This window comes from Hippopotamus amphibius, chromosome 10, assembly GCF_030028045.1.
Source record: "Hippopotamus amphibius kiboko isolate mHipAmp2 chromosome 10, mHipAmp2.hap2, whole genome shotgun sequence".
Taxonomy (NCBI): Eukaryota; Metazoa; Chordata; class Mammalia; order Artiodactyla; family Hippopotamidae; genus Hippopotamus; species Hippopotamus amphibius.
Genome location: NC_080195.1, coordinates 65,090,797 through 65,379,154, shown reverse-complemented (window position 1 = coordinate 65,379,154; position 288,358 = coordinate 65,090,797). Strand labels below are relative to the sequence as shown.

Sequence of the window (288,358 nt, the reverse complement as noted above, 5' to 3'; positions counted from 1 at the left end):
TACTCTCAAAGCCAATATGATTCCGCACATTAGAATCATCTAGAGAACTTTGTAAAATTATAGATTCCCAAGACTTACCACCACCTCAGTCCTGAGATTCTGTCCTAATAAATGTAGTGTGGAACCCAGGCAGTCTTAAAAGGTGTCCAGGTAACTTTAATGTGTAGCCAGGATTAAGAAACACTGGTCTAGATAGAACCATATTATGTAGGCACTCACAAGATTTATTGAGTGAATGAATCAATAAAAATAGAACAATACTGTATCTTTACTAGACCATTCATTCTCTTTCTAGTTCCTTTGCTCCTATAGATGTCACTTACTCAACTCTACCCAGGTTTGACCCTATTGCTCCCTAATAGTCCACAATTATGCAGCATCATTTAACACAGTAAGGCAGTGATCTCTTTAAGCAGTTCTTCTACCCACCTTAATGGTGACCCTCCAATGTCTACCGATGTTATTATACTCTTTGAATGATAATCGATGCAATCTTTACTTCACAATCAATATAGGAAAAGTATTGAAACTACTGTCCTTTAAATGCTTGAGAAAACAATTATCTAAGAGACTAGAATTTGGTAACTTCAGATTAAGAATTTAAGGAAGACATAATTTTAAAAGAAAAATATTTTTGCTCTTTAATTATGAAATTCTTGGAGATGGTAACCAAAATTTATTTGCACATAGTAGTCATTTCATAAATATTTGTGAAAGGAAATAAAGCAACTAAATATTTCAAAGGAAAATCACCAGATAGAAACTAAATTCAAAAACATGTATGAAAATTAAAATATGCAAAAATTTTCCCATTAAAAATATACTATGTATATACATGAATATTCTAAATTACACAGAATTCTTGTATAATATTTTAGTAGAGAAAATGATAAGAGGAACCATGACCCTAGGAAATTTCATCGTTAAGCTATAATATTGCCTTGGTACGTTTTTCTCTCTCTCTTAGATGGATGACAAAGCATTTCACTTTATTTTTCAGTCACCAAATATGATCTCATAGTTTATATTCTCTTGTACTTTGCAAGTCACCAAAATATGCCCTGATCAGCTACCTCTATCCATCTTACCTTTCCTCTGGAAACTTGGGATCATTTTTTATCTTTTCTGTCAACTGAATTTACAGAAGCTGCCCAATATTATGAAACATGTTTACCCCCACAAAACTGCAGCCATTTCGAAAATGTTAAAAGATCACACAACATATCCAGCTGTAAATCAATGCCAGGCTCATGTGTTTCTATAGTCACTAAATCTCCATATAAAAATGCATGTATGTGCATTTACTATACATAATATAGATATATTACACAATAATTAATACATGTCATTTTAGTTTTAGAACTTTGAGGAACAGTTGGAAGAATTCTATAAACTAGAACAAAGGTTCCTACTTATGAAATAAAATACATGAGATTCTAAATGGTACTAGATGATATATTTGTGGGATTATTTACTTTCCTTCACTTATAAACTCTCTACATTTCTCTTTTCAAAGAACTCCTACAAATACAACTAGGGAGAAAAAGATAAGACTGAAATTCCAAAAATAAAACCTTAAATCTTCCCATGATTCTCTAATGTGAAATTATCTCCAATGATAACTTATTTGTAAACCCCATGGAGTACCTTTCTTTTGTATGACAATTATGCCAGCCATATTAAAAAGCAAACAAGCCCTTCACATAATGCATAAAGTAGACTTCCATCTATCTGAATTTATTTGAAGGTATAGTATGTGTATGTATTCAAAACTTTTATAATCTTAGGCCAGAGGAATGTAAACAGGGCTCACCTGTTTGATTTTATAAATCAAATTTTAAGGTTTTTCTTATTTGCTTCAATATGTCCCAAGTATGAAAATTCTTTTACAAGATAAAGCTCCACGTGCCTTGTCTTTTCACCCTCTTACCTTTATTGAAGAAATGAAAGATTCAGCAACCAATCATCTTTGGCTATTTTTAGATCCTTTATATCTTTAATAACCTGTGAATTAAGAAAAAAGTTTTCAATTTTTAAAAGATAAGCTAATGGGAAAATATGTTGGAGAACAAGAGAACCCCGGAATACTACAAGATCTGAGCATTGGTATTGGATGTTAACTAGACGACTTGCGTTGACCATTTCAATATACAAAAATATTGAATCATCATATTGTACACCAGAAACTAATACCTTATATGTCAATTATATCTCAATAAAAAAATAAAATAAGTTAAAATCTTTAAATTCCTGACCGTGAATAGAAGCATGATTAACATATTATATGAGCAAGAGTTCTAATCTGTGGTCCATGGACCACTGAGTTTTACAAAAATAAACCATCAGGGAACCTTCTGAACTTAGAACTTGCAGTGTGTTTGTATACATGTGTGGACTAAAATGTCTAACAGGGTATAGTCAAGAAAAGTTTCCATAGTTTTCAAGATATTCTCAAAAGGGATTTTGGCTCCCCAAATCAAATTATTGTTACTTTTTTTCCTTACAGAATCATACGTAATCTGTGCCAAACTTTGTTTATAATTTAATCATAGTTAAGGTTATTTTAAAACTATTTTTGTTTTGTTTAAATTTTTTCCTAATTTACATATAACAACATTCACTTTTTGGTGTACAGTTTTATGAGATTTTTTTTATAACATATAGAGATTTTACCAACAACCGTGATACAAAACAGTTTCCTCACTCCCCAAAATGCCTTCATTCTGTCTTTTTATATTCAAACCTTTCTTCTGTACCTAATTCCTGGTAAAAACAGATCTGTTCTCTTTTCCTATAGTATGGCCCTTTGCAGAATGTTATAAAAATGTAACAATGTAGTATGTAGTCTTTAGTGGCTGGCTTATTTCACTTAGTGTAATGCATTTGAGATTCAATAGTTTGTTCTTTTTACTTGATGTATAGTATTCCATTGCATAGAGGTACTATAGTTTGTATATTCATTTACTCATTAAAAACTATTTCAGTTCTTCCCAGATTTTGTAACTTACGGATTTTGCTGCCATAAATGTTCATATACTAGCTTTTATTGTATATATGTCTTCATTTCTCTGGATAAATTCCCAGGAGTGAGATTGCTGGGTCATATGGTAAATGTGGCTTTAATTTTTTAAGAAATTGCCAAACTGTTTTTCAAAGTGTATATGTAAATTTTCATTCACACTAGCAATGTAGTAGAGTCTGAGTTTCTCCACCACCTTTTCAGCACTTGATACTCAGGTTTTATATTTTAGCTATTTTGATAGCTGTATATCTCATTGTGGTCTTAATTGGCATTTCCCTAATAACTAATTTTCTTGATTATCTCTCATCAGCTCATTTGTCTTTTCTTCAGTGAAGTTTCTCTTCAAATCTTTTGCTCCTTTTTAGTGAGTTGTTTGTTTTCTTATTATTGTTTTTAAATGTTATTTATGTACTCTACATACAAGTCTTTTATTAGATACGTGATTTGCAAATATGGTCTCCAGTTTTCTCAATCTCTTGATAGTGTCTTTTGCAAAGAAAAAGTTTTAAATTTTAATAAATATCATTCATCCTTTTTCTTATATGTATTTTGTCTTTGAGATATCTAAAGACACCTTGCCTAACCTAACATCCCCCAAATTTTCTATTCTTTTTCCAAAAATTTTTTTACTTTTACATTTATATTTAGGCATATAATTTAAGTTCATTTTTGTATAAGGCATGATATATATATTTAGATTCATATTTTTATATATGCATTTCCAAATGCATTGACACCATTTTTAAAAAAAATACTGTGCTTTCTTTTTTGTTTTTGCATCTTTGTCAAAAATCTTCATCTTCATTTGCATGGCTCTATTTTTGTACTCTATTCTTTTCCATTGATCTGTGTCAATGCTTTTACCACACTGAGGGTTATAATGGTAGGGTAACATTAGATAATATGGATTCCCAAACTTTGCTATTTTTCAAAATTTCTTTGGCATTTCTAGTTTCTTTGCCTGTCCAAATAAACGTTATATTCACTTAATATCTACAAAATATTATGCTAGCATTTTGGTTGAGACTGTTTCAACCTGTAGATCAATTTGGGAAAAATTACTTCTGAACATTACTTAGTCTTTCAATCCATAAACATTGTCTATCTCTCTACTTATTTGGTTTTCTTTAATTTTTTAATGAGTATTTGCAGTTTTCCACGTACAGATGTTACATATATTTTTGTTAGGTTTATACCCACATTTGTCATTTTTTAGAACTAATGTTAAGCTGACCTTTTTCTTTTTACATTTTGGTTTGCAATTGTTCTTTACTGGTATATAAAAACACAAATGGTTTTTTAAATCTTAATGCCATATACTGCATCATAGACATACTAATTATTTCTAGTAAGATTTTTGGAGATTCCTTGGGATTTTCATTAGAGAAAGGAATATTGAATTTTCCAAGTATACTTGTGGATTTGTCTATTTCTCCTTCAACCCTATTAGATTTTGCTTCATGTATTTTTAAGTTCTTCTATTAAGTGAATACACATTTAGGTTTAATATATCTTCTTGGTGTACTGACCAGGTTTTAATCAGGCAACATTCCTCTTTATCCCTAATAATTTCTTGTTCTAGAGTCTATTTTGTCTAATATCAGTATAACCCATTCACTTTTCTTGTGGTTAGTGTTTGTATGCAGTATATTTTTCAAATTTGTATTTATCCATATCATTGCTTATAAACCACATTTCCTATAGATAGCATAAAACAAATTGGACGTTTGTTTGTTGTTTTGTTTTTTATCAAATATGGCAATCTCTGTCTTTGAGTTGGTGTATTCAGAATAAATTACTTAATATAATTATTGACATGGTTGGAGTTATGTCCTTTTTTTTTTTTAATTTATCTTCTTGCTCTTAAACTCTCTGTTTTACTTCTCCTGCCTTCTTTTGTATTATGTGAAAACTTTTGGTATTCAGTGCTAGGCAACCCCTTACTTGGCTCCCAGTCCTCACTGACTCCTGGTATTGATCTCTAAATGGCCCTCAAAATCCAATACTCTAACACCCAGAACCTGCGGATATGATGAGTCAACACCCCATAATTGTTACAGTATATGGCACAGTTGACCTTAAATTAGGGAAGCAATCTGGTTGTGCTTAATCTAATCACAAGCGCCCCTTTAAAAGCAGAGAGTTTTCTCCAGCTGGTATCAAAAGATGAAATCAGAGATTTGAAACACAAGGGGGATAATATACAAAATAAAATATTGTGCTACGAAACAACATATAGCAACAGAGCTAATATTTCACCACAAAAAGATGTTTACCCCCAAACAGTATTTCAGCTATTAAGCTCCATGATAAAATAACCCAAAATGCTGTCTCAATTTTAAGAGTTTGTTTTTATGTCACATGTAATAACAAAATATAAAATGAAAATATTTTTCTCAATCTTAGTATATTTTGTTCTTAGTATAATACAATGATTTAATTTTTTTCACTCATTCTTCCTGTTATAAAGATTTAAAATGCAATAAATTAAACTCATACTAAAACAAATCAAAACACTAGGGAGATGTGATGTGCCCACGCTGGCTTGAAGACAGAAGAGGCACATGAGAAGGAATGCGAATACGATCAAGGATCTGAGAAAAGCTCCCACCGGACAAACAGCAGGAAGTGGGAGCCTCAGAACAACAATCACAAGGAAGTGACTTTGATCAACAACCTAAATGAGTTTGAAAATGGGCTCTCTCATACAGCCTACAGATAAGAGCCTGACCCAGGTTACACCTGATTCAGGTCTTCTGACATCTTCAGCAGAGAACACAGAATATCAGAATCCTGACCTATAAAACTGAGCTAAAAAATTTGTGTTGCTTTAAGCCAATATATTTTTTGTTATTTGCTAAACCACAAGAGAAAACTAATAAAATGAAATGACTGTGCAAACCGCTCTTCTTAAGTGTGAGTTGAACTTGGTGACCTGCTTCTAATGAATAGAATATAGCAATCCTGATAGGAAGTCAACTCATGATTAGCTTATACAAAACTCTGACTTCCACCTTGCTGGCATTCTCTCACTATTTCATGCTCGGCTTCCGTGTTTTGATGAAGAAACTATCGTAGTATAGCGGTCCATGTGGCAAGGAAATGAGGACAGCCTCTGGTTAACAGCCAGAGAGTAACTGAGACCTTCAGACGCACAGTCCATGAGCAACTGAATGCTGCCAGCAAGTATATCAATTAAAAAGCAGATCCTTCTCCAGCTGAGCCTTCACAAGAGACTCCAGCCTCAGTGGACACTTTTATTTCAGACTTGCAGGAGACACAGCCACCCCTGCCTATATTATGACCCACAGAAACTAGGAAATAATAAATGTGTGTTGTCTTAAGCCATATGTTTTAAGGTAATTTGTTATAAACCAATAAATACCTGATATATATGCGACTTCAATTTACCTTCAACTTTTTTTGCTGTTGATATATCTGTGTGTATATATATATTAAATAGTGATTGCTCTAGAAATTATAACATGCACATATAACATAGTCTACTGAGAATTAATATTTTATCATTTAAGTAAAAGATAAAAAACCATATAATCATATAATTCCCTTTAACCTGCCTCCCTTTATGTTGCAATTTCATATGTTGTAGTAGGCAGAATAAAGCTCCCTGCCCCCACCAAGATGTCCATGCCCTAATTCCTGGAACCTGTGAATATGTTACCTTACATGGCAAAAGGAACTTTGTGGATGTGATTAAGGTTAAGGACCTTAACCTTATCCTGGATTGTCTAAATAGAATCAGTCTAATCATATAAATCCATAAAAATGTAGAATCTACTCTGTCTGCAGTCAGAGAGACATGACAGAAGAAGGAAGAGGGACAGTTTGAAGTGTGAGAGACTCACTGTTGTGCCTTTGAAGGTGGAGGAAAGAGGCCATGATCCAAGGAATGAAAGCATCCTCAAAAAGCTAGGAATGATAATAAGCTGATAGCAAATAGGAACTTCAGTCTTACAACCACAAGAAAATGAATTCTGCCAACACCCTAAATTAGCAAGGTCCTCTACAGCTTCCAGAAAAGAATACAACAAACACTATGGTTTTAGCCCAGTGAAACTCATGTCAGACTTCTGACATACAGAATATAAGATAAAAAATTTGTCTTGTTTAAGCTGCTAAAGTTGTTATTTTTATGGCAGCAGTAAACAACGAATACATATGAATCAGACAACGAATACATATGAATCAGATCTATGTATATTTTAATCCCAACATACAATATTCTATTTTTGTTTTCAGGAATCATACAGAAATACCTCATTTTATTGTGATTCACTTTATTGTACTTTGCAGATATTGAATTTTTACAAACTGAAGGTTTGTGGCAACCATGCATTGTCAGACAATAGTCAGCATTTTTTAGCAATAAAGTATTTTTTAATTACAATATGTACATTTTTTTTAGACTTAGTACTATTGAACACAATAGACTGCAGTATAATGCAAAGATGATTTTTATATGCACTGGGAAACCAAAAAATTCACGTGACTTGCTTTTTTGAGATGGTTTGCAATTGAACCTGTAATATCTCTGAGATATGCCTGTATATAGTTTAAGAAACTTAAGAGGATAAAGGTAGGCTATTATATTTACCCATAAATTTATTAAGTGTATTGCTCTTCCTCCATTCTTAAATTTCCATGTTTTCCTCTGTAATCATTTTTTCTCTAGCCAAAGTCTATTCTTTAATATTTATTTTAGAGGAAGCCTATTGACAATGAATTCCCTCAGCTTTCTTTCACCTGAGACTGTCTTCATTTCACTTTAATTCTTGAAGGATATTTTTGCTGATTGTAGAATTCTGGGTTGATAGTTATTTTCATTCGTCACATTAAAAAAATATTGTTCTACTCCCTTCTGGCCTCACGGCTTCTAATATTTTTCTTCATCATTGGCTTTCATCACTTTGATTATGATGTATGTAGGTGATATTTTCTATGAGTTTATCTTGTTTGATTTTCACTGAGCTCCCTGTTGTAAATTCATGTTCTTCAGTAATTTGGGATGTTTTAAATCATTTTATTAAAAAAAATTGTTTGCATCAGTCTCTTTCCCCTTTCCTTGGTCTTTAATGATATGAATGTTTGATAATTTTCCACAAGTCTCCAAGACTCACTTCACTTCTATATTGGTTTTTCCTCCATTGTACACTTTGAATAATTTATATTAATTTATATTCAAATTCACAATCCCACTTTCATCTATGCTGAGCACATCCAGTGAACTTTTTCTGTTACTGCATTATTTCATTCTAATACTTCAATTTAATTTTTTGTAGCCTCTATCTCTTTGCTAAGAACCTCTAGCTTTCCATTAATTTCAAGATTGTTTGCCCTTATTCCAGGAGCAAAGTTATGGTACTTGCTTTTCCCAATATTAGGGTCATCTCTGGCTTGCTATTTGTTGATTATCTCTTCCTTTGAGCAAATTAAAGTTTTCCTGGTTCTTTGTAGGTCAAGTAATTTTGGATATATCCTGGATATTTTAAATATTATGAGACTGTGAGTACTATTAAAAACCTCTAGAGAATATTAATTCTTTTCTTTGTTTGTTTTAGCATCCAATCAACGCAGTTAGGTTCAGATCACTAGTTCCAAACTGTATTTTGTGGTTCCAATATCAGTTTAGTTCTCAAAGCTTTTGTGAACTACTTTGTTGCACTTTGCATGTGTCTATCCAAAGACAAGTCTGGGACCTGGACAGTGGTCTTCATCATAATTGAGTTATCAAAGTTTTACTATGGTGCTTCATTTCCTTTCCACAGTACAGCCCAATGATTAGTCTAGGACTTCAGACTCAGATTTAAATATTTAATTTCCTCCTTTCCGTTGTTCCCCTCATAATTTCTGACTTCCAAGGGCTCCTTTCCTGAAAAATTTCTTTATAGCACAATAAATCTTCCAACCCTCACTTTCATTTTCTCAAATTTTCTCCTCCCTACTCTAAAGCTAGGCCTTCTTTGGTTCTCTATACACTACCTAGTTTCTGCTTCCTTTGCAGAATGCTTCCGACCTGCAATTAATTCTTCAGCTTAACCATTCACCCACACTTCCATACCACCTCACACAATAATCCTCCCACTTCCTGGAGAAGGATAACCAGCAGCTGCCAAGCAAAGGGCATTAAATACAACAGATTGAAGAACTTTTATGGAATGAGCTTAAAAAAAAAAAAAAAAAAAAAAGGAAAACAAAGCAAAAAAAAAGCCCCCAAACAGAAATACACAGCACCCAAGACAGTGCTCAAAACACTAAAAAGAGGGATGGACAAAGAAGAGTAACAACAACACAAACACAAATCACCAAGACCTAAACAGGAATACTTAAACTGGGGTCCACCGACTGTGGGTATGCAAAAGTCACCCAAGCTAAAGGCAGATAGTAAAAATAAGCTGCAAAAGATAAAAAGGAGTTTTTTCCTGTTGGAAAATTATCACGATGCCAAACTAAGGAGGCAGAAAGGAGTTCTGAAATTCAGTATTACGATATTCAAGAAAAGAAACACACCACCAGAGTTTTAGCCTCCTTATGTTGTGCACACTTCCCATAAATGGATCTTCCTCTGTACAAAGTAATGAGTGAAAAGAGAGTAAAAATAATTTACTCTGGGATCCCATCTTCCTACTTCAGATCACATACATCTTTTTGTAAATTCCTCTGGTCAGAGAGAAGGGTTTTCTCTCAGCATTTTAAACGATGAAGCTGCTGCTGCCACTACTACGGCCAACTCAGGAGAGCCACATCAGAGCCAAAAGAGTTAAAAAAAAAAAAAGAGTAAAAAAACCCCCAGAAATTTGCATGCATGCACATGTACACACACACACACACACACACACACACACACACATACTTTCCATCCCACAGAGGCCCACTTCCTGGTTCTCCAGGCTGAAAAATAGATTTTTCCTGAAACTTTTCCTGTCCATGCCCACTGTGAAATTCCATGATTCAGACTGCCTAGAATCTAAGCCTGGAGATAAGGAAAAGAAAAAACCTAAAACAGGAAACTTACTACTGTTGCTAGTCATTTTGAGGTTTGACTTTTCTCCTGAATCTGCCTGCTATTATTCACTTTTTGGAGTCATCAGATAGTCGCTTTATAAATCCCGCCCTGGAATTTTAGTTGTTATCACTGGGAAAAATAAGCTGAAATGAGTTTACTCCTTTTCAGCTGAAATTGATAATTGTCATTTTAAAAAGACATTAGTATGGCTTACATTATTTTTCATTTTTCATTACTTTAATGCTTCAAACAACCAATTTCTTGTTTTGTAGCTCAATTTTATTAGTAATAAACCATACTTCACCATTTGACTCTCTAGTATATATCGCACTATTATTTCTATTTTTATTGATGAATATCTCTTAAAAATAAGTGGTCCATAAGTCATCCATCTTCGTTTTCTAAACAAGTTCAGGAAAAGCTGGGTTAGCAAAATTAAACAATCCCTTTACTACAAAACTTTTGAGGTCCTTTAACACATTAACCTGCATCCTAAATTTCCAAAAGGGCAAGATAGTGCATTGCATTTTCCAAACATATTTAACCTCTGAAAACTCTTTGCTCCCCAAATGACATTCTTCAGAAAAGAATTTGGGAAATATTCTAACCACTAACAGTAACTCGTTATATCTTACATCATGCTATGCATTCCAACTTCTCTTCCTTCTATACTTATTAAGTATTATTCTGGGACCTCTGTGGGGTGTACCTTTTGTAGATTCAAAGTGCTATTCCAGACTTTTGCTAAAATGACTCTGCTCTTAACAGCATTAAACATATGCTGTCACCTAACGTTGCCAAGTATTCTGGAGACAATTTCAAGAAAGAATGTGTAGAATGGCTTAATTTTAAACATAGCCTGTGAATGCTGTAGCTAACTCATATAGGGATACACACATTTATTAAGCTTTATAGAAACGGCCTTGAAACTAAAGGGTAAAAAGACTGGAGCATAATGGAATTGTTTGTATCTCCCTGAGTGAGACAGTAATGAAAAGATTGGGTGACTGATGAATTCTAAGGTAATACATGAGAAAGTATTTGACCCTAAGGATGAACTAAGTAATAATAACTATCATGTATAAAGAACTTGTATATCAAACATTATGTCATGTGTTTATGGTGGAAGTCTGTGGTTGCTTCCAGAGTATCTGTTGTTTTCCTGAGAACTCCTGATATAGGTTTGAGAATTTCTGTGATTTTAAGGATGTGAAAAATATGCCAAGATAAGCCAATAATTAAATTCCATATGCCTAGACCTCAGATTATTTTAGAGGTGGCCATGTGACTTAAGATAGCTCAATCATATTGAATTTCAGGATATCTTCTGGGAATGCTTGAACAAAAGTTATCTCTTTGCTCTGGACCATATATTTTACAGATCTGAGGCACTGGAACAAACATAGCTATTCTTCTTCCGTAAGTAGATAAAGCCAACACACAAAGGAAGCCAGAACTTAGGGGAAAAAACACAGGGAAACATAAATAATCCATGCTCAAATCATGCCTAAAACTTATACCACCTTTAGATTTTTCTTCAATAGAGCAAGTGGTGTTCATTAAATACTACCACATGACAAATTACCCTAAAATTTATTTAGGGTAAATTTTACTTATAACAACAGTACTTATTTTCTCTTATGTTTCTATAGGTCAGGAATTCAGAAAGAGCACTGTGGGATGGTTTATCTCTGCTCCACAATTAGAAGTCGACAAGTAAAATACTTGCAGGGTTTAAGGCTGTGGGCTGTAGTCATTTGAAGCTTGTTCACTCACACATTTGGAACTGTTGCTGGCTGTCAGCTGCGGAACTAGTTGAGGCTGTTGGCTGGAACAGCTACATATGGCCTCTCTATGAAGGATGGGCTTCCTCCCACCATAGTAGCTAGGTTACAAAGGAAAGGAAAGCACATGGACAAAGGAGAAACACACACACACACAAGTAATGTTGCCTCTTATGATTTAACTTCAAAACTCAGGCAGGATTGCCTCTGCTTCAGTCTATTGATTGAGTCTCTTACAGATATATCCTATCAGGGAGAAGGAACATGAATCTGCACCTCATTATGGAAGTCAATAAATATCACATTTAAAAAGAGCATCTGATGTAGTGCATGTATTGGTGGTGCCAAGTGTGGAAAAACTAACCTAGGACACAAGCCATGAATATACATTTATTGTGTAGGCCAATTTGAGTTAAATTATTTGTTTCCTGCAACTAAAGCACCCAACTCACATCGCATTTACATATGTTATTTCATTTAATGTGAACAACATGTATAGAAAGGAAGAAATTTTAGTATCTGTATCAATCAGGATTCTTCAGAGAAACAGAACTAATAAGAGAGATGATAGATGGATGGATAGATAGACAGACAGATAGATTTTAAGAAATTGGCTTGTGGTTATGGGGGTGTCAAGTTCAAAACTGATAGATTATTGTAACAGGCTAGAAACTCAAGCGAGAGTGATGTTGTAGTCTTTAGTTTGAAGCATATAAGGCAGCCCAGCAGGCTGGAAACTCAGATGGGAGTTAGTGCTGTGGTCATTTGTCTGAAACCTTTGCGGCAAGCCTGGAGAATGGAGACTCAGGCAGGGTTTCCATCTGCAGTCTTAAAGCAGTATCCCTTCTTTTCAGGTAACTTTGGTTTTTGCTCTAAGGCCTTCATCTGATTGACGGGATGAGGCCCACCCACATTACCAAGTAGTCTTTTTTCCTTAAAGCCAACTGATTACACATGTTACTCATATCTACAAAACATCTTCATAGAAATATCCACACTAGTGCTTGGCTAAACAACTAGGTACCATACCCTAGCCAAACTGACACATAACACAACCATTACAATCAACCTGGCACCAAGACACATCTCCTTAAATCATGCTTAATCTCCAAATAAAGACAACAGCAAAGTCACACTTCCTCCTCACATGATACAGCTATCCTATATACAACTGAGAAAGTACTAACGCTTTCCTTGGGTAATATTCAATCTTCTCCTTGATATCCTATAACAATTACTATGAGGAAAAGTTAACAATATTTAAATACTGTAATGTAAAGTTATTATATCTTATGTGATAAGCCAATAACAGAGAGAAGAAAACAATATATTTGCTTAATAACACATACACAAGCATATTCATAACAAAATAAGGAAATAATACTCATAACAATTACAGTTCCCGTTTCTACAACTGGCCATGTAGTCATAAGTGTTATTTATAACTATTTTTTTCTACTATCTATTTCATAATTCCCTTGCCTTCAGCAAGTACCTCAGCTGGTTGTGATTCTTTGCCTGGTGGGGTAACCCAAACCCTCATTCCTGAAGAGTCAGGCCATTAGTAGCCCTACCTGAATTGGGTTGTTTTAGTTTTCTGTTAACTTTAATCTTAAGGCATGGTAATACTAAGAAAAGCCCTAAGGGATTTTCTATATTTGAGATATACTCATCCTTCCCTGCACTGGGTAGCAGCAGTCTGATTTGCCTTTGGTAATCAGGATCAATTTTCCCAGCCAGCACACAAAGTCTTTTCTTTATCTGTTGATTCAGAAGCGTGAGGCGCCCGAAGTGGCAAAGCGGCAGCCTTAATCTCCAGTTCATTGGGCTCATTGCTGTGTCTCCCAGCAGAACTAACACCTCTAGGCCAGCACAGCGTAAGGATATGGGACTGGAAGCAAAAATGTTGTTAATGGATCACTAGGGGTGAGCGGTGCCTCTCCCATTTCCACCCCTTGATTCCTGCACGTGTGAATCCTGGCTATGGGAAAAACAATACCACATATTGAAGGCTGATTTAGAGCATCTCTGGCACCAATTTTTTAAAATATCTTGAGATGGTAATCACATTGATTAAGAAACTTGTCCAGGGCTACTCAACTAATAAACAGGATTTGAAGTCAAGCTGTCTGACATCAAGATGTGTTCGATAATCATTCAATGTGGTTTATTGAGTTTGAGAGTCTTTAAAAGGCTTTAAGCATGGTGGCTACATCAGATTTGATTCTGCTTACTCAGTGGACTGTGTGTGACAGTTTGGGGAGCTCTGCATTTACCTCGTGAGATCCACTCTCCACCCTTCTCTACCCAACCCCATACTCTGTATTCTGGACACTGACTTTATGGACTGCATCACGTCTTGCCCTCTGGCCTTTGGTCATATACGACCAGAAGGAGAGGTACAGGTGGGAGAAAAGATAAGCCAAGGTATTTTTTTCTTCAGCTTTTTTATTGATGATCTACAATATGTGAGTAGCTATTTTTCTTTGACATTTCCTGGGCTATGCCTCTCCTATGCTAGAGCTGTCATTGAGTCCTGGTACGTCTTTCCTTTTCCCTTTACCACAACTGTTGAGGTACACTCTGAGCTCCAAACACGGCACCATTCACTGGGGGTCCAGCCAGCCATTGGACATCTTCTGTCACTGGCTTCCATTGCCTTTGATGATATTGCCAGCTCCACCATCTGTGGACTTAGGCAATGGCTTCTCCGGCACCGTGACAACCCACACCACATGACCTCTGACTTAGGCAATGGCTTCTCCGGCACCGTGACAACCCACACCACATGACCTCTGACAGACCAACTTATTTTATGGTGGAAGAATTGTAAAAACTGGGCCCACACCCACACTACCATGTGTCTTATCACTAAGAAACAACTGGCTTGGAAAAATTATGGAACGGCCATATGAAGGCACATTTGATATACATCTGAGATACCACCCTGTGAGGTTTCTGAGATTTATACTCCTTTAGAATGCAGTATAATTGTTTAATTAGTAGCCAGCATAGGGTGCTGACATAACTATAGTCAAAATTAATATAACCTATAACTAAAAGATGGAGAAAAAATGTCCCCTTCTTACCATTACATCAAATAATTCACTTAAGAAATTTATGCTCTGGGACCTGAAACATGCAGCTTGGTGAATTTGGTGGTTACTATGCTTAGGAGAGGACTTGTTCCACTAAAGAACACAGTTATCTTAAATGGAGCTGAGACTAGCAGAGAAGAACAGGCAGAGAAGGATATCATCCTGCTGACTGAGTGACTGATCTCAGTTAGCAAGTAGAAACTGGTTTACTGCCTCACAATGAAGGCAAAGAAGACTATGGCTGGAACTTAGGGATTCATTGGACGCCTCTTGGTAGTCCCTTACCCACAGTGCTAGTCAACAGAAATCAACCTAATAAAGATAGAACCAGTAAGAATTCATATTCTGGGATTTGTGTCACCCAGGATGGTAAAAAGCTTAGTCAAGGTGCAGACAGACAGTAAGGGGGTTGTGCTACTTTGTAGGAATCACACTAGTGAGTTAATGATTTCTATTCATGGGGGAAAGTGTGACTGAATGAACATCGCCTACCCCTGAATAGGGACATAAGATTTCCATTCAGACAAAGCATCAAGAATGGATGATGATAACACAGGGAGATCAACTCGATGATGGGTGATGACTTAGAGGTGTAGGATAGGGAGGGTGGGAAGGAGTCATGGGACGGAGGGGATATGGGGATATATGTATAAATACAGCTGATTCACTTCATTGTACAGCAGAAACTGGCACAACAGTATAAAGCAATTATATTGCAATAAAGAGCTTAAAAAAAAAAAAAAACAGAATGGATGCTGTGGGACAAAAGAGGTAGTCTGTGATGGAAATTCTGCCCTGCCAGATTCAGCCTCTATCCTTCCTCACCTTTCTCTTTGCTCTGGGAATCTCCCTTACTTGTGGCTTCTGGTTGGGTTTAGCTGATGGAAGGCACTAGCAGAAGATAAGAGGGCAGGAAGAGAGACATCAGCAGAGACTATTTCCTCTTCCGCAGGCCACAGCTCTTGTCAGGCTGCCCCCTCTCCCAGCTCTGATAATCACTTGTCCTTCAGGCCCAGGGATGGTAATAGCTTTCTACTGTTGCTAGCACTAGTGTGCTTCACCATCCTTATTAGTTTCCCTTAATTCTGTCTACAAATATAAATGGTACCCTCCTTAATCTCTCTTCAATCCCCTTTTGAGGATGCCATCTGTTTCCAATAGGAACATCATTCTAGGAAGTGACCTGCTGTATTCAAAGAAGGTTTATCCTCGTATTTAAACCACCAACCTATTATCTCCTATACCCACACCTAAAGATACTATGGTTATCTGAACATGGTTAGGCAATTTCTGCCCCAATATTCTGAAGTCTGTCTAGCTCTGCAAGTTGTGAAAATTAGATACAGGGAGTACTGTAACTATTTTGCGGATTAAAGAGCTATTAATCCCTCTCAAATCATCCACAATCTCAAAGATCAGCAAGCAAAGTCCAAAGAATTGCAATAAAACAACTGAAAGGAGTTCAATCTAAAGTGGACTTTAGGTCATCATGATTATAAATTATAAGGATAATAAGTTCAAATCTGTAATTCAGAAACAACCACATGCTCAAACTTTATAAATTTTAATATAAAATAAAACAATACATTTCTAACATAAGTAGCAACTTAAATCAACCACAAGACAAGAGGAAGTTGAAAAAGTGCCAGTAGTCTAAAGCTAACAAAAAAAAACTTTTGGAGAAAACTAATTCCAGGACTGTAGCTTAATATTCTAAGAAACAGCCACGTAGAACATACATGCTGTGATGCAATGCAGCACGTAGGCCCTCCCATGCTCCTGCCTGCTCTGCAGCTGCCAGCAGAGTGCTCTCAGCACACAGGACACAGAGAGAACTAAATCAAAGGGTGTCTCTGAAAATATGCTAAATGTTTAAATAATGCATTTTCTTTCTGAACATAGGAGTGCCTTGATCATAGTGAATGCGAAGCTTTGCCCTATCTCCCACCCAAAGCTAAAACAGTAGGGAAAAATGTGAAGATTCTCACTAACTGCCTCAAATCATATATTTCTATATATCCAATTCTACAGAAGATATGATTTAAGCACTTATGTTCTGTTGAAGAATTTCTGAGACAAATTAAAGAATGAAAACGTAGGATAGACATTCCTCTCTCAGATCATCAAATGGAAAACAGAATGTACATTGTAGTCTTTTTTTAAAAAATCAAACACTGTCTAGCAGAAGCTAAATCTTATTGACAGCTCATATCTATTAAGATATGGCAAAATGAGAATTCCTCTATGTGAATTCTTTTAAAAAAAAAAAAGAGTCAAGGGAAGACCACACATGGAATCAAGTATATTCACATATGATGGAATAAATTTGAACTTCCTCAGGTTTGTGCCATGTTGAATTCTTCAACATCATAAGTAACAGGTTTCCAACATGAAGGTGTAAGATTTACACCTGCTAATTTTCACTTTTCTTGACAGCAGACCCATATATGTATAATACGGATGATACTCAATAACAGAAGGTCCAGTCCCAGGCCCTCTTGCTCTCTACTGTCTACAACTTTATGTTCTTAGCAAATATACCTAAAGGGACCATCGATGGCAGCCTTTAATGAAGGAAAGTTTGACATAAAGGGACAAGGGTGGAGACTACAGAATGAGAGTTTGGTAGTCTTACCCATTTTATCTGATGATGGAATGAGAGCTGATCTTATGAACACTATGCTGTAACTGTAGAAACAACATATGAGTTCCAGGGAAATCATATTTAGTCATATCTTGCTACTATATGTGGATTTTCTCATACCTTTTTTCTCTTCTGATTTTTTTTAATAAAGGGGGAAAACTTCATAAAATGCTTAAGGGAATTTTCTAGAATATATTCCTGCAAGTGACCAAAAAAAAAAAAAAAAGATTCCAACTTCTGGCACGTGCCTGTTTTATGAAAATAAAGTTTCTAGAATTAAGATGTCCTGATTGATTCATTTTGGTAATTTTCATGGAATGGAGTTTTTTCTCTGCCATATTTGTATGTATTTTCTTATATTCAGCTATGTACTTACGTGAAAATTTGAAGAATGTTTCTACTAAAATGGTGTGTTTGTAGAGTCTGGAAACTAACTAACATGACTGAAGTCACTGAAATTAGAGATACATTCTAGAAGGAGCTGGTGATATATATTGCTTTGTGGGGAGAAAATTTATTAGTGTTCCTCCTTAACTTTTTCCAAAGAATGCATAAAAATTTACAAGAAACAAATAAAAAGAGCAGTAAAATGACAAAACTGTTTGAGAAATATGTTAACAAGTTAACTTATTAAGTTAGTAAGTTATCTTGACTTCATAGCATACTTTATTTAGTCCCACAGCCATTTCAAAATGGAATATGAGGCATATGATAGCACTGAGACGAAGTCACAAGGATGTGATTGTGAATAAACATCAACAATGGCTGAGCGCTTCCTACAAACATCGTTAATGACATTACACACACGTAGCCTTTCAGTCTCCAAGGATATAATAGAAAATGGAAAGTAATTGAGGAAATCTCTACACAGTGCCAAATATAGGAACTAAAAAATTAATCTCTGGATACTTTGAAATAATCAAAGAGTAGCCAGCATAGAGATAGAGACAAAATTCTGCATGCTTGACGTCCTAAACTTTTATCAAATTTTGAAATTGAGGAACGTCTTGTTTATTTGTTTTAATGGAAATGACCTTATATTTACACAAAAATTCTGCATTTAAAGGTGAGAAGCGTGAGAGTCAGAGATGTTAGGTTAATAACATAGCTAGCTTTTATCTACCTACCTAGCCAGCTCCCTAAATTGGTTACAGTACTCACCATGTCCATGGGATTAAAACAAACTACTCCAAAAAAAAGACTCTTTTTTTTAGTATTTGGACCAGCCAGGAAAATCTCCTAGCCGTCTTAGAAGCTTAGAGAGGGTAAGTGATTGGCCTAAGGTCACACAGCCAGTAAAAATGCTACCCTCAATGTTCTTCACTGTTGATAAAAAGTATGGGTGGAGCCTTAAAGAGTTTAACAAGGTTAGAATATGGAGTGTTTGGACTGTGTCAGCGAATAGGTGAAAATTACAAGAGATGAATCACAGATCACTCTTTGTGAACTCAAGATAATGACAGATAACCACAAACAAAGCCTATATATTTAATGTGGCCAGATGGCTTAAAAAAATTTAAATAGTTTGAAGGGAAGGCTTATTTTAATCAGCTGAATTAGTGTCCACAGACAAATATCAAAGTATAAGAAAAAAAAACCTGAAAACTGAAACATTTCCTCGCTTTTTCCGATGGTGCTTCACACCTGCACCACAAAGGGAGAGCATTTTTCAATGAAACAATCAAACTCCTCAACAAATAACTTGGCTTTTGGGTTAAATTTCAATTGTGTATATCACAGAATTCAATAAATTCTATATAATTCCTCAAGTGTATTATGAATACCTTCTATGTGCCAAGTTTTGTACTAGGGACTATCATATTTGGATAAAAGGTAAGCTACAGTGGTCCTGCTGTATATTTACCTGCTCTGGACCATTCTGAATGAATTTATCAGAATTCTGCAGCAAGAAAATGAAAAAAACAAATCATAGCTGACAGTAGTAAAACATGCCTGAACTTTGATTGATTAGACTTACAGTCATATACAAGAGAGGCTTTCCTTCAATGTTCACTATGAGAACATCCATAAAAACATAACCCAAGAATGGGCAGCTCTACACTGCTGCCAAAATATAAAAAAAACGTGGGAAATGCTTCTACAGGTACTGCCAACCATCATTACTCATCTTTCTCTTTCAGAGCAAGCATTACATTTACATCCGCTTCTTGGTGTTTGGCAACATTCTTTGTAGTTTACATGTATTCTTGAAAAGACCTGGATTCATCTTTGGTGGAACAAATCTTGCATGTACTATCTCCATCCAGTGATTTAGACTTGTGATTCTTTTCCTCCTCAATTGCACACCTTCATTTTCTACCCAATGTCATCTAGGGCAGTGCTTATCAAACTTGAAACTTGTTGAGACACAAACTTCAGAACCCTACCCAGAAATTCGGATTCATTAGATCTGGACGGAGGGTCAAGAATTTGCATTTTCTACAGGTGATGTTGATGCTGTCTGTCCATGAAGCCTATCTTGAGTGGCACTGCTCTAGTGGTCCTCTACTGCAGGCATGCTCTGCAGAGCAACAGCACCACCATCACCTCGAAGTCTGTTAGAAATGCAGCATCTTGGACCCCACTACAGATTACGGAATGCTTTCCTCAAACAATACCATGAGGTGAAGTTACACACCCATGCAGTGAAATCTGTCATTATTAGAGTTTTGGGTCCTTGTGGTAGTTTCCAAAATTAGTCATAATACTTGTAGCTCCTCCTCTCAAGAGGTTCAGTTTATTTCCTCACTTCTTGATCTAAGCTGGACACATGATTGGCTTGAATCCATAGAATGTGCTAGAACTGGCACTGTGAAAATTACAAAGCAAGGCCTAAAGAAGCCTTGCAACTTCTCTTGCTGCTCTAGGGACCTCTTCCGTTGGCACCATGCAAAAAAGCTGGTAGTTAAAGTCTGGAAGCTGGTAGTAAAAGCTGGAAGTTAAAGTCTGCAGGATGTTGTGGAACATGTGGCCCACTGTTGTCTCAATCAACTAAGAGTCAACTTGCAGAAGCAGAGCTGGTTGACTGGCAACTGACTTCAGATACACGAATGAACCAGCCAAAAGCAACGGAAGAACCACTCAGCTGAATCCAGCCTATATAGCTAAGCAACAAAATACGAGCTAAATAAAGAGTTGTTGATTTTTGCCAGTAAAGTTTGAAGTGTTTTGTACTAGAAAAAAAGATACTGATACATGCTTCTTCTTAGTAATGCCCATTGAGACCTATAAAAACTAATTAAAAGAGTTATGATTGAGCAAGCTCTGAGATTTCTCCTATGTTTTAACTGCTTGGTCTATCTTTTTCCACTAGACCAGAAATAATCATGACAATAGATCAAAGACCAAATAGTAATTCTTCTAACAAATAAAACAAATAAATAGCAACCAAAAAGAACCCTACTTCTTACTTCTATAGCTCACATAAAGGAAAAAATACTGATCTTTGAATATGTTCCTGAAGGACGTAGCAGAACTAGTCTGTGTATCTCTTGAAATCCAAATCAATGGCCCAGGGAGAACCTCAGGAACAGGTGACCTACAGGCATTTACAGCCTCTATTTCCCTGGTTCTCTTCAGTACCAAAAGCTTGTGAGGTCTCATTCATATATTCAGATTGGTTTGGGAAATTCAGCTTCATGGCTGGACATGTTTCTCCTATAAGATATTACTAACTTTAAAAGATGCCAATATATACGTTACCAAATGTAAAATAGATAGCTAGTGGGAAACTGCTACATAACACAGGGAGATCAACTCAATGATGGGTGATGACTTAGAGGGCTCGGATAGGGAGGGTGGGAGGGAGTTACAGGAGGGAGGGGATATGGGGATATATGTATAAATACAGCTCATTCACTTTGGTGTACAGCAAAAACTGGCACAACAGTGTAAAGCAATTATATTCCAACAAAGAGCTTAAAAAAAATTACCATTACCATTATCATTACCATTCTAATGATTTTTTTTAATTAGAAAAGCTAATATTTGAGCAAATTTGGTAATATGAACAGGTGGAAATAAATACGAAAAAATTTTTAAACAATATTGATAGAAAGTTAACGGAAGAAAATTTTACAAATGTTTACAAATGATCTAAAGCTACTAAAATTAAATCATTCTAAAACTTGCATAAGGATACACAGATTAATTTAAAAATAAGACTGAAAATAGGCCTTATTTTATGAGAGATGAACATGAGAAAGGATACATCATAAATCAGTAAATTCAATAACGTGAAAAATATTATAAAGCTATACTTATAAAATAATGTAGTATTGATGCTTGAGTAGACAGAACAAGGGAAAAGAATATAGTTCAGAACAAGACCCAATTTAGCATATGTTAAATGAAGCTGGTATTTTACATATGTGAAGAAAAGATGACTTGGTCATTAAGCAGTGTTTGGAAAATTAGGTAGACATCTGAAAAAATTTAAGTTACTGTCTATCATGTCTTACGTATAAAATATATTCAGATGACCAAAGTTTAAATCTTAACAGAAAAAGATTACGTATACAAGGAAAAACTGGAAGAATCCTTTTTTTATTGTTTGATTGGAAAAGACATTATAAAGTGTGACAATAAAATCAGAAAGCATTTAAGAAAAGTGATATAATAAACTGCACAAAAAACACAAAATATCTGCTTGGCAAAACATAGCATAAATAAAATTAAAAGGAAAAAAGAAAACGGCTCAAATATATGTAAAGATGTTAAAATCTCATTCATAATAAAATAAATGAAAAATGAAACAAGATATTCATTTTGTCTTGTCAGGTAAGCAAAAATCAAAAAGTTTTATTACTCACTGGATATAAGGAAACATGAGAAGGTAAACTGGTATAACCTCACAGATAGCAATTTGAAAATATCAAATCTACAATCCATGCCCTCTTCTACTCAAAGTTTCAATTTGTGTCCTGATTTTTTTTCCTGAGGATATAAATCAATTAATAGAAAATGAATACAAGTGGGTAATTCATTGAAAAAGGAAATCCAGTGAGTAAATAATGTGTGAAAAATTTACCTGCATTTATAATAAAAAAATGAAAATTAAGGCAGTAATATAATTTATCCTATCAAGTTAGCAAAGATTTTTAAAATGTGAGTTACCAATGCCAGTGGATTTGAAATCAAATTAACCTTAAAACAGTATTGTTACATATATTTTTAAAGAAAATTAGTCAATGTATAATAACTTTTAAAAAATAAATTTCCTTTCTCCTAATCTCTACTCATCAAATAAACTAATAGTTCGAAAAGGGTTTTTACAAACAGATATTCATGGTAATTTTATTTATATTATCAAACAACTGGAAACAACCAAATAACAGTTAGATAAAATACGTGCCTTTTTAGGTAATTAGAACTAGGATTCGAGGTTGGTTAGGGAAGAATTAATTCAATTGTTCTCTATCAAATTGCTTTATCGCAAAAACAGAGGATACAAAACTCAGAAACCTAAGTCAATTAGCATATAACCTTGGATCAGAAGAATTTTTTAAAAGACTGGATGTAGCCCAACCAATTATCTCAATATTAAACAACTCCTAATTTTTCAACAGTTTTTGTTGATAACTTTTCAACACTTCCTCACCTGACCAAGAGTTGTTTAAGAAGTTAGGAGTTAATATCACAATTATGAGATATATATAGACCAGAATATTGTGCAGACACTACACATTATGTTTTCAAAGAGCTTTTAACAATATGGGAAAATGTAACATCAATAAAAGCAATTTCTAAAAAAATAAAAACACGGAAAAGAGTTTAGCAATGGCTACCTGTAGATGGCAAGGATTATAATTTACCATATAGACAACTTTTCAAAATGTGTACATTATTTTACAGTGAAACCTGTTTTATTTTCAAAGTTTACTGTGAGTTTTGAATAGCAGCAAAGGATTAGCCAATTAATTAATGGCAAGACTGTAAAAGAAGCAATGAAAGATGTTGATAATGGTTCTGCATTATAATCCTAGTTTTCCTCCTGACTTTCTACCATTCTTCTCGTGCTTTAAAAGGATACATTCTTCCACTCCTTTACTCCTTCCTCCCTTTGCCTTGCACATTGTTCCCTCCACAACCCTCTACCACTTCCAATTAGCTTCCACTGTTAAGTTAATTCTGTGGTTTTAGTTTTCCTCGCTTTTTCCAAGTCATAACCAGCTAGCAGAGTTTCTTGATTCTAATATCAGAGTCAATCTTGCATCATTTTCTCTCTCTTTTTTTTTTGCATTCATTTTCAAGAACATACTCTCAAGAAATATTTTCATGGATAGTAAACATTATGAGTAATGGGAAGTATTTTATTTATAAAAGTTTTAACCTCCCATAAAGTGTGTCTGATTCTGTAATTCTTATAAAGAGGATATTGGCCCTATAGCATCACCCTCAATCATGCTTCACTTTTCTTTCATAGGTTCCATCTCTTTGGCATTTTCACCTATGGTATGGGAGATTTCTGGATTTTAATTTCCAGATCATCAATTTGGCCATTAGTCCTAACTAATCTATTGTTTCATCTGTTCATTAATTTATTTTTAATTTTAGTGCTCAGATTTTTTTTTAATTTTAAAGACCTCTTCATTACTTCCGGCTCCTTTTCCATAGCAGTCTTTTCTAGTTGTATTTGTGAAATATACTAGTATTATGTCTAGTTCTTAAATCTCTCAGATTATTTTAAGTTTTCTCCTGCCTCCTCCAGGCATAGTTGTTTATCCTGGACACTCTCATTCATGCTATAACTATTCTCCAAGCGTTTGTTCATATTGCTGCATTAAGGACAATTAATGAACCTTGGAAATGATTGTTCACACCTCTGAGGCATTAGATTATTTTGTTTCCTCAACTGGTTTCCACACTGGCCCTATTTTTTGTTTTCCAAGATTTCCTCAAGATTTCTACTCTCCTCATGCTTCCTTTCATGTCTTTCAACAGTTTGGGTTTTCTTCTTCTTCTTAATTTACATATTTTCTCCCATTTCAATGGGACTTTGAAGGGAGATGAAATACATGAATGTTCTCAATCTTGTATCTATATAATTCTACGTACCTTTCTTAAGTTACTTATCATATTCTGTTCTGTATTGAGTTTATGCACGTGTGTGATCTAGCACATCATAAGTTCCCTGACCCTTCTTACTCACTATACATTCATCACAACACCCAACATAATACTGATAAAAAAAAGTTTCTACTAACTAAATACTAATTGCCAGGTTCTCCATTTCCCCTCTAAACTATTTTTATGTTTGATTCTTTCATCATCCTTATAATCTTCAAACTTTGATCACCTCTTCCTTAAAACATTTAAACAGCCTCCAGCTGGTCCCATTATTTCTCATCTCTTCTGTCTCCAGTCTCTCTTATATACTGATGCCAAGGTTAGTCGTCCTGAAACTCAGCCCTGATTATATTATTTCTCTCCAAAATCTCTATGACCTATGATATTAATTCTAAAAATTTAGCCTAACATCCAATGCGCTCCAACATCCAAGTCAACAAAGTTTCCCAACTTAATTTGTTAAGATTGCCCTATAGCTTGCCTTGCTAACAAAGTACTTTCTTATTAAACATTCCTCTAATCCTGCCATGTCCACTTTCACATTCCAAATCCTACCCAGCTTTCAAATGGAATTCAAATGCCATCACCTCCACAAAACTTTTTCTCATCCCTCCAGTAATGTTTCCTTCCTCTAAACGTACACAACTCCTTGTCAGTATTACTGTCATATTTTTTTTTAATGTATTTGTCTTATAGGCACTCCCAGAAAACAGGCTTCTTGTATACAAAATTTGAGTTTGAATCATCATTTGACCTATCATATCAGCTAACACAGGAAACTGTATGGTTAAAAAACAATTTTTTCATAAAAAAATAATAATAAAATATCAATTTCCCACATTAATAAAAGGAATAGCTCAGTTAGAAATTATTAAAGTTCAGGTAATGCAGAGTTTATTAATCACTGGCCTCCAAATCACTCACTATTCACCTTTAATAAACTATGCATATTAGAAGCAAAAGGAATAAAGTCCTAGAAGGGAAATTAGGCTAATTTATGAACTAATCATCTTCTGAATAATAAAATAAAAAGCACTTCTATTTACACGTAGTAGACTCCTAGATGTCACAATCTTTCATTATTCACACCAGATATATCTCTGGTTATTTGTGTGTGGAGTTTTTTTTTTCCTCTCAAATATAAGCAATCAAAATATACAATATAAAATGAAATTTCAGTCATTGAGATTATCAAAGAAATATATTATGAAAGCTTCCAGCAAATCCTTAGCACATATAGCTCAATAATTGTTGACTATGAAAAGAAATTCTTGGGTGGTATTCTTCGCTTTGAAAGAAAAGAATGTATTTTTAAAAACCCACATGTTTGCACCAATGACAAAGATTAATGTTATTAGATTCCACTAGTAATGGGTTCTTGTTGCCATCTGTCCAGGTCAATACGGGGACACAGGAGACTTCTGAACTCACCTCTTCCTGCGGATATACTGAATTTACAGCTAGCCATGGGACAATTCCCTCTGAAAAAAATCTACACACTAGCTGAGTGACTCCTCATTGTGTGAACAAGAAAATCACTCACATCAAAATGGGTAGGAAAGGCTGAGATACATTATCACCATAAATCCACCCCAGGCACAGTATCAACCCCCAGTTTCTCCCTGAGGAGAAATGAGTTTGAATTCTATATCTAGTGCCCCAACTTGTAAGACTCCCACCTGAGGGACAGGTCCCCAAAACAACTAGCTCTAAAAGCCAGTGGTGCCACATCCATGAGACCCACGAGATTATACAGCAAACAAATAAACAGTTCTTAAAAGGCTCACAGGACTTGCAGGGGCTAGTCTTCCTCCCCTCTCCCCAGTGCTCAGTGCAGAGGAAGCAGACAAAAACACCCATCTCCCAGGCTTTCCCTAAAAGATGTTTATTTTCATTCTTTAAAAGCTGCTGCCTTAGCATCAAGCTTCTTTTATAGCACACGTCTAGGGACAGACTGTGATCCAATCCAGAGAACAGGGAAGCCTATTGATACCTCCTCTGCCCTCTCCCTCTAGTCTGCTCCAAGTCACCAATACCCCTACATGAAACAAGTTTTACATATGTCTAGCATCCCAGCTTTTGTGATTGTTACCCAAAGCACAGGCCCCTGGATCACCTAGAGTGATAGTCAAAAAGGCTTGTATTCACAATTTCCACAGGTCTGTAACAAAAAAGAAGCTATTATTAATGGGTACAGAAGAACCCCACCTTGCATATGGCTATACAGTAGGCCCAGTGCAGAGATCCAGGAAAAAAAATCTCACCTCCCAGTTTCTCTATTTACTTTAAATGTAAATGGACTAAATTCTCTAATCAAAAGATATGCAGTGGCTGCATGGATAATAAAACAAGATCCAATTATGTGCTTCCTACAAGAGACTCAATTCAGCTTTAAAGACATGAAAGTGAAGGGATAAAAAATATATTCCATGCAAATGGGACCAAAAGAAAGCAGGGCAAGTTATACTTAAGTCAGATAAAATAGCTTTTAAGCTTAAGGCTGTAAAAAGAAACAAAGAAAGTTATTACATAATAATAAAGGGATCAATCCAACAAGAGGATATAACATTTGCAACTATTATATACCCATGAAGAAGTACTTAATACATAAAGCAAATATGAACAGACCTGAAGGTAGCCACAGACAGACAAATAATATTAGCAAGGGTTTTCATTACCCTATTTTTAACAACAGATAGATCATCCAGACAGAAAATCAACAGGGAAACACTGAACTTAAACTACATGCAAGACCAAATGGACTTAACAGACCTTTCATTCAAAGAAGCAGAATACACACTCTTCTCAAGCACGAATAGAACATTCTCCTGAAGACACCATATGTTAGGCCATGGAACAAGTCTTAATACATTTAAGAAAATTTAAATTATATCAAGCATCTTTTTGACCACAATGGTATGAAACTAGAAATCAGAAGAAGAAAATAAAAACTCACAAAAAGTGGAGATTAAACAATATGCTACTGAACAACCAATCAGCCAAAGAAGTAATCAAAAGAGAAATCAAAAATTATCTTGTCTTGGTGTACCCCCAAAAAAATTTTAAAAAATTAAAAAAAAAACATATATCCACAGGGGGGAAAAAATTATCTTGAGACAAATGAAAATGGAACTACAACATATTCAAAATTGTAGAATGCCACAAAAGTAGTTCTAAGAGGGAAGTTTATAGCAGTTAACATCTACACTGAGAAAAAGATCTCAACTAGACAACCTAACTTCACATGTCAAGGAACCATTAAAAGAAAAACAAACCTAGCCCAAAGTTAGTAAAGAAAGGAAATAACAAAAAGCAGAGTGAAATAAATGAAAAAGAAACTAAAAAGACAATAGAAAGTATCAACAAAACTGAGTTGATTTCTAAAAGATAAATAAACTTTTAGTTGACTCACCAAGAAAGAGAAGTCAAATAAACAAAATCAGAAATAAAAGAGGAGACATTACAACTAATAACACAGAAATACAAAGGATCAAAAGTGACTACTATGAACAATTATACACCAACAACTTGGAAAACCTAAAAGAAACTGATACATTCCTAGGACATACAAGCTAGTGATACCAAGACTGAATCATAAAGAAACAGAAAACCAGAATGAACCAATTACTAATAAGGAGATTGAATAGTAATCAAAAAATTCCAACAACAACAAAAAAATCCAGGACCAGGTGGTTTCGCTGGTGAATTATACCAAATATTTCAAAAAGAGGTGACACCAATCCTTCTCAAAGTCTTCCAAAAATACAAGAGGAAGAAGCACTTCAAAGCTCATTTTATGAGACAAACATTACCATCACCTGATACCAAAACTAGACAAGGACACTACAAGAGAAGAAAATTACAGAGCAATATATCTGATGAATACAGATGCAAAAATCCTCAACAAAATATTAGCAAACTAAATTCTACATTAAAAGGATCATACACCATGAACAAGTGGAAATTATGCCTGGGATGCAAGGATGGTTCAATATCCAAAACAGCAATGTGATATACCACATTAACAAAATGAAGAATAAAAATATGATCATCTCAACAGATGCAGAAAAAGAATTTGACAAAATGCAACATCCATTCATGATAAAAACTTGCAACACACTGAATATAGAGAGAATTTGCCACAATATAAGACAGGTCTTTTATGACAAGCCCACAGCTAACATCATATGCAATGGTGAAAAACTGAAAGCTTCTTTTCTGAGATCAGGAATGTAACAACAATGCCCACTCCTGCCACTTTTATTCAACACAGCACTGGAAGTCCCAGCCAGAGCACTTAAGGTAAGAAAAGGAAATAAAAGCCATAGAAATCAGAAAAGAAGAAGTAAAATTGCAGTTGACATGATATTATACATAGGAAACCCAAAATACTAGAACTAAAAACAAAATTCAGTAAAGTTGAAGATACAAGATCAACCATACAAAAATCAATTGTATTTCTATACACTAATAACTATCAAAAAGAGAAATTAAGAAAAAAATCCAATTTATAATAGCATCAAGAAGAATAAAAAAACAAGAATAAATTTAACCAAGGAGGTAAAAGATCTACACACTAAAAATTATAAGGCATTAATAAAAGGAACTGAAGAAAACACAAATAAATGGAAAGATATTCCATGCCCATAGATTGGAAGAATTTGTATTGTTAAAATGTACATACAACCCAAAGTGATCTATGGCATTCTTCCAATGGCATTTTTATAGAAGTAGAAAAAAAAATCCTAAAATTTGTACGGAACCACAAAAGACCCCAAATAGCCAAAACAAGCCTGATAAAGAAGGACAAAGCTGGAGGCATTATACTTCCTAATTTCAAACTATATAAGAAAGCTATATATAACAAAACTATATAACATAACAGTATGACATTGGCATAAAAGCAGACACTTTGGTCAATGGAACAGAACAGAGAGCCAAGAAATAAACCTATGCATATATGGTCAACTATTTTACAACAATGGAGCCAAAAATATACAATGGAAAAGCAGTAGTCTCTTCAATAAATTGTGTTGGGAAAATTGGACAGTGACACAAAATAATGAAACTGGACCTCCATCTTATACCATACATAAAAATTGACTCAAAATGGATTAAACACTTAAATTTAAGAACCTGAAACCATAAAACTTCTAGAAGAAAACACAGGGATAAGCTTCTTAACATCAAGGAAATGAGTTTTGGATTTGATACCAAAAGCAAAAATAAGCAAGTGTGACTACATCAAACTAAATCTTCTGTATAGCAAAGGAAACCATCAACAAAATGAAAAGGAAACTTGCTGAATGGGAGAAAATACTTACAATGCACATACCTGATAAGGGTTTAATATCTAAAATATATAAAGTACTCACACAACTCAACAGCCAAAAAATGAACGATGTGATTTTAAAATGGGCAGAGGACCTAAACTGACATTTTCTCCAAAGCAGACATACAAACTACCAACAATTACATGAAAATGTACTCAATATCACTAACCATCAGGGAAATGCAAACCAAAACCACAACGAGATATTAGTTTATACCTGTTAGAATGGTTACCACCAAAAAGAAAAGAAATGACAAGTGCTGGTGATGATGTGGAGAAAAGGGAAGCCTTGCACACTGTTGGTGGAAATGTAAGTGGGTACAGTCTCTATGGAAAAAGCAGTATGAAGTTCCCTTAAAAAATTAAAAATAGAAATACCATATGATCCAGGAATTCTACATTTGGGTTTGTATCTGATTGAAATAAAATAATTATCTTGAAAAGATATCTTTACTCCCATATTCATTGCAGCTTTGTTTATAGTAGTCATGCATGGAAACAACCTAAGTTACTGTGGACAGATGAATGGATGAAAAAGTGTGGTCTAATATGGTCTATATATGGAATATTATTCACCTATAAAAGAGAAGGAAATCCTGCCATTTGTGACAACATGGTGTAATGCCCCCAAGTTTCATCCATGTGAAATAAGTCAAACAGAGAAAGACAAATACTGTATGATCTCACTTACATGTGGAATCTTAAAAACTGAACTCATGGAAATCGATTGTTACTTGCCAGCAGTGGGGTTGCATGGGGTGGGGGAAATGGGTGAAGGTCTTAAAGAATACAAACTTTCAGTTATAAGATGAAAAAGTTCTGAAGATGTAATGTACAGCATGGTGACTATAGTTAACAATACTGAATGGTATGCTTGGAAGTTGCTGAGAAAATTTATCTTAAAGTTCTCACCACAAAGGAAAAAAAGGTAAGTATGTGATACGATGAATGTGCTAATCTTGTGATAATTAATTCACAATTATCAAATCATAACTTGTACATCTTAAAATTACACGATGTTTTTTGTCAATTATATCTTAATAAAGCTGGGTTAAAAAGACAATTTTAAGATAAAAAGACTGGGAGAAAATGTAAGAAAAACCCATATCTAATAAAAATTTGTTATATATTCTGCATACAAATCCTTTATCAGAAGAAAGATAACAGTTAACAATGGGCAAAACATTTGAAAAGATACTATATCAAAGAACATGTAGGTAGGTGGCAAGTGAGTGATACCCAAAACCTTCAGTCACTACGGAAATAAATATTAAAACTTCAGTGAGATAACACTAACTACCTACCAGGATGGATAAAATTTAAAAGACTGAAATTGCTAAGTGCTGATGAAGATGTAAAGTAACAGGAACTCTCATATATTGTTGCCAGAATGCAACATGGTACAGTCATTTTGGAAAAGTTTAACAGTTTCTCATGAAACTGTAAATACACTTACCGTGTGACCCAGCAATCAAACTGCTGAGTATTCACCAAGATAAATAAAACAGAGGTCCACACAAAGACTGTATGAGAATGTCTATAGCTCCATTTATAATAGCCAAAAGAAGAAACAGCCCAGCTGCTGAATGGATAAGCAAATTGCAGTGCACCTGAACAATAGAATACTACACAGCAATAAAAAGTTAACCAACTAGTGATACACGCAATAACATGAATGAATATCTAAAGCTTTATCTAAGTTAAATAAGCCAAACTCCAAAGGCGACATACTGTATGCTTGCATTTAAATGGCATTCTAGACTGGAAAAGGCAAAACTGTAGAGAGAGTTATCAGATTAGAAATTACTAGTGGCTGAGAGTGGAGGAAAGAGAGTGAATGTGAAGGGACAGGAGAGACTTTTGAGAGATTAATGAAAAGTTTCTATCCTCACTGTTGTATTAGTGGACTAGGGCTGCCATAACAAAATACCATGGACTGGGTAGCTTAAACAGCTAAAATTTATTTTCTCACAGATCTGGAGGCGGGAAGTCCCACATCCAGATGCTGGCAGGGTTGGTGTCCTCTGAGGCTTCTCTCCTTAGCGTACAAATGGCCACTCTCTTGCTGCCTCTTCACATGGTCTTTTCTCTGTGCAGGGACACCTTTGCTGTCCCTTTGTGTGTCTAAATTGTGTCTTATAAGAGTACTAGTCACACTGACTAGGGCCCACCCATGTGACCTCGTTTAACCTCAGTTACCTCTTGAAAGGCCCAATCACCAAACAGAGTCACCATTCTGAGGTACTGGGGAACAGGGCTTCAGCACATGAATTGTGGGGGAGGCACATTTCACCCATAATAACTGTGGTGGAAGTAACAGAACTACACATTTGTTACAACTCATCAAATGCATATAATTGTGTAACTGACGTAACTGTATAATATAGTTGCACAAAATGATGTAATTTTTTGTCTTTTATACTTTATGCTATTTGATATGTTATTTTATTTTTTATTTTATTTAGTTCAAAATATCTCCTAATCAACAGTGTAAGGTTGTGTACACTTAAAAGGGTGAATTTTATTGTATACAAATACAATACTAATAATATAATACTCATTTTTCTAAAAAAGAGAAAATGGGTACTATACTTGCAGTTTTTGTATTTATACACATTTTAAAATATTACATTAAAGCAAATTTCTAAGGAAGTTATAAAATGTACTATTAACAATTTAAGATTTTTCTTTAGAAAATCTTGAGGAGGAGTTTGGTAACTTTACATAATTAATGGCATTTTCCTAAGGTCATTTTATTTTACGAAAAGAAAATGGATAATGAATTGTAAGCTACTGCCATGTGTTTACATTTATCTTTTAAAAGCATAGCTATTGAAAATGCAACTGTTGAAAAACCACTGGAAGCCTGTACAACTACATTATATATTCCAAGGTCAGCTCATTCACCCAGAAGGAACTATTGTTAAATATGAAAAATACCAGTGATCATTAACTGATACAGCTGTAATTTTTCAAATGCCTAATGATTATATCATCTTGGAGATGACTGTGCTAAAAACATAAAAGGAACCTTCTACTAAAATTTCTAGGAAAGATCTTCAATGCCTCTATTATTCCGCCATTTGCATTTGGGAAAGTTTGGGCAAATATCTGCTGGGAACATCTGTGAGGACAAAAAAGATGATATGGGTTTCTAAGAACGAGCTAGACCAGCTGATTTATCAAATGCCAGCATATGAGGGTTGGGAGGACTGTTATTTTGATTTTTGGAAGTTATGCCACCTGGGATTAGCAGTAGACACCTCTATCATACATCACTGTATGTCTAAGTTTAAATTCATCCTCACACTTGTACAAACAACTTAAAAGTGCAAATAAATGATGTGACTTCCCCACATGGAAATTGTTGCCAAAAATTAGTATTGTCATTAAAGTATTAAACAACATACTGCAGGCCTAAACATCAGTTACAACATTTGCCAATAGCCATTATTTTAGGATCTACAAATAAAGTGATGCCACTGGCAATTTTTCAGAATGGATTTTCAATCATAACACTTTATGATGATGAAAAGAAAAACTTTTTTTTTTTCAATTTGATAGGTTGGTGGTGGTGTAACAATCAGAAAAGTGCTTTCGCTGAGTAAATATATGTCCAGATCGAACACTACTACTGACAAGGGAGATTTTCAACAGATGCTCATAATTTTACAGTACACTTCCTGGGAAAATACATTCAAATTCTGGTCTACCAAAGGTATAGGAGAAATATCTAAGACACCCAGCTGTGTACCACTTTGCAGTAAACTGCTGTACTCCAGCCTAGACTCAACAAACTAACTTGTGAAGTAGTTCAGTATAGCCACAGAATTTAGTAATGATCTAAGAAGGAAATATGTACTCTGAACACATTGTATACATACTGGATTTGGGGATGTCCTCACTGAATAGTTAAAAAAAAAAGCAGAAATAAGGAAAATTGTTGAAAATACACATAAGAGATTCTCTCTTTTTTTTAGCAACTGTAATAATAAATGCTTTTTCCACATGAAGTATTGACACTAAAAGAGAAATGTCATGAGGTGTCCTGCAGGGCCACCTCATATCCTGGAATTTCTTAAAAGAGAGCAGTCATAAGTCAAGCAAAATATACGGTCACCCTAGTGATTGAAATATTGTAAAAATGATTTCAAGGCAAGTGTACTGTGTGTGGCCTGGAAAACTCCCACACACTGTGCATTCTTTCAGGAAATTCCAAGCCTTGTCTTTCTATAGAATAATTGGTTCCAATAAAAGAAAATGATATCTTTCTAGACATATTCCTTTAGTGCAGTGTATCTCAAACTTTACTGTGCATAGGAATCATATGGGAATATTTCTAAAATGTGGATGCTAACTCAGTAGATTTAGGGTGGGGTCCAAGACTCTGCATTTCTAACAAACTCTCAGATGATACGGAGCTGCTGGTCTGCAGATGCACTCTGAATAGCAAAGCCTATAGAATATACTACACTGGCAGCTGAACACTGTAAAATCTATAATCTACTTGGGCAGTAGATTCAATTAGTATTGTTGAGGTTTTTGTTTTTAAGAAAAATAATATTTGAAAATACAGCCTATTTAGTTGAAGAGTGTGTGCTTGGGAACTGAAAGTTGAGATAAGGAGAATGCGCACTAAGGTTGAATCCCAGAGCTTAAGTAGAACTGGTGGTAGAAGTTTAGCTGTGAATATGAAATAGCTACAGTTGGTATTCCATACTTCTCTTTTTTCCAACTGATTGAATATAATTTAATCTTGATGTGCTATACTTCTGTACTGAAGTATAGGAGAAATTATTGAAATTATTTTAATAGTCCATGTATTAGTTTTCTAGGGCTGCCATAACAAAGCACCACCGATTGGGTGGCTTAAACAAAAATTTTTTTTCTCATAATTTTGAAGTCTAGCAGTTTGAAATCAAGCTGTGGGCAAGGTTGGTTTCTTCTGAGGCCACTCTCCTTGTCTTGTAGGTGGCTGTCTTCTCCATACATCTTCACACGGTCTTCCCTCCATATGGGTATGTGTCCTAATCTTCTCTTCTTATGAGGGCACCAGTCATAGTGGATTAGTGCTCAATCTAACGACCTCATTTTAACTTAATTACCTCTTCAGGACCCTATTTCCAAAACTAACCACATTCTAGGTACTAGGGATTAAGACTTAAACATATAATAGGAATTCTGAGGGAACACAATTTATCCCGCCACACTGCATATAACCATAGATAACTATAAAGTGATGTAATTGGTATGGAAGTATACACACACACTTCTTTAAATGGGTACACCATCTTATACTGATTGAAACTAATTAAATTAACACTAAAATAAACTAAAAGAATGACATCAGAGTTTTCATCCTTCTCCTGGTCTTAGAGCCTAAAATGAGGAACTAGTAGAGTTTATCTCTGATATGCAAATAAGTAGAAAATAGGAGGCTTTAGGTAAAATAGACAGTCTTCATCCATGTTCTTGTGAATCTCCACCCCAAACCTCTGAGTCCCAACTCCACATAATAGCTCACTTAGGTTTCCAGGAAGAAACAAAGCAGTTCATAATACTAAGATATTATTTGCCTATTTCACTGTCAATATTTGCTCTGAAATATTTGCTACAACATTTGAGATACACTACAAAGTGGGTGAAACTTTAGGTGCCTAAGCAGAAAACAAAGCAATAACACCAAATAAAATTAGGAGTCATTACATTCTCAACTGCTACATACTTGCAGTAAAAATGCCAGTTTCACTTAAGAATGTCTTTAATGATACAGTAAAGATTATTAATTTTATTTCATCCCGACCCTCAAGTGCACAACTTTTCAAATACCAATCACTCTCAATGTACACTAATCTATGATATTTGGATCAAGAAAAAGCTCTTGTGCCATTTTTGGAGTTACAAGCTGAACTAGCTGCTTTTCTCATGGAGCACTAAGTGTACTTGAGAAAACTGTGGACAGATATACTATGGTTATGCAGACTTCGGCACTTGGCAGATATTTTCTCAAAAATGAACATAGGGAGCCTGACATTTCAAGGAAACAACTGACAGTATTTGTTGGCAAAAATAAAATCTGAGCTATCAAGCAAAAACAAGAATTTGGGAAATTTGTGTCTGTCTTTATGAGCTTGACACCTTTTCAATACAGAAAGACTTTTCTAATGACATTAACAAATGTTACTATTTAATAATGTATAATAAAATGTTTCAGCATTTGGAAATCTGCGTCATTCAATGGACCAACATTTTCCAAATGACAAATGCATGATGTTACAAGATCAAGCATGGTAGAACATATAAAGACTATCTAATGATGTTAATGTCATGGAGCTGTAAAGTTCAGTGATATGCTTTCAGTTTCCACATTGCAACTAACCTTAAGAAATGACCACTTGTAAGCGGGATAGAGTGAAAAAGAATATCCAAAATTGTTTCAAAAAGTCATTAAATACTCCTTGCTTTTCTATCTTCCTATCTTCTTAACATTGGATTTACTTTGTTTACTGCAGCCAAAACAACACATCAAAACTGACTAACTGCAGGAGCAGATATGTGAATTCAACTTTCTATTAAATCAAATAGTAGGTAAATTTGAAAAAAAAAGTAAAATAATGCCAGTGTACTTTTTTTACTTTAGAAAATACAGTTTTTTCCATAAAAAATAGTTCTATATTAACACAATGGGTTAAGTATTGCTGTTTATAAATGACTTAATATTTAAATATTTTCAATATTAATTTCTAGTGCAGTAAGTAAATATCAATAACTATAAACCATATAAGCAAAACTGTTTCTCTTCTTCAGTAATTTTTAAGTATAAGGGTCCTGAGGCCAAAAAGTTAGCAAACTACTGCTCCATGCAATACACACTCTTTTACTCTGGCTGGGGATTCTGCACAAATCCCTATGTGGTCACCCATCCTTATGATTTGAGCTAGACCAAGCATGAACTTCAAAGAGCCCCTTTTATATTTCTTCCTCCCAACACAAAAGATAGCTTGGCCCTTGGTTTCCTCAAGATTAACCCAACCATACTTGTCTTTGCAGAGCTGGCAAGAGGCTTAAAAAAAAAAAAACAAAAAAAAACCCTGTTCAGTCTAAATCTTATTCCTCCAATTAGAGAAGGAAAACTTCTAACACCTTTTGCACTTCTCCCTGAAAAGACAGTTCAGAATTATTCCTGAGGAAGCTCTCATTCTTCCTACCTGGGCATTTGCAGCTTGAGGGCAGGTATTTCCTCAGCAGAAAGCTAATAATGAAGCACCATGATATGAGGCAAAAAATATTGTGAAGAAAGAGAGAACTGTCCTCAACGAGGTCTACCTTCACTGATGTCATCATTGCTGTCAAAAGTATCATCACCATCATCACCACCTACCACATCCACATCCACAACTCCCATAGCTACTGGGTCTTGTATGCCAGGCACTGTGTTAGTACTTCAAATGAAAATAAGAGGTTAGGTAAACAGCCCAAGGCCTCAGCTAATAAGTGGGGTGATCTGGGATTTAATTAAACCAGAGTCTGAACCACTCAACAGAGAGGCTCCACTGCTTCCTACCAAGTTTATGTGCAGAGGGATTAATGAACATCATTCTGAGAGGCCTCACTTGCCATTTTCTTTTGTCAAAGTCCCATTTCCCTCAAGGATGAGGTAGGAAAGGGGTTGTGTTCAAAATCAATGTTCATGACATTGGAGAAATTATTCTGGGACACTTTTTGTTAAGCTATGATAGGAGCTTTATTTTGAATGATTTCATGAAGTTTTATTTGTTTACATACCATCATTATAAATGAAATTTGTCTTATATAACTTTTACTTATTGATTAAAAGAAACATAAAAGTTTGACTGGTAAGACATTTTCCCCCAACGCAAAATTTAAAGAGGTCCTTATCATGTGGGGTCTTATATGAGAGATTCTAGGTTACATAATGGACAATGTCTTCAACTACCAATTCCCAAGCAAATAAAGTGTTCAAATGGCCATTTCTTACATCAACCCTCTATAAAAGCTTGGAGCACAACATTCAATCATATATCCATGAAATCATTTCTGAAAGGAACCAAGCTAATCTCACTCAGGTTTGTTATTCTGGCTGATCTAACTTGACACAGAGACTCAGTTTAGAAAACCTAGAGAAATGAATAGTTAATATAGTCTTAGCCTCAGTTGTTATATTTCAGCAGAGAAGATGGCTCTCAGTCAACTCTTGATTAGACTTCCTGACATTGCCTGAAGAAGTGAGGTTATGTTTTGTTTATTAGAAAGATATCCTGTGCCTTAGATGCCAAATGTTCAGGCAGCCAGCAAATTCGTGTCAAAAATTTAGAAGCCTGCTGTATTCTCAGCAAGAGAAACATCCTAAACTATACCTAGGTAAGTGTCAGGCATGCCTTGGCATTTAGCCACATTTCTTTTTCTCTCAGAGGGACAGATATTGAATCTATCCAAACTTCCCTGTAGACAAGCAATAGCCCTGGTTCTTCAGCCTAAATTTGTGTGAAACCAACCCCAAAGCGGCAGATTATAGAACTAATGATGGTATGACAGACAATGCCCCAGAGTAAAATACAATCAAAGAACCACTGATGTTCCCATCAGAGGGGCTCCGCAGAGAAGCAGAATGCTAGGAAAAGTCAGCAAGACAGCAGGCAAAGTTACCAGAGTGGATAAAGGGATTCTGAACTATAAGTAGGAGATGCTGGGGCCAAGGCTTATTTTCAAATGTCTCCAGGCCCAGTGTATTTGATGAAATGGATTTGAAGCTATGGCAAGCCTGCTTTAAAAAAATCTGAAAGAAATTTTCAGTTGAGACCACAATCATCACCATCAATACCAAGTTCCCTGCCCCCCGGCCATCCACCCCTGGGAAATATGGACGAAAAAGTAACATTATTTCCAGAATAAAATCTTATTCGTACAGGCAAGAATTATAAGCTTCAAATATCTTTTATTTGAACATACTTAAAATTAGCAGAATAAAATTTTAAGGCTACTCAGAGTAATCCATGCTATACTAGTTTCCTATTGCTGCTCTAACAAATTACCACAAATTTAGTGAATTTAAAAAATACAAATGTATTACCTTACAGTTCTGGAGGTCAGAATTTCAAAATGAGCGTCACTGGGCTACAGTCAAGGTTTTAGCAGGGCTGCATTCCCACCAGGAGGCTCTGGTGGATATTGTATTTTCTTGCCTTTTTTAGCTTCTAGAAGCGGTCCCACTGACTTTCTGCTCCCTCATTTACTCACAAGGATGCTTGTGATTACATTGGGCCCACCTGGGTAATCCAGGAAGCTCTCCCCATCTCCAGGTTCACTGATGAGCCACCTTAATTTCATCTTCTACGTCAATTCTCCTTTGCCATGTAATAAAATGTATTCACAGGTTTCAAGGATTAGGATGTGGCATAGGGAAGCCATTATTCAACCTACCACACCTGCCAAAAAAATTCACTTAATGATACTTTTTAAAAAGTACAATAAAAAGAGACCACAGCCATAAGCCAAGAGAGGGAGATTTGAAGGTATGCAAGAGCTTTTAACAATATATTTGTTTCTTCAACCTATTAAAACAAACCTTTCAATACGATAGGAAAGCTTTTTTCCCTTTAGCAAACTAAAAAATTCAAATTTATTTTAAGAAGATACAAACTAAGTATAGAGTTAACTGAAAGATTATAATTAACTCATGTCAAGATCACACATATTAATCAATAGATAGTTGCTGACTATATATTAATAAACTTGTAAAAATAAAACCTCAAACTGCTCTTACATTCCTGTTAACATAGTTCCATATATTTTCTTGTATTATAAAAAATTTCTGTATTTATTTATTCACAATGTGTCAGTAGTCAATGGATTATATGTATATAGTCATTGTGAAAGATAATATATTAAAATTCCGTCTTAAAATTTGTTGATAAAGATTAGCATTGCATTCTGTGAGAGTATTTGGGATAAAATGCTTTCTAATTTGGGGTGGGTAAAGGACTTTTCATCAATATAACATGTATTAAAATTTGAGTCCATCCTGAGGAAAATATGTCTAATTGTATTTACCATAACATTGATATGATCTAATCACTCAGTGTTGAGACTGAGAAATTTGTTTGGAAAAAAAACTTTATGTTCTTTTTATCTTTAAATTTTTTAAATCAATGAGGTTGCTGGAAGAAGCTTTAAGAAAATCCTGGAAGTTAGAAAATGCAAATGAGTATGTCATAAAACTGTAAAGCCTAGAGAAATAATATGCCCAGTCTTCATTAGATGATTTCAATCAATCATTTATCTTACATAAGTAATTCCATGAGAAATAGCACTCCCTACTCTACCTTTATTACTGGATTGGAACTGATGGCTGTGCCCAGAACTCCCATTGATTTAATTCAATTTTTAAAGAATAAGTTACTTCTAAAAGGATTTGAACCTAATACATTTATGTGTGACTTCATCTGAATTCCATTTGACGTGTCGTCTCTCTAAATTTGCCAACTATTGTTATTATTTTTCTTTATCTTTTTTCAACTTCCTGGAAGTCTAGATGAAGAAATGGCAGTTGGGAGGCACAGTTTAAGCTCAGAGCAGTCAAAATTAATTTATTGACAGTTCTTTCTAAAATACAACTAAAAGGATTTGTCATAATTGCTTGGACTCAGAATGTTATTTGCAAAACTAAAGCAACGCTTTCTTTATTCTACCTTTCTTATGTCCTTTGGTCAGACTCCGGGACCACAATATGGAGGACAGATTATGAGTATGGGGACTGTAGTCACTTTCAACCTTGACTAAAATATGCACTTCTTGTACTGAACCAAACAAAAGAAGAATGATTATTATTAAGAAATAATGTTAGCACTTCCCTGGTGGTGCAGTGGTGAAGTATCCACCTGCCAATGCAAGGGACATGGGTTCAATCCCCGGTCTGGGAAGATCCCACATGCTGCGGAGCAACTAAGCCCATGTGCTGCAAATACTGAAGCCCACGTGCCTAGAGGTGGTGCTCCTCAACAAAAGAAGCCACCACAATGAGAAGCCCGCGTACCACAACCAACAGTAGCCCCTGCTCACCACAACGAAAGAGAGCCTGTGAGTAGCAACAAAGACCCAATGCAGCCGAAAGAAAGAAAGAAATAGAAATAGAAATAGAAATAATATCAGACTTTTAGTTGGATATAGCCCTTTGATTTATCCTGTAGACCATGTGTTGGAGAGATAGTTTTCAGTACATGCTGGTAACTCATTACCTAACTCCCAGCTCCTAACTTACCAATGCCACCATCCTCACTTCAGTGATCCAGTTTCATTGAATTCCACCTCCTACCATGCAGCCATGTGCTCAAGGAAGGCACTTTACTGCTGGCCCCAATCCCTGCTGCCTTCCTCATGAGCAAGCCAAAAGCTATAACATGTACTCCATTTTAATTTTCCCTATGGTTTACAAAACCCTCAAAATGAATATAAACTGTGGAGGATCTAGAAAAGAATACAAGAATTGAGTCAGTATAATGAACAGTTTTCCTCTACTCTTTCACTGTCACTAATCTTTTAAACTACCTTCCTCCTTTTATACATCTGTGTGAATCATTAAGTCATAAACTCTTTTCTCAGCCTTGTAATAGGACTAGGGACACGTAAGAGGTTGACCCACTTACTGTATTTCTCAAAATTATTTTAGGTTGATTAACTTCTAGCTCTCTCATTTCTCACCAGTCTTTTTCACGGACACAACCTAAATACCTGCTAAAGCCACTGAGGACTCTCATTCTTTCCAGGGCAAGGCTCTGCAGTTGCTTCAGCTAGAAAACAAAGAGTTTTTCAAAGAAAACAACTTGGCTGACATACTGCTTTCACAGCATAGAGAAAGAGAAAAAAAAATCCTACTTAAGTGAAAAGATCATGGCAGACACTTTTGTGGAGGAAAACCCCTCAATGAGCCATGGTGGGCCTTTCAGGATGAGAAACATGAGGGCGCCCAGGCAACAAGATCTGTAGTTCCCTGAGTAATAAGAGGAGGACAGTACAAGAGAGGACATGCTAAGACGAGGAGATGAGAGAGAAAAGGAAACAAAGAGAAAAAGGAACCAAATCAGTCTTCTTGCTACCTACCAAACCCTTCCAGCACAGCTGGAGCTCAGTCCAGAAGAAAATTTTCAGGGAGATGGAATACTCCTTCTCTTTGTTTGCTGTGATTTAAGTAAAAACACAAGAAAAAGAAAGAAAAATAGCAAAAGCACCATGGCCTCTATTGCTGAAGTCAAAGTCTAATATTTTAGGAAATGAATTCTAAGCAATAGTAAATAGAGAAAATAAGTTCATTGCAGTGAACATAATGCCTTGTATCAAACCAGAATAGATAACATGAAATACAGCAGGAACAATATGGATTGAAGAAATAAAAGTACCACAAAATATATGAGGTGACAGAGCTGGACAGAAACACTACTAGATTCACCAAGTCAGCAGGAATGATTTTGTACACAAATCAGTATGATAAACTGAGCATAAGGTTTGCCTTAAACCTGAAACAGGCCTAGGATCAAAATTTGATTCAGGCCAATCAGTGGTGTGATCTTTGGCAAAGTTCTTCTTGCCCTTGAACTTTAGTTACTCTATCTATAGAAAGTAATATTTGGAAAGGCCCTGGAACGTATTAAGATGTTATTTCATCATTAAATATTTGTACTACTAACCAGACATCTCTAGATACACCTTATTTTTTATAACTGTATTTATAATCTATTTCATATATCTTTGTTTATAGTAACACTCGTTTTATATAATTGATAAAAACCTTTGTTGCCATGATACAATCCTGGGATAAAGAACAGCTTGAGCTCTTGCTAAGGAGGGATAGTTAATTGTGTTGGACTCAATCAACATCTCTTTACCCTGGTGCCCTAATTGGGTAGACATATCTCCCCTTACACTTCATTTCACCACACTCATCTGGACTTGCAGAAATGAACACATGAAGCATTTTGCATCTTCTTGACATTCAATGTCTTTAAAAGTTATGTCATCTTTATGCCACAGAAGATCCCTGAACAACATTTGTGTTGAAATTGAACATAACATACACCAAAATATTTGATCCATTTACAAATCTGTTCTCATATACATTTTTGCTGTGTCTTTTCAGTACAGCTTTTACTGGCATCAGTTATCTGAAAACAAGTCTGGCATACACCCTACGATGTAGACTCATGCAATGAAACACAGAACATAAACTGTAGAGTTAGAGTTGAAATAAACTGATAAGTAACCATACTATTTCAAAACAGATGCATTTCTTAATCTACCCTGCCCACCAGTATCCTTCACAACTCCCCCACCCTGCCTGCCAATATTAAGTTTATTAAATTTGACTGAAATCCTTTGATTTGCATTAAACAGTTTTTGTTTGTTTCTTTTGGCTTGAGATTCTGTGATCATTGAAAAATGCTAATGTTGTGTAGACCAGCCAAACACTTTTGCTCATAAATATTGGATGTGCTAGTATTTTGCATGTTTCATACTTCTTTTGAATTTTAACATTTAACTGAGCACAGTGTTATTTACTTTCATTACTCAAAGAACTAGAAATAGAAATGTGAAAGTGATGATATAATAGTTGTGATCTTTTTACTACATTAAATATCAGTAATTATGTGATAATAAAAAAGAAAAATATATACTTACTGTGCTTAAGGTGGGGAAAAATGTCTTGAATACAAAACATTACCTGCTGACATTCAATTTGCCAAAAATTTCAATAAATTATTTTGCTAAGGATAACATTTACCTTCCACTCAATCATCATTCTCTTAAATGATTTTCTTTCATGTTTAGAAAATCCCTAATTTTGGTCAATAATTTGGCCTCATTTATTATCAGTGTAATGTCCCTGAACCAGTAACAGAGTAGCAAGTCGCATCCCAGGAGCTCTCTAACATTCTTAAGATTCTACATGAAGCTTTGCATATTCCAAGTAATTTATAATATTTTCTATTTCTTCTCAACATCCTACTCTATTGTGCACATTTTAAAACAAAAGCCAATGGAAGGCTATATTTTTTTCAACAGAATAATGAATGGTAATAACTTACAACAAAGCAAAAATTTCACAAATGTAGGTTATGTTTTCAATTTGATTGTAACAAATATGATCTAGATATATTAATAAGTACTCATTTCATCCATTTATCCAATACGTTCTCAATGTGATTCTAGATGCACATATTTTCCTGTCATTAGCAACTCACCCTACACTCAGAGCACTGTAGAACAGTAACATCTTCAGATTCTTCCCAGAAGAAAACCTGGAAATGTCTAACTGGCCACTCAGACAAACACAGTTGTAAAAAGGAACCTTGGAGCACCACCTGGGGTACACCTCCAGAGGCAAGATGGCACTATCATAGCCCTGGAGCCAGCAGCCTCAGTGTACATGGGAAAGGGTATGCCCAAGCTCGTTTTGACTCTCTGCTCTTTCAAGCCCCAGGCAGAGCCCAGGAGGATACATGTATTTTAACACCAAGTATTGACTGAGAGGCTGCATGCTGAAGTAAACAATAATACAAAATGAAGGTGCCTGCATATACTTCTTGGTTCTGGCACTTACTGTGTGTCCTTGGCAATTTATTTAACTTGTCTGAACTTCTGTTTCTTCCAATGGGTAAACTGGAAAAACTACTATCTAATTAGGTTTTTCTGATGATTAAATAAGAAAATGTAGGTACAGTATGGTTGATAGTGAAGTTTTCATAAGCACTAGTATTTACAGTGTCTACAATTACAGTGACATTAGGGACGTTCACATTAGTATCAGTCATGAACCCAGGCTTTAAGTTGCTTAGCATCCATTTGGGAGTCTTAGGCTTAAAACCTAAAAACTTTCATCCGTTCATTCATTGTATTGATGTTCTTGGTACACCCACTTGGTTAAGGGTTTTATTAAGTACTGATAAAATAATACAAGGCAAAATACTTCAGTACAGTATAGTGGAAAACTATAAACACTTTTTAAATCAAAGATTTTTGAATCTTAGATATGTCTCAACATGTGATTTGGGGAAATAGTTTAAATTTTTAGATCTAAGTTTTCTATTATTTAGAATAGGGATAATAATAGAGATATTTTAAGGATTAAACGAGATGATGAATGAGATAATTTAGTATACTATAATAAACATGAAATTAATATTACACAATAGATGTTAAGTGGAAAGACAGAGATAGGCACAAAGATAGAGAAGTACTGTGTGGCACAAATTCTAGGACCTGAGAGAAACACAGACCAAATAGGCCAGAATTAATGAGAAAAATATCACTAAACCTAATATCATTACTGGACTTTAAAGCCAGAATAGAATTTGACACAAAGACAGGGCCAACCTATAGAAGTAAAATACAATCTGAGATCAGATTGCGGACCATCTTTAATGACCCACTTGAGAAAGGTGGATGCAAAGAGAAATTACTGGACTGTATAACAATTGAAAATAGCATGATTAATTCAGGATTTTCAGATGATCACTTTTTACATTTAGGTGTTATACAAATTAACCATTCAAGGAGGCCCTATAATGTATGTAAGGTGGGTGGAAAAAAAGAGAGAAACTAAAGGCAGAAAGAAGAGGAAACTGTAGCTGTCAGTACAGTGCTGAGGCAATAAGTATCAGAGAAAGGTGATAGTAGCAATATTTCAGGGATGTTTCAAAGGATTAGCCCAATGGGTTTGTTTTGTTTGCTTGCTTGCTCTGCAAAATAATGTATTTTGGAATAGAACAGAAGACTTTTTAAGGGCTGAGAATCTGACTGGAGGCAAGTGACAATGACAAAATGAAGTCAATGATGGTGACAATGATGTTAGTTTTAAGCACCTTTACACTGAAGTACCACTAAAACATTCAAATGGAACTGGACAATAGGATAAGAATGTAGAGCCAATAATATAATTTGGAAATACTTAAACACATGTAAGCCATTATCAATAAAAGGACATTAGTTTAAAGAAAGATCGCTCTCCCACAAGAGACAAAACAAAACAAAGGAAAAAAAAAAACACTAGAATCACAGGGAGGTTGGGAGAGAAGGAGCTAGAAGAAAAAGGAAAGAAAGACCGGAAGGAAGGGAGGGAGATGGGAAGGAGAGAGAGAGAATGAAAGAGAAAGAGGGAGAGAGGGAGGCAGAGAAAGTGGAAGGAAGCAGCTATCTCAGAAATGTACAGAAAGAAAGAAGAAACAGAAGTCTAAAAATTGGGTCTTTGTCAATACACCTAGCTAGAGAATGAGGAATAGTAAGGAGCCACCAAAGGTCTATAAGAATTGGCTCAAAGTTGTAGAAATAAAGTAAGAAAACATAAGTGACACTGAAGGTAAAGGAGGAACAGTTTCCATAAGAAACAATGACCTAAAGCAGTCTGGAAGGGATCAAGACAAAGAACAGAGGAAACATTTTTAGATTTGGCAAGAAGGAAACCACAACAGTTTCAGTAGATTGTCAAAAACTGAAGTCCAGTTTAAGAAAGTTAAGATGGGAACAGATAAAGATGAGTGTGTTTCTAAGCGAAGTGCCCTGTGTAGAGGAGCTCTTTTGCAAATCTTTCATGAAAGCTCAGGATTGAAATCTAAGTATACCACTCAGACTATTCCTTGTGCATAGATAATTTAATCTGTTCTTCCCAAGGCGCTAACACTACTTCCTGCGTCAATCCAAACAATCTGTCCACAAGTTCCTGGCATCAAATACAGTTTTGACTAGGCTGCAGACATTGGAGAAGATATTAACTGGAGGTGATTTACTCAGGTTTACCCTCCATGGGTTACTAATCGCCCAGGGCTGCCTTTCAAAGCTGTTGCTGGAGTTGTTTTCACCCCACCAAATGATGCAGCCTCTAATCCCCTTAGGGTGAAGAATGTAAGGCAGATAACAACATTTCTTCCTTTCTGGATGAAAAACTGTACAATAGTTCAACAGAGCAATATTTGGTAAGGAATAATATTGGGGAAAAAAGGCTGACTGCATGAAAAATAAAAATAATTCTATTCTCACAACTCAATCATTAAATTTTAGTTGCTTTCAGAGGAGATTTTGGTCATCCTTGGAAGACATATCTTTTACTTTTGCATTTTTCCTTTATTCCTTCCTTTGGGGAACTACTTTTTTTCCCACTCTATGGTGCAGGGAGTAATTAAGTAGTGGTTTCCCTGGCCCCAGGCTGGCTAATTAGAGTTCCTCTTCAACCCTGACACAGCACCTCATCCAGCAGTGTGAACACAAACCCACTGGACTGGATAGATCATTTGAAGAGACAGATAAGGATATTGTGTGTGACAGAAAGAATGGGCCTTTTCCTTCTTATCTGAATGAGTTGTGAGAACCATGTAAATCTTATTACCATAAGGAAAGGGGAACTCTGCCTCTATAACCCCTCCCCCCCCACACCCACAATATTCTTCAACAAAATAGGTACGGGTGTTATAACAGTCTTTACAAGTCTCTGTTTCAAAAGTTATCCTCTGGTCTATCTGAGACTGGGGAAATACCTGTACATGAAACTGGTGACAAGACATACTTTTTTTCCTTTGGGGGTGGGCTGTAATAATTAGGTCAATATTCTGCTTTACGAAGGCAGTAGTCCTTAGCTCCACAGGTCATGCCAAACTCCGTTAACTATTGCTTCTCTGAACCACGTGAACTAAGCTTTCCCTTCCAGGTCCTATCCAAGCAGAGTGCAGTGCTCATCTTTTATATCCCCAGTGCTAGTTTTTCTATTATGCTAGATTTTTCCAGTTTCTGAGTTTTGAAAATTACAATAGGATTCCAAGTGTCCAAGACAGTGTTTGTCACATTATTACTCCTAAATAACCACAAAGCTGCTTCTAACATTACTTCCCTGGGATGACTATTAATTTACTTTCTTATAAACTGCTTCTAGTTTGGTGCAAATAATTTTCAAAATTCATGTTTTAAAAAGGAGTCCTTTGAAGCCATGGTAAGGTACCTGGGATTTAAATGGAAATAACTGTAAAATATTGTCTCAAAGAATTTTTCAGACTCCTTAGCATTACTACACAGATGCTAAGAAGCATGGATGGCATTTCGTTTACAAGCTATCACTAATCTTGAGAGTGAGACGTACTATAGTGTGCACATCAGGAACACAACTCATCAGTGGTATAAGAATGCTAACTTTTCAAGTGTTTTGCTATAATGATGGTAGGGGGAAATTTGAAATAACTCATAGCAATTAGAAGGAAAAATCTTCTACCTAAATTGTTTTCTAAATGAAGGAGACTAAAGAAATAATCATAATGTTATTTCCTAAACAGTTTAAATCACTAAAAAAATATAACAATCATGGAATTTTTAGTCACAGTGATACATATTCTGAGTATTCCCCTTAACAATGTTTGCAATTAATACAAATATCCTGCTAATGAAGTAATACAGACTTATATTCATTGCTACTTACTACAGTATGTCTCTTACATGCCCTTGTTTTATAATACACTAGACATAAATGTATTGAAAAATGAGAAATCCTCAAGAAATCTGGAATTTATAGTAAATGGTAGTCTTTAATAAATATCTAAAATAGTCCATAAAAATTGGATGTATTTCCATAGAAAAATTAATGAGGCTTTATCTATCCACTAATTTGACTACAGTCCTATTTTCAAAAGAGCAACCAAATAGAAGATTCCTTAAAGGCTTATTTTGGGCCCTGATTCCTGTAAATATGAATATGAAAACAGGAGGTGATATATGTGAGCAAATGTAACTTCACTAATTTATTCTGATTAATCAGGGTTGATTTCAATAATGTTCAAAGAATATTAATAACGAGAAAATATACAGGTAATTGTCATGCATTGTCTTGTAAGAATAAATAATTTATAACACAAAGTGACTCATCAAAAGAAAATTAGGAAACATGCAACATACTCAGGAGATACAGCTTATCAGCAACATCTCCTGCCCATTTTTATCCTAGATTTCCTTAGGTGACAGTGTCTGTAACGGAGCAAACACCATTACTGTTACCTTTTTGCCATGGTCATAATCTGTATTCTAATTGAGTTCACCATGTTGTGGGGATTTACAGTGTCTCCTATTTTAACACCTTAATATCTTTCTCCTTCTTCAGGCCAAAGTGGTAGGCCAGTTTGGGGTGGATCCTTTTACTACCTTTTCTTCTAATGCCTCAACTTCTGCTTTATTGCCCTGAAAATGCAATAGGTTGAGAAAAGTTGCCTTTTGTATCCTGCAACATCATCAGCTACCCTAGTCTTGCAGGTTTATTTACTGGTCTTCAAAAACATAGGAGCCTGAGGCTTTGATTAACAGAAGGGGGAGCAGCTTGCTGTTACAGGTACTCCTATTTATCTCATCACAATACCCTCTTAATACCTTCTTTGTTGTAAAAATTCTGTGAGTTTTTCAGTTTTTTCCCTCAACTCATTTAAAATTCCCAATGATATCTAGCTCATCTTCCTGAGTTTCTCCTTACCATATGTTCTTAGTCACTCATTCAAGTCTGCATCTGCTCATTATCTAGTATAGCATGTCCTCGATATCAACTCCAAAACAACTGGAGTTTTGCTTAAATAATTATGTTGCAGTAATGAATCAATTTCTGCTTCAAGTTATTTCTTTTCCTTAGAATGACAGCAGTATACTTCGTATACTAGTGAGCTATATTAGTATATTAGTGCATAAGTAGTATATTAGTGCATAAGTTGTATATTAGTGAGTTTGGACATTAGTATTTGAACCTGGGAAGTTCAGCTACAAGAAAATTCCTTACCATTACCCTTCTCTGAACTCTATACAGTTAGGTCATTATCTCTCTTTGAAATATAATAAACAGTATATAAATATATTTTTCCTGTTTTCTGTCATGTAACATAAGCAGTGAGAAGAAAAGTGAAGAATAAAACAAATATGCAAACTCAACAAAATATAAATTTTGACAGAAGTCATATATCAAGTATAAAGGAAAAATTTAGAACATTAGCACGTAAGATCCTGCAATAGTATATATACTTGAATATGAGGTTTCTGTCAACCAAAAACATGTTTTTAATTGAAAGTTATTTGAGTAAGTGTTTTTGAGTAGGACATGCTTATAGACTTTGCCTTCAGTATTTTTCCATAAAATGGTAATTTTGATGTGAAAGCAAACAGTCGAGCATGATGCATTGGGTCCCCTTGAAAAGCACTGGGTATGTCATATATTTTAATTACATAAGGCAGACAGACTAGTTATGCACCAATACAAATTTCCAGGAAAATAATTAAAGGTTATCACAATAGAAATTAAATTTTTAGATATGACAGTTTCAGTGTCATTTTCACAGCTGTCTCCTAACACCTTTATTGGCACATAGAACCTTAACATTAATACACAGTTGTTGAATTAATGAATTGATTGATTAATTGATGAAAGTGACTTAGGGTGATTCTGGCTTTGTCTGAAGCCTGGGGATTTTTGAATTCCTGCATCTGGTGATTTGCAAATTGTCTACTTTAAACTAGTGCTGTGTTGAAAAGCCTACACCTGTAGGAATACACACTTATATAGAAGGTTTGAGACTAGGGTAAGACAAAATTTAAGTGGTTGCAAAAAGTATATTTTAATGCAATATTTTTTAAAAATCAAATCAAAGCAAGATCCTTTTTGACCCACCTCCTAGAATCAAGGAAATAAAATCAGAAATAAACAAATGGGACCTCATGAAACTTAAAAGCTTTTGCACAGTGAAAGAAACCATAAACAAGACAAGAAGGCAACCCTCAGAATGGGAGAAAATATTTGCCAACGAAGCAACTGACAAAGGATTAATCTCTAAAATATACAAGCAGCTGATGCAGCTCAATATCAAAAAAGCAAATGATCCCATCCAAAAATGGGCAGAAGACCTAAATAGACATTTCTCCAAAGAAGACAGACAGATGGCCAACAAACACATGAAAAGATGTTCAACATCACTAATCATTAGAGAAATGCAAGTCAAAGCCACAATGAGGTATCACCTCACACTGCTTAGAATGGCCATCATCAAAAAATCTAACAACAATAAATGCTGGAGAGGGTGCAGAGAAAAGGAATCCTCCTGCACTGTTGGTGGGAATGTAAATTGGTACAGCCACTATGGAAAACAATATGAAGGTTCCTTAAAAAACTAAAAATGGAACTACCATATGACCCAGCAATCCCACTACTGGGCATATACCCAGAGAAAACCATAATTCACAAAGAAACATGTACTACAATGTTCACTGCAGCACTATTTACAATAGCCAGGACATGGAAGCAACCTAAATGCCCATCAACAGATGAATGGATAAAGATGATGTGGCACATATATACAATGGAATACTACTCAGCCATAAAACGGAATGAAATTGAGTTATTTGTAGTGAGGTGGATAGACCTAAAGTCTGTCATACAGAGTGAAGTAAGTCAGAAAGAGAAGAACAAATACCGTATGCTAACTCATGTATACGGAATCTAAAAAATCGGTGCTGATGAACCCAGTGACAGGGCAAGAATAAAGATGCAGATATAGAGAACAGACTTGAGGACCTGGGGTGGAGGGTGAAGGGGAAGCTGGGATGAAGTGAGAGAGTAGCATTGACATATATACACTAGCAAATGTAAAATGGATAGCTAGTGGGAAGCTGCTGCATAACACAGGGAGATCAGCTCAATGATGGGTGATGACTTAGGGAGGGTGGGAAGGAGTCGTGGGGAGGAGGGGATATGGGATATATGTATAAATACAGGTGATTCACTTTGTTGTACAGCAAAAACTGGCACAAGAGTGTAAAGCAATTATGTTCCAATAAAGAGCTTAATAAATAAATAAATAAATAAATAAATAAATAAATAAAAATAAATTTTTAAAAAATCAAATTAATGAAAAGCCACAATGAACAAAGAAATGAAAGTGTTAAATGATGGCTCCTTCCACTACTTTGAGGATCAGGTGCAGTGCTGCCCTTTGGGCGCCAGGGAACAATTCAGAAGCTCAGAGAGTGGTAACATCCAAGGGGTCCAACTCTAAGCAGTGAAAGACACAAGACAGGAAGGAAGAAGGAAACAAACTCCCCATCCTTCTTCCTCCTAGGTGACTCTTCCAAGGTGTAGTGTTTCCACGTGGCAGCCCCGAAAGACATCCCATGTGGCTGAGCAACCAGCTTCATTGTCTTGTGAAGTTGTGACCAGCTCGGAACTACAGCCTTAGATTTTCTCCCCACCCCCTTCCCTGTCCCACTTCCCCTTTCACACACTCTTTCTGCCCTGAAATTGCATCTTTCTGTAAAGTATAGCACATAACAGGTTCTGTTTTACAGGGAACCGCAGCTAAGACTAAAGGTGAGTAAGCCGAGGTCTCTGCCCTCAGCAGTTTAACAGCCAAGTGAAAGCTGCCCCAGGTAAATTCAACAGATAATTCAGTGCAGGGCAGTAAGTGTTCTGTCTGCGAGCCCTCATGAAGGAGAAGTAAGCACGAGGTGATATTAGTGAGTTTTGAAGAATGAAAGAGAGTTTACAGACAAAGAACCAGCAGGTTAAGTATATTGCAAGCAGAGAAAATAGTGACAGTAAACAAAAGCATGGAAGTGTTGGCAGGAAATAGCACCTAGAAGAGCTTATTATATCCTCTCACTCTACAAGTTCCTTGATTAAATTATCTTTCTAGAGACCTCATTCTCATTAGCTCTAAAATGAGGATCATAATAATGTCTACCCCATAGTATTATCTAGAATAAATGAGGGAATACATGAAACAGCACTTAGAAAAGTGTCTGGCAAATAGTAAGACCTCCCTCCAACTTCCTTGCGTGCCTTATACACGTTTGAAATCCTATTTTCAAAGAAACACGCTGAGATTGCCACTCCATCAAATTTTTTCCATCTTTGGACAAATTGTGTTGCATATTAATAATCTGAACTATTTTAATATGCATTTCCATTTAAAACTGACTAGTAAACATCTGTTGAACGGCCTAGAAAATGGATTTTCGAAAATGAACTAGTGACTTAATTTAATAATATGCAGGAAGTCATCTAGCTATCAAATCTCAACCTTGACATAAATAATTTTTTTGACATTTGTGTTTTTCCACTTTTACTTTTTCATTAAAAGAATCTATATTTGTGCTTTATGGAACACTGAACAGAAATTACCAGTGCTGCAACTCTATGCTGTATTCTTTTCTTTTAATAATTATTTTCCTGAAATTATTTTTACCATGTACTGTTCTTTGTTTGCTTTGTAAGAGGCAGAAGTGCCAAAGAAGTGTTTTTGTTTTTTAATCTATAGTTTTTCTGGTTTAAAATGTTTTTAATAAATGAATGTATATACCTATTCTTTTCTACTAAAGTGCATAACATCCACACAAGTCCTAAAGAGGATTTTTGTTGGCTGAATAACTGGTGTTTTATTACTTCATTCAACAAATATTAATTGCTAGGCTCAGTGAAGGTTTTTTTAAAAAGTATACTTTCCCCTACATCAATTAACTTCTTATGATTTGAAATGTGGAAACCCATTTAGGGAATTCGAATAAAAAGCAGGATATGACATAAACGCATGTTACAAATGAGTATGCTTTAAAAGTTTAGAGTAAGAGACAACCATGGACTGGAGTGAAGGAAGATGATACATGAAGTGTGAGTAGCATAAATACAGCTGAATAGAGATTCTAACTGCAAATTCGGAGTCCAAATAATCTGTAACATGATTATAGGTCCTGAAACAGTAATAGGCTGATACTATTTTTTATAAATGTTCATGGTTTAATCTCAAACACACTGGGAATATGTGTAAGTGAACTTGGTAATAGTATTAAGCACATTCCTGTAAACTAAATATTTGGATAACCTACGGTCTGTATATGTTCTATTAGGTATCTGAGGTATGGGAAACCAAGTAGTAGGCACTTAAGTAAATAAGACAGTAGAGTTGGTAGGAGAGAAATTCATTTTATAAGACATATCTTGTGGTTTTGAATTTATCTTTCTTCGTTTATTTCCCTACTCCTTTTGAATATTTTTTCATCACATTAATATAAGGAGCACAGGAAAAATAAACAATACACAATAACATTAATTCATAGATCTTTTAGGCAAACTCTAAGTAATCTGTACTTAGTTTCTCCAGGCATGCTGAAACAGCAATAAATCCTGCAGCTGTTTTTTTCTAATACCCCTATCTCTACCAGTAATTACAAGTAATATCTCAAAAGCACAGTTGCCATGTTTACACCCATTTTATAATATCAGGCTTCTGCAATCATAGCTTCCGTAAAGTTAGAAAAGAATTCAAACAGGATTTTAATTCCCATGAAAGTTAATATTGGATATTAACAGAATATTTCACTGTCGGTTCCCAAAACGGCCCCTGTACACGGAGGGCCAGGAGAGACAGAAGAAAGAGGCAGCCCGCTCCGGACTGGTAGGTGGCAGGTTTAACAAGCAACCACCGCAGCTTACTTGAGAGGCTGGGCGGCAGCCGCTGCAAAAGATGCCCACACCCACCCGCCCGCCAGAATCTGAAAAGTTTCCACAGGCACCTTACCTGGGTTCAGTCACGTATTCGGTCCAGATGGTCTCAACTACACCTTGCTCTCTCAAGGCTGCGTCCTTGAAATGGCTCCAGCTGCGGGAAGGGTGGGCAGAAGGTACATTCCAAGGACAGGGGCGGGGCGTGTGTGAGGTGCCTCCGATTGCCAGGGTCAGCCGTAGGTCATGTCCTCTTGATGACCTCCTCCAACACTCCACCCTCGTGACCGACTCTTACAACCTCACACGCCCTCCTCTTCCGTCGTGTGCTCAGAGCGGTCGGCCAGGGGCTCCAGCCGCGTGGAGACAGCTCCTTTGACTGCTGTCCGGCTGCGCGGGAGGCCGATGCCACCGCATCAGTAGAGGTACACTCAGTCTCGTGTATGGGGCAACAGGCCCTACTGGTCGATCACGTAAATGTGTGACAGCCTGGGACAGCACTTTAGTCCACCAGGCGGGAGTGGTTTTACCTAGTAGTAATTTAATCTGCTGTTTTAATATTCCATTCTTCCTATTAACTCTGCTTCTTACAGCTTACAGGAGAGAGAAAACCTCCATTTAATGTCATGTTCACACCATGACATTAATGTCTTGTCTTGCACACCATGACCTTTGAAATGTGACCCCTAACCACTGTCTATTCAACAACGGTATCTGTGCATGGTACTCAGCTTCTGGAATCCTCTAACCATGGCAGCCAGGCTTACCTGGTGCAAACTTGGGTTAAGGCAGATGCATGTCCGCACAAACAAAGGCAAACAGACCCCTCACTCAGAGGGAGGAGGCCAACATAATCAATTGGTCAATCCCTCACCACTTAGGAACTCCAGTGGATGGCACTTGGCATCCTTGGGAATTTGCCTCGGGCATTACTTAGAACACACAGGACATGTTGGACTGTGTTAACCAAGTCACTGTGTTTCTAGAACAATCTGTCATCCTTGGCAATACAGTTGCTAGGGCTTGTACCTGAGCTAGAGCATCAGCTTCCTGATTGCCAGGGGTGTCCGCTTCTTATGAGCTGGGACTGGGAAGAAAGTGAGGACTGCCTCAGGCTTTTACAGAGGAACCGGAATGTCTTCCCACATATGCTGACCCCACGATGGCTTATTCATGATCAGTCACCCCTTGGCTTCCCATTGTCCCATTAACCATAGGGTTAATGCCTTTAGAACAGCTCAATTGTCAATGCAAAGAGTTAAGGGCCAGGGGTCAAGAGTGATCTTTAACCAAACCCCTCTAGGTTGAGCCCTCCGGCTGCTACGGTTTGTTCCTGTTTCCATCCAGATGGTGGCAGTGTTGAGATGAATGGCAACTACAGTCCATGTGGATGGGTTGCCCCTACCTGACCCATCTGTATAGCAGGCGTTAGTGGGAATTTCTTCATTTCCTCTCTGCAGGCTGCAGGGGCCTCCACAGGAACAGGGGGATCTATGTTTGGAAGACCCACGTACTCCACAGGGCCTAGTAGCACCCACAATTCTAGAGACGGTGGCTGGTGGACAGGGTGCTCCTTTGCTGCAAGTGGGCTGCTCAACTCAACGTGGTGTGAGTCATGGCAGAGGTGGGTGGATGGATTGTATTCTCAACCCAGCCCTTCACAGGAAGTGAAGTTCTTACTAGGATACACTGTTCCTTCATCAGCAGCTCTACCTGGAGGAGTACTGTGTACACTGCTAGGAGCTGTTGCTCTGTGGGGTATAAGGGATATCTGCCCCCTTCCAGAGCTGGGACCAAAATCCTAGGGATGCTCTCTCCTCCTGTTTCTCTGCCACAGTACCCATCCCATCTCTTCCAGAGTCACAGACACATCTGTCCAGATGGTACCCTTCTAGGGAGATGCCCAGAGCTTTAGACTGCTTCACTAGTATTTTTGCCTTCTAGAAGGTGGCTTGATGCTCTGATTCTCAGTCCCATGCATGCCCTTTCTTAACCAGGTGGTGTAAGTGATGAAGGCACTGTGCCAGGTGAGGAATAAAAGTCTTCCAAAGCCCCAAAATCCCCACGAAGGCTTGCATCTCTTTCATGTTCTTAGGGGTTGGATAAGTTTACATCATTCACAGAACAACAGGCATCTTACCCAACCAAATGGCGCCAAAAAATTTTACAGCAGTGTCTGGGCCTTGATAATTCTATGAATTCATGTCTTTCCGGCCTCTCCCTCAAAGATATTCCAGCAAAGTCTGCAGAGTGTCCCGCCGCAGAGGCAAGTCCTCACATGTTAACAGTTTATCATTAGCACAAGGAACCCATTTTGCTAATGTGGAGAAGGAGAACAGGGACAGATCTCAGGCTAGCATATCATATGACATATGGTGGGGCTGGGCCAGTAGCCTCAGGGAAACACTTGAAAGGTCCATCCTTGTCTCTCCCAAGTGAAGGCAAATTGATCTTGTGACTCAGTGACAAGGGATATACTGAAGAAAGCATTTGCTAAGTCTAGTACAGTAAGATACACTCCTAGGACCAGGGCCACGGTGTCTAAGATAGTGGCGATTTTGGGCACGGCCACATGGATGGAGGCACTACCTTGTTCAGTTCTCTGTACTTCACGGGCATCTGCCATGAGCCATCTGGCTTTTTTTTACTGGCCATACTGGGCTGTTGAAAGCACTATGGGCAGGAGGTACAATGCCCACTGGGTGCAGTTCTTGCATAGTTTCTCCCATTTCCTTATATGCCCCAGGCAATTTATATTCTTTGACAGTCACCACTCTTCATGGGGGTGGAAGGCTTACTGGTTCCCAGTTGGTGTTTCCCCTCAGCACTGGTTTGATTACTCTAGCCTGGAGGCAGAATTCACCATAGAGGCGTGCAGAGTTTGACCTTGTAGGATATCAATGCCCAGTATGTTCTGTGGTATTGAAGAGATAAAAACATCGTATTCTCAGTGGGAGAACGCCCAATTTTCAGTGTCAAAGGGACCTTTCTGACTATAACCATTTGTTGTCCATAATCATTGATGGTGCTGAGGAGGCCAGAATACTTCTGGGGGGACCATGTATTGGAGTATATTCAGCTCCAGTATCAACAGAGTCATCACATTTTGCTTATTTCTGGGGGACCAGTGAATAGTGAGCTCAACATGAAGCCTCCACCTACCTCCAACAGCCCTCACTGGAGTCTGTCTTGGCCTGCATCCTACACCTGGGCTGTGGAGGCACCCACCCCGATTAGGACTGTATCCCTGAGGCCTCTGCTGGAGCAGCTGGGGCATCAGGAATGGTAGGGGTAGGTCTGGACTACCGTTCAGGTTTGAAGGCTTTCTACACCTAAATCAACACATTCAAAGTCGAAAGAGAGTGATGAACCTCACTGTTCTAAGAATAAAGGGATTTTTTTGTGTTGTTTTGTTTATTTTTTTCTGGTCATAAAATATTTATTAAGGTATACTTTAGGGAGTATAGTGAATGTAAAATGTAGGATCACAATATGAAGCAATTTCAGTCCTCTCAAAAGACTGGTCGAGGTCAACCAACACAGTGTTGGATTATCAGTTTACCTGTTCAGGTGGGATCCCAGCAGCCATGAAATCAAACCATATTTGCTTCCAGGTTATTTTTATTGAACCCTTCAGACCCTATTGGGATAGCCTTTTGGCTTTTTGAGTTCCTGCTCTGACTTGGGCCTTTCCCACAACCTGGATCCATTCCCAAGATTTGTCAATTTCCCCCAAATCATCAGTGAGTTGTCCAATATCATAAATGTCTTGTCCCATGACTGGGCTCAGCATGGACATCAGTGTCCCACACCAGGTGCTGGGGGCAGGCTAGAGTATTTTGGCTTTCACTCCCGCAGTGAATGTGACTGGATCAGAACCTTCAAAGACAGGAGCGTAGATGGCCTGTCTCATTCTCAACTCCCTAATAATTTGTTGTACCTCCTGTATAGATTTCCAGGGCCTCACATGCCCAGGAAGATCCCCCTCATTGGGCCAGGCCTCCCTGCAACTAGAATAATCCAATCTACAAGGGGGTGGCTACCTTGAACACCCCTGATCACCACATAAGCACTGCCAGAGGGCAGGGGTGTGATGATATTGCTCATTTTCTTTGCTACCTGCCAGTCAGGGAAATGCCATTCTATCCCCTATCCTATCACTGCACCAACTATATCTGGAAACTTTCCCTGGCCTTTCCCTGGAACTTGGCAACTGCATCAATAAGCTCAGTGGGAATAAAACCTCTCATCATGAATGCTTCCTGAATGGGGGGCTGCCCTGCTGGCTGGGGCTGTGGTTGCTGTACTTTGCCTTTTCTGTGTATTAGGAGTCAGATGGCAGGGGACATTTTTTCCGTTTCACTGTCAATCATCATAACCTCCTCCTCTTCACTCTCCTCACTTTCCCAGGGGTTCCACCTCTTAGCATCCCAATTAGGCTTTGTCACAAGGGCTGTGACCTTAATCGGTGGCAGTATCCACCCTCCTAGCTTTGAAAAATGCACACTAAGCTCTCCAACTTCTTTATCCTATTCTCCCACATTGTCTGCCAGCCCCGAGCTAGCAGAGAAGTGGACCCTGTGTGTCCTTCTCTAACTTCAGCTCTCCTTCCAACTTTGCAACTCGAGCTTTAGCCTCTGTTTGGGCATCGGAGGCCAGCGCACCATGGCAGCTCTCCATTTCTCTTCTTTCCCACAGTGTACTATGTGCAGTTCCTCCCACAAGTGCATTAAACCAGCCTGTGTTTTCGGGGCTTCACCACACTCACATAGCAGTCCACAAGCACCTGACATATGAGTCATCCCTTCCCACACAAAAGTCAATGGCCAACCCAGGATTTCCCCCTACAGATGCCTCTTTCCCAAGACCCATTTCTTCAGTTTCCTGGCTGGCTTGCCAATAGTTGGTTCAAAATCTGGCCCCTGCACATGGAGGCCAAGAAGAGACTAAAGAAAGAAACAGATCACTTCAGATTGGTAGGTGGCACTTCTAATGAGCAAGGGAATTTACATGTGAGGCTTGTAGATCTCCTCACCTGCCCACCAGAATCCTAAGAATTTATACAGAGAACTCACCTGAGTTCAGTCACATATTCAGTCCAGATGGTCTCAACAACATCTTATTCTCTCAAGGATATGTCCTTGGAGCAGCTCCCACTGTGGGAACAGTGGGCAGAACATACACTCCAAGGACAGAGGAGGAAGTGAGGCACCTCTGTTTGTGAAAATCCAGCCCTCTGGTCGACCAGTGGTCATGTCCTCTTGATGACCTCCTCCAACATCCACCAGTTACTATATTTGACTGATCTTTATTTATACATTTGCTTGTTTGTTCTATTTTCCTTCTTTATTTTTTGCTCTTATAAAAAAATGACTGTACTACCCAAAGCAATTTACAGATTCAATGCAATCCCAATCAAATTACCAATGGCATTTTTCACAGAACTAGAACAAGAAATCTTACAATTTGTATGGAAATGCAAAAGACCCCGAATAGCCAAAGCAATCTTGAGAAGAAAAAATGGAGTTGGTGGAATCAGGCTTCCTGACTTCAAACTATACTACAAGGCCATAGTGATCAAGACAGTATGGTACTGGCACAAAAATAGAAAGGAAGATCAATGGACTAGAATAGAGAACTCAGAAGTAAGCCCAAACACATATGGGCACCTTATCTTTGACAAAGGAGGCACGAGTATACAATGGAAAAAAGACAGCCTCTTCAATAAGTGGTGCTGGGAACATTGGACAGCAACATATCAAAGAATGAAATTAGATCACTTCCTAACACCAGACACAAAAATAAACTCAAAATGGATTAAAGACCTACATGGAAGGCCAGACACTATAAAACTCCTAGAGGAAAACATAGGCAGAACACTCTATGACATCCATCAAAGCAAGATCCTTTTTGACCCACCTCCTAGAATCATGGAAATCAAATCAAGAATAAACAAATGGGACCTCATGAAACTTAAAAGCTTTTGCACAGCAAAAGAAACCATAAACAAGACTAAAAGGCAACCCTCAGAATGGGAAAAAATAATTCCCTATGAAACAACGGACAAAGGATTAACCTCCAAAATATACAAGCAGCTCATGAAGCTTAATAAGCAAATAACCCAATCCACAAATGGGCAGAAGACCTAAATAGACATTTCTCCAAAGAAGACATACAGATGGCCAACACACACATGAAAAGATGCTCAACATCACTAATCATCAGAGAAATGCAAGTCAAAGCCACAATGAGGTATCACCTCACACCGATCAGAATGGCCATCATCACAAAATCTGGAAACAACAAATGTTGGAGAGGGTGTGGAGAAAAGGGAACTCTCCTGCACTGTTGGTGGGACTGTAAGTTGGTACAGCCACTATGGAAAACAATTTGGAGGTTCCTTAAAAAACTACAAATAGAACTACCATATGATCCAGTAATCCCACTCCTGGGCATATACCCAAAGAAAACCATAATCCCAAAAGAAACATGTACCATAATGTTTATTGCAGCACTATTTACAATAGCCAGGACATGGAAGCAACCGAAATGCCCATCAACAAATGAATGGATAAAGAAGATGTGGCATATATATACAATGGAATATTACTCAGCTATAAAAAGGGATGAGATGGAGCTATATGTAATGAGGTGGATAGACCTACAGTCTGTCATACAGAGTGAAGTAAGTCAGAAAGAGAAAGACAAATACTGTATGCTAACTCACATATATGGAATCTAAAAATGGTACTGATGAACTCAGTGACAAGAACAAGGACACAGATATGAGAATGGACTGGAGAACTCAAGGTTTGGGAGGGGGCAGGGGGTGAAGGGGAAGCTGAGACGAAGCGAGAGAGTAGCACAGACACATATATACTACCAACTGTAAAATAGATAGCCAGGGGGAAGTTGTTGTATAACAAAGGGAGTTCAACGCTAGGATGGAAGATGCCTTAGAGGACTGGGGCGGGGAGGGTGGGGGGGACTCGAGGGGAGGGGAGTCAAGGGAGGGAGGGAATACGGGGATATGTGTATAAAAACAGATGATTGAACTTGGTGTACCCCCCAAAAAAATCATAAATAAAAAAAAAAATAAAATTTTTAAAAAAAGACCATTTGTAGGTTATCTAGAGATAAATCATTTTCTTATTATAAAAGGCTCTTAATTACCTCTCTCTTACTGACAACACATTTATTCAGGATTTGAAGTTTGCAAGGATAATATAATTGGTGAAACCATATATTGCAGTTCTGAATTAGGCTGGCCTACTCTATCACTCATTAGCTACATGATCCCAAATTCATTAATCTCTCAAGGTCTCAGCTTTGTCAGTAAAATGGGGAAAATCCAGATCTACCTCATAGAGTCATTACGAGAAGATGAAATGAGATTATACACATTAAGTAGCTTAGTGCCTCACACAAGGCATATAATACATTTTAAACATGGTCATTATTTTTTTCAAATATTATTTATGCCAATGCTCCTTTTCATTGTAGTAGACATTAAAGTTTAGTACAATTCAACTCAAACAATAGAGAGAATACATTTTTTAAGTAAAAGGCAGTGAAATATCATAACTAAGCAGCATGAATTTAAATCATTTCTTAGTACTCAATATATTTTAAGATTTCTGTTGTCATTATTTTAAAAATTATTTAAGTAACAGCCTCCTTTTTGTTAAAGTAGATCGTTAAGAGCTGAGTACAGGAAATTACATTAGAGAAAGCAAATGGCTTATTATAATTGTTTCGATAGATTAACATGTGCATGTGTATATACATGAATTTTTGGCATAGTTCCAGATTAACAGCAAGTAAACACAGTAATTTGTCTTTCAAATACCATTAAAAGAATTATCAATATACAACTATAAAACAGGACACTAATTCATCCATACTTCAAAAACAGTAGTTAATTGTGAGTTCTCTCTCCGTAGTCTACTTTTCCAGAATATCAATAAAAAACAAAAAATCCCAACTTTTGGTAAACATATTTCTCTGCTCTTTGTACTAAGTCTGATTCTGCTGACTATTTCAGATCCTCACGGTTGCAGCTATTACTCAGAGCAATCATACTTGCTAATTTGGGGTATGGGCATCATTATAAGAAGATGAAAAGAGACTTTAGGCAGTACATTTCCAAGAATTTGAAAGAAAGGTGATTCTGCAACAAACTAAAACATCAATATATAGTAACAAAGATTATATGTAAAACCACATTAAAGAGACCAAAACACCTTGATAAAATATAGTATACCTATATGTTTACATATCTATAGTATACAGCACTTATCTATTGAATGCTGTATAAATCTATAGCATCTGTCTATATATCTATAGTATTTATAATATATAGTATATATGCTATTATATAGTATACTATATATAGCTATACTGTGTGTATATATATATACACACATACATTTATATATACTATCTAAACTATAAATATATCTCTATATATACTATATATGTATAGTATACATTTGACCCTTGAACAACATGAGTTTGAATTGCACAGGTCCATTTATATACAGATTTTTTTTCAATAATAAATATTACGTTATTACATTATCCACAGTTGGTTCCACATGGGCATGCAACCACAGATACAGAGGGCTAACTACAAGTGTTATCTAGATTTTCGACTGTTCCGGGGCTGGGAGCCCCTAATCACCACATTTTTCAAGGGTCAACTGCAACATATACAGAGTATGTATTTATATATATATATACACACAAACCATATACCATATATATGTGTATATAATATACATGTATATATATAAGTATACTGTAGTATTATATCTATAGTACTATATCTGTATATATATCTATAGATATGTCATTTAACCTGACAAAAATAGTATAATAGTTAAGAAAGAATGTATCTATATGAAAAGGAACTGATCACTTTTAAAAGAAAAGGGAAAAAATTGAAATGTATGAAACAAACATTGCCTGTACTCATCTTTGTGCTATCCTTGAGAGGGAGACCCAGGAAAGCTCACTTGTGGTTCCACTCTGTTTGAGAGGTAAGTAATGACATTTGGCACAAATGGACAAGTGGATGCATCAAGTTTAAAAGTAATACGACCATGCATTCAAATCATGTCTCTCTCCTGCCTCTGCTCCTTGATTCTTGTAGTAATTATTACTGCTGTTTACCAAATATTCCCAGATCTCCTCCTTGGGGACACATGGTAGAATTATGCTTCCCAACCCACTTTGAACTTGGGCTGTGTCACTTTCAGACTGAAGCTGAACAGTGTGTGATTCACCGCATTGTTTTTCCCTGACCTGGAAATCATTGAAGCATGAAGCTGATTTATTGTGAAGATAATTTTTTAAAACTTAAGTTTTAGGGCCTGTCATTTGCATGGGCCTACTTGAAATCTCTATACCTAATACTGTATTAGTGATTTTGTATTATGGTTTTCAAAAAGGGCACCCCAAACCACATAGGCCTCAGACCCCACATATCCTGGCTCTGCCCTGGAAGCAAGTGACACAGAGCCTGCATCAGCCTAGTTCCCTGATGCACTACAATGAAGTCACCCTGCTGACAAAGGTTGGACGAGTGTGAGCAAAGAATAAATCTTTGTTGTTTCAAGACACTGAAATTGTGAGGTTGTTACAGCAGCATAATCTAGATGATCACAACTGATACAGTTAAGTAACTAACTCCTTACAGAGGGAGAATGTGCTAATCAGATCAAAATAAGCATCTAATTGTTCTGGCAATTAAATTTCATGTTATAAATGAATTACCTAGAATTTTAATTTTATAAATCCGTTGTTCCTACACTTAAATAACTTGAGTGCAAGAGTAAAGTGAAATAGTGTTTGCAGCATGCAAAGCGACTCTAGCATAGTGATTAAGAGAGGTTATCAAGCTTTGATAGAAATTCAGGCAAAAATCTGTCCTGAGTATTATCTCATATGTGATCATAAACCCCCTAACTCTATCTCATCTTTTATTTATTTTTACTAGTTAAATAGCTGCAGTGTTCCCATCTATTTGTTTGTTTTGAGTGGCAGTGAATTGAAATGCTAACTCACTTACTAGTTGTATAATGTAGTATAAGTTACTTAATCACTCTAGGCCTCCATTTTCTCACTGAAAATGGGACCAATAATATATCTCACTTACAGTTTTATGGTGTGAATTAAATGAGAGAGTCTTAAACAAAAAATGAATAAAAACTTTTAGAGAGATGGAGAACTAAGGATAGGATACAACCATTTCCTAGCCCTCCAGTGCACAGTGTTTACATTTACATTTTTAGCACTTGTGGTTGCCTCCAAGATGATCCCCAGATTATGATCCCTCTCTGGTGTTCACACCCTTATGTAGTTCCCTCCCACAATGATTGAGGCTGATCTGCTTGACAGAATACCGAAGAAGTGACTATATGTGACTTCTGAGGCTAAGTTATAAAGACATCGCTACTACCAACTCTCCTATCTCTCATTGTGAGGAGAGCCATGTCATGTGAACACTCACGCATCCCTGAGGAGAGGCCAATGTGGGGAGGAAACGGGGTCTCTTGCCAACAACAAGTGCCAACTTGCTAGCTATGTGAATGAGCCATCTTGGAAGTGGAGCCTCCAGGCCCAGTCAAGCCTTCACATGGTCATAGCCCCAGCCAACATTTGCACTTGGTCTCAAGAGAGACTCTGAGCCAGAACTGCTGAGCTGATCCACTCTCAAATTACTGACCTGCAGAAACAGTGATGTTTGCTTTTACTAAGTATTGGGATAACTTGTTATACAGCAATAAATAACTCATGCATCATTCTAGTTTGATTTTTTTCCAAGTAATAAAACCATAGTCAACTATTAAAATAAACGCTAAATTTGTATCCTTGGAGAAGAGATGAGTGAAACTATACAGTGCTTCATAGTGTATCAATATGCTGCTGTGTTGAGAAGCACTTACTCCCTAGACTTTATCTCTTTGTAACAAAGAACTCAAGGTATTAGCTCCTTTGGCAATGAACATTAAATCATCTTCCAGTTTCCATTTTCCTCTTGGTTCATTAGCCTACTCTAGCTGTTTTAAACACAACACTATAAGAAAGTCAGTCTATCAGTCTCAACTTGGACATCTTTATCATACTGTTTCACTCCATAGCTTGCAAAGCGGCTCTGTTTTTCAAAATGAGAAAGCTTTTGACAACAGAGCCCAGAAAACTCCCACATATCACCTACCATGCAGTTCTCTCAAGTTAAAAATTAAGTGGTGGAGGGTCAAGGGCCTTGGCTCCAAACTCCACTCTTGGCTACCACAGGGCCTGCAGCCAGTAACTGATGAAACTACTTAAGATACAGAATTTTTATGCTTAGATAGTTCTCCATTCACTCACCATTGACTGAACACCTATATGCCAAGCACTGTGTTGGGTGCTGGAGATCCTAGCAATCTTAGGATTCTTGAGTTCTATTTTTTCCTTGCTTTTTCTTTTTGCTCTTTCTTACAAAATGCAAGAAACAGAAAAGGAAAGCAGAATTACTTTCAAATCTATATACAAAAAAGTATAAAAAAGACAAACTTTTTATAACATTTTCTTTATAACACTGATAACACAGTGCTCTCTTCATCACACAGCTTCTTTGGGACTAGCTGATATAAACTGCAGCCACAACCTGAATGTATGACCACATGACGTCAATAGCTGGCAATTGCAATTAATGCCAAATGAAAATGTAACAGAAAATTGCCAATAAGGTGTGGTTATTTATGACAAAAATGAAAGAATCACCATTCTGTGACCAATAAAAATATCAATGAGGTGAGTTCAATGGGAAACCACTGAAAATTGTGAAAATAAATGGACCATAAATACCTAAACGGATTTTCAAAGATTTTTTTTCCTACCATGTCTCCAGATTTGATTGATCTGTACTATTTGCTTTATAAATATCTAGGAATTTATTCTACTTATTTTTATCATACACAGGAATTCCATGGAAGTATCACTGGCAGAATTAATTATACCTTAACATCTATAAGGGCGTTGGCATTAACCAGAACTATTAAGGATCTTTTCCTGTCTGTACTGCAAACAGCAATAAAGCATTTATTTGTTGAAGGTAAATACATCTGAAGTCTTCTTAATCTGATGCGTGTAGCACTTTATTAAGGAAAGAATTTTGAAGGTGATCAGTTATTCCAAAGAAGAACTACTAATTTTCTGTTCTAGTCATCTCAGAAAGATATTGTTGTTGATGTTATACAAACTACCCAAGCTTAACATCAAAATGAGCATTGCCAGGACCATGAAATTGCTGGTCAGACAGCATGACAGACAGTAGTGACATTCAAAATAATTAGCAGACTGAATGGCACAGGCATCCACCAATAAGAATTTATACTGGTTGTAATCCTTAAGCAGGATTTGAGACCCCTTGCTATACCATGAGTTAACCTGGTGTATGAGCAGTGGCAGTTGGGAAGTGGGGGGAACTGTATTCAAGGGAATTTAGGTTGGGGGCTATTAGTTGTAGGTATAGAATTATTTTAATGTTTTTAAAACTGATATGACCGTAATACACTTGGGGGACCTCAACATGACTTGATGAGATGAATCAGAGTCTTAAAAATTATTCCAAACATATTGTCATTGCCTAAACCACGTGTGGAACTCCTTTTTGGAATTGCCTTCAGAGCCTGTTTACAAGCTTGTACGAGTGAAAAAAAAGTCTCATTAATTTCATCACAACTCATTTTTGACCAAAAATGGTATTATACAACTTATTCACTTTTATTATTCATGACAGTTGGCTCTGAGTGGCCTTGAACTATTTTCAAAAATCAGGCTCAAATTCCAAAGACAAAGATATGCTAAGGATTTATTTTAGTGTTTTATACAGCATCTAAAGCAAGTCCGGATGAGGAAAAAATAATTCAAGTGTATCAAGTTCCTACAATATACCATTACAGTTCTGGAAGCTTACATATAGTTATCCCATTTAATTTTACATTATTATATTTTACATCATTGACCCCTTGAGATTCTGACCTCCAGACATAAGCAAAAATTTTAAAACAAAAATTTTCAACACTTCAGAGAGGTTGTAGGATATTCTACCCCCTAATTACAATTTGTGATTCTAATTAGTAGATTCATGGGTAATAACATATTGAAAGAAATAGGACAAAGCTTCCATATATCCAAAAATAAAAGGAAGCTAAGATTTATTGAGCACCCATTACATGCCAGGATTATCATATGTTAAACCTAGTTTTTTCAAATATGTAACAGATTGTGAAAGACTCTATATTTGGCCAGGCAGTGTATTACATCTCTTGGTATTAACCAATTGTTAACTGAAAAAATGTTTTTATCATTGTATTTTTTAACTTAACATTTTTAGGCACCTACTATATAACAGGCATGTATAAAATTATTATTCATTATGTTATTTAACCCCCACAACTATCCTATAAAGTAGGTACTATTAAAGTTTCCATTTTATAGATGAAAAAACAGAGAGACAGTGATGTTAAGAAAATTGTCTATGGTTACAGAGAAAAATCAGAATTTTATACCTAGAAACTCTGATGCTAGAACCATGCTCTCATCAGTATGTTGCACTGAAGGAGCTGATGAGAACACTGACATAGGCTTGTTAACTTGCTAGAATCAGAACTGTGGTTAGTATGGAGTTTGTGTTCTGTTGTATGATTTGCATTCAGGTGGGCACCAAACAAGTTGACCTCCCAGAGGACAGAAGAGAGAAACATGGAGCCTGTATTATAAGATAGAAGGAACTCTCATTTTCCAGCAACCCCAAAGTATCTTCCCTGAAGCCTGATCCCAGAATGGCTGAAATCCCCTTTATAGATTCATCCTATGGGTAAAATGATGATTATGTCGTCTTGACACGTGTTGCAAACCACATATAGCAAATAATTAGTTACTTATACACTTACAGTACAGGATTTTAAAAATTATTAACTTTTCAAATTTGCTTTTTCAGGACAGGTTTTGTTGCTCAGCATATACAAATAGAAAAGGGGAAATTTTTGTAATCGTCACCTAGTTAAGAAATAGAGCAATGACAGTACTGTTGAGTGCTTTTTCCCAATCTCATCAACTTCCTTTTGCACAAAAGACAGCTACTTATTATCCTGACTTTTTAGATTTCATTCTCTTGTTTTTCATCAATTTACCACCCATATTAGGTATCCCTAAACATTACATTTTTCAGCTTTTCCCGTTTTTTAACTTCATGTGCGTGGATCATCCTATGTATATTCTGTGACTTGCTTATGTTTTTAGCATTGCTATGACATTCATCTATGTTGATGTGTACCCTTAGTTTGTATTCCATTGTACACCTCAATTTATTCTGTGTATTGTCGACGGGTAATCCAGATAGACAATCCAAAAAAATCCAGATTTTTGGCCACTAAAACAATGCTGCTGTGAATGTTCTTGTACAATGTCTCCTGGTGCATATTTAGAAACAAAATCCTAGGCGTAGAATTTCTGTGAGGTAGGGTGTGATGGAGATTGTTCATTACTATTTACCCCATTTTTACTCCACAAAAATAGAGAAATAGAGAAGACATTTCCTAGCTTTCTTGCAGCCACTTGTGGCCATGTGACTATGTTCTTGCCAATGGAGTCTAAGTGAAAAGAAAGTAAGAGGCTTCCTAGCCTAGGCATAAAGTATTGGATGTGTACTTCTCTGTGCTCTCATTCCTTTTCCCACACACACTCTGGGACTTTGATGTGCCCCAATCCAGCTTATAGACCATGCAAATATGGACAATGACCTAAGAAAGGATCAACTAATGAGATAGGAGAATCCTCAAATGTCACTTGGGACTATTATATGAGAGGCAAATACCACTGAGATTTTATTTTACAGCATCTTCTAAAGATCTGTAACACATCTAACTTGTGTAATATATAACATATGCACATACTTAATTTGACTAGGTTATGCCAAAATGTTTTCCAAAATGGTTGTATCAATTGGCACTTCCACCAGTAGAGTATGAGTGTTCTCATTACTGTAATTCCTCCCTCACATTTGGCATTGTCAATCATTTTAAATTTTACAACTCTAGCAGGTGTCAAATGCTAGCTCATTGAGTTTTAAGTTACATTTCCCTGATTACTACTGCTAATTTGTTTCATATGATTTTTGTTCAATCAGGTATCTTCTCTTCTTAAATATGTATCTTCCATTCTTAAATATCTTATCTTCTTAAATATGTACTTGAAGTACATATTTTAAGTCTTTTACCCATTTTTCTATTGATTGGCTTTTTCTTAATAATTTGTAAGAATTCTTTATAATTTAAGGGAACATACTAACCCTTTTTCAAATACAGATGTTGCAAATACTTTCATTCTGTTCATGGGGATTGGTGAGTTTTTGTTTGTTTTAATAAAATTAAATGTCTCAACTTCTTTCTTTATTATTTTTGCTTTCTTTCTTTCTTTGTGACATTGTATAAGAAATTCTTTTCTTTCCTAATATCATGAAGATATTAACCTATGTAATCTTCCAAAAACTTTAGGATATTGCTTTTCACATTTAGTTCTTTGGTTTACTCACTCAAGTTCCAATATGCTCTTTTGCACAGACAAGTAAAGGGTGGAGTTAAAACTGGCAGATGGAAATTTCATATAATCATGGGTGTGAATACAAATTCACATGATTGTATTTCATGTGAATACCATCATTAATGTGCACTGAGAGGGGAAAAAAATGTTGGGAACAATAAGTTGAAGGCATTGTTTCCAGAAGTTCCTTTAGTGTGACTTAATAGGAATAAATATTAAACTCTGATGTTAGACACACTCCTAGGTACTTATGTACAGACCAGGCTAGATCTGGTTTATCAGTGCTTCATGTGAAAAAGACCTGAGTTCTTACTCTGTTTCTAACTTGTGGTTGGCAAGATAAATGTGCCTCCAACTATGTGACATGGTTGGCAAAGACCCTAATGAGATCTCAGACTTCACCAAGAATAGAATGTCCAGACTACACGAGATAATATCTCCCTTGTAATTTGTATTAGTTAGACAATAATTAGGCTATTGCATATCTTTCTAGTGCAGCTCTTGAAGAGCTACATCGGTAAACTAGATGTTATCGTGAAGAGTCAGTTGGTGGTGGGGTGAGAAACCACTACAGATGAACAGCAGTTGAAGGAACTGGAAAATCTTAGCTAAAAATGGAGAAGGTATAAATGGGCTATAAAAATTGCTTTAGAAACTTTAAAAAAATTTTATGAAAGAGAAGGTACATGTCTTATCTCAGGCTACTATAACAAAATACCGTAGACTGGGTGACTTAAACAACAGATGTTTATTTTTCCCAATTCCAGAGGCTGGAAAGCCCAAGCCCAAGGTGCCAATAGATTTGGTTCTTGGTGAGGACGCTCTTCCTGGTTTGCAGTGACTGCCATTTCGCTGTATGTTCACATGTCTTTCCTCAGTGCATGCTCATGGAGAGCGAACTCTCTTGTCTCTTGCTCTTCTTTTTAAGGCACTAATCCATCATGAGGGAGTCACTCTCCTGATCTCATCTACATTAAACTATCTCCCAAAAGCCCTATCTCCAAATACCATAGCACTGAGGGTTAGGGCTTCAACATATGAATTTGGGGGAGTGGGATACAAACATTCAGACCATAGCAGCACATTCCTACTCTGTGTTTCTTCAGGTAAACACTGGGGGGGCAATGGGTGGAAGCTATTAGGGAGTAAGTTTGGGCTAATTATAAAGGATCTTTACAGGAGGTGGACAATGTATCTTCAAAAAGAACTGATTGACTCAAGAAAGGAGTGATCTCTTTCCCAACACTGATGGCATTGAAATGGAATCTGGGAGGCCATTTATCAAGGACATTACTAGAAATGACTAATATTTATTAGTGGTTACTACTGGCATGAAATTATTCGATACACTGTCCTGTATACTCTATTTAATACAGTGGCCCTGGGCGATGAAATCTATTTTGTTTTCATTCTTAAATGAAGGGCCTGAAGCTTAGAGAGGTTAAGTAATTTGCCCAAAGTAACATAATTCGTGAAAGGCAGAAAGCACATCTGTCTTATGTCCAGAGACTGAGTTTTCACTCACACTGCTTCTCACTCGTCAATACCGTAGAAAGATTTGGGTCACCAGAAGAGAAGCTATACTATGTGGTCCTGTAATTCCAATACTATTTGATTCTAACAAAATTAAAATGTATTACCTAGGAAGCACAAAACAGTATGGAAAGTAGACACCAGAGGGAATGGGGAAAAGGGTAGATAAATTTTAATGAAGGGAAAAAAGGCCTGGAAAGATCCTAAATAAAAGGCACTGGTCCAGGAAAAATGCATTCCTGGCTGGGTGTAGGCAGAGGGCATTTCCTGAGGGTTGTGCACACATGAGAGAAAGGAGAAAAGAGAGTAGGAAGCAGCAAAGACATAAGACATACAAAAAATTTCCTAGCCATAGCAGAGACATCATTTGGCCATCAAAAGCAAGGTTCCAAACACCACACCTTGCTGATAGAAAGGGCTAAGACAAACAAATAAGGAGTATCATCTTCACATCAATTGCCCAGGGACCTGCAGTGAACTTTCTTTCTTTATTTTTCTTGTAGGTAATTAATTAGCAGCCCTCCCTTACAAAAAAGCAGTGGCAGATAGATGCTAGTAAGATTTACATGGACTATTTTCAAGCCTTCATTCATTCATGCATGTGGCATTCATTGAACAGATATTTTTTGAGTGCCTCCTATTTGCTAGGTACTTTTCTTAGCACTGAGGATACAGCAGGAAAAAAGTAGTCCTCACCTCACCCCTCAAAATAATTCCCTGTCTTCATTGAGTGTATTCTCTGGAGCAGAAAAACACATACAAAAAACAAGATGAATATGTAAATGTAAGATGTGTTAAAGAGTCGGAAGTGCTAAGGAGAAAAACAAAGCAAGGAAAAAGGATAGGAAGTGAGAACATATGGAGAATTGTTGAAGTTTTCGATCAGATTTTAGCTATATATTCAAACTAAAAAGGAGAGAGGGAGAATGCTCAAGAAAAGAGGATGTGTTGAGGTTCTGTGTGGGTTTAAAGTTTGCGCTTATGAATCACAAGTGTGATCACTGTGAAAGGTTTCGTGGCAAAGTGAAAAGGACACTGGAAAAATCACTTCCCTTCTTTTATCTTCATTTCCTCATCTTTAAAATGGGACTCCTAACATTAGCCCTATAGGCCACATAGTCATGTGTATGTCTCAAATGTGGCCTTCAAAATGTAAAGCCATATATTATATGACTTTACTACAAAAAAATGATTTATATTTTTGAAAATCCCCTCCGCATCTCTGAATATAAATATAGATAGATATACTCACACACACGTACACACATACACACAAATACACACGTGGTGGGAGAGGAATTTTCTATAGGGAGTGAGAAGGATACACACATACACACACGTTGTATCCAAACCATCTCATATCATATGTAATTCATCTAGAACAAATATTCAGACAAGGAATAAGCAAATCTGGGGGACTTTGAGGCCCCCACGAGCCTCTCAGCAGACCAAGAGCAGCACATTCCTCTTCCACTCAGGTCTCCGTGGATTACTGAACACTCTTTTTAGAGCTTTTTTAATCACCTCCTGAAAAGCTGGTTTCCTTCCTCCATCCAAGATACTCAACAAAAGGGAACTTGTCAACTGTGCTCATGGCAATAAATCTCTTTTCCAGCATTTCTCCTGACATTCTAATGCTTTCCTGAACATAATAGAAAGGTCATTTTCCACCTGAATTCATCTTCTCCAAGCTACCTTATATTTCTGCAAATCCAAGTTTCAACAAGTTTGATTTCATTCCTTCTGCTGTATTTTATTTGCTTTAACCAAGCTAAAAATCCCAACTGCAACCCCACGCTCTCCTCTAATTGCTTGAGTGGGGATTATGTTTTATTGGCTGACTGTATAATGTAGATACATTTTGAAAGCTGAACTGTTTCCTTTTCTTGAGTGACAGAGAATTAAATGCTCTTTCAGATATTGCCCAAGGATTTCTTATGATTTTGTTTCCCACCTCAATTCAATAACTTTCTATGTATCAATTATGCCAAGATCAGCTTTCTCACCTAAATATAAAACAGTCCCCCAGAACTCCTAAGACCTGATGAGGCCTTTCACTTCCTGCAACCAACTCAGCTGTACTGTCAGCTATTTCACAACCCTGTCTCGGATTTCCAGAGGAGAATTCAAGCAGTAGCCTTCCAGAGTTACACATTCTTCCTTGCTAAGGAATTCCTTCCAGTGAAAATATCTGTATTTAATCTGAGTAGGTTCAGGTGTTGATTTAAGTGCCATCATCATCTCTAAACATTATCTGGAATATAGTCATTTATCATGAAAGTTTACGGGCGGAGTGGGGCTACTATGATTTTACTTGGGAAAATCCTGGCCTTCTTTTGGCCAGTGATAATGACAAGACATAGGCACATACTTGCTTATTTTGTTTAGCATATTTGTGGCCTTCCTTCCTCTATGTATATCAGTCCATCCACTTCCCGGAAACGTGAATCAGGGGCTTCTGACCCAGAGGGCAGGCTGGCGCCCTTCATTTAGAGGAACAGTATCCCAGGAAGATTGCAACGGACCACACCTTGGCCGTGATCTCTTCTGTGCGAGGCGGGAACCACGCGATCCGACCCCGGGGGCTGGCGATGCCCCAGCCTGTCGGGGCAGCGGGGCACGAGCGCGTCCGCGGCCAGGGCGCCGCCAGTCAGCCTCTCTCGGGTCCCGAGGACCACACGCGGTGTCTGTCCCGAGGGATGTCGACAGGACAGTCCTCGGCCATGGAAATCAGTTTCCTCTTAGAAAGACAGTGGTTTGCTAAAGAGGAAGAGCGGGGTTTCCCCTTGGGATCCTGCCAACTCTGCTGGAGTGTCAGCGGGCCCACCTCCCAGCCGCGGGTTCGCGGACGTAGGCGTGGGGAGGGAGGCGAGCGGGTGACAGCAGAGGCACCAGAGGGAAGCGGAGCGAAGAAGCGGGAGGGGAGGAGAGCAAACGAGGAGAGAGAACTGGCTCAGCTTCCTGGCCTGTGAGATCTCGGGACCAAACCCAACTCGGGTCTGCAGGACGGAAACCATGGCCCGCTGCTAGGGGTCCGGAAAGACGCGGCGGTAGACGGCGAAGGCGAACCTTCGCTCTCGGGCTCTGGGGCTGAAGGATAGACTCGGTCGGAAGAAGAGAGGAGGAAGAGAAGACGGAATCACGCCTCTTTTTTTCTGTTTGGGTTTTTTTTTTTTTTCCCCTGTTTTTGTTTGTGTGTTATCTACCGAGCGCAAAAGGGAATCAGCCGCTACTCTGGTCTGGGGAGCATACAACATTTAATGGAAACGAGAGCATTTTTTTCTTCTTTGAAATAAATTCAGCAGCAGTTCTTCTCTCTCCACCTCCTCGGTTTTTCTTCTCCCCCAGTTTATTTTCTGGTATACCAGTCCCCCAGCATCTTTAGTCTAATTACCAGGTGGTCTTTGGGACTAATTGAACGAACCTATCGCGGGTTTTATGTCCTGTGTATCAGAGTTTGTTTCGATTTTTGTTTTGTTTTAATCTGTGTAAATGCCTCCAGTGTTTACTATTCCGCTAATGTGGATTTCCACTCAGTATTCCAGTCCTTTCTAGTCCAGAGGTTTCATTACGAAGTGAGCTCTGTCCCTCCCTACCCGCTTCCCTGCAGGAACACATTTTCATTCCAAGACCCTTGCCTTCCAGCCCCTCCCTGTGGCGCTGTTTTGCCCTCAGGCCCTCAAGAGCACATCAAAGGAGTTTGCTTTGACTGCCCTTACCCCCAAGTGGTGCCTACTGGTGGGGCTGCTCTCTAGACTGGGAATCCTCACCGTTTAAGTCCTTTTTAAAAAAACAAAACAAAACAAAACAAAATCAAACACCTGTTTCAGTTTTTGATATTAGAAATGCTTAGACAAGGCTGTGAAGAGCTGTTCTCTACATGCCCAACACAATACTTCCTTTCTCTCCTCTACCATGCTTTTTCTCCCCTCCTCTCCCTCTCCATCAGCACCTCAGTTGTTGGCATCTCAGAAATTAATTCAACATCGTGAACTCAGATTTGAGAAAAGAGCTGGTACCTGTCATTTTAGCTGTGCTGTAAAGTAGCACAACCATTCATTCAACAAACATGCACTGAGTACTTACTAGATGACAGACTCTGGGAACTGGTCCAGGAACTGAAAAGATAAATGAGGGTTTGTTTTTTGGGGGGTTTTCTTTTTTTTTTTTTTTTTGGTTTTTGGTTTTCGGTTTTTAATCACTTTCTCTCCATCTCCTGCTGTCCTATCTCCTCTGTCGTCACCATCAACATGGAGAGTTATTGAGCCCTTAATTTATGCCAGGCATATGGGTAGGAGCTTTACACACATTTTCTCTTTTAATTATTATAAGGACCCTGGTAATGGAACATTCCATTTTATAGGCGAGAAAACTGATGATTAAAGAAGTTGAGTAGCTTTGTCAAGCTCATTCATCTAGTGTGTGTTGGTGCAGGGTTTTATAAACCAGACAGTCTGACTCCAGACTTGTGGCACATCACTACTAAGTCACTGTTCCAGTGGAGGAGCCAGACTTGTACACAGATAAATATAATTCAAAGAGGTAAGTGCTAACACTGTAGCATACAGAGAAAGCATGACTAACACTGCCCAGGGGAATCAGGAAAGGCTTTTAAAAAGACAACTTGCCATATGAGGTGGGTCTTGAAATATGAGTAGGAGTATCCCAGGAAAACAAAGGGATAGGCGTAGTAGGTGCATTTCAGGCTGAGGGAACCCCATATGTAATGACACAAGTTGAGAAAGTCTGCCAGGGTATGTTTAGGAAACTGAGTTCAACCTGACTGAAGCATAGTACTCATGAGAGAGGGCTGTAATATAAAGCTAAGATGGGCAAATATGACACTGGGATGAGAATGTCAAGGACTTTAGAGATCTTGCTAGGAAGGTTAGCTTTCATGTGTAGGTAAATGACTCCAGCAGAGATTTTAAAGAAAGGAAGTGACATAATCAAATTTGTGTGTGTGTGTTTGTGTGTGTGTGTGTCTGTCTGTCTGTCTAAGATGACCACAGGGAAGTCTGGAGAACAGAGTAAAGGCAGGTGGTAGGCGACTGGTTGGAAACTTGCTGTACAGGTGATGGGGGCCTGGGCTAGCAGTAGTGAGACTGGAGGGGAGAGATTTTGTTCACCAAAGAATATTTGGTGAATATTTGTTCACCAAAAGACCTCTTGAGAGAGCACCAAATTAGCCCTCTTACTTTTATAGATATAGCTAAAGTCTGTGAAGCTTAGGAAGATTAAACTACACAATCAACTAGTGGAAGAATGATAATAGCCACTTTTTATTAAGAGAAGACTGTCCACACATTTAGCATCTTTTAATACAAGTGACCCTCCTAAACTATGAAGCTAAGTACAAAGCTACTCTTTCGTCCATTCAACAGATAAGGAAGCTGAGGTCAGTAACTTAATGAAGTCTGCACAAATAGTTAGAAGCAGAACTGGGATTCGTAACTAGAGATGTTTGATCCAGGAGTTCGGACAGTTTTGTATGCTGTGTTCTATGACTGGGCATCCTTACTCTTAACCTAGTGTTCTCAAGCATCATTGGTCACACATTTTCGACTGTCCGACTGCCTACTCTATGAATATGCCCTGCAGTAGCATTTATTGTAGATTTACTATCTAAGCAAGATACTCTGATGATCCTTTTTAAGACTGGGAGTTTTATGGTAAAAGAAAGAGAAAATACAAATGACATCAACATACAGACAGAAACATAGCTAATCAAAACTATGAATGGAATACACATGAAGGATCAAGCGCTGTTGAAAAATAGCTACTCTTATTCAGCACTTTCTTGTGCCAGGGGCTTCACATGTGTTATTTTACTTAAGAAAACTGACTCAGGTGAAATTACTTGCTCAGTGTCACATAAGTATTAAATCAATGAGCCAGAACTCAAGCTCCTGTTTATCGGACACCAGACTCAGACCGGTAAGCAGAGTGGTCAGTGAAGAATGCAGTCAGTTCCATGGACAGTGTGGTATGCTAGTAGTTTAACAACCAGGTCTCAAAACCAAAACCAAAAACAGCCCGGATTTGCAGTGTTTGCCAATTTCCAATTCTCATAGTGTGTAAATAATTCCACAATGGCAACTTCAAGCTGCCAACATGGCATCACTGAAGGTGGCATCTAGAAGTGATGTGCACATGCAGATCTGGAGCAACTGGAACCTACAACTGTACCGCAGAGGAGGAGACGCTTGGGCAGTGTGTTAGAGGAAAGTGGGAGAGATTTGGGGTAATTTTGGAGAAAAAAGGGGGAATGCATGAAGGCTGGAATGGGGATCAGTTTAGTTACATTCACAGAAGGTAGGTAGATTGAACTAACTGTAATTGGAACAAGTAGAAAGTGTGATTGAAGATTGGCTGGGGACAGTTCCTTTCTTAAAATCACCATTCCTGAAGGGCGGCAATTTGCTTGAAAAAAAAAGACCAAAAATGTTGACATACTTTATCCAAAACTTTCTTACAGGCACTTGTCTTAATGACTGCTAAAACTGAAAATATACTTAAAAGACTGAAATTAGGGCTGGATGAATTTAAAAGTTTGACCAATATGAGTTTCTGGCTATTTATCTACTTTTCCCTTTCTTTCTGTAAGGACAACAGCCAACTGATGTAGTGATAAATTGATGGAAAATGAGCTTTAGCAAATATATGGACAATTAAGTTGAAAAGAGTTACTCAGTGCTCACTTCCAAAAGAAGTCCTGAGGAAATACCTGTTTGTCTGGCAGACTCTCTGAACATACCTTATATTGACCTTGTATTCAGGGGAAATAAACATATTTGTAAATACTTTAGAATATTTATTTTGTCACTCTATTTCACATCCTTCTAAGTATAGAACAACACTAATGCTTCCCTCCTTCCCCACATAATCAGAGAGTGCCTAGGGCAGTGAGGAGAAAAAATATTAGCAGGTACCTGCAAATAATGCCTATTTTCCCTTTGTGTCACCAATCTAGCCCTTTAAAAGGAGCGAGGATGAAAATAAGATTAGGTTTCCTATGTTGCAGAATATTTCTGTGTTTCCCCTTCATAATCAAAGCTCTTGCTGTACACACTCTGGGCATAAAGCATACTGGTCCCAAAAACCAATTAAAAAATAACGTAAAGGAAATGAAATGGATGTCTACTGTTTTTGTCTGCTCCTTGGTAAATGGCCCCCATCCTGTGATTCTGAGGTACTATCAAGCATGATGCCCACCTGCCTTCTGGCTGCAGGGGTGGACAGAAGACTCAGGCCTGGAAAGTCATGGTCCTGGATCTTCTTATTCACAGTAAATTACCCAAGAGATGGGCAAAGCCAATCATACTTTTTCTAAGAGTGAGAGGCTATCTCTTCCTTTAGGATTTCAATCTCTGTGTATACAGGCTTAGATTTGAAGGTATCTTTTTGGTCAAAGGTAGGTTTGAAGGTACCTTCTTGGTATGAAGGAAGGTGGGCTGCAGCAGAAAAACAGTCCAAGACAAGCAAAGGCATGTAGAACTGAGATATGGAAAAAAGGACAAAGAGCCTTGACAACTTTGTTCAAATGCTTTGATTGTGCTATGCCTAAAAATATACATAATTTGAGGATTCCCAATCACTTAAACCAGTAAGTAAATCACTGAAACCCTCTTTTTTTTTTTTTTCTGGTTAAGCTCTTTGGACTGGGTTTTTGTCACTTTCAGTTGAAAGTATCCTGACCATTACAAAAACTTTAGTAAAAATTTCCTGACCTGATAACAAACTCCTGCTGGCTGACTGAGATTATGAAAATAATGTCTCTCTAGCAAAAAAAACAAAAACAAAAACAAACAACAACCAAAGAAAAACCCCAAAACAAAACAACAACAACAACAAAAGAAAACAGAGGAAAAGGGATGGGGAAATACCAAGAACTAAATTCCCCTTTCGGCCTATATTCTAAGATAGTGATTTAATTTTGTGTTTTCCTGACCTATGACTCATCTCTCTTTAAACATCTCTTTCTTTCATTGGGACACTGGCCACAATGCTTTCATTCCTTCTTTCGTAAATTATCACAGCTTTATTATTTGACTCAAAATGCTGAGCTTTCACAGAATGGGCAAAAAAGAAGGCACTAAATTGAGAGGAAAAAAAAGGAGAAGAAAATGCTGATCATTTTAGAACTGGAAGGACAAATCAGCACTCAAAAAAAGGTCTTCACATCTTAAATTTCATGGCAGGAATTTGAGAGGATGGTGAAAAATCACCTCAAGATAGAGTAACTTGGGAGTTTTTCTTAGACTTTCTGGGAAGATCCCAGAGGTTGAAGTGAGAATAGAAGATGACTCAGTTGCTGGTGTGGGAGAAAGACTTGAGTAACCAAGGCTTACCTTCTCAGTCAGGCTACATGAGTGTGATTCCTGCTCTATTCACACTTCTCAAGCTGCCCTTTGACATGTCTTTGCCTTTAAAGCTTGAATATAGAGTTCATTTAATCCTGAACTCAAGATTTGTCTCAGCTTTGAAAAAATCTGAGAAATAACCATGGACCTTGCTCTCTTTTGAAATGTCCTTGAGTCTAGTAAAAATAATCGAGAGTGATGCTCTTTGGCATTCTCTTCTTACTTGATGTGTTAACACTTGGACAGTATGCTTCACTCTATAGCTTGGATGTCATTCCTTATAAAAAGGCAAATCATTTTCTTTAAGACATGTATCAATTAACTAGTTTTAACAGAATTTCAAAACTGGAAGCAATAACCAAAAATTATTTAATCTACTTCCCTGCCAGCTCGAACACATCACAGATTCTGGTGATTTCAATGAAAGCATATACATGTTTATAAATCTTTTTGTGCACTGGCTTATATAGCTGTTTTAAAATGTATTCTGTTTTCTCATAAGCTTTTCACCTTGAGGTACAATTATTAAGTGAATTCCTTGCCCTTACAAAGAAAAGTAAACACATTAAACACCTCCATGTAATGTTAAAATGCTGGACATTAAATTAAATTAAATATTTGTCCTATAGCACTGTTAGCTGAATAGGCTATGAATCATCTATGTTTGTAGAATACATTGCTTTGAATTATAATTTTGCCAAATCCACCCAAAAAGAACAAAGTATAAAGAACACTGAAGCTTAAAATCTTAAATACTGAGCCAGCTCTGTAGATTTTGCAATATTGATACTGCATCCATAATCATGCCTTAGTGAAATGTTATACAGAACATTATTCAGAATGTCTGTTCTGAAAAGAATTTGTATAAATATACTGTATTTAAAATTCATTAGTAATGTCTGATATGTTTCCAAAATTTTTTATTATTCTGAGAATTTGACTAAAAAGTTATAGAGTATCTTGTGTATTTACTCTACCAGAAAGTGGTCCATTTTCATTTAAGCAAGAGTGGTACCCATACCTGTGAAAATTTTGATTAAGTCTTCTGGATCCTGGGATCTTGATTACCTCATCTGTCATATGATACAGTCATACTTCCTGGTGGGTTTTCTAACTATGCAGAAAAGCTTTGAAGTGTCTAAAGGGGGAAGTGAAACTTCAGGCTAAGCAGCCTCATCTGTATCAGTTTATCAATTACCTTGCACAAATAATTTATTATTCATCAAGTATTCATGAATTAATGAACTTATTAGTCAAGTAGTATTGTGTGCCTATTAACGTGTCTGTCTATTCCAGGCATATAGCAGAGAATAAAACAGACACACGTTTCAGCCCTCATTGAGCTTTCAGTCTATTATGTTATATGGGGATAGAGTTGACAGAGAAAAAAATAAAGCACGGAAGGGAGACGAGGAGTATTGGGGCTGGGGGTTGAAATTTTAAATAGTTGTTCATGGAAAGCTTCGGTGAGAAGGTAATATTTGAGCAAATACCTTGAAAAGAGGTGATAGAGTAAGCTACACTAAATTAACTGGGTTAAAGAGTTCCAAGGATTAGAAATAGTAAGTGCAAAGGCCCTGATGTGGGAATATGGTAGGTATATTTAAGAATAATGAAGAGACCAGTGTGGTTTCAATGGGTCAAACAGGGAGAAATAGGAAATTTGACTCCAGAGTAAGCCTTTTCCTAGAACAAAAAGGTTCGTATTTAAATAAAGATTGAAAACTCTTCATCTAAATTACTTGTAAGGACCCAAAAAACATGAAAATTATAAGATTCTTTCATATATTACATGATCAATGAGACTTTATTCAGTGTTATTAATCTTTTTTGCTAATTAATATCACTCAGGGATTATACATTTATGCAAGAATTTCTTCTTAGTACTTTCCTGTAAACTCAACTATCTTACTTATTTTAAGGAAAAATAGTATAGATAACCTGGGCTTAGTTAATACTTAATTAATTTGGTTTTCCAGAAGTCCATTAAATCCAAGGTGATTTGTTTTAGAAAATCAAAAATACATTGTTTTCAGCTTCTGTAGTCATTACACGTCTACTTCAAATTCCTGAATGAAATTATAGATCATAATGACTAGCAGATATATGACAAAGCAAGTAGAGATAACTCTGGAGAACTTTTTGAGAGGTAATCAAGTTGAAACTTCTTTTGAGGTATCAAACATTTGAATAACCACACTGAATCACATTCTACTTACTCAAAACTGAACGAACAATATATTTCTGTTAAAAGTTGAAAACACATAGAAACTTCCAAAGAGAAACTCTCAAGTTGTAGGAGGAACTCAGACTGCTGTAATTTTTCAGTAAATTTTATGTACCTACTGAAATCACTAATGAATTATGAGTGTTTAATACACTAAGAGTTTTTGGCATCTATTTTATAGTTATAGTATACGTTTCATAGTCAAAGAACTTAGCTAGATTCTTTCTCCATTCCTCATGTCTAAGACAGGAAGGAAAATGACTAAGCGGATTTCTACTTCGACTGAAATAGCTATGAATTTCTTTTTGTACCCAGACATTGAGCGATCTACAGTCTGAAATAAGGACATAATGTTTACCAAAGGCTTTGAAGGTTTTTGCCCTCCTGAGCTCCAGTGGTATAGCTTTATTAGCTAATGTTATTGAAGATATGAATTGCAAAATTTTATTCAAACGATGACTGATATTACTATTAATCAAAATTAAACAATAAAATTCAAGGGAAATTTCTTAGGAGGACAGATACCCATCTATTCCCCAGTCCATATCTAAAGTCATTTCAGGAATCATTGACTTAAAAACCTTAGGGTCCAGAAATAAAACAGAGCTTTATCTTATACCTGTGTAATCTCTGTGCCTCTTTAAAGTAGTTATATCTTCCTGGGCTTAATATAAATGCCACTTAGCCCTCTATTTCAGAATCAGTGCATTAGGCAAGGCCCTTGTCCGTTCACTGCCTGGTCACTCGAAACCTTTGCTAGTTAGGCTTCTATTTTCAGTGTGGCTTTTTCTGTTTTCTTCTCACTGATGGCAAATAGTTTTTTTTTGTTTTGTTTTCACTCTCTTCTTCCTGTAGGTGGTGTCCTCAATTTATATTTCAAAGTTTTCACTGTTGTGACACTATTGTGACTCATTCTCTTTGCCTTCCCTAAAACTTGGTCTGCCTAGTTGTGATCTTGTTTGTTATACTAAGAAATTTATTATTTGGTCTTGACTCCATGCCTGGCAGAGAGCTCCTAAAACCCTTGGAAGTTCCTAAGTGATAAGAATGATAATGGTATCTTTTACTATGTTAATGAGGTGGCTTTGGAAAGCCCCTAGGTCACCTAAGGATGGGGCCTGGTTGCCAGGAGATCGGATCTGTGATTAGAGGGTGAAACTTTTAGTCTCACCTGCGGACCTCCTGGGAGGGGAGTGAGGCTGTAGATTGAGTTCAGTCACCAGTGGCCTAGAATGGAATCAACGGTGCCTATGTAATGAAGTCTCCATAAAAACTTGAAAGGGCTGGGTTCCATGAGCTTCTGGGCTGGTAAACATGTGGACATTTGGGGGAGAGTGGTGTGTCAGAGAGCATGGAAGCTCTGCTCTCCTTCCCACACACCCTGCCTTAGGTATCTCTTCTATCTGGTTGATGGTATAACCAGACTGATACTATCAGAATTGAGTTGAATTGTAGAATATCCAGCTAGTGTCCAAGAATTGCTTGGTGGCATGGAAAAAAAACTCGCATGTTGGAATTGGTACCGGAATCACACCAGTTCAATCATTGAAGATCCAGTGGAAATACCTTTCATCTCCTTATTTCACTCTCCCTGTTAAGTTTGTTTCAGGGTCAATGTTCTGTGAAGAAATCTTTTTCACTGCTTATCATTCATACACAAATACTTACAGAGTACCCAATGTATTTGCAAAGTATTGGCTAGAAATGTGTAATCGTCAATGGAGGCGGGGGTGGGGGAAAAGTGGGTCAGCTTTGCTGCATGCTCTTGAATACACGTTTCGTTCAAAAACTAGGAAGGCACACAAAACACTACCATACGGGTGGCAAGGAACAAATGTCACCAGCCTCCAAAACTATCTTTGGGAAATTTCATCTCCAGTGGGAAATTGTTTACGTTGATCAGAAGGAAGAAAAATCACCTCAACTCTTCAAATGCTCACATGCCCCACCTAGCTATGTTGTCCCATACGGATGGGTTAATACAGGCGGGGCAAAAGTTCCGGGATCCTGAGATTTGACCTCCACAGAGTCTAAGCAGGAACGCTGCCTACTGTGCTGTCACTGCTTGGAGCCAACTGTCTTGACTGATGATGAATCCTTGTATACTGGAGACACACAACGCTTCTCATGTTTCAGGTAACAAGAAATACGTTTTCCTCTGGCTGAACATTATTCATTTTATTTCTTGCAATAAGCAGTGCCCATTATGATGCTATGAGGCATGACTAAACTGGTAAATATCACTGGAATACGATGTTTTCTCGGTTGTAACAAAAGAAATTGTGATCCAGATGCAGCTGGAAAAGCTCTTCCTGTTGAGAACTAGGTAAGGTGGATCCCACCCCCCACTCCCTAGATTTTGAAGGACAAATACTCTATTACATTATTTTATGGAGCTTACATCTCAAGTTTATTTCCAATATTGAGCTCTTACTTATGCTAAAGTACTAGAGATGGTCTTGTCATCTCATACACACTGTACTTGGCTCATGTAGATAGGGTGCACTGCCTTATTAATTTCCTCAAGGAAAATGTATTTGAGAGTAGGAGGCTTTGCTAAAGTTTTGGGAATATACGGGAATTTATGTTTCAATCAAGCCCTCCTCAACCAAAAAGAAAGTCATAAATTTATTATTATACATTTCTGATAAGCGAAGTGGATATTGATGAGCAAGTAGATAGAACTGAAGCTCTGACATCAAAGTGCCTTGGGTAGAATTGTGGCATTACTATTACTATAAATCAGGAATCACTGTGTGACCTTGGGAAAGTTACTTCATGTCTCTGGGCTTCAATTTCTTCATGAGTAAAATGAAGATAATATTAGTGCCTCCCCCACAGGATTTTTTGGAGGGGGGATTATTCCACTAATTCATATAAATTGCTTAGAATAATCTAACATATAGTAAGTGTTCAATAACTCTTATTAATTAGTTATTTATAATATATGTAAAGGTCTTCAACCATTTCAATGTATAATTGTATGGTTTAGTCCTTGTCCCTTCTTTTCTCAGCATCCCTGTCTTCACTCCCCTGCCAAATTCTTATTTTTATTTTTATTATTTTGTAATTCCTCATTTTATTTTTATTATGTTATTCAATGTAGAGTAGTTTCACCACCACTTTTGTGGCCTTAGCTATATAAGACTAACAGCTTTTGGAGTTACTGCTCCAAGTGGCTTGTTAAGGCATTTTCCTACACTAGGACAAATTCCTCTCTAAAAGGAATTCTGGAGCAACTGACTGTACTACATACAAGCATACTTGTCCTAAATGTGGGTATGTATAATATACTTAATTTATAGAATGTATTCTAATCCAATTTAGCTGCACATCTTTGAAGTTGGTACTCTGATGTGTCATCACACTTTGATCATAGGAGACTGACTTTTGCTCAAGGTCACTCGCTTGTGCAGAACAGTGGTTTTAACTAGACTCTGATTGCTCCCCAAAGCCCAAGCTCCTTCTACTGTAACTAGCCAGCTATTTGTGTGATCTCATTTAATCATCACAGCAATCTCAAGAGGATGGCACTATTGTTATCACTCTTTAGGAGTATGGAAACTGAGGCTTAGCGAGGCTGAGTTCACCAAGATCATGCAGCCAGTAATGCCAAAGCCCGAATCAGACAGTCTGCCTTTTGCAGCTATACTTTTTAACAATTAGGCTGTGTTAACTACCACCCCAAAATAAAGGGGGTCAGATAGACGGAGCTGATGGGGGGGATCCAGGTTAAATATATAGTTAGGATGATTTGTTTGAGTCAGAGCTACTCAGAGCTGCTGTTAAGAGGAAACAATTCCCTAAAGGAATTCTACAGGATCCCATCAGAATGCTAGCAATTCAGCCATACTTAGCTCATGGAATACTGAATTAAAAGGCATTTGCCTTACAGTATTAGCCTTCTTGTAGGTTCATAAGATGCAAAGGAAATGTTAATGTTAAAACCAAAAGGGAGAGGAAAAATATAAGAGCTCTACTATAGAATACTGTGAATGTAATGTAAGGAGAACCGGAGGACAAGACTAGCAGGCTTTCGGTAAAAACCACAGCGGAAGATGGAGTTTAATAGTTTGGAGCATGAAAAGATAAAGAATTCAAAGACGTGTGCGTGTGCGCGAGCTCCCGCTTGCTTTATTATTTCTCCTGCCACCAACTTCCCTCATCCTCATCTAGCTGGTGACTCAAGCCTTCTGATGAAAGCGCAGTATGTGACGATTACTAGTTGGCATTCTCTGCTGCAGACTAGCCTCACACAGGGGTGACCCTGGGATGCACGGAAGGCTATTCAATGCCCCGGCGAAGTAGTTCTGGGACCAAGATTTTATTATGCTTCGTGGATGAGACTTGTGATCCCACATCTCTGATTTAAAGCCACTTTGGGCTCCGACAGCTCCACCCCGGTGTTCTAGAGGAAAATATTCCTTCATGCTCTCTGCCTGATCTGAAAGCGACACAGCTTCCCGATGTTCCGTCTGGGAGGTGGTTCAATCTTTAGAAATTGCCCGAGAAGTCTGTCCATCTGCTGGGATGCCTGGCTTTCTGGAACGGACAAGGAAAAGCTTGGCTTTTAATCTAAGTACCTTGAGGATTTCTGTCTGTAACTTAAAATCGCCGCTTAATTCAAAATAAAAGACACACACGCTCTGGCTTTTGTAGACATTGGGAAAATCTGTGTGACGAAGTATGATCTAGAAATTCCTGATTTAATTTCCCCCGGGAAAGAGTAACTATTTTCTATTTGCTAGTGGGCAGTCGACTCAAGTGATCTGCCTCTAAAAGAAGGTCTGTGCGAGAAGGGCACGTGGGGGTAGTAAGGGGAGGAAGCAGCCTAGTGAGTGAAAACACCTTCTCCCCCCTGCCCCCCGCCCCCGCCCACCTGGAGCTGTTCCTGTTAACTCCCAGGAAGCAAGTTCCCATCTTTGCCACCTCCTCCAGCCCCTTCCTCCCTCCTTCGCTCCCGCCCTTGGACCCAAAGTGGGAGTCCCTGGCGAGGTCCCGACCGGGGCCCCCCCCTCCCTGCCCCACTACTGTCTTTGTAGGAGAAGGAAGCTGCGATATCACGGCCAAGTCCCTGAGGAGTGAGCCAGGGGATAGGCGTCTGGGGGCAAGAAAAGGGCAATCTGAACCGCGGCGAAGCTGCGTGGGCAGTGTGAAGTGAGAATCCCCACCACGAGCGAGATGATAACGCCGCAGGGAAGCGGTAGTCCTGGGGGCCCAGCCGGGAGCGCGCTGCTCCGGGGTCGGCTCCCTATTGGCGGATGTGACCCTGGGGCGGAGCCACTAGGAAGCCCCGCCCACTTGAGCTCCGGGGCTCAGCGCGCGCGCGACTCCCCAGAGGTGTAGGAGAGCCGCACGCAGTCCTGGACTCGGTCCTGCAGCGCCTCTAGGCTGCAGATCCCGCTCCTACCACCTGCGCTCGGCTATACTTCCTGCAAAGCGGGGAGGAGAGAGGAGAGGGAGGAGGCGAAGGGAGGTGGAGAGCGGCCGCTTACACACACGCCTTCCAGTCCCTCCACTCAGAGCAGCCCGGAGACCGCTGCTGGCGCCGCTGCTATCGCTGCCACCGCCGCTGCCACCCGAGGAGACCGCCTGGACCTGTCGCCCCAGTGTTGCCACCCCCGGCAGTTCTTTCCTAGCACCGGGCTTTTTATGCACACTGCCACTACCATTATTATTGCAAGAAAAGGAAAATAACAGACCAGCGAAAAAGAACCACATATACCTTTCCGAATTACTCAAGTGTCTTCCGGGAAGAGAGGGTCGCCGGTCCCGGACTTGGGGAGGAGCAGTCGAAGGGGCCAAGGGCGGGTGTTGCAGGGGCGGCTGGAGGAGTTGGGGCACTGCGTGGTGGAAAGTTGCGGGCGGCGGAGACCCGAAGGTGCAGCGCCACAGCCCAGGGGACGGTGTGTCTGGGAGAAGCCGCTGCCCCCTGCGTCCGGAGCCGCGAGCGCGCGGGCAGCGCGGGGTCGGGGACGACGCCCCCCTCCTGCGGCGCGGACTCTGTCGGTGGTCCCCGAGGAGGAGGAGGAGGAATATGGCTTCGAAGGCGGCCTCCTCCTGCCGTCTGGTCTTCTGCCTCTTGATCTCCGCTGCTGTCCTTAGGCCAGGTAAGAGCAGGGGCCTCGGTGCAACCCCAGGCCGACCTGGGCCGGGGGCAGTTTCCTAGGTCCCCGGCCCGGGCCTCGCACCCCTCGGCGGCGCGCCCGGGCGCGTGGGGGGAGATAAGGGGATGGCGGTGCGGGCATAGAGTTGGCCCTGGGTACCCTCACCTGTGCCGTATGTTTGGGCTCGACCGGTTGGCTCAAGTTGGAGCAGCGACTGGGGACACTGGATAAATCTCCGGGAAGTTTGGGTGCGGCCGGGGTCGGGACGCCGGGGGGCCCGCGGGCAAGATTCGTCTGGCTCTCTCCCCTTCCCCCCTGCGGCTCCCGCCCGGGAGGAGAGCTCTCGCCCTCTGCCAACCCCTCCAAGTCGCTGGATATCAAAGTCCACGTCACTGCGCTCTGGGCAGTTTTCCTTTCGCTTAGCTCTTTGAGGCAGTAACTCGGACTTTTTCGTGATAAATCCCCTGGTAACTTCCCTGGGCGAGAGGTGAATCAGAGATGGGAGGGACAGAGAAGAAAGGGAGGACTTTCAATCACTCCCTTTTAAAACCCCCTGAAGCTGCGTCCGTGGTTTGTTCGCCCCCTCCCCCATTGTCTGGGTGGGTGGTGAGGGTAGGGGTGATGGCGGGCAAAGAACGCAGCCTGGACTGGAATTCGCAGCCAGGTTTGTGAGCCCTTAGTGAGGGGGTCTTGGATCGTTCAGGACCTCTGATCTAACCTCAGTTTGAGGTTAGAGCCTCATAAGGAGAAAAAAAAATAAAGGCAAAAAACCCGACAACTAATATATCTTGCCCGGGCATCTCTTTCATTGCCCTTAGGGACGTCCCCTGGCGCTGTCATCCAGAGACCCGCCGGGTGGCTGACGTGAGTTGATCCTAACAGGGCATTCTGCTTGCTCGCCGTCGCTTGACAGAGCAGCAGGTTAATTTTTCGCTAGACTTGAAGATTTGGGGGGAAATTGTTTTGTCCCTTTGAAGTTTTGATCTCTAGCCCCTCGTAGACAGTTGCAAATAAAACTCCTACTTCCTGTTATTTCAGATTCTGTTTGTCCTCTTGCCCCTTTCTTTAGTTTTTAATCAAAGAAAAACTCAGTTCCTTTTCGCATGTTTAATTTCTGCACATCCCTTCAGTTGTTGGCAACCTGAGGTCAGAGAAGAGGTTTGAAAGCCTCTGGATCTCTCCCAAGAAAAGCGGAAGAGTGGGGCTGGAGGTTAGAGCCTGAAGATCCCTAGTGTTTGTGAACCGCCGCTGCTGTGTGTGTTAGTGGCGGTGGTGCGCGGGAGGTGCGTGCCCTCTCCCGTTCTGATCTCATGGTGAAAGTTACATTTCTAGTTAAGGTAATGAGCTCACGTGCTGTTCTGAGGCTAGAGAAAGAGGCGTCTGTGACAGATCGCCGGCTCTGGGGCTGGGACTGTGAAACGAGAGTTGAACCGGATTTAAAGCAGGTGGAGTGGGGTGAGAACACCCGGGAGGTGGGAAGGGGAGACCCCCTTGGGTTAGGCCCAGCACGGACTTCACTTTTTCCTGATCCCAGTGTCCGGTGCGGGAAGGAAAGGCACTCACTCTGGAGCCGAGGGGAGAGCAGGGAGAATGAGGGTTCATGTAGTTTGTGAAATGCAAAGATTCACACACCCACAGTTGGTTTTCAGTTTAACCCCCTCGCCACTTTGAGAGCGTAGTCTTACCCACCGCCCCACTGTCGGACCACAAGCACGCTACCAGTTTCCTTTTCCGTGCTGGAATTTATTTTCAGTTGGGCCACCTCGGAGGACAGGTTTTTCCGCACATGTCATAGCTAAAAAGGGAGAGGTTCCTCTTTCAGATCTTCGCGGCAGTTCTTTTGACGCAGCAAGCTTGCGTGTCTAGCCGGCTCCCAGCTGCGCGCTTTCAGCCGGCGGGGAGGGCTCCGTCACCGCCGCCTACCCGCGGCTGATCTGCGGGTCGGGAGACTCAGACCCTCAGCTCAGCGGTTGCCTTGACTTTACGCGGCTGCCATGTGCGCCACATTCTCGGTGCGGCGTCCGTATGTTTTAAAAGAAAGAATTACGGCACTAAAAGCGCCATGTCCAGTCTCGGGATGCAAATCCTGGACGGCAAGTGCGCCTCCTTCGGAGCCCTCTGCACAGCTGAGCGGGGTGGGGATGCAGCGCCAGTAGCTGGCTTAGGCAAAGGGACTAACGGACTGCCCCGCCTGCAGCCCTTCATTTCCGGAGCGGTCTTAGTAGTGTGTACAGATCTAGAGGACAAAAACTAGAGTTTGTGAAACTGCCCTTGCAGGTCTTTCGGAATGTAGTTGCTACATAGCCATTGATACATTTTAGGCATAGCATGTTACCTGCTTTGAAGGGAGGAGGAGAATTATCTAAGAACCACGGAAACTGAATTCGGAGATGAAGGCAATGAAGTATGGGCTCAGCATCCAAGGGAGCAAGAATTTTATTATTCTCGTAGAAAGAGCGTCAGCCTGTGGTGACATTTTGTATTACTTAAAAAAAAGGCTTTCCTTGATTATTTACAACAAGGAGGTGGGGCCCTGCAGTTAACTGTTTCTTCTCTTGGGTCCTCTGTGTGCACCCCTCTGTGGAATGTTTCTTAATTGCTCACAGATAGAAAGTTCATTCCAAAACATAAACACACTTAAAGCTTTTTTTCAGTGGGATATTATGTTCGGAATGTATCCTTTTATCTCAATAGGCCTTTGGAAAAACATCAATTCAAATAATGGCTTTTCAGACTAGGGGATGTGGGACTGTTAAAATTTATAATTTCAAACCTGCAAACTGCTTAGTAGCCAGTAATATTGCTTTTTTGTTGATGATTTATTTAATCCAAAAGCAATTTATAATTTAATGGGGCAGTATTTTCAGTAAACCACTTTCCTAGGTTTGTTTCAGGACCATTTACCTTCAGATACTTGAGCAAGTCATTTCACCATTTTGGATTTCAGTATTCTCATGTGTAAGGAAAAGGGTGGACTAAGGCTCTGCTCTCTGAGAGCTCTGGCGTCTCAACAGCCTGTTTCTAATGACCTAAGGTAAAAAAGCCCATTTAGGCAAGGCAGAGTCATTTTCCAATTGTATTTTTCTAATGCTTTCAGACAGTCTGGACAGACACAATGCATATAAATTGTATTTCTAGAAAAATGTCAGTGGGTCCCAATTGCTAGTTTTCCATCTTTTTTCCTACTTATGTCTTGTGCTTACTCTTCCAGGCCTGAGTAAGGCTATTTAAAAATGTATAATGGAGAGAATGAGTCTCCCATTCTCGTGGGAAAAGAGACCCCAACAGTCAGAAAGGGCTTTAGATCATTAAACAAACAAACAAACACACACACACACAAACCCATTAATGCAACCCATCCCTTCTGGAAGATTGGTTCTATTTAAACTTCATATATAGTTCCTAGAATAAAATGTAAGTGATGGTTGATGCTAATATGTTCATGGGACAAAGCCTTATATGTACATCCTAAAAATGCTCCTAAACAGGGAAGTTGATTTGCTCCATGGTTGTAAGTACAGTACAGAAGAAATAGAAAATAATAATGCTTTCCTGTTGTTTTCAAGTCTATAGAAATCCAAAATATTTTCATGACTAGATACCAAACTTTTTCTGACTTTTTAGAAAATTCAAACTAGCTTATCTTTTTAAATAGAAATTTAGAGGAAAATGCTTGTCTACTGTTGACTTATTAAAAAGAAGAAAATCAATAAAAACCTACTTTGAGACTCCTAAGTGTCAACAAAAAATTCTTTATATTGGAGTCAGTACTCATGTGTTCAGTTTTTAGCTATGCTGCATAAGAACATTGTAACCTTGGGGGAAGTTATTTTTCTATTCCTTTTTATTTCCCATCTGTAAAATTATCTCCCCGTGTAGTGCATTGTTCTGATTTTGGTGAGATTAGTAACTCCCTTGCTCAGCATTTTGAATTTTTCAAGTAAAACATACTAGATTAATTAAGGCTTTTATTATATTCTTAATAGAATAACACTCTCATTCCACTTAATTATCACTTTGACCACTTTATTAAACCACACAAAAATGGTTTTTTTTCCCTTTCCCTCAAGTTTTCATGACATCAAATATAGGCTTTTATAAAACTGAGCACTAAGTTGTCAGCATTACTTAGTATAAGATGGCAGCTTTTTGTCATATAGTATTTTAAATGCTTTATAATCACCTTGTTTTGTATTCCCAAACACTCCTCTTTTTGTTCTGGCCATCTATTTCACATAAAACACCATCAAAGAGTTCTGGCTCTCTGAAGCTAGCAACTCAAGTAAACACATGCAATATGTATCCCACATATGCAGGAGAGCAACTTAGGTGCAGCTATGATAAAAGAGTATCTCTGTACCTGTGTGTATACTTGGAAACATAAGTTTAATTCCTCTCCAAGTGTTGACTGTATTATTCATTGTTCGGTTTTCACCAAGGCACATTTTATTTCTCACATGTGAGTATATGTGGCATACTAAGAATTGAGCTACTTCACTGGAATAGCACAGAAAATTGTTTGGGAATGGTGGGTGATGAATTAATATTTATTTGATTATTACTTTTGGATATCAGCTCCTTTTTATTTTCAATAAAAATGAAAAAGGCCAGAAAAACGTCCATTTATATTTCTCATTTTTTTTTTAATTAGGGCAGGAGTTTCCTTTCCCTGTGGAGAACAAAGTCAAGACTAAAATATATCTTCTGTATTTAGGAAGAGGATATTATAAACTCTTTTAAAAGGTTAAATCCTATAGTTATTACAAGTATCCCTATAGTGTACAATGTTATATATTTGGAGTTAGTGATATTTTCATCCAGCTAATTTCTCTATTTAAATAACAAAATCTGGGCTTCCTAGGTAGTGCAGTGGTTAAGAATCCGCCTGCCAATGCAGGGGACATAGGTTCAATCCCTGCTCCGGGAAGATCCCACGTGCCACGGAGCAACTAAGCCCATGTGCCACAAAAAAAAAAAAAAAAAAATCTGTGTTCTTTTCCCCCAACCTTATTAGACAGCATACCATATATGTTTCAGCTAGGACTAGTTCCAAATTTGCTATGCTATTCAGTAATTGTTTTATGGTAACCTATTATCATAGTCCATTATTGTAGTGTATGTTCCAAGAATGAAATTAGCTTTTACTGCTTCCTCTCTTATTTATCCAGTCAGTTCTCAAGTATCCATTCCATTCAAGGGGCAATCAGAGTTGTGCAAAATCCAAAACAGTTTCTCATCAAAGGATTACATAGTTCAACTTTGAGGTGAGGTACTTCAGTGAACGTAATTGTGTCTGATCTTCTAAGAATTCATAGTATTGCAATATAATGAAACGAAATTGTGGGAGAATAGACTAATCAGAAATTAGACAGCTGTCCAGTTTCCCTGGCTTGCTTCCCTCCCTTTTTCCTCTTAAAGCTCTGTTCTCTGTGACTCCGTGATCTATACATCCTGGTATATCCAAGACACTCCTGGTTTATACCTGGTTTATTCACTTATTAATGGTACTCTCAAAAGTGAAGTTTGGATGCCAAATTATATGGTCACAGTGATTATTAATGACTTGACTGTCTATGTGTCTGTCTTAGAATACTTAAATATAAGACATTCCTCATCCTGACAAACTGCATATTTCTAACCGCTTTTTATTTAAGTATCAGCTACAGTGAAGTATCAATAAGGGGTTATATGCTCCTTTAATGTCAAGTAATGTCAAGTACCCCAGAATATTGTGGTAGGTGTGGAACATTAAGGCTTCCATGGATTGGAGTGGAAACCAAATCAACCTGAGATGCCAAGTGAATGATGGTTAAAATTCACCTGGGAGCTATACTTAGCCATGGAGTTATCTAGGGAAGGCCTGTTCCAATTTGATCCTGAAATCCTTAGCCAATTGCACAATTCCTATTCTGTTCTTCTGTGAGGCTTCTCAGTGGCTCCACTATCAATTTAGATCTAAAAATAATTTACCAAGGATGTCTATAAAATTGAAGGAGGGTCTCAAGTCTTTTTGTATATTTGAGCTACAGTTGTATTGGTTAGATATGGTGACCTGACTTGGGACAGCCAACAACATGATCAGGACAGTTGGTGCCAAGCTGTTCCTAATAGGTCACCCACATGTTGTTTGGTTCAGGTATCTCTAGAGTCTCAGATATTCAGAAAACTCCAAAAGCAGGTGGAGGTAAGAAAGGTGAGAGGGTATTATCTCAGCACACGGATAAAGGATGCCATTGATTTATCCTTATTAATAGGATGGATTGAAAGGAGAGGGCGCTGGACCCTGTGGCTAAAACTCTAGTCAGCGTATTCCCAAGTACTTTCCCTACTAATTGGGAGGCTTCTGGGAATAAAATTTACCTAGCTCCAAATCAAGCAAAAACCCAGAAAAGTTAGTCTTGCTACTCTTATTAAAATTTTGAACCACAGTGTGTCAGTTAACTATGCCACATAATAAAGTACTGCAAAATGTAGTGGTTTAAAACAGCAACCATTTTATGTAGTTCATTATTTTGCAGTTTAGCAATTTAGGCTGGACAGTTGGGTGCTTTTCTGATTTTAGCTCCATGTCTTTCTACCGTAGTCTGCTGTGGGTCAGCCTGTGCAGCTTTGCTTCTGGGATTTTGCTGGTTGTTGTTCAGGAAAAATTAATTCTTCTCCATGATCTTTCATTTTCTAATAGGCTTCCCTAGGCTAGTTCTCTTGATGGAAGCTGGACTCTGAGAGAAGGCAGAAGTGTGCATGTCTTCTTCTGGTAAACAATCACTTCTGCCACATTCTGTTGGTAAAGATAAGTTTCAAGCCCAGGTCAGATTCAAGGGTGGGGAAATCACTCTGCTAAGGTATTGATAAAGACCAGGAGAGAGTTAGGATTGTTTTTGCAGTCCACCTCTCACGATAGTAGTGAGGGGTGTGGCAGCAGCAGAGATCCTTACTGCAGATCCTTAGCTCCATATTCACAATCTACACCCTCCTCTTCTGGATTATTGGGCAAGAAATATTATAGAGCCTCATATATCATAAAGCAGTGTCCAATAAGAGTACGTTTCTTATTGCTCAAACTTTATCTTCCCTTGGAATAAAATTATCAAAAGTTGAATGTGTGTATGTATGTGAGAGAGAGAGAGAGAATGTGTGTGTGTGTGGGTGGGTGTGGGTGGGTGTGTGTATAGAGAGAGAGAGAGAGGGGTGGGGGGGAGAGGGAGAGAGAGAGAGATTGAAGGGTTAAAAGTATGCAGTTCATGATTAGAAGCTAAAATGTGGTAGAAGAGGGTTTGTTGGAAAAATGGGAAGGTGCCTGTAGATGTTCATCTTGTTCAGTTCTCTTATTTGACAGCTGAGATGGATGAAGACACAGGAAAAGAGATTACCTAAAATTCAGTAGAAAATTAACCACCATTTTTAGAGACAACAGTTTTCTTTGTTTGATGTATGTTTAGACCCATAGGTTAAGGTTTTGGAGCTGTGAAGAACCTTAAAATTACTTAGCTACTTGCCTAAGGTCATATGCATTGGGCTTGGTGCTGGGAACACTGCAATGAACTAGTTATAGCCAAGGTCCACTGTCACCACAAGAAATTATGTTCTCTCTGGGAAACAGATATCAGTCAACTAATTATATAATTATTTGCTAGAACATTTGCTAAGTACCAGAAGGATGCATAAAGAGCATTTTACATCAGTGTGGCCACATTTGGTCTGGAATTTAGGGAAAAAATCAGAAAGGTTCTTTCAGGAAGTGATAACTGAAGTATGTGCTGAGAAATAGTCAAACAAAAGATATGGACTGAGAGAATGGATGAGTGAAGACACTAAGGAGGAGGAACATGGCTCTGACTCCTAGAGGTGACAAGGAATTCCTTGAAGTTGTTCAAATACTTTTTTGTAACTTCCCTAATTTACTTAAAAGTTATGGGGTTAAAAGAGGATGTCTTTGATTTCATTCAAATACTTACATACTAGCACATATTTGCACCTAAACTTCCCCCCTTAAAAAATATCTAGTGGGAACATACCGTACGAACCATTTGTACCTTTCCTTTTTCACTTTGCAGCACATTTTGGAGATTAAGGGACTATCTAATATCAGCACATATAGCTCTGCCTCATTTTTCAGCATGGTGTATTGGAGTTTATTGTGCACACCATAATGAACCATTTCCCCAGTTCTTGGAAATGTAGATTGTTTCTAATCTATTGCTTACAAACAATACGGCAGTGTACCTTAATACCTGTTCTTGTCCATATGAGCAATTATGTTGGCAGGAAAATGTCTTAGAAGTGAAATTGCTGAGTCAAAAGAATATATGTATTTTTCATTTAGAAGGAAATTCTGAAACTACAGTTCAAAGAGTATATAGTGTATTGTATATTTGAAAGTTGCTAAAAAAGTAGATCTTAAAAGTTCTCATTACAAAGAAATGATTGTAACTCTGTGATGATGGATGTTAACTAAACTTATTGTGATGACCATTTTTGCAATGTATGCATTTATCAAATCATTATGGTGTACACCTAAAACAAATATATGTCAATTATATCTCTACTTTAAAAAGACTATGTATCTTTAGTCCCAACTACGGGGATGCACCTTCCCCATACTTCCTCCATAACTCTGTACCATTACTATAACTTTAAAAAAACCAGGATAATAGGTTGGTTCTAATTTATTTAAAGCTTATGGGAAAAATGGGAATTATAGGAGTAATAGGCACACACACTCACATGTAAGGCAAAAGCTATAGATAGATTGATGCCTAACTTTATTATGCATGAGATGGAGCCTCAGATGCAGGAAAGAAGTTCATTTATTGTGAATTATTATCATTGCTTTTTCCACATCAGTTGGGTAAATTTTAGAACATAAACCATGTAATTGTAAGCTGTATTTTCTTCTATTTTGGAAGATTCATACTCTGTGAGATGAGATTAACTGAAGCAGTGGGTTAACAGGCAACAAGATGTGAGCCTTAAGAGTAGTTGGTAATGTTTTTCATTACACAAATGGTTTCCAAATACTCGTGTTTGTTCATTGTAGATGCAATATATGTTCTGTGGGTGGTCTAACTAATACCACTTTGTAAACCCTGTTTAATAGATTTTGCTAAACAGACTTGTTATTTTTAAGTAAATCATATTTTGAACAATTCTTCCAAGTTTGTTTTAACAGATTTGTCAAAATTGTTTATGAGTTGATAAAAAATACCATCCTCTGTAAATTTATCAAAAAAATTAGTATTGTTAAATATGTTTCACCCTGTAATTTTTGGACCCATCATGGAAAGCAGTAAAATATATTTTTATAGTTACTTTTATTTTAAAAACTGTAAAATATGTACATGAAGAGTTTTCAACAAGTATATGCTGAAGATATATTTTTAAAACAAAGCAACAGACACTCATAATGGACTTAGTATGTACATACTGTAATTTTATGAATGAAGCAGTTTCTGCTTAGCATTTAGGTTTTTTTTTATTGGGGTATAGTTGTTTTACAATTTTGTGTTAGTTTCTACTGTATAGGGAAGAGGAGTTCCCTGTGCTATACAGCAGGTTCTCATTAGTTATCTGTTTTATACATATTAGTGTATATATGTCAATCCCAATCTCCCAGTTCATCCTACCCTCCACCTTCCCCCCTTGGTGTCCATATGTTTGTTCTCTACATCTGCGTCTCTATTTCTGCCTTGCAAACCGGTTCATCTGTACCATGTTTCTAGATTCCACATATATGCGTTAATATGCGATATTTGTTTTTCTCTTTCTGCCTCCTTCACTCTATATGACAGTCTCTAGGTCCATCCACGTCTCTACAAATGACCCAATTTCATTCCTTTTTATGGCTGAGTAATGTTCTATTGTTTTAAATTCAAATTGTGGCATTTATACTTCCTTCTGCAAGCATTTTCTCTACATGGTGATAGGTATGATACTTCCTAAGAAGAGTGTTTATGTTGGTCATAAGGCATAAGTTTTATATTTTTGCAGAGTTGAGCTGAGCATGGCTCTAAATATGAATAATGCTTTTGATATCAGATCTAAGACTACAATGCAATACATATTTGGATTTACCCTGTTGGATTAATCCCCTACTCAACCCAACCCCAGTATATGGTAATTTACTTGTCAAATAGAAATTTTCCTTTAGAAATGACTGATTAGTATGTGATAAAATTGCGTTTCTTATCATACCAGAATGGCAAGTATCTGTTTAGTAAAACAAAACTTGCATCTGCTCAGCTTTTCTTCTCTTTGCTGATAAGAAGTATGTCTTCTTTCTAAAATAAATGATGAAATAGTAAAAAGAGTAGAGTTTCCAGGTATGGTTTGGAGGTTATCATCTTTTAGAATTGATCCTAAATGTTCAGCTAGAAAGGATTTGAACTCCCTGAGTAGTGACTTTTTTTGTGTACAGTGTGGCTATACCTCAGTGATGTTAAAAAATAACCGCTTAATTTTTATAGACTGTCAGTGCTTACAGGTTTCACAGACTGTGAATACGTACCGTATATTCCATTGCACAAGAAGAGCTCAAGAGCTTGGGCTCTGGATCAGAGCATTAGTTTGATTACTATCTTGCCTTTATTTTCTCATTTGTAAACTGAGGGTTACAGTACTATCAAGTTAATTTGATATGCATATTCAAAAGATAATGAGTGTATAGTGCATGTCTCAGTGCCTGGCACACATTGGACTCTCAACCAATAATAATCATTATGAATCACATTTTTCAGTAATCATAATATTATAATAAATGCCAGTTTATTCATATCAGAAAAATATGTGAAATACCTCATTTTACTGGTTGGAAGATATATTTAATCCCAAAAAAGTACATTTTTCAGTTTCCATAACAAAATTGGAATTCATATTCTTATTAGGATGTATCATAGTCCCCAGTATCTGTCAAGTAACTTTTTGGTTTTACCAACTCAAGGAAAACAAAAGAAAAATACAAGTTGAAAATTGCAGCCTTAAAATGTAATTTCCTGCAAACAAAAACCATGAAAGAAAAAGAACACATCCTAAAATTATAAAGACGTATAATTTACAATATTACTCTTAGAAATTGATATTGCACATGTGCTTCCATAATTTGAAAGGTATTATAGCTTAGAAAGAGAAAAATTTTACAATTATTATAGTGGAATTGTTTTGAAGATAAAATTATGATTTTAAATACAAGGCATATTTCTCAGCCATAATTCAATAGAGGGAGCTACACTACTTTTTTTTTTGTGAGCACTGTAGGATGCTTCTATTTATTATGATTTTCTGGAGACCTCTAATTTAATAGTGAAATTATTAAAAATCTGTAATTTTAATTTTAATGATATTTTTGAAATTGAGTAATATCTTCCTCTTATTAATGGAATTCAAAAAATGCTCTACAAATAACATATGTTTTAAAACCCTAGTTCTTAGTCCTCTATACCCTTTGGAAAATAAATCACTAGAAGAAATTAAAGTAGGTGTACTCTTGAGAAATATACTTTAATATAGCAAGGCATCAAGGGAGAATTTTAATGATAAAATAATGAATTATTTTGATAATAATACTTTTGTGGTATCTCTTAACTGAAAACAGTTATATATTGGAATAGGAGGGGAAAAATAGCTGGTGTTTTTCTCACTCTGCCTAGATTTTTAACCAAGTTATTCTAGATTTCTTTGTGAAAATGGCCTATACTCATATATCTTTCTCTCTTTTTTATTTTCCCCAATATCCTCTTGATTTAGATAACTCTAACTATATTTTCAGTCTTAGTTGACATCTGTCATTTGTGTGACCCTGATAATCATCTACCTTTTATGAGGTTCACTTTTGTCACCGAAGTATTGTCTCATATGATTTCTAAGATCTTTGCAGCTTAAAAATTCTAAGATTCAAAATTTTACATTGATTTAGAAAAATTTATATAGATTTGAGTCAATAGTAAGCAATAATTTTTATTGGAGGTCCAATTAAGGGAAAATAAAGGTTTTAAATGATTATCCCCATTTACTTTTTATTCAAAATGGAAATTATTTTTTTGAGTTCGGCAGAAAATTGCATAATCCCACACATAGACCTCCTAATTTATTTCGAAAATGCCATCAGTTAAAGAAATGTTCCAGTTCTCTGGTACATGTAGAAATCGCCAACACAGAGAGCTTTTAAACATTTCATATTAAAATTAGATATGGGCTCTTGTGACGGTGCTAGCAGGGCAGCCTGGGATTGAGGCCTGTGGTTTATTCATTATGATTTTAAGTATTTTTAAAGTAAGTGCTGGTTTTATTTAGTTTTCTGCTGTTATACATCAGAGTTTGAGAATGTGGCTTCTGGAGGGAGACTGTGGTTTTGAGACCTGTATCTCCACTCTCCACCCTCCTAGCCGAGTGACATTGGGCAGATTGCTTAACCCTTCTGTCCTAATTTGTGCAGTAGGGACAAACTCATTCAATAGCGTGACTCAAATAATACAGTCTCAATAAAGCATTAGTATTATTGACATATTTAATTTCAGTTAATCTTTCCACCTTCCCACAAATACAAACATAAACCCAGCTTATTCTGAAGAATACATAAAGAAGAGAGGTCTCAGGTTGTTCAAAAATATAAAATTGACAGCTGTAGCTCCTCCCCACTCCTGCCTTTTCTCCTACTCAGGAAGTGGAATATGAATGAGAGTGATGTCATATTATTTACTGGGCATAACCTTGAATCTATTCACTGTATAAAACAAATCATTCACAAATGCCTAGACTGTATCCATTAATTATTAGTATCATATTCATCATGACACAGTTCTTATCTGGTAATGAACCATCATTGCTTTGTGATCCTGAGGTTAAAATATAAACTTAGAGGTAAAATTAAGGCTAAAGATGAGACACCTTGAAGACTGTAGTTCACAATGTCTGAGAGCATGTTGTTGTTTGAGGTCATGTCTGTAAGTTGGCCAGAGGTAACTTAGGAGTAAGAAAATGTGTGTGCTTACAACACATTTATGTAGACTCTAGATTCAGAGTAAAATAGAGTAGTAATCATAAGCAGTTTTAAGGAACTGAAAAAAATAAACAGTCTAACAGTTTTCCCAAGCTTCAGTCTAGCGCCTCCTCCAGTCTCTTCTCCCCACTTCCATTAAAATGAGGTAAGATATGAATAGAAACTTGTAACTGCTCTGCTTAAAATACTTCAGTGGCTCCCTGTTACAGTAAGAGTAAACTGCAAACTTAACATAGCATTTAAGGTCCCTCATGCATTTCTCAACACAGTCTTTCTTGGAAGTCTTTGCTCCAGCCATACTTCTAAGTGTGCTGTGGCCTTCTTGTTCCCTGTGTTGTTATTCATGTCACTGTCTTATTTCAGAACTCTCTCTGCAACTTCACCCATCACCCTCCCTTTGCCTGAAAAATAACTAGCCCTCTCCATCCTTCAGAACACAGTTTAGATGACATCTTCTTCAGAAATTCTTCCTTGATTGCCCTAAAGTGTCCTTTTTCTGTAGTCCCAGAGCTAATTTCATTTATTGCCTATCGCCTGTTTATTCATTTCTCTTTACTTCAGAGCATTTTTGTGTTCTGGAGGCAGGGACTATGTCTTAATCTTTTTTCTATATCAGTGTCTACTGATATGTAGTATATCCCCAATACATATATGATGATTGAATAAATGCATTAGTCAAAATTAGAAATCGCGATTATTAATAAAGTCTACATATATTCACATATGAATTAGAAATATCTGTATTGAGACAATTTTTCGACTGCTTTTAGAAATTTAATTAGAGAATGACTAATTTGCTGAATTATTGGTTCTAAAACAAAAAACAAAAAACGGTATTGGCCATATTCTACCCAAGCTATGCAATGAAGTATAAAAAGAACATGAAATAAAGTTAGACTAATTTTTCTTCCAGGTATCAATCCAGGTTAACATAAAATTAAAACCTTAATAACTGTATTCTTTGTGTTTTCATAGACATTGAACATTAAATGTAAAATCAGAGAAATACAGAAATTTATTTAAACTGATTTATTTTTAAAACTAAGTTTTTCTAGGATAATTGTAGGAATGCATTCTCAGTAGGCAGTAGATGACTGGAAGTATTTTTATTTCTCCTGTTTTTAATTCTGAGATTAAACCTTTGGATCAGGGCATTGTTCTGAATATGGCAAAAATGGTATAGAAAAGAATTCATGAGTTTATCAGTCACACAGGCAATATTGAATATATTTGTGCCAGAGAAAAAAATGTGTGTATTGTGGACCATACCTTGAAAGCTCACAGTAAAATATCAGAGATAATTTGGAGAAAATCTAGTGTTACTTTCACAGGAGTATTTTTTATTGAATAATTAAAAGAATTCAGACACAAACCTAAGAAAAATTCATCAAAAAACTGAAAGATTTTGTTTTCACTGAAAAATAAACCTTGTGCTCTTAAAACTGACATCTTTTCTCTGGGCAAAATAATCTTAATCCTTATAACCTTTTCATTTGAAGTCTTTTTTCAATAAGCCTTGTTGGGTTTTTTTGTTTGTTTTTTACTTTGGATCCTTCCCAGTACTTCTGAGGTTTAACTTTCCTATCATTGCTTTATTCTGTCATTCCCCCTAGAAAACCTTGTTAGTAAATTTTTACTTCTATGGTCTGATAGTAAAGTCCTGAATTCCCACAGAGAAATTCTAATATTTTTCTAATGTGTTATAAAAGTGCTTGTCCAGATAAACCAATATAAATGCAACATGTTGTCACTGATAGCTCCCACGTATTGTATACCTGCTATGCTCCATGCACAGTAATACTTTACAGAAGAATGACCAATATATTTGTATAACCAATTTTAAGTTTAAAAATTGTACTTTTATTTTTTGAATTACAAGATCTACTCTCACTTTCAGCCTTTAAAATGTAGGACTTTGAATGCAGTATAGCATATGTTTTGAATGCAGTATAGCATATGTATCAAAAAGTAATCAGAGCAAAGGTATTGTCAGATAAAGCCAAGTAAATGAAACTTGCTCTTTCTTTAAATATCAAAACTGTTTGGGCCATATCAGTGACCTGTCAAGAGTCTGGATTAACCAGATAGTCTACATGAAAATTAGTGTTTTTTATCTCTTCTACTACTGAAAAAATGTTGCCCGTTTTTATGACAAGTATTGCATGGATTCTTGGGTTCTAATATAGATTTCACATTAATGATATTGTGATCCAACAAAATACTCTTCCCACAGACATGTCAGACAATATATAAATAATAGAGCTTTTACCTTTCCATGGAAGCAGAATCTAAGGTTAATACAATGAAATAATTTTCCTCATCAATGAGCCTTACTTTATTCTATGTGAATAGGTTTAAAAAGTTAAATTTTGTGATAAAGGATGTGATTACAGGAAAAGTGAGTGCTCTGTATATGCTGTAGAGGACATGTGAAACTTAAGGGGGCAGCTTGTACTGCTGAGGAGGGTACAGGAAGAAATGAATAGACCTCTCTGCAGAGAGAAAAGAGAGACAAAACCTGAATACCAGCATGAAAGAGAAATTGCTAGTTAAAAAGAGGTCACCACAGATTGCTTACATGGACCAGTAGCATCATACTATAAAATAATTTTTCTTTATGGCTCTGCATGTAGTTGATAATACACTCTAATAATTCCAAATTTGAATCTCTCTTCTCAATGACTAAAAATTACTTAATTTTTTTTATCTTGGAGGGGGAAGAACAATGGCTGGAAAGAAACTTCTTACAGAGAAACTTTAATGCAAATCTCTATTGAAACCCAGATAATTATTGACCAAATTTAGCAGTGCTTATCAAATTCTACAATAGCAGAATGTGAATTGATGGTTCTTCATCAAAGTTGAGTAATTTGGAATGGTATTAGTTTGCTTAATTCCAGACATAAACTGAAGTTAAATTAACTGATGCTAGGGCATATAATTTAATTGTGAAATTACATAAATATACAGTACCTCTGTCAGTTTCCAACTGAACATGTTTGTGTATACTCAGATTTTTGGTGAATGCTAAAGGCTTGTCAATACAGATTCAGTTCCCTACCTGAACCAATGAATATCTAGTAAGACAGTGTTGTTGAAACTAGAAATGGATGGAACATGTACTATTAATATAGTATTGAATGATCTGCTCTAAACTTAGAGATTAGTGGGCCTGAGATAAGACTTGAGCATTGAGCTTCTGTTTCAAAGAGTAGGGCTAGGCTGGAATAAAGAGTTTACCTCTCAAGTTTGCAGGGGAAGTTAAAATTAGAGAAATGAGTATAACAGAGAGATGAGTGGGTGACTAGTCAAGTTCTGAAAGGGGACGTCTGATGGGTGAACGAATTTGAAGGAAGAAGAAGTGGATATTAGAAAACCAGAGTTAGGAAGACAAAAATGAACGAGTGAAATGTGTTTGGTTAAAACAGGTGCCTCTACATCTGTTTAGAATCAACTGCACACTGGTCATGCACGAGCCAACTGGATAGAAATATTTAAGGCCATAATAAACTGCAGATTTGGTTCTACTTACGGCTTCCCTCCCTTGGTTTATTCATAAAGAGAGAGCCCAATCAAATCCATTCTCATTGGCTAGGGACATTACTACCCATGCTTAGATTTTGCAAGACTTTTCCCCACATCTTACCTTCCTACCCCTAATCCACGTGGCCTTCATGCCTAGATGTTAGACCCTGCTTCCTGACAGCCTAGACTTGGCCTATCATCATATTAAAGTAAAGAAATGTGGTGCTTTCTTAGTGAGTTTTGGATTTTTTTAAATTAAAATTGTGTGGAAGGTGTTTATTATTTCCTATCGAGCGAGGCATATTTATGAGAAGCATACCTGTTTGGACACAAAGCCCAATTCAGGAACTACCAAATAACTAGTATCATTGTATTCCTTTTTCAAGCACAGTCTCCAGTGTTTAGAATGCTGTCCTTCTGAACTTAATCCTTAAACATGAAAACGAATATCAGAGGTAGTATGAGCAAGTTACCTAACAAACATTATTTTCCCAATAGTTTTTCTCACTCTGGTTAATATCATATTAAGTGTTAATGATATTTCAAATTGATAAGTTTTGAGTTTTATCTTATCTTTTCATCTCAGATCATTTTCTAGATAGAAATTTAGAGATTTCTCCATAAGAGAAATAGAATAACTGAGGAGTAGTTACATTTTCCACAGCAGTGTTTAGTAGTCAAACAGGCTGAGCTTCCAAATGAGTTTGCTGTAGGAATGGCAGGCGGAAATAAAAATAATAAATGATCCTCCCCACCCCCCACAAAAAACCCCAAGAAACCATCAAACAAAGCCCAGAAACACTTCAAACATAAGATCATCCTTTACTTTTTTGTTCGTTATTTACTTTGCCTTCTGGAAATATTGCACAACCTGTTAGCTTTTTCTTTGTAGATGTTTGCAGGATACAGAATGTACTACTAAGTTTAAAAAAAAAATAACATCGATTCTCACAACAGAACCAGTGTGTACTTGTTAACCATATAACTACTTTGTTAAATATAGTTGTGTCACAAATACTAAAATAAAATGAAAAAGAAGTTAAGAAAACAGGCCCCATGCAAACAGTTCATACACTTCACTAACTTTATTATTTAGTGATTAAACTAGAAAACATTTAATAGTGAGTGTTGGTTTATCAGTATTGAATCAGTAACAGTAACCAGGACCATTGTGGCGTTAATAACTGTGACCAGGACCTTTCCTACTTGGTGAGGCTTGACTGCCAGTGACCAATGGCAGAGTGACGTAGAAGACTGGAGAGGGAATATGAGCCCCAAGTTTCAGTTCTGCCTTTGTCAGTAGCCCTGAGATTTTGGTTAGTCACTTCATTTTTTTGTTCTCTGTTTCTTTGCTTGTTCAGTGACAATATTAGGCTGGAACTGGGTGGGTTTCCTTCCATGTGATCATGTGTTGTGTGATTTAATTCCATTGCCAAATAAAAGGATCTTTGCATTGTCTCTTTCGGTATTATTTGTTCCTCTTTTGTTCTCACCAACATGCTCTGTTAAGAGCTAGCCATTTTACAGATTGGACCATAGTCACAGTGGACCATAAATAAAATAATAAGTCATAGAAAAAAAGAATACAGTATAGACAAGCATTAACAGTGTGTAAAATTATATGATAGACAAGGAGGGATACAATTTCTTCCCTAGTCAACACTGAACATACTTCATAAGAATACACTATTATATTTCATTTTGGTCTCAGTATTTTAAAGAAAGATGTAGAGAAATTGGATTTGGTTCAGAGAAAAACAATAAACTTGATTAAACCTTATAGAATACAGGTCCTGTGAGGAAGAGTTAACATCTGGAGAAGGAAGGGGTAAACTGTAAATTAATACCTGTTGTGAAAACACTGATCCATGATTCCCTGTCTTCACAGACAGCTGTCCCACACCAGTAATCACAAAGCAGGATTCAGCTGCTGAAAGAAAACGCTAGTTCTTGGCTTTGAATTTGCTGCTTTTGAGAAGACTCAGAGACTGCTATCTCTGACAGTGTTACAAAATGTTATAGCCAGTTGTCTGTCCGGGATGTTTTATATGTACTCCATACTCAAGGCAGAGATGTTTCCGATATCTTTTTCAATGGAGAGATCAGCATGAAAGGATAATAAATTTGGTGATAAATAACTTCACTTTTCTTATCTATAAAGTAATAGAAACTGTAACTTAAGATCCCTTCTGGTTCAAATTATCTATAATTTTTGAGTGTTGGGATGTTGGATCTGCACCTTAGCTTAATATTTGATTGTAGAAATATCCTTCTAGAAAACTTAGTTTAAGAGATCAGACTTTTCTTTCATTTTCTTTTAAAAGATAAAATGAGTAGATTTTGAACTTAATAATTATTGCAGTAGATTCCAAATGAGTCTAACAATACCCTGTGGGTCTTTTAGCTCTTGAGGGCTCAAAGTCCTGAGACTTTACAGTCAAGATATAGAGACTATAAATTGAATGGTTATATTAAGGATTTTGTGAAAGAAAAGAGAAAGAATGAGTAACTGAAACAAGCTACTTAAGTGGGCAAGTTATGTAATGTCTCTAGGTCAATTTCCTTATCTATAAAGTAAGAGGAATAATAATTATATCAGAGTTTTGTTGAAAGAACTAAATGAGATAATCTTTGTAAAGTAATTAGCAAATTGAATGGCAAGGAGTATAGGCTTCAGAAATGTTAGCTATTACTGTTAATACTGCCATTATTATCAACATCTTAAACGATGTTTTAATATATTGTACCTTCTATGAAAAAGTTCAAATATGACATATATTCAAATATAATAGATAAGAGGAAAAAATTTTCATGTAAATTGGAATTACCCACTATAATTTTCTTTATCCTTTTTTATGAAAAATATAAGGACGAATAGTAAGAAAAATGTGGTAACAGAGCAATGTATATGATATGCTCATGTGCATGAAAGTGGAATATGTCTTTAAACAGACACAGTCATTTAATGTTCTTATGTACACATAGCTGTTTTTCTCTGAAAAATATACAAGAACATTTAGCAATGGCTGTCCCTGAAAGGGAGGGCTTGGGGGTATGAGCTAGAAGGGAAGCATATTCTTTTATGTGACTTGAATACTTATTATATGTGTATTATTTTGAAATAAACTACTAGTACAAAGATTATTATAACAGTAGTGTTCTACCAAAACTGTAGAAGAGATACATCTACTCAAGTAGCAATATATTTATTTTGAATTGAGAAATTAGAACATTTCATTGCATATAGTGCTATCCATGATTATAAAATTTTAGAATAACAGTTGTACTCATTTTTGCATGTTTCTTTCTTCTCTCTCTCTTCTTTAGGCCCATGAAAGTTTTCTAATTTATTACAGTAAACCTACAAATATGTTGGAATTAAAATGACCCTTCATTTTTATTAACATTTTACAAAATAGTAGTTCACATTTAAGTTTAAATCAGTTTAAGATGAGATTGCAGAGTTTGCTTGTTGATTTGTATTTTGAAGTGATTTGCAAATATAAATGTAAGCCTATATGATGCCTACTAAAAGATTGTTCAGACATATAGTTAACGAATTCACACCTGTGTAGATAAGCAAGTAAGCATGAGAAGAAAACATACAAGAAGAGGAATTTAAATTTTGTATCAGAAATAAAGGTTGTTGAACCAAAGGTTATTGAACCATGTTTTATGAAATGGTTAGCTTTAGAAGCTTGTGGCATTGTAGTCCTGGAGAAATGTTTCTCAGACTCTTGCGATCCCAACAATTAGGCCGTGATCAAATTCATTTGTGAAATGGTACACATTTATACTCACTCTTAAAATTCAGAATACAAATAAGCTTTGCTAATGCCTGACGTAAAGAAATTTGTTTAATATTGTTTAATCTGGTGTCTGACTTAAGACACTTGGCGAACCAGTGCTTAGGAAATATTACTTTAATCACGTTTACAAATGAAATATATGACATTAAATATATTACACAAATGAAACATATTTTCCAAATTTAGGATTGTTTGATTTCTGGTATCATCCAGAACTATATTTCTGCATTAAAAATACAAATACAACAACAGAAGAGCAAAAAAGCCTGCAAAAGAAGCCCACAGTACATTTCTATGAAGCTGCATATAAGATTTCTTCATAATTTGAAATTTGTATCATCTAGTTCTTAATTTTAAGCTTACTTAAATTGTGACTAATTTTAAATTTGGGGAAGTAGCCAATAATAATTGTATTTTTAAATTATGTTTTACTGGTACACTGAATACTTAGCATCTTGTAAATGGAAGCTAGAGGCCTCAGGGATTATCAAAGATAACCTTACTAGACAGAATATAGAAAAATTGTATTGCCAAACTGTTTTTATCAATCATAGAAAATTTTGAAGCATAAATATCTGCAGGTAAAACATTTTTGTTATTCTAATTTAAGGACTGCTTAGAGGAATGGAAGACTATTAAATCTTATCTCTTCATAGGAGGAATTTAGCAGGGCTGAATTCTGTGAGGCAGAGTTAACCTTCCTAGCGATCTTTGCAACAACAAAGGATGATTCTTTCCAAGTATAGATTTATGCTAAACATGTTTATAACTCACCTGGTTCTCAGAGATACCACTTGGCCACAATCTCCCTGTAACTGTTATCTCTGGCATTTTTCAGAAACGTCACTCATAAAATGATTCTTTTCCATATTGGCAGTCTATTAGTGTCTTACTTTTACATTGTAGTCTGGCATTTAGAAATCCAAATTGTTCTGATTTCTAGGCCCTCCCTTGTATCTAACATTTAGTTCACAGCTAGTCAAGAGCTAATTCAAAAGAGATTAGACTTTAAAACACATGTAAAAGTGTTTTAAAAGAAACAACTGAAAGAATAAGATACTAAAATTAAGACAGGGAGTAAAAAATTTTTGCTTTTTTATTGAAAAATATAATGAACACCTGCCTGTAGGTAATCAACAATTCCAGACTATTATAACTGACCTCACTTGTCAAGTATTGAAGCCAGGCTGAATGAAGTAAAAGTGCTTTCAGTTTATGAGCTGGGATGAATGGTATATGAAAGGCATTATGAATCCCCTCAAATTGCCATAGTAATCCCATAGCTACAGGAGCAAACAAAAAGGCTTTGTGTGTTTTTAAAATATAGTTCTAGTCCATTTCCTCAAGAATGCCACATCAGTGGCCAGAGTACTTACTATAGCACTTTCACTGCGTATCGTAACAGCATGTAAAACACCTAAAGCTGAAAGAATTAAAATGAATTCTTAGGTCATTGAACCTACTGAGAAAGTACAGAATAGTTTGGGGCAGTAGGTTGAGTGTATTTAGTTCCTCTGCCTTTTCCGTGTAGTCCATACCACCTGACTCACTGCCTGTGTGCATCTGTTTGAGATGACAGTACCTAAACTGGACACGTGAGCGAGGAGGGAAGCATAGGCATCTTGAGATACTTTCAGTTGGCTGCTGTAGACACACACAGCCCTGGCCAGCCAGCTACCACCCTCACTCCCGGATGCCTGGACTTTTCCATCTTCAAGAGGCACATCGCCTCTCGATCAACATTTCTTTGCTTCTTTGCTACCACTTACATTTAATAAGGCCTCAAAGATTTCCTTTAACTCCTTCATCCTAGGCTGGCTTTGTAAGACAGACCTTTGTCCCAGAGGATTTTTAATGTTATCACCATTTTTAAGAAAATATTAGATATGAAACATATTCCACAAAGTACTCCATTGAATTATGATTTTCCTTATTTCAGAGTTACATTGTGTACACTTAGAACTTCTCAGCTCTATGGCCTATGGGTCTCATGCATTTATTGTCATAAGAAAACTTATTTAGTCTGGAAAGTGATTTTTTATTTCATTTTAAGATTAACTGCAGCCATACAGAAAATGTGGCAAGCCAATGACTATATTTAGGAAAATTAGTTAATAATTTGGTAGCTTACAGAGATTGTCTTTGCTTTTTCTGAATCCATCATAGTGGCCTTATAAGGTTTTGCTTTATGTTGTTGTCCTTTCCATTAATGTGGAAAGTAGAAGTAATTTTGTAATTAGTGAAACAAATGCCGGGTAGGTAATAATGACCAGGTTCACACAGAATTTTTCATAAGGTTATAAATTGGAAGTGTGGTAAATAAAGCATGCATCTCATGCCACAAAATTGCACCTAAAGCTAATCATAAATTAACAATCAGCATCTGTGATTTAAAATTTAATCAAGTGACCTTCCTGCCAGCTTATTGACAAAGGATTTGTGCTATTGAAATTTTTTAACAGTTACTTTGGGCTTTTTATAGCTCTACATTAAAAAAATATATTTAGTAACCACACCAGAGTATGCTTTTACATTTTATGTTGAACCATGTTCAATGGAACTTTTTCATCGTGATGTTCCACATACTGTCACCCTCATCCTATGTAGTAAAATAGATATCTAGAGCTCTTTATCTTTGGAGAATATACAGAAATGTAGAAATCCAAAACAACAAATAGACTCCTGCTTCCCATGTGTAGATGTTTTTTCTTTTGTACTCTCTATACTCATGTCATATATTTGTTCTATCTGATTTCAAGGGACTTTTCCACTTTGGCTTTCTATTTTAGATTATTTACCCTGAAAATATGCTTTCTCTTATTAAGTCAGAAGTAATTAACTAAATGTAACCCATGATTCTGGTACCTCTGTTGTTAAGGATCATTTATTGCAGTGACAGTGGTCTATTTGATCTAGCTTAAGCAAAAAAAGGGGATTTATAATGAGGGTACAAAAAAAACACCTCTCTAACAAAGGGAGATGATACAACTAGGACTTAGAACTTGAGACTAAGTAGAATCAAGGGCATGAACACTGTCAGTTCTCTGTCTTCATTTCTCAGTTCTTCTTTGCCTTTGTGTGCCTTCTTCCATCTTTCTGTAGACTTCTGTATTTTGATTCTAATGCTGAAGGTTAGTCTGTGGCTCCTGGATTTAGTTCTCCTCCTCTCAGTAAAATAACCAGCATGGTTTGCCTAGTTCCAGTTCCAAATTAGCATGGAAAGAATTCTTTTTAGCTCATCTTGAATCAGATACTGACTTTGGACCAATCAACTAAGATTGGAGGAGGGGAAGTTGACAGGTTTCTCTGCAGTTTCATGAAAACTGGGCATGTGATAACAGAAGGGATTGGCAGGCAAAATAATACTTGCTTACTACAGCACTTTTAATTTAATTAACCTAATATTTATTGGACATCCATTATGAGCATGCTGTTGCATATAGCTGTTGTGTTGGATGAAGATGAATAAGATACAGTTTCTGTATCAAAGGTATTAGAGGACAGAGCAGCTGCACAAATCATTGGAGTACAATGCAGACATAATGCAGGTTGGTGATGATCAAAGGGAGAGAAATAGGAGGTCAAGGAGATAAGAGGTTTGATCCTCTTGAGAATAATTGAAAGAGATCTAAATATGTATGTGGGTCCAATATTAATTGAAATATGTAATTAGCACGAATGCAACTGCCCTCCAAACATGCAAAAGAAAATTTTAAATAGAAATAAAATTACATAAATAAAAAATATGTATGTGGGTCAACAGAAAAGAAGGAGCAAGCCAAAGGGGCAGAACTAAACTGGAAGCAAATGGGGGCTGATTGAGTAAACTTTTAAAGTTGGAGGAGGAGAAGCCAAGAAATGGGACAAGAGTGCTTAGGAACTTGGGCTTCTTCCTCAAAGATGAAAACAAAGTATGGATAAAGGCATTAATACCAGCTGAATTTAAAAAATAGATCTGTAGTAGACAAAGTTTTCGACATTCTCCAGTGATATCTACTTCCTAGGAATTAAAATATGATGGAACCATAGCTTTCTTCACTGCCTGGTCCTCTGTTTCTTTTGTTCTTTTCCCCTGTCCTGGATGCTCCTGTTGTCAGCAATTATTGGCATAGCTAACCCCACAGGTGACATTCAAGAGAAGAGATTGTTCCCTTACAGGTTATCATTCCTCTCCAAAGATCATGGCCTCTGGATTCATTTCGTAGCAGTTCTGTAGCTCTTATCTTATACATCAGCATGTGAGTAGTAATTTTTATAAAAAGGGAATGTATATCTTTAGGCATTAAATTGTTTGTTGACTTTCTATTTGTTGGCTTTCAGCCAATTTTAAGGTCATGGTGACAGTTTTCCTATTGCAGATGAATTGAATTAATTTTTTCAAGTAACATTTTTGTGAGGCTATATCAAACGGTGTGCTAGAGTTAAAATGTATTACTTTGCCCAATTTCCCATTTCCTACTAAAGTTTATAATTCAAGCAAAAATACAATAAAAGCATGTCTCCTAAAATTGTACTTTGTGAAATGATGACAGCTATTATTCTGCCCCTTGAGGCTCATAAATTATCCTCTTGGCATTTGTTGCCTTCTTTAACTGGCAATATAAGCTTAGAATTTACAGATACAAATCTATTATTTTCAGGTTTTTAATTTTGTTTATTTTCTGTAAACACTGATTTTGAAAAATAAAGGATATCTTTTGCAGATTTTACTCATGTATATATTAATTGAACCTATCCAAAGTGCTAGAGTTATTTCGTAACACAAAATTTAATGAATATATTGTTATGTTGAGTAACAAGAAGTGATAGCTAAAAATTTAAATGGATGACTAAATTTAAAAAATAATTTGACAGTTATGGAAAATAATAGGTAACATATTTAATTTTCAAGACCAATCCCTCTTCAAATAATCCTCCCCCCCAAACCAACAAAAAACCGACAAACTACCATTCACAAATTCAAAACTATTTGTATGATGATTGTCACAACTTTTTAAAGAACATTTTGTTTTTCAGCTACTATTGACTACATTTGAATAAGAATGTATCCATTTTAATGACGTTTTTTAAAAGTTTAAGTTCTGTTCTATAAATGAAATTATGTATTTGCTAGCACTAGAAATACCTAAAATGATAGTTTGGGATATCTTTTAAAATCTGCTTTCTTTCAGAAAAGAAAGAAAGAAAGAATGAATGAATGAAAGAAAGGAAGAAAGAAAGATTCTTTTTAATGAATTCAATCAACAAACATTTGCGCGCCCGCAATGGGCTGGCCCTTGTGCTAGGTTGGGCAGTGGGGATACAGCAGCAAACACAATATGGTCCCATGGAGCTTTTATCTCAGTAGAACTGTGGTTCTCAAACTTGGACATACATCAGAATGACCTGGTTAGCTTGCTAAAACCTAGATTGTTAGGTCCAGTGCTTAGAGTTTCTAATTCAGCACTTCTGATATGGGATCCAGAATTTGCATTTCTAACAAGTTCCCTTATGTTGCTGGAATCGCACTTTGAGAACAGCTGTGCCAGAGGAAGGCAGTGTTGTCTATCTACCCAGTCTCCAGTTAGCCTACCTTCTGCTGACCCACGCCCACTGTAGGACCCCCTTTGGTTATTTTTAATAGTAAATATGCTTCCTGTAAATGCAGTCTGGTGTTTGGATAGCGCACAAATTGTATAGCTGCTTATCAAAGAATCAAAAAATTTACAAGGTCAGATAGATACAGTTTTCAAAGACAAAGCTACCTTGTTTATCCCAGTAAAAATGTATCATCAGCATTACGGCTTGATTTCCAGTTTAATCATCACTTTATTTTAACATAAAACTTTTCTTTCTGATCTTTTGGTAAGCCTCCAGATTGCCATAGTCTTTTAAAAGTAATGGCCAGCGGTTCATTTATTGCAGTAATTAAGATGGATAGCAGCATGCCAGCTGGAATGACTGCACTTGTGTTTGTTGGATAAATTATTTTTCTGTTATGAAAGCCTCTTTTATGGCTTTTGCTTTGGTCATATCTTTTGTACACTAAACCATTAAACATAGCACATTTCGGAGAGATATTTATAAAGAAGCTGATAGTATTTACCAATTTTTAATCACCAATTTTTAATCATTAATTCACATCTGCATTTTTCTTAGCACTGAAGATTGCCTTTCACTTTGTTCCTTCTGCCAAGAACAGCAAAAGAAAAGGGCTCTAGCCCTCATAAGCCTTTTTTTTTTTAAACTACCTTTACACTTCCTTTATTTTGTTCTGAGTCTCAGCCCTTTCCCTTGGGAATCTTAAGTGATTTGGGGCAGTTTATCCAAAGTACATAGAAGCACAGCCCCAAATGTGAATTTCTTATAAGGTATATTTGAAACTACCTTAAAATACAGATAGCAATAAGCTTTTATCATTTCTTTAAAATGCTGTTTGAATTTGGTGGTCTTTTCCATTCAGCAATAAATACACCTCAGATTTTATAGGCATTATTCAGATAAAGTTTGGACACTGGTCACCTTATTTCTGTTTCATTATAGTGCCTAATATATTTTAGTAAATATTTGCTGACCTGACTATTTTTGTTCTATGTATTTTAGCTTCAGAGGAAATTGCATGTCTGTTATTTTTCTGAGGCTTAGAATAGTTGTTGCTACATTTAGAAGACATATCTTCCCTTTTAAATTTTATAAATTTGAAAAGATAAATAAAATATAACACTATGTAATAATATTACTTTAGTTATTATCCATGTGCCCAATAACTAGTTAAAACAATTCAGAATAGCTAACAAGAGATAGCCGTATTTTAAATATTTAGTTCAATAAACATAGTATTGCACATATATACACATAGTAGAGCTAAGTAGATTTATTCTCTGTAACTCTTTAAATTTCTTTATCAAATTTCAATATAAAGAAAAAAGTGGATGAAATAAGCAAAAGGCTATACCTAGTTATTGTTACTAATGTTAATTTCTCTATCTTGTAATTGTTTAAAGCTCTATCATATTTTTGTGTTTTTGGTCAAATCTTGCAGGTTGGAATTTTCTGACCACTGAAACCATGAAAACCTGCCCTCTCTGGAAAATCCAAAAGAGTGGGTTGGTTCACACAAAGACAACAAAGGTCACTCTGTTTGGAAAACTTTGGCTCTCTTTCAGCAGAGTTACCATTGGCCTGAGAATACAGAGAATTCTTACCCGCTAGCTGAAATTAACTTGTTTAGTAGACAGCCTGCATCTCTTTATATAAAAACTGTTCTTAAAAAGTAGCAAACATTGTTCTAAATTCCCTTACTCCATCCCTCACTACCATCACCTACTTTCTGTCACTGACTTATTAATACCTTTATTCTTATATACAAATTTTATATGTTGTCACTACTTCTGTTTTCAAAAAATTGAAGTTAAAAAAAAGCCTAATAGCTGTCTCTCTGGAATTTGTATCTGGTATTTGATGGGAGCTCCACTGAGACATATAAACCTTGCTAACTTCTATATACAACTACTTGGGAAGTTTCTTAAGGGACTATGATGCAGGTGCCGCACAGTGGAGGAGCTAGACAGAATGAGAAGATCATATTCAGATAATTTTGTCATGAAAAATATGTTTTCCTTCCCAATAAGTTCATGGTTCCTATCAGTGTGGTTGTCTGTTCATTCATTTATCCAGTAAGTTTTTTATCAAGTGTTTGTTTTGTTACCAGTAAGGAACTACAGTAGTATAGTATCCCAGATAGATGTCGTCCCTGCTTTCATAGAACTTAAAGTGTGTCTAAAAAAATAATAATTTCAACTCTTTCACAGGGTACTCTGTACTTTGTAGAAGAAGTTACCTCAAGGTGCCACTCCCATACTATAATCCTTTTAGTGACCACTGCCTTTAATCATTATTAGATGATGAGTTGATGCTCCAAAACCAAGTAAATGCCCCTAGATCAGTGGTCTTTCAACCATGACTGCACCATAGGATCATCTTCGGGGTTTTTAAAAATACTTATAACTGAGTCTCACTGCAGGCAATTAAGTAAAAAAATTTGAGTTGATTCTAATTTATAGCTATAATTGAGAACCACTGCTTCAAAGAGAAAAACAGAGAAGAGAAACAGCAATGACTATGTAATTTTGGGATAATGAATAATGACAAACACCAAGCAAAGAGAATGATAAAAGTAGTGCTTCTGAAGTACTTCAATAATACTTCAAGTATATGGCTTATACAGAAAACAAGAGAAACAATTTACTCTTAGATAATCTACTGGTTTCATTTATACTCAATGGAAATTTCTGTCAAGAAATGTGCCAATTCTAGACACTTTGTCATAGTATTAGGAATTTCTTTTCCAAAAAATAAATGGTTTACTGTACTATACCCTGCCAGCAGGTGCTATAGGATTACAATGACTATAAACCAGATTGATCTATATTTAAGATAATAAAAAATTTGAATTTGCTACTTGTAACTTTGAACTACTGGCTTTATTTTATCCTCACAGTCACTTTTGGTGTTATAACAGGGCCATCTGAACAACTGCTCATTTGCAGTTTCAATCTCCAAGATCACCAATCTGGGTCACCCAGAATTAGCACAATGGGAAAGGCAGGTTGGACAGGCTGCATTAGAAGTCACAAAGGCAAGTTGTCTTACGTTGGAGGGAAGAAGGTAGTGTCTGCTGTGATGTCTTCCATAAAGTCCATCAGAGGATTAGAGTGGGTTCAAAGCAAATCAGGGCAGAGAAATTAAAGTCCATTTCTCCTTTGTGTGTGTATGTGTGTCTATGTGTTTCTCTATGGAGTGTATGTTTTTGTGTACCCCAGTATTATTTGTAGCTCCATGGAAATAGGCTTTATTTACTTGGTGGATGATCTGCTGTTGGTTTACTTGCAAATCTAGATGCTGACTCGTTTATTCTGTTACCTTTCTGAGGCAGGCAGTGCTTCAATAGACTTAATAGCACGCTAGCAACTCAGAGATTGTGAAATCTAATCACATTTTGACCCGTCCTTAAATGGCTTCATATCCACAGTTTAGACTCTTCATCTGTGAAAAAAATGTTTGATGATGCCATACTCCCTCATGGGGAGTTGTTTGAGGAATAAACATTAAAAATGATTGTGTGGCATTTTGAAAATACAAATTGTTTTGAAAATAGTATTTGTAATTACTTTCAAAATTCCCTTTGGCTTCAACTTACGAGAAAAAGTGTAATATTTCCCATTATAGATCTTTTTAAGAAATTTAATTTTTGGTTTATCATTGTAATTTTCTACATACTTGTGTACAAATGTGATAACCCATTAATGGAGTTGATAAACATCATATAATATTGAAAAATATTTCTGTTAGGCAAATTTTCAATTATTCATGTTAATAGAAGAACATTTATGCACATCTTACAAAATGACAGATTGTCAGAAAGCTCTCAGGAAGGATGAAGGGCCAGAACACCTAGAAGCCCTGATCTGTACAAATTTGCTGCAGTGTCTTTGTCAACTGTGAATAATAATTGTGTTAGAGGCCATGTGATCAGGGGGAGCCCAGTTCAAGTGTGCAATTAAGAGGAGCTGGGAGTTGGGAGGAGGTGATGTCTAGCCCACTAAAGCTCACTCTGGATGCCCCACGTGGTAGAAGACAGTGCATCCCTCAGGGTATACTAGCAGTAGAAGCAGTATCAAAGAAGTAATAGCAGTAGCAACAGTAGTAGCAGTAAAAGAGTAGTAGTAGCAGTAGCAGCAGCAGCAGTAGTAATAGCAGCAACAGCAGCAATAGAAAGTAACAGGAGTAATTAAAATAGTATCAATGGCATCAGGAGTAACGACTGACATTTATTGATTATTTACTACGTGCTAAGCACTGTTCTAAGCTATTTATGTGTTTTAACTCATTTAATTCTCAAAATAGCCCTTAAAACATGGGCTCTTCCCATTTTACAGGATATTATCTATGAGAACATCATTCATCAGATTCAGCGAAGAGACTAAGGGCAAATTGGTATGCAATGTTCAGAGTTTAGAGATACTGGTTATCATCTGAACAGAACTGAACAGGGGCTGCTTAGCAATGCTGCCTTTCAAACAACAGGAGTCCTCAGGTGACTCAGAGTAACTGCTGATGTGGACAGCTTCTGATGCTAAAGAGCAGAATATACAGAAAGCTTTATAGTCCTCAGTGTTTGGGGTCTCATAACCTAGGAGTTAAATATAACTCAGAATGAAGGAGTAGAATGTGTTTATCCTAAAGATGAAAAGTATAAGAAATGATTTAATCACATATAAAAATTTATATTCTAAATTTGGAAAAAAGGGGGAAAATCTCAGTGGTTAGGGCATTTTATGAACTGAAACAAATTGCTGAAGGAGGAAATGAAATCTTTTCCCTTAGAGATATTTAATGTCAGGATTAATAGCATAAGTATAGAATGATATGAGTAAAACCTGGAGAAAGAAGGGATAAACCTCTAGAGTCCTTTTCAGACCTCTGATTTTATAAAGTAATTCTTAACTTTTTAGTATCTCAGAATAGTACTCATAAGGGGAGAGAGAGATCCGTGTGTCCAAATAATTAGGACCTCAGTTTTCTTTAGCATTTCCACTTTAACAACCTTAAAGAATGTGGAGAAACAAACAAACAAGAAACCTTGAAGGTCAAAAAGCATTAGAAATAAATGTGCTTTATTCTCATTGTTAAATAAGATGGTAGATGATGTTTAAATTGTATAATTGTCATTAATTCGAAATGTGGTACTCAAAATTTAAACAAATATATCCCTCTCACAGTAACACTGTCAGAGGTAAAACAAAGCAGAGTGATTTTGCACTTAAAAGCAGTAAAATTAGTGATCCATATGCACTCCTTTTCATGCAAGTTATTAACCTTGTATTGTACTTTTGTGTTTCGGAAATGCTCAAATGTTAATTCAGAATCATATTTTTTAAGTGCCATATTGTTTCTTTTACACATGAGGTGATTTACAGTCTTAAGTGCTGTGTTCTTCAGAAGAAAAATGACTTAGATATAGCACCACAAGTCAACATGAGCAGAAAACAAATGATGGTTTTGTCTAGTTTAAGAAAAAATTTCCCTAGCCTACTAATTTTGGAAAATACTACAAGAACATGTGAATAAAAATATGAAAATATAATTAATGTTCAGCCACTATGTTTAATATTTTATATTAAATATTCAATAAGAACCAAAGGATGTATTAAGTGGGATATTAATTAGAATTTCTCCAAGGAAACATTTTGAAGTAAATGATCATAAATGTCATATCGTATGATAAACAATAATGAAAGCTTTATCTAAATTTAACATTTTCAGATGCTTAAGGTTTGCCTGGATTGTATAAACTTGTGCATATAGTTAGGAAATATATCTTGCCATTCTATCAGGTCTGGTTCTAAATCAGTGTCCTACTACTAGCTAGCATTGTGACCTTGGATAGATTGATACCTTCTGTGAATTTCTATTTCTTCATCTGTAAGATGTGTATAATGATAGTATTTACATTAGTGTTCTTGCGAGAATTAGTGAATTAAATGCATGGCACAGTAACTAGTATTTAATATGTCTGTGAAGATTATATTTTAAAATTATTATATGATTTGGAATATATCTGATAACAACACCATATATTTTAGGTTAAGTATTACAGGTTGGGCATTTATAGAAAAGGTATATTTGTTTAGTAGTTCTTTCTGGTGTTGAATTTCTGTATAAATTTGCTGTACAAATCAGGATGAAACATAGTTTCTCCATCTCCGCTGTACATATTTGCACATCATTTCAATCTTGTAGACCTGGGAATTTGTGCTGTGGCCTAGAGCATGTCTAGACTCTGTAGTAAAATATACCAGACTTCTACTTCCTGCTCTGGATCCTAATGGCTAGGCACAGGATAAGTCACATATTCCATCTCTGACGTTCTCATCAGTAAAATGAGAGGACTGATGTTTAATAAGTTGTTTGGAATTACTGATATAACAATATCAAGAATCTCTGTCTTTGATATAGAGCAGACTTACTACTAGATGAGTGATATGTCCACAGCTCCTTTTTACTGCAATATGTGTTTGATCGTTGTAGGCTTCCTTTTAGTGACAATCTCTTTTTTATTGAAGAAGCACAAATGAAAAGTAATTAGGAAATAGAATGTGGAACATTTTGACTGAATTTTTGCACTCACTGAATGGAAGAAAGTGATATAGAACATAATTATCTTTAGTTAGGCCTAAAATGGACATGTGCTGTGATGTTATTTATCAAACGTTATTCAGTTCAGTTTAGCAAATGCAGTGCCTACTATATGTAAAACATCATGCCGAATGCTGATGGAGGGGAATACTTGCAAGTAGCTTAGACAAAGTTCTGCTATTTAGTGATTTAAAATCCAGTGATATACAAAAATGCAGAATTTAAGATAAGCACAAAAGTGTTTGACGAGATGCACATTCAAAGTACTATGAGTTTGGAAGAGATATATAGATTTGTTCAAACTGGTATGAATTGGATAGTTTCTTTATGTAGCTGACCTATAAAGGGTGGGAAGGCTGCTGTGAAGTTTGAGTCGTTTGCAAACAGCTTGAAGAAAGAAACTCAAATTTGAGAAAGCATGTTCAGGGACTATAGGATGCGTGTGTGTGTGTGTGTGTGTGTGTGTGTGTGAGAGAGAGAGAGAGAGAGAGGGAGAGAGAGAGAGAGGAGATTGTGTTTATTTGTAAGACATAGACTGAGAGTCAGGGTGTAGTGGGCGATAAAGTTCAAAAACTAAAGTTGTAATTAAACTGAAGAAGGACTTGAATTCTAAGCTAAGGGGCGTAGAGCTTATTTTGTAAGCACATCAAAAGCTTTTTTGACTGGATGAAATGAAAAGACCCAATTTGTGCTTGAGGAAGGCAAGTCTGATGATAGTATTTAAGATAGGTTTGCAGAGAGAGAGAGTTTAGAAAGAGGGAGAGCATTTAAGAAGCTACAGCAAAGGTAAGAGCAAGAGACAAACTTGATCTGACCCACAGCAGTGAGAGCAGAATTGGTAGAGCTGACCTGAGATAAATTAGACAAAGCATGAGCAAGATCTGTGCCAGCTTAGAAAGTTTTAGCTCCTCTGTACTGTTTTGCACACACTGTTGGGCTAGTAGCCTGAAAATGTTGCAGAGTCCTCTTTAGAGTGCATGTCAGAATAGCTGATGGATGCCCATTTTTCCATGCTTATTTATTGAGAGACTCCGGGCAAGATGCCTAAATTTGCTATTTCTCAGTAAACATGAATTAGTAGCCTTCATCACTCTGTTCTCAGAGAGGTTTTAAGGATTAATTAGTTGAGATAAAGTTCCGTAGAAAGAAGAGCTATGGAACATATGGTTTTCCTGAAACAAATAAATCTTATAGGTGTCTCTAGGTCTACACTTTGGAGGTAAATTTTTAAAAGGCAGAAATTTTGTGAAGTGAAAGATAGTAGAGATCTCCAAATAAGTGATCACCCAAGGACCAGCTCTTGCAAGGAAGTGAACATTTCTGTCCACTGACGACAGTTTATAGATAGTCCCTTCAGAAAACAACCTGCTGATCAGCCCTACGGCCACATTAATGCCAACCGTGGAAACATTTGTTGGTGGTCTACTGGAAACCACATGAACGAGCAAGTATGTTGAATCAAAGTGGCCATATACAAATTAGTTTGAAGGTCGAACCTCTTAGTTATTACTGATAGAATTATATGTTGTATTTTTTGTCTTTGCACTCTTTCTTTTTAAATCATCCCTACGATTTTATGTCAAAAGATATAGCTTCATGATGCTTTTACCAATGGCTTTTCCTTGATGCCACCATAAATGAACATTAGTGGACTTTACAGAGAACATTCATTCTGTAGGTTTTACTGTTATTCGGTAGGTTGCATAGTTAAAATATAGTGAAAATAACTCAGATTTTTGGATCTAAAGTAAGTATATGTTTTATTTTGTTTTTAGTATATTTTCCTATTGATATTCTTTATTGCATCTCTGGAAGACAACCAGGCACACTCATGCACTTTCTGCCAACAGATAAGGCAGATGTGCTGGGTAATGTTATTTGAGGTAGTCTTCCAACAGTCCTGCTTGTTTCCAAATTTGGCCTTTTCCATTAGCTCCTACCTGGCTCCTGATTCTTTGTTCCATCTGTCATTCTCAACTTGACCTTGCTGTCGCTCTTTCAAGGATATAGTATAGACTCTTCTGACCAGTGATTTCCACTGGAGAATAAATTCATTAGGATGTCCCCTTAGGACATTTAGACCACTTACAAGAGACTTCAACAATGCTTTTAAGCTATCTTTTTCCAAATATAGCACTTAATTCCTCTTTAATGCTTTTTTCTTACACCCTATCCAGTTGCCACTGGTGCAGACTAGCTGGGAAAGTTACTAAACTTTTCAGTTCTTAATTTTTTCACTTATATAATTGAGACAATAAGAATAACAACTTAAGGGGTGTAGTTGGAGAAAATACCAAAATACATATAAAGCACTTAGCATAGTTCCTGCTGTGCAGTTAAAAGTTCAACAGTTGGTTATTATCATTATTAATAATAGTAACAGAGTTATTTTTATGAAATTGCCCCTATTGCCCCTCCTTCTGTTTTCCTGGTCTTGATAAGTGGCACTGCTATTCAACCAGTTTTTGGGGGTTTTTTTGTTTTTTGTTTTAAATTAATTAATTAATTAATTTTATTGGCTGTGTTGGGTCTTCATTTCTGCACACAGGCTTTCTCTAGTTGTGGCATACGGGGGCTACTCTTCATTGTGGTGCGTGGGCTCCTCATTGTGGTGGCTTCTCTTGCTGCAGAGCACGGGCTCTAGGCACGTAGGCTTCAGTAGTTGTGGCACATGGACTCAGTAGTTGTGGCTCATGGGCTTAGTTGCTCCGAAACACGTGGGAACTTCCTGGAACAGGGATTGAACCCGTGTCCCCTGCATTGACGGGTGGATTCTTAACCACTGCATCACCTAGGAAGTCCTCAACCAGTTTTTAGACCAGTATTCTGAATTATCCTTGACGCCTCTTCATTCGTCATATCCCACAGTCAATCAGCAAATTCTGTTGATTTTACTTCTAGATACGTGTCTCAATTTTCTCTTCTTAGCTGATTTCTTCCTTGAGCTACTGCAATAGCTTTCTTATTTCCCTGCATTTCTTTTGTAAACTTTACAGTCTGTTCTCATATTATAGCTGGAGAGATTTTTAGAAAATCCAAATCTGTTCATGTCATCCCTTGCTTAAAATATTTCGGTGGCATCTTATAACCTCTTATAAAAGATCCAAAATCCTTGATATGAACTGTGGGAAAAGCACAACACAATGGATAGTGACATTCCCTAGGGACTTTCATCTCCTCTGTACCCAGGCTTCAGCTTTACTGAACTTCTTTTATTCCCCAAATGTCCCCCTGCCTTACTCCCACCCAAGGCCTTTGCACACACCACTTCCTCTGCATCTAAAGCTCCTTTTTCTCCTGGTTAACTCTTACTCTTCAGTTCTAGGAACTCTTCCCCAAAGCCTTTCTGATTTTCCCTCTCTCCCCACTCCACCCGCTGCTGATCTATTATTAAATCCTCTAGATTTTACATTACATTCATTGTGTTGTGTTTACTCATTCTAGGCAAGGTGTTCTTCAACTGATTCTTAAGCTCCTTGAGAACAGTGACAACTCCATTTTTTCACCATTTTGGCCCAAATACAGAACATAAATGAGTAATAGATATTTAGTGAATACTCGTTGAATGAAATGAGTGAACTATAGTGAGAAGATAATAGTCTATTGCTAAGGATTCAGATTTGGACTCAACTCCCAGCTTGACCACTTGCTGATTCTATTACCTTGAACAAATTGTTTACGCTCAGGTTTTGTAGGGTTTTTTGTTTGTTTGTTTTAAATCAGGAAATTGGGAAGTAATTATACTCTCCTCATGATGATTAGGAAGGTTAAATAAGGTTAGATATGTAAAGCGCTTAACATAATGTATTTTCTACAAATATTACTTCTTTTTTCCATTTATATTTAGAGGGTTTTTTTTTCTTTTTTTGAAGTAGTAGCAGTAATTTTGATTAATGTGAAGCATTCATGCCCTTTTATTGTATGTTCTCCTAGGACATACAGAACAAAATTTGTTCCTTCTTTTTGTTAATATTCTTCAAATGATTGATGATGAGCCATTTTTGGGTCTCTGGGAATGGAGGAATTATTATCCCCCTCCTTTTCTTTCTTCAGGAGTGAGTATTATTTACTTTGCTATAACTTGAAGACATGATGTTATGGTTAGAACTACCAGAAAAAAAGGAATTGTCCTTTTGCTGTTTAATTTGAGGGGTCTGATGATGTGGTGCGTCGGTGCTGACTCACCGAGTGAAGAAATGTGTTTCATTTTCATTTTCATTTCCTCCTGTGATATGTGGCTGTGCTTATTCTTACGGAGGTCTTTACATTCTTCAAGTATAAGCTTTGATGCAAATCTTGTGTTTTGAAAATGTCTCTTACTCAGTTTTTAAAGGTAAAAGAGAATAAAGGGGTTGAAGAAGTGACTCTTTTGGTTTTAAGAATATTAAAATGCAGTCTTCACCAGCTGTCCATTTAAAAATTAGATTTCCGTTTCTTACATGGGGCACTGTGTGCGTTGGTTAGCTTTAGAGTAAGAATTTAAATGCTCAAAAAGCTTTGAAGTTCATTCTCCATTAAGAAACAGCTGAGCGGTTGACTATGACACCATTTCTCCTTGATTCTGCAGTCAAGCAGGTGTGCTTCGTTCAATCAGTCTGTACTATGATGAGATTAAAACAATTAATGACACTTCAAATTCACTTCATAGAGTAAACTTTTCTAAAACCATGGATTGTGATGGTTGAGAACTGGATTTTTTCTTCTTCTGGTGTATGTGGGTTTTTTTTTTGTTTGGTTGGTTGGTTGGTTGGTTTGGTCTGGTTTTGCTACTAAGTTAATTTGATATATTAAGGTTCACCTGCCTCAGAATTTGGAGGGTTTTAGCATTGAAAAGCTATGACCAAAATATAAACAAAGAGTGCAGTGTTATAAAAAGTACATTTAGGACAAAAGTTAGTGTTTGGTATTTTAGGTATTTGATTGTATCTTTAGTTTCTTGAGTCTCTTAAATATTCACCCCAGAAAAAATTGCAGCTTGTTCCAAGTAGAATTTTTCCTGAGTTCTATTTTTTCATACCAAATCCTAAAACATTTCCATTCCTTTCTTATATATTATTGCCTACCTGATCTTTCATTTCTACCATTTTCTTGCCTTCTTACAAATAAAATTCCTTATCAATTTCCATTTCTGTGTTTCCTTGAACAGTTGATACATTCTGCTTTAAGATCCTTTCTCTTTCCCTCCAATTCCAGTACATCTACAGGACCTCTGATTTTTATAGTCCTCTAAAAGAGGATGCTGTAAGGTAAAAAATTATTATATACTTCTTATACATACAAAAGAGTAAATTTATCTGCCTTTTTCTCAAAAATGTAAAAGAACTTAGATTACAAAATCACATTCTGAATTATTTACTTCCTTAAAGGATACAGTGAGGCCAAATAAACTTAATTTAGGGAAGAAATCTGGAAACTTAAAGTTTAGGAGGCAGCTATATTTCTGAGTCTCATTCAGATTGGTGCCACTTCTTTTCATTGCTGCATTTGAGGAAGTCGTGTCAAACAGTTAAGTTTGGACTATAAAAGACGTAACTAATAAAAATGAAAACAAAAAACAGGAGTCAGGGAAACATTAATGGTTCTAGAACACTAATGGGAAAATGAGGTAATAAGTCAAGACAGCTATATTACATTTGCTTTGAGAAATGATAAGAGTGGTGCCCCAAACCACATCACAGTGAATGCAAAAACTCTGCTGTTTTTAAAGGTCATTTTGACAGGAAGAATCCAGAGATAAAGAAGGAAATTGAATATAAAGTGCCAAATTTTGTTAGGCCTTAAAGTAGATGGTAATAAAATTTCCTATAGGGAATTTTTTAAAATGTAGCATACTAGAAATTATGAGTGGTCCCAAAGGAGTCTTATTTTTCCAGTTGAAGTGTCTGCTACTAATCTGAGATTTAACAGTATGTGGTGGTCAAAATAAACAGGTGGTTATGAAAAATTTAATTTCCCTGAAGAATGAGTAAATAATAATGACATGCAAGTAGGCGTAGTATCACATAGTTCACATTGTGATGAAGGTCACATAGTGAAGGTAGAATTCAGCTTCATTTCCCAGAATGAGCATTTATTGTGCCTACTGTGTGCCTGGCACAGCTATAGGTTTACTGTTTTAGGGGCTTATATATATGAGCACAAATGCAAAAACTTTTTGGAATATTTGAAGAATCACAAATATTACTTCATGTTTTAAAGTCAAAAAGATTAGCAAGTATTAAATACTTTAAAAAACTCCCTACAATGTATGCACTCCAATTTTACCATAGACAGTTGACTTACCTAACATCATAGAGTCACTGTTAGATGTTCTCCTTCCTCTCTTACATTCTTCTTGTATATATGACTTCAAGTGATCATTGTTTTATTGGTTCTCAGTAATAAAATTTTAGAACAATTCATTACCATATAACTCAATCTAAGTCATGCTTGTGGACACCTAAACTGATGTGATGCATGCGTGTTGTTTTGGTGATATGACTCAACATAAGTACAGGGGTTCTTGATGTGGATTCCACAGACAGGCTGCAGTATCTGCTCACTTGCATTCTTCTGAGGAGAATTTTCATTGCTTTTCTTGGCTTCTTACAATGGCCTCTACCCCTGAAAGGACGAAAACCAGTATGATACAGGGAAAGCCTAAAAAGCCAAGAGAAAGGGAGAGTTCACACATCTCTGTGGTAGCCTCTCTCAAATTCCAAACATCTGAATTGTACTTTAGGAAGAACTGGATAGGAATCCATTCAAGGTTGTGCTCGCTACGAGTTCCTGAAGTTCTTTCATTCCACAAGTAGCACACAGCCTAGAAAATAGTTACGAAAGGTGAGGATACTCAGAACCCAAATGAGAAGAATGAGAAGCCTGTCCGTTTTTTGCTCCAGAAGGAGCTGCTTTCTCCTTTCCAACTTGCCATGTATAGAACTCTTGCAGCAGCTTAGACAAAACTTGCTTTTCTTTAATAAAAAAAAAGATGCTCCAAAAGTATTCAGTGCCTAGACATATAATGCCTTTTAAGTTCTATATTGCAAAACATTGAGAAGACCATTTTAAAGTAGCAAAATTCAAGGATAGGTTCCACACACTGCTATCCACTATAAGAGAATCCAAATTTAGCTCTAAGAATGTTTGCTTTGAAGAAATATTGCATCTAAACATCAGCCCAAATCAACTAACTACAGACTGAACTCTCAGGGAGCTGAACTGATTTGGTAGATGAAAGTATTTGGAATTATATATTTGAATTTTGAAAATTATGTGCTCCATCCAATAATAATTTTTAATACTATCTTCCTTAGCTCATAGAGCATTTATTTCTTAATGCTACTCCTGGGCCATTCAGTTCAGTGATCATGTTCCAGCAGGTACCAGGTTCTTTCTCTGGGTGTACTCACAGTGCAGCCAAAATGACACACATGTTCACAACTAGCTATAATGCACTGGGATGGGGACTGTAATGGAGATATTGCTATGGGAACATAAATGAGGGAGTGATATATTTTGGTCGAGGTGTGGAAGGTGTCTGTGCAGAAAAGACGAAGGTAAAAGGACAGAGATTTGTGATCTCTGTGGGTGTATGGAGGAAAAGATTCAGGGGTTTCATACACAATTTGGTTGCATTTTAAGCTAGGAAATGAATGATGAATCAGTAGTAACTTTAATCTGGAGCAGTATTTTCAGGATTGGCAGCCTGTGAGCAAATGATTTAGTAAACATTTGTTTATAGACCTCAGACTCTGTTTAAAACATATTTTTAGATGGGAGGTGTTTTACTTATACTATCTCCCTTAATAGTAGCAATAATCCTCTGAGGTAAAAGTTGTTAGCTTTATTTCAGAGAGGAAGAAATATCTTCAGAGAGCGTGAGCAAATGGTTCTGGTTGCACAGTTACATATCACCACTAAAGTTCTAGCTGATTGAATTAAATGTAAGAGGAGCACCTATGATATGAGGAAACAAATTATGGAATTGATAGAAAAAGAGAATAATATCTGCTATGTTTCTTTTGAGGTCTATAAATATTGTGTGTGTGTGGAGTATAATACTGAAAATATCAGATATCAATGACCACATATTCTATTTATAATAAGCTTTTATCATAAGAAGCTAATCAAATTGGTAAAAAAGAATTTTCACTATTTTTAAAAAAGAAAACAAATAGCACACTTTTAATAGTATCTGTTCTTTTCCTCAGCCTCCTCTATCCTAATGAAGGATCAGAAGGAGATGGTTTCTGACAGAAGAGTGCCACGCTAAAACGTAGATTCAGACTTGTTATCCATAGAAATCCTAGGTTCGCAACCTTGCCCAATCCATGGCTATTAGAGCTCCAAAGAAGTGCTCTAGGTGAAAAAATTCCTAGGAGATCTTTCTTCACTCTTGAGTCAAAACCTTCATGAAGCTAAAAACATTTTGCTCCAATTCTACGTAGTTTTGAATAATTTTGGCCTCTCCAAGGTGACAATACTTTAAGAAAACTAGTAATTTCATGATTTTTCCAGTGGTACAGGTAATGCAGTCAGGCAGAAAATTTGTTGACTTTCCTCTTTTCACTTGAATCAATGCACTTATGGACACCAATTAATGAATTAATGTTCTCAAAGTTTTGCTTTGCCTCTGACTAGTTTTATAGCCTTGGGCAAAATATGTGCTCTTCCAGACCACAAGTGATAAATGGAGAAAATAGTACCTTTCTTCCCTTTATGGGGCCTGCAGCAGTCACTTAATGCAACATGCTGGGTGTTATCATTGTGATCCAATATTGGATTTCTTTGGTGTATTATGGAGCAGAATATTGAACAGTAATAAGATAGAGAGCAGCTTTTCAAACAACTGGTGTTTCAGTCACTGATAATTATGAAATGATGCCAGATAAACTTGTCTTTATTTTTTTCTAGCCACTTCCTGAAGAGTCAGTGGGAAACAAAATGCTCAAGTGGGGAAAGCATTAATAGAAGGAGTGAGTATAGTCATGACTCTAGGAAGTAACATAGTTCAACAACTGAACATACTTTTCAGAAATTATTAGACTCATAACTAACAGTTGTACTAGTTTTGTTTGAAAATTTGGTAGCCATCCCATTTTACAACATAGGATATAAGTAAGTCATGTAGTTTTACTGTAATCTTCCAATGTAAGTTCGTACTGTTGGCAGTGAAACAACTGGCCACTAGTGCATTTTTGAAAAAGCTAGATAAAATGGAAATTTTGTACAAGATCTTCATTTCTATATTATAGACAGTGAGTCAGAAAGTCTTTAAGAGTAACAACTTTATTGCAATAATTTATTATAAACATTGTAATATCCTCAGTTCTTTAATATCCTTGGTTCTTTACTGTTTACCCCCTCCCCACTATTCAATAGAAATATGTGATTTACTTTTTTTCAAAGCCTATAAAAAATAAATATTGCAACAAGTAACTTAGCATTGTTTGTGGAGTCTCACTTGTGTACAGATTCTTTCAGGAGAGGACAAATGGGACTAAAGGTTTAATAAAGACATTAGGCTGAATCAGTTATCCTAGGATTTCAGTATTGAATTATTTTTGGAGGTGTGGGTTATAATCATATTTGCTGGGCTTTTTTTTTTTTTTTTTTTTTTTTACATCTTTTCTTTCAGGAAAAAAAAAACAACAATATACAATCAGGTGGTTTTAAGTTCTGTACTAATTTTAATTCTTTGCCAGGACTATGCTTGTTTCTTTAATGACTAAGATTTGTATTAGTTCAGTATTTGCCAAGTTACTTTAGTTGGTAAAAGTATTTTCACACATTTAACTAGAAAATAATATACACACGTCATTTTATTGTATAAATTAATGCTATTCCAATTATATGATATAAAGAAAAAGTCCCTTAGTATTTGTCTAAAGCAGTCAGCACTGTAATAAACCTTGATCCTGTAGTTAAGAGTTCATGCACTTTTCATAGAAGAAAAATAGACCTCGTAAGGGTCTAATTATATATACAGTAACTTTGATTCATGGCAACTATTTTATCTTGAGTCAAATAAGCTACTCTTATTTGAATAGTTTGGGGAAAATACAACTAATATTTTTTAAATAAATGTATTTTTATTAAATTTCAGATTATTCATTTAATAAAATTTTTGGTGCATATACCAGGTATACTACTACTTTAGATACACGTTTTTTAGAAGTTAAGACTGCCAGTTCAGAAGCCACACACTCTTTACTAGACAATTGCTTTAGCTTTCCATGCCATAATTTCCTCACGTATGAGAAAGAGTCTTATCTACTTCATACGGTTATTGCAAATATCAAATACATAAATACATGTCAAATGTATATATAGAATGGGACATGAGCCACAGTATGCTCTCAATAAATTATATCTATTATTAGTTATTATTATCTCATTTAATCCTCACAAAAACCTATTGAGTATTTATTCCCATTTTACAAGGAGCCAGGCTATCCTAGTCAAAATCAGAATTCATGTTAACACTTAGAATTTGTTGAATCCAAAAATCTTCTTACTTTTACTTTGCTGAGGATGAGAGGGCATTTCAGAGCAAAATCATATTGCAATAGGATTGAGAATTTTTATGGTATTATACCATAAAGAATTAACTTTGCTTATTTTAGAGTTATGGGTAAATAATATTAAATAGTTGTAAGGCCAGTTCAGAGAATATCTTAAATGAGAGGCATTTTAATTTGGGAATTTTTAAAGGTAGGTAGTAGTTAAAGGCACTGAGAACATTTGGATATGTCTAAAGGTGACAGAAAAGGCAAATTTCTTTGGAAAAGGACAAGATTAGCAAGAGAAGTGAGGATTACCTTACAGGAATCCTGATGTGAAGTCCCAGCCAGACTAAAATGACATAAAAACAATGAAATTGTGTTTAGAACACTATAGCTATTTCAAAGAAACAAATACTTTGTTGATATACTGACCATGATGGGTGCAGAAGAGGAAAAAGTTACTTACTTTCTAACCTGGGATGAACAAATCAAAACTGAGCACCTGCTATGTGTCTGCCATTGTGTTAAGTACCATGAAGTAAGTGGAAGAACTAGAACTTGAACTCTTGGTTGTGTCACATGGTCTTTACTCTCTTTTTTAAATAAATAAAGTTATTTATTTATTTATTGGCTGCATTGTGTCTTCATTGCTGCGTGGGGGCTACTCTTAGTTGTGGTGCGCAGGCTTCTCATTGCAGGGGCTTCTCTTTTTGCAGAGCACGGGCTATAGGCGCACAGGCTTCAGTAGTAGTGGCATGTGGGCTCAGTAGTTGTGGCTTGCGGGCTCTAGAGCACAGGCTTAGTAGTTGTGGTGTATGGGCTTAGTTGCTCCGTGGCATGTGGGATCTTCCAGAACAGGTATTGAACCCCTGTCCCCTGCATTGGCGGGTGGATTCTTAACCACTGCGCCACCAGGGAAATCACTCACATGGTCTTTACTCTTAATTTCACTGTACTGCGTCCAGCCTGTGGATAGCAGCATGTTCAGCTACTTTTAGTCTCATGCTAGAGATGGGGAGAATGGGCCCAAAGATGCCTCAAGTTATTTTAACCATAAATAGAAGAATGAGTGCTAAAATTCAGAACCTTTGCAGTCTTGTTCTGTGCTTCATGATTATTAAATACTTCTATAATTCTCTCAGTGTAAGTGCTAATCTCTCCAGAAAGATTACTTTCTTACTTGAGTTTAGTCTGTGCTGTATGTTTGGTGACACAATGGTTCCATTTGCTTTGCCTTTTTCTTTTTCTTTCTTTTTTTTTTGTATATAGTATCTAGCTAGGCTTGAGGAATTTTCTCTTCCTCCAGAGGGGACCCTCTCAAATTGTCAGAGGAGGAGTCTCCATTAAAGGAATCTTGTTCTTCTCCTGCTTCTGCTAAACACTTTTGATTTTAGAGAACTGATTTTTGTTCTCCAGAAATTATTTAAAGAATAATTTATCATAAAATTGAATAGATTACACTGTAAAAATGAAATAGATTACACTGTAAAAATCACATAATTATTCCTTTAAAACTACAGATGGAAGCAAGCAGAGAAAATTGTAGTGTAAAGTTTTTAATTAGCTTCTGATTAGCTATAAGCTTATGTTTTAAATGACCATTCAGTACCTTATAATAACTAGGTGTAAATTAAATAGCCACTGGTATGTACATGGTAAAAAGATTAATACTATAACTGGTAGGCATTTTACTTTTTACTGTAAAGGGGGGTGGATTCTGTAGGGTTGGAGTATCCATCACATGATTATTGGAGTGGCAAAATATTCCTTCAGAACATGAGCAGAGACTCTACCCAGTTGCTATGTGGTTGCTGATTTGTTCATTTCTTAGAAAATGAGAAGTCTCTCTTGCAAAAATGAGATCCTTGGAAGATTTCACTTATTTATTTTCATAGGCGACATAGTCGTCCAGTAGAAGGGAATGCTGGCCTTAGGATCATAGCAAAATTAAACTCTACTTTGCTATTTTTGTAGGAGCTCTCTTGCTCATTTTAGGTTATATACTTGTTGCTCATTTTCAGATTATAAACTGGAAACAATTTGAGTGAAATTTAGGGTATTTTTCAGTCTATATTTAGTGACTTTAACATGGTGAATGACCTTCATTAAGTCATTTAAGCTATCTGGGACTTAGTTTTCAAATTGGTAAATTGGAAGTTTGAATTAAATTATAGTTGGTGTCAAATCAAAATAATCGTATTTCTATATCCATTCTATTTTTGAAGGTTCTTGGCACCTAAATTCTTTCAATATTATCTTAGAAATCAAAACTACTTAAAAATGTTTTTCAAGAAGCAACCCCTCAGTATTCTGACATGAATAAAAAGTTTCTGTTATGGAGATTGTTAACTGCTTAAGCAACTAGGATGCTTCTGAGTTAGACTTTGGATCTGTTGGACAAAATACCATGAAATCCATAAGCCTACCCAGAATTTGGTAAGATGTAGATCCAGTACCCAGACATCTCAACTGGAACAATGACGATTATTTCTATCTTTCTGGTTACTTTTAGGGTTAACAGAAGATGGAGGAAAGAATATAATAGCTGGCAAACAAAGTTTAAGAGTGTGTAGCATTGTCTATTTTTTGCAAAGAGTTTTCCTCAAGGATATAACTGACCTTGAATATATTAAAGGCGGTCTAGCCAATGTAGAATTACTACTTGCTTTAAATGCAAAATGTAAATTAGCATATAAATGTATTTTTTTCATGGATATTATAAATATGGCTAGAATTTACAACAAAAAAGTATCACTAGAAAGACTTTCGTAAACTCATTTTTAAAAATATGTTTCCATTATTGATTTTAAAAAAGCATGGTTTAACAATATGGGTAGTTTTGTATTTATATACGATTGAGATATTTCTCTTATATTCGAACAGTCGTTCCTTCTGGAGAGACATGGAGATTGTGCTGCCTTCTTCAGTGCCAGGTGGGATTGTCCTGTCTTAGAAGAGATCCTTAAGGAGTGGGAAAGGAAGGAGAAAAAAAGGAAATCATTCTCTTTCCTTCACCACTGCCCATACTTTGCAAAGAACTGTCTCTAGTTCCTAGCAGTTCCTTGCACAATAGGGAAATGGAGAGACGGCAACACAGGAGGGATAGAATATGTGGAAAGAGGGGAGCCAGGGTAACTAGGAGAGCAGAATGGCTGGCCAAGGTAATCTTTCTCACTCTTTTACCAGAGGACTCCCATTGGCTGTGCTCCTCCTTTTTCCTGATAAACTGCAGCTGCCCTTGTTACTCTTGTCTTTCTTGCCTCTGTAGTAAAGAGGTAGAGAAGAAGGGAGAGGAAGAGCTGGGAGGAGGAGAAAAAGGGGGGGGGGTGCGGGGAGAAGGGCAAACTCTAATTTCGATTGCCTTGAAACTTCCATTGCTGCCACTTCTTGCCCTCTGTCCCCAATGTTTCCTCATCGTAGGCTGAAGATTGCCTTTAAGAGGTGAGGGAAAGAAAGGGGAACCTAGAGAGAGGAAAACACTAGTCTCCCTCAGTATCCACCACTCTTCTGTTTCCCTGCCTTGTCTGACACCTTACTTAGAGCAAAGGCTCTTAAACCCTGAGCTTCTGGGGTTGGTGGGGGTGGGAGGGGGGGTGGAGGTCCTTAAATGAGCTTCACAGTGTTCTTTACTCCATGAAATTATTAGCAAAGTTTGAGGTGTCTGACGGTTGGGACAGAGGGAGTACATAGAATTGACTAGGTTCTTAGATATAAGCTGGACTTCAGTTTGGTTCGGTGTAACCTAACCCATGTGTGCTTTTTAACTCTTTTCCTTGGCTTCTCCTCTCCAACTCTTCATCAACCCTTATTTTGCTTCTGTGGGCTCTCCTGAAAATTTAACCACCATGTGCACAAAGTTCTTTCCTTTGGAAAATGTTTACAAATGATATACAAAGGAAGTTTCCAGACAAAGTGTTGTAAGATTAGAGACAACCTATAATATTTATTATAATAAAATGATAGGCAAATCAAAGGCTGGACTGAAGTAAGATATATTTTATCCCCCGCCCCCTACACAAAAGAATTTTGAAAACGAAGAAAAAAGAATTTCAATCCTTCATTTGTAATCTTGAAGCATCTGAACTAAATTGTTTGAATGCCTAGAAAGGCCATGAGTTGCTATGTGCTCTTGGGATCACTCGACTCATATCCTTTGTAAACTCTCCATGACTGTGTAAATATTATCAGACAACCTTAGAATTATATGTTTAAGCTTTTTGACCAAAAGATTTTTCAGAGCTAAAAGGCCCCTTTCACACAATGTTCCTCTTAAGGCTTAATGAACCTGGAAATAATAAATTCTAAAAAGAAAACCAGGGATATCAGAGAGTATTTTTCTATCTCTTAACTTTTCACCCTTATTTTTTTTTAATTAATTAATTTATTTATCTTGTTGGTTGTGTTGGGTCTTCTTTGCTGTGCTCAGGCTTTTTTTTTTTTAGTTGCGGGTGAGTGGGAGCTACTCTGTTGTGGTGCATGGGCTCCTCATTGCTGTGGCTTCTCTTGTTGCGGAGCACGGGCTCTAGGTGCATGGGCTTCAGTAGTTGCAGCACATGGGCTCAATAGTTGTGGCTCACGGGCTCTAAAGTGCAGGCTCAATTGTTGTGGAGCATGGGCTTAGTTGCTCCGTGGCATGTGGGATCTTCTTGGAGCAGGGATTGAACCCATGTCCTCTGCTTGGCAGGCGAATTCTTAACCACTGTGCCACCTAGTAAGCCCTCATCCTTATATTCTTAAGCAACTTTCTTTTCTTGATTTGAAAAGAAAAAAATTTTCTAAAAGTTCTTTCCAAAAATATTGTGATATTCATGTTTTCTGGCACTGGAGGAGATTAGTTGAGTACTCTATATGTATTTTTTAAATACTACATATAATGCATGTATTATAAATACTAGGAATGTATATACAAACACAATTTTAAATTTTCTGCTAATCTTATTAATGAAGGAATTAGATATTGAGCAAAGTTCGAGTGGATATTACAGTCCTGACTTCTAATAAATATTTCAGAATTGCTATTTTAAAAAAGGTAATTCATGAAACATTGCTTTTATATACCTCCTAATAATTCCACTATTTGTCTCTCCTGTGGAGACATGGTAGTTTTTGCGTGGACCATTATACAAGGCAAAGGTGGATTAATGCTATTAGTTTCTGAAGCAGTTAACCAAAAATATTTATTAAAACTAGAAAGTGTGCTTGTGAGGGCAGGCAAAAAAACAAGCCAGTGCCACAGCATGCTGGAGTTGGTCTCCAGAAAGGAATTGGCATGACCAGACCCTTAAGAAAGGAAGAAATGAATATTTAATCTTTATGACTTAGTGACTTATATTTGTCTGTTTATCCTTAATATAACTTTCATACTGGACAAAAACAAAAGATTCTCAATGAATTTATGTTGATATTTTTAGTTACAAAAAAAATGGAACATGATATGATTGCATTCTAACCTCTAGTTGGCTGAAATTACCTTCCATTTCATGCCCAGCTTCAGATAATAAACATTAAACCAACATCTTGAGACTTCCCTAGTGGTCAAGCGGTTAAGACTCCATGCTTCCACTGCAGGGGTTGCAGATTCCATCCCTGGTCAGGGAACTGAGATCCCCCATGTGGCACGGCCAGAACACACACAGACACACACAGACACACACACACACACACACACAAACCAAGAAAACAACACCAACATCTTAAATTGTTTCACACTATAATCCTGTCTGCAAAAAGTCTATTTTACTCTTTAAAACTTGATATTAGGAGTCAACTATTCTTCCCACCATCCTTCTCTTGGTTGCCACGTCAGTAGACAAAAAGAATGAAAGCATCTGCCTGAAGCAAATACACTGCAGTCCACTATCAAACAGAGAATCCCAAGAAATCAAACAGAAAAGGAATAAAAATGAGAGACATGTTTTATTAAATGTCTTCTACACCTGCTTCCTTTATCTTTTAGACCTGTTTACCAAAGTCCATTGGATATCCTTCATTTCTTTAAAGCCACCAAACATATGAGCTAGTGGTTATTTATGTCACTGCACTAGACATTTGTCTCATACCATTAAATTATTAAGGATAATGGCCTATATTAAAAAATAATAATATTTCATATATGGAGGGGATCTCCATAAAGGTTTTTCAGCCGAAAAACAGATGAGTTGCTAAGCAGATTGGTTACTTATTAAGCTAGCATTGTAAATAAAAAGAATATTTAAACAGCTGGTATCTGTGTGATCCCACCATTAATCTTCTCTAGCAAAACTGTGACAAGAAGTGATATTTGACAATAATTTTAGAAAATAATAGTGAAAATTAATTATGTAACACATTTTACTTTCAAAATTGTCAAAATAGTGTAATCTGTTCATTTAAATTCATTTTAGAATTAAAATTATTTTAACTTACAAAGTTTATCTTTCAGAATGAGATACTATTTATTTACTAATTTATATTAAATTAGCAACCTGTTAAAATACATTTATCGATAACACTGTTTGAAAAATTACAATTTCTCAGATTTAAAAAGAAACAAACTATGCTTGAAGTTTCAACAGAACCTAACTAGGTAATGAAAGAGAAAGCAAACAAATCAATAATACATAAACAAAAAAGTTGTGTATAATCAGTCAAAACCTTCAATCTGTGCAGTAGAGCACTGAACGATTCATTTTTAAAAAACACTAATTATTACACATTTTCAGGGACACTATATTTTTAATAAAAGTTTAATTTCAGACTATTTTGGATTTATAGAAACATTGTGAAAATAGCTGTTAAGAGTTCCCATACACTCCATACCCATTTTCCCCTGTTCTTAATATCTTACACCAGTATGGTATATTTGTCACAGTTAATGAACCAATAATAATGAAAAAATTATGAATTAAAATTCATACTTTATTCAGAATTTCTTAATTTTTACCTAATATTATTAGAATACCACCCTGCATTCAGCCATCATGCCTTTGAGGTCTTCTTGACTATGGCAGTTGCTCAAATCCCACCCCCTCCTTTTTATTCATCCTGACAGTTTTGAGGAGTACAGGTCAGGTATTTAGTAGAATATTCCTTATTGGGATTTGTCTGATGTTTTTCTTATGATAATTTGGGGATTGGAGTATTAGGTTTTGAGGAGGAAAACCACAGAGGCAAAATGCAATTCTCATCCCATCATATCAGAGGTCCTTACTATCAACATGATTAACAGCTGCTGTTGTTAACCTTGAACACCTGGCTGAGCTGGTGTTTGTCAGGTTTCTGCCCAGTAAAGTTACTTTTTCTCTCTTTCTATACTGTTCCTTTTGAAAGGAAGTTACTATGCGCAGCCCTCACTTACGGAGTGGGTATTTATGTTCTGCCTCCTTAAGGGTGAAGTGTCTACCTAAATTACTTGGAATTATTCTGCATGGGACATTTATCTATTCTCTCTTATTTATTTTATCATTTATATCAGTATGTTCTCATGGATATTTATTTTATGCTTTCAGTTATACTCCTTCTTTGCTTACTTTGTTCCTCCAACAGTTCCAGACATATCTTTTGAACTATTTATTTATAGTTGGACTTCTTAGCACAGTGCTAGAAAATAGTAGATGCTCTATAAGTGGTAATTTAATGCAATCCTAAATGTAGAAATATGCTCATGGACTATTTCCTAACTAAGAAATAGACAATGTACTTTATTAAGGTGAACTTAATCCTTAATTGTAGATCCCGACTTATACCCTTAAGAAAGGGAAAAAAATGAGAGGAGACATAGTATGTAATTTAGATATTGCTGCAGTAATGTGGCATTTTAAACAACCACCAAAACTTAGCAGCAAACAGCAATAAACATTTCTATAGTGTGTGAGTCTATGGGGTTCAGCTGGTCTGGGCTGAGTTTGGCTGACTGGCTGGGTTCACTCATGTATATGTGTGCAGGGGTCAGAGGAGTGGGAGAGTGGTCACGGGGATATCAGGTAACGTAGCTGGGGCAAATTAGCTTCAGTCCAAGATCGCCTCTCTTCATGAAGGAGGTCAGCCTGGGCATGTTTTGGGCAAGAGTGAGCAGAAATGTGTCAGTACTTTTCTGAAGACTCTGCTTGCATCACATTTGCTATCATTATGGTGGCCAAAGCAAGGCACAAGGTGAGCCCAAATTTAAGAGGGGAAGAGATTGTGCCTCCTTGGTGAGAGGAACTAAAAGGTCACATGGCAAATGTAGTATATTTAGAAAGGGGCAAAGAATAGAGCCATTAAAGCAATCAATCTACCCTGCCTAACTATGCAAGGGAAAGTAAGCTCTACTGGGTGTGTGTTTATTGTTTTTGAAATAAGTCTCCACCCTGTTTCTGTTATGAATTATGACAGTAAATGGAAGTGCAGCATTATCATTAACTGTCATATTTCAAAAGCAGGTCTCTCCAAACTGAGGACCAAATCATTTAAAAGTAAAAGATAGTAATTTACTTTTCAATTCTGCACACATCTCAGATTATAATAAAATCTTATTGAACAAAAGCTTTTTAATAAGGGTGTATTTTCAATATGAATGAGAATTTCATGCAGCAAAATTTGAAGTGTAATAATGAACAGGTCTGTAAAATGAAAGAATCAGCTAAGTCTATAAATCTCCATATACATTTATGCCAGAATTAGACATATGAATAATCTATTCTTAGTGAATATTCAGGAAAGGATAAACTCATACGTCTAAAGAGGTCTCCATGGAAATGCTCTTTCAAGTAGAGTTATTGACAATTGCAAAATATATAACTTGCATATTTGTTGTTTTAGGATTTGTTTGAAATAAAATATCGTTAAGAATTCATGCATATCAAATCCTATTTTTTTGTAGAAAAATTGAAACAAACTGAAATAAATATCTTTTTTCTCAAAACATTTGAAAATAATGTGAGATGTAATTAAACATAAATGTTTGTGTTTACATCTTATATTCTAAATACAGTCCTAAAAGAAGCAATTTCTATTACACTTCCCTTAGAAAGCTGCTCATGTTTGAGGCAGCACTTTATAGTGAAAAAGATGTTTCAGATCCAAGGAGATGAGTTGAAATCTTTTCTCTTTTGAAAAATTGGTTTACGTAGGGTTTTTTTAACTCTGCAAGCCTCAGCTTCCTTATCTCTAAAAAGGAGGAATAGTGTCTGTCTCATATGGTTTTAATGAGAATTTAATGATATATAAAATGTCAGATTTAGTACAGTGCTTTACATATAAGATCATTAGTAATATTTTGATATCAGTGATATACACTCTTATGTTTATTTAATACCTTACTTCCTAATACTACCGTTAAAAAGTTTTTCAGTCATTTGCCAGGGTACATGCATCTACTATTCTCAGGTTTAAATTATCTGCCATACACCAAAACTTTGGTTCAAATGTAGGCGTGGGAAAATGCATGCTAGAAAGAAAATCCTCGAGAGTCTGAGCAAAACAAATGACTGGTATAAACCAGTATGTTACAGGGATTTATATATACACTCTCATTCTAATCATATTCTCTGCAGCTTAACAGAAGCATGTGCATTAACCAGTTTAATGTAACCAATTTGCCCCACTAACACACACACACACACAGACACACACACACACACAAATTAAACTGAGAACTCTGTTCAGAATACTTTGAGCTTTGAGGAATGGCCATATAGGAAAGTAAACAGAATTGTAAATATTAAACTTCAGTTTAAATATGACTTTTTCTTCCTTCCAAAGACAATGAGAACTCTTGCTTATAGGTATAATAATCAGGCTGCTATGTTAGATACATTTCTAAGAACTGTTCTTAGTTTAATTCTTCTGCTATTGCCAGATGCTTGTCACAGGATATCCTAGTTGATGCCAGGTCCTCAATGCCAATATCAGTTAAGGACACAGGCTCAATGGATAAATAGATGTTCAACGTGCCGTTTTCAAATAAGAGCTTCCCCCGGTTCAGTGAAACATTCTGATATTCCAGACAAGTAGTTGTTTACTACAAAATCCTGAGTGTTGTTTTGCATAGAATCTGTGAATAAGTTATGTCTAAGCGACCAAATTCCTCCTTTACCTTCTTTGGATGATGCTGAGGAGGTTTCTAAACAGAGCTTGACATTTCTTCCATCATAGTAAGAAATATATGCACACTCTCAGACAAGCTGACACCCTGTAACTGGATTATAGACAGTGTCTTTAAATTTTGTGACAGACATATGATGAGCTGGTCAGAGTGAATCTACCAATTACTCTTTATCCCACTGCAGAAGAGCATTCCTGGGTCTGTTGCTGGGAAGACAACTGAGTGATTAATTAGGAACAAATAGAGGTGTTTCTTTGTACTCATGTTTCCTTCCTCCAAAGTCCACTTACTTCATTGTCCCCCACCAACGGGCATATATGGAAGGGTCTTAATTATTAGACTAACTGATCTTAAAATATAAAACTAAGGTGCTCTTGACATTAAGAATTCCTTATGATTCATATCAACTTCAAAATCTATTTTCCCCATGCAACGACTTTCTCTTTTAAATTCTTTGGTATTTATGGAATTAATAATGTGTTGCATTAACACAAAGCCTTTCATCTAGGGACTTCAAAGCACTTTTTATTTGTCACATCCTATGGTTAATTTCATATGACTATAAATTGCTTTTGTGATTGATATTGAAGTGAGAAAACATTAAGAAAAGCAGAGTACAGTGTTGGGAAAGCTTTCAAATACATAAGATTGTATCTTAACCAATTGTCTTAGCTTTCTATAGTTCATGGTGAATGACACTGAAATGTGAAAAGTTAGCTTTGCTAAGATCTGTTTATTTTATTTATTTATTTTTTATTTTATATTGGACTATAGTTGATTAACAATGCTGTTAATCAAGTGTACAGCAAAGTGATTCAGTTATACATATACAGGTGTCTATTCTTTTTCACATTCTTTTCCCATTTAGGTTGTTACATAAAGGATCTATTTATTTTAAATTAGATTTTTATTTTAAATGGTTTGTCCTTATTTTGAAAATATCATACGGAGAATATTTTGTCTCAGATGTTGTTTCCTTCACTAAAAATTTCATATCTTACTATATGTACATGTATTCTACCTTGGCCTTTTTATCCTCTTGGGCAATTACTAAAGTAATTCACAGGCCTGTTCTTACTGGTAAGTAGAGATAAATTAAATTTGTCGGGACACTAAAGTAGCATTAGGTAAATTATGATCCGTTAACCTAAAAGATAGCTAATTCTCTAGAAATGAAGCTGTTTATTTCTTAACTCTTGTATAAGTTTATATTGGAATTTTGAGGGTGCTAATGAAATTATTGTTTAATGAGCTCTTATTTAATAATGCATAGTATGAAATTCTGCCCAATGATAATACACGTATGTAGAAATTGTGAACCTGTTTTATACATACGAATAGAATTCTAAGCCTGAGTGTTGTGATTTAAAAGGAAGTCTCTAGAAAGAAATTACAGTATGAAAATAGGTAAAATCTTAGTATGGTTTGCTGTGTTATAGTCTTTGCCTGTGCTACAGGCAGTGATATGACATTAGGCAAAACCCTTAACTTTCTTTCAACTGTGAAATGAAGGCATGTATGTTGATAACCTCAAGCCATTTTAGGCTTCTATATAATTTAGTAAATTGTAACTGTTTCTAAAATATGGATTGTTCTTTCTCTGTTTTTAAACCATGCTTATGGTTGTGTGCTATTGACAAAAAAAAATGATTAATTATCTTAGTTCTGTAGTCAGCAGAGCTGAAGCAACCAGTGGCAAGTGACAAAAGGAAAAACATACCGTCTAGAGCTGTTGACAGAAAAATAAGTGCTATTCTTTCTCCTTCTGAAATTTAATATGAGTAAATTAAAAAGAGAACATAAACACTGCTAGACTTTTCTAAGAGTATACCGTATGACTATTACCACTATTTTCCCCCATGGTTATTATATTATCCCACATCAGCATGGTGCTATTCATTTCTTCCATGTATAAAGCCTTGAGTAATTAATACAGTCGTATTGGAGGATGTATTTGTTATAACTCTTTCAGTAGCAAGTAGGGATCTATCTCAAACTAGATTTATAAAAATGAAATTTATTGGGTCACATAACTTCAAAATAATGGGATAGAACTGGCTTCAGGCCTAGAATCCAGAGCTTAGATGATGCCAAAATACTCATCTTACCATCTCTTGGCTTGGTTTTCTTTCGTCTTGACTTCATTTGAACAACTTCTTGCCGTGGTGTGAGTGGTTAGGATGGCCAGTATTACAGTTCTTCCACTCAGCAACTTTAGTGTAAAAAGCTTTTCTTCCTTAATTGTCCCAGTAAAAGTTCTTCACCTGAGTTACCACCTAGGGTCACATGCCATCTGAACTGTACATTTGGCTCAATGAGATGGACTCTTCCTATTGGCCAAATTATGTGTATGCTCATCCCTGGAACCTGTCAGGGGTGGGGAGTGGGAACAGTGTCAATCTGCCTGAATTGCATAGGCTGCGATTTGGGGAGGAGTGATGATATAATGACAATCAGGGTGCTGTTCCTAGAAGAGTGAATGACTGCTGGGCTGGCTCAAGTAATAGACAGCCACTCCAATAAGGAATCAAAAGGGAAGAAAAGTCAGAAAGTAAAGTACCACTCTTTCAACAGCTATATTTTGAGTCTTGCTATGTGTCCCATATACGTAGAACACAAAAGTGGACAAAACAAACAAAAATCCTTATTCTTATGTTATTTACTCTGGTGGGAGAGACAGAATATGTGTTGACCTCTGGCAAAATATTCTGTTTTGGTCTGTTCAGCGTCCTATAACAGAATACCATAGGCTGGGTGGCTTAAAAACAGTAGAAATGTAGTACTTATAGTTCTGGAGAGTGGAAAGTCCTAGATCAAGGCACCAGCAGGTTTAGTGTCAAGTGAGAGCCCACTTCCTGGTTTATAAATGGTCATTTTCTCTTTGGGTCCTCACATGGTGGAAGGGACAAGGGAACTCTCTGGGGTCTCTTTTGTAGGGACACTAACCCCATTCATGAGTGCACCACACACATGAGCTAAACACCTCCCAAAGGCCCTACCTCCTAATATCATCATATTGCGGTTAGGACTTCAACATGTAAATTTAGGTGGACATGGACACTCAGTCCATAATTTCTGGTGCAATATACTTCATGATATAGGAACCATTTGGATCAAGTTTGGTTCAAGACTGCATTTGCATGATTAATTCATTTCTTACTTCCACCCACTATAATATTAAGAACAAATGCTAAAGATTTTGTTTCATTCTCCTTACAGTTGATTATTGGCTATAATAGTTACAAACCTCTGAAAACTTAATAACAAAATTTTTAAAGCTGCAGTGTCATACATTATAGTAATCTTTACTTAATTTTATTAGTAAAAAGATTATTTTTCATGTGCCTTTTGGGGAGCTCATTAGCTGTTCTTTAGAAAGCTTTTCCCAATTTCTGGACTGCTGTCTCCATGGTAATATATAACTTCATGGCAAAGATTAATTTTTTCCTATCCCTTCTACCCCTCAGCCTCTCCAGACATCTTGAGGCAAGGAAAATTTTTAAAGACTATTCCTTAGGATTCTTGATATTACCCGGAAGGATTTTTTTTTCTTTTCTAAAGGAATAAAAACAAAATGATTTTTTAAATTCCTGTGTGTTTTGTAAAAGAAGTTCTGGCTAGTTCTTACATGTTAAAACGTCAGAACACTTCATCCACAACAGTTAATAAGAAAGAAAAGTTTAATGCATGAGGACATTTAAATTAATTCAGCTATGTTACATGAACTTTTGGTATGTAGCTGGTAAGGAACTCTAGTTAGCTATATATTAAAGGAATTACTATCCTAATAGTATATTGTCTTCCTGGGATAATAGGCTCTTCCTGAATCTGATTTAACACTTTTTTTTCCTCCAAAAGAGGAAAAAGGATGTAAGTTAACGTGAAAAGTTTTTCTTTTAAAATCCACTGCAAAATTCATTATGATGTTATAAATTCCTTTTCAAATTACAAATGAAAACAAAATACCGTACTCAAACCATTGTATATAAATTGGAAGCAGCCTATTTGTACAGCCATGCATATGAAGAGATTCTTAAGCTCTCAGAGCAGGAAAATTTATTTTTTTATCAGTTTTAAATTTAGCATACATTTCAATTTTAAAAGAAAAGTCGTAGCCTAAATTCAAACCCTATTTGTAAATACATGATGCTGCACAACTCCTTATATAATGCAAAGTCATCTTTAAGGCATGAATCTGGCCTCTGCTGCCCATTCTTAACATTTGTTTTCTAAATATTTACTCGTCATATTCTTTAAAGAGAATGTGATCCTCATGGTGTCAAGCTTGATATTCCAACTAACGTTCTTTTGACCATTAGAATCCGTAATTTTTCACAGACTATGTACTAGTTTAGGGTTAATTTGTCATGCTTGTTTTTTACACAACTTCTTCCTTATTTTTGACATAGTGTGTTTATTCAACATTATGACTCTTTGGCATTTTAATTTTAATTTTTGTATATGATGGACACATAAGTTTTAAAATGTTAATCAAATTTTAAATTTCTTAGGAAAACATGAAAAAACATGAAAAATCAATAACATTTATTTAGTATATACTATGGAGAATTTAATATATAAATGTTAAAAAATATTTCATTCTGGAATAAATATCAAAATTATGTTATGATAGATTTTAATTATTACATAAACTTCATTAACTATAATAGACACTTATTTTCTTGAAATTCTCAATATTTGGATGTTGCATCAATCCTTAACTATCTGGCAACTGCAGATTAATGAGAAAAATGTCAAATTGCTGTTACTACAATGAACCATTCATGTTGTTTAAGATACTGTATAGAAAAATATGTAGAAATAATGTTATACTCCTGACCAAGGTATATGGAATTGAGATATTATATGACCGTTGCAAAATAGTTGAAAGTGTTTGTTCTTCAGGCAAGGATGAGATGAATGGAGAGTCCTAGACAGTGAGTAACCAAAGATTGAAAGCAGAAACTATGTCTCTGTGGTCATTAGTACCTAGGGTAACGAATAAGGGGATTAGGATAAATGGTAGAGAAATATACTAAGAGTCAGGAGTCAAAGAATTTTAGAATCATTACCTCAGAGTAAATAGGTCTCAGAGGTTTGATTTAATTATTTAAATTATAAACATATACTGAATGCAAAGTCCTGTAATGGTGATGATGCAGACTGAAATGGAATCCCAGATCAGTCACTTAGATCATCTGGGTGGCTTGTGTAATTGACGTGCCTCAGTTTCATTATCAATAAAAATGGCAAAACAAAACACAGTTTACCCTTGGATAATGCAGTGGTTAATCTGCCTGTAATTTATAGTCTGCTCTCCATATCTGAGGTTCCTCGACATCCTTGGATTCAACCAACCAATGACTATGTAGTACTGTAGTATTTATTATTGAAAAATATCTGTGTATAAGTGGATCCTTGCAGTTCAAACCCATGTTGTTGAAGGGTGCATTGTAAAATGAAACTAAACAACACCTTATATGTTTGGGATTTTTTTTTTTTTTTGGTATATGTAGAAAATCATGGAATTCACCTTCCACATGGTAAGCAGTCAACAAATCATGCTTCCTATGATCTGGGTAAAGAAACGGTCTCATTCTAAAATTAGCATGTGATTGTGTTGGGAAGAAAGCCATGAGATAAGTAACACAAATGAATTGGAATTGGGGATGTGAAGACTCTGGGCTCAGTGTGGAATTATAAGCTTGTTGTATTTTAAAGTGGAAAATTGGAGCAAGTGTTGATCTAGAATCTAAAAGGTCAGGTGCAGCAAGATCAGAATACAAGTATTCAGGGCACAGAATGAGTGAGTAAGGGTAAGTGAGTAAGGGCAAGGCTGAGTGAGTAATTCTGTGACCTCTCTTATATTTCCTGAAGGAGTGTTCCAGGCTGAAGGTCAGGGCAATAAGTATAGTTGCTTCAGAAAGAGCAGAATCCCTGTGGCTGCAAAACTTGCCATTTTGTTGTTGTTGTCATTGTTGTTATTGGCTATAACGTAGGAGGAAAAGTGTGGTTAAAGGAGTATTTTTACAGTTCAGTTCTGGTCTGTGAATATCATCAAAAATAAGGTTTAAAGTGTTAATAAATAATTATTCTAAGATTATAACTGTATTTTATCTTAAATCATAGGTACTGTTTTTGTGCATGACAATAATTCTCCTTCTTGATTCTGAATTTGTCTTTAAATAAAATTAGGCATGTGAAAGTTCCTAGCAGAATTTGTAGAACATATCCACTCTCTTTTTGTTTGTATTGTTTACTTCTCCTTGCTCTGCTATATCATCATAAGAAAAATGCATATTAATTATTACTGTCTAAAAAGTAAATAAGAAATGTTAAGTTTCCAGGATTAAATGATGATGAAAGTAATATAAATAAAAGAAAAATTAGATTAAGTTATATATAGATATTTTTCTAATTCCTTTTTTTAATGATGGAAAGATATAAGTGAATAAAATGAATTACATTTTACTTTTTAACATTAACATTCAAGGCTTTTTTGGAAAATTTAAAAATAAATTTTTATATGACCTGTATTCTAAAAAAAATTATTTTACTTCAGCATCTTTGCAGTTTTGTTTTCAAAACTGTACATTACATTCAGTAATTTCTGAATGTGCATGCTATTTCTCGTCTCTCATTTCATTACTTATTTGGTGCAGGGCATAAATCAATATTTTGAATAAAAGCCGTCAACCTATAGCACTGTTAGTCATAAAGATGGTAGTTACTTCCCTTATTTAGCTTCATAAGTTCAAAATACCAAGTGAGACAAACTATTTTCTTTTACCTTATGATTTATTACTATAAATTAATGATAAGTCATTTCTTAATTATTGGTCATTGGCACTGTAAACAATTTAAAATCATTCTAGCAGTATTTAATCTTAATAGGAGAAAAATTTTTAATGAATTCTGTTAGGAAATACTGTTGTGGTTGATTGAAGTGCTGTCCTTTAGTTTCATCTGTAAATATTAATTTAAAAAACTAGATAATAGGAATGACAAAATTTAGAAGATGTACTTTTCCGCTGGTGGTGGCTTTGTGAAGATAATATCAAATGTTAATGCCTCAGAGTCAGTTTTCATCTGTTTGCTGAGTCAAAGTTTCAGTAAAACTTGAATAATTTTCTTTCACTAATGGTTATTTTAAATTCTTTTCTTCTTACTTCCATTTTAATACAAATTAAGACAATTTCTTTGTTATATTGCAGCATTTGACTTATTATCTTGCATCTAAATGAATATGAAGTTATGGTCTCACATTGGGTAAACTTTTCTTTCTAAAGATGATTTAGATACACAGTATTATTTCTTTCCTATGGAAAAAATATCAGTTGTATATCATTCACCCAAAATACGTAAAGGCCATTTAGTATTTGCAAGGAACTCTACTTATCAATGCAGATTAAAGTGATCAGGATAGAACTCTTGAGAGGATAAGGAGAAAAATTCAGAAAGAGAAAACACCTTAGAGTAGTTTAGCTGTGGATGCACAAGGGAATAGCACCTGAATCAACTCCTAAGTCAACCTTGGGGCAGGAAAGTCAAGAGAACATGAAATAGGAAAGAGAAACTCCTTCTAAGAGGAAGCATTTTCGATAGTAAAAATAAAACATTTGTTGAACAATTCTAAAGCTAAAAAACAAAATATTTATTGATTATCCTGCTGCCCATTCTGGATTAGCACAGTCTTTTCATACTTGTTTCATTTTGTTTTGTTTTGTTTAATTTTTTGTGGTTGTGATGGAAGAGAGGAGGGGAGATGGTGCTGGGAGACAACTTCCTCAAGTTAGAACTTCTCAAGGTGGGGGACTGAAGTGTCTCATTTATGTCCTTGTCTTCAGAGGCCATCAAATAAGAGACTTGCAACTAAAATAAAAGTTGGTGCAGTCTTCAAAGGGTTGCCAAGTTACTGACCTCTTATCTTTAACATGCCCTAGGGAAGAGGTTAGCAGAGAGCACTGAGCCCGCTACCTCCTGTCAGTAATCAAGATTCATTTATGTTAATAATCCCTTTTTTAAAAGCAAGTCAGGCAAGAAATTTAAGTCGATTCACACTTCTACATAAATTACCTCCATCAGATAACCAAACAAATTGCTTTTCTGTTTATGCTATCTCAGATCTTCTGCCCAGGATATTTTTTTCAGGCAGTAGGAGAGAAATGTGTTTCTTTGGAAGTCCTGGCCATTTGAGTCTTGGTGAATCTGCTTGGAGGAATAGAATGAGGGCAGGGAAAAGAAACTTCCTCTTTTTAAAAATTTTGCCTAGGGTCTTGGTACGAGTTAGAAAGAGCATTTTTTCTAAGCTGCCAAGGCCTGAGCTAAGGTAAAATAAGAGGACCTGAAATGACTTGATTCTGTACTCGGTTATGACTTGGTTCTGTACACCAGCCATAACCAGTGGATTATGAATAGAAGCCCAAATATCATTTGACCGTTTGCCAAAGGCCCAGTGTACTTTGTGACCCAACAAGAATAAAAGAAAATATAAGTTCTAAATATCTCACTTTTCTTGTCAGCTCACCATTTTTTAGCTCAGAACCAGATGATTGATTTTGTTTTTCATGTTTATACGTATTGTTTAGTTATGGTAAATAAATGATCTCAACTGTGTCGTTGCTACCGTGGCCAAAGTTGACAGATCAGCCTCTGTGGCAAGGCATTGAATCAGGTTTCTGCTCCCATTTTTATAAAAGGGAAGATTGACTGGAAGAGAACATTGCCACCTTATTCATTATGTATAGCTCATTAGTTCCCCTATCAACTTTCCTTTGCTTTTAATCAATTGAAAGAAAAAGTCTTCACAGATTTTCAGTAGGAACCATATGGGGCTGTAGCTCATCAGTTAATGTGTGCAAACATATATAATGGCGCAGCTGACCTTGACTATGCATCCTTCCCAAGTTGCCTCTTGTAAATCCTGTGATCAATAAATGAAATAGTATTCCAGCTCCTTCACAACTCACCTTCAAATGTCTGTTTTTCCTACACATTATCTAAGCGTCTGTAAAACTTTTTTTAACCTGTAACAGGCTCCAATCCTCATTATATTGTAAGTTTCATAAAAGAATGGCTTAGCATTTCTTCTCAGTTTTGAGGTATGACTATAAAACAATAAGTTAACATAGATTGATATTTAAAGAAATCCAACTCTACTTAAATATCTAAATGAATGCTGTGTACTTCTAAGGTGTCACCCTGAGTGGTAATACGTTTATTCTGAGGGTGTTGCCATTACATGTAGGTTATTGCTGTTCTTTTGGGATGGCATTTAGAACCTATTCAGTATTTTCAAGCTTCAGTACTTTATAGTCAAGCCTCAATTTTCATGATTTACTACAGGTGAAGATTTTTCATTATCCACTTTTAAAATAACCAAGGGTATTTAATATACACCAATGTATTTTCTTTTTCTCTGTATATATTTGTGAAAGTATTGGGTAGAAGATTGGAAATGGGTTGATGCTGAATTTGAGACTGAATGAGATTTTATACTTTTTTTTTTTTTATACCGTTAATTAGGATTAGAGTATGACCAGAACCAATCTATCTTTGGCCTTTATACCTCTTTTTGTTTCCTGGGTTTAAGGTACCAGGGTACACATAGGGCCATCCTAACTCTCAGAGACACCATGAGCTTAATGACATTTATTGTTTTCAAAGTGTATTAAAACGTTGAAGGATGTGAGCTAAGTAACTTTTAAAATTTATTTTAAATTAAAACTTATTTCTACTGCAAGGAAATAGTGAAAATATCTTTTCACTTTGTTCCTTAGGATAAATAAGAAAAATATCAAATGTTTGAAGGGGAAAAAAAATTTTTTTTAAAGAGTTACTTTTGTGAAAATGAGTAAATTCCAAGTTCTCAGATTGGAAGAAGCATTTAATATATTAAAACATTATCAAAAGAAGTAGAATATTTTTTTCATAAAAAGAGTTATTTCAACTTAAAGATTTTTTTTCTTATTTCTCTTTTGAATGGGCCTTTTCTAAGATATCAAATATACTATTAAAATGTTAATATGTATTATTTAGAAAATGAAATTGAAAGATTCTTCATTTAATTGTTAATTTTTGCATGAGAACAAGCATATTTTCATGGGGTTCAAATCATGATCCTTAAGAGGTATTTTTTTTCAAACTGCATCCCTACCTTCCCAGCTTTTTCTAAGTTTGAAATGCCTCCTCCCTATTTCCCCCGTTTCTACTGTGTTGAAAAGCATACTGTCCATGTGCAGTGTTTCTGAGTAAAGGATGTTGTGCAAATGAGCTTCCTAAAAGCTGAAAAAATGTTGAGAACCAATGAATTAAATCATAGCTATCTAAAAGACATTGAATAATAGTAAGGTATACTATAAAATTCAATAATTCATTAATTAAAACCATAGCTGAGGTTTTTCTAAAATAATAGGCTTTTTAAACTAGAAATATATATCTAATTTTAAATGATTTCTTTTGAAATTCCAACAAAACATATATGTGTAGGCTTGGATCTTATACAGTGGACAAATGTAGAATGAAACATCTTTGTTATTAAAATAGGCTCAGACAAGTTTCAAACGGTTCTGCGTATAAACTTGCTGACATGCATAATTTCAAATTAGACCAGTTATAGCTTTCATACTTTGAACCAGATTCAAAACTCTTCCTTTCACAGTATTAGAAAGATAAACCAAATGTTTCTTTAATGCCTGCTTTCATTCAGTCTATACCCAGTTTTGGAGGACTGCTGTGATGATGCCAAAAACATAGACTGAACTTTTAATAAAGTTCCCAATATGATAAAAAGAATCTGGGGTAATTGTATAGTACAGTCTAAGTGCTGAACTAATTTTATCCCCTTTATGTAAAATAAAACCACTACTAGTTTCTTAAAGGGCCTTTTAAGAAAATGACTGTAAGAACAGCATGATTTGTTCATCATAGAGCAAGAAATGCTGCTTTTTATAATGTGTTCAAAATAAAGGTAGTTATATTTACTTTTACAATGGTATTGCAATTAATTTCTATAAGACAAAATATATATTTTAAATTGAAGTATAGTTGACATACAACATTATATTAGTTTCAGGTGTAGAACATAGTGATTCATCATTTACATACATTATTAATTGATGATCACAAGTCTAGTAACCATCTGTCACCATACAAAATTACTGCAGTACTGAGTATATTTCCAATACCATACATTACATCCTTGTGATTTATTTATGGTATAAATAAATCTGGGACTTCCAAGGTGGCACAGTGGTTAAGAATCCACCTGCCAATGCAGGGGACACGAGTTTGAGCCCTGCTCTGAGAAGATTCCACGTGCCACAGAGCAACTAAGCCTGTGCACCACGACTATTGAGCCTGTGCTCTAGAGCCCGTGAGCCACAACTACTGAGCCTGTGTGCTGCAACTATTGAAGCCCACGCACCTAGAGCCTGTGCTCCACAACAAGAGAAGCCACTACAGTGAGGAACCCATGCACCACAATGAGGAGTAGCCCCTGCTCGCAGCAACTAGAGAAAGCCTGTGTGCAGCAACAAAGACCCAACACAGCCAATAAATAAATTAAATAAATAAATTTATATAAATAAATAAATAAATCTGTTTGTTCCTCAATCCCCATCACCTATTTCACCCAACTGCCCACCTCCCTCCCCTCTGGAGAACACCAATTTGTTCTCTGTATCTATGGGTCTGTTTATGTTTTGTTTCATTTTGTTCATTTTTTGTTTTGTTTGTTGGATTCCACATATAAGTAAAATTATAAAGTATTTGTCTTTCTCTGCCATATATCACTCAGGGTAATATTCTCTAAGTCCATCCATGTTGGTGTAGATGGTAAGATTTCATTCTTTTTATGGCTGAAAATATTTCATTTTGTTTTCATATCTTGGGTATTGTAAGTAATGCTGCAGTGAAACTAGTGGTGCAGATACCTTTTTAAATTAGTGTTTTTGTTTTCTTTGGGAAAATATCCAGAAATGGAATTGCTGGATCATATGGTAGTTATATTTTTTTTCGAGGAACCTCCATGCTGTTTTCCATAGTGGCTATACCAATATTCAAACCTACCAACAACATATATCCTAGCCAACACTTGATTTTTGTTTTTTTGGTAATAGCTATTCAGACAGGTGTGAGGTGGTATCTCATTGTAGTATTAATTTGCATTTCCCTGATGATTAGTGATGTTGAGCATCTTTTCCTGTGTCTGTTGGCCATTGGTATGGCTTCCTTAGAAAAATGTACATTCAGGTCTCTGTGAAATTTTTATTTGGATTATTTGTTTTTTTGATATTGAGTTGTATGAGTTCTTATTTTGGACATTAACCCTTTATCAGATACGTGATTTGAAATAGCTTCTCCCATTCAGTAGGCTGCCTTTTCATTTTGTTGATGGTTTCCTTTGCTGTGCAAAAGCTTTTTAATTTGATGTGGTCCCATTTGTTTATTTTTGCTTTTGTTGCCCTTGCCTTAGGAGGCAGAAATCCAAAAAAATATTGATAATGCCAGTGTCAGAGAGTACACAGTCTATGTCTTTTTGGAGGAATTGTATGGTTTCAGGTGTTACATTTAAGTCGTTAATTCATTTTTAGTTTATTTTTACATATGGTGTGAGAAAGTGGTCCAATTTCATTCTTTTGCATGTAGCTATCCAGTTTTCCCAATATCATTTATTGAAGAAACTCTCTTTTCCTGACTGTATATTATTTGCTCCTTTGTCATAAATCAATTGACTACATAAGTGTGGGTTTATTTCTGGGCTCTCTGTTCTGTTACATTGATCTATGTGCCCGTTTTTGTGCCAGTACCATACAGTTTTGGTTACTATAGCTTTGTAGTATACTTTGAAATCAAGGAAGATAATACATCCAACTTTGTTCTGTCTTAACATTGCTTTGGCTATTAGGGATCTTGGAGTTACATACAATTTTATGATTATTTTTTCTAGTTCTATGAAAAACTGTCATGAGTATTTTGAAAGGGACTACCTTGAATCTGTAGATTTCTTTGGGTAGTATGGACATTTTAGTGATATTAATTCTTCTGATTCATGAGCATGGTATTTTTTTCCATTTATTTGTGTCATCTTAATTTTTTTCCCTCAGGTCTTGTATTTTTCAGAGTACAGGTCTTTCACCTCCATTGTTAAATTTATTCCTAGGTATTTTATTCTTTTTGATGCAATTGTTTTCTTAATTCCTCTGTCTGATCGTTCATTATTAGTGTAGAGAAATGCAACAGATTCCTGTATATTGATTTTTTTATTCTGCAACTTTACTGAATTCATTTACTAGTTCTAATAGGTTTTCAGTGAAGTCTTTAGGGTTTTCTATATATAGCATAATGTCATCTGCAAATAGTGACAGTTCTGTTCTTTCCAATTTGGATGGCTTTTATCTCTCTTTTTTTTCTTTTTTCTTTTGTTTTTCTTTTCTTTTCGTGTGTGTGTCTGTCTGTCTGTCTGATTTCTGTGGCTAGGATTTCCAATACTATCTTGATTAAAACTGGTGATAGTGGATATTCTTGTCTTGTTCCTGAACTTAGAGGGTTCATTATACATGGTCTTTATTATGTTGGTGTATGTCCCTTTTGTACCCACTTTGTTGAGCATTTTTATCATAAATGAATGTTAAATTTTCTCAAATGCTTTGTCTCCACTTATTGAGATGATCATGATTTTTTTTTAATAAATTTATTTATTTATTTATTATTTTATTGTCTGTGTTGGGTCTTTTTTTGCTGTGCTCAGGCTTTCTTTTTTTTTTTTTTTTTTGAAGTATAATTTTTTTTTTTAATTATTATTTTATTTTATTTTTTTTGGGGGTACACCAGGTTCAATCAACTGTTTTTTTACACATATCCCCATATTCCCCCCCTTCGTGACGCCCCCCCCTCAATTCCCCCCCACCCTCCCTGCCCCAGTCCTCTAAGGCATCTTCCATCCTCGAGTTGGACTCCCTTTGTTATACAACAACTTCCCACTGATTATTTTACAGTTAGTAGTATATATATGTCTGTACTACTCTCCCGCTTCTTCTCAGTTTCCCCTTCACCCCCCGCCCCCTCCCATACCTCGCGTTCTCCAGTCCATTCTCTGTATCTGCTTCCCTGTTCTTGTCACTGAGTTCATCAGTACCATTTTTAGATTCCGTATATGTGAGTTAGCATACAATATTTGTCTTTCTCTTTCTGACTTACTTCACTCTGTATGACAGATTGTAGTTCTATCCACCTCATTACATATAGCTCCATCTCATCCCTTTTTATAGCTGAGTAATATTCCATTGTATATATATGCCACATCTTCTTTATCCATTCATTTGTTGATGGGCATTTCGGTTGCTTCCATGTCCTGGCTATTGTAAATAGTGCTGCAATAAACATTATGGTACAAGTTTCTTTTGGGATTATGGTTTTCTTTGGGTATATGCCCAGGAGTGGGATTACTGGATCATATGGTAGTTCTATTTGTAGTTTTTTAAGGAACGTCCAAATTGTTTTCCATAGTGGCTGTACCAACTTACAGTCCCACCAACAGTGCAGGAGAGTTCCCTTTTCTCCACACCCTCTCCAACATTTGTTGTTTCCAGACTTTGTGATGATGGCCATTCTGATTGGTGTGAGGTGATACCTCATTGTGGCTTTGACTTGCATTTCTCTGATGATGAGTGATGTTGAGCATCTTTTCATGTGTTTGTTGGCCATCTGTATGTCTTCTTTGGAGAAATGTCTATTTAGGTCTTCTGCCCATTTGTGGATTGGGTTATTTGCTTTTTTGGTATGAAGCTGCATGAGCTGCTTGTATATTTTGGAGGTTAATCCTTTGTCCGTTGTTTCATAGGCAATTATTTTTTCCCATTCTGAGGGTTGCCTTTTAGTCTTGTTTATGGTTTCTTTTGCTGTGCAAAAGCTTTTCAGTTTCATGAGGTCCCATTCATTTATTCTTGATTTTATTTCCATGATTCTAGGAGGTGGGTCAAAAAGGATGTTGCTTTGATGTATGTCAAAGAGTGTTCTGCCTATGTTTTCCTCTAGGAGTTTGATAGTGTCTGGCCTTACATGTAGGTCTTTAATCCATTTGGAGTTTATTTTTGTGTATGGTGTTAGGAAGTGTTCTAATTTCATTCTTTTACATGTTGCTGTCCAATTTTCCCAGCACCACTTATTGAAGAGGCTGTCTTTTTTCCATTGTATACTCGTGCCTCCTTTGTCAAGGATAAGGTGCCCATATGTGTTTGGGCTTACTTCTGAGTTCTCTATTCTATTCCATTGATCTTCCTTTCTATTTTTGTGCCAGTACCATACTGTCTTGATCACTATGGCCTTGTAGTATAGTTTGAAGTCAGGAAGCCTGATTCCACCAACTCCATTTTTCCTTCTCAAGATTGCTTTGGCTATTCGGGGTCTTTTGCGTTTCCATACAAATCGTAAGATTTCTTGCTCTAGTTCTGTGAAAAATGCCATTGGTAATCTGATCGGGATTGCATTAAATCTGTAAATTGCTTTGGGTAGTACAGTCATTTTCACGATGTTGATTCTTCCAATCCAGGAACATGGTATATCCCTCCATCTGTTTATGTCATCTTTGATTTCTTTCAGCAATGTCTTAAAGTTTTCTGCATACAGATCTTTTGCCTCCTTAGGCAGGTTTATTCCTAGGTATTTTATTCTTTTGGTTGCAATGGTGAATGGGAGAGTTTCCTTAATTTCTCTTTCTGCTCTTCCGTTGTTAGTGTATAGGAATGCAAGAGATTTCTGTGCATTAATTTTGTATCCTGCTACTTTACTAAACTCATCAATGAGTGCTAGCAGTTTTCTGGTAGAGTCTTTAGGGTTTTCTATATATAGTATCATGTCATCTGCAAAGAGTGATAATTTTACTTCTTCTTTTCCAATTTGGATTCCTTTAATTTCTTTTTCTTCTCTGATTGCTGTGGCTAACACTTCCAAAACTATGTTGAATAACAGTGGTGAGAGTGGACACCCTTGTCTTGTTCCTGTTCTTAGAGGGAATTCTTCCAGTTTTTCTCCATTGAGAACAATGTTGGCTTTTGGTTTGTCATATATGGCTTTTATTCTGTTGAGGTAATTTCCTTCTATGCCCATTTTCTGGAGAGCTTTGATCATAAATGGATGTTGAACTTTGTCAAAAGCTTTTTCTGCATCTATTGAAATGATCATATGGTTTTTATCCTTCAATTTGTTGATATGATGTATCACGTTGATTGATTTGCGTATATTGAAGAATCCTTGCATCCCAGGGATAAACCCCACTTGATCGTGGTGTATGATTTTTTTAATGTGCTGTTGCAGTCTGTTAGCTAGTATTTTGTTGAGGATTTTTGCATCTATATTCATCAGTGATATTGGTCTGTAGTTTTCTTTTTTTGTGACATCCTTACCTGGTTTTGGTATCAGGGTGATGATAGCCTCATAGAATGAGTTTGGGAGTGCTCCGCCTTCTGCAATATTTTGGAAGAGTTTGAGAAGGATAGGTGTTAACTCTTCTCGAAATGTTTGATAGAATTCGCCTGTGAATCCATCTGGTCCTGGGCTTTTGTGTGTTGGGAGATTTTTAATCACTGCCTCAATTTCTGTACTTGTGATTGGTCTGTTCATGGTTTCTATTTCTTCCTGGTTCAGTCTTGGAAGATTGTATTTTTCTAAGAATGTATCCATTTCTTCCAGGTTATCCAATTGATTGGCATATAGTTGCTTGTAGTAGTCTCTCATGATGTTTTGTATTTCTGAGGTGTCCGTTGTGACTTCTCCTTTTTCACTTCTAATTCTGTTGATTTGCATCTTCTCCCTTTTTTTCTTGATGAGTCTGGCTAATGGTTTATCAATTTTGTTAATCTTCTCAAAGAACCAGCTTTTAGTTTTATTTATTTTTCTTATGGTTTCTTTCCTTTCTTTTTCATTTATTTCTGCTCTGATCTTTACGATTTCTTTCCTTCTGCTCACTTTGGGGTTTCTTTGTTCTTCTTTCTCTAGTTGTTTGAGGTGTAAGGTTAGGTTGTTTATTCGATCATTTTCTTGTTTCTTAAGGTAGGACTGTATTGCTATAAACTTCCCTCTTAGAACTGCTTTTGCTGCGTCCCATAGGTTTTGGGTTGTTGTGTTTTCGTTGTCATTTGCTTCTAGATACTTTTTGATTTCCTCTTTGATTTCTGTAGTGATTCCTTGGTTGTTTAAGAGTGAATTGTTTAGCCTCCATGTGTTTGTATTTTTTGCAGTTTTTTTCCTGTAATTGATATCTAGTCTCATGGCGTTGTGGTCTGAGAAGATGCTTGATATGATTTCAATTTTCTTGAATTTGCTGAGGTTTGATTTGTGACCCAAGATGTGATCTATCCTGGAAAATGTTCCATGTGCACTTGAGAAGAACGTGTATTCTGTCGTTTTTGGATGGAATGTCCTATAAATATCAATTAAGTCGAGATGGTCTAATGTGTCATTTAAAGCTTGTGTGTCTTTATTGATTTTCTGTTTGGATGATCTGTCCATTGATGTAAGTGGGGTGTTCAAGTCTCCCACTATAATTGTGTTACTGTCGATGTCCCCTTTTATAGCTGTTAGCATTTGCCTTATGTATTGAGGTGCTCCTATATTGGGGGCATAGATATTTACCATTGTGATATGTTCTTCTTGGATGGATCCCTTGATCATTATGTAGTGCCCTTCCTTGTCTCTTTTAATAGTCTTTAGTTTCAAGTCTAATTTGTCTGATATGAGTATTGCTACTCCAGCTTTCTTTTGACTTCCATTTGCATGGAATATCTTTTTCCATCCCTTCACTTTCAGTCTATATGTATCCCTTGGTCTGAAGTGGGTTTCTTGTAGGCAGCATATAGAAGGGTCTTGTTTTTGTATCCATTCAGCCAGTCTGTGTCTTTTGGTTGGAGCATTTAATCCATTTACATTTAAAGTGATTATTGACATGTGTGTTCCAATTACCATTTTCTTAATTGTTTTGGGTTTGTATTTGTAGGTGTTTTCCTTTTCTTGTGTTTCCTACTTAGAGAAGTTCCTTTAGCACTTGTTGTAAGGCTGGTTTGGTGGTGCTGAATTCTCTTAACTTTTGCTTGTCTGGAAAGCTTTTGATTTCTCCCTCAAATCTGAATGAGATTCTTGCTGGGTAGAGTATTCTTGGCTGTAGGTTTCTCTCTTTCAGGACTTTCAGTATATCCTGCCATTCCCTTCTGGCCTGCAGAGTTTCTGTAGAAAGGTCAGCTGTTATCCTGATGGGTTTTCCCTTATATGTTGTTTGTTGCTTTTCTCTTGCTGCTTTTAATATTTTTTCTTTGTGTTGAATTGTCGTTAGTTTGATTAATATGTGTCTTGGTGTATTTCTCCTTGGGTTTATTCTGTATGGGACTCTCTGTGCTTCTTGGACTTGGTGAATTATTTCCTTTCCCATGTTGGGGAAGTTTTCCACTAGAACCTCTTCAAATATTTTCACAGACCCTTTCTTGTTTTCTTCTTCTTCTGGGATGCCTATAATTCGAATGTTGGTACGTTTAAGGTTATCACTGAGGTCTCTGAGGCTGTCTTCTAGTCTTTTTATTTTTTTATCTTTTTCCTGCTCTGTGGCGTTTATTTCTTCCATTCTATCTTCCAACTCACTTATTCGTTCTTCTGCCTCAGTCATTCTGCTGGTTAGAGCATCTAGAGTATTTTTAATTTCAGTTATTTTGTTATCCATTGCTGTTTGTTTTTCTGAGTTCTTATGAACTGTTTCTTGTACTTTCTCTAATTTGTTATCGAGATTTTGTATCATTTTTACTATCATTACTCTAAATTCTTTTTCAGGCATTTTTCCTATTTCCTCCTCATTTATTTGGTCTTGTGGGTTTTTTTCCTGCTCCTTTGCCTGCATGGTGTTTCTTTGTTTCCTCATGGTTGTCCAAGCTTTTGGGGTTGCTTGTCCTGGTGATAGAGGTGTTTATAGAAGACTGTCCAAGCCTCAGACTAATGTCCAAGTATTGGATTAGACGAATATTCAGTCTAGGAAACACATACATGTATAAGACACACAATTATTGAATCCGTTAGGACATAAGGCTCTAGAAAGACCTGACAGAACCCCAGTGTGCTATCAGATATTCAGAGAGAAACCCAGCAGAAATTGACAAGTGAAACAGAACGAATCAGAGACAAAAGCAAAAGCAAACAAACAACAAATAACACCCTACACATACAAACATCAATCCAGGGAGATTTTGTAAGCTAGTATCAAATATAGAAATGAGCTGGAGTACCACCAGAGAGAATGGAGATTCTCGGAATGTAATTAGACAACTGTACTAAGAACTAAGATAAAGACAAAAGCCTAATATTAATACCAAGGCAGTGCATCATCTGGAGAATAGAGCAAGGAGTCTGAGCAGACCGATAGTGTTGCTTATAAGTATGTTAAGATAAACTACACTTAAAATGGCTGGAAGAAAGGGGAACAGAAGAGCATAATGTGGTTGGAAATATGCAAAGAAAAAGAAAGGAATAGAAGTGTATAAAAGAAAGGGATGAAAGGAAAGTATGAAAGATATTTTGTCCGTACTACCAAAAACTTAGCTAGATATAGAAGTATTTTAAAAGGCAAAAAAAAAAAAAAAAAAAAAAAAGAGTGAAAAATATCCTTATAAAATTATGTTGTAAAACTTGTAGATCCCTTAGGGCTAAGATCGTATTTAATAAATCAAAAAAAAAAAAAAAAAAAAAAAAAGAGAAAGGAAAAAAAAAAAAAAAAAAATCCAGAACTGATCCCCGAATGGACCAGTTCAATAGGTATTGATACTACTATTTCTGTTTCCTTAGCGTCTCAGCTGTAAGTGTCCTTTTCCTTGCCTTGGGTTTTTTTTTTTTTTTTGCGTTATTCTGTGACCAGCAGAGGTTCCTTTATTGTTCGTCTGTAAGCCTCGGTGTGTGGGGAGGGAGAGGGTGCAATAGTGGCTCCTTCTCCTGGGAGGGAGTGAGCAGTGGCGCACTGTTGCTTCAGTCAGGCTTGGAGGTGCCTGTTGCAGAGAGCGCTGGTGGCTCAGGCGTACACAGAAAGTCTTAGGTTTTTTCTTTTTGATGCTGTTTTTTTTTTTTTTTTTTTCTCTCGGCAGCCTCCCTGCTGCTGGCGTTGCAAGGAGTTTTAATCTAGCCCCGCCCGAGCGCCTGAGGGTGCTTGTTATCCCTGAGCGCCTTATGTGGCCCCGCAGGGCGTCTCTCCGCTGCCTGTTGCAGAGGAGCAGAAAGAGAGAGAGAGGCTATGCACGCGGCTCCTCCCCCCCGCCCGGGAGCCTGCAGCCTCCAGCCGCCATCATGGCCGGGCAGCTCTCAGGGATCGGCACTCCTCTCCGCGGACCTCCTCCCTCCTGTCCTCTCGGTCCGTCACCCTACCGGCAACAATGTTTCTCCCCCTGAACCAGCTCTCCGGTTCCCACGCTCCCGCTCCTGGACCCTCCGTTCAGCCGCGGATCGATGTCTCGGTCCGGGAACGCTGAGCTGCGCTGCGGACCCTCCGTATGTTTCTCACTCCCTCCCGTCTGCCACAGCTCCGCCGCTTCACCCTCTTTGAGCCCTCATAGATGCCTCCCTACCGGCTATGTCAGGTTCTCCGCAGCCCTTTCCGGTGTCCGAGGCCGTCTGCTGGTGTTCAGCTGGTTCTCTGTGGGAATGACTGCGTCCTTCCGTGCATTCCCAATGCATCTGTGGAGAGGGATGCACTCCACGTCTCTCTACTTCGCCGCCATCTTTTTCTCTCAGGCTTTCTTTTTACTTGTGGTGAGTGGGAGCTACTCTTCGTTGCGATGCACGGCCTCCTCCTTGCCATGGCTTCTTTTGTTGCGGAGCTCGGGCTCTAGGCACGTGGGCTTCAGTAGTTGCAGCACATGGGCTCAATAGTTGTGGCTCACGGGCTCTAAAGCGCAGGCTCAATAGTTGTGGCGCACGGGCTTTGTTGCTCCGCAGCATGTGGGATCTTCCTGGAGCAAGGATCGAACCCATGTCCCCTGCATTGGCAGGCGGATTCTCAACCACTGCGCCACCTAGGAAGCCCCATCATATGATTTTTAATCCTTCGTTTAGGTAATGTGATGTATCACATGATTGATTTGTGAATATTGAACCATCCCTGGAATAAATCCCACTTGATACTGGTATATAATACTTTTAATGTATTGTTGAATTCAGTTGGCTAACATCTTGTTAAGGATTTTTACAACAGTGTTCATCAAGGATATCAGACTGTAATTTTCTTTTTTTGTAGTGTCTTTATCTGATTATGGTATCAGGGTAATTCTGCCTTCATAGGATGAGTTTGGAAGCATTCCTTCCTTTTTTATTTTTTTGAAATAGTTTGAGAAGGATAGGTATTATCTCTTCTTTAAATGTTTGGTAGAATTCACCTGTGAAGCCATCTTGTTCTGGACTTTTGTTTGGTGGAAGTTTTTTGATTACTGATTCAATTTCATTACTAATGATTGGTCTGTTCAGATTTCAGTTTCTTCCCTTAGTTATGTTAGATTGTTTATTTGGGATTTTTCTTTAAGTAAACAAAACTATTGACCAAATATAATAAAAAAATTCAAAAAGTCACAAAACACGTTAAACTTTATTCTGAAGTTAAAAAAATATAATATAAAATGCCATGACTATCTAAATCAGGTCCCTCCAGTGTGCAAGATATTCATCTTCATAATTAGAACCAAAATGTTCAGTAGTATTTTTTTTTGCTTATATATACTTTTTAAAAGTATTCATGCTTTTTATCTTTCTGCTGTTTTATCTTTTTTTTTTAAAGATAAGTACTCAGGTAAGTAATTGCTGATGCAGATCTTAACAAATATGGACAATGACCTTTCCTTTTTGAATATTGATAGCTACCGCAGAAAGAAGTTTGTATACATATACGCATGTATATATATACATATACACATATATATACATATACACATGTATATATATACAAATACACATATATATAATTCACATATTCCATGTACATCCAGGAAACAACTAACAGTTTATTTGATGTATGATATATGAAAAAAATTATTTTTGTGACCTTCATTCATCCTAGTCTGTAAGACAATAGTAGTATTTATAATGAACTTAAAGAGCAACAACAAAAATAATTGGAGAAATTAACACTGAAGACATATATAAATTAAATCACTTATCACACGGTTGCCACATATTCAAATACAATAAATGTTGGTTAAGTAATACATGAACAGGTAATTTTTATCTTTAAAATTTAGAAGAATTAATGCTTATTCAGCTAAGTTATTGAATAAAATATTTTTACTCCTAAAAAATTAAAAAAATAAAATTTGTAAGGATTAGCTAAGAGGGAAAGATGTGAAAGGGTTGCAGTTTCAGTTCAGGAGTGAATTTCAGAATTTAAAGAGATTGAATATACTTTTAAAGCTAAATTACGACCTGTCTTATTAAAAGGAAGACAAGTTTATATTTATAATTTTAAAAAACATAATCCTCCAAGCTCTAGCATATTTTTGACAAGTGTTCTGCTTTTGTTATCAAATAATGCTGGTGTTTGGCAGTGGAATGCGGTTCAGTCTTCCTTCGTAGCATTGTTACCAATAAACACATGAATAGAATGAAGAGATGTACTTCTTTTTCTCTTTATAGTGGTCTAAGGAGAAGACCAAAAATATGAGAAAGATGTGTGATTGTCCTGATTATATTTTTTCATATAGATTTCTAAATTTTTGCAATTGGATGTGTTTAACAGGGAGTCTTGATATGTAGACAACACCACTACCAGAGAAAGCAGTTGTGATTGTGAGGTTCTAATGGTATCGAAGACACTTTTTTTTTTTTAGAGGAGAGGTTAGTTATTTAAAGGTCATCTGAAGCTGAAGTGTAAGTATTTCAGTAACTTCCTGAAAGCATTTCAGTTCCAATTTAGAGACTTTCTTTTTCTGGTCAATTTAAAATAATTATCATGTAAATGAAATATATTTTACATATTATTTCTTTCTGTTTACAAAACTTTCAACTTTGGAGTTTTATAAATGTGGTAGATAAATAATAAAAAATAGAGAGAAAGGAAGTGAGACATACACAGAGAGAGACCTGATCTTTCTGATCAATTTTAAGCAGTCTTTGTACATATATATATATAATACACATATATGCATAAAATATTAGGCAGTATAAGATTTTTCACCCCTGATATGATGAAATTCTTTTAAGCTAAAGGAAGACAGTCACTTCCATTAAAATAAACAATTCCAGTTATCTTCTGAATCCCTTTTCAGCCAACAGCTCTGTGACATCTTGCCTCTACACGTGATACTGCCTTTTTAGCCAATTCCAACTCAGAGAGATGAGTAACCATGGCTCCATCCAATTTTCCACATGACATCTGTGGCAGCAGAGGCATTCACAAGACCTCTCTCCTGGAGAGCTCTCCCTTGGGTGGAGCTTGAATTTCTGTAAGAAAATCATTGACACAGGAATTCAATCAGGACTCTGCTTTAGGACTAGATGCTGCCAGGGCTCCCATGCTGACAAGGCCATGTTTCTTATCTCTGGGATTTTCTGCCCTTCCCCCATGCAGCTCAGTTCCTCCAGTCTGGCAGGGAACTCGCCTCTGGACTAGAGAGTGACAGACCCCCTTTGATGATGAGCATCGCCAAGCCCAGGGAGCAGACTCTTGCTATTCATGGAGCTGCACAGCTGCTGGATCCTGCCTGGGTGTCAGAAATAGGGGGGAAGGGCTTCAGTATAAGCGAAAGGGAAGACAGTTTAAGTACAGATGAACTGCTTTATGCTCTGTGAATTGATCTTCCCCCAGTTGCCCTGATTTAAGATCCACCCTTTATTTTACTGAAACTTCATAGCTGTAAAATGACCATCTTTTTATAGGCTCACATGAAAAAAAATAATAACCACGTTTTCACACCTCAAAAGACATATGTTTGTGTCTAAATGGCTTGGTGAATTAATGTTTTCACAACTATATGTTCTCCCTTTCTTATTAAATCCTGGGTTCAGCATAAAATAGGTTCTTACTGATTCATTTTCAATACTATTGTATGCTTTGTCTGACTGCAGTTTGCGTGGAATAATAATAATGACTCAGTGGTTATTTTACCTTTTTTTGTGAACAGAAAGCTTGCATATTTAATGAATAAACTGCTCAAATCTTGAAGGAATACAGGCATGTTCACCAGGCGTTTTTAGAGTGATATGAAAAAGAATCTGCAGTAGGTGGCTATTTCCCGCTAAGCAAAGCTTAAAAAGCACATAAAGAGTTAATTCAGCTCTATAAATGAATATGCTAACCAGGGCATAATTTATCTCTGAAGAAACATATTTATTGTGTCTGCTATTTGATTAGATGGCTTCAATGTTCAATTAATCAGTTACCTCTCAATATCATTCCTGAGAGCTGCTTAATTAATCTGTTGCACTGCAACCCTATTCATTCTACTAGCTATCCCTCGCCCCATTTCAAATGACAAAGCCCAGGAACTATGCCATGTAAAGACTTTATGTCAGTGTCAGGTGAAGGTTGATAAGTGGTTGACTTTTTTCTTTATGAGGTGAATCAAACCAATCTACCTTATAGGATTTACATTTGTCAAAAATTTTAATGGGATGGGACTAATGGAGGAGGAAAATAACCAAAAGAATGGTGGCATTGTTTGTATACCTTGATGGAAGTATACTACTTTCATCAAATGGATTATTTTCTCATTTTTTTTTCAAATGATGAATTTTAAAATGCTACTTATTGAACCCAAACTAGTCTATTATGCTACACTACCACTTCTCTAATTAACAAATAAAGCATGATAGCTCCTTGTGTCTTTGAAGCAAAAAAGTGTTCCTCGTGTTTACTGCCTTCTGGGCACTAGTTATTGCTTCCCAAATGCTACTAATAGTTCCAATTATAGTACCATGAATATTTACCACAAATTTACCAGTTTGAAAGTGCTTCATATATAACATAGAGTAGCCACTCCAAGTGATGGTTGAGATACTCCACCAATTAAATCACAGGGTCACAGTATTTTCCTCTCCTTATCTATTTTCCATGCTTGGAGTCGTTCCTCTCTTTTTTTCTTTTCCTCCTGATATTGACTGAGACTCCATATTATCCCTCAATGTCATTCCGTTTTGCTCTGCAGAAGCAGAGGCATTTTGTAGAAGTTCTAGCAAAATTGGCATGCAGATTTCATATCATTCTTCTTCATCTTCTCAATGCCCTGGGCCAACTGTTATCTCCCAACACCACCTCACATAGACCCTCTTAGCATTCCAAAAAGGATTTAAAATACTTTGAATCAATCATGGTTATCCCACGTAACTTCTAAAATAAAATAGTCATGAAAGTATAGGGTAGTGTTTCTTTAATTGTGTGGATGCCATAAGCCCCTGTGAGAAGACTAATAGTAATAATAATATTTGCATTATACTTGAGTACTTTTAATTTCTCAGGTACAATTTTAATTTTACATAAAATACATATTATTTAATTTAATCTTATCTTCAAATCATTCCTATGTGCTATTATCTTACCCATTATACACATGAGAAAAGTGAGGCATTGGAGGATTAAATAACTTGCTCAAGAGCACACACCTGCACTATTGAAAGGGAGATAACATTATATTTATAATATTTTTAATGTAATTCTGAAAATTCTAGCAGGATCATGATAAGTGCTTTGCTTTTATCAACTAATACTATAATCAAATACTTTTCTTAACATTCATATTCATAGAGACTGATCACAGAATTATCCAAAAGATTATGTATTAGCTTGGTTTCATTTAGTGGCAGCTAACAGTAAACAAACTATTTTAAGCTAAAAAGAGAATTTATTGGCTTGGAGTGCTAGTAAGTACAGGGTGTACAGATGACCTTAGGTTTGGCTGGATCCAGGCACTAAAATATGAGGGTAAGTCAAAAATTTTCCTCACTCTGGCTGTAGAATTTATTTTAATTAACTTTTAGAAAAGACAAATACATCATTTTTTGACATAATCTCCTTGCTTTTCAGTATACTTTGTCCATCTGTCAACAAGCTTTCATATTCTCCCATTAAAAAATGTTTTAGGCTGAGGTGCGAGCCATGAACGCACTGCTGTCTTCACGTCTTGATCAGAAGTGAATCTTCATCCTTGTAGGGCTGCCTTCAGGGGACCAAACAGGTGAAAGTCTGATGGAGCGAGATCAAGACTATAGGGAGGATGCTTTAACACCTCAAAACAAAGTTTATGCACAGTGTCGACAGTGTGGGCAGAAGTGCACATGTGCATTTTCATGCAAGATCACAACACCCTTGGATAGCAGTCCTCTGCGTTTAATCCGAAGTTTAAGCTTCAGCTCTTCAATAAACTTTTCTATCCATTCATACACACTTCTTCGCGACAAAACACTTTCTCTGCACTGTGCTCAAAGTCTTCAATAAATAATGGCACCAGGTTGCACACTGCTCTTCTTTCTTGCAAATCATAAGTGGGGCATCCACTTTTGCTCGCACTGCAGTTGCAAATGAACTGATGTAACACTAACACATTCACACCTGCATAGCAGTTACTGGGGAGATAGTAGCCTTGAACGGAAAATGCTGTTAAGACAGTGTGGCCAACAGAAGTTTTAATATAACCAGTGTGCGGATAATTTTTGACTCACCCTTGTATGTCATTAGGATATTGTCTCTCCCTATCTCTCAACCTGCTCTGTGTTGACTTCATTTTTCAACATGGGAAGCTGAGTATTTCAAAGGCTTAGAAGGTAAAGATCATGAGTCAGCTTGTATTTCCGTCTTCACTCCTTCATTTATTAACTAGTAATTTCCAGTGATATCCCATTAGAAAGGGAAATTCTGAATATGCCCTTCCTCACTGTTTATTGCTCAATAGCACCTGGAATGGTGTTGGCACATAGTAGGCGCTCATTAAAATTAGTTGAATGAATGGCATCATTTAATAACAAACACTTGCTCAGTTACTGTAAGAGGTTAAGGCAGACCCCTGTATTTTTTTTAAGATATTTAAACTAAAATGTTATTCATAAGCTTGGTTGGCTGTACAGTAATTTTTTTTACCCAAGTTCTGATATCTGTAAAAAAATTTATTAGAGATGATAATTTCAAAATATAGAAAAGGCAACAGATATTATACACATAAATAACAAACATGAAGGTGTAAACTGAATGACTTAAAAAGTTATAAATTGCCAATGACAAAATGCAAATAGATACTGGTAAGTTACTTGCTAAATTGAGCCCTTACAAATAATTTCAGTGTTGTATTAAGTATAAAACATCATTTCCTGCTGTTTTTCTCTGCATTTTCAGCAAAAGCATATTCATAGTTTGTGTAATAAGTGTTTATCCAAGCTTGAATGAGACTTATAAAAGCAACTACATGGGTTTTCCCTGGATTCCTATTTGTATTTTACATGTGGATATATAGTCAGCTCAAACTCATTGAAGTACAGAAAAGTGATATATTTCTTCTTAAATGAGTACAGTAGAGTCCATAGGTAGATTTTTAGCTACATTATATTAAAATAGAAGTGTTTCTAAGTCAACCACATGAAAGCTTCTGCTTGTTATAGACTTCAGGGTAAAACAATTGCAGTTAGGCATGTTTTCTCTCTATCTAAAGGTTTGTAAGTTTATTGGCACAAATATTTACACAAATATTCACACCAAATATGTAAAATTAACCATTTTAAAATGATTTGAATATTCAAAACTAATGTGCTTTATTATATAGAACACATAAAGTGTAAACTTTTCTTAATGATTTAGGGCGAACATCATGAATAGCAATTGCACACTGATGCACTCAGGTGTTTGGGGTTATTTGCCTTTGTCCTAAATTATGTTACTATTATCATGACCCCCCCATCAGAGTTATTTATTTATCTACCCTCTACCTTATGCTAAAGGGCTTAATGTTCCTTACAAAATACATTTTTAAGGACTTAAATAATTTTAAGATAAGAAAACAGCACAGATGAATTAATAAAATGAATACAATGAGACTGGGGATGATATTCGTACCAAGTGTGTGTTGGGAAGTGCTGTTTATTTGTTAGAGGAAGGCACAAGTGACTAGCAGCCTATAGAAACAGGGAGATGTCACATGTACTTCAGGTTCTCATGTGCAGATGTGCAGAAGAATCAGAACTATTTCTGGTACTAAGAAAAACTTTCTGGTGTTTCCATGCCTTCCCATATACTGATTCTACCTGGCATTTCCTACCACTCCTCACTGACTTACTCAAAACACGGCTCAGAAATCCCTGATGCATTCCTAGAATGGCATTGTTAGGTGCCCCTCCTCTGTAGTACTGTCACTTGAGACATGTCAGTATCATTGCACTTACAACATTGTATTATAATTACTTGTTTAATCATCTTTCTCCATCATGGTTTTGAAAGCTGCTTAATAGCAGTGGCTCTGTGTTATTCATTATATTTTAAGACCTAGCACAGTGTCTGGAAAACCCAGATAATCAGTAAATATATCTTGAATGAATGAAAGGTACTGGTATTGTACTAAAGAACCTCCTAAATAATATCCTCATTATAAAGATAAAAAGCTAGTTTCTTAGAGCTATTTCTTATCATCTTCCTTACTATACATGCAGTTCAGAAAAACAACAACTTTATAGCTGAACCGATACACTAGAGCTCAACATCTGCAACTAGGGGACTCATTTAACTCAGAGATAAATTTTAGAGGAATGATTGGATTAAGAATCATTATACAATCTTAAGAAATCATGTCACCCAAATGCTTGATATACAGTAGTCCCTCAGTGAATGCCTGAAGCAGCCAATATACTGTACCTTGTATATACTATGTTTTCTCCTATACATACATACATGTATACATACATATGGCAGTTTAATGTATAAATTAGGCACAGTAAGTGATTAACAACAATAGTAAAATAGATAAATTATGACCATTTGCTGTAATAAAAGTTATGTGAATGTGGTCTCTCTCGCTCCGAAAATATCTTATTTTATAGATTGAATGTTTTTTCCGTTTAGCTAAGCATGCATTTCTCTTTCATTCTTCACGATTTCATGGATAGAAGATTCCTTCTTATCATAGATCTTAGCAATCACAGCATACAACTTTTTTCTCTTGTTAATTCAAGAACTTTCACATTTTCACTTAAAGGAAGCACTCTGGCATATCCGAATTTGCAGCATTACTACTGTTACACTTTGGGGTTATTACTAGGTAAAATAAGGGTTACTTGAAGCACTGTGATAAATCAGCAGTCAATCTGATAAGTCAAATGGCTACTGAGGGACCAAGTACTTAATGACGAACAGGCTGGATACGCTAGACAAAGAGATGATTCACATCCTGGGTGGGATGGAACAGATGGCATGAGATTTCATCATGGTACTCAGAACAGCCAGCAATTTAATAAACGTATGAATTGTTTATTTCTGGAATTTTCCATTTAACATTTTCGGACTGCGGTTTACCAAGAGTAACTGAAACGACGGAAATCAAAACTGCAGATAAGGTGGGACTACTATGTATTAAGCAGTATTAAGTTCAAGGTTACTCTCCCTGGAAGGTATCTTGAATGCAGTGGTTCTATGCTGCTCCTTTAAATGAGGAGCCATGTGCTTTACCAGTTAGTGAAACTGGGTGTACCACTGACTTTTTTTTTTTTTTTTTTTTTTTACCATTGACTTTTGTATGGAAACCCAGGCATATGTGGGCCAAGGCAGAATTCTACTTCAGCCTGTAGAGAAATGTTAAATGTTATTAAGCATCCCAGAAAGAAAGACTGCTCTGGTTGGTGTGGTTTTTTGTTTGTTTTTAAGGTTTTTGTTTTTTTTGGGTTTTTTTTTTTTTTGGTTTCTTTCTGTAATTAAGCTATTGGCTATCACTTCTTACTGCTCAAAAATTTCAGTTTCTAGCTGAAGCTGAATTGGCAAACTAAATATTTAGGCTTATTTTTTAATTTATTTTTTATTTTTTGGCCACAACGCAGCATGCAGGATCTTCCCTGAACCCACACCCCCCTACAGTGGAAGTGTGGAGTCTTAACCACTGGACCGCTTGGGAAGTTCCTATGCTTATTTTTAAATTATCTAAATAAAAATAAGATGAACCTCAAATAGGTACCTGAGGAATTTCTGCTGAGCAGGTAGAAGCTTAGGTGGATACTACACCTGCTTCTCTTCCCAGATTCCCTGTCTCTATGAAGGGCACCAAAGGCTACTCAATTATCCAAACTACAAACCTGAAAAACATTTTCATGTGTGAGCTCTCTCTTACCTCTTCATATCCAGTGACTCAACAAGCTATGCCAATTAACTTCTGAAATAGCTCTCCAGTTTTTAAGTCTCCCTTTATTGGGGGCTCATATCATCTTACAAGAATGACTGCAGGAACATCCTGTCTGTACCTTTCATCTTAGCCCCCCTCCAATCCAACCATCACATTCACCTCTTGGAGACTTTGCCCAAATGCAAATCCTTCTGTACACATGCAACAAACACCCTTAGGATAAAAGCCAAACTCCTTATTCACTTATTCATTCACACAAATTTTTGACACCTGTTTTGTACCATGCATTGTGCTGGGTGCTTAACACAAACGCTTTCCAGGATCGTATTTATTCCTTGCTTCATCTCCTACCACCCCCTGGTCAGATCTTGCGAGTACACTCACCGTTCAGAACTGTGAACTCTCCTAGAATGCAAAATGTTCTCTCACACTTCCAAGCCTCTGCACATCCTAGTGCTTCAGTGTGAAGTCTTTCTCTCTTTGCCCTTCAAGACCCATTTCCTTCTCTGTGAAAACCTTCTTGGCACTCCTACCCATTCCTGGGCAGAGATAGAAACTTTCTCTTTGGTGCTCATATAGCCATGTTTTTCTACGTAGCACCTAAGTGAAAATTTTAATCTTGATTTTTGTAACTGTTTCCTTGCATTACTTTCTTGATAGACTGTAAAGACAGGGTATTATCTTGTTCATCTTGGTATCCCCAGGGCTTTACTGGGCATCTAACAAATAGTGAATGTTCAGTTAATTACTGAAGAAATTACTGAATGGCCACCTATGTGTTTTATTTTTTTTATACATCTTTATTGGAGTATAATTGCTTTACAATGTTGTGTTAGTTTCTGCTGTACAACAAAGTGAATCGGCTGTATTTATACATATATCCCCATATCCGCTCCCTCTTGAGCCTCCCTCCCACCCTCTCAGTCGTCACAAAGCACCAAGCTGATCTCCCTATGCTGTGCAGCAGCTTCCTACTAGCTATCTATTTCACATTTGGTAGTGTATATATGTCAATGCTACTCTCTCACTACATCCCACCTACCTGCTTTAGATGGGAAATACATTGATGGTGCTACTGTGATACAAGCCCTGTTGTAGGCCTTGGTCATTTGTAAAATTATCTTCTACCTTCCCTTCCGGTTAGATTGTAAGCCTCTGTAGGGCAGGGAGTTCTTTCTCCCATGTACCTAGTAAAAGCCTTTGCACATAGTAAGTACTCAATCCATAATTGTTGAAGTGAACTTTGAAAGCACTCCAATGAATTTCTCTGTAGTCTGTTTGAACTTCCAAAATGATGACTTCATTGCTGTATGCTCATTAAAGAGGTATAAAGAAAAAATTGGAGAACTTCCTAGGGAAATCATTTCTCCTCTGAGTTCCTGTTCTCTTCTGGCCTCTTACCCACTCTGATTGACTAAGCATTAGGCTTGGACAGAGAAGGGCCAGGAAACTGTGGGAGGAAAAGCTGTATCATGCAATAGAGACTCCATTGAAACGAAAAGAAAATTGGATTTTTTGATGGCAGAAACAGATTGAAGAAAATTGTTGGAAATATTAATTCAAGGAGCATCTTGGGTGAGAGGAGGCAGAATCAGAAAACAGTGTGGGGGGAAGGAAGCAGTTAACGTGAGGCAGTTTGACAGTCTGTGGTGGATACTCTCTCTGGTATGACTAATTGAGAATTGATTGTGCATGCAGAAAGGTTATGTTTTATTAAGGGAAACCTTTTTCCCTTTTGTCTTTATGAAATCCGCTCTCCTGCAGATGTTATTCCCTTCTCATACTAAACCCTCATTAATTTATAATTCACCGCATTGCTTTGAAAGTGCTGTGCAGATTTCCTGTTTCTCTCACATGCAGTGCTTCTAATAAAGTCAAGTAGGATATAGGTTGAAATGCCACTTGTCTTGAGAGCTGCACGCCAGACTTGCTGGTGCCAAAACATTTCACCAATCGTCTCTTAGATGATTGTAAATGTTTCGAAGTGCCATTTTGCAGGCTCCATGAAAGTGAATTTGGGCTCTAAAACAACTCTTTTACTGTTGACTATAAATTGACTCTGGTTTCTGGAATCTGAAATCAAAGCCTAATGGAGTCTCTTAGTGCGGCTCTGTTAATTTTAAGGACAGGTACCCTCACAGAGCGAGGGGCACCATTTCACCAATTGCAGACTCTGAGGGCAGAGGTAATAGGAGTGGAGAGAAGAAAGTGAGTCTCCCCTCCAGCACCCTAACTGCTCTTTCTGCCAGGGAATCTGACAGAACTTGGGAAATCACTGGATACCGAAATGTAGAAGAAGTCAAAATGGCTTTTTGGTTTCTAATTGCTCAACATGCCATCCGTGAAAATGAGAAATAAGAAGAAGTAGGTTTAACACCATTTTTAAATTGAATCTCATGGTATGGATACAGGGAAAACAGGAAGATAACTTGACAATTTAGGTAATTTTTAAAAATTTAAACATTTTGAATATGAAATGCCTAAGAGGTATGTAGGTAGAGACCTTGGGTCCTGTTAGAGACTTTAAGTAGGTTTGGAATGTGTGTAGGGGGAGGGTGTTGGAGTGGCTATATTAGAATGAAGTATCATCTGGGTTAAAATCTCACACATCCCACAGGCTGGAGCTACATGGGGATTAATGGAAATATGTGCCTGTACTAAATGGGCAATAGCTCTTCAGCTCTGGCTGATCACTGCCAAACAAGAAAGCAGGCTCAGTGGGACCAGACTTTGTATTTTTCCAAGAGAAACTAGAAAACTATCTTTTGGTCATGCATTCTCACATGAATATTTGCAACTAGCTAGACACTGAAATTTCATGATGGTCATATAAAACACATATTTGAGACAATTCAGGTACAAGTTTGAGACCTCTGGATTAGAGTCTTACTGGGGAAGTAAGACTTATAACATGTTAAGAAATTCAAAAGTATAAGTCATTACATAATTAGATGTTAAATAAAATGAGGTGTCCGTTGAGAAACGTAAGTGTAGAAGGGGAGAGATCAGTGTTGGCTGAGGTTAAAATTATGTGGTTAAAACAGAATTATGTGAAGGAGTGTGATGTTATCTGAAACTTAAAGAATGAGTCATAGGAAGTAGGGGAGGCGAGCATTCCAAACAAGAGTTGTATGAAGCCTAGAGATGATAATTTGGGAAGACAGTGAATAGCTTAAACTAAGTGAGAACAAAGAAAGGACTAAAACCATTTCTTCTAACCCGTAGTCCATTGTTTTCTCTTCCATGCTCTATTACCTGCTATCTTGACTTAGGATAAAACAGAGATATTCATTAAGTAAGTAAATATTTATTGAATACCTACTATGTGCCAAGCACTACTTCTGGCTCTAGACAACAGTTCCTGTTAATACATGCTCTCCCATGCGTATGGACACAAGTCAAACCAGCCTTATTACAAATTGATTACATGGACAGTCACACTAGATACACTTTAATTATTCTAGAAGAGAGTAGAATTATTTGAGAGTTTCCATAATCATGTGAAAATATAATCAAAAATAATATTTTGCATATGAGATTTTATAGTGTGTCAAATATACTTGTGTCTGATATTTCTGGAAGCACATGAGTATAAAAGAATCTCATGTTCATCAAAAGTTTATAAAAAATTAGAAGTGGATAGCCAAACTAAAAACAACAATTTTGTCAGTTAATGAATGAATTCCATTCAGCAGCCATCAAATGAATACTTATCATCAGGACAAATATTAAAATCAGTGTAAGTAATATTTTTATACTTTTCTTCCTTACCTCTCATGCCCTTTGAGAAGGTGCCACATAGATTTGCAGAGAGATAGCTAGAGAGCATAAAAGAGAAAGAACAACTGCTTTGGGGGGAGCAATACTGGTATGTGCCCCCAAAGGTCTTTGTTTATATATAACACTTCATTTTATGAAAACACAATATACATGTCTAAATATAAAAAAAATACTTGGCTTTCTAGCTTCAGCAAATGCCTTTGTACTTTCTAAAATATAGATTGATGTATATATTAATTTTACAGGTTGATGTGTATATCAAAAGACCCATGTTTAACAGTGTAAAATGTAATGTGTTTAAAGAATAATTACATTGTTAATCAATGAATATGAGTAAGTCTGGGTCGGGGGTGGGGAAGCTTTATTCAATTGTTCATTGCCCACAGCAAAGTAAATTGCAGAACATAAAGCTAGCAAAAGTCTATGTTGATGTTTCAAACTCAGTATTACTCTTAAAACATGATCAAACAGTTGGAAACCATTCCAAAAGCATGAAAGTCTAGGTAGTTTAATATAAAATATGTACTTACAAGCTTGTATTGCATAGTGACATTCAGCTCGAAAATACTATATTGCTGGCCTAACCTCTCCATCCGTTTCTCAAAATCTTCTTATCCAGGCACTCTTCCAAGACACACAGAATATTAGCTGTGTACTCTGTAAATTTAACTTGAAAATTGAGAGATCAGATCCATATGTACAAGAAAAATAAAGTGTCAGCGTGACCATCTTAAATCTGTATCTTGGATATTATTTTTAAAACTTACTCCTTCATAGCTGACATACTACATAACAAATATAATGCAGTTTAACCTTATTTTGTTGCATACCTTTCAGAAAACCATATTTCAATCATGAAAAGGGATACAAATCAATGTTGCTTAATAATTTTGATTAAAAACTGTATACCCAAAAGGAACATCACAGCACTTGAATTTCGGTAATATTTTACCTCCCTCAGTCCTGTTACTACTGTGTCACCACAACATCATTTCAGGCAGCAGCTATTAGGGTGGTTGTCTCTTTAATGGTGGCTCTCTTGCATACATTTTACTGCCTGCTCTGATGGAATTTTTATCTTCACAAATATATTTCCTAATTTGTCTATTTCTGTGTCCCTTAAGTCTATATGCTAAGAAGATAAAGGTGCGGCAAACTTTAAGTGACATAACTTTAAAAACAGAATTTTCCAACAGTGAACAACTTAATACACTTTCTTAAGGCATTTTGGTAAAAAATAAATAAAACTTTCTTCTTAAGTTTTTTGATTTGCGTTTTTCAAGAGTTGGGAGTTTGGAGGGTTTTGAGAAAAAGAGGATTACTCAGTGAGTACCACCTGCATCACAAGGCTAAACTAATTTTCTTGAAAAGTTTAAAATTTGCAATTACTCTAAAAAAATTCTTTGTTGACTTTTGGAGATAACACAGATGTCTACTACATTTTTCATAGTGAATGTGTTGTAATATATAACTGTGGAATATTGAGGCCATGGATTCAGAGATGCAATGAAGCTATTTAGGAATTTGGGAGATTTTGTTCTGTTACTGAAGTATTTTCCCTGAAGTAGCTTAGTCAATAGAAGGAATAGCAATTTCCCAGGGACTGCAGATTACTTTTTCTGGATGATTGGCAATTTATAAAATTTGCATCCTTCCTAAGGAAGGTTTTTATAATGCACAGGTATTTCGTTCACAAGCAAGATTAAAATAAGCTAACACAATGTGCAGCTTGTTTTGCCATATTTAGCGCCTGTAAAATATCTGCTGCTCTCAACAAGCCAGTCTGACAAGCTCCATGTCAGTGCAGGGTAATGCATAGGACAGAGATTGTCATGTCTTAGATAGTTAAATGTGTTTATTTTCTTGTCCATGTGTTTTATGGAGTGTTGGTAAATTCAGATTTTTTTTCAGCAAAATTTGCACTGAAAGCTTCTACCTAGAGGAATATTTGCCTCTATGAAGTACAATGTAATAGAACAATAATTGAAAATAATTAGTAAGTAGCATTGTTTATATTGTGCATAAGCCTGGTTCCCAAACATAAAATTTCTGTATACAGAGCTTTTAGTTAGTAAAAAAAAAAAAAAAAATGAAGTGAGCATTTTAGAAAGGAAATTTTTCTAAATTTTGCTACTTTTGGTTACTCAAGACAGGCCGATCTAAGTCTACAAAGAGATTTCAACTGTCTTCAAGCGAGGGGCCTAGTTTTTCTTTGTATTTTTTCTTTCTTAAATGTAAGCACACTGGGAAAAATAATAAATTTTATTGCATTGGATGCCTGTGGAATAACGTAGTATATTTTCTGCTTTATAGGAAAATGTATTTTTTCATCGGAAGAAAGAAAACGGTCTTATGAAGAAATAATCCTTCCCAGAATAGGTGACTACATTTGCTGATTAATGGGGTTTTAATATGAGGAGTGTGGTTGTCGTTGGAAAAGTAGCCACAAAATAATATTGTGGTAGAAATAGCTAATAAAAGATGAAAGTATGTGAGTAGTTTGGTGGAGAAAATATCAGAATACATGCTACACTTTCTGAATATATTTTTGAGATATAATTTGAATTTAGATCTTAATTGTACAGTTTGATGAGTTTTGACAGTGCATTCAGCCAACCTAACCAATATATAGAACATTTTCATTACCTCAGCTAATTCCCTCATGTCCCTTTCCAGTCAGTCTCCCCTACCCCTGACCAGAACCAATCACTGTTATAATTTCTATCATAACAGATTAGTTTTGTCTGTTCTTGAGTTTCTTATAAATGAAATAATATGATATATACTTAGAAATTTTGATAATAAAAAAATGAGAAAAATATAGGAACACCTAGTGGTTAGAAGAGGCAAGGAAGGTTTTGTCAAGATAGAAGAGACTTGTTGATATTGTTCACGGGCTCAGGGAAAGAACTTGTGTAGAGAAAGAGCTGGAAGATTTAAGAGAGAGGGCATAAGTGATGATGTGATTCTGAAAGAATAGAAACATCTTTTCTGAACTGGAGATGACAAGATGAGTAAACATAAATTCACAATGATGTCAGTCAACACTGTTACATGACTTTTTTCCGGAAAATTCTGAGCTGGTGTCGGTTCAGGGGAATCAGAAGACATAATTTAGCCAGGGTTGATTATGGGCAAGACGGGTTCAGCAGATGATCAAAAGTGTAATGATAATTAGGGCACAGTATAAAATACATAGAGAAAAAAATTGTTAAGAGTCAAGGCAGTGGCCGTTACTACGAGTAAGACATTTACACGCACTGGTTATTTGTGATTTGAAGAGCTTGTGACCGCTTTTAGCATAATATCTGAAAGTAGCCATCTCCAGTTTATACCTGATTTCTTTTTCCAGCTTTAAAGAGCCAACGTGTTTATTTGAACACAACATGGTTGAAAATCCTTTAGCAACTTTAGGAGACTTTTTGTTTTCTACTACTGTTGTTATAGATAAGCATTAAAACACATTTGTTAATGAAATCCTTCCTCCAAACGTGAAATTTTTGTAGCTTTTAATCTTTCATAAAAAATCTGTGTCTCGCATTAAACCTGACTAGAGAGTTAGAGCACTGCATATTACCAAAGAGGTAAATAGGTTTTGAATTTAAACACCAGGAAAAATACTGCTAGAAGAAGGGTGATTGTTGTCCTTCAAATCCCAGCTCTACAATGGTTTCACTAACAATCCAAGCAATGCCAGTTTCTCAGTTGCCATCAGCTCCATTCAATGTTAATTTGCATTCATCTTTTATTGAAAATAGTCCCTAATATCTAATTTTTAAAAATTTCTTCCACCATTTATTTCTTGGTCCTTGATTTCTAACTCAAAGAATTGTGACTATAGCTGTTTTATTATCCCTACTTTATTTATTTATTTACTTTAAAATATTTTTGGCCACCCCACGTGGCTTTCAGGATTTAGTTCCTGGACCAGGCATCGAACCCAGGCGCCCTGCAGTGGAAGCACAGAGTCCTAACCACTGGACTGCCAGGGAATTCCCCTATCCATGCTTTATGATTATACTTTCCTAACTCTTCAGTATTTCAGGGTGGGGGGGAAGCTCACACCCTTGTAGGTCCAGATTCCCCTAATTTCCAGTGATCTCTACACCTAATAAGTGCCTCTCTGGTCATCTTGAATGTTCTCCAAAAAAGCATGGATGAGTAGGCCAGGGTGACTATGCTCTTAAGTGCAAATCACAGCCATTTCAGCAATCAGGGGCCAGAGATCAGACAAAATCGTTCTGTAACATTGTGCCATCTTCACATTTTTACTTAATGGTTACTCATTTATTAAGGCTACATATGTTCTGAAGATTCTGCTCCTGTATAAGAAGTGTGTAAGTGCTCTTCTTATATCCATTTGTTCTTTTTATATTTAAAAAAATCCTCCTCTTCCCAGCTCCATTAGTTATCAAAGCCATTCTTTTTCATGTGCCAGGATGTAGCTCAAAGGTTAACTTGTCCATCCAGCTTAATCAAGAGGTGACTGTACTCTGGTATCTCTGAGACATGCAGAATGAAAAGGTTATAAACCCTGAATGTTTAGAACATTGTTTCAGCACAAATTAATTAGTGACAAATGACCTGAATTGATTCTGTCTAGATCCAGGTCAAATGAGCAAGCGGATATTTGACTTCTAGCCTCAGATGCTAGTAGCCTGGCTGTTGGATTTTTCCATCAGGAGACCAGGGTCTAGTCTCAACTGCTTGAATGAGTTAGACTTTTGATTTTATCAGTCCCGCATAGGGTAAGTGAGTAGGCTCTGAAGAAGTGATTTGCACTAAGCAAGCCCATCAGAAATTGACTTACGGAACAAAATGGCATTTTATCAATTTACAGTGGTAAAGAAAGAGCATGGACTTTGGAACCATGTAGAATGAGGTTTAATTCTCAACCTCACTATTTAACAGCTGTGTAACTTTGGATATATAATTTAATCCCTCTGAAATTAATTTTCCTATTTGTAAAATGAATATAATACTTATTCAGGACTCTGCTGAGAATTACATAGGCTATACATGAAAAGTGCATAGGAACTTCTCTGGAATGTATTATGGGCTAAGTAAATATTGCTTTATTTTTCTTCATTCCTGTTAAGCACAGAAATGTTTATCTAATGAAAGTTTGGTGCACTAGTAGGTAGATTCCTTCAGAAAGTCAGTCTACAGATTAAATAATTATTTTGTAAACATAGAATTATACAAAGAGTGATATTTTCATCTAGTAAAGGCTTAACGAATTGATCTTCTTCAACCGAGGAATATTTCTGGGTAGATAACTGATATTGGGCTTTAGCCTTAAAAAGCCTGTCCTGTAGAGAATGTAAAAGACGTATAGAAAACATTTTATTATGTAACTCTCATTCTTCAATATTCCTTATTAGTTGCACACTTCTGATAGTATGGTCTTTCCTAGAAGATGACTTTCTTAGCTTATTTAACTCCTAATTTTTTATGATTCACTTTTGATTAGGAACATATTTCAGAATCTTTTGTGAGGTTTGGAGATACCTTAAATTTATTAGGAGTGATTAGGTTGTCATTTCTACAGATTTATGTTGGTTCTTGTTAGCTTAAATTTCGGATGATTTTCAAACCCTGATTCTGAAGTGAGAAAGCTTATTTGGTGCCTTCAGTGTACCAGGTAAAAATTACACTTATAAACAATACAAATGAGGAATCTCATTTTGCAAAATAGCATTGTGGTTCTTATAATCTTATATATCTGTCCACTACTGCCTCAGACATCTGTTAAAATTTCTTTTCTCATTTTTTCATCACTCACTTTAAATCTTTCAGTTTTATTGAGGTCTGGAAGTAGAAATCAAGTTTTTGTGACCCTTCCTCCCTGTTGCCACATGAGAAAGTAGCAGTAATTTTTTTTTTTTTTTGAAAGTAGCAGTAATTTATACCCTCTCTCAAGAAGCTTGAGTATGATGAAGGATGTAGGCAAAAAAAGGACAATTAAAGTAGAATGGACTAATTTCATCATTGAGCCATATATATGGTGTAAGAGAAGAACAAATTGTGGTTTTAGAAGAAGGAAAGTGTTTGGTTCAAACTGAACACATACCTGAAGTTTGTCCAAGGAATAATGAGATGGCCTTTTACCAAACTCTTGGCTTTACTGCTCTCTTTCTCTGACACTGCTACAGACTAGGATAACTATAAAATACATAATAAAATTACGTTGCTAATTTCTACTAATAAAAACAAGTTAATAAGAAGTTTCTTTGATCAACTGTTAGTTGGTTAGAGAGTAATGCTAAGAAATCTAATGACATAGCTTTGACTACTCTAAATCCTTCCTAAGCAATATCATATAGTGAACTCTTTTTTTTTTTTAACTGACTGTATCTAAAAACTTGACCAGAAACCATTTCTTTACATTATTTTTTATAAAGGAATAGAAAATATAAATGCTTTTTGCATCCTGTTAGCATTGCAGGAAAATCAATCCATGAACCGGCCTGTCCATTGGAAGAAGGCTGTGGTTCCATGTATGTGGGGTGCAGTGCATGTGACAGGTTGCTGATATAATTTACTCTGACATCTCTGTTTCTTTTCTGAAAAGAATTTCTTACTAGCAGGGCTGAACAGAGACATAAATGATGCCCAAGAGCACATAGAATAATATTTAGTTCAATTTTATTGTGAGTTCGTACTTAAAATGTGAAGCTGGCATATCTGAAAGCATTGTTATTTATCTAAATGAATGCTGTATGTCCATGCCAACCTTTTATTTCAGATATTGCATTTTTCAGTTCTAAAATTTTATTTGGTTTCTTTTTATATTTCCTATTTGTTTACTGATTTTTTTTTTTTAGTAAATGTCTTTGAGTATAGTTATAATAGCTGCTTTAAAGCCCTTGCCTGCTAATTTGAGCATCTGGGTAACACGATGGCCAGTTTTCTTTGATGTCATTTCATTACATGTGAATCACATTATCCTGTTTCTTTATATGTGTGATAATTCTAGATTGTATACTAGACTTGTGAATAATACATTGTAGAGACTCTGGATTTTGTTACATTCTCTCAAAGAGTGATTTTTGTTTGCTTGCTGTTTGTTTTATGAGACAATTCCAAGCTTTGTCTCTACAGCTTGGGGAAGTAGCTGATATTTTTTCAGATCTTTTAGCCTTAATTGGGTTTCTTAGAATCTTCACTGCTCATATGTAGTTCAGAGCTCTGCTAGATATTAGGCAGGATTTATCTACAGTATTTGTCCCCTGCCTCTCTCCAACTCTTTCTTTTCTAAGATATCCCCCCTCACTGTTCAGATGTGGTTAGCTCCAAACTCTGGTTCGTTAAACCAGCGAGACTATGGGTCTTACTGTTATTTATGTAAGTTGAAGGAACTGAAGAGAGACCAAAAGTAAGCAGAAAGTAGAGAGGACTTGACAGTTGAACTTAGAGAATAGCACTGGATAAATTCAGATAAATTTCTTGGTTTTACAGGATTTTGCCTGTGGACCAAATAAACAAATAAGGTGTGTGCAGAAAATATATACCATTACTGTTCCAGCTGACAGTGTGATTTCCACCTCATATTGAAACATAAATTCATAAACTCTCTGGCTTACTTAACCTCATTGAACCTCAGTTTTTACATCTATAAAGATAGAAATAATAACTCTTACCCCCTAGGGACACTGTGATATGTTGTATATGTGTGGTTTTGCTTATATATATATGTATATTATACTATGTATAACAGTATTTTTACTATAATTTATTAATTTCTGCCTACAATTTTTACCCAAATTGAGTCATCCGTTCAGTTGTTCTCTAAAGTCTTATAAGGTTAGAATTAGGTACCAAAATTCAAGGGCACTTTGTACATAGTAGGTTGATACTGTTATTTAATAAATAGATAAACTGAAAATCATTCTTCAAAAAACCTGGATTACTATGCAGCTTTCCTGTCCTCCCCTTTGGGTTTACATTCCATCTTCTGTGCACTCCAGATTAAGAAGGTATGTAATATCTCCCATCCTAAAAGTTCTTCATATCTTCACCAGGATGAAAAAGAACTTACATAATTAATTTATAACTAAAAAGAACCATTATTTCAGGTTCTTCTTTGCCACAGTAAATAATGAATGTATTTGTGTCAAAAAATGAGTTAATCACCCATGTCAGTGGAAGTTAGGAAGCAAATGGCGTAGGGGTTAAAATATAATTAAAATAATTCGTAATTTGACAATTGAAAATTGTTTGTATATATAAAGTTAAAGTTATTATAAATAGGGTTAACTATAGTTCTCACTTATCAGAATTTTATAACACTCAGATTTGAATGAAAGAGAAAAGAGAAAAAAAGAGCAAGTGATAAATAGGATTTATTCAGAAGAGAACCTTCTGTGGCATTTCTTGAAGATTATGTATAATCAGTCCAAACTCCTACATCATCCTAGAAATGTACAGTGAGAATTATTATTCATAACCATGATTCTGATTCATATGATCTAACTCATCAAATATGTTCATTCTCCTCCATAGATTATACTTAATAAGCCAAGAAGGGGATTAAATTACTTTCAAAAGGTTTTAAAGAAGAATTGAAATTTTAAAAAACTGTTTTCCCTCTCTAGTTTAAGTTCATGAGAAAATTTAGTCAGAACATCCCATTTTCTGAGCTGTTAGCATATAAAGAATTTTTCAAACCGCCAAGCTGCTGTGTGAAATGTTAGATTTACTTTTACACTAATTTCCTGTCCTTTTTAGCATCAAGTCCCCCGAAAGAATGAGACTGGGGAAAGGAGAAGGAAGAAAATAGCGAAATAAGGGCCCATTTATTCTTATACATGTAGGTTGATTTATTGGTTTATCTTCATTTAATTTGAATATTGCTTGGAAGATTTTATTAGTGTGGGAGAGATCAAATTTGATACCATGGGGAATAAGATTCTTTATTGTTCAATGATTAAATCATTCTCTTTTGCAAGCCAGAATTTAAATTTACACTGGCCAAACTGTTGAGAAAAGGAAAAAAGTTTTAAGAAAAGGAAACTTATGGTAAGGGACAACGTCATTTTCTAAGAACATCTTGGCTGTAAAAAGCTTGATTATTGTCCTGTTAAAAAGTCAGCAAATTCCTTTCTTATATGCTTACATTTTCTCACCAAAAAGCATTATGACTAAGGAATATATGTATAATACGCCTACATTCCATCCCCTACCCCATCCTCTTCCTCTGAAGTCTGGAGAGGTATTTAGGTTAATAAAGCCACTGGCCAATGTGGGCTCCTGATAACAATGGGAAATAAGACAGTTTTTCTTTGAAAAGTGAAAGTGACTGTCTTCAAATGTCCATTATACCCAGTTATTCAAAGAGTTACATTCAAGGTTGAAACCATGCTTTTAAGGCTCAGTGACTACTTAATTATCAACTCCATCGCTGTGGTTACGTACCTGTGGTTCTCTCAGTACCACAGGTAGTGGTTAGGGTTTGTAGCGTTTGGTTTCACTCTCAGAAGTTGGGAAAGTATCCTTTGAGGTTTTAGCAATTACACAAAACATATGCTGTTTTTCCAACAACATCAAAGAGATTATGTAGACCTTGTTACAAGAATTTTGATGCTGTTCTGTTATTTGCCCTCCCATAATTTTGAATTAAAGATGTAATTAGACACTAAATAGAACTGTTGGAATGCAGTCTGCATGTCAGCTTCTCTCTGTGTTCGTGAAGCAGCTTTGTATGTTTACGTACGTGCTCCAGCTTGTTCCATACTGCAATTCTCAGACTAGTTTGAGGCATTATATGGAAAACTGTATGAAAATGTATTTTCTCATGTTCTGTGAAGTATTCGGTTTGTTAAATTGTCCCCAAAGCATGATTAATACCTAAGAGATTTATAGCAACCATATGTACCTTCTTTCATAATTAGTCTAATTTTCTAGAAATGTTCAGACTTAAGCCTCTCCTTACTTTAAGAAAAGGAATAAAGGGAGCTTTATCCTTTTACATTCAAAAGGTAGTCACTTTCTCTTCGTATTTGGGAGTAATGCCGATCTACCTTGACAATGGGGAACATCGATATCATTGAAAGTTAACATACTATAATTTTAAATTATAAACTATAATATTTCACTTATCATTATATTTATAAGAATTATTGTTTTTAAGTCTCCTTTGGCTTCCCAGTTCTTTTTACTTGTGCCATGTATAACATAGGTTCCAGCCAGCCCATTGATTCAATTGGCCCATTGAAGATCATCCCCATATCAGCTCAGTTAGAGCAAATAATATCTGATTATTTAACAACTGCCATGTTCTTGTAGATATAGCCAGAGTCACCCACCTATCACCCTGCTGTGGCTAAAAATCTGGCCGTGCACTTTCTAACCTACTTTACTCTTGATGGTGCTTCCTTTATTGTCAGTAGGCAGAGGGCATTTGTTTTGAAGCCTGGATTCTGAATTCAAACCATCAAGCAAAGTCTATTAATGCAGAAGCTTTTAAGTTTATAGTTTCCTCAATGAATACATTTTAAAATGGTACAGACAACTATATAACAGCATTCATGTGAGGTTGGCTCGTATGCTAGCAAAGTTTAAAATGAGATTTAAAAAACACTCTGGTGTTCTGAGGAGAAATCACTCAGGTAAACCTACAGAAATAAAACACTAAATTTCAGTATGTGTTCTATTCATCTGTTTCAGTTGTGTACTTGCTTGAAACTAATTTGCTAGTTAAGTTAGCATTTCCCTTTAAAATAGTCTTTGTTGAGTAGATAAGATATAGCTATAACTTTTCATTAACTGGGGCATAAGTTTTAAATAACGAAGACTTAATCACACAAATAATTTGGCAGTAAAGTTTTTCAGCATCAAATATAACTATGTTATAAATTTTATGCTCAGTAAAATATCAGATCATTTGAATAAGTCTAAGAGAAGACTCTTCTAAAATGTTGTCTCTGATTATTGGACTGACCCTGAAAGGATATGAGTGACGCTTTCAGAGTATGTATCTTATCTTCCTTTTCAACAACACATGCCTTTCTCCTTAGGGTCTAATTTCCCTTCAAGCTTTAGCCCTCCAACAAAAAGTGATTCCTTGTAAGATCTGTGGTGGCCCATATTGCTAAAGCAACAGGATTTTTGATTCTTCATTTCACACGGCTTCTCTGATGCACCACAAGCTCACGATGATTCCTTCCTCCAGGCACTCTTTTCTTGCCCTTCAGCACACTGCACAACACTTGTTCTTTCCTTTGCTGGCTCATTCTCATCCACGTAACCTTTAAATGGTGGAGTTCCTTGAGCCTCAGATGGCATATTTCTGTAGCAATTCTCTTCTTTCTCTAAATGTTCTCACTCACAGTCACAGCATTCATTGTCATCTGTGTGCTAATGATCCTCAAATTTACACCACTAAACCAAAACACTTCTCTGATGTCCAATTCTATATTGAGCTGTATACTTAAATTCTTCCTCTGAATGTCTTACAGCACCTCTGCTAAAATTCAGGATGTCCCAACAAGTACTCTATGATTCTTCCACAGATTTCTCCTTTTTCTATCTTTCCCATCTCAGCAAATGGCATCACCATCCGCTTAGTTGCTTAGGCTAGAAACCCAGGAACTATTGTTCACTGTGCTTTTTGACCCTCCAAATCCAGAATATCTTTTCCATTTTAAATCCCCTGTCTAAAGTGCTTTAAATGGCTATCCATTGTAACTAGAGAAGAAAGTAATTTACTTGGTCTTCCAGACTCAGCTAACCCTGCCTGCCTTACGTGGAGACCATTCTTCCTTTGTGCTCCACTAACACACTTCCTTTGTGCTTTTTCTAGGGTCCTTCAAACACATGTCCTCTTTCTGATTCAAGCCTCACTTATTCCTCCCTCTATTTAAAACTCTCTCCATTGATTAACTTTTGTTCATTCTTCAAAGCTCAGTTCCATTTTCTGTCACTTGAGGATATCTACTACATGTTTTGATATCACTATTTACTTCACTTTCATAGCACTGTTATAATTAAATATTTAGCTATTTTTGTATTCTTAATTTGCTTTCTTATTTCCCCACTAGAATATAAACTTTATTAGAACAGAGAATATGATTACATCCCTAACTTTTTGCATAATGCCTCACATGTACATAGAGGGTAGTTTTAAAATAATTATCAAGATAATAAATACTTCAGGAGTGAAAATTTTCTTCTCTAATTAGGTTTTAAAAGATAAGTGCTTCAAAAACTAAAACAGAATGCAAAATAAATGTTTGATTATATGAGTCAAATAACAGTAAACGTTTAGAGCTTGAGATTTTTTAAAGCTTTCTGCCATTCACACTTAAAGAATTGAATTAAAACTTTTGTTTTTGTTTGGTCAGGTTACAGATTGTACAGTTACTATTTTAAGTTGTGGAATCAATATTTTACAAACATTTTCTTCTTTTATTGTACAACATATTATACATATTTAACAGAGGTTTCTCTTCAAGGTTAATTGTATAATAACAAACAGATTTACAAACAGGTACAATCAGTGAAAAGTACTGAATACCAAAGACTGATTAATGAGTTTTGCAAAATAAAAGTGTTTTTGGAAGTGTAGCAAAAATAGATACCCAATTTAATAATCAGCTTTTACATTCATTTTCCTTTGTTTTAAGGTCTTAAACAAAAACATGTAAGTTCTGAGAAACTGTCACTAACTAGCTCATTGACAACATGTATCGAGATATTTTAAAGACAGTTAGAAGTGGGACCCCAGGCTTTGGCTCACCTCTGAGCTCTTGTTCAGCTCTTCCATTCTATAAACAATTAAGCATACTAGAATAATACATCATATCTATTCTTTGGGAAGGTTATTTTCTTCATAATTATATTTCATAAGTAGCAAAAGCTTGGCACTTTAAGTAACATATCTTTTTTCTAGATATTTTGTTGTGGATTCTTATTTAATTCTATAATAAGCATAGAACACATTTTTTATTATTTTAATCCATTCACATTTGAGAGACTTGTTTTATGGCCCAACATGCGTCTATCTTGGGCACGTCCTATGTGTACTTGAAAAGACTGTGTACTTTGTATTTACTGGGTTCTGTTGTATAAATATCAATAGGGAAGGTGCTGGAACATGTTGTTTAGATTATCCACATCTGTACTGTGTTTTTGTGACTACTTATTCTATCAGTTGCTGAGAGGATGTTAAAAATCTCTATGATTGTGTAATTATTTATTTCCCCCTTTAATTCTATACATTTTAGCTTTCATATACTTTTGTTATTAGGTTCATGTACATTTATGATTTCTGTACCTTCTTATTTCATTGTTCTGAAATGCTTCTTTTATATTAGTAGTACTCTTTGTTTAGGTCTATTTTATCTGATATAAAATACCCATTGCATTTTTCTTATGTCAACTTTTTTTTTACATACATCTATTTTGAAACTATTTCTTTCTACCTGAATTAAATAGCCCTTCTTTATGAATTTAGATAGTGTGAATCAGTCCTCTAAAATGTAATTACACCTAATGTCGGTATCTGCGAAGTTTTGAACAGATCGTGTACTACGGAGATTGCACTCAGTTGTGGCTAATCTACTCCTACCCCATACCAGGCACAATCTGGAATGTAGCATCTCTATATTCCTTACTACCCATCCTAACGATATGAGTATACACTTTTTGGCATAATCTGTTAACAAAGATATCTGGGAAAAACAGTGGAAGTGAGAATAATTTAAAAGTTTATTCATTGGCCTGCAATTTCTGGTCTAGTTAGTGTTTTTAAACTTCATGTTGCTCAGAATGTGTGTGTGTGTGTGTGTGTGTGTGTGTGTGTGTGTATGTATACTGTGAAGCTTTTGAAATAGTTCCTAAGAGGTGGTTTGAGAAGGGAGCAGAGTCCTGAGCCACAGACTTAACAGAAAATGATAGCACTTAGATCCCAGTCCCTCCGAAGCATGGTTTCAGCACGGCCAGACATCTGAGGTTGTTGAAGGGGGATGCTAGGCTAACATGCAGCAAAAAAAAAAAGTTCTTGTTAGGGTGAGAACATTTCTCTTCTCCATACATAGAGTAAAGCTTGACTTCAGATTTTTTTAACTTTTATGTGCTATTACTTTGAGCCTCTTGTGTTTACGAAATAAAATTTCAAATAAAATGTATTTTCTGAGAACAATTTTTTCATGTTAGAAACTGCTTACTCGAGATACAAGCACTGTCATTTTTTCCCCTAGTCTTATGCAGTAATTCAACAGAATTGCTTGTTTGGGGATTCTTTCCTTTGTTTCCACTCTAGTGAAAAAGAAGGCACCAGAGAGTGAAATCCTGTTCTCTGATTGATGAGATTTTGTTCAGGCTGTGACAGTGCATAACTTCTCTCATTGCCCTATCTGTTGACCCCCAGAGAGGCTGAAAGTAGCACAACCTTGGGACATAAGAAGTTTTTTTTTTTTGTAACATTATTTATAAGAATAGAACCATCAGCATTCATGGTAGTGGAAAGCAGAATATATTTTTTAGCAGAAAGCTAAGAGAAAATTGGTGAGCTCAGGGTGCTTAATGGGGCTAATGAAGCAAATGCCATCAGACTTGGCGCTTATGTAAGACATGTAAAAGTATTTTGTTTTCTCAAACCAAAAACTGAGCACATAACTGTAGACTATAATCACCTTTTCAATGTTACTCAGTGATTGCAAGGGGAACCAGGGCAGACTTATATTATGCATAGCTTAGTGCTATTCATCTTCCCAAACTGGGATACAACTGGAATTTCATTTTTTACTGAGGAAAGTGCTGCCTTTACTTTCCTTTCTAAAAGCCAGAACATTCATAGCACAGGTTATAGGTCACTAAGTTAAAATGTAATATTTAACCTTAAAAGGAAGTAAAAGTAGTGAAGTGATGATAAAATGTGGTATGTAATTCTGAATCGGTAGATTTTTCAAGAACTAATTCTACAGGTAGTCCAGACTAAATACAGATTTTATTTTATTATTTTTCCCATTTCAGTTGACAATGTAAAATGATTTGGTTTTTTCTTGAGGTATAGTTGACCTACAATATTAATTAGTTTCAGGTGTACAGCATAGTAATTCAACATTTGTATACACTGTGAAATGGTCACCACAATAAGTCTAGTAACCATATGTCACCTTACAAAATTAGCACAATATTATTGACTGTATTTCCCATGCTGTACATTATATCCCCATGACTTATTTATTTTATAACTAGAAGTTTGAACTTTTTAATCCCCTTCACCTATTTTGCCTCCTCCACCCCTTTCCATTTTGGCAGCCACCAATCTGTTCTCTGTATCTATGAGTCTGTTTCTGTTTTGTTGTGTTTGTTTTGTTTTTTAGATTCCACATATTCGTGAAATTCTGTGGTATTTGTCTTTCTCTGACTTATTTCACTTAGCGTAATACCCTCAAGGTCCATCCATGTTGTCACAGATGGCAAGATTTCATTCTTCTTTATGGCTAGTATTCCATTGTATATATACACCACATCTTTTTTATCCATTCCTCTATCCATAGACACTTAGGTTGATTCTATATCATGGCTATCGTAAATAATGCTGCAACAAACTTAGGGGGATGAATATATCTTTTTGAATTGGTGTTTTTGTTTTCTTTGGAAAAATACCCAGAAATGGCATTGCTGGATCATATGGTAGCTCTGTTTTTAATAGTTTGAGGAACCACCATACTGTTTTCCATAGTAACTGCACCAATTTACATTCCCACCTACAATGTATAAGGGTTCCCTTTTCTCTACATTGTCACCAACACTTGTTATATCTTGTCTTTTTGATAATAGCCATTCTGACAGGTGTGAGGTGATAGCTCACTGTGGTTTTGATTTGCATTTCCCTGGCGATGAGTGATGTTGAACATCTTTTCATGCACCTGTTGGTCATCTGTATGTCTTCTTTGGAAAAATGTCTATTCAGGTCCTCTACCCATTTTTTAATTGGATTATTTATGGGGTTTTTTGTTATTAAGTTGTATGATTCTTTACATATTTTAGATATTAACCCCTTATCAGATTATGATTTGCAAACTTCTTCTCCCATTCAGTAGGCCCTCCTTTTCATTTTGTTGATGGTTTCCTTCACTGTGCAGAAGTTTTTTGGTTTGATATAGTCACATTTGTTTATTTTTGCTTTTGTTTCCCTTGCCTTTTGGAGTTGGATCCCAAAAGCCAATGCTAAGACTGATGTCAAAGAGCTTACCAGCTTTGTTTTCTTCTAGGAATTTTATGGTTTCGGGTCTTCATTTAAGCCTTTAATCCATTTTGAGTTAATTTTTATATATGGTATAAGATAGTGGTCCACTTTTATTCTTTTGCATGTAGTTCTCTAGCTTTCTCAACATCATTTATTGAAGAGACTGTCCTTTCCCCATTTTATGTTCTTGCCTCCTTTGTTGTAAGTGAATTGAACATATTCATGTGAGTTTATGAGCTCTTTATTTTGTTCCATTAATCCATGTGTCTCTTTTTATGCTAATACTATACTGTTTTGATGACTATAGTTTTGTATTTTACAGTTTTAAATCAGTGAACATGAGGCCTCCAGTGCTGTTCTTTCTCAAGATTCTCTTGGCTATTTGACATTAAGTACAGACTTTAAATGGTGCCTTTGCCAAAAGGAACCAAGTAGGGGAATATTTTGTTTATTAAATTTCCCCACATATTTCATAAAGTGAATTGACATCGAGTTACACAAATTTAGAGATGAGAGATTTTCTTGATGGAAAAAAATAAAAGCTATGTTTTCCCTTTGTTGTTAGATATTCTTAGTCTTTTCTTTATAAAATCGTAAAGGTGTTATTTGAGCTGCTTGACCAATTCATTAAAGATAATTTGTATGTTTAAATTCAAAATGAGAATTAAATCTGTTGGACTCTTCACAATTTACTGAATCATGTCTGGTAATTAGAGAGTAAACAAGGTTATTATTTGATAGGTTTCATAACTGTAGACTAATTAACCCTGAAAAGAAAATTTAATGCAAAACAAATTTTAAAGTAGAGCCAGGAAATACTGCTTGAAACTTGATCATTTACTACTAGTATTAATTCAAATTATATGGGAAGGAATTTTCTAAATTTTCCAGGAGAATTTTTTCTAGAAAATATATTAGGAAAATTTGAATTATTACTATTATTATTATTATTAATACATAGTTTGTCCATTTAAGGACAAATAAATCAATAAAGACCAGTAGAAATACCTGTTCATTTTGAGTGTCACCACATAATGAGACCAGCCCAGAGACTGAATCTTATTCTATAGCTTTATCAGTATATTTGTGCAACCTATACTTTATATTAAAACAAAAGAATTCATTTGAATTCAAGTTTATAGAACAATATAATCTGCTAGTTAATCAAAGCCTCATGTTTTGTGATTTGAGACCAAAATCAGGGGCCAAGTCTTTCCAAGTCTTTCTCTGTGAGTCATTAATTTTGTAAAATAGAGATAGGTGGTCTTTTAGGAAAAATTGTACCCAAGAACATCTAAGTAGTCATGGCGACCTGGGGAGTAGAAAAGCCAAACTGATTTTTCTGGAAACCACTGAAATTCCCTTTGTCACCATCCAGATTTCTCCTGCTACTCAATCTGAAAAGATTAGTAGTAAACTAAGTAGATTATAAATGAATAAATAAATTTATTCATTACCCAGGTTTTCATACTTCAGAAAGACTTCCTCAAGCCCCAGCTTAGGTAAAGTACCTCTTATGTGTGACTTTTCTTGGAACATAGCATGCATCACATAAATATCTCTTTGTTTCTCTCCATTTGCTAGACAGTGAGCTAAATGAGGGTAGAAACTATGTCTTAGTCATCATTCATTTGCTCATTCTTGTATTCATTCATCCATAAAAATTTATAGAGCACCTACTTGCGTTAGGCCTTGCAATGAACTGTGGTAGAATGGGGAGAGTGAGGAGGGGACAGCTGATAGACATCCACGGAAGATGTTAGGGGGACTTTGTGCTTGATCAGGTGTGGGGAACTGAGGGCGGTAGAGAAATCTAGAGTGACACCCACCTGCCCAATTTGGTTGCCTGTATAGACTGTTGAATTAATAACCAAGTAGAAAATACAGGAGAAAAATGTCTTGCCTATAGATAATAGAGTGAGGAGACTAAGAAAATAATTGGTTCAGTTTGGGCTGTATTAAGTTTAAGTTGCGTGTGAAACATTCAGGTGAAGAAGACTTGTGAGCAATTGCAAAGATGGGTCTGGGTCACAGAAGTGTGGTCAGGGCTGAATATACACACCAAGAAATCCTGGCAACCGGATGCAATTGATATAACTTAAACAGCCAGGCAGGCCGGCAAAGAAGAATTACTCAGAGAGAATAGAAGAATGGCAGGAGAACAAGATACCATGGATGCCAAACAAGGAATATACATTATAGAACACATGTGATCACAAATTACATTGAAGGTGAAAGGGGGTGAGATGAAGTACATGCTGTAATGAATAATTTTTATCAGATTTATAGTTTGCTTTATTCTGAACATCAGAGCTTAGACTGTCTGAGGTTTTACAAAACCCAATTAAGTTACAAGTGCTTTTTAACAAGCTGAGCATTCTTAAACAAGTCTCAATGTGTCTATATCTTTTTCCTTTATTTGTAAAATTTAGAGACTCAATAAAATGGTCCTTCTGGAGCCAATATTTTACATATTGTATTGGAAATAAGCAGGTAAGCATTCTTGACCAGAAGCTATTTCCTAGGGGATAAAAGTAGACAAATAGAGCCATCATATGTCAAGTTCATATCATATATCAGAAAATCAACCATGAAAGAAAATGTTGAAATTGTACAAAGAGGAAAGTTTGAGAGCAACTTTTGCTGTGTTTCTTCTACAGGATGAATTGCTTTCATTATATAACAACTGGGAAACCAAATCAAGAATATCAATAATCAGGGCATCTTATATGATTGTCACACCCAGGCCTCAAGGAAAAAATTCTTAAATCTAAATGATTGCAGATGAACAAAGATCAGTGAGTCACATTATTATTACCAAGTCAATATTAACATATGTCCCTATGGGGAAAAAAAGAAGAATCTGTTTGTTAAGTCATACACAGTTAACTGAAGAATATTTACCAAAACTCAAGCTTTCTTAACCAAAGTCAATGTAGATGACTTTCAGGGTGTTATCAGTACCCTAAAGACCCTAAGATATGAGTACCTAATAATATCAGGTTTCAGACCATAGAGAAAAGGGAGAAGAGTAATCATTAACATCCAGAGACATTTGTACATGATAATTATCCCCAGGTGCTCAGATTAATATACTTTCAACATAAACATGTGGGATAAACAGCTGTCATGGAAATGTGCCACCAAAATGAAAACTTCGCTCAACTAGAGACACATTTTGGAAGCTGGTGACCCAGTACATGCTCCTACTTTAGGAAAGCAAATACTTTTCCCTAAGCCCATAAACAAACTTAAAACCAGGAAGGATTTCTTTGGAAAATAGTAGAAATCTCAAGAAACATTTTCAGTATTTACCAAATGTCTCATAAACATTTGCTCAAAAATTAAAATGAATAACAATCTTTATTCATTGTCCAGTGTTTAATGATCAAATGTTGAGTTGCAAAAGTAAACTCTGCTTTACATATGAAGACAAAAATAAAAGTATCAATAGATATTCTTGCAAAACCAAATATTGCATCTCTAATGCAGTATGAAAAGAAGCCTGTGGATGGTGCATCCAAATTGCTGGCATCAGTGCTCACACATTTTTTGACTACTTCTGGTAAAAGAAAGGCCCTTGTACTTTGCCTTGAGTACTTCACTGATTCATATTTGAAAGAACTCTTGCAATTACAGTCCTGAAAGGAATCCTAGTAGATAGTCTAGCATTATTTTTGAGATGCCAGACAGCAGGACTACTGTGTTTGTGTGTGTGTGTGTGTGTGTGTGTGTGTGTGTGTGTGTGTGTTTGAGAGAGAGAGAGAGAGAGAGAGAAAGAGGGAAGGAGGAAGAAAAGAAAGAAAAGAAAAAAAGAGAACAGTAGAGGTAAGAGCATTGCATATAATAGAAAAACATAGAAGAAATTCACCTGCTTCTATGCTACCTGGAATGCAAAACACACTAAATCAACATGGTTTAACCCAGAAGGTTGGATTTAAGCATTAGGTCTATAAGAGGACTGAGAGATGAAAGAGTTATATCAGCTATCCACTATTTATTTATTCATTTAATATGTAATACAAGCCAACCATCTGGGTTATTGAATAATAATCATGGTATTAATGAAATTACATATCTACCAACCTTGGTTTTAGGTTAAACAATGTGAAATTACCTACCTGTGGCCATTTTTTACCTCAACAAAGGCTATTTCATATTTTTGAACCTAGTATTTGATTTATCACTGAGTACTTTAATGGTAAATGTTAACGATTTGTAAAGACAGTTTAAGAAAAGCACAAATTTATATGAATCCAAATAATGACATGCAAATTTAAGCTTTGACTCTGTTAGACAGATTAGCACAAATTGTATCAATTTACCAAAAAGAAGAATTCTTACAGTCTCTGTCCAGCGAGGGCTTGTTCCTCTTGATGTTTTACCAAGTACCAAAATAGCAAGATCATATTTCTTATTAGAAAGTTATTGCTTACAGAACTTTTTGGATTAAACAGTTGTTTCAATAACCTTTAACTAAAGCTGTAAAAGAGTTAATCTATTTGTAGCAACTTTGAACCTTTCTAAACTCAGTGTTTTTAGATGAAAGCATTGATCCTCCTATGCTTTATGAAGCAGCATCCTGCTGGTCAGTATCATTACAATGATAGTCCTACTGGGAGAGACACCAGTCCGGTTTATTGAATGAAGATCTTAATATTGTGAATGCTACTTCTAAAGCTCAGCTTGATTCTTTAAAAATGCTTTCATACATAGTGGATGCTTACTGTACTCAGTTATTTGAGATGTTGTGGCACTTACTGAATTTTTGCATAAATTGAAGTTGTCTGAATAAGATTATTATATTAGTTTATACAGCCTAATATGTCTTCTACCTTCCAAGTGGGCATTCATCAAACTTCAATTGTGTCTTTATATTATACTTAACTGTAACTCAGTAATTCTTCTTCAAGGAGGAGGCCAGTAGAAAGAGAGCAAATTGCATGACAAAGTCCATATTAGGGGGAATTGACATTTGTTTTTAGGAAGGAGAGAATGTGTTCTACATCATTTTGAATTCTCATCTTATGCATCTTAGTGAGTATGCATCTGTGATGATTGCACTGGTTGTTTACTAGTAATTTATCACAGAACAGGATGCATATGTAGACAGTTAAATTAATTTGCTAGATATGGGGCATTTAGGAAGGTCAGCTTCTGATAGTTAACCAATCCAAAGGCATTCCTAAAAATATAGATGAAAAATACTTCAGGAAATAGCTTCATTTATCTTTCAACATTAATTTTCAAATTGGTTAGCATAAGGTCTAACTTTAAAATGGATGAATTATATTTTGAAAATAAACACCTGCCTTAAAAATTAGGTTATTTTTAACAGTGAATTATTTTTATGCTATCTCTCTGAGCAGAGTATATACATATTTATTTATTTAGTTGCTATGCTAGGCTCAGATTCAAAATAGGTTACCAATGAAGGAAGAGGATTTTTGCCTAGTTTTGCAAGAGTTTTATCTATAAGCCATATAAAAAAGAAAGCTTTCATTTGGGGAAACCAGCGAAGATTCAAGAGCATACATTTTAGAAGTGGAATAACTAATTTTTTTAAAAAAATCTAACTATACAAAATTGTCTGGGGCCCACTGATATTTTTAATAAGACCTCCTCCCATTTTTTTCTTCCTCTTGCTTCCATATCCCAGATCCTCACGGAGAGTTATGTGTGAGGGAGATTCAAGGTAAATTAGACTTACAGGATAAAGAACAAGACTAGCTCCTGAGAGCTGATGATGTAGTAGGGAAAGACTGAGGTGCTACTTTAGAGAATGGACTTGAGGACACGCCAGCGGGGGTGGAGAAGAAGGGGAAGCTGGGACGAAGTGAGAGAGTAGCATTGACATATGTACACTACCAAATGTTAAATAGATAGCTAGTGGGAAGCTGCTGCATAACACAGGGAGATCACCTTGATGATGGGTGATGACTTAGAGGGCTGGGATAGGGAGGTTGGGAGGGAGTTGCGGGAGGGAGGGGATATGGGGATATATGTATAAATACAGCTGATTCACTTTGTTGTACAGCAAAAACTGACACAACAGCGTAAAGCAATTATATTCCAATAAAGAGTTAAAAAAATAAAATTAAAAAAAAAAAAAAAGAATTTCTAGACTGAGCCAGCAAAATTTAAGGAGCTTGCAAAGAGTGGTACCAACCTGAATGCAAAGGTCAATCCAAGCAGAAATGGAGACCGGGAGAACTCCAGCAGAAAATGAATGAAACTTTAATTTAGACACAGGCCCAGTAGCAAAGATTGAACTACCTGTGAGGCATAAATAAATGGGAATCCTACTATAAGTCTTGATAAAGATATATAGAAAGGAATCTAAGGAAGAATAAACCCATTAAACAGCTTTGACACTGATGTGTGAAAAAAGAGTGAGTACATGAATTTCAACAGAAAGCAAATTTAGAAAACAAACAAAAGGAATTGAGTAGACATAATTGAATGAATGGATCTGTGATTAAGATAGAGTAAACAGCGTGTTAATATTTGATTAATGTGTTAAACCAAGTCACTTCGTCTCTCTGGACTTCAGTTTTCTCTTGTGCAAATTGAGGGGATTAGATTGAACCTGATAATTTATAATGTTCCTCAAGGATTTAAAAATCTATGATTCTTGGCTCTAAATGAACTAAATAATGAATCTATCTGCAACAAATTTATTTAGACTCAGATTTTTTTCTTGTAGACAACAGTATTTTGCTAAGGGTATGTTAGATAACAAAAGAACTCTATGAAGGTGAGCTGAAGAGTATTAAAGGGAAAAATTGAGTTCTAAGAACAGAAAATTCTGATTTCTCAGGTGGTAGTAATGAAATGCCATCATTGGAGAGCCTATTGTTGGAGAGTATTATGTTCTAAATCAGTGCTTCTCAAATTTAATGTGGATAAAGATCTTGTGGGGATAGTGTCAAAAGTCTGTTTCAGGACTTCCTAGGTGGTGCAGTGGTAAAGAATCCACCTGCCAATGCTAGGGGACACGGGTTCGAGCCCTGCCCTGGGAAGATCCCACATGCCACGGAGCAACTTAGCCCGTGCGCCACAGCTATTGAGCCTGTGCTCTAGAGTCCGTGACCCACAACTACCGAGCCCATGTGCCGCAACAGTTGAAGCCCACGCACCTAGGGCCCGTGCTCCGCAACAAGAGAAGCCACTACAATGAGGAGCCTGTGCACCATAATGAAGAGTAGCCCCGGCTCTCAGCAACTAGAGAAAGCCCGTGTGCAGCAACGAAGACCCAACGCAGCCAATAAATAAAAATAAATAAATAAATAAATAAATAAATAAATTTATTTATTTTAAAAAAAGTCTGTTTCAGTAGATCTTGAAGGTGGGGTTGGTACTGAGCTTCTTATTCCTAGCAAACTCCCTTGTGATATATAAGAACCACATTTTTTTTCATATCCCAGTACATGCTATATTCTGATGATTTGAGGTGAAAGAAAGCAAGTCCATGTATACCATATTTATTCATATGTCAGATTTTTGGCAGTTATTACAATAATATTCATCCAGAACTAGTTCTGTATCTGTCCTTATGCAAGAAGAAGAAATTGCTGCCAGGACTTACTTAATGAAAAATACTAAGAGTCTATTGATATAGGTTCTTATGTGAATATTTAAGACTACCGGGTTTTATATCTCAGTTGACTGATTCCCTCTTATGATTTAGTTCATTCTAGTGGACGATAGTTTAGAAGAAGCAAGGGAAGGAAGGGAAAATCCATAAACCAGACACATTAAAGAAATGGTGGTTGACGATGAAGGAGACTGAAGAATCAGAATCTAGAAAAACACAGCAATCCAGAAGGCATTTAGTGGATGGTTCAACACACTCAAACTACATGGTACCTCCCAGGAATTCATTCTTTTAAATACAGGACAATAGTTTTGACCCTCATATCATCTAAAATAGGATAGGTTATGCTCAGCATGTTGCCAAGTTTGATGGATAAATCAGTGGAGTGTTCAGTGTATTTTAGAGAAATTGCTACCCAAAATGTCAAAGCTTGTTTTGTTAATATAATTTTATAATTAAATGGGTATATTTTAGTTATCTTGAAAATTTTCTCATCCAGAACATTTTATTCTAGAGCGAAAGATATATAAAAGAGGTGTCAGTGTAAATATACACATTTATGCTGCCTTTAGGCATAATTCAATCTATTTTATTAGACTGAATGTAAACTACACTCTCTGAAGACTGTCTTGGCACAGAGAAAAGACTTATTACGGTAAAAAAATTTACCTAGGTATTTTTTCCCATACATCACTTGAACTCACTTAGCTAGGTCACCACTTAATGATTTTCACCTGTGTTATTTTTCACATTCCAATCGTTGTGCCAGTAACACTTCAGAAGTAGAATTAGTGCTGCAATCAGTTCCTACCACTTAGATCTGATTCCAGTGTACATTTTAAGATCTTTTGTTTCCCTAGCAAAGTAACTAAGGAGCTTGGAGAAATGAGGCTCAAAAATATATTTTAAGCTGCAAGTGGCCTCTCTCCTAAAAGTCTTCTTCATTGAGAGTTTCTAAGTTGCAAGTGTCTTCCTTATTTAGATATTGTAGTCAAGTTTTAGTTACCTCACATTTTCTAAATATCAAATGTTTGAGGCTCTTCTGTTTCTAGCCTTTCACAAACATTCGTTTGATGCCTTATACTAGAAGACTGATGTCAGATGACCGTGCTTGATAGAATTATTTTAACACTTAGTGAAAGAAAGTCGGTAAATAAAGATATCTGTTCAGGTTTACTTTGTGACGCTAAATTTTCTTAGCCTGTAGTACCTTTGAAAACAGAAGTAAAAGTATTACTTTCTTAAGTACACACTTGTGACCTATAATTCTTTATTTCCTGTATATTTTCTGTTGTTTGCAATGTAACTCTGTGTGTGTGTGTGTGTGGTTGGGAGGAATGAGTGAGAAAAAAGCAAGATACAGATTAGGATTTAGGATCGTGGTTTATGAATGTTCTCTTCATGTAAAATTAAATTTAAAATATACTTCTATTGGACTGTTTCCCTCTTCATCATTTATTGAATTGGACTCAATAAATCTTGGATGTTTTTGGCACTAACCTTTCTGTATAGCCATTATCTGTGACCTTGTATGGGCTCCCATAAATGAAAAATGAATTTCCAATGTCTGCAGTTTCTACTTAATGTTAACCTGTAATTTGAATACAAATTAACAGGGAAGAATTCTCCAAAGAAAATCCAGTTTGTCACAGGATAATACATACTTTGAGTATCATGTGTGCTATACTTGTGTTAATTATACTCAGGACATTTGTATATAAAGGGATATAATACTGCCATAAGAAGATATATTGAACACGGCTGGGACATTGTGGAAAAATATACTTGCCATTTATCAGTTATGTGTAAATAAGAGATTCCATCACCCGGAAATTTCAAACAGCTAAATTTATTTTGGATAGGCTTTTGCTCAGATAATACCAGTTGTTCTGTTAATGAATGTTAACCTCTTCCCATAGTGTCCTAAAGAGAAAAAAAAAGAATGAAGAATTTACAAAAAAAAAAAAAAGTAATGATTAGGAATGATTTATTTAGCTATTGATAAAAAAGTAGTGATTAGGAATGATTTATTTAGCTATTGTTTCTCATTATTCAAGTAAGTTCAATACTGCTATGCATCAGATGTCTAAAAATTTGAAAAGTCAGCCTGGGAGGAACAACTAAAAAATGATGTCCATGAGTTTATTGGGGGAAAAAGAGATGATAGTCATCAAATGCCTTATCAGAATTTGATTTGAATATAATAGAGAATAGAAACATAGTTTTGCTTAGATTTGTCTATATAGAGTCAACCAAAATAGAAGCATTGGCTGATGTTAGATTTGTAAGATAGTATTGGTCTACGCTTATTTCCCTCTAGCAGGGTATATAAGTAGGAATTGTCAAACTGTAACCCAGAATATTTTGAACAGTTCCAGTGGGTAACCTATTTTAATCAACATGGAAACACTTAGAAGAAAAATGGAATAGTAGGTTAGTGATATAATGCTATCATAAATTAGTAATGAAATAAATTGTCTTCTTTAGGTGTTAATTTTTTCCTGCTGAACAAACAACATATTCATTCAGAATTATGGAAATAAAAAGGGGAAAGGAAAGAAAAATACAAGAAAAAACAAGCAAGCAAAAGGCGAGACTTAAAGACAGAATATTTGTACTCTAAAAAGTCGCTTTTTCCAAATCTAAATGCTAACCCGACTTCAGTGAAGTTTAGCAGTTATAAGCATTCTCCCTAATATATCTTAAGAGCATTCTATGAAAAGTAGAATAATTATTATTTTAATTTATGTTCTTGGTTATGCAAATTAAGTATTTAGTTTGACATTTTTGACCTTTTATTCTATGCAAATAAACTTCAAATTAGGCATAAATATTAGGTGTACTTTACTGTACTCAGCAGTATAATATAAGAGAAGCACTATGTTGAGTCAGGAACTATGAATTGAGGAAAATCAGCATCAGTTGGCTGGATGGCCTTGAGTAAATCATTTCTCATCTCTTGGTCTCTAATTCTTCAACTGCAAAATGAGTGGTGTGGATGTGTGTGGGAGGTCAGGGTCACTAATACTACCTAAGTTATGAGAGTCTATAGGCGTAACCATGCTAATGCCAAGAAAGTAGTAATGACAATGATAAAAATAATAAAGCAGTTGCATTTATGGAGCACATTCTGAGGTACCAAGCTATGGTAAGCAGGATAATGACGTGACCCCAACCAAAGATGTCCACCTTCTGTTCTCTAGAACCTATGAATGTATTTCTTTACATGGCGAAAGGGACATTGCTGATGTGACTAATGTTAAGAACATTGAGATGAGGAGGAGATTATCCTGGGTTGTCCAGGGATCCCAATCTAATTACATGAGTTCTTTTTTTTAAATATTTATTTATTGATAGCTGTGTTGGGCCTTTGTTGCTGCATGTGGGCTTTCTCTAGTTGTGGCAAGTGGGGGCTACTCTTCGTTGTGGTGTGCAGGCTTCTCAGTGCAGTTGGCTTCTCTTGTTGAGGAGCATGGGACTTAGAGCACACGGGCTTCCGTAGTTGTGGCACATGGGCTCAATAGTTGTGGTTCATGAGCTCTAGAGCACAGGCTCAGTAATTGTGGCGCACAGGCTTAGCTGCTCCGCGGTATGTGGGATCTTCCCAGACCAGGGCTCGAACCCATGTGCCCTGCATTGGCAGGCGGATTCTTAACTACTGCGCCACCTGGGAAGTCCTACATGAGTTCTTACAAGCAGAAAAGCTTTGCTGCTGCAGTGAGAAAAACGTGCAACCTTTGTGGCTTTGATGATGGAGGAATGGGGGTACAAGATGAGGAATGTACTGCACACAGCTTCTAGATGGCAACACAGGATAAGAGAATGGATTCTCCCACAGAGCCTCCGAAAGGAACATAACCCTGCTGACACCCTGATTTTAGCCCAGTGAGACCCAGGTCAGACTTCTGACCTCCAGGAACTGTAAGATGATAAATTCTCATTTTTTTAGCCACTACATTTGTGGTAATTTGTTACAGCAGCAATTAAAAAAAAAATCTGATGTATCAGGCTCTCTTCTACAGTAATTTAATTCATTTTGGCCTCACAACCCTGAGAAATAAAGACTGGCATTATCCTCAGTTTATACATGAGGACATAGAGGTTTAGGGTACTGGAGTAGCTTCTCAAGCTTAACGCCAGCATTTGATCCCAGGACTGTTTTGTTCAACTGAAGATGATGTATTTAAAATCGCTTTATATATCAAAACCAAATAAGAGTTTCCTGTTTTATTTCTCCCACTATAGAATGAAACCAGTTTTTCTTTACCAGTTGCCTGCTGGAAAAGAGAGGCCAATGAGGATATCTCTGTGAGGATTTTGGGTCCTTTAGAAAAAAATTTCTATGTTCATTGCATAAAATTACTTTTATTTCTCTTTCTAAAATCATCAACTTTACTTTCTTGTAATCAGAATGATTTTGCTAGTATATTATAAGGGAAGGATAAAGCATATCGTCACTAGTCTGACATATTCTAAAATGTAGCAAAGGATCTTTGATGATGGAGTTTCCTTCTTCCTTCCTTCCTGCCTGCCTGCCTTCCCTTTTCCTTTCTTTATTCCTTCTTTCTTTTTCCTTTTTCAGCCTAAGGAGCTAAACTCATTTATCTGAGAAGAAGGAAAAAAGGTTTGGTCTCTATTTTAAAAATATTTTCAATGCCAATTTGCCACAGCAACGCTTTCTTTTACTTTTATGATGCCCCTCAGCTATTTATCTTCTCTTTCATTGCTACTCTCAGATGCCTCTGTTCTCTTTGATGCATTAATATTTCCTCCTTCTTTCAAAAGTTTTCCAAACTCCTTCCTTAGTCATTCAAGTTGGGAGAGATTTTTTTGCCTGGGAGCTTTGAACATTCTATATCCTCTTCACCAAAATACTACTTCTTCCTTGTATAAGTGACATCTGAGGTGATGAGCTCGAGATCTTGAGAGCTAAGAGGTCTCTTTGGCTCTGCACCTGACACTGCATTCCACATCAGAAAGCTGGAGAACCAAAAGGAGCTTAGCCCTTTGCTTTCTTCTTCTTTGGTGCTGCAAGCCCTTGAGGCCACTTAGGGTCTGGCGGTATCTCAGACTCTGTAAGAAGAATCCTCTTTGATATGAACTGCAGTACAAGAAGGACATTTTGGTGTGAAGAAGGGGAAAATGAAATTTGTTTTGTTTTACAAAAGAAGAGAAAAACGTGATGATGGGTGTAGACAGAAAGAGAATCTGTGAAAGATAGAGTCCTGGTTCAAAAATTAAAAATGACAGACTCAAACTTGGGCAATAGAAGAGGGAGGTGTCAAATTTGTGAAAAAGAAAAAAGCAACATGAATAAGAATTTGTTTTTGTAGAACCTGAGGTTGTACTTAAAGTATGCAAGCAGGGTGGGATACATTTTATGCAGTGCAGCAAGAACTTAGAGTCAGTTTATGTCTAAAATGAGCAAACAAGATCAAAGTGCCATTGACTACCTTTGACTGCAGATAATGATTATCTGAGAATGGGTTGATGATTCTACCTAAAGATAAAGAAAATGTTAAGGGCATGGAAAATCATAGATTTATGGATTATGTTTTACGAGCTATGTGTCTAAACTTTTAACAAATGAAAACTAAACTATTTCTGCCTTCTCTCTCTTGATTTTTCTTAACTTTCAACAATTGGCTGTTCTCAAAGCCTAAATACTTCCATTTGTGGTAGGTTTAAAATGCTTATTAGAAATGCCAATACCTTTCTTTAAAAAATGTGGATTTTGTAATTACCCAATTGTTTTTTCTATCAGAAAAACTTATGGGACCTATGAAAAGAAAAATATCAGAAAAGTTTTCCTACATGTGAAACATTGCATATCATGACAACAAAGTGCAACAATATATTGCATTTTTTAACATTACATAATATTTGTCACGTAGAGGAATATATCTAGATTTTGCAAATCAGGTGAATGATTTCTTAGCCTACTATTTTAGTTTAGATAGAGGCGTGATGCTGCTAGTATATCTTCATTACCTAACAACATTTCATATTATTGTCTTAGTGTCATTCAATATGGATTGATAGCCTTTAAAAAAAAAGTCAATTCTGTTCCAAAAATTTACAAAGAGCTTTACTTCTTATTTCGTGTGTGCAAAAAAAGGGGGACATGTGGGCTAAGGATGCCGGGAAAGGAGATGGAAAATTAATGTTTTAAACACTATGGTCCAAACAGGATTTTTAAAAAAGCTTTCTATCCTCTTCAGTCACTGAAGAGGAAATATATATTTTCTAGCTCCCTCATTGTCTTCACTTTTGTTAGACTTTGCAGACATAATTCTACGTGGCCCCTCTCATTCTCCACTTTCTACAAGGTCTTTTGACATTCTTGATGTTAAAAGTATGTTAACAGAACAGAGTGACTGAGGTAGATAAGACAATCTTAGGTAAAGTTGTGGGGTAATTATTACTACAAGAGGTTGTTTCTGAAGAGATTACTTTTCACTGTGCTCAGTGAGCTTAGATAGTCTGGTTGTCCAATTTTTTTAAAATGTGTTTGTGAAAAAATGTTTTAAAACATTCTTTAAACATTTCATGACAAATTAGATCTGAATGACTGTATCACCAGCATGATAAAGTACATCTAAAAGTAATAACTGACATTATGAGATTCTAGAATCACTCTAATTAAATCAGGTCAAAACCAGCTACTCTTGTAATCAGTCTTCTATTTTTAAAAAATTTTTATTAGATTATAGTTGCTTTATAATGTTGTGTTAGTTTCTACTGTACAGCAAAGTGAATCAGCTATACATATACATATATCCCCTCTTTTTTGCATTTCCTTCCCATTTAGGTCACCACAGAGCATTGAGTAGAGTCCCCTGTGCTATACAGCAGCTTCTCATTAATTACCTATTTTATACATAGTATCAAGAGTGTATATATGTCAATCCCCATCTCCCTATTTATCCCACACTCCCTACCCCCTTGGTATCCATATGTTTGTTCTCTACATCTGTGTCTCTGTTTATGCCTTGCAAACTGATTCATCTGTACCATTTTTCTATATTCCACATATATGCGTTAAGATATTTGTTTTTCTCTTTCTGACTTACTTCACTCTGTATGACAGTCTCTAAGTCCATCCATGTCTCTACAAATGACACAGTTCTGTTCTGTTTTATGGCTCAGTAATATTCCGTTATATATATGTACCACATCTTCTTTATCCATTCATCTGTCGATAGACATTTAGGTTGCCTCCGTGTCCTGGCTAGTGTAAATAGTGCTGCAGTGCACATTGGGGTGCATGTATCTTTTTGAATTATGGTTTTCTCTGGGTATATGCCCAGTAGTGGGATTGCTGGGTCATATGGTATGTAATCTAAATTAAAGAATATTGGCTTTTGGAGTTAGACCAAGTTTATTCTAATTTTGTATCTGCCATTTACTAGATTGTTGAGCTGAGCAAATCTCATTATTTTTCTGAACTTTAGTTTTCTCATCTGCAGATAAAAATGAGAATAATAGTTCTCAGAATTCTTGTGAAAACTAAATGAGATATGTATAATTAGCTCATATGTGCTTCATAAAGAGTAGCTATTTTAAACTATATATTTTATTATATGAAATTATCTTGTTGCTTTTAACAATGCTGCATTGACCATCATTGTACAAACATTTTACAAGCTTGTCATATTTTTTTCTTAAGATAAATTTTCTGTTGTGGAATTGCTTGGTTAAGGAAATGTGTGCATTTTGGTGTTTTGAAAATACTGTATTTAAAAAAGCCTTTCAGAAAAGATCTGAGAATGATATTTCCCTATACCGAGTCCAGTTCTGTATATATTTTTCATTTTTGCCTATCTTATAAGTGAAAATAGTGTTTTGTTTTAATTTGTGTTCTTTTTTATATGTTTAATGACTTCGGATTTTCTTTTTGTAAACTTCCTAGTCTTATCCTTGTCTTTTCCTTATTAATTTGTAAGAGCGTCTTACATATTAAAATATTTAATTCTTTGCTATGTAAATTGCAAATTAAGTTTTCTGGCTTGTTTGCCATGTGGTTTTATAAAAAAAAAATGTGTGTGTATTTATGGCAGTAGTATAAGGAAGAGACAAGAAAGAGCAAGGAAGAAGTGCAGTAAAGATTAGCCCTCAAATACGAAATGAATAGGCTTTTTACATCTCCTCTTTCACCCTATTACCTCCTTCTAACTATTCTCAGTAGCTAAAGAAAAAAAATCTTCTACTCTATTTTTGAATTGAATCAATGAAGAAAAGAAAGTTTTATGGTATCCTTTGAGGAAAAAATTCAAATAAAGTGTACTTCCCGCATAAACCCAGAAAACTGTGAGGATTTTTTTTTTTTTCCTTAAACAACATCGAGTCATCCACACTAGGAAAGGGGAACTTTTAAAAGGTGACAGAATGTATTGAAGATAAGAAATGATTTCTCTCTAGACACTAAATAGAAAGAGGAGGCAGAGAAGGAAGAAGCGCATTCCCCAGCCATGCTCAGTGATAAGGAAATTCCTTTAAATTCTCTTTGTCTTTATATTTGAAGCTGTATGTAATTTATCAGAATTGGTCACCACTACTATTTATAATAACATGGAAAGTGTAATGCAGGTATCTTTTTTCAGAGATAATGATTTTTGTGGTATGTGTTGTGCTCTAGTAAGTCTTCTTTCTTTTTAAAGTGAAAACTCCAAAAGTTGTTAAATAAAATTCCTTTAAAAATGAATGTGCTTGGATGCTCTCCTGATGGCTACATTCCTCATAGCATGATAAACACCCATCAAGGGTTTGCAGTGACATTTCCAGTTTCAAATATTCTGTCCTGCTGTCACCAAAATTGCATTCATACTTGGCAGACTGTGTCTCAGTTTTTCATTTGGAAGATGTGGTCACTGAACTCATATGTTGCCAAACAGAATTTCCTTGGCTCTTATTGTTTGAAAATGAAAATTGAGCTATCCTTTGTGAAGCACCCACCATGTCTAGAGTGATTGCTGTCTTACATTCATTATCTCCTTAATGCTGGAAGAGAGGTACAATTATTCCCATTTTATAGTTTGTGAAGTAGAGAGGCGCAGAGGATAAACAATATATTCAAGACTATGGAAGTCATGGTGCTAGGGTTCAAACCAGAACATTTGAATAGCAAAGCTCTGGGCTTTTCCCCCATGCTCTGTAATATTCTGCTTCACTATTCTGTGCTTTCTGGTTAAACAAAATAAATGTGAAACAGCATTACTGAGAAATTTTCTAAATATGAAGTATGTGAAGAGTGTACTCTGGACTTAGGTCTCCATACTAAATAGAGAAGAAGGATCATAATGCAGTTTTTCTTAATTTTGATAACCTTTTTACTAGCATGTTATGTTTGTCAGCCTGGTGTGTGTGTGTGTGTGTGTGTGTGTGTGTGTGTGTGTGTGTGTGTGTGTGTGTGTGTGTGTTACCTTAGCTATCTGTTTATTAGTATAATATGCATTTATCTGTCTTGTTGTCATCTTGTCAATGTGACATTAGATAGTAGCTTTGTTCCATTAGTGAAGATGTGATTCATCACAAACTGCTCTAAAGTGAAAGAGTTTCTTCAGTATGTTGTATAAATACTAATGTTTCCGGAGTTTTAAAAGTTGTATTGATATGTGTTCAAAATAATGTATATGTTTAGCAATAGGAAGGACACAACCTATCTCACCTTTTTTTTTTAAAGCAAATGAATGGCAATAAATTACAATAGTATAATGTTACAAAATTATTTCTGAGTTCATGAAAGTGGTTAAAATGTACCAGTTGAATAGAAATGAAGTTTAAATCACTGTAAAAATCCAAGCAAAGTAGAATTTTCAAAGCCATTTAGAATGGAGATCTCATATCTTTAATATCTAAGAGCTAGAAAATAATTTAAAATGTGCCTGTATTTCATACCCTCTAAGAGTAAATGACCTTAGGTAAAAGGAAACCAAAAATTGATAAGTGAGTTACCAGTTAAGACAAAAGATCAGACTAGAATGTTAAATTATAGCTAAAAGAAGAATGTAGAAGTTATGCAGTTTTTTCTTCATACTATAATATTATCAGTTTAGTCAGTGGGCACAGTGATAAGATATTTTATTAATTCTTTCCCAGATTCCCAGCCCAAAAAACTCATGTAACATTAACATAATTTTGATTTCCAACCATGCATAGAAAAGCCCTTTAATCCTATCTTTCTAAGGAAAGGAAGTATTTTTTTTTTGCCTTAAATATGTGTTCTATAAATTAGTTCATGTCTACCCTTCTACATACCAGTTAATTTCTATTCATTGGTTAAAATCTGCTGGGAGTGGAGAGGTGGTTTTTGCATGTGATTGGCCTATCGCGTTTGAACACATGATTAAGTAGGGTAAACGCTGGCAGGGATGGCAAGCAGAACCAAATGCCTGTCCTCAGCATCCTCTGGTGGAAAGCTGATGTGATTTCTAGAGAGGACAGCTTACCCAGATGATCTCAGTTCAAGTGTGGCTACATTCTTCACTGCTCCATGTCCTCTCAATTCTAGGAATCCCCAGGAGAGCTGATTTTTAAAATGGGAATTTTAGGATTGCTGTACTGATGAATACTGGTTCTTTAAGTTAATATATCTCCTGTTTTTTATTTCAGATTACTTTACCTAACAACCACTTTGTTTTCAAAGCCTCCTTGAAGCAGGGTGCTGTGGCTTGGCTTTGCTCACACAGTCTACTCAAGGTCTTCATTATAGGTTTTGTTTAGGACACATATCAACCAATTAAAATCCTCCAATTTATTTCTTAGATGTTATATTGGATTTACCAGCACAGTTTCCACCGTAATTGATAGTAGAATTTCTTCTCCAGAATTCTACTCCCAAAGCTAAATATGTGAATCATCATCAATTTGTCATGAGACTAAATCTGCAAATATTCTAGCCAGTTTCTCCTAACCAAGGGAAAAGTGTACTTAATTTTTTGTTGTTGTTAAGTATAAACATGGTGCAAAGTTGTTAGGTAATAAAGACCTAAAAACCCGGCTTTTCTACAGTGAGATATAGAGACTCCTTTTATTTCATTATGCATTTTTATTAAGATGAAATATTATAATCTTAAAAGTCCTTGCTCCATTTTTCTTCTATTCCAGTTTGGTCATTTGACAAACAAGAGAACAAACTAGATTGTATTAGGCTACTGTTTTCTTCCTGCTCTTAACACCCAAGAAGAATTAAATAACAAGTCAAAGCTGTCACTCACTTGAACACCAAAATGTTTGGAATTAATTGTGTTGGTTAGTTGAAAGTAAAGAATTTAGGGGGAGTAAGTTTTTTTACACACCATCACTTAGAATATGTGACAAATTTAGCCACCCTTGCCCTGCTGCCAGAAAGGTAATTGAAATACCTATGCTGACTTAACCACAAACTAATTATAGTTTATATTAGGATGGGAGAAAATTATTGAAACATAAGAATTGCTATGCTTCCTTAATATTAGTATGCAAAGAATGATTTACTTTTCCCCAGCTCTCCTCCTTCCTCTCATCCTTCCTCCCTCCTTTTCTCCCTCCTTTCCCTCTTTCTTTTTTCCTTTCTTCCCTTTCTCCCTCATTTTCTTTTCCTCTTATTTTAGGATTCTGTATTTTCAAGATACAGGCTTTGTATTGGGGGGGGAGGTAGGTAGTCAGATAATATTTTTTAAAGATCAGTATCTCTTTTAAAATGTTTTCTCCCCAACTTTTGAAACTATGGAGAAAATACGATAAAATATTTACAGTTTAATAGTGGGGAAGGCAGTCACTCTATTACATGTTTCATTGCATGTCATGGTACATACACTTGAAAATATGTTATCTTCGTCGTATCATTTGTGCCAATCTTCCAAAAACTCAGTATCTTAAAAATACCAAGATGATTTAGAACAAATGTACAGTGTGGTGTTAATAGAGAGAACAATGATTGAGCATCAAAAGAGTTGTTTCCTTAAGTCCGTTCTGCCTTTAGCACTAAAAGTTCTCTGGTCTTTCAGCCTCCTTAAGTTATATGATGAGTAACCTGCAGTGAATAACTCTGAGGTTATTTCTAATTCCAATATACAATGCCTTTAAATCACGAGACAATTCATTGTAAAAGTGCAATAATGGAAATATTTCATAGAGCCAGAGGCTTCTTACCTGCCAACCTCAACCATTCAGAGCCCAGCCAAGAATCTGTGGGAAACACCTAGGTTCTGAGCAGCCAAAATAAATGCTAGTATACATGATCTAAACCTTATTCTTTAGGAAACTCCTTGGGGCCCTCACTCAGAGATTGTTTACTCTTTTTAAGTTTGATTATCTGGTTTTCAGAGGCCTGGCACTTTGGTGGCAAATTGGAAAGGGACTATGAGGCAGTCACAAAATGGAGCAGTGTATGGGAACGTGCTTTGTAGGCTCTCAAGTACTGTGCAAATGTGAGCTGTTATCATTAGCAAGAGTGACAACTGACAGGAATAGTGAGAGGAAAGATAAATCACTTCAGACAAACATTGCTGTCAAAATCCTGTTGGGCTGTGCTGCGTAGTGTACTGGCAAACAGGTTTAATCTATTCAGTAGTTCCCAAGATCTTCTCTGAATTATAGTGCAGTATATGCTTCTAGAAATAACTGAATTATCACAAGAAAATTCATTTATATTCTGAATGATACTTGGTTTAAGAGATGATGTTCTTGGAAAGTGCATTTTTAAGCACTATATAACTGTTAGGTATTATCATATAATTTGATTCGAAGTCAGGACAATATGCAATGTGGTACAAATGTTTTCCATCTAAAAGAATTAAAAATTTAAAAGTTATATGGTACATAAGGGGTTAGATCTCAATTACCTAGAAAATTATATCCGAATAACCCTGAATATGTTCTACTCTAATTTTGAAAGGCAGTTCACTTTTTATTATCCATAATGAAAGTAATTAAGATAAAATAACATTGTCATTTTGCTCCATATTTAAACAAAATTATTCTATGATTGGTTCAGAATTTTCTGAAACACTGTTTTTAAACTCATATTTATTATGATAGTACTATTGGAGAGATATAAAATATGGTGTATGCCAATACTCAAAACATATTACATGCTGAGGCAATGTAATAAAAGTTTTTAATAATTCATAAGTGATAGTGGTAACCAATCTAAAGCAAACTCAAGTCATCTAAAAACACCCATCTGTTCATACAGAGTTAGAAACCGAAACCAAAGTTTGTTCAGTGTCAAGTTTCTGAAATATTCGTTGGAAACTCTAACAGCAAATTAAGTTATAAAGCGAAAATAAGAAATCTGACACGTTCTCTCTCTTTCTCTTTTTTTAAGATTTTGCCAGTCCAGACACGACAGCACGAGGATGCGTCAAAAATTATCTGCACTCTGACTGCAGAATTTGTAGAAGTTTTAATATAACCAGAGTGTGGATAATTTTTGACTCACCCTCGTAATATGGCTTCAGATCCAGCTGAAAATTAACTGAATGCTTTTCTCCTATTGGGGAATATTAATCCTAGAATCTTTAAGCCTTGTTTTATATCATATTATACATGAATAAATGGAGGCCCAGGAAAGCAAGTTCTCAATGATTTCAAGGGAAATATGAGACAAAAGCTCAGGTTCCTAGATTCCTACGCCAGAGTTCTTTCAACTGTGAGTTGCAGAACTGATATTTTATACTGAATGTTTAATTGTTTTCTTATCATCTACTACATAATATCAATGGCAGATATTTTAAGGATGAAAAGCTGGGTGGACATGACAGTTCATGATCCTGGGGGCTTGAGACCATAATTTTGGAAATCATTTCCTAAAGTCAGGGCATTTAAGGAGAGCACAGAAAAGCAACTGAATGGTGAATAGGAGAAAGGACTTTAGCCAAGCAGGTGCAGGTTACTTCCCAGCAGACCAGAGCACAGATTGCTCAATTACCCTTTTGTACAGCAGGGCAAGAAAGACAAGAACACCAGAGGCTTCTAACTCCCAGCTACCAGTAACTTTTGAAAGAGATATTTGAAAGATATATAAGTAATATTTTGTACCCTCTCCCTTTATAGGAGGGACATTGTGCACCCAGTCAAGACAAATGTAACTAAAGTTTAGCAGCAATAGTCTTTGGCGACCATCTTTGGTCATACTATCACTTGAATTGGAATGTTTAAACAATTATAGTACAGTGGCTTTGTATTTTATATCAGAGCTTTATGAGGTCCTTGATCCACTCATCAGTGCTCACCAAAACATCTTTGGAGTCCCAAATGAATTCAGAAATTGCTCTAAAAGAGAAAAATGAATGGCGACTAAAAAGCACAATGGTATAGATCTTTTTCTTTTACATTTCAGTTTTGTGCTTTTTTCATCAAAGCTCTCATTAGTAAGCGTAACGCTTAAAAAAGCAGCAAGATTTCTTTAGGGCTATTTAAGTTCTGGCACCTTGGGCTTTTTTCTTTCTGTATTCGGCAGTGTTTACCAAAAAGGGCTTGCATGTGTTAAAACCAAAATGCATGTTACATTAATAATTTGCGTTTAGAAATCCAGGCACCTAACACCACCAGAGTTAATATTTGCTTTGGACTGTTCTGCTTATTTAGTCTCAAGCTTTTTCCAAAGAGCTAACACAAAAAGACAGCTTTCTTATTTGCCTAGTGAGTGTGTGATTTCACACAAAGTGCGTGATGTGCTTCTACAAAGATGAAGTATTAGCTGTTCTTCACATGAGCAGTGTACTCAGCTAGGTTGGGAAATGTGAACTTTGTCATTGCATGACATGTTACACTTACTGAAGCTCACATAGATTCCACTTTGGAAATGTCTCCTCTCCACTGTGCTTTCTTTTCTTCATTCCCTGACCCTATTTCACTATGATTGCATGACCTTCTAAACAAGTTAACTTTCTAACAGGGTTACAGTCCCCTAGTCCCTTCTCCAGTTGGTCATCCTCCACACTACACTAAAGATAATTTTCAACAGCAGAAATCTGACCACTTCACTGCCATCCTTAAAATACATCAAAAACCTTTTATTGCTTCCACAATCCTTACAGGATAAAATCCAAGTTCTTTAAGCTCTTATCTAAGGGCTTTCCAAGTATCACTGCCAAAGCTACCTTCCCAGTTGTATTTTCTTCCATTGCCTCTCAGGTGCCCTAAGTCTCAGCCACCTGGCTGAACAAGATCATGGCTCTTACTTCCAGCCTTTCATCTGCGTGGACTTCCCTTCATTCTCCTTTTCACTTGAAGGAATCCTTGTCTGCGAAGGCCATTATGAATGTCCTTTGGGGTAAAGCCTTCTTCCGTCTATTCATCAATCTCTCCTCTGCTCCTACAGCATTTGGCACATCATCTCTTTAATTCCACTAAATAAAAGACAGAGATATAAGAGCTAACTTTTTTTTAGTTTTACTGAGATATTATTGACAGATAAAAATTGTATATATTTAACGTGTGCAACGGGGTGCTTTGATATACATATGCATTGTGAAGTGATTACCACATTCAAGCTAATCAGTGTATCCTTCACCTCACAAAGCTTCTCTTTGTGTGTTGGGGGAGGGAGGATGATGAGAACCTTGAGATCTACTCTTGGAGCAAATGTTAGGTGTACAATACATTGCTGTTAATTATAATCACCTGTACAGTAGGTCACCAGAACTTACTCATCTTATAACTAAAAGTTTGTACTCTTTGACCAGTATCTCCCCATTTCCCCTATCCCCAAGCCCTGGCAACCACCATTCTAATCTCTGCTTCTGTGTGTTGGGCTTTTTAAAAAAAAAAATATATATATATATGTATATGTATATATATATTCCACATGTAAGTGAGATTATTCAGTACTTGTCTTTCTGTGTCTTATTTCACTCAGTTTAATGTCTAGGTTCATCCACGTTGTCACAAATGGCAGAATTTCCTTATTTTCTTCTTTTTTTAAGGCTGAATACATTCCATTAAGAGTGTGTGTGTGTGTGTGTGTGTGTGTATCACATTTTCTTTATTGATGGACATTTAAGTTGTTCAGATATCTTGGCTACTGTGAATAATGCAGCAGTGACCGTGTGAATGTAATATAACTTAGATATAGTGATTTTGTTTTCTTGTATATATACCCAAAAGTGGGATTGCTGGATCATATGGTAGTTCTGTTTTTATCGGTACTGTACCATGATGGCTGTACCAATTTACATTCCCCCATCAGTGTACAAGGATTTCCTTTTCTCCACATCCTCACCAACACTTACCTTCTGATCATTTTAGTAAGAGCCTTCCTAATAGGCATGAGGTGGTATCTTACAGTTTTGATTTGTATTTCCCTAATGATTAATGATGTTGAGCATCTTTTCATAATAGCTAACATTTATTGAGCACTTGTATGAAAATCATTCTTTTAAGCAGCTTACACATATTACCTTATTTGATAGTCACAGTAACCCTTTGAGCTTGATACTGTTATTCCATTTAATGGTTGGGAAACATGAGCACATACAAGTCAAGTAACTCTGGAGGTCACTTTTGTTATTAGTAGCAGGGCTGGAATCATACCCATGCAGTCTTATTTGTTGCCTCTTTTTCTAGATTTTAATCTCCTTCTAGTAGATGACTTGTTTTATGTTTGTGTGCTGAACAGGAATATAGTATCTGACATATTGTAGCCAACCCATTGCTTTATGGCACAATGTATTTAAGTTAACATGAAATAGAATCTTTTGGGTTAAGGGAACTTTATTTTCAAAAGCTTATAGAAAAAACTCTTAGAAAAGGAAAATACACCGCAGGTCAATAATAAAAAACTTATACTGAGATGCATCCTGTGGCTCTTGGTGTTTAGCGTATATCTTTTACTTTCCCAATTACATCAACAATATTGGATAAATGTTTAACCCATATTTACTATAGACTATTCTTCAGGCACATGCAGTTTTAAATTTTCAGTAGGTTGCACTGGCTTTCCCATGTACATGATTATAAATTGTCTTTTAGCTTATAAAGGTTTTAGAATAAATAGCACACTTCCATAATGATATCTTTGTGAAGTACTTGTGTATCAGTTATTTTCATATGTTTACCTTGGGTGATGTTAGGTAAGTTGTTGGGTTGGAAATTTCCTTTGTAGAATAGCTTCCAGTTTTAAAATTAGAGGAAAGAATCAATGGATTTCTGAATAACACACTCTAAAATCATACTGATTACCTAGAAGGTATTTAATATATACATAGAGATTGAACATGCACCAGTAATCATATTTGTATGTCGAGGCTGCTGGCAATTCAAAAATAATAAAGAAGACAGCATGTTAAAGTTGATTGCAGAGACATTCTTTGTCATCTGTTCTATATACATGGAGAGAGAGAATTGTGGCTAAAGAATGCACACTTACAGCATGTTTTGGTAGAACCCTTAAGGGGAAACTAACATGAAAATTGCCACTGGATTTTTAGACAGGGACACAGTCGAAGCATCTCAGTCTTTTCTATTTGGTTTGCCTTATGTTTTTTAATTAATTTCTTCCGGGGGGAAGCTTTAGGAGTATTTTCAGTTACAGAACTCAAATGAGATTCGTAAACAAAAGACATGGTACAATCTGAAGCCTTGCTAACACTCTTACAGCTCATCTCTGTAACCTGGTATTCTTTTAATGTGTAGGAATGGTGAACTTTTTTAAACCTTAACAACACCATTGTCTTTAATAGCTGTTAAAAATAGCAGAGCCAAAGAGGTAACATTATAATATGCAGTTTAGGGGAATTTTGAGTGTCATTATCTTTCTGAGCAGTAACCATGAACAAATTGTCAAAGACATTGTCTCTTTTAAATGGCAAGATGAACCAAATGTATTAGCACCTCAGTGGGATTGGGACTATGTGGGAAACATAATCATAAAACAGCAATTGCTGGACTGCAGCACGGCCAGCCAGGACACTGTTCAGCCAGAGGTCTTAGTATTGTCAGCATCTGCAGAGATCTGCCTGGGGATTCAGCTGCCTAGACGGAGATCGCCTTTGCTGGTGGACGCAAAGCTTTGCCCTTGAAGATTTTATGTCCTTCCTTCCACCTTAACCAAGGGAATTTAGATTAGATTGTCTAAATATAGAATACATCCCATAGGCTGAAGAAACTGTGTGCATCAGTTTTTTTTTAATTAATAGAGTATTTTTTTTATCTGTTTTAGGTTTATAGGAAAATTGAATGAAAAGTAGAGTCCCCATATACTCCTTCAACACTCCCCATCCCCCTGTTCCCCTATTATTAACATCTTGCCTAAGTGTGACACATTTGATGTAATTGAGGAGTCTATACTGCTCCATTATTACTATTAAGTAAAATCTATAACTTTATAGGCTTTCCTCTTTGTGTTATATATTTTATGGGTTTTGACAAATGTACAGTGATTTGTATCCACCATTATAGTACCAGAAAATTTCACCGTCCAAAACACCGTCTGTGCTCTGCCTATCTGTCCCACCCTTGCTCTCGTCAGACCCTGGCGACCCCTCTTTTTACTGTCTCTGTAGTTTTGCCTTTTCTAGAATGTCCTACAGTTGAAGTCATACAGATTGATACAGAATACTGATCAGATTGACTTCTTTCACTCAGCAATATGCATTTACGTTTCCTTTGTCTTTGCATGCCTTGGTAGCTCACCTCTTCTTATTGCTGTGTACTCCATTGTGTGGCTGTACCACAGTTGGTTTATCCACTTACATACGGAGGGACATCTTGGTTGCTTCCAAATTTTGACAGTTACGAAAAAAGCTACTGTAAACATTCACTTTCAGGGTTTGTGAAAAGTATTTTTGATGGAAAGGAAAGAGACAAGTTTTGAAGTTAGAAAGACGATTTGAATCCTAACCTTCATTTTATTCATCCAATAAATTTTTCTTGGTGGTCTACTCTATTATGTCTACTGTGCTGGGTGTTCGAAATGCACAGATAAAGTGCTACTCTGCCTGTCAGCTGTGTGCCTTGTCTACATTAAAGAGCCTTATTACACCTCTGATTCCTTACCTGAAAGAAGCCTACCTCCTCAGTTACTTGCAGTTTTCTGTTGTGTTTTGAGAATCAGATGAGCTATCACGGACAGGACCTCATGTACTTCCTGGCAATAAATGCGGAGTTGCTACATTACATCCCATTGAAAAAGAGATGATCAAACTTAATAGTTTGTTTTCTTTCTAGTCCTTCTGATCTACAGGTTTCTTAATGTTAAATATGGAAATTTTATTTAATACTAAATATGGGAAACATTTGAATACTATTCAAACAACATTCCTAACTTAACCACAATTTAAAATGAAATATAAACATGCCATCATTTTCTGTGTATCTAATAGTGATGAGTATGGGATTTGAGTTGAGAATTAATTTTGAACTTTGGCTCCACTACACACTGGCTTGGTGATGTTGGTTTAATCTCTTGGCTTTGCAGAGCAAACAGTGTCCTATCAGTCAAAGGAAGCATCATAATATCCGTTCACCATACACTCATCATACGAGGCTTTTGTGAGACTCAAATGCAAAAATGTACAGTGTACGTAAAAGAGTATTGCAAACTATAAAGCAGCATAAAATGTCCATTGTTATTACTATTATTGTTCTAATGTATTTTTTTACTTTTAATTTGGCTAACCCCTTGCTAAATCAAACTGTTTTTTTTTTTTCACTACCTCCCAATTGCAATCAATTTCCTGGAATCCAGTAGTCTACTAATGCTGGAGTTAGTATATAACTCCAATATAGTTATATTCTAATTTCAGTCATGTGTTAGGATCTTCTGAGAAGCAGATGCCAGAATGGATTAACATGCAAGAACTGTATTAGAGGAAACACCAATGTGAGAAAAAGTGAGGGAGGAGCTAGTGGGCTGGGAGAAATGTCAGATGGCATTATAAAACTTTTCAAAGGAAAAGAGGTAATTCCCTGGCAGTCCAGTGGTTAAGATTCTGTGCTTCCACTGTAGGGGGCACGGGTTCGATCCCTGGTCAAGGAACTAAAATCCCACATGCTGCACAGCATGGCCAAAGGAAAAGAGAGAGGGATGGAAGGTTGGATGGCCACGTCCTAGACTGTCCTGCAGCCTAAGGAAGGTTTGGCAGGGAGTCCTTAAGCCATAGTCAGCCCTCAGGGAAGAACATTGTCTGCCTTAGTATCCCTGCTGTGCTCAGTCCTGAGCTGAGAACAACTTCTGGAAAGTGTGGCCTCAAAACAAACGTGGTGATGCATTAGAGTGCAGCACTTGGGGTCCTTGGTAAGTTACATTTCCACCATTTGGGGGTCTATGAGAGGTACATTTTAATATCCATCACGCTTCACAAACATTTTTTCATTTGAATAATAAAGAGGAAGCATTTGTTTAGTTGTTGCTTATATGAGAATATGAAGATGTGAAACAGGCAGGTGAGATATGATGCAGACCTTCACAAGCACAGAAAACCAGCTGAATGCAGCCATTTTCCTGCCATAAAAACTTGTCCTACTTTCTAGATGGTTCTTTTGTTGTTGTTGCTTTTTGGGTTTTTTGGTTGTTTTTGTTTTGTTTTTGTTTTTGTTTGTTTTTGCCACATTGTCCATGGTGGCTAGTCTTCCAGAAATTCTGTGGATCATTAAACTATTTCCTAAAACAGAGCATAAATAAGGCACCTTTTAAAGTTACAATGAGCCTCTGGGGCTGTAAGACAATGTGTTTTGTTCAGCGAGTTAAAATCTTTGGGAGTAAGGGAGAGTTTCAAAGCTAGAGGCATGTTCAGATCCAGATTTTACAAGATCTTTAAAGCATTCCTCCATTCTGACATCCTTAGAGATGATAAAACTACCTTTCAGTACAGCTTCCTATATTTCTCATTTCTACTCTTTGCCTTCCTAGATTGTCTTGTTCTCTTTCCCACTTTTCCTCCCACTCATCAATTAAGAATAATAAGTGTCAGGGAAAGTGGCATATATGAAAAGTTATTGTTAATATTAATAGATGACAGTATTGTCTAAGTTCATGCACTTCAGAGCAATACCATTGAGCTCCCACTGTGGACAAGCTACATTGGGTACCGTTTTCTGTGCCTACCTGGCCCTTGAGGTGACACAAGATGATTTAATTTTCATGTAACAGATTATGCTGATTTCCTGTTATGCAACTATTTGTTTTACTTTTAAATTTTTTAAAGAAAATTTTATCTTTCCTGTGGTCTTAATCTCTTTCAAAAATTATATTGGACAGATGTTTCTATTTCTCCTTCTTCAGAACTAGAAAACTAGATTTTATAGTAAGCTGAGTTTAGTTCTTTAAAAAAGGGAAAATGCCATAGAAAGCCGTCATTTTCTTCCTATGACCTTAACTTATATTACGGCCCCCGCGGGGAGTTGTCAATTAAAAGCATGGAATTTGCACAAATCTAAGTCTTGGAAATCAGCCAGCAGTCGGCACCGAAATATGTGGGAAAACCTATTAAATAGCTTTTTAACCTTTATTACTTACTATGTTTGATTGTACAAATCTGTATCCTCAGGAGACATAGGCAATGCTAATTGGGATTCATGTGAAGAAAAGAGCAAAAAGCTATTTCAACCTATGTAAACATTTTTTGGTACTTAGTTAAATACTTAACAGGGAATATTCCGGAAGCAGGCGTACTGGACAAGATCACTCAACCAATTCAGAAGCAAAAGTTTGCTACTATACACTCATTCAGGAGCCCTGACAATTTATTTGCTATTCCCGTTAATTCACTATCTCAATTGTAAGATAAAATTCTCTAATGCCGTTGAATATTACTTTAAATGCTAAAGCAATACAATTAGCATAAGCTGTTATTAACAGAGGCCCTCTGTGAAAACAATGATGATCTTATTGGCTAAAAATCTTCGTGATATATTTTTTCTAAGGCATTTTGAAGAATATCAAAGCTATTAGGAATTTGTTGTTCGGGGGTTGGGGAGTGTTATCAAGGACAGCTTTGATTATTTCAGATCAAGAGGTCTTTTCATTGTCATGGCATTAAATTACTTGCAGAAAACAAATTTAATAATGTCACAATAACTATGAACTCTTTCTGAAGACAGGCTCTAGTCTAAATTCCAAGAGTTTCCATTACTTCAGATGATGCAATTAAGGTCTTTGTTAAAGTGTTGTGCCTGCTTTCCTGTTGATAGTGTTTTCATGAATACACTACAGCTATTGTCTTTGCTAAAATAATTAAATCGTATTCACAATTTTAGTACAACTTATGTGCCAAAATGCAGAGGAAAATGTAATTTTTCACCATTCAAATAGAACTCATACTCTTATTTTTTTTTTTTTTTTGGCACACGGGCTTACTTGCTCCATGGCATGTGGGATCTTCCTGGAGCTGGGATCAAACCCGTGACCTCTGCATTGGTAGGCGGATTCTTAACCACTGTGCCACCTAGGAAGCCCCGTAGAACTTATATTCTTAATTAAACCTGAAGCATAAATGTATCCATCTTTCCTTTGCATTATTTTAACCTGGGGGAAGTATTCAAATACGGGTTTCTTCTAACTACCTCTTTCGTTAAGCTGGTTCCAAGTGAAGTCCTCAGGATGAGGATAGAGATAATGCAAGAACTAATGCAAGAAACTGAATTGAGGGAGGGAAACAAAAGGAAAATAATATTTTCCTGATTCTTTTCATTGTATTGATTGTCTGAGTGGACTCTTCTTAAAGACATAGCATCAAGTCCTAGATAATTAGGAGAGAAGCATGATAGTAGAAAATAGTCAACTTTATGAACTTCAACTTATATAAATTATTAATTACATAAATGTTTTTAATTTTTATAATGAGTAAACTGTAGAATATAAAGGGAAATGTTTAAACATTCTCTTGTTTAGTCTCTATATTTTAAAATAAAGTATAAAATATTGTTCTTTTCATATACAAATTTAAAATTTCTGGTTCAATGTAGTTTCCCTGCCCCCAACTCCCACACAGAGCATGAAGAGTTTTGGGGGTTTTTTTTTGAGAAAAACAGAAATTATTTATTCACTCATTTACAATAATAACCAGCCCATTACACATTAACATAAAACGTATGTTTAGGAAAAAATAATGTGCAAAACAAAACAATTCAGTGAGAAGGGTAAGATTGTCTCACATTTTTTGCAAATCTCTTTATCTTATTTAATAGAGAGCTAGATTCTCATATCTGCTTTTGCATTCAATCTGTTGTATGTATTTTTTTTAAAGTGTACAAGAAACAATTTGCTAGTTTTTATTAGTCATCTATTTTATACATATTAATATATATATGGCAATCCCATTTTAAGTGTTTTTATTTGAGTTTGTCCCTAAGAAAGGACCAGTGTCTTGGCATGTTGACAGAGACCCCATAGCTCAGTCAAAAACTCATCACTGAGGAATGAGGACTTGGTGACACAGAGCTCCCCTGTGGGACAAATTTTTGGAAATCCAGTCTCATCCTTAGAACAAAGAATGTGAGGAAAGTTGCCAAAGAAACCCTAAATCCTGATGCTTTTAATGACATTTCAAATGTAAATCTAGGTCAGTGCACTATTTTGCATGTATGTTGTATTCCATTAAAAATATTTTTGAAGCAAAAATAGCTTTTTGGTGGGTGACAATGTTAAGACATTGATTTTTAATCACCACAGTGCCCCCCCATCCTCACCTTCCTGGATTCTCTAGAATTTCAAAGAATAGTTTATGGTTTTCTGGAATGTTAAGTGAGGACTAAAGAATACAGGCTGTGAGAATATGATCTGATAGAGTTCCTCTCAGTGTATGGCAGTGGGGCTTTATTTTACCCATTATTATTGAGCACCTGCAACCTTCATGGTGCTGCAGTGAATTTCAAAATGAGGGAAATGTAGCCTTTTCCTTCAAATAGGTTGCAACATAGTAGATAAATGCTGATGATTTCCCTCTTTTTGGAAAGAAATTAAACTTTAAGATACATGAATAAATATATATGTCTAGAATTTAAACTCCATGAGAGCAGGGTTTTTTCCTTTTATCAATGCAATCACCCATCCTAGAACAGCACTTGGCACAAAGTAGGCATTCAGTAACCAATGAATGAATGGATGGATGATAAAAATTTATAAATACTGAAATATATATAGAAAAAAGAAACACAATGTATTTGGCTCTCGTTTTGTTTCCGATAGGTTCATGTAGAGCATTGTGGGGAAACACACTTTAGTTTATATTTTTGTATTAATGAACATTTAGATTCCTCCAATTTTTTTAGTATTCAAAATAATACTGTATCATCTCTATATAGGCGTGCACTTGTGCAAAAACTTTTTGTAGGATAGAGTCTCAGCAGTAGAATTACTGGATCAAAGAGCATTAGCATTTTAAAATTTGGTAGATACCATCAAATTGTGCTTCCATAAATTCAATTTAGAATTAACCTTAAACATTTTATTTTTTAATTCAAGGTTATGTTTGACAATCTGAAAGCTTTGAATTCTTTTCCTTTAAAAACAGATGTTTCAGTGTACCACAATTCGGGAGTTTTAAAAATAACTTTAGAGGATTCATAGATGCCCTAGTGTCCATTCATGGATCCTAAGTTAAGAAATTCTAATAAGCACAGTAGAATCTGTACATTGCTGATTTAAAATTCATGAGGCATTTCTCAAAAAAAAAATAAATAAGGGCACACAAATTAAATCTTTTCTGTTACTTTTAAATCATTTCTGAATAAAGTTTTTGCTTACAATTTAAAAGTGACCGCAAATGGAATCCAAATGCTCATGTTTATGATGAAAGTAAAGAAAAAGTAAAAAGATGTTACAGTTTATTGCATTTTATTAGGAAAATTTTATGTGCATTTATGAATTTGGGAAAACTGCCAATCTTAGGACATGTTCCTTAGGAAGATCAAAGATCTAATCTGCAGAAATTACTGTAATAAAAAATGGAGTTTGCCATAAGAGTGAAAACCAAGTATCACTCAGTTGCCTCTACATGGTCCCTGACTGTGACAGACTGGTAAAGGAATTCTCATCTTCCCATTTATAGAAATTCAGTGTTCAGATCAAATGAAATTTCCCCCAAGAATCCTTAACCAATATCCTCAAGCTTTTCGCCAGGATTCCTTTCTCCGTTTTGCCATACTGCTTACTTTGCCTAATAAGCGACTTATATAAATTCCATCATGTTCCTTAAAGAGTAGGCCGCGTTATTTTATTTATATATTTCCTCCACAAAGAACATCTAGCACTCTGCCTATAGTAGGTGTTCAGTAAAGACTTGATGCATGTTTGAATGTATAAATAGATGATTTTTGAGATGGGCCTTGAAGGATATGTAGGAATTCAGCCAAAGCAGATGGTCCCAAGGAACAATGATGAAAATGAGGCAGAGATGGGGTAAAAGCCTAAATTAATTGGGAAGAATTTTAACTTATCCAGCCTTATAGATCATTCTATGCTTACAGTATAATGAAGCATATGGTAAATCGAGAAGATAATTTTCAGCACAGTAATGCAAATACTGGTACTATATTTTTTAACTTGTATTGTTTTTATAGATCTCCTTTCTGTGATGTAATATGGATTATTACATTGACCTATACTTCACTAAAAAAGATATTTTGAGCACTGTAACGTGAAATTTTAAGTAACATAAAGAACACATATATTAAAACATATTCCTGAGTACTAGCAAAAATAATTTAGTAAGATGGTTTTTTTCCATCTAAATGTTATTCCACAGTGGCCTAACCATTTATCTAAAAGATATAGTACAATGCATTTATAGAATTGTAGGAACTAGTGAGAGAAAGGAAGAATTACTCTTTTTCTTATATGTAGGCATTACACAATTATATCTATACTATAATATATGACACTTGTGAAAGGCAAAGTAAAAAGTAAATTTTGAACAAATGTATTCCTACCTCTGATTCAGCAAAGACCCAACTTGGCCCCCAGGTATCCAGGTTTATGAAGGGAAATTGAAAATGAAAAGCAGGTAGAATAATTTTTCTGTATTTCTCAAAATGACTTTAGATTCCCTCAGATGTCTTCTCCCACCTGCCATGCAGTCTAAGTTACTTGGAAATTACAGGCCCTTGTATCACATACACACACACACACACACACACACACACGCATCTTACTTGTTATATATTACATGACCTTGACAAAAATTTTAAACTCTTGTTTAATGTAATAAATTTATGGGAGGAATTATGAGATAAGATAACTTTGTGCCACTGAATCATAAAATCAGGTTTGGAAGACTCTTTAAAGGCATCAGCTTTATCCCCTATCAGTAGATATTTTATCATATAAAATAAAATATGCGATATGTACACTTTAGAAAGCATATATAGTGGGTATAATTTGTGCTTGATTATACTACATGAAATAGATTTGCTAAAACAGTATATTTTTTGTAATTTCTTGGATTGGATTGGATCCCAGTATTTCAAAGTCAGAAATCAATCCTCCTATTATAGTTTAATATAATATGTTTCTGTGAGGAAAGCAAATTTGATAATAACCAGATGTTATTATGTGCCTTTGCTTCTTCCATCCCTTCACTCATATTCAGTGATTATTTAGTCCTACTCTAAGATTCTGTTTTACAACAATGATCCCTTTATTGGAAACCACAGTTCTACTAAATGAGTGAAGGTCTAAACCAGTAGTTCTCAACTAGATGGGATTTCAGGGGGCAGTTTTGCCTCCCGGTGGACATTTGTCATGTCTGAGGACGTTTGTGTTGTCATAATGGGGAGAGGGTGCTACTGGCATCCAATGGGCAGAGACAGGGATGCTGCTAAATGTACATAGGACAGCCCCCCACAGTAAAGATTTATTCGGCCCAGAATTTCGATAATGATGAAATTGAGAAACACTACATGTATTACATGTCTTAACTAGAGTTGTACATATCTTAATTCATTAATACAGCACATAGGGGCACTAGCATGTTTATCTGTCAAAATCAAATAAATAACGAAAGTAATTTCTAAGGATAATTCTCATTTTTACCTACTTCCTCCCCAAGAATTCATTTGCACAAATGAATTTCTCTAAAAGTTTATTCTAAATTCTGTAGAACTGGAATTTAGTTTTTATGTCATAAGCTCTGAGCCAGTTGTAATGTGCTTTACCCTTCTGTGGCACCTAACAGAGCTACAGAGCTAAAAAAAATGCTTTTAAGGATGATGATGCTTTCAAAGTATCAATGCAATAAAAAATAATTAACCATGCTAAATTACAGTACGTAAAGTAGACTCTGATGAATCCTATATTATTCTGTTATTTGCTGTACTTCTACTTGAGATGTGGTAGCAGATTCTGACTAAGTGACCTCAACTCAAATGTCCATTTGTTAACATGCAAAGAGAATAATTACTCTGATCTTAATAGTCCTTAAGAATTATTTTACACAGAAAAAGAAATTCTCACCAATGTGGCCAAAATTATTACATTTTTATTATTTTAATTAGAAATATAAAATATTCACCTAACTTCAAAAGTTTGCCAGAGTCTGTTTCAGTGCCTCTTTAAATGATTTGCTGTATAAAATGCATAACTATAATTATCTTGTATTTTATGATCACTTGCCTGAGAATTCTATATGTGAGAATTATTTGGTCAAGAGATTTTTCTTGTGCTATGCTTATCTCATTTTATTCCCACGGAATTCTCCTATGTAGACTTTCTATTCTATTGTTGTTTAGCTAATAACTCTTCATAAGAATGATTAAATAATTACTGCTTCTCAAGTATAACAAGTATTTGTTTTATTTTATGTCAGGACATTTTGATAGCAACATTAATATTAATTCATGACATTACACTAAATTTTTAGAATACATTTAATACAGAAGGTGATTTAGCCCAGTTTAAATTATCTTGACATACACACATATATACAGCCATAATATGTACAGCACAGAAATGCACACCCTGTGCACACACACATTCCTTCCATATTTTATATTTTGCCTCTTTGAGGAAGGACATCATAGGCATTCTATATTTGCAATAGTATCCAATAATCTCTAGGCTACAAAACCATGAATAATTTAACCAACTAATATTACAGAGAGAGAATTGCAGGGGAATTCTAGTAAGCTAAATTTAATTCAGATTTGGCAATTCAAAGATATAATCTCTTGCTTCTATGAAAAGTATAAACAGAATTATTTGTGTTGACAGGTGCTTTGGGTCTCGCTGCCACTTCGTCTTAAAAACTGAAACGTCTGTAGAAATCAGGATGCTAATTCATCACCAGATCACAGTGGTCTTTATAGCTACTTTATGCCTAGGGGTTTAGAGGTATTGGCTCTCCCACATGTGCAAGCCTTAGTCATTCTATCAGATGAACCTGGGAGTCATTATACTCTTACCCAAAGATGAAAGTTGATAATTATAGCAAACTTGAAAATTATTTTTATAATCATCATGATTGTGGCTCCTAATGCCATCCAACTGATTGTCATTCATTCTGCCCTCAGTCTGTTGACCCAGGGCTTCTGTATGTAACTATTGCGCTTTTACCTACTGCCCTCATTCTTGTCAGGTGTCTTTTTCCCTTATGTTTGCGATGCTCTGAAGAGTCCTGTCCTGACTAATTTTGGATATCGAGCTGTCACTACAATACTCAATTCACGAATTTGCAAATACTTTTAAAAACAAGTCTTTGCTTCGTGGTCATCAAAAATAAGGAAAAAGGCATTTATTAGTGTCATTAGCAATCTTTAATTTCTCTCGAAAGGGAAGGGAGAAATGTTCTCTCCTGTAGTTTCATCCATAAAGTCATAAGAAATGTTGGCTTTGTGTTTGTTTCTCTTCAAGTAAGAGAGTGCCATCCAAGCCCAATCCATGTTCCCTACACATCGAAGACAGTATATGACAGCCTTTGCAGTATATGGTAGGAATAAGAATTCTCAAAGTTCCAGTGTTGTCAACTCCTCCCTGATTTTCAAAGATGTTAATTTCATAACCAAAGTGGAAAGGACTGCACAAGATTCAAATGAAAAATCATCTTATTAGATGCCCATTAAATGCCAGACATTGTCCCTGGGATACAGTGATTATAAATAGATGGATAAAGTGATTAAAAATATATGGTCCTGGTGTAAGACAGGAAAAGAAAAACAAATACCGTATGCTAATGAATATATATGGAATCTAAAAAAATTTTACTGATGAACCCAGTGACAGGGCAAGAATAAAGATGCAGGTGTAGAGAACGAACTTGAGGACACAGGGCGGGGTGGGGGAGGCCATGCACGACGGGGAAGCTGGGACAAAGTGAGAGCATAGCATTGACATGTATACACCATCAAATGTAAAATAGATAGCTGGTGGGAACTGCTGCATAACACAGGGAGATCAACTCCATGATGGGTGATGACTTAGAGGGATGGGATAGGGAGGGTGGGGAGGAGTCAGGGGAGGGGAGGGGATATGGGGATATATGTATAAATACAGCTGATTCACTTTGTTGTACAGCAGAAACTGGCACAACAGTGTAAAGCAATTATACTCCAATAAAGGGCTTAAAAAACCAAAAAACAAAAAGCACAAGTTAAGCACACACACACAAAAGAAGTCCTTTCCATGCTGTAATTGTACTTTCATCATGCTAATACATTATGTACTTGAAATTCACACGGCTTTAAAATCAATTATAAAAATTATAAACTTTTAAAATTTTTAAATTAGTTATAAAATATAAAATTATAAAATTTGGTGTATATTAAAGTTCTATAGAGAAGAGGAAAGAAAAATGGCCTGTAAGAAAGAGCAAAGCATTACATTTTTTGGAGAAGGAATATTTTATTTCCATATACCTAGCAAAGGACTCACCTCATTGGTACCTAAACTGTGTGAACTGTTTTCACTCCTTGACCAACCATGGGAGCACCGTCCGTTGTCAAAAGAAGGTGTGTTTTTATAATTATAGGAGATAATTAGAGATGCTTGTCTTGCCATAATTTAAGGGAGAGATTCACATCGTCTTCGAGTTGTTACATATTCGTGTCTTGCTATAATATATATACTGATGAAAAAAACCAATTAAATCACAAAATACTTTCCATGGCTTGGCAAACTTGCATGAACAGATCGTAAGATACATAATAAAAGCTCTATATTTAGGATCCAAAATATTGTAGAAAACAAGTACTATATTGTGAAATAAAGCAATTTCTTACCTATCAGCAGTTTGCCTGTCTAAAGCTTAACAATTTTTATTTTAACAAGGCTGAAGAGACCATTTCTTAATTTACAGTCTTATGCTCTTCAATGATTTATAGCAAAAAAGGAATTTAAATTAAAGTATGGTGGACACTAAACAATTAAAAATTGATGGAAAATTATAATTTTTCATTATAAAACAATATGTAATAAAATTTTTAGTAAAATTTTGTTTCTAATAGCAAGTTAAAAACACATTCTCATGGCTTATGCTTTGTATTCTTTATTTTAACAATGTTAAAAATGCTGGAAAGTTGTTTTGTGGTATATTTACATGAAATTTGTGGGTTTTATAATGTTTTTGTTCACTGGAGCAAAATTGCTTTAAAGGAAAGTAGCTTCCTAAATTGACAGAATTTTAAAATAGGAATTTTATTACCTTTTCTTTCTTTACTAAGGTTAATTATTTTTCTCTCTATATGAAATTTTTGTACATGTCATAATTGATGGGTAACAGTGAAAGACAGTGTCCACCCTGTCTTCTTTCTTCGGAAAGTCCTGAGATGGTCTTACTACTGCATTCTAAATGGCCTTAGCTTTGCACTTTAGCACCACCTGGTGGACAAAATATCTTTTTTTTCTCTTCAGTTTAAAGTTAGCCCCTTCACTCTGTATCCAATTATGACATATCTTAATAGATATTTAATTGTAAATGTATCTAACCTTAAAGATGGTTGTAAACAAAATAAGGTAGAAAGGTCTATTTCTTAAGAACAATACTATTGCCAAGTTAAATGACTGTTTCTTTAAACTTCGTAAATATATACAGATTTGAATAGTGTGTTACAGGCATATGCCAAAATGTAAGTATTGTTGATAATCTAATTATTGATCATTTACATTCTTTTCAATAAAGAAATAAGACCCAGAAGTTTTCTGTATCTTAGTAGCAAACTATTGCTTAAGTTAGATTGTCTGCCAGAAAGCAGTGTAATCACTTCATAAAGAAATTTCATGCTACAAATTCTTTTTTTATTTGGCTGCCATGCAGCTTGCAGGATCTTAGCAGTGAAAGCACAGAGTCCTAACCACTGGAGCTCCAGGGAATTCCCTACAAATTATTATCATGTTAATATTTTATGTGTAATTAAAGTGAAAACTATTATTTTAACCCTTACTACTGTAAAGCAGGCCATTGTCATGCTCATTTTGCCACTTACAGTTAAGATTCAGTTGTGGTCTTATATGTATTAGTTCTTAGTTTTTAATAGTTCCTTCCAGAAGTTAAATTTGACAATATTTTCCAATGAAAAACAGAAACAACTATATTTAAAGTGAGTTTTGAGAATTTTAAGCATGTTAATCTCTTTGTATAGTCCCACATTTCTATGAAAGATAGTGAAGTTTTTCTTATGAAATACAGTGAAGGTGAAAATCCTCAGATTCCACACTGTTTCTTTGGCATATACTACTTCTCTATTCCCTGGTAAAACTGAGAAGTTTGTGGATTTGAATTATGTGACATTTGAAGGCTTGGTAGCTAAATAAGAGCTGTTGATATTTAAATAGGAAGTATGTTCCAACTACATACTTTGTTGTATATCATTTAAGATAAAATTATAATACATAATGTTCATTAAGACATGCATCTTGAGCTGAAGTTATTTATTTTGTTACTTCAAGAAAATATTTTAACTCTCCTCTCTTTCGTTCTTTTTCTAAAGGTCTTGGATGGTATACCGTAAACTCAGCATATGGAGATACTATTATCATGCCTTGCCGACTCGATGTACCTCAGAATCTCATGTTTGGCAAATGGAAATATGTAAGTGTGACCTACCTTGGACTTGGTTAATGGCCTCTAGTTTTTGAAAGAAAATTTCTTCTGTGAGTAAATGTGATTTTCAAATTAATGTAACGGCAATAGTCAACTCTGGGTATAAATGTAAGAAGATGGAATTAATGTCTTGACTATGTCAAAAGAATAATTCCTAAGTCCTGCATAACAAATGCTGTTTAAAGTAAAGCCGATAAACAGGTAATTCTTAGCTCACATTAGTCTGAAGGATTCACCCTGAAGTCTTTGAGGCAAAAGAAAAGGCAGAGTTCCGGAGTAAAATCCGTGGAGTATATATAGCAGGGGTGCCCCCCCAGGCCGCACAGCAGAAGGTGGAGGGCAGGCAAGCGAGAGAAGCATCTGCTGCTTGCCGTTGCTTGCATTGCTTCCTGAACCATCCCCCCACCCTCGAGGCGTGGAAAAATTGTCTTCTACGAAACCAGTCCCTGGTACCAAAAAGATTGGGGACCGCTGGAGTATAGGGAGCTTCGTGGAAGTTGGCAGCCTTTCTATACATATTCATGTTTTGTTTAGTGTTGTTACTGCAAAGGCAAGATGCACCAGTAGCCAGAGCATTCAAATGTTCACTGAAAATTAGCCATCAGTATTCGAAGCCTGTTACTGGTTCTTGGTCTCAGAACTCAGTTGATGTGGTAGGTCCTTTTAAAATTTAACATTGCTGATTTTCTTCATTTCTTGCAGATAGCAAAATCATATTTTCTCAGGTGTCAAGGTACAGACGGGTCTGGCAATGAAGGGTAGATATCCTGATAGGTGATGTGGAAAGACTAGGTAACTTTGACGGATAAAATATTTCAGTTTAATTACCAAAACCAACAAAAGATGTCTGCGTGGCACAGTTTCCCAGTGCTAGATCACACGAGATTCACAGTAGTTTGCAAGCTTAAAAAGAAGACATATATTTTATTGAACCTAAGTGGCAAATTTTCCCTGGGTCCCTGAAATGTTGAAAGGTATTTGAATAGGAAGAGTATTTGATGGTCCAGTAATTACTGAAAAGTGTTTTCATTGCAGTACTTCTCGGAGCCTTTCCTATATTAAGATACATGATGAATTGTCTGAGTTCATTCATTTCTTAGCTTTATTGAACCACACAACTTTTCCTCAACCAATGTTCTGCAGAATAGAAATGTGCGTAAGTTGCCCCCAAGGGGTAGTATAACACAATCTTTTAAGATATGGGTTCTGAAGTCAGACTGACATGTTCTACTGTGTCCTGGCTGTGGGAGTCTGGGCAAGTGAATTCATCCCCATTTTCTCATGGAAACAAATGGGATGATAATAATAACCTTCCTTACAGTGTTTGAAGGTTACATGAAGTAACTCATATCAGAATATTTACCTAGTACTTGGCACATGGTAATTGCACGAAGAGTGTAAGCTGTTAAGTATGGGGCTACTAAGCTCTACACACACTGTGTGAGGGGCAGGTGAAGGCAGAAGAAGGAGGTGGGGCAGCATAGCATTGCCCTGTTCCCTCCTGTCACCCAGCTCACACTGGGTATTTTTTAACTATATATGGTTCCCTATGGAAATGTGAAGTTAAGGCCTATGAGGACAAAGTCTCTTCACACCCCTGAAATTCCAAGGGTCACTATCACCTAATTCATCATTGAGTCCAACTTCGTGCCAAAATAAATACAGTGGTGAAAAACTTCTGTGATTAGAGACATTTCTGATGCCCAGGGAATAATTTTCACCTAAATTGAACTGGCATAATGGCAGTGAAAACAAACAATAATGGCAATTTTCAAATTGTAAATGAAACCAAAAGCTTCAGCAGTAAACTAATGAGATATATTTGAAGTACTATATGCTTTAAAAGCCGTCTCGATTCGCAGACATAGTATACAACCTCTAATTTAATGTAACCTGAAAGACAAGGAACAGATTTGAAAAGAGTGAAAGGGAGCAAACACAGAGGAAAGACGGATTAGCGTCTCTTACTGCACGGTTATCTCCCTGCAAATGGAGATCATAGCTCCCTGTGCACTCCGCCCCATCCCACCCCCAGCACCTCTTCACCAGTCTCTGCCTCTGTGCCTGGTACAGAAGAGGCATCTAACGGATGTTGCGAATGATATCGTGTAGTCATAATGGAGCCAGGCTGTGGAGCTCCAGTCTTGGCCCTGCTGAGATGCACTGGCTGGGGCCCTGAACGTATTATTTAACCACACTGTCCCCATTGTCTGTAATGAGGCAAATATTATGTGTAATTTACAGGGTTGTTATGAGTATTAAATCCATTAATGCATGGAAAGCCCAAAGAACGTACCCTGGCATATAGTTAAGTGCTCAGAATTTAATAACTGTTATTTCTTGCATAAGTGAACAAACATAGACATTTAAGATGCTGGTCTAACGTACTTTTTTAATGAAGGAATGATTTAGTGCAAGGATTTGCATTGTAAACCTGTGGCAACATTAAAAGATTTAAGGAGGATAGTACTGATGTATTCAGATACTCAACCAACTAAACCTTTTGGACTCTTAAGATTAGCTTAGTAATTGTCTTACTCAGCTTGGACAGTTATAACAAAATACCACAGACTGGGTAGTTTAAACAACAGACATTTATTTCTCACAGTCCTGGAGGCTGGGCAGTCCAAAATCAACATGCCAGCTGATTCAACTATTGGGGAGGGCCCTCTTCCTGGTTTGCTGACAGCTGCCACTTGCTTGTGTGCTCACGAGACGTCTTAGAGAGAGCCCTCATGTTTCTTTCTCTCCTTTTAAGGGCACTAATCCCATCATGAGGGTACCATCCCCATGACTTCATCTAAACCTAATCACCTGTCAGGGACCCACCTGCACTAACATCTCACTGGGGGTTAAAGGCTTGGACATATAAATTTGGGGGGAGGACACAAACATTTTGTCATAACAGTAGTAAATATTAATAATTTTTAAAATGTTACTTCTCATAGCACTTTGAAAATTTTCATGCACTTTACTATGTTTTATCATATTTTATTTTCTCAAAGGCCTTGTGAGGTAGGTAGAAGAGGGATTGGCCCTTATTTTAAATTATTGTTATTAGGTAAGAGAATGTTTGTGAGAGCAGAGGGAGAAATGAATTATATGTTTCAGGGCTCTTGGCATAATTGTATATGCCAGATTATATTTTATTTGGATAATAAGTTTTTATATGAAAGCCCTTTGAGCTAAGTTTTATGACTCACATAGAAAAACTGGGTTTTAGTGAGTAATCGGATTCTGTTGCTTAATGGACATGATTGTTTCACAAGGGCAAATGCTGTTCTTCCATGAAGACTCATTAAACTGTGTTACGTGTAAAGGTCAGCTGTGTCAGTTCTAGCTGAAACTGAAAAGTGTGGACACATAAAGTATGTGGATTAAAGTAATGAACATGCTAAAGATAACTGCCCAGGATTTCCAAATGAGTGTTTGCAGCTCAAGTGTACGCTTGCTGTGATAGTTAGCTGAAAATCCTTTTGTGACACATTTATATGTTTGTTTTCATCTGTTTTTTTCTTTTATGTTAGACATAAGACCAACCCTTGTCATTTCCAAAATAGTTACTAATTCTGTCCTCCAGATGCAAGAAAAGTCCAGATTCCTAAAGCTCTGTCCTTTCATTTTTGTATATTTAAAGTGATACCTGTAAAAGAACTCACAGGTTGCATTTTTCAGATGAAGCTAGAACTTACAGCTTCTCTTCTTATGGAGAGTAATTTTCTATAACCAAAGATTTATGTGAGGCTCATATCCAAAATTATTCTTCTTGGACAGAACTACAAACTTTGGTGGAATAATATGGCCAAGAAAATTTTATTGTGCTGCCTGTAATCCTGAAATGTCTAAATATGCCTGTTTTTTAAAAATGTATTGTTATTTTAATTTTTAGGAAAAGCCAGATGGCTCCCCAGTATTTATTGCCTTCAGGTCCTCTACAAAGAAGAGTGTGCAGTACGATGATGTACCAGAATACAAAGACAGATTGAGCCTCTCAGAAAACTACACTCTGTCTATCAGTAATGCAAGGATCAGTGATGAAAAGAGATTTGTGTGCATGCTCGTAACTGAGGACAACGTGTTTGAGGCACCCACAGTAGTCAAGGTGTTCAGTAAGTAGTCTGCAGTGTAATTGCTAAGTGGGACTGATGGCTGGTACCAGAAGGTGTTCTTTAGAAAGACGACTGAACTCTCTGTAGAGTCTCTACAACAGGCATCTATGTAGCAGGACTTCTAGAGATCTTCATTCTGCTCATGCATGCTGTCCGCGAGGAAGACAAAAAACCTGAAATTCAAATAGGAGCTTTGCAGTGAGGAACTAAAAGAATATTCTGTTGTTTTGTTGGGTAAAATTTCCTGTGATAGCAGGTGCTAGTAAATGGAACTGGCCTGTGATCCTTTACTTTCACTGACATGTGCAAGCAAATGTTCTGTGATGTATATTGATGCATAGATACCTAATATATACACATATTTATGTGTATCATGCATACATGTATGCATTAGGCTAAACATATAAAATTGCCATTTTGATATATAAAAACAATAAAATACAAGCAAGAGGCCTAAGTTTTCCTTATCTGTATATGTGTGTGTGTGTGTGTGTGTGTGTGTATGTGCAGGTAACACACACATTCTGACCTTTAATGCTTCATGCTTATTGGTTTACTTCTTGAGCGTGTTCAAGTGGTTTAGAAAATTGCCCTAAAATAAAGAAGTTCATCACACTCTAAATGTGTACATGGAATCCACCAAAGGGAAAAAGTAGAGTAGGGTTGGAAGAAGAGAAAGCTGTAGGAGAAACTTGGAATGATTACTGTAGGTTACTTTGCCGAATGATAATACATAGTTGATGTGAGTGTGCAAATAGCTATGCAAATGAATAACTTGAGAAGTTCTAATTAAAACGTTTTATCTTTTAATATTCAAATAAAATATCCCACCTTCATGACATCATAGTATCTTAGATTACAGGGAGAAATATAGGTCTCGAAAATTCCAGAATGCCAGTCTTATAATTAGGGAAGAAGGTCTCAGTTTTCAGTTTTTCCCTCTGCTTTCTGATAACTTGACAGCACCTAGAAATTATTAAAATAAACAGGGAGGAAAGAAACCCAGAGGGCCTTGCTACTACAGCAAGTAACCGTGGACTTTTCCTGTTTCTCTTATAATAGCCTATGCAACGAAGTAGGATGGTCCCTTAAGAGTTTATATGGACTTCAAAGCTCCTGTGGGCTCATGACAAGGATTCAAAGAGTGCTTATACTATCAAAGAAACCTTTGTTCTCCAGAAGAACCTTGTAAAAGCATATCACATGTTTCGGTTGATTACCTTTCAGCTTAGAAGGCACTTTTCAAAAACCATCCACTCAACTCAATCACGTTGTAGATCAAACCAAGGACCAAGTGTTTCCCAGTTATGCCCCTTCCATTAAACACCCCAAATAATCTCTGTCCTGTATTTGCCAAAGTCCCATGTATTTTTTCTTTCTTGACTTTTATTTCACTTTGATGTTATTAGGAAGATGGATGGTGCACTACTAGAAACAATTTTTCTGCAGAGAGCAACCAAAATCTTTTAATTAGGCCATGATGTCATAAATATAAGTACACAAGAATGTGCACTCTAAGTGTTTTGTGTATTGATTTGTCATTGTCACGTTTCTTGGTTACTGTGTTAAAATTGCCAAATATCAAGACAGTCTACAAGAAAGTTGAGAAAATCCAGGTTGTTCCATTTAGAAGAAACATTTGTGACAATTTACAGAATATAATTTTTTAAGTGCCGAAAAGTTCAGTTGACCTAATTCAATAAAATGTGTAGGCTGTTTTGGAATACAAAGGATTTCTATGATCATAAAGAAAACCTCACACCCTGCATACCATCAGCTCCCCCTACCTCCTTCTCTTTTGAATGTTGTTGAAAACAAAGTGATTCTCAGAAACAGAATTTGCATTCCAGGCTCTGGGCCAGGGAGAATTTAAATAGACAAGTTATACACTTTTGAAAGTGGGGTTTTATGCTAGAAACCATGGAACCCTCCAAGTCCAATTAAATAAACAGCACAGCTCATGATAAAGAAAGAGTCTGCAAGGGCATATAGGGGCTTTGCTTTTTAAAAAATAATGAATTTACTTTGAATCATTATTTGTGAAGCAAATAGCAGCTGTGACAGGGAGGCTTTCATTCTATGCATGTATGTATTGCAGTCACTTAAGACTAACTAGGCTCATCAATCAGTCCTCTGTTTCCTTCTGTCGAGTCACCTAGCAACGTGCACTGTGTACCACAGAATGAGTGTGGTTAACGTGAGCTAACCCTAGATCAGCTTGCTGCAGAGTGTCCTCCTCGTGAGCAAAGTCAAACTGTTTTTATTCAGACTAGAGGCCATGACTGATGGCTTTATTACCTCTGATGTAGGTTTGTTTATTCAGTTTTAAGCTATATATCAGATGCAAAAAATCATGCCCATAAAGCACACCAGATCCAAATAAGTTCCATGCTTTGTCACCACTAATTTGGCATTTTTGTTTGTTTGGTTGGTTGGTTGGTGGTTGAATGGCATCAAAACCAAACTATTTGTATTTAATACACATTTGAAATTATTAAAACCATCCCTTAGCAAGAGTAGACTTTGAAAAGTTCCCAAAGATTCTTTCCAGTGATGGTGCAAAACTCTTCGAGGTCGAATGCATGCCCAGAGAGCCAAATGGCTGTCCGTGGTATGATGGAAAAAACACTGAACTGGTCATCAGGAGATCTAACTTTGTTAAATCTGCTGCTCATTTCTGACCTTGGGCAAGCGACTTCACCAGGCAGGGCAGGGGCTGCGATTCTCTCCTCATCAGTAAGTGAGTACTTTGGATTAGGTGGTGGTTTTCCCACTCTGTTCCTAGGATCCTCTTGAGGTGCTAATAGGGCTGAGGGGGGTGAGTAGCTGCTTCTGCTTGATTAGCTATAACTCTCCCACTCAATATTTCAAAGTTTTTTCATGATGTTTTGTTCAGAGGGGAGAAAGGGAGACGGGCTCGAGCACTAAGAAGCATTTGGAAACCACAATCCAGCCTAATCTTCTGCACTGGTGTGTGTGGTATTAAAAGGGAGACTGGTCCCATGACTCGGAGTCTGGTGTCCGCCTGGACCAACCAGCTCTCTCCTAGTGATGGTTGACATCACAGTGTTATGTAAGCTTTCATTTGGACACTGTTCTCAATGTTTTATCAAAACTGAGCATCCTTCCTCCCACCCTGCCTGTGAAAGTTATTCAGCTTTCAACTGCAAGTCATTTAATGTTTTGGAATGGAGGCAGAAAGTAACCTTTTTAATAATGAGATCTACACTGTATATTGCATTTTGATTCTTTAGATATAAAAAAAAATACCTTTTCCCATCTCACAAGGAAAATAAACTATGATTTCATGCTCACAGTGATTTACTTAAAGTATATCAAGAGGTGATTGCTGACGGAGTACTACAAGAAGTACCCTTGACTCAGTATAACTAGTGCACCTGCCTTTTCTTGCTCTCCTCCCATATCAAATTGAGCTGTCCTCCGAGTGGTTTTTGAGAATAACACTAGTGCATTTGGGTGATAGAGAGCAGTTTTGCATTCATCACTGCATCCTTACCTGGCTGTGAAACCCTTGACAAAATTATTTTAATGCAAATGAATTTGTGGCATGACTTTTCCTTTCAATTCTATACTTAGTTACGAATCCTTGAATCATATTGACATAATTCATATAAAGTTTTTTTTAAAACACTTTGGAATCAATATGCAATTTTGCTAAAATAGTATGCACCCTCTTTTATCGTCTTCTAACTAATACTCATTGATTGTTACAAGCTAACATAAGAGAAGGTTATATACAAAATATGTATTTAATATAGAGAGTTTGAAACAAAAGTTTGAGAAAATAACTCAAAGAAATGCAGTAGTTATTATCATTACTTTCTTAATATCACTATTGCTCTCTCCTCTAAATAGAAAAATGAAAAGCAGTACAAAGAGAACTAAATTTTAAGCATCCTTTCATCAGGTTTTCCTGGGTTTCCTGCAGTTTTATTTTATTGAAATAAGAATAAATTTTAGAAAGTGTTTATGGAAACAAAGCACACGTGGCCATGTGGAAAAGACCAGTAATGTAACACATCATTATTTATGCTTATACTGGGTTTACAAGTCCAAATAGAGGAATATATTCAACATTAGAGGAAGTATGTTCCAACTGAGTAGGTATCAGATTTTGGTGAACTAAAAATTAGTGCAACTTAACAAAACTGCCCACCACATTTTCTATTAAGAGCCTAATCTTTTGGAGGATTTTTCAACTCTCTCTATATATTCCAGGCATAGATAGTACTGAAGAGGAAACAAAAAACAGTTTGCTCTTTTTTCCTTGTCAATCTTGACTCTTGATCAGCCACATAAATTAATATCTTAACCTTTCTTGAGCTTTCAGAGAGGTGTCACTGAATAACTGATTTTAGTTCCCAGAGAACTTTCACTTACTCAAGCCCCGAGATTTTTGTTCTGTTTAAATATTTTGGGTGCACCCCTCTCACAAATGTATTAGACATTTACCATAAAACATTGAATTCTGAGGACTTCCTAGGTGGCGCAGTGGTTAAGAACCTGCGCAGGGGACACAGGTTCAAGCCCTGCTCCGGGAAGATCCCACATGCTGCAGAGCAACTAAGCCTGTGTGCCACAACTGTTGAAGCCCATTCGCCTAGAGGCCGTGCTCCACAACAAGAGAAGCCACCCCAGTGAGGAGCCCATGCACCACAATGAAGAGTAGTCCCCACTCACAGCAACTAAAGAAAGCCCGTGTGCAGCAACGAAGACCCAGCACAGCCAATAAATAAATAAATAAATAAATAAATTTATTTTTAAAAAAACATTGAATTCTGAACATAGTTTCATCAATAACTCAGGGTTGTAATCATGAACATTAATGATGTTACATTAAAATACTAATAAAATCAAAACTTTCTGATATGTGTTGTAGAAGGCTTTAATCACCATGTGTTTCTCAGAAATTACTATTTATTTTGAGTATTTTGTCAGTTTTTTATATTTTTGGTTACATTCCTAACAATTAGGTAGCCAAGTGTCACTTCTTGTTTATGTTAATATAATTGTGTTATGCTTTTCTATTTTTCTATGTTTATTTTTTCCATTTTTTCTTTCTTATATTTTCTTTCCAATCTGTGCATTTAGAATATAGATAATTGCTCTTTAGAAAATTGTATCAAGAGAATTATGCTTCTAGAATTAATAATAAATAGGCCTCCTGAAAGTCTAACACATAGGCAGATTTGCTATTATTATTCATTATTCTAATTTCTAACATAAAACAATTGCAAGTGGAAAATTAACTCTGGATATTAACCTGAAAAAGATTACCTTATTTTTGCATACAGTCTTGGTGGTACTCTTTTTATTGTTCCAAAGACTTTTCGTCTTCATCTTGTTTTCTGTAGTGGTCTGGGTAGGTAACATGTCTGATAACTGAATTCCAAATTGAGTAATAATTATACAAAAGCCAATTTAGTTTAGTTTGTTAATCAAAATTAAAAGTATAGAGATTGTAGACAATAAGACTATGGAAGAAAGAATAGCTTTTTTTAATTGATTTTTATTGGAGTGTAATTGATTTACGTGTTCCTCCTGTAGAGAAAAGTGAATCAGTTATACATATACATATATCCACTCTTTCTTAGATTCTTTTCCCATATAGATCATTACAGAATATTGAGTAGAGTTCCCTGTGCTTTACAGTAGGTTCTTATTAGTTACCTATTTTATATATAGTAGTGTGTATATGTCCATACCAATATCCCAATATATGCCTCCCACCTTTCATCTTTGGTAACCATGTTTGTTTTCTACATGTGACTCTATTTCTGTTCTGTAAATAAGTTCATTTGTACTGTTTTTTTTTTTTAGATTCCACATACGAGTGATACATAAAACATTTTCAGTTCAAAGTTAACTATGCATTTTTACCTTCCTGTTCTACCTCTCTGCTATTTAAAATTGTGGTTCATTGACCAGAGAGTTTGGCATCACTAGTTAAATATGAACTTGTTTTTTTTTTAATTTACTTTTTTATTGGGGTGTAGTTGTTTACAATGTTGTGTTAGTTTCTACTGTACAGAGAAGTGAAGTAGAGTTAGCTGGTTGTTTTTATTTGTCTATTTATTTGAGGATAGAGTAGTTCTCCATGATACACATAAAAATCAGTTGGGAGATTGGGATTGCCATATATACATTACTAATAAGAAAAAAAATACCAAATTGTACACTCTAAATATATGCAGTTTATTGTATGTTATCTGTATCTTAATAAAAGTTCTTAAAAAAAATCAATGACAATGAGGCAATATCCATTTTCTACAGAATAATTGTTAGAGCTAATTAAAAAGTTTTAAAAATCCATCAGTGATAGATAACTAATAGCTAAGAATAAAAACGTTTAAATAATACCTTGTTGCAATTTGTAATCAATTTTTCCCAAAGCCTTCATTAGAATTTATGCTTACAGAACTTTCTATATTTAAACCACTGTGTCCATTATCTCAGGATCCAAATTTGAAAGATTTTTCTCACATTTATAGTTTCATAATACAACCTCACTTAAAATATAAGGTTTGAGATACATAGAAAACTTGGACTTCTACATCCCTCAACCACTTTCTGTTTCCCATGATTTTAGAGCAGTGATTCTTAAACTCCACTGTGTCCAAGAATCCCCAGAACTTGTTTAAAAAGTAGGTTTATAGGATTTTCCCCAGATATTCTGATTCAGTTGGTCAGGTAGGGCTCAGAAATCTGCATTTTATTTTATTTATTTTTTATTATTTATTTATTTATATTTATTGGCTGTGTGGTGTGTTCTTTGCTGCACACAGGCTTTCTGTAGTTGTAGAGAGTGGGGGCTTCTCACTGCAGTGACTTGCCTTGGTACAGAGCATGGGGTCTAGGCCCATGGGCTTCAGTAGTTGCGGAACGTGGGCTCATCATTAGTTGTGGCTCACGGGCTCTAGAGCACAGGCTCAGTAGTTGTGGCATACGGGCTTAGTTGCTCCACGGCACATGGGATCTTCCTGGACCAGGGATCGAACTCGTGTCCCCTGCATTGGCAGGTAGATTCTTAACCACTGGGCTACCAGGGAAACCCAGAAATCTGCATTTTAAACAAGCACCCCTGTGATTCAGATTCATGTAGACTCAGGTTTTCATCTAAGGATTTGGAAATTATTGATAAGTAGGAAGTGCACATGGTAATCAATTGCAGATAATATATCCTCTTTAGTACATTAGCCTCTGTTTACCATCTAAACTATACTTACTGTAGATAAAGCATCCAGAAAACATTGCCAATATTTTATTCACAGGAGTAATAAGCATTTAAAATAATATTTAATATAATAAAGCAAATATTTGAAAGGGGTAGACTAACCAGATTTCTTAATTATAGATTATATGTGAACTCTATTCTTTATTTTGTTGCTTATTTTTTCTACTTTGAGTAAATGAATTATTTTTCTATAAACCAAATCACAAATGCCCATTCTCTTCTCCTACACACTTAAAATCTTTCTCTACTTAACTTTAGAGCAACCATCTAAACCTGAAATTGTAAGCAAAGCGCCATTTCTTGAAACAGAGCAGCTTAAAAAGGTAAGAACTTGTTTTTGATTAATTGCCTTTCCATAGCTTAGTGTTGAATGCCTTCCGCTGGCCTCAGATGCCAGGACCAATAAGATAGACTTTGCTCTGTGAAGTTGACAGTGCTGCAGGTGCCAGTCAGAAAGTCTGTGCAAGGCAGAGAGGAGACACAGAAGAAGGCATGGTCATTTCTGAAGGGAGGAGAGGGAGATGAGAGTTTAAAAAGGCATAAGTTTAATGAAGTCATGACAGATGAGTAGATTTTCTCCAGACCAAAGGTAGAAAGGGCTTTCCAACAATATGAAGTAATACTGTTTAAAAGAAAATACCATGTTTGAGAAACACATTATTTGCACTTGCTAGGATTTTGGGTGCTCAGCCGGTAGGCAAGAGAGTGCAGTAAGAGATAAATCTGGAGACTTAAAGAGAGGCTGGATTATGACAAACCTTCTGTCATGTGTAATGTTTGGTCTCTGTCTTACAAATTAAACTATTGAAATGTTGAAGTAAAGGGATAAAATCAGATCTGAGCAATCACATTAGCCGAGGTTTGAAGAAGTCTGTATTGAAGGAGGGACAAAACTGGAGTTCCATATATGAGCACATCACTTGATTCATAATCTCATTTTCACTAACTAAAATAGCCAGATTTTCCTTGGTTGGGGAAAAAAACAAGTTCAGAATTTTTTGAATCAGATTGAATTTGACTGTATAATATTATTTGATAAACAGTAAATATTAAGAATACATGTGAAGTAAAGTGGTGGGGATTATAGATTGTGGCAAGTATATGTCATCTGAAATAAATGTAGCATGAAGCTGGAGAGGCAGTGTCATTTTAACACCATTAATGATTCTTGCATATGCAGATCTATGAACCATGGTGACAGCCAGTGTTAATGTAGTCATGTTGTTTAGTTAGTGTTAAAAATGAATACTGTCAAAATGAATTGGGTAATGCTTTTTTTTTTTTCTGTATTCCAGAGGTATTTTCTTACATTTTTTTGGGGGGGGGGTACACCAATTTCAATCATCTGTTTTTATACACATATCCCCATATTCCCTCCCTCCCTCAACTCCCCCCCACCCTCCCTCGAGTCCCCCCCACCCTCCCCGCCCCAGTCCTCTAAGGCATCTTCCATCCTCGAGTTGAACTCCCTTTGTTATACAACAACTTCCCACTGGCTATCTGTTTTACAGTTGGTAGTATATATATGTCTGTGCTACTCTCTCGCTTCGTCTCAATTTCCCCTTCACCCCCTGCCCCCTCCCATAACTCGAGTTCTCCAGTCCATTCTCTGCGTCTGCATCCTTGTTCTTGTCTTGTCACTGAGTTCATCAGTACCATTTTTAGATTCCGTATATGTGAGTTAGCATACAATATTTGTCTTTCTCTTTCTGACTTACTTCACTCTGTATGACAGACTCTAGGTCTATCCACCTCATTATGTATAGCTCCATCTCATCCCTTTTTATAGCTGAGTAATATTCCATTGTATATATATGCCACATCTTCTTTATCCATTCATTTGTTGATGGGCATTTCGGTTGCTTCCATGTCCTGGCTATTGTAAAGAGTGCTGCAATAAACATTATGGTACATGTTTCTTTTGGGATTATGGTTTTCTTTGGGTATATGCCCAGAAGTGGGATTACTGGATCATATGGTAGTTCTATTTGTGGGTAATGCTTTTAAATGCATGTGATTTTATTATTGGTGGCAGCATCTATTGCACATTTTTAAATGGGCAAGACCATAATTTTAAGCACAAGACATTGTTTTTATACAAGAGTGCATTCATTCAGTCCTTAGGGCTTGGAAAATGATGGGTCAGGAAATCATTGGAGTAACTCTGCATCCCTTGAGGAGTCTCGGGCTTTCAAGTGGACAACCACTGATGGAACTAAAGGTGTGACATTTCCTCTTTATTTTGCAGTTGGGTGAGTGCATTTCAAAAGACAGTTATCCGGATGGCAACATCACATGGTACAGGAATGGAAAAGTTCTGCAACCCCTTGAAGGAGGTGGGTAAGAAGGGAGCAATAAATTCAGATGACCTGCTTTGCCTTTCTCTTGTCTAAGCATTCCTTAGACTATCCTGAGTCTAAATGCATTGCCCTCTTTTGATCTATGACTCTATACTCTGTTACTTTAAGTATCCATTAAATCAGTAAGGGATTTTTTAAAACATCATTTTAGACCTTGTGCAGAAGAATCAAGAGTAGAGAAAATTACTTCTGTATATGGCATGTTCTAGAAGTTAATTAAAGTGAGTGGGAGATAGAATTCTAGGATTCTATTTCTGTCCATGTCTCTGATTCATGCTTTTGAAAAGACATCTACCTCACTACATGTCAATTTTCCCTCCTGTTAAATACAGTAAGAAGGGCAAAACCACTTCTCAAAGCTGCTGTGACAGTTAATTAAGGACTGTGATTTTCCGATGAAAGATCCTACCATTAGTGTTCTTTATTTTCTTCAGCAGTGGCCATAAGTTTTAAAAAGCAAATGGACCCAGTAACTCAGCTCTATACCATGACTTCATCCCTGGAGTACAAGACAACCAAGGCTGACATACAAATGCCATTCACCTGCTCCGTGACATATTACGGACCGTCTGGCCAGAAAACAGTTTACTCTGAACAAGCAGTCTTTGATATTTACTGTAAGTAACTCAATATATAATTATGCAATTTTGATGTATTAGAAAAAATATTCCAATGCTAAGTCCCAATTCGAAAGCTCTTTAGAATACACTTCTAAACCCCCACCCCTATTCCATGGTACCCAAATAATCTCTTCCTCTTTGCAAGACCTACAGCATAAATGCTTGCCTATCTTATGATATCTTTCTTTGTCTACTTTGGTATTTATAGTCATCTCTTCTGTATTCCGCTGGACACTAAGTTCCTTAAACACAGGATCTCTAACCTAGCCTGATTTCTTCTGGTAGTCCTCAGCCATGGCACACGGCTGTGGGTTCTGTAGGCGTTCACAATGCCATCTGATGGTTTTCTGGATGAATGACAGATGAATAGATGCTTGTGACTGGTTGGTTTTCTAGATATGAAATTTCCATTTTAATAAAGGAATTTATTTTAATAATGAGATAAATTGCATAAGTTAAATAAGATGTTGAATTCCAACATATTTTGGTTAACTTTATAGATTTGAAACATAGAATATTAGACTACAGAGGAACTTTCTTAATCATCTGATCTAACTCCATTATTTTACTTAACAGTAAAGTGAGACCCAGAGACTTGCCCTAAATTAGTTGTGGCAACTGGATTGGAATCCTTTTCTCAATGCTGTGCTCTTTCCTGTAAGACAGGAGCCAAGATAATATGATTAAGAGCGAAGATGTTGGCAATCCAGTCCCAGTGCTGTCAGTTACTATGGATTTCTAGAAAGCAAGCTTAACTACTCTAGGTCTCAGTCTTCCTATTTTGAAATAGGAAAAATATAATACTTGGTGTTATTGTGGAGGGTAAGTGAAATAAATCTAAAATAGCACAATACAAGCACATTAAATGCTCATTAAGTACTATTATCATTATTACTATATATAATCATTATTACTTCATAAGCATAGACTAGAGATATATTTGGGGAAAGAGTCAAGAAAATTTTATTATTTTTTAATGAATCAGAAATTCTTGTAATACTGCCATATGTTGTAGAATAACCTAGTACTTCTGTATCTGTTTGCGAGAAATAGTAGAAACACCTATTGAACCTTCAAAGAGTTTTATCTCCACTACATTTCTATTTTGGTTCCATGAAGTGCTAAACCTCATATAAGAACAAAACTGAAATTCTACTTGCCCTAACCATGCTGGGTGGTTTTTGCCTTAAACTTTGTAAATAAGTTACAACTTGATTTAAAAGCAAGGATTGAGAGGATTTCATTGTATACAGCTTATCTAAAATCAAACTATTATTTCTGTATGTGGAAGCAGAACTCTGTTCAAAGATACTCAGTTGGAAATAAACTATGTTGGTGTAAGTACAGGAGTACAAGATAGAAAAGAACATCAAGATGAGTGAAAAGGATTGGGAAATTGGCTTAAGAAAGAATAGAAATGTATGTGAGTGTCAGGCATGGGGAGATAGATGGGCAGAAAAAGTCCTTGAATGAATCAGAAGGAAATGATTTTACTGTAGCTTGCTGTGTGGGGCGCATTTGGCACAGCTTTTGAGAAGGCACAATGCTGGGCTCCATGACAAAGACCCAAAAGTGTTTAAGATATAGACCTGACATTCAAGGGGCTTACTATTCCAATACATAAGTAAGACATGTACATCAGAAGGAAATTGTCAGCTCAAGGTTGCAAGTGGTAAGTGCCACCGGGACTCCGTGTGTTCACTGAACGCTCAGGTGCTGCCCAAGGACAGTGATTCCCAAATTTTAGTATGCTTCAGAATCACCTGGCGGACTTGTGAGCACACAGATTACAGGACCTGGCTCTAAAGTTTGCCAGCCAGTAGGTGTGGGGAGGGGCCCAATACTTTGCATTTATAATAAGTCCCTTGGTGATGCTAACGCTAATCATCTGAGGACCACAGCTGGAGAACCCCTGCTCTAGGATGACTTCAGAGAAGAGAAGGAGGAGCTAAATGGAAAGTACAGAAGAGTACTTTCAAGAAAAAGAAATTTGATCCGTTCCTCTTGAGGAAGCCTGAGAAAGATGCACTGGTCCACTCACTCCCTTACCCCGTCCAGTCAGAAGTTAAGTTTTATAGAATCTAGCTCTTTCATCTTTGTGTGTATCTGCTTCTGCCTTCTGACACTGCCTAAGATTATGCCACCATTCAGCATTGACTGTATTTTTGTAACAGTTTCCAAAATAGTATTCCAGTCTGTTCACCCCAAACTGCCCTGCAAGCTATTGCCAGAAATATCTTTCTAAAACACAAATGTGGACATGTCACTGCTGTGATTAAAACTCTTCAGTGACTCCCCAGATCTCTCAGGTTAATCTTTACACTCCCGATTTCAAAATGCCTTGAGTCATCTATAGCTGTGGTCCTGACCTGTCTCAGCCTTCATCACTTCACTACCTTCTGTAGTCTGTTCTATTTTCTAGATTCCTCTGTAGAATACTCTGTACATTCCTATCCACATGCTGCCACTATCTTACCTTTATTATCTCGCAAACACCTCCGTATTCTTCAAAACCCAGCTCCAGGATGAATTCCTACTGGAAGCTTCCCAGTCTGGTGGGTCTGTAAGCTACTGGTGATTACTATATTATACACCTTGGGCAGATTTTATGTTGTTACAGTCTTAACTGATAAGTTTGGTGTCATCATAAATAAACTCAAAGTTCATTGAGGGCAGGGAATTGCTGTTTTCAACTTTGTAACTCCAGCGCTTAGTGCCTGCACAGAACAAATATTAGCCAAACAAATGAATGAATGAGTGGACAGAGGATAAATGGAGAGATGGGAGAAAGAAAAATTGAATAGGCTCTTTTGGTTATTATGTAGGGGTATATATGGAGTAGTGAGATGTAAGATTCTTACCTGAACTACCTTCAAAGCGATTGTGGATACCAGGTTAAGAAATTTTTATTTCAATTTTTACATATTGGGAATGCATGAAGAACTTTAAATATTGTAATATACAAAGCACTACTTCAAAAACTGATTTAAAGAGAAAAATGTCTGTATAAATATGTAGAAAAGAGAAAGGTTCATGGTAAAGGACCAAATGACGTTTGATGGCAATGTTTCAGGTGTAGATTAATTAGAGCCTGCCCTAGGGAAGTGTTAGTGGCAATAGAAGGGGAGAATCAGATGCAAAATATAAGGATTAATCATTAAGACTGGGTGATTGAGTGGATAAGAGAGGGCAAAGGAGAAAGCCAGAGTGAACTGACAGACCGATGATTTACTAATAGAGTAAAATTCGAAGTCAAAGGGAGAGCAAGAGATCATTAATTTTGTTCTGCGCACATTAGTGGGCATCCAGAAAGCTACTGTTAAAACTCAACTGTGTTACATTAACCTTCTGATCTCAGTTTAGTTCTTCAATTCTCTGGTACAGAGCAGAGCCTATTGAAAAGGGGACACAGAAAAAGGGGGGTTTAAAATAAAGCAGGAAACCAGACCGATTATGATTCCTAGCTGTTCTCGTGTCAGCTTTGGTCAGAGATGTTCTGCAGTGATGTGAGACAGACCAAGCTAGGCAGAGAAGGGCCACATGATGAGTGAGGGAGGCCTAGAAATGGAAGGCCAACGGGGGAGAAACTTTATTTACTTTCTGACTTTACTGAGAACTGCTGGTCAGGGAACTACCTCAGTCAAAAAAATGAACAAGTATATTAAACCAATCACTCTTTAGCCTCAGAACATTCTGAGCAAATATTCAGAGATGCCCAAGCATGGAAAAAAGTCAAAGAAGCAATTTATAACCCAACCCTTCTAGGTTGTTTTTCCTGCACTTTAATCTTAGAAAGGTAAGTAAATGACTGCAAGAGATAGAAAAAAGCCTCAAAATCTACTACTTATTCATCTCACTTTATTAGCTAATAGCAAAATAAGTCTTCACAGATAGATTATCTTTAGTGCTGCTGGTTTGGAAATATAGACACATGCTTCAGTAGTTATTAAGCCTTGTGGAAAACGTTCTCTAAAATAAACCTTTGCATTATATGAGTTCAAAATTCATTGTTCATTGTATCATCAGCTCCGTAACAAATGGATACATTAGAAAGTGGGTCATTTATAACTGCCAATACCACTTCCTTTTCTTTCCTGTTAGGTAGATATGGTCCAGTGTGTATCCAGCTTTTAATTTCTTTAGCATTCTACTGTTGAGCAGTAGCCTCGATGAAAGAACACCCTTTAGCCCTATTCTCTCCATTAAAATGACCGACATGGAATGAAAGTTGCATCTTGGCTCCAGTGAACAGAAAAGAATTACAGTACATTCACAGTTCTGTTGATTGTGTTAAGGGTCCCCCTCAGTTCATGGATTTATCTTCTCAAATGCAGAGCTACTCTCCTGCATGCCAGACATCTTGCTGGTGTTGATTGGCTCGTGTCCCTTTTTATTTAATATAAGATATTATTATGTAATTTGAGTGCGGGGCTGCCTAATAGTTGTAGCTCCTTTGCTAGCTGCTGCGGTCTTTCCAAACTGTAAGATAGGTATCATACAGTTAAATGTCCTTATAATGAGATTATACAGTGAGATTGTTCCTACTGGTCTTTTACACATAAAATAATTATGGTCATTCCTACCTCAGGTAAAGACATTTTGCTAAGAAGAAATTGATTTTTATGTAACAGGGTCTCTTTGTAGTTTGCTCTAACCAAGATTGGTACTTGTTATAGCAAGTAGCTATTAACTTCAATCCTTCTATAAAAAGATACATTTAGTAATTACCATTACTAGCTTCTTGAGCAAATTGTGTATAATTTAGTCATTTTCATTGTATGTACAGAGTAATTTGGTACTTGATGAAATGGTTAACTTGGCGTCTGTGATCCTTGCAGATCCTACAGAGCAGGTGACAATACAAGTGCTGCCATCAAAAAAAGCCATCAAAGAAGGGGACAACATCACTCTTAAATGCTTGGGAAATGGTAACCCTCCTCCTGAGGAGTTTTTGTTTTACTTACCAGTAAGTGCTTCAGGATAATTACTTGAGCTAGACCACTTTCATTCTGTCCTGTTGTTTGGCAGCTGGCTGACATGAAGAATTGTGTGTTCTTGGGCAGCTTAAATGAGAAAGGATGTTATTCTTGGAGACAAGGGACACCTGTGGAATGTCCTTTCAAAGTTTTTTTGGCATCTGCCAGTGCTCTTGCCTTTTCTTTTATTCGGTGTTAAGTGAAATCAGGAACAAAGAGGGAAAAAGCTGATCATAGGAAACCGTAATGGTAGAAACTCAAGGTCTCATTATCCAGATAAACTGTAAGAATCTGCTCTTCAGAAGCAAACAAATATAAAATGAAGAATGATGGCAGCAACTGGTCTGACATGGACTCTAAACCTACACAGAGTGCATTCCTGAACGTGTCCCTGAATTTCTGATATAAGGACACTTCTGTTGCACATTATGTTTAGCTTGATAGAATAAAGCAATGGGCTATATCTTGCCATCATATGTGGTCTTGAAGAGCCAGTTTCTCAACTTGTATCAGTATCGTAGCTGAAAGAAACGATGTCTGGAGGATAATTTGGATGTGTTCTGGGTGTCATAGTGCTATGGAGCAAGACAGGAGAGAGTTCCATCTGAGGACACTTGCTTGCTCTCCTACAGCCTCTCCGGGTTTGTGTTTGACATAACCTTTCGTTGGGAGAAGCCATATACAACTCTATACTGCATTTACTGCAGGGATCTGTTCACAGATGTCACCCACTGCATTGTTCAGTAATGTTTGAGAATATCACCCACTATATTACTCTGAAGACAAGTATAAGTGATTTCTTTTATACTTAAATGTTGACAGGAGATTCTGTTTATCCTAATAAATTGGCATTGTCTAATATGCAAATGAAAATCTGAAACTAAGTATGTTTCTACCTTGATTTTCAGGGATGACAGAGCCAAATTTGTGTCTTAGTTTTAGCAACAGTTATCTTTTTTGTTAATATATACTCCTAATTCATCTATATGTTTTTTAATTCTTAGTTATTCTTTTTCATTTGAAAATTTCTTTTCCCCTCTCTTTCTTTCTTCCTCCCTTCCCTCTTCCTTCCTCCCTCCCCTTCCTCCTTCCTTCCTTCTCTCCTTCCTTGCTTCCTTTCTTTTAATTTGAATATATGTTATGTTTTCTTTTAAGCTGCCTCAAATCTTTTTGTCAAATTAAGCAAGGGATAAATGTAAAAATAAAATATTAGATGTTTTTAAAATTTACTTTAACACTCAAACACAAGCCATGTTGTCAATAAAATATGTCATCAATACAATGTAAATTAGCTTCTCAATTTCCTTAGAACCAAATTATCAATTATTCTTTCCAGGATTCAGAAAATACAAACTCTATTCTCATTTGTCCTATCGAAGAAGCACATTACCTTTTTTTTTCTTATCTGAGAAAATGTCATTTTCATCAAGAAATACAACTGTTCTTGTTGTAGTTACCAAGTGTAATCATCTGACATTTTGCCTCTATCAAAGGGACAGCCTGAAGGAATAAGAAGTTCAAATACTTACGCATTGACAGATGTGAGGCGCAATGCCACAGGAGACTATAAATGCTCCCTGATAGACAAAAAAAGCATGATTGCTTCAACAGCCATCACAGTTCACTGTAAGTCACTTAATTCTTCATTATAAACTTCACTTTAAAGGCCTCCCATTGTCTAACTTTGCTATCTTTTCAAATAAATTGCAGCTATATTTTTCTTAAATAATGTGGTTTCAATAAACTTAATAAAGAACATCAGAGTGGACCCAACTTTGGTCCAGATTTTCCCTACAATATTGAAATCTTGAATGGATCTAATAATTGCAACTTTTAACAGTGATAAACCTCCATCTTCTTTCTAAATGTCTTCAGTTTGTGGTATCAACAAAATATTCACACACATCTTAAAGAAATAAATTATTTTATATTTTAAGAAAATGTTTGAATATTCTTGAAGTTTACAAGATTTGCATTTGGCCTAGAAAAGTGTAGATTAAGTATCTTTTTTAAATTATAGAGTACTCTTAACACCCAAAGCCAAGTAACAGAAATTTTATGGAAACCGCTTCAAAATCACCCTGAACATAACTTTTAACCCACTTTTATACTCCAGATACTCCAAAACGTTATACTTACTCCAGTAGATTAAAAAAAAAATGTACATAAAAAACAGACACTTTACTTGAGTTCTTCATTTTGTAATTCCTGACAGTCTATGTTATTGATGTACCCTGTGCATTGTAGAAATGGGAAACTAATTTGAACTGCTCCCTGGTGACACTAGAATTCACAGAGTGCTTTGGGCAAATGTCAGTCTTGCTTGGAGATATAGGCCAAATTTTCTAATAAATCCTTTGCACCCAACAGCACCTCTAGACATGATCCATTACAGTTTCTCTAGACATGATCCAGTACAATCTTCATTGAATACGAGTGTTTCTTTGTTTCAGAATTGAAAGAGATGTTAGAAGCTGTTCTGAGGAAATGGTTCTAAATCTTTCATTCTACCCATAATGCTTGGAAAACATGTAAGATAGGAGCTCTGAAGGAGATGTAAGGAGGTACATTGGGGAATAGAGTAACCAGATGGTTGCTTTAAGTGTCTGAGGTTGGGAGCACACCCTGGGGAGCCCTAGGGTGACAGTGGACCATTAAGAAATATTCACAGCCAAGCTACTTCCCTGTTTGCTCCATTTTCATGTTGAACAGATCTGAGTGTGTTTGCCATCAGAGGCTAGTTAGAGAGAAAGCAGTGACCTCTCAGGATAACAACTGTGCTACTTCTTCTCTGAGGACATTTATCCAGTTTGTTCCATAGGGGAAGAGAAGTGAAGTGAGGGGATATACCCAGCAGATAGAATTGCCTGTGGAGTAACTTTCTGATATCATTGTTCAAGAAATCTTTGGGCCAATAATCAGTAATCTAGTGCTTAGAGATGGTACAATATGCTTATGTTTAAGAGATGCTAGCTACTCAGGACCCTAAAGAAAGAGAACTCTCATTGTATCACCTGTATATCAGGTAGAAAAGGGTAGATAGCAGGAGGATTAGGCAAAAGACTTGGCTGCAGCTTCATAATACCTCAGTAATCAGCTGTGATTAAAATAAATTAAACAAAAGCATGTAACAGTTTAATGAATTTCAGTGCATTTAATTGGATTTAAATACATTTTGGTTTTGAAGGGTAGGCGTTAACACTGGACTTTAAGACCTATATTGCTCTTTAAAAGCTAAAATAGCATTGCAAGTAAATCAAGATTTTACTCTAAATTACATGAAATGAAAACATAAAAATCCTATTTTTGCCCATTTATCCTAAACTGTTTGTTTTCAAAAGAGATGATTTGTTTCCTTTGCATAGATGGCTAAAGGAAGTGGATAGAGAAGCACCAACTGGTACTTGCACATGTTAGCAGAACAGACTTTGAGCCCACAGATCCACAGTCACTGATGAAGCATCTACTAGTCCTCTGCCAACTCACACATGTAGAGCCTTCATCCAAGCTTTCAATGTCCACCATCCTCCTTTTAAATCACTTCTTTTATCTTCTCACTGGCATGTTAACTGTCCAACGAATGAAAGCTTTAACTCACCTTGAATTGAATTTTCATCTAAATATAATTCAACCAGATATTCTGTAGAAACGCTACTTTTCTATGTGATAGTGCATATTTTAATATTAATGAGAAACTGAGAAACATGCTTCTTCCCTTCATTCATTCAACAATAGGTTTCAAGGGCCAACAATGTGGCGGGCACTGTGGTTACACAGCAGCAACTCAAGTCACGGCCCCTACCCTCATGATGCTTACCGCCTAGCAGGCAAAGCAAGTATTAGAAATAATGCTGCAAACAATCAACAAATTGCAATTATAACATGTAAAACAAATGGGAAGCACAGGATGCAATAGCGAATCCCCACTGCCATAGGATAAAGTCCCAGCTCTTAGTATGGCAAGCACAGTCCTTCATAGTCTGACCTTAATTACTTGTATAGGATTACCTTCCATGTGTTATAACCATTCATACCAGTTTACTCACCATTGTGAAATCTGCCAAGCTCTCTCACCTCTTTGCCTTTGCTTATGTGGCAGAAGTTTTCCCAACATGTCCGCTTACCAAAGCCCTTCTCAACCGTCAGGGGCCACAAACAGATACTGCCTCCCATACAAAGCCTTTATTACCACTTTGAAACCCAGTTTGGTTCTGTTCGCCACACTCCTGTAAGTCTTTGCTTGTACCTCTGTCTGTAGCCCTTACTCTAGTTTTGCAGCAAATATTTCTTGAGCTCCTAATCTATTGCATGTTTGCACTAGGTGCTGATTTCATGCCACTGTGTGGTGTCATTACATAGTTGAGTGCATATTACCTCTACCTCAAATTGTAAATTGTAAGCTCATTATTCATCTCAGTATCTTCTGTCAGTGCTTGGAACATAGTAGTTGCACAATGAATGTTCTATTGAACTGGATTTTCCTCATACAGATCATACCATGACAGTAAGATTTTTATAGAAATTACTTTTCATCTGAAAGATTATACTTCCTTAGATGTGTTTATACTCTGTTTTTAAAAAATGGTATCTGCTGACAGTGTACCTAACAATAAATCTTATTTAAAATTTCAACTACATGAGAAATGGGATAGCGTTTTTGAAAAATATCTAACTGCTATAGTCAGTTCTCTCTGAAGAAACATGTAGACACCTCACGGTTTTTTAGTTTATCACCTGCTGTCTAAATATACTTGATTTTCCCGTGGTATGTCTTACCAACTCTTATTATAATATTTACCTAGTCATCATCTTTCTTTATTTTCTCCCAGAAGTGATTTAAGAATTTTTTTTCTTAAGGTGGTAGACCCCAGGTGAATACTTACATGCAGTTAGAACATCAATCATGTTAACTGCAAATAAATGCATAATCAATTAGATTGACGGTTCACTTGTCCAAACTGGTCTCAAAGCTGGCTTGAAAAGCTAGACTGATTATGCTACCGTTCAGTTATTTCAGTCGTGTAAATCACTTCTGAATATCAAGTGCCATTAGAAGGGTTTTTTTTTCTTTCATCTATTTTTTTCTCCAAAAATATTTTGACTATCTTACTTCCTGGAGTTGCATTTCAAGCAGATTTTCTGCCTCACAGATTTGGATTTGTCCTTAAACCCAAGTGGAGAAGTGACCAAGCAGATTGGCGATGCCCTGCCTGTGTCGTGCACAATATCTGCTAGTAGGAACGCAACTGTGGTGTGGATGAAAGTAAGTACTGTCCCTTGGTAATATTCCACTGTTTGGACTGATTCCTTTTTAGGCTTTTCTTGTATATTCATGGGTAATATGTTTACACACCCACTCATACTCTGTTTCTCTATATATAATAATACAAATCATACCACGATAAAGTATTAGAGGTACTCAGCATCACTATGGCATCCATAATTGATGCTCTGAAACTTAGTTTGGAGCATTAATTTAATTCTGTGTATCTACTAATTAATTATATACATACACACATGCATGTGGATATACACACATATACAGTTATATACTTTAGGGGTTGACAATTTTCAGTGTGTTTTAATCCATAATATTATAAACAGTGTGTTTACAACAACCATGTGAAATATGCAGGAAATTGAGTAATTTCCCACATTATTCAAAAGAAGTTGGGACAGGAGAAATCAGAGAGGTCATAGGTAACAGAGTGGAGGCTCAGGCCTTACCCAGCATAAATACAGCACTCTAGTCACATAATCTTCTGCCTTTCTGCTGAAACTGACCTTAAGTGTCTGAATGTGGATTCCATGAATTAGTAGTTCCTTGAAGGCAGAGATCTCTTCTCACTCCTGGGCCATTGTAGAATACCTGGAACATACTAGGAGCTTAGTCTGTATTTCTCGAGTGATTATATTCTTGTAATTGTCTGAAATGTAGGACCTGAGGACACAAACATTGCTATTATCTTTTCAGGGTGAGAAAGTAGGATTGGTAATTGGTGATTTGAGACAAGGTTATCACCAAAGGGAAAGGTTGTAACTATGTTCCCTCCACTCAAATCCTTGGCTAGTGTATCTAAATACCCAGTCTATTACTAGAACATGGCATGTAACAGAAGCACTTAACCAGTGATGTGTTGACAAAACACATACAAACCACTTAAAATAGGGGTTGACAAGAATTATCTTTGTAAAAAATTGTGGGAAATTTATTGCTAGAGTTTCTTCTTGAAGAAAATGTTAATTATTTTCTACTGCTTTTTTATCTCTTTTCATGCTGGATCCTCTGTTACTTGTTATCTTACTCTAAAAGCTCAGTTTCTTATTTCACTTTCTTTTAAAAACAGCCTCATCACAACTTCTTATTTACTGAGATAGTTAAAATGCATATTTAACATGATGTATTTATAGTAGTTAATGGTCAAAGGGCTAGACAAGTTCTAGGCATATAAACACTCATAGTGTGTTTTACTATAGGACTAGAGTAACTAAGTTTACTTGGCTAAACCAGTTTCCACATCAGCTGCAGTCACTGTTGATTGAATACCTCATGTCAGTAGTGCTGATCCATATTGCCTGGCCATTTGTTAGTTGATGGAAATGGAAAAAAATTCATAGTGGACAAAGACCACATAACCTTAAGATTGTATTTAGTTGTCTTCTTAGGAGCATTTCAGTTTCTGGTAAATAGCATTATTTTCTGTATGTAAAATGATTTTCAGAGTTAAATGTTGCATTTCCTTTGTTCATAGAAATTAGGATAGTAATCTGTTATTAAAGGTTTCTTTAAAAAGCATTTTTGTCATAATTGTTGTGGCTCTGTAATGGATCCCCTGTTTTGATAACTGTCTCCTATAAAATGACTTTCAGGTATTTATACCCATCATTAATTATGTAGCACAAGTCTCCAATATCTGTCAATTCAAATTCATCTACATTTACTACAAGGAGCAGCTACTGTCAACTGAGAATTCTCCTTAATGTAAACACATTATATTATGCATATAATTAAGTCCTCATAACAATTCAGTATGGTAAGATTACTGCCCCATTTTACAAATAAGGAAACCAAATCTCAGAAGTTTATGAACTTGTTCCAAATTATAAATTCAGTGAATGGAAGAGTCTGAAATAAAGCTCTGATATGTCTCACTTTATAAGTACAGAGGAAAAAGGAAATCTACTTTTGAAAGCATTTGAAGTTAAGAAAAAAGAAGCTTTCATTTTCATTAGACCCAGAAGAATAATATCAGGCTTCATTAGTATGTAATAAATACATGGAGAGTTATAACTGTGCCATGTGATGTAATTAACTTTTTATTTAATCAGGATAACATCAGGCTTCGATCTAGCCCATCGTTTTCTAGCCTCCATTATCAGGATGCTGGAAACTATGTCTGTGAGACTGCTCTGCAAGAGGTTGAAGGACTAAAGAAAAGAGAGTCACTGACTCTAATTGTAGAAGGTAATAAAATATATGAGCACCAATTCAAATTTTTCTTTGAGAATTTAATATCTGTCTCTTTTTATGATCTCGGTTCAACATTGTATTTTAATTGTTATGACATTTTAGGAAAACCTCAAATCAAAATGACAAAGAAAACTGATCCCAGTGGACTGTCTAAAACAATAATCTGCCATGTGGAAGGCTTTCCGAAGCCAGCTATACAGTGGACAATTACTGGCAGCGGAAGCGTCATAAACCAAGCAAGTATTTGACTTCTTGTTATGTGCTGTACTCAGTCCAATGTGGGGTTTATTTAAGTACCTGAACTGTAGGCTAGCTTGTTAGCAACATGAAATTTGCAGTATATTCTCAAAAGAAGCTTTTGCTAACTTATTGATTTTCCTAAAGGAAGACCATAGCTCAAAGAGAAATTTAAAATCCTAGGGCCATAGAGAATGGAAGAATCATTTTGTTGTGGTCAGTATCTGTTTTTGAAAGAAAATAAATTGGGTGTTGTTCCATGGTGATTAATTCCTGAAACTTGGGTGATTAAAGCACTAAGGTATATACTTTCTTAAATCATGAACTTCCACATCTGAGTATAAGCCGCCTCACTAATACGAGGGCAAGTCAAATGTTATCCACACTCTGGCTGTACAATTTATAGATGTTATACTATAACCAGAGTGCGGATAATTTTTGACTCACCATCATACTTTGCTTACTTATGCACGTTAAGGGCTATTTCTTCTTGAAACTGAGCCCCAGGGGTATGGTGAAGAACACGGTCCCTGTGAACATGTGGTCTGTGTGTGCCAGGGCCAGAGTAAGGCTAGCTCAATATATAGTGTGTAGGTTTGTTCCTGCTGAACAAAAGTATACATAAACCAAACAGTAATATTTGTACCTTTGTCACACCATTTTAGTTTGTAGTAGTAAAGGGCTAAGAACTTATGAACACTACCATTAATTTTCTTTTTGACCCAAAAAAAAAAAAAAATGAGAAGTAGGTCTATCACTAACAGTTCAGAACTGTAATCCCATTAAACTGCCAGTCAGTTTGACTTACTGACATACTTGTTAATTCCATTTTCCCTGCGACAGTCTTCATGTCCCTCTTCTCAGTGGAGCCACTTAAAGACTCTTCGGGAATACCCAGATGTGCCATTTGATTATCTGAATCTTCTGTGCTACCTTCTTCCCAGCTTTGGACCGAGTTGAAATCTGAGAAGGCATGCATAAACCAGTGTTGCGATTTAAAGCTAAACTGTCCACTCTTTCTCTGTCTGGGGAAGTTGGGCTGCTCGTCCAGCTTATGCCATGTAGTTTTGCAGAGCAAGGTGAATTTTGGCTCTTCCACCTGTGGGTGATGGGTCTATATTTGCGTAACTCAGGCATGGAAGGTTCCCAAAGGAGTGGACCCAAGCAGATGCCTCCCAAGCAGTGCCTCCCTACTTTTTAGCATCAAAAAGGACTGTTTCTCTTCTACTCTGTTCTTTTTGCTCTCTAGTTCAGTTTAGTAATAATTACAGCAAAAAGAACCTTTTGGTACTAGATAATGCAAAAGGAGAAAACAGAAAACAAGCATCCGACAAATATTTGATGAATGAAAAGATACAAGGATTTAAAAGACCATCCTAGAAATAAGCAAATGTAGAGCTAAAAGCGATAAAGACAAAGACTCAGTGAGAAAGTCATATGAAAAATACTAGTGGGAAGTGGAAAAATAGCAGGTGAACTTACTATGAGGATAAAAATAATAATGCCATTCTTCATTGTCAAGGAGAAGGATTGATTCTGGCCCACTAGGTGATATGTTATTTTTCTTGTCCTAGGTTTGTGCTGATCCACCCAGAATTTTTTATTTGTTCCCTCCTCAATCATGTGATGAATCTATTATTTTACAACTACTGATACCCGTGCCCCACCCCTGCCCCAGGGGCTCCATGATATCCCTAAGCATGAAGCTCTCTCCTGTCCTCAGGGCCTTTATGATGTAGTTGAGGAGAAAGCAAGTAGAGAAGAATATAGGACGTGGTGTGTATAATATGTCTCAGAAGAGAATGCAAGTACATGCTTGCTCCAGTGGAGTTGGACTTAGGAGTCATGTCCTGGGGAAGAGATTAAAGTGAATTCTCTTATGTTTGAAGGAATTAAGTGGCAGTGATTATCCTTGTTAATACCTCACAAAAACCAAATGAACTTACCAGTCACTGAAAAAGAACCCATCCTCTGTATTTAACTCAAGAAAATTGAGAAAAAAATAGTCTGATTTTCCCATGAGAAAATTATACATCCATATGCACGTAGATACCATGATTTAAGATAAAGGGATTCACCCCTGTAGTGAAGAACAATGAAATAGTTTACAAGCAGAATTAAAGTTTACCAGGAGAAAACTTTATCGGTGATGAGTTAGTCACTAACTAATTATTTTGAGACAGGTACTATCATGTCAAAGTTTTGACTAACCTGAGCATCTATTGAAAAAGAAAAGTTTGATTTAATTATTAGAATTAATAGAAGCATAAAACAGAAATCCAAGTATGAGTTTGCTGCTCTTTTTCCTCCCTGATGTCGTTATAAACCTGAACTGGCCTCATCTGTGAGCTTACGTACACGCTTGAACGCCAGATAACATGACAGAGCACCACACCTATCCTGTTTCATTCGATGTTACTCTTTCCCATGTTTTTAATTCATTTCTACTTCTAAATCCATTTTTCTACTCTTTTTCCAGACAGAGGAATCTCCTTATATCAATGGCAGGTATTATAGTAAAATTATCATTTCCCCTGAAGAGAATGTTACATTAACTTGCACAGCAGAAAACCAGCTGGAGAGAACAGTAAACTCCTTGAATGTCTCTGCTAGTGAGTATTTCATTTCTGGCATTAAAAAAGTAAGAAAATTTGAAGTTATTCTTCATTAGTTTAAAATCTTCAATTCCATCTCCCTGTCCTGCATTATGGTAAGTTTTATTTATTTATTTTGCCTTTGGTATCATCATCATAAGGCTTTTATTTTGTTTCCCCTGGTGTCCATTCTTGTACAGTCCTTGTCTTGACAGTTAAATCATTTCATGTTTTATGGGTCAGAGACTTTATCTTGTACAGGAATATTTCCAAGATCAACAAAGGATAGGGGCTAAGTTGCTCTTATTTAATCTGTTTTGTGTTCAGAGTAGAGATAATTCAAAATTACCTGAAAACATTTCTGTAACAGTTTTACTTTTGGCAAATTTTTAATTCTCTTTCCTCTATTATCTTGCATTTCAATCTTTGTGGTATTTATCCTATTCTTATTTTGCACAGGGATGCCACAGGCTTAAAGTCATTCAGCAAGTTGGCAGTAAAACTGATATCAGAATTCCTGAAAATCTAGTTTCAAAAATTGATGGTTTTGAATATCATATTTGAATCATAGGTTAAAAAACAAACAAATGAGATTATCTCAGAGAAAGGGGGAAAAAAAATCTGTCAATTCTGAAATCAATGTGATGGATACATACCAATAGCAGCTTCTTCATTTAATTTGAAATTCTCTCTCATCTTCAGTTCTGTAATTCTTTCTTTTGCCATGTCAGTCTTAAAGCAGGGCTGGCTTAGAATGAGGCTCAGTTCTGGACAGGATGATAACTGACCCTCTAAACTTTCATTCTTCAGTCGGTTGGAATCCTGTATGTGACATTAGCAGAATAGAGATATACTGGCTAGGAATTGGCTGGAGCTCGGGGGAAATAATTGTCTAAAGATAATGGTCCTTAACAGAATATGACTGGAATATAAAGGCCTTTTGGATTGACAGGAGAAAAGAACCAAATAAATTTAACTCTCAAATAGGAGCATTGACTTCTCTGAATTCAATTCAGTGAGTATTGATTTGTCCTACCTGAAACGAGAACTTATCCTTTCTTCCTGAATACAAGTCTCTCTTTTTTATTCTAACCCATTGAATAGTGGTTTTCTAGACCTTGCAGTGGTTTGATCAACGTTTAATATCATCCTTTTCAACTTCAATGAGCACCTCCTGAAATTCCAATATAGTATGTATGAGGAGGGGTCTGCATTTTAACAAACATCACTGGAAGTTTTGATGCAAGCCCATATGCAGAGAAGAATATTTATTTAGTGTAATATTAGATGATAATCCACCACAGTGACAGTCCTTAAAATGGGCCAGGAGCTTGGCACTATCAGACTCATTTGGAGGGCTTTTACAAGCATCACGTGTATTGTGCCTTCAGCTCGGAGATGTCCCCAGTTTTAACTTCCGCCCCTACCACTTTGAGAATGTCTCTAGTGGCAAATCCCTGACGCTGGAATACGAAAGTGAATTCTCCTCCGTTGAGGCAGGCAAATTGGAAAAAAGTTGAGAAACACTACATTGTAGATTTCATACACTGCAACTTGTTTCTTAAAAAAGAAGTCCTATTAAAAGGTGGTAGATAGTGGGGAAATAAATATGGATTTCAGATCAATACTAGAGCTTGGCAGTTGTGAAGTTTTCTATGATAGGTTAATACCTTTGCAGTTTTAACTACTCTCCTTTCTGTAAAACAAGATGAATTTCTTTGTAGGGAAGTTCATGCTCTATTAAGTGTAAATTTTTTCTACCCTTAGCTGTAGAATAGATATTTTATCTTTTGAGTATTTTTACATCATACTATAATGGTAAAGGTGACTTTCATATATCAACAAATTTTGTTTTTAATTTCATATTAACATTTTTCATTTCAGTAAGTATTCCAGAACACGATGAGGCAGACGAGATAAGTGGTAGGTACTATGCTGCCGACTCTTCTTCCTTGACTATCCGCTCAAGATTTATGAAGTGTCATTGTATAAGTAATTTTCTTAGCTGCCACAATTTTGACTTGAATTAAAATAGCAAATGAGACAAGATAGTAAGAATGCTAAAATTTTAATCCTTTAAAAGCACAAGTTTGCATGTTACTCTTAGTAGTGAGCCTCAGTCATTTTTAATAAGAAAGAATAACTAGGTTGACTTCTTTGCAAAAATGCTTGGCACTGTCTGTAATTGCATGGGCTTTTCTTCTTTGTTGTAGATGAAAACAAAGAAAAGGTGAATGACCAGGCAAAATTAATTGTGGGAATCGTCGTTGGTCTCCTCCTTGCTGCCCTAGTTGCTGGTGTCGTCTATTGGCTGTACATGAAGAAATCAAAGTAAGTGGTAGAAAAAAGGCTCTTCATTGTTCATTGACTTTCACTGGGAGAAAATACAGTGTGTTCATTATCCTCGTTTCAGCTGGGCGTGTAATTTCTCTAGTAGGAAAGACAAATCCCCCAAATCAGGCTGATCGTGTTTTGCCTTCAGTTCACCATGACTCCGTTACCAACACTGGGGACATGGCTTGGAGTGATTTCACATGTGTCCCCCCATCTTTCTCAGGCAATAGTCCAAATTCAAGTATTTAATTTTGTTTTGATGCTTAGGTAGATTTTTCAAAAGCACGTAGTGCCTAAAAGTCAGCTATTCTAAACCTTTTGGCTGAGGTTGGTGAAGATTAAGTAAAAGCGGTTAGTACATCCTGCAGGGACAGCCAGATGCCTCTGCAGTGACGGGTCTGCCAACAGTGCAGCTGTCGGTGAGGCAGAGCTATCTTGTTGTCACTGCTTCTGTATTCTAGTTAGGTCACTTTGGTCCATAGAAGAATCTAATTCAGGGAAAAAGTCATCGTTGTGTTGTCTTGGATTTAAAAAAAATGATTAGACAAAGTTCCAAGATTGCTTTAAAAATGATGTAGGTGGTGTTTAAAGATTATTAGAGTCATGAAATAATACATATAGTATCAACCTCACAAATCATCTAGCAGTGGTTTATAATGAAAATCCAATTAACCAGTGAAGATTCTTAACATGCACACAGGCCTGGACTCCTCATCGCCCCAGCTCTGACCCTAAATTCAAATGCAACTGGACAGAGATGCAGTTCTAACATTGCATTTTTTTAAAAGTTCCATTGGTGATGTTCTGGTGTACCCCTGGTTTCAAACATGAGTTTCAAACTCCCGTATCTTATAAATGAGGAAATTGAATTTTTCAAGGGGATGTGTATAGCTAGTGGCAACTTTGGACTTTTATATTTTCCTGATGTCTTGATAGAACCCCTTTCAACAACTCAGGTAAGTTAACTTAAAAAAAAATCAAAAGAAAGAACAGACTCAATCAAATCCATGATCTCACCCTGTAAAGATACAAATTTAAGTGAAGTAGTATTTGAATGGAGCTGCCATCAAAGGGAGGCAATAGCTCAGAATTTTAAATAACGTAATGTGAGCATGTATTGAGTTCTGTTTTGTTCTCACAATCCATCATTGAAGTAGATACTCCTATTGTACATATGTTACATTGAAAAAAACTAAGGCAAAGATTGGTTAAATGATTTGCTTGAGATTACACAGTTGTAAGGGACAGAATTTGATTTAAGGCAGTGATGTTTTAAAATCTTTGTGCTTAATTACTAGTTCTTATTTTCTCTCGTTATGCCTTACTTTTTCTCTTTTTTCCATCACATAAGGCAGAAACACATTCCTGTTGTGTGTTGTAGTTGATATACATACCCACTCTCACACTGGGGCACAGTCACTTCTAATCTTGGTACTTCAGTCCTCAATCTTGAATAGTCTACACTATCATTTGATAACAAATGTGGGGTTTTCTCAGTGAAACTTTTACCTACAAACATTTCATGTTTTCTATGGAAAATTTAGAAGATTGCCTATACCATGTGAAAGAAAGGAAATGCAAAAAGTTGCCCAGAGGCGGTATCTATCTTATAGAAATTCTCCTTCTGTGTGTGTGAGTTTCCCGACTGTCAAAATCTTATCCTTCCTTTATAATCCACAATGCGGTGCTCACAAATCTAACAGCTTGGCCTCTAGGGTATTTTGGTTTTATTTATTTACGGTTTCTAATGCACTCCAAAGTAATTTCATTTCTTAAAAGAATGAAAATAAAATTTCTCTGTATCCTGGAATTGAGCTGAAAAACAAACAGCAGTCCTCTACATTATGATCAAATGAATGTTAAATTCTTGAAGCTCCCCCAGCATCCTTAATCATCCTACTCTGATTGCCAATATCTTATCATACCCCATTTGTCCTTCTATGAATAGAAAAAAATTGTGTGTGTGTTTAGTTATGTCATTGGTTATTGCCATATGATAACCCAAAATTAAAATCATGGGTAAATTAATGCTGAACACTTAGCTTCCTAGTGTCTTTAGGTTAAGGGTTAAGACTTCATGCATTTCCTTTAAAGTACTTCATTAAATTAAGTGCTTATCTTACCATCTGCCTTGAACATTTGTCTAAATAACTGTTATGTAACTGAAAAGTGCACCAACTTTGCTAGAGTCAATATTGTTGGTAATCAAAATAATAAATTGCAATTCTTACCCCAAGCATCAAAGTATTTTTATTAAGAATTTGCAGAACTCTTCAGATTTGCTAAGTGCTTCATATTCCTGACTAGTTTTTCTTTCTGCTACTCTCTGAGATAAGCAAACATTTTTGCTATGCTTATTGTTAATACCTTTGTCCAGAGTAAGTACAGACTCATAATAAGAGTTTTCAGGTTAAGAATTGCTAAGTCTATTTTCAGGTCTACTGTATTCTCTTTTCTTCTAGATAACTTCACCTTTGCAAATCAATATGAGAGCTTCATTTCTATCTTTAGCTTAATTCATTAACACTTCACATGGATGTGAGAGATTTTTAATAAAGACATGGTCCATACTTTTTCCTCAGATACCTGAAGAAATAAACCCATGTGTTTACCATCCTGCAGCATAATACTATCAACAATCTTAGTCACTCATTATTGCAAACAACTTTGAGCAACAATTATATTAGTTCTTTGCACTGGCAGTTTAAAAAGTGAGTGGAAGGGGAACCTGGGACGAAGTGAGAGAGTAACACTGACATATATACACTACCAAATGTAAAATAGATAGCTAGTGGGAAGCTGCTGCGTAACACGGGGAGAGCAACTTGATGATGGGTGATGACTTCGAGGGGTGGGATAGGGAGGGTGGGAAGGAGTCGCGGGAGGGAGGGGATATGGGGATATATGTGTAAATACAGCAGATTCACTTTGTTGTACAGCAAAACCTGGCACAACAGTGTAAAGCAATTACATTCCAATAAAGAGCTTAAAAATTAAAAGAAATAAAAAGTGAGTGGAGAGACAAACGAGGGAAACCATCTTTTATGCCCAAGTGGAATTTAAGAATACATTTATTAACGTACCTAGTGGCTACTCAAATAACATGCACTCCGCATGCCATTAATATGCAATACATAGTTTTATATCTGTTTTAAATATGGGAAAGAAATGCTTAGCCGTTGTGCTTAACATAATGATATGGTATACTCATTGCAGGATGAGGGCGCATGATTCCTCTGCTGTTTTGATTCACATAACTTCTCACTGGGATTTTGTGGTTTTTTTAATTTGAGATATTTTGATAGTGAGAATGGATGACTCTGGTCATTTCCCGTGTATGTAGGGTATTAACTGACAGTTCCAGGCAAAAGGTATTACTTGACGAAACCCAGTTCATGTCTAGTTGTTTAACAGGTAGGAGACGTTAAAGACTTAGAGATAATTCAGTGACTTTTTAAATTATTTACTCCATTTCTCTTCATCCTATTCTCTGAACATTGTTTTTGTATCTGCAGGAAATTAAGTGTTACTATTTGAGTCCCAGATTCTCTCCTGCATATCGTATAGCACAAGAACTAAAGAAACATTAAAAGAGTCATAGATAAGGCAATGTGAAGCAGCACGATGTAGCCACAAACTTATTCAGAACTGTATTAAAATCATAATTTCCAGGTTGGTTGCATATAAGAGACCCCTGATCACCATACTTCTTATCACTAAACTGGAAGTAAGCATTAGCCAGACATTTGAAATCTCAAAATACACATTGTGTGAATCTTGGAAATTTACCAAGAGATTTATCTTTTGCAGCTGTGGAACTTGTGACTATTTTCATGATGTTTTTGTACAATATATAGACAACATGGAAGTCTAAAAATCACAGATATCCTTTGTCAGTTTTGCCTTTTATAATGCTTTACTATTCTACTACTCTCTTAGGAAAAAAAGTCCTAAATTGGCAAAAGACTAATAAGACTTGCCTATAACCCCAAAACTTCAAGAAATACTGTTAAATTAAGCCTTTTTAAAACCCTTATCATTAATATATCTTAATCTATGGAACAGGATCTTGCCAGAAAGTTGATTTTAACTGAATTCTATTTCCAATTTATACTCTCTCTAAAATCAAGTATATGTTCCCATGAGGGAAGATCCAGCTGCCCGCCAAATAAGTTGAAAACATAGTGCTGAAGAACCATTTGTAGCACATTTTGAGTGACTTTCCTCATTTATGACTACCTAAGCATTTTTTTCTCTTTTTGTTCTTTTACTCAAATCCTCAAAATTTAATGAGGTAAATTTAATTAACCATATTTCATAGGATCGAAGGCCCAGTGAGTATAACCTGCCCAAGATAGCACATGCAATATCTTATTCCATATCCCACATAAACTTTCAAATATATTTTGCTGCCTCACCAGGACGTCTTTGGAATTAAAACTTCATCTCTGACTTTGATTGTCTGCTGGCATTTAATATAGTGCTAGGGGTGAAAGGGTGTGCTTTCAAGTGCAGGACTGATGTGGCTCTCGCCTTGTATTAGACGTCAAGCTAATCCGAGTTTTGGTTTCTTTTTCCTTCCCTACCCATAGCCTGGCAGGCAGGCAAAAGAAGGAAGGAAAGAAAATGCCCCATTATTCTATCAAAGCATAAATAACAGAGGAGACTAGAGGGGAAATAAGATAATGTGGAAATGATGGAGTTCCCACTCAGTCAATCACAAGGTCATGGGCCACTCAAAGGGCAGAACCATCCATGGCCCTGCCCTCTCCTAGTACATGTGAACTGAAACGTTCCCGGAGGAAAGAGCATCAAAACATAATGTTTTCAATTTTTATCTCTTCTAGCTGTCTGTATATACGCATTTCACTTTATTTTTTTTTATTTCATGTGTTTGCTTTAGTTATTGTTTCAAAGGCGAAGGGAAGTCCTGTTCCTCAAGCATCTGCCTCTGCCCAGGCTGTGTTAGCACATTCCCCACCTGAAGGAAACACTTTGAACCACAATGCGGAACACCTGCCAGTGACATACTGCTTTCATGCATATTCAGTGTTGGTACATTAATTTCGATCCGCTGATCTTTTATGTAATGGTGGTTCCCATATTTACTATTGCCCAAATGAAAGGCCATTTTCTACTTTTCACGGAGGACGTTAGGATTTCCTGTTTTAGTGGGGAGTCTTAGAAATGCTATGGATATCAAATTGAAAGTTGTAATAAGTCCAACTACTTCTTCTTTGTTTGCTTCCTCAAACCCAGAAATTGCTGACAGCTGTCCTTCTGAGATGCAGTGATTAGAGCCCTCCTCGTCCCCTCTAGCTCTTTATTAAGCTTGGTCCAGGAGGAAACTGACTTTGCTGGGAGGTGTGACCAGGGAAGAAAGAAAAATAGCTATTCTCGTGGGCATGACCCTAATTACCTGCACAGGTATCAGTGGCTGGTTTGCTGTAAGTGGCAGTTGCACACCACCAGGTCCCGGTCTTAAGTACCCACAGTCCTGGTGTGCTGTGTCCTTCTGTGCTGTGTCCAGGCATGCTACAGATTAGAAATCACAGAACGTGCCCCTTTAAACTCAGAAGTGTGAATAATTCCTCATGTTGCCTCTGAGTTTTCAGATTTGTTACATATATGGCCTACATTTGGAAAACCTAAAATCTTATGAACTCTTTCACGTGTGAATTATTTTACGTGGGTATTGTTTTTATTTTCCAAATATGCAATGCTGTCATAACACTTTACGTATCTTTTCAAATGATGCCACATTCCATTGTTGGATATGTTGGTTATATCTGCCACTCCTACCCCCCTTTACTTTCCTACCTCCTTCATCCCACTTTAAATTATTTGTTAGTTGAGATATAATTGATGTATATATAACATTGTATACATTTAAGATGTACCACATGTTGATTTGATCCATTTATATATTACAATATGATTTCCACTGTAGCATTAGTAACACCTCCATCCAGTCTCTTAGCAACTCTGAAGCATTAAAATAAAGACACACTTAGAAGACACCACTGGATTAGTTCCCTACCTCCTTTGAAGGAGATCTGGAAACAAGTTTATAGTATTGGGGAAAATCTCACAAAAAAAGTTAAAGAATCTTCTCAAAAGTTATTTAAAAGCAACGTGAACCCTTAATAGCACTACAGGTATAGAAATAACACAAAAGAGGAGTTGAGGGCTAGGATTGAACTCCCTTTGGCCACTCAGTAGCTATGTGGCTTGGGCAGTAGTCCATGACTCACCATCAGTTTTGTGAGTCCCTGTCACCTGCTGGGAGCTTTCGCATGTAATACACATTTATCCTCACACCAGCCCTGTGAGTAGATCCTATTGTCCCCTGTTTACAGAATAGCAAGCATCTTAAGAGGAGGGACTTGTCCAAGAACTTTCAGCTCAGGCTCGACATATGAGGATGAGAACCCAAACTCACTGACCCCAAGGTCAAGACTCCTCTCTCTGCCTCACTGATTTGAAGAGGGTCTTCCAATATTAATTTATTGTGATTCTATTATTTAAATTTTGTCTCATTTTAAAGTTACAGAAAGCTGGCTGATTGAGAACACTTAAGAGAAGTTACTGTAATAATTTGTATTTTAACCCAACTGCTCATTCTTTATAAATGCCTTAACCTCATTCCTGAAATCAATCGACTGGAAAAAATATTGACTGAAAATATTGCTAAAGAGAATGGTTTAAACTTTTTTCTCTTCCAGTAGTAGATAGAGATCTACTAAATCTGCATATTAAGGCATTATAAGAGTGTTAGTTATTATTTTGGAGAGTAAGATTAAGAAAAGAAGGGAGATTTTTTCCTTTGTTTTGTAAACTTTAAAATAAGAAAAATATCTGTTTACAGTTACTCAACTCTTATTCTACAAACATATTCTACAAATATGTTTCATGTTGCCCTTAACAAGCCCCTTTTTGTAATGCATACTGAGACCAGTGATTCTTAGTCTGATTTTACCTTACAGGTATGCTGAAAGAGATTATGATTTGCCCTGAATACCATGGCTTCCTTAGAGAGAATTCTGGTCACTCCCTTCCTCTCAGTACCGCCTTCTTTTATTTGATAGAATTTGATGAAATCACAGAAACTACTCTTCATCCCTAGACAAACACTAAATCCACCTAGAAAGTAAATAGAATTGGAAATGGAAAAGGTACCCAGATTCTCATTGTACTTCTGGCCTGATTCTTTCAATCCCTGGCTAATAAGGATCATGTTTTAGCTTTTCTCTATATAACATTTTTATATTAAGGTAAAACTTGCTTACATTAAATATGCAATTAAATCTGTTTTGATAAATGTATACACCTTTGCAACCATTACTCCCATCATGATATAGAGCATCCCATCGCTTTAGAAAGTTCCCTTGGAATTCCTTCCTGTCCAGCCCTGCCATCCTTTTTCCCTTAGACAACCACTACGCTGATTGTTATTGCCGGAGATTATGTTTTCTTGATCTGGAAGCTCATATAAATGGAATTATAGAGAATGTACTCATATCTGGCTTCTTTCCTTTAACATAACGTTTCTGAGATATAGGGTTGGTCATCTTCTTTTGTGTAGCGACTATTCGAATCTTTTGCCTATGATTTTATTGTTATTTGCCTTTTGTGATTGCTCTGTAAGGGTTCTTTACATAGTCTATATCAAAGAGCTTTGTTATATATTGTAAATATTTCATCCACGTCTCTGGCTTGATTATTTCTTTTCTTAATGCTGTTTTTGATAAGCAGAAGTTTTTAATTTTGATGAATAACAACATACTAATTTTTTCCTATTATATTTACTGCTTTTCGTGTCCACTCTACAAAATCTTTGCTTATCCCAAAGTGGCATTTTCTGTGTCTTTTTCTAGAAACTTTATGGTTTTACCTTTAAGCATGTATCTGCTATTTTGTGTTTGGTGCAAGATAAAGTTGGTTTATTTGCTTGTTTTATGCTTTATATTATATATTATATATACATATATATAATACACACACACACACGTCAAGTCATTCTAGCACCATTGGTTAAAAAGGCTTCCTTTTGTCTTCGGCACATTTGTCATCCTCATCCTTCTCCTCCTCCTCATCACAATAGTCCTTCAACTTTGATGTTCTGCTTGTGTTCACAATTTTATATCTTTGTGTTTCCATATAAACTTTAGCGACTTCTTAATTTCAACCCCTGCCCACCACCCTGCTTTTAAAGCTTTGTGGAACTATGGTTGCTTTGAATTTCTAGATAAGTTTGGGTATATTTAACATCTTAAAAATATTTAGTCTTCCAAACCATGACCATCCTATATATCTACATTTTCTTAAATATTTCCCATTTTTCCTTAGCAATATTTTATAAATTTTAATGTGGACATTTGATGTCTTATAAAGTTCATTCTTATGCTTTATATACTTTTCAGCTATTATAAATACAATTATTCTGTGAGTTTTATTTTCCATTTTTATATTAGTATATGTAAATTAATTAATTTTTATTGTTGACACAGCCATCTTCCTAAATTCACTTATTCTGTTGTTTTGTGAATTCCTTAAGATTTCTATGTAAATAATCATTTTATCTGCCAGTAGAAATAATGTTACTTTTCTTCCTTTTTTTATGCTTTTTATTTATTTTTCTTGCTTTTTTGCCCTCATAGAGACTTCCAATACAGTGTTGAATAGAACTGTTGAGAGCAGACATCTTCACGTATTCTCAATCTTAAAGATGGAATTGTTCAATATTTGCCATTAAATATGATATTATTAGCTATATGTTTTTCACATTTGCCTACCCAGAGTTACTGCCATGTCTGCCCAAGACTTCCATATTTGGACCCTAGCTCCAAGGAGTTAGGGTCCAAATACAAAGTTAGAGATAGGAGTCCACATATAAGACCACCCTCATTTCTACTCTGAACTCAAGTTTGGGGTTTTGTGAAACCACCCTCAGGTTTGATAATTTGCTGGAATACTCACAGAACTCATGGTTATATTCATTACAAGTAAGTGATATGTTAAAACTGGCTAAGGGAAGAGAAGTGTAGGGCAGAGTCTGGGAGGATTCCAAATGTGAAGTTTCCTTTGTCCTCGAGTTACTCTGCTGGCCCCAGTGAGTGGCAAAAGCATGGAGTATTGCTGATCTGAGAAGCTCACCTGAACTTTAGTGTCCACAGTTTCTGTTGGGGCTTCATTACACAGGCACGATTGATTGATTAATTATCCATGTGGTTAAACTCAGCCTCCAGCCTCTCTCTTCCCCAGATGTCAGGCTGCTATCAAATGGCCCAAAGCCCCCACCCTAAATCATATGATTGTTTTTTCAGTTGTGGCCCGTCTCCACCCTAAGACTATTGGGTGTTGATGGCCCTGCCCTGAGACATCTTCTCAGCGTAAACTATCAGGTGTGATCCAAGAAGCCCACCACAAATAAGAAAACCACTCCTATCACTCAGAAAATTCTAATTATCTAGAGATTTTCTCCCAGAAACTGAGGATACAGTCCAGACCTCACTTTGGGCAAGGCCAAGTTTCTTCCCACACAAGGTCCTTTAACAGGTTGAAGAAATTTTTTAATATTCTTAGATTACTAAGTTTCTATCACAGACCATTGTTGAATTTTTGCAAATGCTTGTTTCTACATCTACATTTATATTATATCTATCTCTATGTTATTTCTGAAGATAGTCATTGTTTTCTCATATTTTTTATTCTGATACAATGGTAAGTTACATTGATTGAATGTTAAGCCAATCTTGCATTCCTGGAATAAATCCCACTCTATTATGATGTATCACTATACACACACACACACACACACACACACACACATACACTATTTGCCAGTGTTTCATTAAGGATTTTTTTTGTCTACGTTCATGAGGAATATTGTTTTGTAATTTTCTTTTCTTAATTTGTGTTTTTTTCCTTTATGGTGTAGCATGTTCAGTCTTTAGGGAGCTTTCAGTTTTCTTGAGGATTTTAAATAACTAACTTTTTGCTTTGCTTTTGTGTCTATTGCTTATTTTCAATTTTAATTTTTTTTGCTCTTATCAATACTATTTTCTTTCTTCTAGTTATTTGGAGTTTAACTTGCTCTTCTTTCTCTAAATTCATGAAGTAAATTAAACATTTAGATCACTGATGTTAGCATTTCTTCTTTTATAACACAAGCTTTTAAACTTTTAATTTCCCTCTCAGCAATGGGTTAGCTGCATTGCACAAATTTCAGTATGTTGTATTTTCATATCTATTCAGTTCAAAATATTTTTATATTCCCCTTGTGGTTTCTACTTTAGAGCCATGTAACTAGAACTCAATTTCCAAACATTTCTCATCTAATTCTGTTTTGTTAAGACAACCTAGTCTGTATGCTTTTAGTCTTTTGAAATGCATTGAGTTTTTTTTTTGTGGGGGTCATGGAGGGCTAGCATGCAGGCGTGCAGTACTTCCAGGTGGATGCTACTCAGCACTTGAAAAAACTTATTTGGTGGCTGATGGGTATTATGTTAAGGTAGAAAATAGTTTGTTTAAATCTTATTCTTACAGATATTTTTTCAAACTATATGAAGTCACTTCACATATAATGTATTGATAAGAAGCTTAGAAGCATACACTTCCCTTACTAGTTACTTCATTATGGTCATGCTTACGGAATTTTAGTCCATTTATCCTATCAGCTACTGAGAAAGACCTATTAAATTCTCTAAGATGGTATATTTGACTATTTCTCCCTTTACTTCTGTCAGTTTTTGCTTTATGCCTTCATTAGGAACATACATTTAACAGTTGCTGTGACTTGCCTGTGTATTGAACCTGTTATAGTTGTGAAATGTCATTATGGTTGTAATATTCCTTGTGTTGAATTTTACATTGTCTGATATTAATTAGCCATACTGTTTTAGTATGCTTACTGTTTACATATATATCTTTTTCTATCCTTTTATTTTCAATTATCTCTTCATATTTAATGTGCAGCTCATGTACAGGGAGGCTGATCAAACTATAACTTCCAGGCTGCTGCTTAATTTTGTAAATAAAGTTTCATGGTAGCACAGCCATGCCTATTTCTTTACACGTTACCTCTGTTGTCTTATGCTACAAAGCCAGAAGAATGGAAACAAAACCATGTGGCCTGCAAGACTAAGATATTCGCTATCTGGGCCTTTCAGAAAAAAATGTTAACCCCTTGTTTAGAGCATGTAGTTGAGTATTGATTGTTAATTACAGTCTGACAGTTTTTACCTTTTAATTGGAGGATTTAGCCAAGTCATATTTTACTTAATTTATTGATATAGTTACATTTAAGACCACCAGCTCCCTATATGTTTTCTAGTTGTCCTTTGTTTCTCTTTTCCTGCTTTCTTTTGAGATACCCCAATAAGTTTTAGTATTACATTTTAATTTATCTACTGGCCTTTTAATTATACATCTTTGTATTCTTTTATTATGGTTGCTCTAGGGATTACAATAAGAACTTTTAATTTATAACAGTTTATTCATGTAATAATCTGAAGCCCCAAAACATTACAACTTCATTTCTCCTCCTTCCTATAATTGTAATGTGAGGTTTATAATATATGCAGTTGTAATGAATATGACAGCAAGAGCAAAAAGGATGGAAGAGGTTAAATGAAAATATAATGTTCCAAGGGAGTTGAATGCTATATATATAGCATTAAATAGTTGTTTGTCTTTGTAAAAAAATTTTAATAGTATTTTATATTTTAGCACATATACAATCTATATTCATTCTTTCCTGTTGTTTCCATCTAGTGTCATTTTCCTTCAACCAAAGAACTTTCTTTAATATTTCTTTTAGCACAGATCTGCTAGTCATTATTTTTCCCAGTTTTCTTTTATTCAATTTAATATGTCTTTATTATGTGTTTAATTAAAAGGTATTTTTACTATATGTAAAATTCTGGCTTGAAAGGGGTTTTTTTTTTTAGCATTTTAAAGTAGTCAGATTAACTTTGTAATGCATTTTTTTCTTGATGAGACATCAGCTATTTTTCATGTCATTTTTTTCCCCTGAACAAAATTTCTACATCTACTTTCAAATCATTGTCTTTAATGTGCTTTTGGTTAATTTGAGTATGATGTACTTAGATCTGTTTTTCTTTTTATCATTCCTCCTTGGGAGCTGCATTTTGGATACAAGTTAATGGACATCAACAAATCTAGGAATATTTTTCATTGTTTCTTCAAATGTATTTTCTGCCCTAATTCTCTTTTGCTTCTCCTACTGGGACTCCAATTACGCATTTGTTAGACTATGCACTGTTGTCCCACAGGTCACTGAGGATCTGCTTCTTTTTGTTTGTTTGTTTGTTTGTTTTTCCTATTATTTTTCTCTCAATTTTTAAAAATATATAATTTATATTTTTTGTCCTTCACCGAGGTTTTATTCTGTGACCTCCAATCTGGTAATAAGATAATTTAGTGAATTGTTAATTTCCAATATTGTAGTTTTAATTTGTAGAATTACTTTTGTTTACATTTTTGGTGTTAAGATTTCTATCTGTTCCCTCATTGTTACCATATTTTTCTTTAAGTCATGGAACATGTGATGTAATTACTGATTTAATGTTCTTACCTGCTATTTCCAAAGTCTCTGTTATCCAAGGACATTCTCTGGACTTTGTGTTACATTATTTTATCCTTCATTTTTATGTATGGTAACTTCTTATTTATAATTAGTCTTTGGTGATATATATAGAGATTCTAGGTTCTGTTATAGAGGCTAAAGGATATGCATTGTTTTTTCTGGCAGACAGTTAGGTTACTGGCTGATTTCCTTGATCATGTAAAGGTTACTTTTACATTTTTTATTTCAAATCTGTCTGAGGGTGAATGCTGAGTCTTGACACATAGTCTTTACTAGGGGTTTCTGGGATTTCAGTAGAAAGACTGACATGGTTGCCAATAATTCCTGGCTTGATGAGGTTCAACTCCAAATTCTGTCTGCTCTGTGTGGGTAACAGCTAAAATCTGTCAGTTTTTTAAGCTTTGCAGCTGTTGCTTTCTTCTGGGCTATGTGAAATTTCTTCCACACGTGCAGTTTAGGGATCATCAAGAAGTTTACTGTAGTTTACACACAAATTTGGGCTTCTTACCACTGTTTGGCTCTCTCCTTTTTGAGATTTTATTCCCCTTGATTTCCAGGTTTTGTTCTAGTTAGCCTGTGCCTCTGCAAATGGGAAGTGCCTTCAGAGGAAAAGTTATGCAAAAGTAGAGCTCACCCAGTATAAGGGTCAACTTTCCTTCAGTTTCTACTTTCTTTTTATTACTCTCAAGTACACCCATATAGCTTATTCTGTATTTTTCTGAGAGTTAATAATTATTATAAATGTAAGGATTAACAAAATACAAATGGGTTTTTTTTTCATCATTAATATTATAAGAGCTTCTTATAGTCCATGCTTTATTTCAAAGTTGTGAAAACATTATGTCCTCAAACTGAATATAACTTCCTTCTTTCCATACAGGGCAAAGGAAGTTGAAAAAAACCACAATCACAAAATTGATTTATTACATTGCTAAATTTATTTTATTTTATTTTATATGCTTATACAACATTGACTCTTTTATCTGTCACTCTCTTTACTAGCTCCATACAAGTTGGAATTTTCACTTTAGGGGAAAGAATAGTATTTAATGAAGTGAGTTTGAAAGACTAAAAGAGAAAGATGGAGAGAATGAAAGGAAAAGTAGAGAGAAAAAGAATGAAAGAAAAATCAGGGGAGTGAGAGGAGGCAAGGAGAATAAAAGTAAAAAGGTTTTGAGAATCATGTGGTTTTCCTTGATTGCCGCAATATCTTACTGATTTATAGAAATTGTAGTTGTTAGTATATATTAGAATATATAGCCAGGTGCTGTTAGAATAATCAAGGTACATGTTTATGCATATAATTTTGTTCAGTTTTACCTGCAAAGATTGAAGTAAGACGTCACTTAAGTTCTGTCATTTCAATGTCGTATTCTATTTTACCTATCTGTAAAAAAGTGGCTGGGTCTGTATTGGCTTTATACTGGTGAACACTATCATAAGGACCGGACCAGTAAAAGGAAATAGACATGAACTGTAATAAGGTCAGTTAGTTCAATTCAGTAAAAGAAATATCTTTTGGATGCCTACCATATTCAGACAGTAAGATATAAATAAAACATGGTCCTTATTACCAAGGAGCTTACACTGAAGTCAAGGAGACTAAAGAGTTTGGCCATATTTGAAGTGCCATGAGACAGATAGCTGGAGATCTGGGAGGAGACTCTCTGCAGGAAAGCTGGATCTCTCTGTATTTAAGGTCTGAAGAAAGCAAAACATGCCAGAATCTCAATCAGAAGTTTGAGAGGGTCATGACTTAGGAGTATGGATAAACCCAGATGTAGACTGAGCTTACTAAAACTGCAGCTGAGCCTCAAATCCTGTCAGCTCACCTATCTGCAGTAAAGGGGGGACCATATGTGATGTAAAATAACATTGTGTTTAGTCTCTTCTGTTATTTTTGTATGGTATCATGCAAAATAAAAAGACTAGATATGCAAAGAGTCAAGAAAATATAATCAGTAATCAAGAGGAAAAGTGGACAAGCAGATCGATGCATTATTTGGGTATTGTAGTTAACAGGCAAGGATACTAAAGTAACTACAAATAATATGTTGAAAGTAGAAGAAAAGATGGCCAAAGGAGACGAATGGAATAGAAAATTAAAATGTACTTTAAAATATTTAAAAGTCAAATTGACATTTTAAGCCTGAAAAATATAATGTTAAAAAGTAGGTCTTTGGTGGATACGTTTAAAAGCAGATTGGTCACAGCAGAACACAAGAGAGGTAAACTGGAATACAGATCAATAGAAAACACCCAAGTTGAAGCACAGAGAGGAAAAAAGAATAGATAAGACACAGAAGAGCATGAGAGATGTGGGACACACACACACACACACACACACACACACACACACACACACACACACTTATGTATAAGTGAAATAACAGAAAGAATAAAGAGCAAGAATATCCATCCATCACCAGTAAAATAGATAAATAAGCCCAATAACAAACTATACAACAATGAGAATAAACAACCTACAACTACATGCAACATTATATATGAATGTCACAAACATAAAGTTGAATTTAAATAAAAGGCTGACAGAAATGAATATATGTGGTATGATTCCATTTATAACAAATTATAAAAACAGGTAAAGCCATCCTGTAAGAAATCAGGATTCTGGTAACCTTTAGGGAGGTAGTAGTGACTGGAAGGGAGTAAAATGGGGGACTTCTGCATCTGCAACTATTTTGTTTCTTGAGCTAGGTACTAGTTACATTCATGCATCCAGTTTTTGAAAATTCATTGAATTGTACCCTTATAATAGGTATATTATCTTGTATGGATATTATTGAGGTTACTAAGATTTTATTCTTTACTAGTTAAGTAACTTATTAGCAAAAGAGACTAGACCTCAAATGATCTGTATATATATATATATATAGTATATATAATATATAATGTGATATATATAATGTAGGTGGCCTATATACCTTTATTTTATATTTGTAAGTTCGTATATATATAAATATAGTGTCACATATTATAGGACTCAATCATGTTGGCAGGGTTTGAGGTTGCTCTCCTGCTTATGAATTGATTTAGAAGGCTGTAGTTTAAGCTAAATTAAGAATTTTAAAATCACAAATTAAATTTAAGCTAAATATAATGAATGTCCAATATGAATGAGTCATATGTCTTTATCTCCCTTGGACATAAATCATACACTGTTACACACTATTAACTCTATCACACTATGAACACTACTACACTATTAACACTACCACACTATTAAGTTGTGATTCTTAGCAAATGAGTTAAGGAATTCTACTTAAAGCATAGAAATACTTTTAGGGAAAATGGAATTTTCTACTCCAGCTTCCTTAACTAAGAGACATATCTGGTATTATATAATTTTTATATGAGTAGAAGTATTACTAGGAGTTATATAGCAATAATAATTTGAAGTACCAGGTCTCTGTGGTTCCTCTGATGTGCTTATAACAAGGAGAGATTAGGGATGAAAGGAGAGAAGGAAGGAAGGAGGGAGGGAGGGAAGAAAGGAAGGGGAAGGAAGTCAGGGAGGTAGGAGGGAAGGAAATAGTACACTCTTGGAAATACGGTTCTGATTCCTCTCAAGTGGTCAGAAAACCAAGGAATTTAACTGTGTGTTTAAGAAAACTTGATTTCAGCTGTTAAAAGAGAGAACCTAGTAGTCCTGTGTAACGCTGGAAGCCACTAGGGCAGTGGTTCTCAAACTTTACATGCAGCAGGACCACCAGGAGGTCTTGTTGATCATAGATTGCAGGCCTCATCCCCAGAGTTTCTGTTTACAAGCATCTATTGTGGGGCCTCAGAATTTGCACCTCTGTCACATTCCCAGGGGTGGCCGATACTGCTGGTCTGGGACCACAATTTGAGAACCGCCACGTAAGAGCTGCCTTAGCTTCTGCTGCCAATGTTCTGTCATAACTCAGGTCTCTTCCTAATCTTGCTTTTGATTTATTTGATAAAAAGGAATCATTAACAAAGATACAGGACATTGGCTCAACATGGATGCATAATAGGGAATGCAGAAACTGAAAGCCACTAATGAAACTTCTTCAGAAAATTTTTGCAGAACATATTTGCCCAGAATGAAAATTTTGACTGTCAAATGATAATAATTACTTCCCAGAAGGTAGAGAGAAAGTCAACCCAGCCAAAAACATGATGCAACTAAGTATATGTAGTCTGTGTTCAAAATAACTGGCTTCTTTTTCTCTTAGCATGTATTTAATGCAACCCCACGACCAACGTGATTTCAGTGGAATGTGTTCTGTTACCAGTCAAAGCTCACAGGTGTGGAATTGTTCATCCTAGGGGCTTACTCATGTTAGATATAAAACATTTACCTTTCAAAGATACATTAACGTTAACCCTAAAATTAAGAATAAGAAAAGTTAAATATGTGTGTATCAATGTGCTAATGTTTCTTTCTCTCATAGAAGTGCATCAAAACATGTAAACAAGGACCTTGGTAATCTAGAAGAAAACAAAAAGTTAGAAGAAAACAATCACAAAACAGAAGCCTAAGAGAGAAACTGTTCCACTTGTTGTCCAGGTGGGTAGGCTGAGGTTTATAGAAATAATTCTCAGGAAAGTATGAAACATCCTAGAGATGAAAGGGAAAGCCTTGACATTAAGATGCTTTATAATTGCAGCTTTCAAGCAGGAAGAGAGTTTTTCAAAAGGAAATTTCGGTTACTCAGAAAGGTATTCTCAGAAGTATGGAATCTCAGTGGACTCCCCATCCTCTGAAAAAAAATCATTATCCTCAGAATAATTGAAATCAATTTTGAGATTTTAACATTCAATGAACATTTTGTATTCTAAAGCAGAAATTTTGCTGAGTGCAAAAACCTTAATTTTATAAATTGATATTTTGGTTAGATGAGAGCCAATTCTCATAGTTTATTTTATATGCAATTATGAGAATAATTTTAAAATATACAGATTTTAATCCAAGGATTTAATATATTTAAAAGTGTCAGTGTATTTATACAACCGTCTCTCAAATCATTCTAATGAAAAGACTAACAAATTTGTGTGTGTATACACACACACGCTTTTCCAAACTGTGTATATTAAATATGTGTATATGTATCTATATATACATATATGTATGTGTATTATGTATATATCAATATTATGTGTATATATATGTGCATATATATTGCATATATCTATATATAGTAGTTATATGAGTGTGATTTTTAAGATAATCTCCAAAAGAGGTATGTTTCCATGGTATTGCCACTTGCAATTTGAACGTTTTATTTTTATTTATGTTCTCTTGAAAGAAACCATTTGGACAAATTATTTTTTGTGTCCTTGAGAACAGTGTTTCTATAATTTACTCATATATATAAAAACCTCCCAACAGCCACAGTAAAATTTTGGTTCCTTATAAATAAACCACAAGTTATGATTTGAGTGGGTCACCTAAGTTAACCCCATAGAGGAGACAGGGAGCAAGGGAAAGAACTGTAATTAGATGATGCACACAGGAAAGAAAAATAAAATGATTGAAATAAGACATTTTTACAGTCTGAAAACCAGAATCTCAAAATGATTGGATGAAAGGAGTAAGATCTGAATTCCTTCCCCGTCCTGCCTTCCATTGGAGGCCAAGTACGCAGCATTTCCACTTGATTGTTATTTCTGCTTCTCTAGGATTCGTTCCTCAATCCTTTGTAAACATAGAATTTACCTTCTGTTTTCTTCAAAATCAGATAGAATAAATTCTCAAAGGAAAATCGAGCTTGAAGACAAAGCCCATAAAATGGAGCGTGATTTGAAGGGATAAGTGACTTTGTTAACCTGAAGAGAAACAGAATGATATATTTTCCTGAAAAACCTTGTAATTTTCATAAGAATTAAGCAAGGTTCACAAAAACAAAGACTTCCAACAATTCAAAAAAATTATTAGTTGAAGAGCTGCAGCAATACCTGGGATTACAGTTAGGTTCAGGGACAGTGGAATTTTATAAAAAGCTCTTATGAAGTATCACTTTTAGTACAAAGCATATGTCGATTGTGAAAAGTGATTGCTATGGTAACTTATCTGAATTATGTGTTTTTCATCATTTCAGAGAAAAAAAAACCATATAGAACAATGGAAGCATGAACGTGGATTGTATTTAAGACATATACAAAGACATTGACAGCAATTCATGGTTCAAGTATTAAGCAGTTCATTCTACCAAGCTGTCACAGGATTTTAGAGAATTGTCTCAAATAAAACAGTGAAATGAAATTACAAACAGTAACAACAAGTTTTGGCAGCCATGATAATAGGTCATATGTTGTGTTGGTTTGATTTTTTTTTTCTGTAAATGTCTGCACTGAGAATTTCTTTTTGGTTTGCCTTTTATGTAAATTTTTTACGTAGCTATTTTTATACACTGTAAGCTTTGTTCTGGGAGTTGCTGTTAATCTGATGTATAGTGTGATGTTTGTATTTCAGTTGTTTATATGGATACTCTGAGCAGGTACATTTCTGATTCTGATTGCTATCAGTAATACCCCCAAACTTTCTCACAAGCACCAAAATCCCAAAGGTGGCAGCTTGTGAAGACTGGGGACACACATCGCCCTAATCAGAAACTGATTTTTGTCACTAGGGAGGAGGAGGCAGAGAGTCAGGTTGACAAGCACCAGAGGCACTGCTTCTGTGTGCGTGCCACCAGCTGACTCTCAGAAGGAAGTCACACACACATATGGACACACACATCATAATGGTACTCCCAAGCTGGGTAATCTCGCCTATTCTGTAAGAAAACATCACACAGAATTCGGGTAGCATTTACCTTTAGAGACACCTGCTAGTAAATTATTTTCTGTCAAAATAAGGAAACAAATCAATGTGTGAGAGACAGTGTAGAAAAATCATGGATAACATTCCCATTTTCATAGGTCACTGTGTAAATCACTGTAATTGAAAATTTGAATTAAATCCTTTGGGTTATCCACTGCCTTAAAATTATACCTATTTCCTTTATAAAAAAAAAAAGATATCAGTCAGAATTGGAGATTTTTAACAGTGATCATTATCAAAGCTGTGTTATTTTCCACAGAATATAGAATATATATTTTTTTCGTGCGTGTTTTTGTTAACTATGCTACAGATATTGAATGCACCTTGAGATCATTTAGTGTTCTTAACTGGTACGTAATTTATCAAGCAGTACATGAAAGTGTAATAATAAAATGTCTATGTATCTTTAGTTACATTCAAATTTGTAACTTTATAAACATGTTTTATGCTGGAGGAACTTTATAGGGTGGTAGTGTAAATGGAAACTTCTTGAAGTAGACTGGATATGGGCCAATAGCTACTTGTGACTAGACCTTTAAACTTTGCTCTTTCAAGCAGAAGCCGGGTTTCTGGGAGAACACGGCATGGCCATTTTTGTCCCAGGATTTACATAACTTTATTGAAAAAAATGAACATCAGATTTCCAGGTATAGAACTGTGTGTTCTTTGGGAAGAAAGGAAAACTGGTGTTTGTTTTTTAGATTGATGGAATAAAAAATTAGGAAGGCAATGAAAAATAAATTGAAGATTAAAGCCAGATGAAGATTAGGAATAAATGCTTTGCCACTTCTGCATTATTTAGAAACACACGTCGTTGTACATTTGTAAACCGTTTGCTGTCTGAGCAATAGTGACTCAGTTTAATAAAAACTTCCTATAGTGTATTGGTATGAATTAAATACGTAAAATATCCTATTAGACTCGATGCTGTATAAAATATTATGGGAAAAAAGAAAATATGTTATTTTGCCTCTAAACTTTGATTTATTGAAGTTTTATTTGGCAGGAAAAAATTGAATCTTGGTCAATATTTAAACCAAAGTGAAAGGGGAAAAACCAAAGTTATTTGTTTTGCATGGCTACGCCATTCTGTTATCTCTGTAAATACTGTGATTTCTTTTTTTCTTTTATCTTTAGAATTTTGTTAAAAAAATTCTAAAATTTTTAGACACCTGCTTTCCACAATAAACCATGAACACTAAAATGAACTTACTTCCATATAAATATTTTTTTTTCTTTTGGTGTGAGAGATCAAAGGTTCAAAGTTTAACTCCTAAGAGATATTTGCAGACAGAAGCAATGTGACAATAGAAAGAGAGGTTTATACTGCAATTATTTCTTGGTTTCTGTGGTTAACTAAGTCCAAAAACAGCTGTCAGAACCTAGAGAGCAGAACATGGGAAACTCTGAGCTGTGGACGGAAAGCAGAAAGTTTGCCGGGGGAGAAAAGGGACAGCATTGTTACCAGTGAATCAATGAACGCTTGGATGGAAAGGAATGCTTATGTGTGATATGGCAGCCATAAGCACAGCAAGGCTGGGAAAGAAGAGAATGCACAATCCTCAACCTTCGAGGTGTCATCTTTCCAACTTAACTCTTTGGCGACGGGAGACAGGTTTTGCCAGTTCAAGGTTCACTCCCTATCTGTGATGACAGGAATTGTGTGTGGAAATGGATTAACATACCCGTCTATGCCTAAAAGATAATAAAACTGAAATATGTCTTCACATAACTCTCACAGCTGTCTGCCTCTTGTCTAAACTAGGATGTTCATGCATAGAAAGTAGTTGTCTTTATTAAAGAGTGGAAAACTCATTGTGACTCCCCATCTCCCTGGAGAGGTAATGAAGCAAAATAAAATTGTCCATCGCCTCCTATTATGTCAGGTAGGCCACTTCAGCTAGTCCTCGAATTCACAAGTGATGATTTCTATAATGTGTCTCCATTTTCAACCGTAGGAGCATACTTATTGTGGGTGTCCCATGTGGCTGTCCTAGGAACTGAATTGAGGACCCCTGCCTGTTTCTTCACTTCTTCTATTAACACACCGTTCACTGTACCATTTGAAATTACCTAGTCATGAACCTAGAAATGCTTCCCCCTCAAGATAAGGTAAAGCCAGCTACGTGCATCAGAGAAGGTAGTTAATATTTATTGAGCGCACACTGTGTGCTTGGGCCATCTATACATTATCTTATTTAATACTTAACAGTAATAAATAGTATTAAATATCCCCCGTTTAACAGCAGAAAACTGTGGTTTAGAGAGATTCCATAATTCCCAAGTACATTTAGCTTCTAAGTAGGTAAGTCAGGTATCAAACCAGATCTGATTCTAAAGGCCACACTCACCCCAGTCTACTATAGTTCCCGCACTTCTTTAGTAAAGAAATCCTCCTTTTTATAATACGTAAAATTGAGAAATGTTAATTAATACATGAACTGGTTATACCATCTATAAAGGATTATTCCAAGATATTCAAATCACTTAATAGGCAAATATAATATTTTAACTGTATTTGGAGTATTAGACATATATATATATATAAAAATTATGTGTTTAAAACACTTCTCTATTTTAAAATGTGATGTGACATATATATCAATCACATCATGCTTTTAAATACCCCCACACATATATATATCACGCACATTTTATATATATATACACACACACATATATACATACATATATACACCATATTACATTTTAAACACACATATGGCTATCATATACTAGTTACCTATTCTGAGACCTGGACTGTATCAGTGTTTTGTTTACACTGCTTCATTTGAATCGGCCCAACATTCTGCTACAAGAGGTGCTATCCCCATCTTATAAATGAAAACAATGTAAATAATTTTGTCTACAATCACAGACACCAGGAGTGACTGACCTAGGACCCATGCTCAAGATGACCAAGTCTAAGTTCTATTCACTACATTATCATCCCATTGTTTATCATCCCTGTTGTAAGAATGTACATCTAATCTATGCTTGGGGAGATTGCCAAAAAGATAGATTTGCATTGAATAACCTAATTGTTCCCCCTAGTAACTAATACCATTCACATTCAGAGTAATATGATAAGAAATACGTGAAAATTGCTTTGAAAACAATAAGTTATTATATAAATGTTAGATTTTTATTACATGTCTAAGGAATCAAATGGAACTATTTAAAAAAGTGCAGTAGATTTGGCTTTACAAGTATCATACTTTCACAATAAAAATTACTTGTTAAACATAAATGTATATTTCTTATCTAAGCTTCTGAATAAAAAGTATTTTAAAAACACTAGAAACGTGAAGTCAGAATACTGGAGTTCATTTTTTTCCCCTCTTTACCTGTTCCAATCCAATTTCTTTTTCTTCCCCAAATGTCTGTCTCATTTTTTTCTTATAAATGCTCCTCAAATGCACAAATATTCATTGGAAAATGAACACACAGGCATAAGACTGCAAAGGCAGATTTCATTCTCAAGTTATCTGTCTTGTCTCTTTGTATTAGCGAGCTCATGAAAAGGTTGTACCTTGTGATAGCCAAGCAGCTGAGTGAAAGCAAAGATATTCAATTACATATGTAGGTGTTTACATGCACACATGTGTACACACACACACACAAACACACACACATTGTGGGCTACTTTACCCCATAATCCTGCAAGGGAGGATATAGGATTTGCTTATCTGAAAAGGAATTGTTTGAAGAACTACAAAATATTTGTCAAATAGGAAGCAGCTATGAGAAAAAAATATTCATGGTACTTTGATGGGAGGCATTCATAAGCGTAACGAGGTATAATAGGACATATTAGACTCAATAGTTACAATGAAATTTATATGAGTAAACCTAGTTGCATAAACTCTATACTACCAGTAAATAAATTAGGTTCTCATCACCTAGAGGCTCAACATAAATTATTAGATTCTGTAAGAAAGCTTGTATTATCAGAGAGCAGAGGCTATGGTCTCCAGAAGGTATAGCATTTGACAAAATGTGCCTTCAGAAGCTGACAGCAGCCCAGTTGGACTATTTGTGAGATAAACAATCAAAATGTCATCTCAGCTTTTTCTATACATATTTTCTTTCTGACTATGTTTTTCCAGCTAGGCCAGCATGGATCGAGCTTCAATTAGAAGTTTAAATCGGTAGTTTGATTCATATACTGAGATGTTTCCTTCCACAGAAATAACAGCTGAAATTTGGGCAACCCTGAATAATTCTTTGAATTCTTGTCAGTGAGAAAACCATGTTGTTAGTGAAATAAGATGTAGTTACTGCTTGAAAATTGATTCATGGGACTCTCCCTGGGATGGCTTATTAAGGAAATGGAATGGTTCTGTTGAGAAAAGTTTTACGTTTAAGCATTAGAGTCATTCCTTGGATGCTAAACTGTTACTAAAAACCCAGTTGACCCAGAAATTCTGGGCTTCTACATTGTTGGCAATAACAGCTAGTTCCTTTTTCTTATCTTGATTAGAATTGTCCACCAAAAGCTTTAAGATAGTATTTGTGTTGAGAGACAAATAGACATTACCTATTGTTGAGTCTGATTCCAAAAGGAAAGATTATTTTTTCAAACATTTGCAGGTTCATTTACAGGAATAATCTTCTGTGACTTTTCTTAATTTAGAGAGCTTTGTTCTTCACATATAACAGTTGCATATTAAGCTATTTGAAAGATGATGGGTTTTTGTCACACTGGCAACACCACAAAAACAACAAATAGACCTTCCTCCATATTCCTAACTGATCATCTGTTTTCAGAGAAATGCAGTTTAAAAATTGCCTGTAGTGTTCATTCTTTAAGTTTAATTTTTCTTGAATGTAATGAAATAAAGTCATTAGAATATCAAATATGTACTTTATAGTTATCACCAGAGGACTCACTGTATTTTTTGTTGTCCTGATGACAATAGCAATATGTGGAATTAGCGTTCAATTCAAAGCATTGTGCAGATTTAAAAATAGTAATGCTGTCGTTTTTATGGTGTTTCTGCAACATCAGTGAAGTGAAATTTACATTGATCCCCTCAGCATCATTGCCCAGTGACTCTTGCATTGCACCAAAGAGAAACTGGCAATAAGGCAGTTCTTGTTGGGTCAGCTCCATTATTCCCCACTCTTACTGGTGGAAGTAGGGTATGTACGTGTGTAGGCTGGGGTGGAAATCAGCTTCTTGACCTTCTTTAAAATGATTTTTCTGGGCATTTGATCCAATGGGGAAACCGTGTGGTTGGGAGCAAAGTCAAATGGGCTTTACCAGAATAATTTACGTTCCAATTTAGAAATGGAAGAGCAGAACAGAGCAGCAGAGGTTTGGAAACTTGGATAAGCACAGGGAGCTGTTCAGTTAAGATTTGGTTCTCCAAATCAGCTCGAGTTTCCAGGTTTAAAGCACATGTATTTATAATTACAGTTAACTAATCTTTTGCCTAAAGATGACTTTGATGAAGCATGTCACAACAGTTTGTATAGACTTTGATCTTGTCATTGGCTCATATTTTCTTCTAAGAAGAAGCTACTATAGCTATACAATAGGATAAGTCCTTTCCTTCCATTCCCCTTTTTGTGTATTTCAGAAGATGTTTCCTAAAATTAAATGCTCTTGCTAAAAGCATCCTGTTCCTGTTTCTTTTATGGTCCATCTGTTGCATTAGTTATCCTGATTATCTACCCGTACCTGTCTTTACACCCTCTGCATGTGACTTTGTAGCTCTTCCCAGAAAAGGGTCAGAGCATATTTTCCCACCCGTTGACACTAGGCTCAAGCCATATGGTTTGCTT

At 36.0% G+C, this 288,358-nt stretch overlaps 1 protein-coding gene across 3 annotated transcripts; it reads left to right on the top strand.

Moving 5' to 3' along the window:
* The first annotated feature begins 87,572 nt into the window (after nt 1-87,572).
* ALCAM (activated leukocyte cell adhesion molecule) lies at nt 87,573-280,312 on the top strand. Of its 3 annotated transcripts, none has more exons than XM_057697132.1 (16): nt 87,573-88,304; nt 177,755-177,820; nt 231,079-231,179; nt 235,081-235,300; nt 242,814-242,878; nt 244,804-244,891; nt 245,350-245,532; nt 250,374-250,501; nt 252,005-252,137; nt 255,662-255,774; nt 257,841-257,976; nt 258,085-258,222; nt 260,703-260,831; nt 262,698-262,736; nt 263,027-263,144; nt 280,197-280,312. In XM_057697132.1, exons 1-16 carry the CDS (start codon nt 88,232-88,234, stop codon nt 280,282-280,284), a joined length of 1,818 nt encoding a protein of 605 aa, XP_057553115.1. In that variant the 5' UTR covers nt 87,573-88,231; the 3' UTR covers nt 280,285-280,312. The 3 variants fall into 3 exon arrangements, with proteins under 3 accessions (XP_057553115.1, XP_057553114.1, XP_057553116.1); XM_057697131.1 differs by having other exon boundaries at nt 87,574-88,304; nt 258,085-258,218; nt 260,699-260,831; XM_057697133.1 differs by lacking the exon at nt 177,755-177,820 and having other exon boundaries at nt 87,575-88,304; nt 258,085-258,218; nt 260,699-260,831.
* The last annotated feature ends 8,046 nt before the right edge of the window (nt 280,313-288,358 follow it).

What these genes read in the sequence shown, in the direction of transcription:
- ALCAM (XM_057697132.1), top strand. Translation starts at nt 88,232, where the DNA reads ATGGCTTCGAAGGCGGCCTCCTCCTGCCGTCTGGTCTTCTGCCTCTTG. An exon ending in CGCTGCTGTCCTTAGGCCAG is followed by an intron (nt 88,305 to 177,754) that starts GTAAGAGCAGGG and finishes TCTGCTTTATAG; the next exon opens with GAAAATGTATTTTTTCATCG. An exon ending in AGTTTTTGTTTTACTTACCA is followed by an intron (nt 250,502 to 252,004) that starts GTAAGTGCTTCA and finishes CCTCTATCAAAG; the next exon opens with GGACAGCCTGAAGGAATAAG.